Here is a 288,358-nt window from a genome sequence, read left to right on the forward strand (position 1 = left end):
TTCTCTCTCTGACAGTCAGAGGGAAGCACACTGATGAGCCCCAGAGGACACCTCCTACATTGGGCCACTTCTGCGAGATCAGGAGAGAAAGGACCTACATAATACATGGAAATAAACAAGAGAATTCGGAATAATGAGGAGACAGAGGAATATATTTCAAATAAAAGGGCAAGACAAAAACCTCAGAAGAAGAGCCAAGTAAAATGAAGACAGGAAATCTACCAGATAAGGAGTTCAAGGTAATGATCATAAAGATGCTCACTGAACTCAGAAGAATGGATGAGCACAGTGAGAATTTCAATAAAGAGTTAGAAAATATCAAATAAAATCAATCAAAGCTGAAGAATACAATAACTGAGATGAAAAAATAAACTAGGGAGTATCAACAATAGATTAGATGATATAGAAGAATAGATTAGCAATCTAGATGACAGAGTACTGGAAATAACCCAAGGTGAACAGAATAAAGAAGAATCTCTTTAAATAATGATAGGTTAAGAAAGTTCTACGACAAAATCAAACATACTAATATCTGATTATAGGGATTCAAAAAGGAGAAGAGAGGGAGAAAAAAGTAAAGAAATATTTGAAGAAGTAGTAACTGAAAACTTCCCTAACCTAGGAAAAGAAATGAACATTCATAAGCAAGAAGCACAGTAAGTATGAACTCAAAGAAATCCACAACAAAACACATTATAATTAAAATGTTAAAATTTTAAAAGGGAGACTCTTAAATGCAGCAAAAGAAAAACAACTAGTTATGTATAAGCAAACTCTCATAATACTAACAGCTACCTTGTCAGCAGAAAATTAGCAGGCCAGTACAGAGCAGTATTATATATCAAAGAGTTGAAAGGAAAAAAGTTTCAACCAAGAATACTCTACCTGGCAAGGTTATAATCCAGAATTGAAGGGGACATAAAGAATTTTCCAGAGAAACAAAAGCTAAAAGAGTTCAGCACCACTAAACCCTCATGTACTGTTGGTGAAACTGTAAACTGGATCACCCACTATGGAAAACAGTATGGGAGGGAGGAGTTTTCAAAAAATTAACATAGAGCTACCATATGACCCAGCAATCCCATGCCTGCATATAGATCCAAAGAAAATGAAAACACTGATTTGAAAAAATATTTGCATCCCATGTTTATTGCAGCATTATTTAAAATGACCATAGTATGGCTAAAAATAATGCTGCTAATATCCCTAAAAATAATGCTGCTTTATCCAATTGTCTATCAGCTGTAGAATGGATAAATAAACTGGTATAGTCACACCTTTATTTGGAAAGTTTTATACCCAGGAGAATGAACAACTGCAACTACATGTAATAATATGGATGACTCTCAAAAACATCAGGTTGGATGAAAGAAACCAGACATGCAAGGCATGCATTATTATGATTCTACTGGGTAGGCCAAAATGTTTGTTGTTACATTTTGTGGAAAAAGCCAAATGAACTTTTTGGCCAACGCAGTATTCATTAAAAATTGAAAACAGACCAAACTAATCCTAAATGTTGGTTACTCCTAAGATATCATATCTGGAAAGGGGTAGGTGAACTATTCTAGGGGGAAAGGTGGTGACAATGTTCTGTCTCTTGATATGAGTGCTGGTTACATGGATGTACAACTTTGTGAAAATCCACTAAAAATTTTCTATGTATATGCTGTACATCAATAACAGTTTTGTGAAAATAATAATAATGCTGTTGTCAACATGTCATTGCTTAAATCTATTAACTAACCAATTTTTGATGAAAGACACTTAAAAAAATAAGGGATTCCAAATATTCTTAGAAATAAAAATATATGTAACTCTGATTCTAATTCTATATTTCTGGCAGGATTTTTTTCCTGAGCTATAAATACATATTCATAACTACCCAGTTGGAACCTAGATTCTTTCCAGGAATGAACAACTGAAAATGTCTAACACTAAATTCGTTGCATCCCCAAAACCTCCATTCCCCTCTCCTACCTTCTATATCTCAATAAATGGCATTCACAGTCAAAAACATCACCTCTTCTGACTTTCTACATTTTCCTTACTGCCCAAACCAATAAACACTATCTTCTACGAATCACCCTCTTTTCTTAAAAAAAAAAAAAAAATCAATATTTCTTTAATTTTGGCTGTGCTGGGTCTTCATTGCTGTGCAGGCATTCACTAGTTGCAGAGAGCAGGGGCTACTCTCTAGTTTTGGTGCACAGGCTTCTCATCCCTGTGGCTTACTGGGTTGTGGAGTACAGTCTCTAGGGCACCCAGGCTTCAGAATTTGTAGCACATGAGCTTAGTTGCTCTGCAGCATGTGAGATCTTCCCAGACCAAGGATTGAACTTGTGCCCCCTGCACTGCAAGGCAGATTCTTAACCACAGGACCACCAGGGAAACCCCCAATTTGCCTCTTTAATATCATCTTTTTATTCCCGTCCTCCATTCCCCACTTCTCTGACTTATTTCAGGACTGCATTATTTTCATTATGGACGACTGCAACTAAAGTTTCCCCCACCTCTCATCTCACCACCTTCCAATCCATCCAGCCCACTGCGTCAGAGCTCTTTCTGTGCATATAGCCACACTTCAATGTAACCAGAAACTGTTTCACACACTGATCACCCACATTCTACAACAATGGCTTTAATATGTTCTCCCTTGAAAAACAATTTGTTTTCAAATTTTTCAAGTTCTGATATTATGAAAATAATTAATAAACTCAATTTTCCAAGGCAACTGTGGTGAGAAATTTGTGATGATACAACACTCTACATGTCATAAAGGAAAAGGTAATTGATTTCATGCTCAAAATGGCCATGTTTGCAGCATCTGCCCAATCATTATGTACTCTTTGAGAACCTCTCTTTTCCTATGGAAAGTGATAAACCACTTAGCCATGTTCATACTATTTGACTTTGTGTTAATCATTTTCTCAAGAGACACTACTGCCATTGTTTGGAAACCCACTTAAGCTGAGCCAATCAGTTTCTCTCCTGGGAGTGTGAATTTGGTGTTGAAAGATGGATAATGACTGTCAGTCTCCAGCAGGCACTTGAACTAGGGCTATGGAAGAGAGAAACATTAGTGTACATACACAAAGAACAGCGGCAGAAGACTGTGGGCTGGAATAACCAAAGGCAACCTCTTTCTCCCACTTTCCAGGTTCTCGATCAAAGCCTATACAGGTTCGAAATACTTTCAGCTTTTGGATTTAAGACACAGTCTGATTTCTTAAAATATGTCCTTTACGTATATTGTTAACCTTAAAAATGTATCCCAGTATATACTAGATGCAGATAAATACTATTTGATTCCTACTTAACAATGTACCTGCTGCTGCTGCTGCTAAGTCGCTTCAGTCGTGTCCGACTCTGTGTGACCCCACAGACGGCAGCCCACCAGGCTCCCCCATCCCTGGGATTCTCAAGGCAAGAATACTGGAGTGGGTTGCCATTTCCTTCTCCATTGTGTGAAAGTCAAAAGTGAAAGTGAAGTCGCTCAGTTGTGTCCAACTCTAGCGACCGGATGGACTGTAGCCTACCAGGCTCCTCCATCCATGGGATTTTCTAGGCAAGAGTACTGGAGTGGGGTGCCATTACCTTCTCCATAACAATGTACCTAGAATAGTCAAATTCATAGAGCCAGAAAGCACAGTGGTAGATGCTAGGGGCAGGGGGTTAGGGTGGGAGTGGGGGGTTGGACAGCTGCTGTTTAACAGGGACAGAGTCTCAGTTGAGGAATGTGGAAAAATCAGGAGATGGATGATGGTGAGAGTTGCACAACATGAATGTACTTAGTGCCACTGAACTCTACAGTTAAATATGGTTAAAATAGTATTTTATATCATGTGACTTTTGCCATAATAAAAAAATTTTAAATATGTCCTTTACCTGTAGTGAATTTCCAATACTAATAAACAAAATGTTATAGAGTAAATCAATGTTAAATTCCTCTAATTATGCAACTCCCAAAATCCACTTATATACTATTTTTCATAAATATTTTGAGTTTTCTCACTTCTTTTAATGTATTAACCAAAGAATCGAACTTATATAGTCTGTAAAGATATACTGAATTGTCCAAAATGTCAAATCCTAAAATGAAAATATCAGCCACATTGCTTTAGAGCAGTACTTCCAACCTTTTCCAGGCCATACTTCATATAGAAAATGGAACTGGCTTTCCAAGGCTGGTTCTTGGGAATAGAACCAATGTCTTGCAGCCATATTCATCCCTGCTACACCAATATGTCCCAGCACACCACGCTGTGTGCATGTGCTAAGTCGCTCAGTCATGTCCCGGTCTTTGCAACCCCATGGACCAGAGACAGCCAGGGTCCTCTGTCAAAGGAATTTTCCAGGCAAGAATACTGGAGCAGGTTACCATTTCCTACTCCAGGGGATCTTCCCAACCCAAGGATCTCACTTATATATGGAATCTTAAAAAAAAAAAAAAAATGAACTCATAGAAACAGAGAACAGATCGGTAGTTGCCAGAACATTTGGGTGGTATGTGGGAGAAATGGATGAAAGTGATGAAAAGGCACTATCTTCCTGTTATAAGATAATTAAGTTCTAGGGAGGTAATATACAGCATGGTGACTAAAGTTGTACTGTATATTTGGAAGTTGCTGAATACATCTTAAAAGCTCACATTCCAAGAAAAAAATTGTAACTTTATGAAGTGATGAATGTTAATCAAATTTATTGTAGTGATCATTATGTGGTATACTTTATAATAATACATCATTATACATCAGTTGTATCTCAATAGAACTGGGAAAGAAAAAAATGTGGTTATATACACATACTATGGAATATTATTCAGCCTTAAAAAGGAAAGAAATCATACCTGCAACAATACAGATGAACCTAGAGGACATTCTGCTAAGTGAAATAAGCCAGTTATAGAATGACAAATACTATATGATCTCCCTTATATGTGGGATCTAAAATAGTCAAACTCCTAGAATTAGAAAGCAGAACGGTGGTTTCCAAAGACTGGGGATGGAGTGGGAAAATGGAGAGATGTGTCAAAGGCACAAAGTTTAAGTTATCTAAGATGAATAAGTTGTGGAGATCTAATGTGCAGCAATGTGACTATAGTTCACATTAAGGTATTGTGTGCCTGAAATTTACTAAGAGTATAGACCTTAAATTTTATCACCAAAAGAAAAGAAAAAACGTAACCACATGAAGTGAAAGGTATGTTAATTGGCTTGATTGTGGTAAACATTTAACAATGGTGTATATCAAAACATCAAGTTGTACACATTAAAAATATACAATTTTTGTCAATTATACCTCATTAATCTGAAGAGAAAAAAAACAATGCAGTAATTTGAGTTACTGTAGAGAACAGGACATTAAAACTTCTGCTCAAATAGAGCTCAACTTTATAAACATTAAACGTTTTTTCTGCAATCCTATAAAGTATGACGATAAATTAGGCCTTTCCATATAACTTACTTAGAGAAAAAGGGAAGAAGAAAAATTTTGAAAAAGGAGTTAGAGGAACTATACTTCAAGACAGAATGTAGGGCAAGTCAATAGTAAGTTGTGTAAGGAATTAGTTCTGCCTGAGAAAATATGGCTAGAGCACTGGAGGAGGTACAGGTATAGTGGAGACAAAATCTGGTCCAGACAGGACTGAAAGCCAGGGAAAGAAACTTCACTCAATATAAACAATCAGAAATTAGTGAACAAACAAGGGCATTAGGAGCCAAGCCAGAAGAAATCAAAGCATCTGAGGAGCAAAAGTGGAATTCAGTTAAGAGAGTCTCAAAAAAAAGAGTTAAAAAAAAAAAAAGATACAGAAACAAGAAGGCAGGTATGGGCGTGATTTACAGGACTCTGGCCGGAGTCAAATCTATCACTCAAGGCCAGAGTTACCCAGTAATTCAGTTACCAACTGCAAAGAACTGACAGGAAAAAAGTTGTTAAGAAAAAGAAGGGCAAAAGTGTACATAGCTGAGAATGTCTTTGCGTTGGAAGTGTCTTTTACTTGAATAGAACTTTAACTCTAGAGATTTAGAAGTCCATCTTTCTTCTTTTACTGGCCTTTCTTCAAGGCCCTAGCCTCAATATTATTTACAAACCAGACTATTTTCCATTACCCAAACACAGAATGTCCTTTCAAGTCTCCACATTTTTCCTTAGGCTGTTTTCTGTGCCTGAAAACACCTCCTTCTCCTTCAAGGCCAAGTACCCAAATATGATAGTTGAATTTAATCACAGTCTTCTGATTACACTGGTTTTTCCTTTAGTAAAAGTCAAATTAGTGTCACCACTGAGTTTAGTATAGCAAAGTTAAGAGAAGCTAAAGAGAAAACTGTCTGTCTGCAAAGGATCAATATCCTAAGAAAGGACTCCTGTGATCACAATAAAATGGCTCCCAAAGTTACTGCCAAGTTGGGTCCCCTCACGTATGCGTGCTCAGTAATGTTTGACTCTTTGCAGCCCTTTGGACTGTAGACCACCAGGCTCCTCTGTCCATGGAATTTTCTAGGCAAGAATACTGCAGTAGGTTGCCATTTCCTACTCCAGGTAATCTTCACAGGGATCAAACCCAAGTCTTTTATATCTCCTGCATTAGCAGGTGGATTTCTTACCACTAGTGCCACATGGGTCCCTCTCACAAGGAAAGTGAAACTTCCTTAGTAGAAGACTGAAGAAGCAGTATCCCCAATTCCTCATAGTTCCAAAAGTCTGAGGAATTTTCTGTACCTCAGGATCCACATCAAGAACCTGGCATTTAACACCCACTGGGCCATTTCCCCAAACCCACCAACTTATCATTCCCCTTTTCAGATGGAGCATCTGAGTACTACTACCCAGGCAAACTCTGTGCAAACACCACACTAATCATGTCACATATTTTCAAAGTTGATAGCACTGGCTGAGTTTGAGCTCGAGACTTCAAAACGGATTTTTAGATTTTTCCACAGTTATATGAAAAATTGCCTTTTTTAAGGCTAGAAAGATGAAAACATAATTAGTTTGCTGAAACTGTCCAATATCAGTGATTTCCTCCAGAATTTATGGAAATAGTTTAAGACTCTGAAGTAGAGGGCAATTTTGATAGATTCCTCCACTATGAAAAGCTGCCCAGAAAAGAACTATAAATGAACTATATAAATGAACTATATATATAAACTATAAATGTATTAACAAAAAAGTTAATACATACACTTGAAATATATTATTTATAATAAATACATTTATTTATAATAAATAATTATATATGCATATTTATATAAATATATAATTTTATGATATATAATGATTTTTATAATAATAATAAACATATTATTTTTTTCCCACAGTTAACTTTTTTTTCCATTTATTTTTATTAGTTGGAGGCTAATTACTTTACAATATTGTAGTGGTTTTTGCCATACATTGACATGAATCAGCCATGGATTTACATGTGCCCCCCATCCCAATCCCCCCTCCCACCTCCCTCTCCATCCCATCCCTCTGGGTCTTCCCAGTGCACCAGCCCTGAGCACTTGTCTCATGTATCCAACCTGAGCTGGTGATCTGTTTCACCCTTGATAGTATACTTGTTTCAATGCTATTCTGTCAGAACATCCCACCCTTGCCTTTTCCCACAGAGTCTAAAAGTCTGTTCTGTACATCTGTGTCTCTTTTTCTGTTTTGCATATAGGGTTATTGTTACCATCTTTTTAAAGTCCATATATATGTGTTAGTATACTGTAATGGTCTTTTATCTTTCTGGCTTACTTCACTCTGTATAATGGGCTCCAGTTTCATCCATCTCATTAGAACTGATTCAAATGAATTCTTTTTAATGGCTGAGTAATATTCCATGGTGTATATGTACCACAGCTTCCTTATCCATTCATCTGCTGATGGGCATCTAGGTTGCTTCCATGTCCTGGCTATTATAAACAGTGCTGCGATGAACACTGGGGTGCACGTGTCTCTTTCAGATCTGGTTTCCTCAGTGTGTATGCCCAGAAGTGGGATTGCTGGGTCATATGGCAGTTCTATTTCCAGTTTTTTAAGGAATCTCCACACTGTTCTCCACAGCGGCTGTACTAGTCTGCATTCCCACCAACAGTGTAAGAGGGTTCCCTTTTCTCCACACCCTCTCCAGCATTTATTGCTTGTAGACTTCTGGATAGCAGCCATCCTGACTGGCATGTAATGGTACCTCATTGTGGTTTTGATTTGCATTTCTCTAATAATGAGTGATGTTGAGCATCTTTTCACGTGTTTGTTAGCCATCTGTATGTCCTCTTTGGAGAAATGTCTGTTTAGTTCTTTGGCCCATTTTTTTTTTTTTTCCCCAGTGGGTTTTGTCATACATTGATATGAATCAGCCATGGATTTACATGTATTCCCAATCCCGATCCCCCCTCCCACCTCCCTCTCCACCCGATTCCTCTGGGTCTTCCCAGTGCACCAGGCCGGAGCACTTGTCTCGTGCATCCCACCTGGGCTGGTGATCTGTTTCACCATAGATAGTATACATGCTGTTCTTTTGAAATATCCCACCCTCACATGATGCTCAACATCACTCATTATTAGAGAAATGCAAATCAAAACCACAATGAGGTACCATTACACACCAGTCAGGATGGCTGCTATCCAAAAGTCTACAAGCAATAAATGCTGGAGAGGGTGTGGAGAAAAGGGAACCCTCTTACACTGTTGGTGGGAATGCAAACTAGTACAGCCGCTATGGAAAACAGTGTGGAGATTCCTTAAAAAACTGGAAATAGAACTGCCATATGACCCAGCAATCCCACTTCTGGGCATACACACTGAGGAAACCAGATCTGAAAGAGACACGTGCACCCCAATGTTCATCGCAGCACTGTTTATAATAGCCAGGACATGGAAGCAACCTAGATGCCCATCAGCAGATGAATGGATAAGGAAGCTGTGGTACATATACACCATGGAATATTACTCAGCCATTAAAAAGAATTCATTTGAACCAGTCCTAATGAGATGGATGAAGCTGGAGCCCCTTATACAGAGTGAAGTAAGCCAGAAAGATAAAGAACATTACAGCATACTGACACATGTATATGGAATTTAGAAAGGTGATAACGATAACCTTATATGCAGAACAGAAAAAGAGACACAGAAATACAGAACAGACCTTTGGCCCATTTTTTAACTGGGTCATTTATTTTTCTGGAATTGAGCTGCAGGAGTTGCTTGTATATTTTTGAGATTAATCCTTTGTCTGTTTCTTCATTTGCTATTATTTTCTCCCATTCTGAAGGCTGTCTTTTCACCTTGCTTATAGTTTCCTTTGTTGTGCAAAAGCTTTTAAGTTTAATTAGGTCCCATTTGTTTATTTTTGCTTTTATTTCCAATATTCTGGGAGGTGGGTCATAGAGGATCTTGCTGTGATTTATGTCAGAGAGTGTTTTGCCTATGTTCTCCTCTAGGAGTTTTGTAGTTTCTGGCCTTACATTTAGATCTTTAATCCATTTTGAGTTTATTTTTGTGTATGGTGTTAGAAAGTGTTCTAGTTTCATTCTTTTCCAAGTGGTTGACCAGTTTTCCCAGCACCACTTGTTAAAGAGGTTGTCTTTTTTCTATTGTATATCCTTGCCTCCTTTGTTGAAGACAAGGTGTCCATAGGTACGTGGATTTATCTCTGGGCTTTCTATTCTGTTCCATTGATATATATTTCTGTCTTTGTGCCAGTACCATACTGTTTTGATGACTGTGGCTTTGTAGTAGAGTCTGAAGTCAGGCAGGTTGATTCCTCCAGTTCCATTCTTCTTTCTCAAGATTGCTTTGGTTATTTGAGGTTTTTTGTATTTCCATACAAATTGTGAAATTATTTGTTCTAGTTCTGTGAAAAATAATAATAATAATAAATAATAATAATTGTTCTAGTTCTGTGAAAAATAGTAATAATAATTAATAATAATAATAAACATGTAATGAACAGAAGTAAACTGTATATTTTAAAATTAAGAATAAGTTTTATTCAGAAAGCAATAAACACAAAATTACACAATTAAAATTTAAAATAATAACAGCAAGCATACTTTATAATTTCATCTTAAATTATGGCTTAAAATAGCTACATATTGACATACTCTAATAACTACCAATTCACAGGTCTCAAAATCCAGTTTGATCACTGTTATTAACAAAATGACAAAACAGAACACTGATACAAATGCTTATGAGAATGTGGAGCAACCAGGACTCTTGTTCATTGCTGGTGGAAATGCAAAACTGTACAGTCATTTTGGAAGAGAGTTTGGTGATTTCTTTCAAAACTAAACATACTCTTAACATATGACCCAGCAATAGCACTCCTTGGCATTTACTCAAAGGAGCTGAAATCTTCAGTCTATACAAAAACCTGCACACAGACGTCTGTGGCAGCTTTATTCATAATTGCCAAAACCTGAAAGCAACAAAGATATACTTCAGCAGGTGAGTGGAAAAATAAACTGCAGTAGACACAGACAATGGAATGTTGTTGTTCTTGTTTAGTCTCTATGTCCAACTCTTTGAGATCCTGTGAACTAGATAGCCCACTAGGTTCCTCTGTCCATGGGATCTCCCAGGCAAGAATATTGGAGTGGGTTGCCATTTCCTAGTCCAGGGGATCGTCCCAACCCAGGGATCATACCTGCATCTCCTGTGTCTCCAGCATTGGCAGGAGGATTCATTACTACTGAGCCACCAGGGAAGCCCAATGGAATATTATTCATTGCTTTAAAAAAAAAAAAAGAGCCATCAAGTCATGAAAAGACATGGAGGAAATTTAAATACATTTTACTAGGGTGAGAAAGCCAATCTGCAAAGCCTACATACTATAGGACTCCAACTCTATGACATTCTGGGAAAGGCAAAACTATGGAGACATTAAAAATATCATTGACTACCAGGGGCTGGGAAAGGCTTCCCTGATGGCTCAATGGGTAAAGAATCTGCCTGCCAATACAGGAGACACAAGAGACGAGGGTTCAATCCCTGGGTTTGGAAGATCTCCCAGAGGAGGAAAATGGCAACTCACTCAAGTATTCTTACCTGAAAAATCCCATGGACAGAGGAGCAAGAAACCACAGGGTCACAAGAGAGTCTGATGCGACTAAGCACACATCAAGGGAAGGTGGGAGGGATGAATATGTGGAGCAAAGAGGATTGTTAGGGCAAGGAAGCTACTTTATATATTACTGAATGACGTTATATTCTTTTGTCAAAACTCATACAGGGAAAAACCCCATAAAACAGCAAGAGTGAATGAATCCTAAAGTAAACTATGAAATTTGGGTTATTCTGACAAATCAATCAAAGGTTTACCAATCTTATTAAATCTACTACCATGGTGCAGGATGTTGACAGAAGGGTTGGTTGTATGTGTGAGGTCAGAAGGTAATGGAAATTCTCTGTACTTTCTGCTCAGGTTGGCTGTGAACCTAAGATTGCACTAAGAAAAATAAAGTCTATTTTTAAAACTCCAGTCATCTAACAGGTTTGTAATATGCCTATAAATTCATATATGTTTAATTTCACATTTTATTGGGTTTAAGATACATGATGTGGTAAAACAAAGCTATGCACCTTATTTTTATCTCAAGAGATGAAGTCCCAAAATCCAAAATCCTCAGAGTTGATTATTTTGAAATGAATACCATACCCCATAGTATTCTAGAGAGTTAATATGGAATACTGAAAGGCAGTTTTCTTAATCTGAAAAGTAATAGCTGAACAAGATCCCAGTGGTAACTTGTTCATTGGATTGTGGACCTCAGTTCTCCACAGATGACAACCAATCTACATAAAGATTCTATATAGATAGATTTAATGTTTCCAATCCCAACTTGGCTGACAAACGTGAGTATGGCCCATGCTCAGATGATCCCCCGGTGCTTATGGACTATCCCCTGATGCTTATGGATGCCCTGGTGCTTCAGTATCATAGGGATACTGAAGTTATTTCAGAAAAGATAAGTGCAAATTTAATATGAGAAATTTTCCTTCCAATTTTTCTTTACTATTTATCAATATATAATCATTATGGGTCATCTTCACACATGGGCTTCTCAGATGCAGAGGCACACAGCAATTTATTTATCCTTTTGGGAAGCAGCAAAGGACATCAAGTTCATTGTCAGTCTCTCATATCCAACTATACCCTGGAAAACCTAGCTCATCTCAGATTAATTTTCTAAGATTTAAAATAACTGTATACTCTAAAAAAACAATTTAATCCAGTAACTTTTTTGGGAAAAACAAAAAGAAAACAATTAATCTCTGGAAATATATCCTCTTAGTAGGGTTTATAGTGGCCAATAAAATATTCATGTATTTCTTTTAATTTCTGACTGTGCTATGTTCTCATTGCTGGTTTTTCTAGCTGCGGTGAGCAGGGCTACTTTCTAGTTGGATTGCAAGAGCTTTTCATTTCTGTGGCTTCTCTTGTTGCATAGCACAGACTCTAGGGCATGCAGGCTTCAGTAGTTGTGGCACATGGGCTTAGTTACTCCTTGTATCTTCCTGGATCAGGCACTGAACCCGTGTCCCCTGCATTAGCAAGGAGATTCTTAACCACTGGACACGAGGGAAGTCCTAAAATACTTACATTTTTAAGATGCTGAAATGTCCTGAGAAATCTTGATTTACTCTAGGAAGTCAGAGCTCCACAAAATCAAGCAAAATTTTGTTTTTAGAGAGTTAGACAGAGAAAAGTGATAGTACATAATTCCTTTAAAAATGTATGTGAACTCAAAATTAGAAGCTTTATTCTTTCCATCAAAAAAGGGGGATAAAAAGTCAAGGAAAATAACAATTGTAAAAAATCTGGCAAAATAGCTATTATATAATCATGTTTATTATACTTCACCAGCCAATTCATTGCAATGTGTCACTCTGAGAGGGAACATTTATAATCTCCTACTGCCATCTTATGTAATGTCTTGTCACTGCACAAAAGGAGGAATATACATTAAGCAAAAACAAAAGCACTTTCTGGAAGCTGTTATGTTAACCCAAATTTTCCACATAAAAATAAAATATCTTTTTCCATTCCTCATCTATTTACAACAGGATTTTTTTTTTAAGTTCAGTCATTTAGTAAATTATTTATTATTCCTTTCCTATTAGTTTCTTAAACTTTCACTTCTGGTCATATTTATTATCTCACATACAGCTTTTGTGTTGTAAAATCCTATGTAGCATTATATATTATTCAAATGCATGAGAAGTGCAAAAGCTGAAAATTAAAAGGTATAAATAAAGCAGAAACAATGAACAGTTCCACTCTTTAAAGCAACAGAAGTCAACAGATTTTCTTTAACAAGTTTATCCTGAAACCAGCCAGGTCAAAAGCCACCAAGTTGATACAGAAGAATTTTCATTTACTGTGTAATTATAAATATATACCAAACTTCAACCTAAAAATAGCAAAGCAAGTAGCCAAAGTGGCACTCTTTTTCTATAAATTCTGACCATTCTAATCTAACAAATTTTAATACATCACTAGTCAGTTACTATTCAGAAGACCATATAACCTAATGAAATTTAGAAATCTGTCAGTAAGAGTCTCCCCACTCATATTTGACTAACGCCAATATTCCAACTATTACAGAAATATATCAATTAGAAATGTGTCTATCCACAAGTAACAACAAAAATACCAATTAATTATGGTTTAAGCAACTAAAAGTTTGTCTACACAAGCAGGGTATATTGCCTTTCATTCTATTTCTGAACAATGTCATCACTTCCTAAAGTTCTTTCTAGATTTCCATTTCACCATTTTTAGAACATTGACCTTCATTCTCACGCTTACAAAATCATTGCTGTAGCTCCAAACAATAAATTAGCATCAATATTCGAACAAAGTGAAAAAAGAGTGCTAAATACATCTATTCTCCATATTTTCATTATTAGTCTTTTGGCCAGAAGTATGTCACCTGGTCATTTCTAGATGCAAGGGAAGGTGGGGTAGAGTTTTTAGTTCAGCACAGTCACTGTGAACTAAGTTAGCAAGATACAAAGGAGGTATTTGCAGTGGAAAGAAGCAAACAATATCCACCACGAGGAATGAGGTTAACATTCGCCTACAATTAAGACTTTGAGTCCAGGTGGTGGGTTAAGCTGAAGGTGGAAACTTCTCTTTCTTTCTAAATACATAATAATACTAGGTTATAGGAAAAATACTTGAAGCAAGTAAGGGAAATCGTCAAATGCCACAGACAAACAGAACCAATAATAATGCTTTTGAGCACTTCACAGAGGTAACTGGGATGAATATTGCCAGGAGACAGACGTGAACATGCAAGACCCAATGCACAGGCAAGAGCCAGCACTGACCTAGGAAGGGCCTGGCCAGGAGAACATCTCCCACCAAGGTCAAGACCCACATAGATATGAGCAGCGAACCCAGGTCCAGGCCAAAGCAGAATCTTTTATAAGAAAGCAGAGCACCTGGCCTGTATTGAATGCAGATATTCAGCCTGAATTCTCACACAACTCACTCAGAGTAAAAATCCCAAGGAGAAAACTAGCGGAAATGGTCTAGATCAGGTAAACCTTGTACTGCACTATAATGGGCAACCGTAAAACCTCCTCAAAGGAATACTTCCATAACCCAGAGCACACAGATTATTGCTGCAAAAGATGAAGTGGCTGGAAAATAAAAGGAAACACACAAAGAAATGCCCTGAGTGGCACAACAAATGGGAGAAGTCATGCCCAGAGAGCCACTGACAATAGAGCAATCTCAAAAGGTCTTTTCCAAAACTGGTCTTTGTCAGACTCTTTCAACTTTAATAAAGAAGAACCAGAAACACAATCCATACTACCTCCTGGGAGTTAAGAAAGGAGAACAAGAAAAATATTAAAGAAACAGAAAACTTGACTTGCCCCTTTCTTCCCATGACCCTAAAATGAGCTTGCTTGTCCTTCAGAAAAAACAAATGAAAGACCTAAAGGACACAGAGTCATTTACAAGAACAAATCAATATAAAACCAACTGAATTTTAGAGAGCTAAGGGATATAGAGCAGAGGTCACACAATTGAAAATTGCAAAGATAAACTCCCTGGCCCTGCAGATCTCCAAAACTTACTCTCAAAGATGAATGTACTAGACCCCATGAGGACTTCAGCTAAGGAAAGCAAGGTGCATTTTCAGCTGAATTCTGAAAAATCTGTAGGACTGTGGAAGAGACACAAATTACCAGAATACTGCTGACTCATCTTTTTCTATTCACAGGCTTGTTTTCTGTCATAATTTATATTACAAATTTAAATGATTTTTAGAGAAACTGGAACGATCCAAAAGATGAACAAATTTCCCCAGCAGATGGGAAATATCAGTATTAGGAGCAAAGATTGAATGTATTTGCCTCATTTCACACAGAACATACATGAGTGTTTTGTTTAAACTCTTTGAAACTATTTAAGGTGTTTCAAGAGGAAATTAGGCCATTGTTCTCAGTGAGGAAAAAATTCAAAGTTGGAACAAAAATGATACTAACAAGAAGAATCTATCACTTTCAACAGAATAACCCCTGAAATCAAGCCAGGAACTAACTGCCATTTCTAGACATCTATTAAGAGTCAACCCTAATGGAATGATGGGTAATTTTCATTTTCTTCTTTGTATCCTGCTGGATTGTCAAAGTGGGCATTACCTTTTAAAATAAAATAATATCAAAAAATAAAAATTGAAATGCTAACTAACATAGTTCAGATCCTCAGTTGCCAGAAAAAGAGGGTAAAGATGTACAATCCCTCCAGATCTTTTATTCTATAAGGAAAAACTTCTTCCACAAATTAGGTTCTGTATCAATAATGTTTGTTAGACTGTTAATTATCCAATGCAAAATCTAGGGATATTAATATGTTCAATCAGTTCTTCAACATCCGAGTGATAATTATTAAGATCTTAACTGTTCGACCATTTGATTACTTAACTTTAGCAACAGTTATGGATGGTAGTAGAGAAGGTGGGAGTCACAGATTTTCCCTTCAAAATAAAAATATTCAAAAGAAAAAGTCTAATAGAGAAAAGACCACATTGTACTAGCTGTTTCAGTAAAAAAGAAAACTAATTGTCCCACATACTCACCTTCTGGGTTTTTAAGTAATTTCTTTCATATAAAGAAATAAGTATGACAATGAATATATAGGAATATATTCTGAACAATTTGCTTCATTATACAGTAAAACTATAAAAACTGAGCAACAAATTTACAAGAGAACATAAAAAAAATAACTCTTCCACAAACAGTAATAAATCACATAAAAACTGAACAAAGTTTAATTATAGTGATATAATTAAATAGTGATACTTCTTGCTAAGACAGTGACACATACAGGAACACATACACATAACATCAGTTTTAAGCCTGGTTTCCTAAGAAAAAAGTACCTATACAAATCACTGTTAAATCACCTTTAATTACTTAGTCAATTTAAATCAAATAGGCCTAAAGCCAAACAAGGCTTTCTTAGTTTCCTAGCTAGCAATATTATTTACTAAATAAACTGTCATCCCTCTAATTCTGTTTTGCAGGGTTAGCCTGAACTTTCTAAATTTAACTGAGTACTCATTTCAGAGGACTAAGCTGAGAAAACTCTATTTTGATGCCATCCTTTTTCTAAAGGACTTTTTCCTTATAGAATATTTGATGCTCACAGTGTTAAGGAATGCAGATATAGGAATTCAGATATGGAATGTTAATAAATACTGAGCAACAAAGAAAACAAATCTTAGGAAATCAGGGCCTCTCAACATGGCTACAAATTTGCATCTCCTCAGGAGTCTTTCTTTAAGTACCAGATCAATTAAAGCAGAATCTTTAAAACTTGAGTCCATGATTTAAAAAAAAAAAAAAAATCACCAGACGATTCTAACACAGATAAAGAATTTCAAAGCATAGCAATAGATGAAATCAAGCAAACAATATAGTCAGATTGAATGCATTCAAAACAGAGATCTGTATTCCAAACCAAGAGCCAATTTCAAAGGGAATTAGAACATAAGTGATATTTTTTGTAACTCCAGAATACAAAGGTGATAATTTATAATAGCCAAGGCACCAAGAAATTATCTGAGGTACTGATTGCTGAAACACTAAAAGAAAATAAAGCAGAAATCCTCCCTGGTGCTCTTACTCTTCGAGGCCTGTGGGTATAAACATCTAATAAAATCAAGCACTGGACATAGTAAGCTCTTGGTATTTCTATGCTAGTGAGAATCAGCAGTTTTAAGAAAAGTGCTTCCAGGACTAATACATCTGTTGTTATTTGGGTGTTGTTACCAACCTCAAAGTAAAAAGCCTTGAAATAAACTATACGAGCAATTTTTAAGGCATTCATCCAAATTTGGATCATTTTCATCTAAATCAGTTTGCAAATAAGATATTTTTCAGCTTAAAAAATTAGAAAGAGAACTTCAGTGACTTTGAACTTTCATAGAAAGGTTCTTCAACTTTATGACAACCCTCAGAATCATCAAACTCAGAATGGATCAACAGTACAAAATTAAATTTTAACTATTAAGGGTGGAGATATAAAAAATATATTTCAGATAAACAACAAGGTACCGAGAGTAACAAACACTTGCATACCCATTACCTAGCTTAAATAAAACATCAAAAATACAATTGAAGTCTTCAGCATTCTTCCTCTCCCATTACCTCTCCCATTTCTACCAACCCTCTCAAAATGAATGTTGCTCCTCATTTCCATAAAAGTTTTTCTAATTTAGCCATATATGTATAAATCTCCAAACAATATATACTATGGCTTCTTTTATGTTTAAATTTTATAAAAATAGTATCATAATATATGTATCTTTCTCAGATAAAGATAGCTTACTATATTATTTTAAGGTTTATCCATGTTCATACAAATAATTCATTTTAACTGCTGTGTGTTAAACAGCACCACAGTTTGTCCACTGTCACACTAATAACACGCTGAAATATATATTCTCACGTATGACTCCTGAATAGCAGAAATTTCTCCAGACAGTGCTTCTCAGACTTTAATGTGCATATAAATCATTTGAGCATCTGGTTAAAATGCAGGTTCTGATTCAGCAGGTCTGAGACTGGGTCTGATAGTTTATATTGTTAACAAGTTCCCTGGATATGCTATAGGATGCACTGTTCAGCATGACAGTCACTAGTTATATGTGGTTATTTAAATTTAATTAAAATCACATAAATAAAAGATGTAGATCCTCACTTGCACTTACCACATTTCAAGTACTCAGTAGTTATTGGACAGCACAGAGGACATTTCCATCATCTCATAAATCTGGACTATTAAATAGCACTTCTCTGGAGTCTTGTCTGATTACTCAAAGTGTTGTCTAAGGACCAGGAGGCAGCTCTTTAGAAACACAGAATCTCAGGCTCCATCTGATGAATCCCAACCTGCATTTTAGCAACATTCCTAATTTATTTGTTTCCCTCTTGAAGTTGCAGAAGCACTGTTTTAGGGTGTTTTAGACCTAGAAGTGGAATTGAGGATTGAAGGGCATGCATGTTTACAACTTCACCCAGCAGGCGCAACTACTGAGCCCACACGCCCCAACTACTGAAGCCTTCACACCTTAGAGCCCGTGCTCCACAACAAGAGATACCACCACAGTGAGAAACCCATGTACCGCAACTAGAGAGTAGCCCCTACTCACCACAACTAGAGAAACACCCACACAGCAACAAAGACCCAGCATAGCCAAAAACTTTTTTTTTAATTAGTTTTTTAAAAAACAATTCTTTACTTAGTCTAAATACTACTCATTTGTTTATTATATACACTGTATTTATCTTCTTCCAGTCTGTGGCTTCTCTTTCACTTTGCTTACGGTGTCAGGTGATATACCTAAGTTTTTAATGTGATCAGTATCATCAATCTCCATTCAGCTTACAGTGGCAGGACAATCTTCAGGTACCACAGGACAACTAGTTTGAAGTATTCTCTTTCAATGTAAATTATTTCTCCCTTCATCTTAACTCAACTAAGAGTAAGGATTCTAATGATCCTATCTTCCACCAATGAAATCTTACCTTTATACACAAGCTTGGGGCTTCTATAAGCAACCAAGTAGTCTGACAACTGAATAAAACTGACGGAATCACCTGATCCCTCTTCCATTCACAGCCATAAGTATTGGCTATACTTTGAAACAGAGATTCTAGATCTACTGGAGCTTTTCTATAAGGAGAATGAGAGGGACTTCATTTATTATAGCTAATTTGATCCACAAATGTTTGTTTTATATTGTTTTTTTTTCCCCTAAATAAGCCAAAATGGAAAAATGTGCTAAGGCAAAAGGAGTTGGGGCTTCCCTGGTGGCCCAGTGGTTGAGAATCCACTTTGCAATGCAGAGGACACCAGTTCAATTCTTGGTCCAGGAAGATTCCACATGCTTCAGAGCAACTAAGCCCCTATGCCACAGCTACTGAGCCCTCACTCTAGAGCCCTCAAGATGCAACTACTGAAGCCCATGCACCTAGAGCCCAAGCTCTGCAATAAGAGAAGCCACCGCAATGAGAAGCTCTTGCATCACAACTAGAGAGTAGCCCCTAATCTCTAAAAACTAGAGAAAGTCCAAGCAGAACAATGAAGACCCAGGACAGCCAAAAATAATTTTTTTAAATAAAGAAATAATTTTTAAAAAATGAGTTTGCTGTCCTCTATTCATTAAATAATACAATCCATTAGGGGAAAAAAATCAATAAGTAGTAAACAAGCAGAAGTAACACAATTCAGATATAATTTTTTTAATTCTGAAACATGTATATGGAAAAGTTACTATTATAAAGGGAAAAATATGTTCACTATAAAGGGATTCCTTCTATTATTTATAATGACCTACTGATTATATTTAGAAAAATATCAGATGTCTGGATCAACACTGGGACATCTTTCTATATTTCTAAATATCATTTGCTTATTCTACAAAATATATAAATATTTTATTTATATATAAATAAAATAAATAAAATTATTCCATAAAATTGAAAAGGGTGGCTTAAAACTCAATATTCAGAAAACTAAGATCATGGCATCCAGTTCCATCACTCTATGGCAAATAGATGGGGAAGAGAGACTTTATTTTTAGGGCTCCAAAATCACTGCAGATGGTGAATGCAGAAATGAAATTAAAAGAAGCTTGCTCCTTGGAAGAAAAGCTATGACCAACATAGACAGCATATTAAAAAGCAGAGACATTACTTTGGCAATAAAGGTCCGTCTAGTCAAAGCTATGGTTTTTCCAGTAGTCATGTATGGATGTGAGAGTTGAACTATAAAGAAAGCCAAAGAATTGATGCTTTTGAACTGTGGTGTTGGAGAAGACTCTTGAGAGTCCCTTGGACTGCAAGGAGATCAAACCAGTCAATCAATCCTAAAAGAAATCAGTCCTGAATATTTATTAGGAGGACTGATGCTGAAGCTGAAACTCCAATACTCTGGCTACATGATACAAAGAACTGACTCACTGGAAAAGACCCTGATGCTGGAAAGACTGAAGGCAGGAGGAGAAGGGGACAACAGAGGATGAGATGGTTGGATGGCACCACCAATGCAATGGACATGAGTTTGAGCAAGCTCCAGAAGGTGGTGATGGACAGGGAAGCCTGGCGTGCTGCAGTCCATGGGGTTGCAAAGAGTCAGACATGACTGAGTGACTGAACTGAACTGAACTAATTCTATAAAATCAGCTCCAATATCAACAATAGTATTCATTTATTTCATCCTTCCATTCATTTATTAAAAATATTTATTAATTATTTTAAGTCATAAGCTAGATTTATAAAGCTATGATGACAAATCAAAACAGAAAGTATGTTCTCCAGAGTCTTTTAAAAATATTCATCAAGCACTCACTGAATAGTAGGCATAGTGCTAAACTTTCTACATTCACTATCTTATTTCGTCTTCTCAAAAACTCAGCAATAACTCATTAAATGTTTATTGAGCACTCACTCTGTTCCAAAGACTATTCAAAGCACTGAGGAGTCAGTAGTGGAAAAGGTTCCTGTTCTCATGGAACTTTAGAAAAAAAAGATACACCACAAATACTTTTTCGAAAAGTATATAATACTATATACACATATAGTATAAATGGTCTAAAAAAACATTAGAGAGTAATGGGATAAAGAGTGCAATCTCAGACTTGGAGAGACTAACCTACCCTAGTCACATGGCCAGAGAGCAGCACTGTTTTAACTTCCATTCCATGCCAACTACTTCATCATCTCTTTATATTTTAGGGTTTACTTGCTTCTACATCTCATTTAGCACTGGAGAGGATAAGGCAAAGAGAAGAAGGTGCAAAAAGTCCTCCCCAGTGTGGCTCAGACACCAGATCCAGAGAAGCAACTTAGACTATATCACCATCTTAGCCTCCACTCCTCATATCTCCTCCCTACTATCCAAACAAATTTGCCTCACTCTGAGCCTCAAACCAGTTCTTCAAAACTCTGGGTGCTGGTAAGGCAGCAAGATAATAATGATGTCCAGATCATAACAGAAGTTATGAAGGACAGTGTAATACCACAAAACTATGCATAACTGCCAACAGGAGAAATTAATTAAGAAGAATGCTAAGTGTTAGTCACTCAGTTATGTCCAACTCTTTGCAACTGTGGCCCACCAGGCTTCTCTGTCCATGAAATTCTCCAGGCAAGAATACTGAAGTAGGTAGCCATTCCCTTCTCCAGGGGCTATTCCCAGCACTGGCATCGAACCTGGGTCTCCTGCACTGCAAGCAGATTCTATACTAACTGAGCCAGCAGGGAAGCCCATCTTTAGAGTCTAAACATGGAGACTCCATTAATTTTCTTTGAAGACTCAAATTTTCTTTGGGATACTGAAGAAAATAGCATATTTGAAATGGATATTTTATCTGACAGACATTTAATATTTTAGGTGATTTTTTTCAAAATAACTATCATTAACTAGGTAGTTCATAGTATACATCGTGGCTTCACATAATAGAAGAAATACAGTAGTTCTTTTACACACAAATATGTAAAATAAATATTATAAAATGGAGACTATAAAAAGTAAAGCTTGTAAGTATCAAAATGAAAGTCTTTTTGAACACAGTAGCCTTCACACCCAAATTCTTGTTTTGAAATTCCATTCCTCACTATAAAGAATTCAGTGAAGGAGAAACTGACCAAAAGTATAGAGTAGGAAATGTACAAGATGAGTCTGGACATTTTGTCATAACAGATAGAAAAGAAATGATCAAAGACTCTGAAAACAGGGACTACTAATCAAAAGAGCTTGGGAAACCAACCCAAAGAGAGGCATCTACCAGTCAAATATAGAACAATGTAAGCATTAATAAAGATACTTACTGTAGTAGACTAAGAGACATCATGCATTGTACTTTGTCACTCAATCATGTATGATTCTTTGTGACCCCATGAATTGTATAGCACTCCAGGCTTCTCTGTCCATGGGATTATCCAGGCAAGAATACTGGAGTGCGTAGCCATTCCCTTCTCCAGGGGATCTTGCCAACCCAGGGATCAAACCCAGGTCTCCTGCATTGCAGGCATATTCTTTACCATCTGAGCTACCAGGGAAGCCCTAAAAGACATTAATATATTTAAATCATGACTTCATCATGATTTTTAAAAATACTTGGTCACTACTAGAGAAATAAGTGTGGATGAAACTATATAATACCTAGCTTTTGCCTCAAAATAATATGACAAAGGAAGCTTGTGAAGGTAAAAACAAAATAACATTGGCATGAGTTGGTAACTGGGTGATGGTACATGGATATACACTATGCTACTCTATCTACTTTGATATATGTCTTAAATTTTCCAAAATAAAAAGTTAAAACAAAAGAATTCCATGTTTACCTTAAAAGTACTTCCAAAATTTCTGAAGAAAAATCTACAGTAAAAAATGCTTGAAAGCAGAAAAAAATAGCATGAATGACAAGAATTCTGGTTACGATGCTATAAGACATAAACCAGAGTTAAATATTTAAATAATCAGAGAGTCAAGGTTATTTAAAACACCAAGATAGGCAGATGCAGACTGAACTATTCAGAGACACTGAGCAGAATTCAAAATAATCAAAACTATATTTTAAAATATTGTTTCTGAAAATTCAGAATTTGTAAATCACTTTGTTACCTAATGGTTTAATGGCAGACTCCAACAAAACTAACACCCTAGTATAGTGAGTGCTAAATAAAATTACAAAGAAGATGAAGTTTGTCTTCATCTACCTACCACTTCTACTGCCTTCCATTCACCCTTTAAAGACATCCAGGATCTTCGTCCTCTCTTCTTTTAAAAATTAATTATTTTAATTGGAGGCTAATTACTTTACAATACTGTAGTGGTTTTTGCCACGCTGACGTGACTCAGCCATGGGTGTACATGTGCACCCCATCCTGAACCCTCTCCCGCCTCCCTCCCCATCCCATCGCTCAGGGTTGTCCCGTGCCCTGTTTCATGCATTATAAAAACCTTTGAGAGAAGAATGTAATGAGCACATTCACACCAAAATGTAAATGACTCAAATGATTTACCACTGACTCGAGTGCCTATCTCACTCTTACACTTAGGTAGATAAGGAAGCATATCTCTTACATTCATAAGAACCACAATAGTGATTATCACTAAAGACATAAGACAGTAGATTCACCTGAAAAAAGAAAATCAGGGAAAAAATTGGGAAAATTTTATTTTACTATAAATTCACCTTTCTCACAAAATGTATAATGCATATTTTAACGATTACATATTAAACAACACTGTGACAGAAGAGGCAGTTTTAGTAAGAATATATTACAACTCACTTTTTATATAGCAAACAATTTAAGAAAAAACTTGATGTAGTAACTTCGATTTTGAAGAGCCGACACTTCGTCAAGCCCCCAAGTAAAATCTAAATTAAAGCACTTAATATTTTCCTAAGCTAAGCTTTCAGTAAATCAGTCAGTGAAAGGTGAATACAATTTACTGATAAATGTCCTATATCTTCCTTCACTCTTTTATTGATACTTTATTGATAAAAAGGAATCAAATGTGATAACCTGGTTGTACTATGCATACTCTTACTATGCATTACAATCCAGTAATGCACTACTTGATAATTTACCCAAGGAGCTGAAAACTTAAATCTACACTAAAACCTGTGCAGAGATGTTTACAGTAACTTTTCCGTAATTGCCCAAACTTGAAAGCAACCAAGATGTCCTTCAGTTGGTGAATGGAAAGATAAAGTGTTGTATATTCAGACAGAGGACTATAACTCAGCACTAAAATAAAATGAGCTATCAAGCCAAAAAAAAAGAAAGAAATCTAAATGGGTATTACTAAGTGAAAGAAGCCAATCTGAATAGGTTTTATATGATCTCAACTTATATGATATTCTGGAAAAGGCAAATGTATGGAAACAGGAAAAAGGTCAGCAGTTGAGGGGAGGGAGGGAAGAACAGGCAGAACAAGAGGATTTTACCAGTTGCTTTATTTTTTAAATGAAATACATGTATACATATGAAATGAAATCAATGTAATATTTTGGAAAGTATTATTAACCACTGGTACTGGAGTTCCATTTAGGAAACTGTCTTCATTTAGGAAAATGCTCTGATAAACTTCCATGCGTGTGGAAGGTGAGGCCTTGAAGAGTGAGGTGTAGAATGAGACTGCAGTACCAGGAGATAACATTATCTCCAACTACTTTAATAAACTTTTCATTTTTTAATCCTGATGAAAATATCTGTATAATTACCAGCAAAGCCATGTAAAAATCACGTACATTGGAATGTTATAAAAGATGATCTGAGTCTTTCAGCATCAGTGTCCCACTCATAGTGGGCACTCAATAAAAGCTGAATTCGGATTTCCCTGGTGGCACAGGTGTAAGAACCCACCTGCTAATGCAGGGAACACGGTTCCATTCCTGGTCTGGGAAGATTCCACATGCCGCAGAGCAACAAAGCCTGAGCACCACAACTACTGAAGCCTGCATGCTCTAGGGCCCTTGAGCAACAACGAATGGGCGCCTGCGTACAACTACTGAAGCCCACACACCTATAGCCTATGCTCCACAACAAGAGAAGCCACAGCAATGAGAAGCCCATGCACCACAACTAGAGAGGAGCTCCTGCTCTCCGCAACCAGAGAAAGCCCACGTGCAATAATGAAGACCTGGCACAGCCAAAAATACTCAGGTCTCCTGCATTGTAGGCAGATTCTTTACCGTCTAACCCACCAGGGAAGTCCCAAAAATAATTAATAAATATAAATATGGCAGTGTGTTGCTGTTGTTGTTATTCAGTCGCTAAGTCATGTCTGACTCTTTGCAATCCCATGAACTGCAGCACACCAGGTTTCCCTGTCCTTCACCATCTCCCGGAGTTTGCTCAAACTCATGTCCATTGAGTTGCTATCTAACCATCTCATCTTCTGCTGCCCCCTTTTCCTCTTGACCTCGATCTTTCCCAGCATCAGGGTCCTTTTCAAAGAGTCAGCTCTTCGCATCAGGTGGTCAAAGTATTGGAGCTTCAGCTTCAGCATCAGTCCTTTCAAAGAATATTCAGGGTTGATTTCCTTTAGGATTGTTTGGTTTGATCTTGCTGTTCTAGGGACTCTCAAGAGTCTTCTCCAGCACCACAGTTCAAAAGCATCAATTCAATTCTCACATCCATACATGACTACTGAAAAACAATAGCTTCGACTATACAGACCTTTGTCAGCAAAGTGATATTTCTGCCTTTTAATATGCTGTCTAGGTTTGTCATAGTTTTTCTTTCAAGGAGCAAGCATCTTTTAATTTCATGGCTACAGTCACTGACTACAGTGATTTTGAAGCCCAAGAAAATAAAATCTGTCACTGTTTCTACTTTTTCCCCATTTATTTGCCATGAAGTGATGGGACCAGATGCCATGATCTTAGGTTTTTGAATGTTGAGCTTTAAGCCAGCTTTAGTAGTGTGTACATGTCAAAAATTTTTTTCTAATAAATATTTAATTCATGAATAAATTACTGAAAGAACACATAATTTCATTTTCCTTGTTTTTTGGTTTTTGTTAGTCTAGAAGTGAAATTTATATATGTATTGCTTTACATTTTTTGTGCAAGGCTTTTCTGAAGACACAAATATCACACTAGTTTACCAAGTGTTTGATGGAGTGGGAAGCCTGTCAATCTAAATTAGAGAGAATACCTGGACTAATGGAAATCTTATGGTATGAAACCTTTTGAAGAGTTAATGGACTTTTGTTTCAGGAAGGAGAATAAGCACTTGTCAACTTAGCTCAGATCAAGCATTTCAAGAGTAATGTTCATAGAATGTTTGGTGAGGAAAAAAGAAAGGAAATAATAGAACAGAATAGTTCTTACAAAAACTATCTCCCTACAATAAGAAATAAACACAAAAAATTAGACTCTAAAGTAAGTTAGAGGTGTGCATGATGCATGCAATGCAATTTTAGTCCTCAACACTGTCTCTTTGCTTTTCATTAATAAAATAAGACTGATTATTGAAAGTATTGACCTTTTTGATTTTTAAATATTGTGTTCAGAGAGAAGATCATGCTATAGAAGTACCAAAATAAGAAGGCATAGGATAAAAGGTAAATGAGGAATCTGAGATGTAAGTAGAGTAGGTGGCTTGGCCAATTTCACAGAGCTTATCAGAATCAGAGCTAGAAGAAAGAATGCAACAGAACCAAGAATTCCACTATTTTTTTCCTAGGATCCAAATAATCCAAATAATGTAGCACTAGCAGGTCAGCTTTTAGACTTAACCTCAGGAATCTCATGATTTTAGAGATAAGAATTTTAGTTTGGGACTTACCTGGCAGTCCAACAGTTAAGACTCCACTCTTCCACTGCAGGGGGCACAGGTTCAATCCCTGGTTGGGTAACTAAGATTCCACATACCTCACAGCATGGCCAAAATGTGAAAAAAAAAAAAAGATTTTACTTTGTTCAACAAAAAGTCTCCTGCATAATACTGCCTTAAATTTCTTCAATAGGAAACAGAGCCTTTAATTAACAAAGAAGAAAAGATTAAAAGGCTAGAGTGAACACATTAGTGTGTGTTCTCACATGCAAATGAAAAATGAAACCTCTTAATAGAGATAAATGACTAGAAATGTACTAGAAGCTGTGTACATGAAGAGTAAGAGTGAGTTCTCTGAAGGAGGAAAGGTTGTTAAAAGGTGACAATGAAGTGACTTCTCAGTTTTGCCCTGCACTAAAATCTGTATTCCTATAGAAATATATATGAATCAAAATATATTATGATCATTCCTATATATTTTTATAGGAGTCAAGATATACTATGATCTAATTTGAAAGGCCTACAACACCACTGCTGAAACATAGTCTTTGCTGAACACTAATGAATGAGACTTGAACTAATGAATGAACTTGTCTGACTCTTTCAGACCCCATGGACTGTAGCCCACCAGGTTCCTCCATCCATGGGGTTTTCCTGGCAAGAGTACTGGAGTGGGTTGCCATTTCCTTCTCCAGGGGATCTTCCCAACCCAGGGATCTAACCCGGGTCTCCCACATTGTAGGCAAACTCTTTACCATCTGAGCCACCAGAGAAGTCCTAAAAATCTGTATAAAATCCTGATTAGAAGCTTAAACTTGAGAGTGAGAATTTCACACAAATAATACCTAGATATATGACCAAGGCCAGCCATTTTCTGAGCCTCAGTCTTCTCATTGTTAAAGTGAGGACATCAATATCTATTTTAAATGATTGTATGGGGATGAAAAGAGTTGGTACATGGAAAGAATCTGGCACAATGTCTGGCATACAATAAACAATTAATACATGTTTGTCATTAACATCAATTCACATACCTCTTGAGCACATTGACTTGTTAGGAGTCTCATTCATTAGTGTTCAGCAATGACTATGTTTCAGCAGTGGTATTGTAGACCTTTCAAATTAGATCATAGTATATTTTGATTCCTATAAAAATATAGTCCCTCAAAGTAAACCTGGACTTCCCTGATGATCTCAGATGGTAAAGAATCCACCTGACAATGCAGAAGACACAAGAGACATGGGTTAAATCCCTGGATTGGGAAGATCCTCTAGAGAAGGAAATGGCAAGCCATTACAGTAGGTGTCGCAAAGAGTAGCTAAGCAACTAACACATAGAAAGTAAAGCTGCCCTATTCTTCTTAAAAATCTGTTTCAGTATCCCTGGAGAAGGAAATGGCAACCCACTCCAGTATTCTTTCCTGGAAAATCCCACGGACAGAGGAGCGTGGTGGGCTACTGTCCATGGGGTTGCAAAGAATCAGACATGACTGAGCAACTAAGCAGGCACGCCGGGTAGCCCTAACCAGGGTCAATCCAGCTGCAATTAGAGCAACACAGAGGCCTTCAGGGGAGACTTGACTTGAAAGATCCTTTCAATATTTCAACTCTCTTTTAAGATAAAAATCAAAATACCTTAAAGGCTTAAAGCATTTTGATGAATTTAGATTCTGGGCTTCTAAACTATCAGATTGGAAACTTAGGCCTCAAAGTTATTTCAAAGCATTATCAGTCTGTTAGCACACTAGTGCTTCCCTGGTGGCTCAGTGGTAAAGAATCCACTTGCAATGCAGGAAACTTGGGTGCGATCCCTGAGTTGAGAAGAGCCCCTGGAGAAGGAAATGGCAACCCGCTCCAGTATTCCTGCCTGGGAAATCCCATGGAGAGAGGAGCTAAGTGGGCTACAGTCCATGGGGTCACAAAAGAGTTGGGCACAACTTAGTGACTTGACACCAACAACAAGTACACTAGGCACTATAAGTAGACAACAAATAACAAAGCAGTCAACATCCATTCATCACTCAGCCTGTGCCAGAAACTTACATGTATTCACTCACTGAAGCTTCCCAACAGCCTGATGTGGTGGGTACTTTAACGGAGGCTTAGAAAAGTAATTTACCCAAGGTCACATGCCTAGCAGGTAATGCTATTGAGAGCAGTCTGATTAGAGAATAAATACTCTTAACACTACCATTTGGGCTCAGAAATGTACAAGCTATAACCGGGAAACTGAGTCACTACACAAGAGAAATTTTTACATGAGGTACTAAGGAAAAAGAGAAGACAGGACGTATTCTAAGAGGCAGAAGAACCAGGCACAATAAGTTTGATCAAGTAATAAAGTCTTAGTTTGCCAAATTTTCACACATTCTGCATAGGTGTCATTCAATCTGCCCCAGCCTAGCTATCTGCAATCATGTCTGTGGCCTTTGACAAAGAAGACTTTGGCGAAAGCTGAACAGTCATTTTATAAAATCTAGTAAAATTTAGTACTGCTAAGGATACCTCTAATGGAGAGTAACACTAAAAGCAAATGGATGAGGGCATTTTTCTTGGCTTCCCTTTCCCTTCCATTCCCCCAACCCCGACCTACATATAAAAGCAGTATATTAAGTATAGCCAGGCTTCTTGGGAACTAGAAACTGGAAAATCCAGAGCACAGATCCTGGGACTTCCCTGGCAGTCCAGTGGTTGAGACTCTGTGCTTTCACTGCAGGGAGTGCAGGTTCAATCCCTGGTTGGCGAACTAGGATCCCACATGTGGCACAAAGCAGCCGAAAAATAATAATAAAAAGAGCATAGATCCTTTGTGCTGTCTCTCAGGAACTGCCTAGCCGCTAATTTTTTTTTTCCTGCCATGGCTGAGTACACTGATTTTGATATCTATTATAAAATTGAGCTTGAGCCTCAATTCTAACCCCAATTCTAACCCTTACAATCTACAAGACCATAGACAAACAGTTTAACCTCTTGAAGCTTCCATTCTTTTATTTATAAAGTGGAATAATAATTAGTACCTACTTCAAATGTAATGATATGTTACCCTGTAGACAGAATAAGGATGTACTCATTGTACCAGCAAAGCAGGGTTGTCAAGATGAAATGATAAAACATTTTAATGGGTATGAAAAAGCATCAAAATAGTCACTAAAGAAGTAATTTTTACAACTAATTGTTATTATTTGAAATTATACTTGGTATGTGCTCGCACTAGGGAAGTGATGACAAAGCACCATGATCTTTTCAGTGTTTATTGCAACTGTAAGTCTCCCTATGGGCTGTGTTCATAAGCATGGATATGAGGGTCAAAAGAGACAGAATGTGCTTAAAGTGACGTGTGCCCAGAGTGAGCTCTCAGTAAATGCTGTTATCGTAACTTGCATACTAGCTTCCACTCATACCGCCTGCAGCCTCATAACTTTGACTTGTAAAGCCATCTCTAACCCTTCCTCTACAAAACCTTTCAACTCAAGTCCACCATAACTGAACACAACATTCTATAAAAAAGAGTGGATCGGACCCAAGCAATTGTAGGCTGAAATGGAGGTTGGTGGAGCCGAGTTGAATTATAGTTATAGACCTCCTAAGCCTCTTCCTTTTTCCCTTTCAACACAGGCTATAATTATAGTCTGAGAAGTCAGTTTTTGCTAGTTTCTGCTGTGGTTAGGAAGCAACCCTCAAATCTTGTTGTTTTCAAGAATGATGGTTTATCTCTGGCTAACATCACATCATAAACTGGCTGCAGAATGACTGTGGTTCTGTCCCACACATATTTCTAGGAGCCAAGCAGAAGGAACAGCCCCATCCATGATGAATAGTTCTTGTGAAAAAGGGAAAAGAACAGTGGCAGAGCAACTGATAGCAAGTAACGGTTCTCCTTAGATAATATATATCTACCACTCATGTTCACATTAGCCAAAGAAGAGCGCAGGGGCAAGCCAGGGCTAAGAAAGCTAATCCTCCTACAGGAAAAGCTGTGAATAGTTGAGGAAAATAATACAACCTAGCAATATAGACGATTGAGTTTTTTTAAATATTATCTATGAAAATCATGTGAAAACAGTAATATTTAAGTACAAAACTTACTAAGTAACATACATTTTGGGGAACTACCACTTTAAAATGTTACACCAAGTTCTCTCAAGCCACTGGACAATCTGAAGAAGTTTCTAGTCAGCATGATGGGATAGAATCTCATGTTTTTCACATATAAAGCAGTTAATATCAAAGTGTTTCAGAGATAAAAAAGCTATAAACATATGCATGATGCTAAATTTTAATAGACTGTACATTTCTTTCCATACTTAATGCATACATAGCTCCTTAAGAGAGCCATTTTTAATTTTTTTAATAAATGAAGAAATTTCATAAACTATTTCCTGCAGCATTAGCTTTAAGCACTTGAAGCTTATTAGGATTTTTGGCTTCATTAAAATGTGAATTTAGGAGATTACTATGGTTAAATTAGTTTTAAATACTATGGGGAGCATCAATACTTAGGTGTCATAAAAATTTAGTAATCACATGTCATATACTTCCAGAACAGTCCAAGGATACTGTAGATGGTATTACTACATAATGAAACTATTCTTTTCCAAATTGACCATAATACAGTAAGCCAAAAACGCACAATTTAGGTATCCACAATTAGCAGCTAAAGGCATGATTGCATATTTCATGCTATATGAATAAACACGCTGACTGTAAATTTAAACTTTCAAGGAAGAGTTCAATCACTGTCTTCTCCATAGAAATCAAAGGTGTTCATTCCTCTCCCTACTCTGTCTGTCTCTCACTTGTACAGTCGGCTGCTCCTTGGGGCAAGGGGCCATCATGGCTCTAGCTTCCAAGAGACCTACAGCAAATCCAGGGTAGGAGTCACACAAAGTAGTGACTGAAGTTTTACAGAGACAAATCAGTATTTTTATCCTACTTCAGTCAAGTATTTATTTGATAATGAAAGTAAAAGAAACTATCTCTCTGAGAAGTCATATTGCTTTATTTTCTACATATCTTTATTCTTAAGTTAAAGCCAATGATGTAAGATATGAAAAGATTATTTTATGCTAAAATTTTATGACAAGCATTAACTTTTTTGAGTATTATGTATCTTCCTTAAAGGCAAGGCAGTTTTATCTATCAGGCACTGTAACTACAGTGCTTAAGGCCTAAGTTTGTGTGAGTGTGTGTGTGCTCAGCTGCATCCAACTCTTTGTGACCCCATGCACTGTAGCTCACCAGGCTCCTTTGTCCATTGCATTCTCCAGGCAAGAAGGCTGGAATGGGCTGCCATTTCCTCCTCCAGGGGATCTTTCCAACCCAGGGATTGAACCCGCATCTCCTGAGTCTCCCGCATTGCAAACAAGATTATTTTACCACTGAACCACTGGGGAAGCCCCAGGCCTAAGTTTACTTAACAAAAAACTTTTTTTTAAACTTTCTTACCCCAAACTTTCTTTTCTCAGCCCTTTCAAACACACACACACACACACACACACACACACACACACACACACACACAGCCAATTTTGAAAACAAAAAATCCAATTATCTAAAGCAAAAGTGTAATAATTATAATCAGGGATTTTTTCTTAAGGTCAGAATCATCTAATACATACTGTGGCCTTAAAAATGTCATTAGTATACAACAAAAGAAAGTTTAATTTTAATAAATGTAAATTTCTTGGTAAATCTTCCAAGCATAAAATACTGCAAAATGCAATCTAAGTCACCTAATGAATCAACTACTAAATAGGTTGACAGCTACATTCAAGTTAAAAGCCAGAGAACATCTCCCCAAACCTATGGCTTTGCTTTTGGATAGCTCATCTAAACTCTCTCTCCTATCAGAAATAAAACAGCTGAACCCATCCTCTATTTCTAGTTTGTGACTGTGAAGCCATGACTTCTACATTAACAAGTCTAGTCTTCAGTTCTCTGTAGCATGGTGGGTAAGGGGTAGCATGGAAATGACAGTAGAGAAGTGGGATTGCTAGATCAAATAAAATTTTGATTAACATTTAATTATATATAATAATTAATTATTTATTTATTTATATTTATATATATAATTATATATATATTTATATATATATAATTAATATTTTTAGCAACTCCCCTAATAGTTGGATGCATCTACAGTCCCACCAACAGTGCATTCTAATTTTAATATACAGTATGTTTAGAAGATAAATGAGTTCTGAGGATGTACTATACAACATGACTATAGCTCTTAAAAACATATAGTTATGTTAAATGTGACCTCTTCCCATTATCATTTAACAATCTGTATTCAACTTTATCAATTTTTCCTTTATCGTCTGATTTGTATACATTACTTTCCCCCTGAATTCCCCCCTAATTTGCTTCATATCTAATCTCCTTTCTATAATAGAAGAGAAAAACAAGGTAACTTTTTTTTTCTTAAAATCCTATCTTTTCTAACCATCAAATGTTATGTCTGGTTTCTCTAGCACAGTGTGTTAAATTTGTTTTTGATGCTTTGAATATTAAAGACATTAGTTCCTTCTCATGAAATGACATCTTAATAAAACCATTTTCTTTCAAACTTGCAATATATTATTTCCTTCCTGGGAGTGACTGCCCATCATCTTTAAAGTAACTATATTATTCAAATATTGTTTACTTTGGTAAATTCAATGTCTTTAAATTAAACTCTGTTTTTTGTTTTATACACTGGAAAGTGATTCCTGTGCTTTCATTAAACAAGGATAGATGGGCATTTCAATATACAGTAGTGGATTTCTAAAGTCTATGTTTTATACAAAAAAAGTTAAATTTCCTTTGAAAACTGACACTAGGAGTAGTTAACTTTTCCTAAGAAAAATTAATACTTTATTACCAGCTTAGACTTTGAAGATCACTGTTTATCAGGCTCTTGTATGGTTTCCCTTAGCACACAAGCTCAAAATGTTAGTTTTCCCATAAAAGTTATAAATATTTTTATTAAAAATTTATGAATGTTGAAAATATAATTGTATGAACATTGACCATTATGTTGAAGAGCCTTCTAATACATACAAAGTACCACAGAAAGTTGAGCTGCAAAGAAGTTTCCTGACTTGTATCCCAGAGAAACGACACCCCATAAGTAAAATGTCCATCTCCTGAACCTGGTGATGTGAATGTTTGCCCTTCCATGTCTTTTCTCCCAGAACAGTAAGAATAATGCTATTCTCCATCTACAAAGAAAATGCAGCACATAACTTAGATAGTTTTTCCTAACTGGTGATAGGCCTTTTCATTTGCCCATTCCTGAGCTGTCTAATGTGGTAGCCATTATACAACTGTGGCTTTTGAACACTTGCAATCAGGCTAGTCTAAGTCAAAATATGCTGTCAGTGTTAAATACACACTGATTTCAAAAATCAGCATGAATAACAGATTCAAAGGATACTGATTACATGTGAAAATGTTAATGTTGGATATATTAGGTTAGATAATTATTAAAAATTAATTTCACTTGGGTTCTTTTTAAACTTTTTTTAATGTGACTACTAGAAAATTTAAGATTATGTTTGTGGCTTACACTGTATCTCTATTGAACAGTACTGGCCTGGTCTCTCTCCCCTGGATCCCAAATGGTACATAATTATAGGTATAAAGAATGTGAATAAAAGTTAGGGGTATCACATGTTACAATGACAGAAAATAAAATGAACAGGCCAACATAAGGACTAAATATATGATGTCAAAATCTATAACTGGCTGCTGACTAGACATACCATGGCGATTATTTCCCAATATATACAAATATCGAATCACGACACTGTATACCTGAAACTAATATAATGTTATATGCCACCTACAACTTAATTTAAAAATCTATAACTAAAAGAATTAATCATTTATACTTTTAAGGAATCTGAGAAGTACCAATCGGTAAGAAGAGCAGCAAGAAGTCAGTCCTGCCAACTCAGATCCTATTGGTCTGATCATTTGGGAGAATCCTGATACCTGCAGTGCCTGAGCACTCACATGCTTATATTAATACATGTAAAGGATGATGATGACAATAACTGTCATTTACTGAACACTTGATTTACGTCAGTCGCATAAATAAATATTTCTCGTATAATCTTTATACTAATCCTAAAGGTATATTAGAGGGTAAACTAACTGATGAAACAAATATCCTCCAAGTGTCAGCGACTTACCAAAATAAATGTTATTTCTTGCTTACATCTCATGGGGTGGCAAAGGAGTGGCAGCAGGCTCTGTTCCAAGCTTCTTCTATCTTAAAGTTCTTGTTTCTCTTTGGTCTCTAGGGTCCTTTCCAATCAGCGGATGAAGAAAATGTACGAAGAGCACACTTGGGGGATTGTTATAGGTCAAGCAGGAAGTGGTGCATTTTATTTCCAACCAGCATTCCATTGCAAGAATTCAGGCCTGGACACATCAGTCTGCAAGAGAGGCTGAAAGTATTTATTGTGCCCAAGAATAAAAGTAAAACATTAGCAGTCCCTGCAGCAGGTACATGTTATTATCTCTGTTTTACAGATGAGGAAACTCAGTCTCAGAAAGATTCAAATAAATTCCATAAAGTCACAGATCTAGGAAAAATTCAACCACAGGTCTGTAGGACTACAAAGCCCATGCTCTTTCTAGGTAGCACTGCAGAACTCACTGGGAACTGTCACCATCTCAGTATACTTACTTCAGTGGGAGGATTAAGCAAATGGTCAGGAGCTGACAGAGGACTGAACAGTCTATCCTCTCTTACCATTACAAGAGGGCAAGGTTGAGAAAATCTGTTTAGACAGTCAAGATTTCACTTTGCATCACTAAAGAATACATCTATATGACAAGAATCCTCAACAAACAAAAAACATAGAACCAATGAGGTGGATTATTTTATTAACAAAATACCATAGCCAAATACATAAATACCTGTGATATTTCACAATGATTATAGTCTGACAGGATGAGGATGAGAAGATCAAAGAATATTCATATTTTGAAGGTTAGAATAATCTCCTATTTATCCAGAATCCGAAACCACTCAGAACACCTGAATAATCAGATTTATTTTGCAGTGCTATTGAATAATGATTTTTGCTTGCATTTGTGAGCCTAAGCCACCCCCAAGATTTTGAAGTTTCTTCTGAATTATCAAAGAGAGATTTTATTATATTGCATGCATGCTAAGTCACTTCAGTCATGTCTGACTCTTCGATACTCTATGAACTGTAGTCTATCAGGCTCCTCTGTCCATGGGATTCTCCAGGCAAGAATATTGGAGTAGGTTGCCATGCCCTCCTCCAGGGGATTTTCCCAACCCAGGGATAGAACCCATGTCTCCTGTGTCTCCTGCATTGTAGGCGGATTCTTTACCACTGAGCCACCAGGGAAGCCCTTTATTATATTAATCTTATCATTATTATAAAATAATTCATTTGAGGTTGATAATTCATGTAGACTACTTGTAGTAAATCATCCACATTGTTCAAATATTCAGAAACGTTCCATTCCTTCCTATTTCTGAACGAACAAAAACTGACTGCATTTAGGGGAAAGACTGAACATGAAGTGATTAAGAGGAAAGGGGATTATTTTCTTCATAGGCAGATGACTAGTGAGCTGGCTATGAAGTGCAGATAAAATTGCAAGGTATATACAGATATCAGTACAACAATTTGGCTATAAATGAGATAGAAATCAAAACACATCAAAAGATTACAGACAAAAAGTGTTAGAACTACGTAAGAAACCATGAGGTTCAAAGATTTGAAACTTGAAGTTTATAGGAAAGATCATATTGGGATCTAAATTACTCATACAAATGATCAAATTTCTTTTAGTGGCCATTGAATTACACAACTGGTTTGGGTGGGAAAGTCTAGAAGCAAACAGATAGGAAAGTTATCTAAAAGGATGGCAACTGTGATAGTGAAAAAAAGAGCCAATGATGTTAGTCATTTGCTATTTTGTTTCTCTATTTCTGTATTCATCACATCTCAGGATCACTTCTATATCATGTTAGTCAGTACTCCTGACTGTACTAAATCTTACGGACATGTGTCTAAGATAATATAATTTGTTTTCTTTTTCAGTTCCTTTGTCATTCTCAGAAGGTTACTTATCTAACCTTCACCCTCCTTGGGACAATCTTTCACTGTTCTCATAACATACTATATTTTCTAAGGTTAAAGTGATTTTACCATGTTTCTACAAGTCTGGAGCAAAAAAAAAAAAAAAAGAAAAAAGATTACATGTCTTTTTTTTTTTTTTTAAGATTACATGTCTTAACTCTGTACTTATTCAAACATGACTTGAGTTAAAACTTTTTCTCTTTCTGGGTGAATGGCATTTTCAGATAAGCAATTTTCCCCTGTGCTTTGTTTAGTACCATGTAAGTTTTATCCCATCAGAGTTTTATTCTATTCCCTACTACCTTACTCAGAGGTTATCCTCAAAGCCAAAGCTGTCTCAGCTCGAAAAGTGATGCAGGACTATACAAGACCACTGGAAGTTGTGTGTTTAATACTATGTGTCAAGCAGCATGCAGCACACTTTCAGATATCCCCATCGTCATCCTGTGACTCCAGTCATCTGATCTGTCAACTGGAACCTTATCCTCTCTTTGAAAAAGGCTCTCACGAGAAATTCCAAAGCTGTACAAGTCTTCTCTGAATTCTCCTCTATTATTATCAGTCAAAAGTTTTAGTTTTAGGATAACATAAAACTCAGCCAACCTACTTATGCATTAAAAAAGGCAAGGGAGATCTTATGATAAGGACACAGGAATATTTTATAGAGCTCCAGGGTGTGAATGAAGCCAGGTCTAAGAAAAATTCTATAAACATAAATTGGAATTTCATTTGGATTCTTAATCTCATCTCTATTCCTCTCTGAATGCTTTCTTTATTTCCTCTCTCTCTTCTTTCCTTTTCTCTATCCACTGACACATTGACATTTTCTGCTTCTCTACTAGAAACTACATATGAAAAATGGCAAATCTGTCTCTATCAAGTACATATATGTCGTGGTTCACCATCTGAGTGGCTGAAGTTTTAAAATTTTATGTAAATATAGATTTCTATGAATAAAAAATAAAACGTCTAACCAGCCCAGCGTGAAACAAGTGCCTATTCTGGGTCTAATCAAATACAAAGTCAAGAGGTGTGCTATTCAAGATGTTTGCTAGAGGCTCAGCATTAACTCTAGAGAACTAGGTCACTGTGAGTTGAACTTGCCTATTTTGGGTCTTATCAAGTTGTACAAAGTACAAAGTCAAGAGATCTGTTATTCAGGATGGTTGCTAGAGGCTCAGCATTGACTCTAAAGGAGAACTAGGTCATTGTGAGCTGAACTAATATACATACTCTATCATCCTGATTCATTTTCCCAGGTCTGACTGAAAATCTTTATCAGCTTTGGTTTATCCTTCTCTTTTATTTACTATATAGTTCTTTTGCCATGAACTATTCCATTCTTCTTTCAAAATTACTCCTTTATCTATCCCAACATCATTCCTACTGACTTTATCATTTTCCAAAATGACAGTTCAAAAAAAGGATAATTATTGTCAATTTGGGGCTTCCCTGACAGCTCAGTTGGTAAAGAATCTGCCGGCAATGCAGGAGACCCTGGTTCAATTCTTGGGTAGGGAAGATCTCCTGGAGAAGGGATATGCTACCCACTCCAGTATTCTTAGGCTTCCCTTGTAGCTCAGCTGGTAAAGAATCTGCCTGCAATCCAGGAGACCTGGGTTCAATCCCTGGGTTGGGAAAATCCCCTAGAGAAGGGAAAGGCCACCCACTCCAGTATTTTGCCCTGAAAAATTCCATGGACTGTATTGTAAAATTTGCACTTTTTACTAAGATAAAAACTTTTTTTCCCCTCATTTTATAGACTACTGATATTTCTGCTCTACTGGCTTGTGTTATGGACCGAATTGTGTCCCCTCACCACCCAAATTTATAGGTTGAATTGCCAACCCCCAATATTATTGTATTTAGAGATACAGTCTTTAAAGAGGAGATTGAGGTTAAATGAGGTTAGAGCTCTAATCCAATATTTGCTCATATGCGTCAGACTCTTTGTGACCCCATAGACCGTAGCCCGTTAGGCTTCTCTGTCCATGGAATTCTCCAGGCAAGAATATTGGAGTGGGTTGCCATTCCCTTCTCCAGGGGATTTCAGAACTGGCGTTCTTATAAAAAGAGAAATATCAGGGATCCTTGTGCACATAACAAAGGTCACATGAGGTCACAGTGAGAAGGTTGTCTGCAAACCAAGGAGACACCAAGCCTTCATCTTGGGTTTCTTAGCCTCCAGAGAAAAGAAATTTCTAAGCCACCCGCTCCATGGGATTTTATTATGACAGTTATGAATGATCCAAGGTTTACCTCTGTGAAATTATTCATTTTTCTTTCATTTTTTTCTGGTAAGAGCTCACTAGACATTAAGACTATTAGCTTTTTATACAAATATTTTTTCCCAATTTACCCCTCACCTTTTTATTTTGTTTCACATACTGACATTATTTTAGTGTAATCAAATTTTTCAGACCTTTCCTTATGGTTGCTGCATTTGAAATCATGCCTAGAAAGTCCTTCTCATTCCTATATTTATATTTACCCATTCTCTCTTCTATTTTTTGTCTCATCTGAATTTTATTTTTAGTGCATGTTAAGATACAGATCAATACTTCTTTCACATAGCCAACGAATTATCCCTATACCACTTACTCATTTTCCCAGTTATCTGAAACTTACTTTTAGCATACCCTAAATATTTATATGCACTTAAAACTCCTATTGCTTTTTACCTATGATGTACATTCATTCAGCGGTTCACCTTGAAGGTTATATTTTTCCACATTTATCATTAAACGAAAAGAATTCTCCGCAAGATTCACGAAACATTATTTTTGGTGACAAATTATTAAAAAAAATATAGTGGAAAGGTTTTTAAAATTAAAATACTAACATATAATTGCTTCTATCTAACAATAAACATTGAAATAAATATACACAAAACTATCCATGAACCAATGAAGGAGCTGCGGGTACTGTCTGATTTAGTTGAATCATCTTACTCATCAAAAATAAAATAATAATGATAGAGAAGAAACTACCTGAGGATTGTCGGTTGGCTTTTTCAGGCTCCTTTCAAGAGAACAGTTGTCCTTTCTTTAAAAAAAAAAAAAAAGTTATCAAAAAAAAAAAAAATCTTTTTCCTCTCGGACAGGAGGGCTATTTTTATACATCATTACTTATTGTTGGAAGAAAATCTACTTAATGTGGGTCACTGGGTTAAAGATTGTGATATTTTTTTCAAGCAAAGGGTAAAGATAAGAACTAAGCAGTGTAAGGCTCTGCCATGTCCTTGTTGAATGTGCTTTGATACCACTTGAGTTTCTCTTGTCCTTATTCAAGGCCAGAACCATTCCAGGAATTTTAGAGAAAATTCGAGACATTTGAAAAGCATGCCAAAGCTTTAGCTATTTTCATTATCCATTATTTTCTGCTTTCCATATGGCAATTACTTTATGATCACACTGCAAATGTGGAATGTATTATCAACACGGCTTTAGAGGCGATGAAACTGAGATTCGAGGAATCATAAACTTCCAAGATCAAACTGGTAAGTTCAATCCAACACAAATCTCTGGCGCTCTGCGGTGCCGTGGGGTCCACTGCGCAAGTGGAATAGTAAAGTCAGACAAAAGTAAAGACAAAGTTGGGACAATCGCAGAGCCGCAGCAGATGAGGATAAAATGAGCCATCCCGGCCTCTGAGGAAACTTCCGAGGTACGCACGGCGCGTCGCCGGCCGAGGCAGACGGACGGCGTGGAAAGGGGAGCTCACTGAGAGGGTGGCCGCATAAAAACCTCCCTCAGGTTTTCCAAGACCACAAGGTAAGCAAGTTAAAAACCACAGCGCCGCGCTCAGTCAACAACTCGTAACGGAGACGAGGCAAAATCCCCCGCAAAGCGTAACTCGCGTCCTCCACAGCTGCTCCTCGACCGCCAAACCCATCCCGACATCCTTTGCGCCGCGTCGCGCCGCGCCAGCCTTGAGGCGCTTGGACCCCTTCGGCCGCCGTCGGCTCTGAGTTGCTACGGACAACCAAGCTGCCATCGCTATGTCTTTGCAGCAGACCCCTCAGTCGCGGGTGTTCGTGGAACTGCTTCCCTGGGCTGACCGGGGCCGGGAAAACTATCTGCTCTCCGGCGGAGAGACGCTGCCGGGCCTCCGCCGCCCTCTCTCAGCACCGGCCCAAACTCCCACCCGCGAGGTTCATGTCAGTGGCACCGCGGAGGTGTCTGCGAGCCCCGACCGGGCGCAGGTGGTCGTGCGGGTGAGCAGCACCAAGGGGGCGGCGGCCGAGGCCAAGAAGAGCGTTTGCCGCCGCCTGGACTACATCACGCAGAGCCTCCGGCTGCAGGGCGTGCAGGTGAGCGCTTCGCCGGCCAGGAGCTTCCAGCCCGACCGCGAAAAGCCGGCGGCGGAGAGTAGGGGCGGGGAGGGTTTTGAGTGTCTGACAGGACACCTTTGTGTCTTCGGCCGCGTGAGGGGCCGCGAGGATCTGGCCGAGTGTATCTCTGGCCCATCCTCCTCACTTCAGTTCAGTCGCTCAGTCGTGTCCGACTCTTTGCAACCCCATGAATCGCAGCACGCCAGGCCTCCCTGTCCATCACCAATTCCCGGAGTTTACTCAAACTCATGTCCGTCGAGTCTGTGATGCCATCTCATCCTCTGTCGTCCCCTTCTCCCCCCGCCTTCAGTCTTTCCCAGCCCATCCTTCTAGGGGGAAGTAATTATCAGCTGCAGTGACTTGTAAAACAAAAGAATTAAAATTGAGTGGGGTTTTATTTGGTATCACTTGTTGCAGTAATTCGTTTTTAACCTTGAAATGACGAACTGTTAAACTTGAAACAATAAGATGTAAATGCTTGCATAAGTAGTGTGCTAGACACTGAATCATTTTTTTGTTTTTATTTTGCACCCCTCCTCCCAGCCTGGGAAAGCTTTACATGAAGTGGTTCTTCGGTATTTTTCGCAAAAAGTAATGTGGGTTGGGGCGGGATAGGGGGAATATTGTACCCATTTTCGTTTTATAAAGACTCAAAATTTTCTCCGAATTGTTTAGTTTTAGCTTAAAAAAGAAAATTAAGCCAGTATATTGTACATGCCACATATGTGAAATACTTCTTCTTACCAGAGATGATCCTGAAACAAATCTCTAAATAAATCTTGCCCTAAGCCCACTTTAAAAAAAAAAGAAGAATGAGTCTTCTTTAATTCGTACAACACCCCTGTTAAGCAGGTTTTAATATCCCCACTTTCCAGATTTAAGGAAGTTAAATAATGCTCTGAACACCCAGGGTTATATTTGAACTCCTGTATTCTCAAAACCAAAATCTAGGTTTCTTTCAACTATCCTAGGCTCCAGATAATCAGAATGAAAGAGAATTAGAAAGCACAGACTTCATAGGCTGTCTCTGATCCCTCTTATTACAGAGTAGCCTGAAGGCCAGAGCTGTGATTTGTGTCCCCCCAACACTGAGTTCTTAAAAGTGCTCTTGTTAGAAATGACACACCCTGAAAAAGCAAGTCTTTATTTTAAGGAGAAGTTTTATTTGTACTTATAAACATAGATTGCATTTATAAACATAGATGTATTTTAAAAGTCATTTTGAAAAGATGCCTCTAAATGATTTTACAGTTTAGAAGGATCTGCTGCTAATTATAAATTATGTGAATAAAATGAATTTAATATATAGAAATATATTTTCTCCCCAAAACTGCTGCCAGTGCTGCAGACATATTTGAATAATATAACTAATTCTTAAGTTTTTGCTTAAAATGTATACGAAGCTCACATAGCTGCAACTTTTAATATGTAAAACAGGATCAGTCACTACATCCAACTTAAAGTAATTACATTAAAGACTTGGTGTTCAAGACATGCAAAGGTCAGTAAGCTCCAGATTATCTCTGCTGATGGAGGGAAGCAGTGGTAAATAATTTGTTCAGTAGAAAATGCAAATAAAATCATTTATATTACATTTTGGGTGAATTTAATGGGTCTTCACAAAATCTTTATTCATTTTAAACTTTAAAATCTGTGTTTATAAGCATCACTCCCCTGATTAAAAGGCCCCTCATATTCCAAACTCTTTCACTTAATAGATGGAGCTTAACTCTGTCATTTCCTGTCGTCTCCTCCCCTCATAGACTGACTTCCCTTTTTTTTTTCCTTTAAAAACCAGCCCAAGTTCACTTCTTGAGCACTTTTTTCCTACACTACTCCCTGCATACCATACTCCATTCACCACCCTTAATAAAATGTATCACTTTATATTATAATTACTGCTTTCCTTGTCTCTCCTCCATATTCTAAACCTCTCCAGAGTGGAGATCATTTTGTCTCTTGTTTGCTTTGTATTGGTGGGTTATGTTTCGTACTCCTCACATAATGTGTACTTAGAAAATGATTTTTAATAAACTTCAGCTATCATATAGATCATATATAATTTTATGGTTATATATAGTTTCACCTGTGACGGCATGACCTCATTTTGAGTGTTTTCATGGAAAAATGTTTTAAAGTTCCAAGCAATATTTACTCATTCAACCATAAAATACTTATTAAACATCCCTGATCACTGCATTTTTAATAAAACACTTATTAAACATTCCCTATTACTGTTCCTATTTTTCTGTTATCTTTTCTTTAAACTTTAAAAATTAAGAGAACTTTAACTTTAGAGATTTAGAGAACTTTAGAGATTTAACTTTAGAGAACTTTAAAAATCAAGATTATCAATAACTATCTCTCATATATTGCAAAAATTTTCCCAATTTCTTATTTGCCATGTAACCTGTTTACAGTATTAAACATTAAAAATTTTAAAAATTTATTTAAATTCTCTTAATAGTAAAATTTTTCATGATATTTTTGAGTCTTCTAGTAAATCACTTAAACTCTTCGAAGTTTTATTTTCTTCATAAGGAAAGCTTCTCATAAGGAGATTAAAGCTAAGTGATAAGAGTTTTTTAAATCCCCAAATTTGTAAGAACTAATGTAATCTGTTTTTATTGTTTTCTTGTTCTGCTTCATATGTTGGTTAAAGTACTATTGTTTTTATTGTTTTTCACTTCAAATAAACATTTCTCCCGCAAAAAAAAAAAAGTTTTCTGACTTTGGTGTAATGCTTATTGGGTCCTTCGCAAGCCTGAAGCTATATAACTATTAACTAATATTTCCTGGACTTTTTAGGGACCCTTTATAGTACATTAAATATTTACTACATTTGGAATTTATTTTGGTATAAGGAAAAGGGTTTTGTTTTCTCCTAAATGGGTAAGTTGCTGTACTTACCCATTTAGAAGAAAACATCTATTGAAACCATTTATTAAAGTCTATCTTTCCCTTACTGGATGTGCAAGACTCTAACTCAAGTGCCCTTAAAAATAAAAATTACTGCTTTATTCGATTTTATGGTTGATTCAATAATAAGAAAACAGATAGCTCAATTAAAAGCACAAAATACCTGACCATATACTTCACCAAAGAATATATACAGATGGCAAGTAAACACATGAAAAGATCCTCCACATCATTTGTCATTAAAGAAATGCAAATTAAAACCACAATTTGATACCATTATGCATGTATTAGATTGACTAAAATCCAATATCACTGATGATAGCAAATGCTGGCAAAGATGTGGAACAGCAGAAATTTTCATTCATTGCTGGTGAGACTGCAAAGTGGTTTGGCCACTTTGAAAGACAGTCTTACAGCTTCTTACAAAGTTAGACTTACTATAGGAACCATTAACCCACAAGAGAATCAAAGACTTACGTTCACATATAAATTTGCACAAGAATATTTATAGCAGGTTTATTCATAACTCACTAAAACTTTAAAACTTGGAACAGCCAAGATGTTTTCAACAGCAGAATGGATAACTGTTACATCCATGCATTGGAAAATTACTCAGCAATAAAGAGGTGCAAGCTATTCACAGAATAACATGAGCAAATCTTAAATATTATAAGCTAAAAAAACAGATTCAAAAGGTTTACATTCTATGATCCATTCATGTGACATTCTGGAAAAGGGAAAACTATAGGGACATAAATTGGTGGACAGGTTGTTTGATGGCAAAGTGGTTAACTATAAAGGAGGTGCACAGAGAAACTTTTCAAGGGGAAAAAATTATTCTGTGTGGTACTAGGGTGGTGAATACACTTGTCAAAACCCATAAAACTGTAAATCACAAAAAGGGGACACTAATTATGCAAATTTTAAAAAAAACCACAGATCAATTCCAGGACAGAACCCAGACTGTGACAAATGAACTTAAGTCTGTTACAAATGAATGACATAATTGCACTGAACATGGAGACAGAAGGTGAGCAGAGTATCCTAAGTAAGTTTGGAAAATTATATTTTACTAGGAACTAATGATAAAGATGAAAGATACATAAACTCTGTACTCTAGTTAGTAAATGTTACAAGGTTTACAGTTCTGAAACTGCTTTATATGTATAGTAGGCTTGAAAAATAGGTGGTTGGTGGATGAGGGGAATCAGGTTTCTGACTACTGGAGAGGAAATTATAGATAAGAAAGGAAGGTTAGAATGAACTCTGTGGTTCTTAATTAGAGTTAGAAACATCAGTATGAACTCATCTTTAGCTTAGTATATATCAGATGGATAGATACAGAAACAATTGTGGATATATGTGTATATGTCACAAAGAGTTGGACAAGACTGAGCGACTGAACTGAACTGATATGTACCATAGAATAAAAAAATGATAACATCAGAAAAACCTGAAACTGAGGTATATGGAACTCTATACTTGGCAACTTTTCTGTAGATTTTAAATTTTTCTAAAGTAGAAGTGATTAAAAGGTTACAGAACAGCATATAGAGTATAATTTGATTTATAAAAAATTCTATACATAGATCTATAAATTTTTATGTGCATGGATAGATGATTTAATTAAATGTTTACTGAAATATTAACATAAGGGGTTTGGAGACTATTCTTTCTCTAGTATTAGATATTCATTAATTAGTGTATATTATTTTTATAAAAACTATAATGTTAAGTGAAACAATAAAAGATACTTTCTTTTCTGCTATCTTTCCTAAAATTATTTCTCTAATAATTTTTCCGTCAGAAGTCTTATATATATTTATCAAGTGAAGTGGGGGAAAACTGAAAAAAGACATCTAAGAAAATAGAAGATATGTTTACATGTCATAAAAGAATACTAAATGACAAATGTTTTATGTATCAAGTTTCATGTTTTCAACTTTAAGCAATGTATACAGCATTGGTTTAGTTTATATTTATCAATACTGTAGTTTTCTACAATGAATAATTATTACCATAAGATGATAATATCACAAAAATGAAGTAATATTTTCATTGAAACTGACATCAGAGCTATAATTGGAACTTAAGTTCAGATTTTCAGGTTAAAACTTTTTAGAATTTTCTAGGTCTATAAATGGCTTGAAATTAGTGTATATCTTAAAATTCATGTGCATCTAAATCCTTTACCAAATAACATAATTAAGTGATTGAGCATCATCATCTTTATTTAGCATGTATTTTTTTTTTTTAGCATGTATTTTTAAAGATACAAACATTTATAAACTATAAGTTCTGCCTATCCCCAAGAGTGGGAGTAGGTCAAGAATTCATTTCACTAAATTTTAAAACCCTTTTGAAACATAAATAAGAAGTTCAACTTTTTTATCAGAATTATATACCCTGTACTTACCCAGAGAATAAAAAAGCATTAATGTTACTTTTCTAAGAACAGGCTGGCTTAGGTCCAATATTTCAGGAAATGTTTACATCATGATGGTATTGCATCTCTGTTTGCCGAGTGCCTTCTCTGTCAAGCATTTTATTCACAACTTTTCATTAAATCCTCAAGTCAGTTCCATGTGATCTCGGAGGTAATAGCAGTTAGTGGCAGCTTGAAGCAAGATCTTAGTTTCCTGCCTGGGAATCAAACCTGGGCTGGCTGGATGAAAACCAGGAATCCTAACCACTAGACCACTAGGGGCTAGAGGCAGAGCCCTGGCCCTTGACCTCTTTGAAAAAAGAATTTTACTAAGAGACCAAGGTTGTAAAACAGGCAGAGATTATTAGAAGCACCATACGTGTGAAAGAGCACAAGGAAAAGCAGTTTATTTAGGACAGAAGCAAATCAGAGCTACACACTCGGAGAAGAGTTAGGGCATCTTTGCTAAAGGTGTGGTCTGAATTGCTAAAATAGGGGCCTTCTTCCAGGTCTTTGTTTTCCTCTAACCAATTATCTTGCATGTTGCCCACATCTGATCTGACTCAGGGCCCTGTCCAATGTGCGCATGAATCTTTTGGCCAAGATGATTCCAGCACAAGGGTCTCTGAGGGGTTGGCAAAACATATTATGGGTTAGCACCCCCTTCCTTTTTGACCCCCTAGGAACTTTTCTGCACATGTAGTCAGGGAGGTCTCTTTTCCCTGAAGAATGAAAGATGTGGTCATCTTTTTACTCCAGCAGGGCTTAGTTCCTCTCTGCTCCTGCCGTTATCTTTTCCCCTGAAATTTTGGGGGAGGGAGAGACGAGGTCCAATTGCTCAGCCTGACAAACTCCAATGGCTCAGCCTGGGGCCCATCTACCTACTACCTCACATGCAGTGTAACACAATTTTATAAGTGTGGAAACTATGTCTCAAACAGTTGAGTAACTTGCCCAAAGTTGCAATACTGTATGTGTTAAGTAAATTAGTATTATTTGTGAGTTAAACATTTTATAAACTCTAACATCCCTACAACATTCAGAATGTTTTAGGTACAAATAATGCTTCATATATATATCATCCTAAGTTCATGCTTTTTGAACTAGCTAATGTAAAAATTACAAGTGGAATGACAATTATGATGAAATATCAGCAAATATTTGTAGGTTTCTGAATTTATGTTTTTTAAGGAAAGTTTTAAAGCCAGTTCTTTTCACATATTTTGTTATTCTGATTTTAATAAGTACAGGTTTATACTTTATGTTTTAGAGTAATTGCATTTAGTAGCCAAACATTTAGTAATCATATTCTTGTACTTTCTGTTTCAGTCAGAAAATGTAACTGTGACAAAAGATTTTAAAAGGCTAGAAAATGCTTATCACATGGAAGCAGAGGTATGTATTATCTTCAGAAATAATTGGAAACAGCATGACTTTGTGGGGACAATTTGCATTTAATTTTATTCTTGAAAGTCAAGTACAGGAGAAATACTTCTCATGGTGTTGATTAAAGATCATTTTTCTCAAAATCATTTTTGGTTTTACATATATGGGTGAGATTTAAGAGAAATTGTTTTGAAATGGAATAAAAATAGCAAGAGGGACGTAGCATTTAATTGCCACCTGAATAAAATTTTGGTAATGTTATCATGTAGTCAACAGGAGGAAACACTACAGAGGAAAAATTTCTTCTCCTCAGATAAATAGCAAATTAATAGTCATAGCATCAAGGATTGAAAGGCTTCAACATTCTTTTGTTTCACAAGACAATTTTATTTTGTGTTAAGATTTAAAAATAAAAACTACTCAACCTTTGCACAAATTGAAAAAATTGTTTATTTTTTTACACACAATTAATGAAAATATTTAGTTCCTACAACTGTTGAGCTTTTTACTTCCCTTCAAAGATTTTATGATCAGGACTTTATGAAGTCAGAGTATGTTATAAGTAGTTACAGCTAAGTTAGAAGACTGCTGTCTCTTTTTGTCTCCAAACTTCTTGGAGTATGTGCTTAGTCATACTGCTTCCTTGCCACAGGAAACAAACAAGAGTTGGATTAGAATGGAATCTTGTTAATCCAATCAGAGAAACTTTGCCTTTAGAGATGGAAAATACCTCAAGAAATCACCTAGTCCTACCTTCAGGCAGATAATATATTATTTTTCCTAGATTTAAGGGTGTGGCTTTAGACTAAGATAGTTTAGGCTCAGACTTTTTAAAGATCATATTACAAGAATTAGAATGGAACTTAGAATCCTGGCTTCTTATCTCTTGAGTTAGTAATTATCATACTATACTGTTGTCCTTATATTTACTTGAGTAAATTTGTAATTTTTTCACTTAAAATTTAACTATCTAAAGGAATTTTAAAAATACTTATAATGATTTTGGGCTTCCCTGTTGGCTCAGCAATAAAGAATCCACCTGCAATGCAGGAGACGTCGTAGGCACCTCAGGTTCAATTCCTGGCTCGGGAAGATCCCCTGGAGAAGGAAATGGCAACCCACTCCAGTATTCTTGCCTGGGAAATCCAATGGACAGAGTAGCCTGACAGACTACAGTCCACGGGGTTGCAAAGAGTCCGGACGTGACTTAGTGACTAAACAACAATGATGATGATGTTAGGGCTCCACCTAGGAAATGTTGAAGTAACACCTTGGCTTTGCAATTCCATTATCTGTCTCTCCACTTCTCATGTTGTTTTCTTGTTACAGTTTCTGTGTTGGAGAGATTTTAAAAGCCTGGGACACAATAAGCATTCAATAAAAGTCTATTAAATACGAAAAGTAGTATAATCAGTTTTCCCTCTCCTTTTCCTTGCACGTTTCCATGTTTCAGGTGTTTTCCATACATTATCTTCTCTAATCTTTTTTCAACTCTTCATTTTTGTTGTGAAATATTTTATACATGGTTTGTGGTTTTAGTTGCTAAGTCGTGTCCGTGTCCGACTCTTGCGACCCCATGGACTGTAGCCCGCCAGGCTCCTCTGTCCTTGGGATTCTCCAGGCAAGAATACTGGAGTGGGTTGCCATTTCCTTCTCCAATGTATAAATCGTATTTATATTTGATTTATGCATTTAAGTCATATTTCTCCTATCTTATATTTCCCCTATGTTCAGCAAAAATATTGTTCAAAATCAAAGGCCAATTATAGACTTTTTCAGAAAGGTGAAAGAATTCATTACCATAGACCTTCAATCCAAGGAATGTTAAATGGAAGGTGGGTAGGTGGAAGAGAATGGTACTAGAAAGGAATAGGAATCTACACGGAGGAATGAAGAACACTGAAAATGGTAACTACCTAGGTAGATATGATATTTTTCTTATATCTCTATAACTCTACACCTATATAAAAATAATTGTTTAAACAAAAATGATAATGATGAACTTTAGGGATTATAACATATGTAAAAGTAAAACATATAACAGCAATAGCATGAAGGGAGAAATATAATATCTAAAGTTTCTTCTGTGTGAAATGGTGTATCTCCTGAAGGTAGATTTCGATAAATCAAACATGTATATACTGTAAACTCCAAACTTGTTACTAAGGTAACAAGTTACAGTAAAGAAACCAATGAAGGATACTAAACAGAATAATAAAAAAAAATAGTCAATCTCCTCCAAAAAAGGCAGAAAATGGGGAGAGGGGAATGAAGAAAATATGAGACAAATAGAAAATCAGTAGCAAGATCAAAAGTTTAAATATAACCATATGAATAATCACATTAAATACAGATAATGTAAGGGGCTTCCCCAATGGCTCAGTAAAGAACCTGCCTGCCAATGCAGGAGACATAAGAGAGAAAGGTTTGATCCCAGGGTCAGGAAGATCCCCTGGAGGAGAGCATAGCAAGCCACTCCAGTATTCTTGCCTAGAATGTGGACAGAGGAGTCTGGCAGGCTACAGTCCATAGCATCACAGAGAGTCGGACACAAGTGTAAGTGACTTACACACACACACATGTATGCTCATGCATATTACTTATATATATACTTACATATGGTAATATGGTAATATACATATGGTATATGTATGGGCTTCTTAGGTGGTGCTAGTGATAAAGAACCCACCTGCCAATGCAGAAGACATAAGAGATGTGCGTTTGATCCCTAGATCAGGAAGATCCCCTGGAGGAAGGCACAGCAACCCACTCCATTATTTTTGCCTGGAGAATCCCACAGACAGAGGAGCCTGGCAGGCCTTGGTCCATGGGGTCATAAAGAGTCAGACACAACTGAAGCGACTTAGCACGCACACATGTGATGTAAAAGTGAGAGGAATGATTAATGATACAAGAGATGGGGTGGAATACTTAGGATTATTTTGTTATTATAAGGTTATTATATTATTATACAACCCATGAAGTGGTATAGTGTTATTTAAAGTGGACTTGGATTAGTTGTAAATATGTATTATGTACTTTAGGGAAACCACTGATAAAAGCTTGAAAAATACAACTGATATGCTAAGAAAGGAGAAGAAAAAAGGAACCATGAAATGCTCAGTTAAAATCACAAAATGCAGAAGACAGAAAAAAGAACAAGGGAAACAAATAGAAAACAGTAGAGAATATGGTGGATATTAATCCAGCTATATCAGTAATGCTTTGAACATCAGTGGTCTAAATGCAGCAATTAAAAGACAGATTGTCACAGTTGATCAAAAAACACCACCCAACTATATGTTATCTATGAGAAATCTGTTTTAAATATAAAGACATATATAAATTAAATCCATGGAGAAAAATTAATGATGCTAACACTAATAAAAAGAAAGCAAGAGTCACTATTGTAATTGTAGACAGAGCAGACTTCATAATAGGGAGTTATCTAGGATACAGAAGGGTATCATGTAATGATACAGGGCAGTTTTCCAAGAAACATAACAATCCATGGGGACTTGCCTGGTGGTCCAGTGGTTAAGACTCTGTGCTTCCAGGGCAGGGGGTGCAGGTTTGATTCCTGGTCAGGGAACTAAGATCCCACATGCCACATAGTGGCACAGCCAAAAAATAATAACAGTCCTTAATATGTATTCTCCTGAGTGTCAAACTACATCAGGCAAAAACTAATAGAACCTCTAGGAGAAATAGGTGAGTCCACTATCATAGTTGGAGTCTCCAACTTCCTTTATCAAAAAGGGGCAGATTCAGGGACTTCCCTGGTGGTTCAGTGGTTAAGAGTCTCCCTGGCCATGCAGGGGACATGGGTTTAGTCCCTGGTCAGGGAACTAAGACCCCACATGCCATGGAGCAACTAAGCCTGTGGGCCACAACTAGATAGACTATACACCACACAAGAAATGCCACATGATGCAATGAAGACCCTGCATGCAGCAACTAAGACCTGATGCAGCCAAATAAATTTTCTTTTTTAAAAAAAGGAAAGTCACTTTAAAAAGAAGGGGCAGATTCCGCAGGCATAAAATGTAGTTAAATTCAACAATACCATCAATTGACTGGATATAATGTACATCTACAGGCCTTCTCAGGTAGTTCAGTTGGTAAAGATCTACCTGCCAAGCAGGAGACATGGGTTCCATCGATCCCTGGGTCAAGAAGATCTCCTGGAGAAGGAAATGGCAACTCACTCCAGTAGTTGTGTAGAAAATCTCATGGACAGAGGAGCCATGGGTTCACAAAGAGTCAGACACAACTTAGTGACTAAAAAAGAACAACAAAATGGAAATCTATAAATTACTTCCCCCAAAACAGAATTCTTCTCAAGCTCTCATGGAACATTCACCAAGATAGCACACATTTGGAGTTTGGGTCTTTCAAGAACAAGCCACCCATTCTCAATACTTGGCTCTGCAGTAAACCTTTCTCTGCTCCCCTCCCCCCTAAAATACATTCTAGGCCAAACCTTATCCCTTAACAAATTTAAAAGTATAGATAATATGATGTCTGCTCTCTGATCACAATGGAATTAAACTAGAAATAAGTAACAGAAACATAATTGGAAAATCCCCAAATATGTGGAGATAAACAACACAATTCTAAATGACATGTGGATCAATGAAGAAATCCCAAGAGAAATTTTAAAATATTTAGAACTAAATGAAAATACAATCTATCAAAAACTATGAGATGCAGCAAAAGCAGGGCTTCGAGAGAAATTTTAGCATTGAATGCATATAGTAAAAAGAAGAAAAATCTGAAATAAAGAAGCTTCTGCCTTAAGAAACTAGAAAAGAGAGCAAATTAATCCAAAGTAAGTATTGAAACCAGACAGAACATCAGTCTTCCATGGATAACATTTATGATGAAAGGCAACTGTTCTATATTGTATAAGATGACTCTTTGCTACTCCAGCCTGTACTTCAGTATCTGTACGTTATTGTTTTACATAATTTATATAAAGTGCTTCAGTACCTGTACCTTATTGTTTTACATATTGAGCTTGTGTAAAGTTTCCTTAGGAAAAAGGTTTAGTTTGCTTCCATAGAATGTTTTAAGACTACAGTTTTCAAGTATTGCTGAATATATAAGAACTGCTTCCACACAGTTAAAGGCAGATGGCATAATGAAATAGATGAGCTTTTGCATATAGATCTGAAAATAACTATTGGATGAAGAAGCATACCTCACTGACAGCAGTGAAGCATGAAGTAATTACCGCTAATCAGGAAGCTGGCTAACGTCTAAAGAGATGTCTAAAGAGTCACGAAACATTTATCAGGCTAAGAATTTAGCCAAATAATAAAGTTGAAGGGGAAACCCCCCAATTCTGTTTCATAAAAAGTTCCTGACTGATTTTAAATGAAGTTTAAAATGTTCAAGTCAACATTAAACAAATTACAAAATTCATAAGCAAAAATAAATTCAGTAACAAAATTTGGTTTTAAGTACCAAGTAGGCCTTTCTTATCTGTTCCATACTATAAAATGACTTCACTGTAATCTGTCTTTACTTTTTTTTAACTCACATTTAGAAAAAAATTTGAAATCATGCATCAAACATGAAAATAACTTCAACTGTTATTTCGTTTACAGGTCTGCATTACATTTACTGAATTCGGAAAAATGCAAAATATCTGTAACTTTCTTGTTGAAAAGCTAGATAGCTCTGTTGTCATCAGCCAACCCCAGTTCTATCACATGCCAGGTTCTGTTGAGAACCTTCGGTAAGTTAAGCACATCTTTAAATGAATTATCAACTAATTAAACAAAACTGTTCCATCCTACAGTTTGTTCAATGTCTTACTAATAATCTCTGCATTTAATTCCTAAGACGACAAGCCTGCCTTGCTGCTGTAGAAAACGCATGGCGCAAAGCTCAAGAAGTCTGTAACCTTGTTGGCCAAACTCTAGGAAAACCTTTAATAATCAAGGAAGAAGAAACGAAAGAATGGGAAGGCCAAACAGATCATCCCCAGTCATCCAGACTTTCAAGTTCATTAACTGTACAACAAAAAATCAAAAGTGCAACAATGCATGCTGCTTCCAAAGTATTTATAACTTTTGAAGTAAAGGGGAGAGAGAAGAAAAAAAAACACATCTAAAATTCTGACCAAAATATATTGTGTTTGTATCTTTTTTGTCTATTTTTATACTTTTTATAATATTTGCTTTTGTCCTAAAAATAAATATTGTATATAATAAAGTGTTTCACCCCCAAGTCTGTCAATCCTTGAATATAGTTCCACAGAATACTTATGTTTACTTTCTGTTTTCAAAAACTTATTACGGGAAATATTCTGGAAATAAATGTGTTATATACACTTGTATACAGACAGTTCACATAAGTGCATGTGTAAATAAGTTTATATTTCTACTCTGGAAAGAAATGTTGACACAGTTATTAGCATGATTCTTAACATTCATTTTTAGAAAGAACAATGGGCTTCTCTGGTAGCTCAGTAAAGAATCCGCCTATAATGCAGGAGACCTAGGTTCGATTTCTGGGTTGGAAAGATCCCCTGGAGAAGGGTATGGCAACCACTCCAGTATTCTTGCCTGGAGAATCCCATGGACAGAGGAGCCTGGTGGGCTACAGTCCATGGGGTCACAAAGAGTCAGACACAACTGAGTAACTAGCACTTTCACATTCACACCTTCACAGCATTCATTCTTAGAAAGAACAATGAGCAATACATAACTTTAGATAAAAGGATAATGATGTATACTAAGAAAATGTTCTGATGCCAGAAATAAAAGGTAATATATGAACCAGACTCCACCAGGCCTCCTTTGATTATACCAGCATTCTCCAGTACAAATAGAATGCAATCCATGTATGTAATTTAAAATTTCTTAATAGGTATATTTTTTAAAAAGTAAAAAATAAACAGTTGAAACTAATTTTAATACTTGATTTAACCTAGCATATCCGAAATATCATTTCAGCATGTAACTATTTTCTAAATAATGGGTATTTTATATTCTTTTTTATTGTTTTCAAAATCCAGTGTGTATTTTATAGCACATCTCAATTCATATGCTGTATTTTCATCACAAATACTTGATCTGTATATAATTTTTTTTAAATATAGGCAGAAAAAAAAAATAGATTCACATACCCATGTTGTTCCAGATATGCTTAAAAGATCTAGTAACTGGATCAAGTTTCAGTTTTTAATTTAAAAAAAATTTTTTTAATTTTAACATTCAGATCCTTAGTTGCACTAGCCACATTTCAGGGACCTGAAAGCCATAAGTAGGTAATGGCTACCATGTTGGACAGCGCAGAGCCATACACTGAGATGATCCTCAAGGCTATCTCAGCAAGTACGTCACTGCTATTGCAATGTACACTGTCTAAAGTGTATCTACAGAAAACAAGTCTGTCGTGTTGCACAGGCTTATCATTCCCCACCACACAGTTAGGCCCTAGGGTGTTTTCTCCAATATTTATTGACACTCGTATGCCAATATTTCTTTCCTATAACATTTCAGTATGCAGTTTCCATCCCCACCCACTCTAAGTGGCACTAAAAACCACTTCTCCATCTCTTCTGTAGTATCCTTAGTGGGAGGCAATATGGAAGCTAAGAAGAAGAACTTCAGAATCTGACGCTGCTATTTTACAATCCTGATTTTACCACTTGGGTGTAAGCTTCTTTAGAATGGAGATCTTGTCTTTCTCATTCACAGCTGCATTCTCAGTCTCCGCACAGTGACAGGGCCAACACAGAGTAGGTTCTCAAATACCTGCTGAGCACATAAGCCGGTTACTAAAAACTCAGCAAGTCACTTTAATTAAGCTTCTCTTTCTTCACCAGTGAAATGAAGCTAATACCTATCCTGCGGTGTTACTATAAGGATTACAGTTGATAAATATAAGACAGTAAAGAATAATGCCTAGCACATATCAGTCATTTGGTAAATGGTAGCCACTCTATCAACTGCATTCTTTGATTAATGTCAACCCAAGTAAAAGCTGCCTTTTCCAAGTCTTCCATTAAGATGAATTTTTAAATAGTCATGTTAAAAATAAACATATCAGAAAATCAGTTTAAGGTATGTTGAATTTTTCTTTCCAAAAACAAGTTAAATAAATTATATGTAAGTATTTATTTATCCACTTGAGTAAAAATGTACAACTGAGTCTACATCAAGAAAAAATTTGTTCATAGTAAAATTTAATCACGGAGTGATTTTTCTTAACCATGGCTACATTACCTTTTTGGTTCCATATATGGTAAAGAAGGTTTTCTTTTTTTTTTCATCAGGAAAGATTTTTTTTCTCTTTTTTTTTTTTTTTTAGAAGGTTTTCAACTTAGCAAGAAATATCATTACCTAAAAACTAATTTTAAGTTAGCATGCATTTTTTAGGATTCACAGGCATTTTTACAGATAATGCTTCCAAAAAAAATCCTGTAAAATGGGCAGTCCTACAATTGTATACAGTATGTAAGAGCAGAGATCCTTCAATGATTGGACTGGTTTATGTATGACCTGTGCACTTTAAGAGTATCAAATTTAGTTGTCAGTTTAATTTCTGACACGTAGCAGATACTGGAATCTCACAATGAATTATTCAGGGGATCTATGCCACAAAGCCTACTAGAATAACCTATACTGAACTTAATGCTTTACTTCCTTTTAAAGAAAATCAAGAAAGCAAAAAATTATAATTGCTATTTTCTGAAAGATTTCTTTCTAATTAGAATATTTGAAACAGACCTGATGCTGAAGCTGAAACTCCAATACTTTGGTCACCTGATGCGAAGAACTGACTCATTTGAAAAGACCCTGATGCTGGGAAAGATTGAAGGCAGGAGGAGAAGGGGACGACAGAGGATGAGATGGTTGGATGGCAACATTGACTCGATGGACGGACTTGAGTTTGAGTAAGCTCCGGGAGCTGGCGATGGACAGGGAAGCCTGGCGTGCTGCAGTCCATAGGGTCACAAAGAGCTGGACATGACTGAGCGACTGAACTGAACTGAACTGAAACAGACCCACCCACTATGTTCCAAGCTCCTTTTTAGAAGGAAATCCTATTAAAATAAGGTTTCTGAATATTACTGATAAAATAGGACTCCATTCAGCTACAAACTAAAAATTACATTTTTTAAACTTTATTTTAATTGAAGGATAATTGCTTTACAGTATTGTGTTGGTTTCTGCCATAGGTGTACATATGTGCCCCCTCCGGACCCTCCCTCCCACATCCCTCCGCGCCCCACCCTTCAAAGTTGTTACAGAGCCCTGGTTGTAGTTCCTCAAGTCATAAAGCAAATTTCCAGTGTCTAAGATTACATTTTTTGGTGGTAGCAATTTACCTGACTTTTATCAGTATTCTTATTTGACAGTTAACTTGAGTTCAGTGTAAATAAACAAGATCTGCAAAAATATTTTTTAACCTAAGATTCTGTACCTCATATTCCATAAGTATTGTTAGGTCCTCTTTGGAAATGTAGGCTTAGGATACCCCAATTCTGTCAGACTTGATGAGAATTTGATAGTGAGGAATTCTCACTAGCCTAAAAAAAAGAATGAATTATTAGGTCAAAAATGGGAGTTAACACATTATCTACAGTACAGAATTATCTGGGAGACAAATGCTTCATTATTCATTCCAGAAAAAACTACATAAATTAGTTTAATCAAAATAACAAGCGTTTATTATTTTATTCATATTATATTTGCAGCCAAATAGTTTCTGATAGCTGTAATCTGTTGTGGCCTAAATCTCTTAATCATATTCGATTATGTTAAAAGACTAGAATTCACAGTGGCTAATGCAAGTCAAACATTTTTCTCAGGGTGAGATAATAGACACTTTTCAAGAGGGATTATTTGTAGTATTTTATTAAAAGAAGAATATTCTTTTAAAACCCATTAAGGAATTCCCTGGTAGCTCAGCTGGTAAAGAATCTGCCTGGAATGCAGGAAGACCCCGGTTCTATTCCGGGGTCAGGAAGAACCCCTGGAGAAGAAATAGACTACCCACTCCAGTATATTCCAGCTTCTCTCGTGGCTCAGACGGTAAAGAATCCACCTGCAGTGTGGGAGACCTGGGTTTGATCCCTAAATAGGAAGATCCCCTGGAGGAGGGCATGGCGACCCACTCCAGTATTCTGGCCTGGAGAATCCTCATGGACAGAGGAACCCGGTGGACTGTAGTCCATGGAGTTGCGAAGAGTCAGGCAGGACGGAGCACTGCACAGCACATAACCTTTAAGCAGGAGAGCATTATGTTGAGTCACTCTCTGGAGCTCTGGCTTCAACGTCCCAACCAACAAGTAGTCCCAGATAGCCATGTCACTTGTGGATGATCACCAGTCCCACCTCAACATGAACAAATGCTGGTTCTGGACTTCAGATGCAAGGTGGTTCTGTTATAACAGTTAAAAGGCAGAAAAGACTAACCAAAAATATATTTGCTACACAGAGTTTAAGATCTATCAGGGCTTCATAATGCTTGGTACAATTAATAAGACAAATTAGTGAACCAAAAGCTAAAATTACTTTCCACACTAAAAGATTAAAAGCCTAGGTGGCAGAAGAAAGTACAAATCTACCTGAAACAAGGTAGTGATCCCCAAATTAAAAATAAATCCTCCAAATATCATATTACGATCTGGTGGTGGGGCAGGGGTATGCATATGTGTGTGTCCCCATTTTTTAAAATATAGAGGTTCTTTGCTCCTTCCCTTCTACAAATGATTTTGAACCAAAGAGTCAAAAGCAAGTAAATAGTTCCAATACTTCCCAACATAAAAATTTACACTGATCACATTGAAAGTGAAAGTGAAGTCTCTCAGTCATGTCCAATTCTTTGCGACCCCATGGACTGTAGCCTACCAGGCCTCTCTGTCCATGGGATTTTCCAGGCAAGAGTACTGGAGGGGGTTGCCATTTCCTTCTCCAGGGGATCTTCCCAACCCAGGGATTGAACCCAGGTCTCCCACATTGCAGACAGTCACTTTACCATCTGAGCCACCAGGGAAGCCCACTTAATTACATCCTAGTTTTTCATCTGTCTCTACTCAAGACTATGAACTCCTCAGAAGTAGGGTTATGTCTTAAACATCTCTTTTCCTAGTACCTGGCTAACAAAAGGCTGAGAGGAGGGAAAGCTGCCGGTCAGTTATTCTGCTTTATCCCCAAAGGAGAAAGATAGTGTTTATAGCAGAGTACCTGAATGTTGGTGCATATGGAAGTGGGGATGGGAAATGCAGGGCACGGATTCCAGAATCAAATACAAATATGATCTTCTGTAATAGGCTTTGAAAGTTAAATTAACAGTAATGGGAACAAATTTGATTTAAACATGTTTATTAAAAGTTGTAAATTAACTGAATTTCTTACATGCAGTTCTACAGTGGCTGCAGTCAGAATTTCAAAAGCAACTTTCCCTGGCATTGTCTTATGGCCTGTTTTTTTGGGTGGTTTTTTTTTTCCTGTTGTTTTTTGTGGGCTTTTTTTTTTTTTTTTTGGCTTTAGTTCACTGTTTTTATTTACATAACCACCCCCCAGACAAGCAACACTAGCAGAACACAAAGCAGAGATGCCTGTTGGTGACCATCCTGTTCAATTTTCTTCTGCGGAGGGTCTTCTCTATGGCCAGTTAACACGTGGAGTTCATTTTGTGTTTGCATATTTTCTCTCTAATAGTCATGCTTTTATTTCTCCAAAGTTTAGCTCTCTCAGGAAAGAGGTCTGTGGCTATGTCACAACATACATTTGGTCATTAAACTGGTCTCCTAAATTGTTTCAGAAACTATATTCATCGTAAGCTTACTGGGTCAGCTCTAGGTGGGTACCTTGGCCCTACCCGCCTATCACCACTGAGAGTAATGATAGCAATACTTGGCCACACATTGCTCACACACAAGCCATGACAAACTCTCAGGGAAAGTTGCTTTGAAATTCTGACTGCACCCAATATAAAACTGCTTCTAAGAAATTCAATTAATTTACAACTCCTGGTAAACAGATTTAACTTAAATTGAATGTTTCCTTACCATTAATTTTACTTTCAAAACTTCTTCTAGAAGATTGTATTTGTACTTGATAGCAATAATGAATTTGTACCTCATACAAAAATGATTTTATGCTTTTTCCTTTTACTGAATCAGTCATATTTATTAGAATCCCACTTAACATTATTGTAATGATCTAGATACATCAAGTTTAGCCCCAAGTAAGAAAATAGCATCAAAAGAAAATTTTTCTTAGTTTATGCTAAACTAATTATAAAAGGTCTAAAGTATTACATTTTGTATTAGAGTAGGAGATGAGGTATAATTAACTTGAAGTTGAAAGTCAGTCAATAAAATACAAAATTATTTTAATGCAGCAAATATTTCCCTAGCTCAATACCTGCAAGGAAAGCATAGATTTTTTTCTTCATTGTATCTGTTCCTAAAATAATAAAAATGCAGTAATACAGATTGATGTGTTCTACAGAGAATCTAATTATGAATATATAGCTGAAACCTTTGAAATTTTTATTTGCAAACCACAGAGGTCAGCATATATTTGAGAAAGAACTATATTTGTTTCATTCTGTAGGAATGTTGAGAATTCATAGTATCCCCAAATATGACTACTGTTAAACGTTACATTCATTTAAAACATTCAACTGTTTAGTACTTTGTTAGAGTAAGAAATAGAAAATTGATGATCTCACTAACATTAAACCCTACACTTTAGAAATGTTTCATCTAAAGGATTAAACATTTCACTGTCCAATATAAACTAATGATTTTCCATATTATTTGGTGACAATCCTGGAAACATAACCCTGCAATAACCACAGGACTGAATAACTATGAGAATACCTACAGCTCTGAGATTTAAGAGAGAGTCTAATTCTTAGGCCTTCTACAACAGCCCTGATGGCAGGAAAAGGAGAAACTGTAGCAGCATCCATAGGCCACCCAACTACTGCTTCTTCACGTGTTCATTAAGGGAACATGAGAGTTCCCTTGTTCCTTTGTTATCCTTGGAAAACAACAGGCGTGATCGGGACTGTGACATCACTCCCAGAAGTATATGTGGAGGCAGTTGTTTCAATGCTTACTTTGCAGTTTGCAGTTGGCTACCTGCCAGAGCTTCAAAAGAAAAATGTAAAGTCTGAATATAAGGAATTTTTTCAAGTCATGATCAGGAAAGCATGTAGTTGTAATGCTACACTTGCAAGCAATATCATTTAAGAAGAAGGGGTAAAAGCTAAAATTTAAGAGCTTGGCATTAATAAAACATATAAGAAATCAAGTTCAGGCAATATTTGGGGCTTCCCAGGTGAAAGGGAAAGTGTAAGTTGCAGCCAGCTCTTTGTGACCCCATGAACTGTATCCCATCAGGCCCCTCTGTCTATGGAATTCTCCAGGCAAGAACACTGGGGTGGGTTGCTATTTCCTTCTCCAGGAGAGATCTCCTGGCGATCTCTCAATACACAGGGATTAAACCCAGGTCTCCTGTACTGCAGGCAGATCCTTTACCATCTGAGCCACTAAGGCGCAGTCTTGTAATCAAAATTTTGCTTAAGTTACTTCCTTTAAAAAAAAGAATTCTGAATACTCTCCTTCCTACCTTGTCTCACATACAAATTGATATTTCCCATGAATGCTCTCTCTTACTAGTCATATATGGTCAACACAAACAGCCCAAAATCTTGCACCTAAGTGCCCTTGACTAAGTCCACCATATTGCAAATAAGGCCAGGCATCTTTTAACTTCTGCCACTGAGAAGATGAATTATCATAGTTGGTGAGGTTTTCATGACTGATTTGGGAAAAAAGTAGATAATTGTTTTAAAAACTGTTTATTATCAAGTCTTAATAATAGTTATATCAGGGTATTTTTTTGCTACCTGCATCATAATTCTTTTTTCATACTCTGTCCAAAAATGTATCCTCCTTTTCAACCAAGCCTAAACTAATCTGAGACAAATGTTTAAATAAATGTCAAGTTACTTAATTATCTTTTACAGATTTTTAAAATTCTTTTTCATAAAAAAAAAGTCAGCATGAAAATGTCAAAATTAAACTATTTTTATTTTCAAGGTTTTAAATGAATGTTGGATAATCTTACATTTGTAGAATCCCTTAAGCCATCTGTTTACTAGATGTCTATTGTCAGTTATATCCCTATGCCAATAATTATTTTTAGAACACTCTTGATCCTCAAGAGGTCTTGATGCTTTTAAATTTATGGATGTACACTATTATCTGAAAAATCATATGATGGTTTAGTCACTAAGTCATGTTCAACTCATGTGACCCCATGGATTGTAACCTACCAGGCTCCTCTGTTCATTAGATTCTCCAGGGAAGGCTACTGGAGTGGGTTGCCATTTCTTTCTACAGGGGATCTTCCTGACCCAGGATTCAAACCCAGGTTCCCTGCATTGCAGGCAAATTATTTACCAACTGAGCCACTGGGTAAGCCATATAAACATTTGTATATAGAGATCTAGATACATAGACACATAAATTATCAAAATAAAAGGGGTGACTCCTTTGCCACTTTTCCACTACTACCAACACTATTGTTTAAAGAAAATGAATCTGCCTCTTCTTTTTAAACAGGAAGTAATTATCCCTATTCTTAGCTCCCTGGCCTTGAAAATATTTATGCAGGAATAACAGCAGATGTTAAACAATCTGCCTGCAATGCAGGAGACCCAGGTTCAATCCCTGGGTTGGGAAGATCCTCTGAAGAAGAGAATGGCTACCCACTCCAGAATTCTTGCCTGGAGAATCCCATGGACAGAGAAATCTGATACGTTACAGTCTATGGGGTCACAAAGAGTCGAACAAAACTGAGCAACTAATACTTTCACTTTACTTTCTCAACATGGAATTAATAAGTTTTAAGTAGATTTCTAGAAGCTGGAGAATCTTCTAGATGGTAAGAAAAGACCATTCCTATCTTCCTTTATTTTATACACAGTATCTTAGTTTAAAATATACTTTGGAAAGAGTATGTACAAACCAAGAATCAGATTAAGCAAAATTTGAAAGTAGATTTATAAGTGCCCTCATCTCGTCTTTAATAGCCAGTGCTTTATGTGAGCCCTCCATTTTTCACTCTATGGGATTACCATCTAAAAGACCATTCCAAGACTTTCCTGGTAGCAAAGTAGATAGGAATTGACCTGACATTGCAGGGGAAACAGGTTTAATCCCTGGTCCTGGAAGATGCCACATGCCACAGAGCAGCTAAGCCTGGGAGCCACAACTACTGCGTCTTCGAGCCGCAAGTGCTGAAGCCTGTGTGCCTAAAGCCCATGCTCCTAAACAAGAGAAGCCCCGCTCACCGCAACTAGAGAAGCCTATGCACAGCAGTGAAGAGCCTGTGCAACCAAAAACTAAAATGAACTAAAAACAAAACTATTTTGACAGTCAGAAAGCCTTAAAAAGAAAGAAAATGGTTTTAAAACAACAAATGGCATTACGTACATTAATATGCAGCAAATGATGCTGCTTGTTACCTATGTCTAGCTATCATCTCTGAGAGAAGAACTTGACTTTTATCCAACCATGTTGAGTTTATCGGTATAAAAGTAAGAGAAAATAGACCTCTTCCATGAAACAAGAGTATTAAAATATATAAACACACACACACACACACACACACACACACACACACACACAGACTCCAAATGATGACCAGTAAGTTTTCTGTTGTATGAGAAGGGTCAGAACTTCACATTATTTTATCTTAAGAATGTAATTTTTTAATCAGAAAAGTATAATCTAGCTACATACTATTTTTCTGCATTTTTATTACAGCTTTATTATTCATTACAGCCAATTTCTCTTTTCCACAAAGAATCTTTTTCTCATGTTTTAACATGTTTAAAAGGAATATACGTCAGGTAAAATTTAATGTTTAGGAAAAACTTTTATGAGTACACTATTTTTAAAAAGTGACATATACCTTATGAGGCAATCAATCACTGCTGGAATACTATGGAGCTTTTCACCCTGTAGGCTCAAAATGGACCTAATAGTAAAAAAGAATTCTGAAGTCTCATATACCAATATTCAGCATTGATATGTGATTTTATAATAATATTTTACTATAGTTCTCTGATGCCACAAGAGTTCACAAAACTGCTGTGAGGCTGTCACGGCTAACGCCATGACAGGCAGCCTAGATTAGGAGTAGGCCTGGTTTCCCGGGGTAACATAATTATCAGGCCTCCTGGAGCCAGCCAATCAACATATGCCTAGCAAGAAAAAGGGAACCTATCAGAAGAAAGCTGAAAGCCCCACATTGGGCCAACAAAAATTGCCTTGCAACTGTGTAACCAATCCGCTTGCGCCAGCTACCTGCTGCTTTTTTTGACCTAATAAATACCCGAGAGAACTGGGGCTCGGGGCCTTTTTGTCCTCACACCCTTGGTGAGGGCGGGAGGCCCTGGCTCGAGTCAGTAATAAATTCCCCTATTGCAAGTTGCATTGTTTCAAGGAGTCTTCTTTCCCGACCGGGGACTCGGACTACAGGCAAAACACTGCCAAAAAAAAAAAAGAAAGAAAAAAACACCTCAGGATAAAAATCCAGATTTAGCAAGACCAAAAAACTGATATATAGGGTCTGTCTGTAAGAGTAACTCAGTAATTTCCTTTCCTCAAAGGGTAAGAAGAGTATACACCAATAAAAAGGTGAAAGTAAACTACCCTGGAGTATATGGAATGTTGACTATTCTTTTTTTCCTGAATAACCTGGTTTCTTTTCCATATATATACGGAAATGGTACATGAATGAAAGTGAACAAAAAACAGACTAAGGTCATGTTTCTAGTACCCTCATAGTCTTGCTTCATTTTCCTTGAGATAAAACTGAAAAGTAAGTATTTTTTCAGAAATTACATTTTGTCATCTAAGGTTCCCCTGATGGCTCATCAGGTAAAGAATCTGCCTCCAATACAGGAGACGCAGGTGACGCAAGTTCAATCCCTGGGTGGAAAGATCCCCTGGAGGAGGAAATGGCAACCCACTCCAGTATTCTTGCCTGGAGAATTCCATGGACAGAGGAACCTGGTGGGCCACAGTCCATGAGGTTGCAAAGAGTTGGACATGACTAAAGCGACTGAGCATACACATTTGCTTCTTCAGTTTGATCCTAATTAGTTTCTGTCTTGGGCTTCCCCGGTAGCTCAGACAGTAAAGACTCTGCCTGTAATTCAGGAGATCTGGGTTCGATCCCTGGATCAGGAAGATCCCCTGGAAAAGGGAATGGCTACCCACTCTGGTACTCTTGCCTGGAGAATTCCATGGACAGAAGAGCCTGGGGGGCTACAGTCCATGGGATCAAAAAGAGTCAGACACAACTAAGCGACTAACACTTATACTTTCAAGTGACTTTATTTTTATCTAAAACTGTTTTGAGCCCCCATTTGCCCATCATTGCTCTAGCTAGTTCTTAAAAAGATTTTAAGAAGAGTGCTCGCTTATTCTTAAAGTTAATTGCAATTTTAAAGTATCTGAATCTATTAAATATGATTGAAAAATATTGTACTAATCTCAACAAGTAGATATAGTATTATAATTTATTAAGCCACCCTTCTTTGTCCCCCCAAGAAAAAGATAAGGGGATATTTGATTTCAGAACTTCCACTACAAAAGGAGATGAATGCTGATCTTATATTAGTTTTTTTCAAATATTTATAGAAGAAGGACGATCTCATTGTGCTGTTGTTTAGTCATTAAGTTGTGTCCTACTCTTTTGCAACCCTGTGGACTGTAGCCCACCAAGCTCCTCTGTTAATGGGATATCCCAGGCAAGAATACTAGAGTGGGTTGCCATTTCCTTCTCCAGGGTATCTTTCGGACCCAGGGATCAAACCTGTGTCTCCTGCATTGGCAGGTGGATTCTTTACCACTGAGCCACCAAGGAAGCCTATATCACTGTATTAGGGGATTTCTATTACTGGAGTTTACTTTTTACTATAAACGGTAAAATGCACACATGCTGTTTAAAAGCTTTTGTCAAAAGCTTCTAAATTGATTGGGCTAACCATCTTCTGCCCCCACAATCCCAAAATATTATTTTAAATAACGTGTAAAGTTCTCCTCTGAAGGATAGTAACTATTTTTTTTTTAGGGATGAAAGAAAATAAAAGAATTACAATACAGTACAACCCTTTGATTCCTTGAAGACTCTAAGCAGAACCACTGCCATACCTGAGTCAGTAGTTTCTAGTGGAGGTCGGCCTACAGTACACTATCTTCAGGAATCTGCAAAGTGAGAAGTCTTCCAAGCTGCCTCTCTATGCGGTATATCAGGCAATATGTTCATTCATATTCAATGTGCAAACTCCTTTAGCAAGATTTACATACGAAGCAAGGACTCCCAGGTGGCTCAGTGGGTAAAGAATCCACCTGCAATGCAGGAGACCCGGGTTTGATCCCTGGATCAGGAAGATTCCTTGGAGTAGAGCATGGTAACCCACTTCAGTATTCTTGCCTGGAGAATCTCATGGACAAAGAAGCCTGGCAGGCTACAGTAAATAGGGTCACAAAGAGTTGGACACAACTGAAGATACTTGGAGAAGGAAATGGCAACCGACTCATGTTCTTGCCTAGAGAATCCCACGGAGAGAGGAGCCTGGTGGGCTGTCGTCTCTGGGGTCGCACAGAGTCGGACATGACTGAAGCGACTTAGCAGCAGCAGCATCAGCAGAAGATACTTAGCACTCAGGCACGTATATGAAACAACAGATGTTTGCTAATTACTGTGACAGAACTCAATAACTTACTAGTTATTTTTTGGTATTGGATTGGATTGAAAGCTAACTAGAAGAATTACCGGAGAAGGAAATGGCAACCCACTCCAGCGTTCTTCCCTGGAGAATCCCAGGGACAGAGGAGCCTGGTGGGCTGCTGTCTGTGGGGTCGCACAGAGTCGGACACGACTGACGCGCCTTAGCAGCAGCAGAGAAGCATTACCAGGCCATTAAATTTCTTTCCAGCTACAACTACTGTTCTTAAAAGAAATGATAAATGCCATAATTTATTTCCTCTAATTTAAGAACCCAACTTTCCACAAAACTTAAGTTCAAGTTAACAAGTTTCTTACATTTTGTGAGCCCTGATAAAATCTCACGTGATGATAAAAATAGCTTAAAGAGAAATCTTAGAATGCAAGAAAAGCTTCCTTCAGTAGGAAGAGAAAAACCTTTCTTAAAATGTTAATTGAAATTCCTAAGGCCCATTTAATCCACAGTTTCTGTGTTTCTGTGGGGCTTCCTGGGTAGCTTGAATGGTAAAGAATCTACCTGCAGTGCTGGAGACTTGGGTTCCATCCCTGGGTTGAGAAGATCCCCTGGAGGAGGGCATGGCAACCCACTCCAGTGTTCTTGACTGGAGAATCTCATGGACAGAGGAGCTGGGCAGGCTGCAGTCCATGGGGTCTCAAAGAGTCCAACATGACTGAGTGACTTTCACTTCCTTTTCTGGGCTAAAATGATGACAGGTTCGAAGTTGGCACTGAGAATGTTTATTTTGTATGTGTGTCCAACACACATATTAATAAAATAAAATACTGAGACAGCCTAATTAAATTGCTGAATTGGGCTATTCTCAGTCTGGTATAAAGGGGATCTTTCTGGTATAAAGAAAGCTGAGCACTGAAGAATTGATGCTTTCGAACTGTGATGCTGGAGAAAACTCCTGAGAGTCCGCTGGACTGCAAGGAGATCCAACCAGTCCATCCTAAAGGAAATCAGTCCTGACTCATTGTAAAAGACCCTGATGCTGGGAAAGATTGAAGGCAGGAGGAGAAGGGGTTGACAGAGGATGAGATGGTTGGATGGCATCACTGACTCAATGGACATGAGTTTGAGTAAACTCTGGGAGTTGGTGATGGACGGGGAGGCCTGGCGTGCTGCAGTCCATGGGGTCTCAGAGTCAGACACAACTGAGTGACCAAACTGAACTGAACTGAACTGAACAGTCTGGTATAGCTCTTGTTGTTGGTCAGTGTGACGTAGGTGCCTACATAAGCACTGCAGTGTATGTGTCTGTGTATGCTCAGCTGTGTCTGGTGGAATTCTCCAGGCAAGGTTGCCACTTCCTCCTCCAAGGGATCTTCCTGACCCAGGGATCAAACCTGTGTCTCCTGCATTTCCTGCAATGGCAGGCAGATTCTTTACCATTAGCAACCACCAAGGAAGCCCCCAGCTGCAGTGTGTTCATCTACCAAAAGAGCTCTGGATTTAGACACGGAGTGGGACAGAATCCATGTGCACTAATTTTTTAAGCCATCATCTGCCGACTCTACATCAACAGTGGTCTAAGTGGTCTCTCCTCTTCCTTTCAACTTCTTTTGCAGCATCAGGTTTGTTTATTGATTTACATGCACTGTCGAGCTGAAGGACCATAGACGTCAACACTCAGCCCGCTTTCTACCTAAACCCAAATTCCTTCTGCAGTGTCTTTGATGAGTGGTCGGACAGTCTTTGGCATTAGAGCATTCGTAGAAAATTACAAAGGATGATAGAATGAAGGCCAGTTTGGGGTGAGAAAGAAAATATGAAATGAGAAGAGGGAAAAGTGTTCATTGAAGAGAAGGAAAATTACCGACTGCAAAAGAGAAAGCAGTCAGATAACACACTGGCCTGAAGAGCTGCACATCCCAGCAATGTAGACTTTAACCTAGCTTCTGTCAGCAAATCCACTGTGTGTATGTGTGTATGTTTATAAAGTATATCAAGGATGCCCTTGAATGAGACTTACCTCTTTTTTACCACTTTCTGATTTCAAACTAAAATGCTGGGCTTTAAAGGCATTAAAAAAAAAAGCAAAGGAATTCCACAACTCTAAATCTGAACATCACTAGTGAGTCTATTTCGCTATCTAGGAAAAGGTCCTTAAAAATTAATAATTTACTCCAGTAACAACAGAAGGTGGTCCAGGGGCTGAGATGAAGTCCAGATTGGGGGGAGGGGGTAGACTTATGATTACTTAATTAAGATACAGTAATCAATTATTTGGAGCTTATTTGGATCCTGATTCAAACGAACTATACAAAAATATAGCAGGAGACATTTGGAAATTTAAATACTGACCAGATGCTTGATGTTATTTCTAAGTGTTTGCTCTTTTTCTTAATAGGGTTGTTTAAAATGGCATCTTTCCATTACTGCATGCTGTTTCCAACTAGAACACAAGAAAAGGGAAGGAAAAGAATGGGAAGACTTGGGTGAGTCACAAAGGATGGACATGCACAGTCTGCAAAGCAGGCTGAAAAGCCAGGTGCCCAAACTTTGACAATTACCCGTAGATACTGAGGACGAGGCTGAGGAGTTTCTCCAAAGAAGGGGTTGCCAGTCAGGAGAGCCAGCTGCTAGTTAGGAGGCAGGGCAGGATCTGTAAGAAGGGATGAGGGCTTGCTGAGGGGAGCGGGGCGGGGCGGAGAGGCTGGGGAGTGTGTGGGGAGCACGCCGGGCGAGGCAGGTTTTGTCTGCTCAGGTCAGGTCACAAGAGGAGTGAGCGGAGAAGACCGCTTTCTCTCTGCATAAACACGTGACCGGTTATCAGGAATATACTGAAAGTCTGCCAGGTACCTACCACACGTCCCGGGAATTATGGAATATTCTAGAAGAAACACACAACCCCCAGAATTTAGCTCCGGAATCAGCATCAGAATATAATCGCCTGAGTCAGCTATTCACGGAGTGAGCGTGGTAATAACACTTGTCCGGAAAAAAAAAAAAAATATCTATCTCTGGTCAAGTCGACAGTTACCGTGTGAAGAATCATAAATATACAGACATAAACTGGAGTTGTGTAACAGCTCTCAGATCCCTAAAGAAAGTGAAAAATACAGCAAAGGAGGAAACGACATCAACCAAAGGAGAGAAAAGTGCAGACGACAAAGGACAGACCAAAACTAACCTTGACAAACACTTGCCCCCTCCCAGGCTCAAAACAGAGCCATAAAATAGACACAACTCCCCTGCCTTGCCGCAGAACACCTAAAGTGACGTCAGGCGAAGGCGAAGAAAGCCGCCCTCACCCGGATTCCCCACCAATCCCGTTACCCGCGAGCCGTCCAGGAGCGGAGGCCGCGTCCCGGGCTCTCCATCCACGCGCGGCGGCGCGGCCGCTCCCCCGGGGACGCCGGGGTCCGGGCGGGCGCACCCCGCGGGCCCCTCCCGGGGACGCCGGGGTCCGGGCGGGCGCACCCCGCGGGCCCCTCCCGGGGACGCCGGGGTCCGGGCGGGCGCACCCCGCGGGCCCCTCCCGGGGACGCCGGGGTCCGGGCGGGCGCACCCCGCGGGCCCCTCCCGGGGACGCCGGGGTCCGGGCGGGCGCACCCCGCGGGCCCCTCCCGGGGACGCCGGGGTCCGGGCGGGCGCACCCCGCGGGCCCCTCCCGGGGACGCCGGGGTCCCGGCCGGCGCACCCCGCGGGCCCCTCCCGGGTACGCCGGGGTCCGGGCCGGCGCACCCCGCGGGCCCCTCCCGGGTACGCCGGGGTCCGGGCCGGCGCACCCCGCGGGCCCCTCCCGGGTACGCCGGGGTCCGGGCGGGCGCACCCCGCGGGCCCCTCCCCGGGACGCCGGGGTCCCGGCCGGCGCACCCCGCGCGCTTCTCGCGGGCTGACATCCGCCCGGCGTCGAGCCGCGACCCCCATCCCTAGGCCCTGCTTTGCGGGTGCAGAGGTCAGGATGGCCTTCGTGTCCGCATCCTTCACCCTTCTAATGCCGACAAAGGCTGAAGATTTTAACCTCTTTTCCGACCTTTTCCCCAGGCCTTTTACTCCGTTCCTTCTGCAGCTGCCTGAGACCAGGCCGTGGTGCCCGGTTCTCCCGGCCTCAGAATCCGGCACCGCAAATCCACGCCGGGCTCCTGATGGCGGCCAGCCTAGGGGCCACCCCCTCGCGTGGTTTCAAGGCCCCTCAAATTCTGACCGCGGTGCTCTCCCTCATCTCATTCCCCCACGGACTCCTTTCTCTGCGCTGTTCCTCACTGCCACCGCCTGCCAGGGCTTGTCTGGCTAAGTTACTCATCTATGAGTTAAAAAGTCGCCTCTGACATCACACCCTCCCGCACGGCCATCCCAGAGTGGGGTGACCCTCAGAGCCCCTGCGTGCATCTCTGGGTTGTAGCAAACGTCACTAACTCCAGCCACGCCGTTATGGGTTTTGCCCGCCTCACTCCCAGCAGTTTATCACCTGGTACTTTGTACCGGGCACAGGGCTAAGCAAGTGTTGTGAATTACTTAATACTTACAAGCTCCCTGCCAAGTAGCTTCTGTTATCGCCATCTTACACATGCCACATAGACTAAGGGTTTAAGAAATGTGTCTGGTCTCGCATGGCCTGAATGCAGGGCACTCAGACATCCAAACTTTTTGAACTTGCACTCCCGGTGATTTCCGTGGGCAGCCTTAGTTGAGAACTTCTGTTTAGCCTGTGAGGTCTCTTAGGACAAGGGCCACCCGTGCTTTTGGAGCTGGCCCAGTGACCGAGACACAGCTAGTGTTTGTGGAGGTTTTATTTGATCCTGTTCATCAGTCTGGAAGGCATGCCATTCAGACATCACAGCTACCTTGTTTTCAGATGTGCAAAGGGATCCAGAAAGTTGAGTGACTTTATGGTTCAGAAATGGCAGTGCATGCTGAAAACCAGTAACAACTGACTCCCCTGGTCTCTTTTCGCCATCATAGCTTTTTTTCTGGGACAGCCTCCGAAAGGAAGATTTCCTTCTGGTTCTTCCTGGGAAAGTTTGGTGATAAGAGATTCATTTTCACCTCTGATCAGGCTGAGGGCATCTGTAATGCCAGAGTGCGTGCTTGCATGCTAAATTGCTTCCGTTACGTGGGACCCTTTGAGACCCCCATGGACCCCACCCGGCTCCTCTCTTCATGGGATTCTCCAGGCAAGAACACTGGAGTGGGTTGCCATGCCCTCCGCCAGGAGAGCTTCCCCACCCAGAAATGGAAACCACATCTTTCATGTCTCCTGCATTTTCAGGTGAATTCTTTACCACTAGCACGACATGGGAAGCCCTAATGCCAGATATAGAGTAGGAAAAGGCAGGGCAGATTCTGATATCTAAACAAAACAGGAGTAGCCATCCTCCTGAGCAACACTGCCCTTTGGATATGTATCCTTAAGAGGAATTGCTTCCGTTACTGGGGTTATCTCAAGAGCATCCCAGGTCATATGGCATGATATCCTAGGTGGTTCTGCTAAGCTACCTAGTTGAAAGGTTTTTTAAGCAAAAGAGTGACATCATCAGAATTGAATTTATTGAACACAGATACACACACTCATCACTGGCAACAGTGCAGAGGACGGATTGTCAAGGGACAAAAGCAAATGCAGGAAATGATGTCCATTAGCAGGTTGCTAATGACAGCAAAAGGCTGGAAGCATCCACTTGGTCTACTGATAAACAGAATGGTTCCGCTGTGATGTTCACACAAGAAATACTACATAGCAGTGAAAATGAAGGAATTATACCTTGTATAAAACATGAATAAATCTTAGAAATATTACAAAATTATCATTGTATGCAGAGGGAAATGTAGTAATGTAGGAAAAAGTTACTAGAGAGCACTTTCTTATTTGTTAGAGAAAAATGTAATATCCATATATACACTTTTATACAATATATGGAATTTATTTCACAAACCTTTGGATGTTTGTAACTCACAAAGCCACTACTAGCACATGTATATGCATGTTATATAAGCAACTGGTATACAATGGACTGTGAAAGCATGATTGATGGCTCAAATGTTATTATTGAAGAGATGACTGCATCTTTAAAATAGAATTTAGCAGTATGGAGCTTCCTCAAAAAATTAAAGACAGAACCACCATATAATCCAGAAATCCCACCTTGGGGTATATATACAAAGGAAATGAGATTATTGCCTCAAAGAGACATCTGCACCTCCGTGTTCACTGCAGTGCTCAGTTGCTCTGTCGTGTCCGACTCTTTGCGACCCCATGGACTATAGAGCCCACCAGGCTCCTCTGTCCAAGGGATTTCCCAGGCAAGAATAGTGGAGTGGGTTGCCACATCCTACTCCAGGGGCTTAAAATCGCAGTATTATTCACAATAGCCAAGGCATGGAAGGCACCTAACTGCCCATCAACAAATGAATGGATAAAGTTAATATGGTACGTATATGCAAGGGGGTATTATTCGGCCACCAGAAAGAAGGAAATCCTGCTATTTGTGACAACGTGGATGAACCTGGAGGACATTATGCTAAATGAAATAAACCAGACAAAACAAACACAAACACTGTATGATCTCACTCATTATGTGTGTGTGTTAGTTGCTCAGTTGTGTCTGACACTTTTGTGACCCCATGAGCTAAGCAATATTTCAACAATTTCTGTCAAATGAGTAAGAAAAGGCATTTCTTAGATTTTTGGAAGAAATATGGACATTAGGCCTGAATCATATAAAATGACTTTAATGCACTGAATATTGTGATACCATTTCTCAAATGACAGCTTATCTATAAAATGAACATTCATTTCAGTTAAGACTTTAAAAGAAGCTACCCTCTGGGTTACCATTCTCATAATTCTTGGTACTTGAAAGTTAAGAGAGATATAATTTTCCTTGAATTTTGAGAAGAATAATTTTGTCTTATATGTTATTAAAATTACCTAGGAGTTAGTTAACAAATGCATTCATTAACTGATCTCTAATTAAATAAAGTTTCTTTTCATTTAGAAGAATGGTTAACATGGCTTATATTACAAATGAAATTTTACTTGGGAACACTTTATATGGCTCAGGCTTTTTGGCATAGTAATACTATTGTAATTACAAATATAGATTTAAAATTTTGTCGCTGCATAGTTACAAGATGGGCAAACAATGGAAACAATGAGAGATTTTATTTTCTTGGGCTCCAAACAAAATCTCTGCAGATGGTGACTGCAGCCATGAAAGTAAAAAGACGCCTGCTCCTTGGAAGAAAAGCTATGACAAACCTAGATAGTATATTAAAAAGCAGAGACATTACTTTGTGTTTCCAATATAAAATATCTGACTTTTGCACACCAGGGCTATTGGTGGACTGGTATCCAAATTGTGAGAACAAAAATCATATTTCTCAGGCTGAAAAGTTCTATTCATTAAGTTGGAATCTGACATTTCTGTATTATGTTCAGTGGAGCCATTTTGCTTAAATTGCCTGTTTGAGTCTTCTGGTTGATGACCTTCTTTCATGTAAAAAATTAATTCAAGGCAACACTTCTACACAATTTCAAGCTTGCTGTAAAATATGACATATATAGGACTGCTTTCAAGATTTTCAATGAATCACCCATTACCTATGTGATCATGGAAGACTCCCTTGCCAGGTGATTATGCCAGTTGGTTTAATAAGCTGAATATATTTTATTGGTACCAATTAAGATTAACAATTAAGTTAAAGTTCTTATAGCTTAGGTATTATTGGCAGAATAATTGTTACTGTGCTTCATGTGTATGCTTCTGACCACATCTTATGGATCCTGGTATACCAGGTTGCATATCATGCATTAAATTATAAATAACTGAGATAGGCAGAGAAAATTATTCAAGGACTGTGAGTCAGCATTCCTAACAATGTAATCCATCAAGAAGTTTGAAGCAATGGCAATCACGTAAGCAGAAATGTTACACTGACCTCATGTCCAAAATAAAGCCCCAAACTCTTAAGCACATCAGAGCAGCCATGAGAATGAGGCTGGAAGAACTGCATCTACCGGGAGCCTAGACTAGGGGCCCCAGTAACTGTACTCGGAATTCCATCACTGCATTTGTGCTGTGGATTCACAGCTCCCTGGCCAGCTTTGACTCAAGGACTCCCCACTTGTCCTGCTGACCTTTCTTAGACTACCCGGCAATTGGGATGCTTTCACCCAACTTTACTTCACTTTCTCCTTCACTGGGGTCAGACTTACACTGCAGTCTGATGGATCTCTCAGCCTTTCCTGGCTCCTTCCCAATTTCTTTCATTGTTCAGTTGCTAAGTTGCATCTGACTCGTGTGACCTCATGGACTGCAGCACTCCAGGCCCCTCTGTCCTCCACTATCTCGCAGAGTTTGCTCAAATTCATGTCCAGTGAGTCAGTGATGGTATCTAACCATCTTATCCTCTGCTGCCCCCTTCTCCTTTTGCCTTTAATCATTCCCAGTATCAGGGTCTTTGGCAATGAGTTGACTCTTTCATAGCACTTCCTTTATTCAAATCATTGTATGTTTAATCCCATATTCTCACCTACTTCTTGGACAATCTGGATTAATACATATGTCTAGAAATATCTGTTAGGTATTCAATAAAAAGTGTTATAAGGAAGAACGTTTGTATTCTATTACAAGTTAATCACTAAAGGGATGTTGCCTGTATGCTACAGTTACACATAATGGCCCATCTCTGGGAACCCTGCTCCCAGATAAGCATTTGCTATTGTTGTCCAGTCACTCAGTCGTGTCTGACTCTTTGTGACGCCATGAACTGCAGCACACCAGGCTTCCCTGTCCTTCACTATCTCCCTGAGTTTGCTCAAACTCATGTCCACTGAGTCAGTGATGCCATCCAACCATCTCATCTTCTGTTGCCCTCTTCTCCTGCTCTCAATCTTTCCCATCATCAGGGTTTTTCCAGTGAGTCAGCTCTTTGTATCAGGTGGTCAAAGTATTGGACCTTCAGCTTCACTATCACTCCTTCCAATGAATATTCAGGGTTGATTTCCTTTAGGGTTGACAGGTTTGATCTTCTTGCTGTCCAAAGGACTCTCAATAGCATCAATTCTTCAAAAGCACCACAGTTTAAAAGCATCAATTTTTCGGCGCTCAGCTCTCTTTATGGTCCGATTCTCACATCCATACATGACTACTGGAAAAACTATAGCTTTGACTAGACTGACCTTTGTCAGCGAAGTTATATCTCAGCTTCTTAATATGCTGTCTATGTTTATCATAGTTGTCTTCCAAGAAGCAAGTGTCTTTTAATTTTGTGGCTACAGTCACTATCCTCAGTGATTTTGGAGACCAAGAAAATAAAATCTGACACTGTTTCTACATTTTCCCCATGAAGTGATGGGACCAGATGCCATGATCTTCCTTTTTTGAATCTTGAGTTTTAAGCCAACTTTTTCACTTTCCTCTTTCACCTTCATCAAGAGGCTCTTCAGCTCCTCTTCACTCTCTGCCATAAGGGTGGTGTCATGTGCATATCTGAGGTTGTCGATACTTCTCCCGGCAACCTTGATTCCACTATGTGAATCATCCAGCCTGGAATTTCGCATGATGTACTCTGCATAGCAGTTAAATAAACAGGGTGACACTATACAGCCTTGATGTACTCCCAATCTGGAACCAGTCTGTTGTTCCATGTTCTGTTCTGTTTCTTCCTGACCTGCATACAGGTTTCTCAGGAGACAGGTAAGATAGTGCGGTATTCCCATTTCTTCAAGAATTTTACACAATTGCTGTGATCCACACGGAGGCAGTGGCGACAAGGGAAGAGGCTTCGCCAATATCATGGTGGAGGCGGAGGTGGGAGCAGGGTAGTGACCAGCACCGCAGGTTCCTAGTGCCATGGGGCAGGCGGCCGAGAATCACTGCATGTCCACCGCAGGGTAGCAGGGCTTGCTGGGCCTGGACAATAATGCCGAGGAGCCAGAGGAGCGGAAAGGTGGGCCATGGGGGTGGCAGATCAGCCCCAGGGTGGCCAGCCACAGCAGTGAGGCCAGGGAGCCCTCTGCTCTGGGGGGTCCTCCAACCTTGGCTCCAGTCTTCCCCAGACCCCCTTCCTGAGGACTCCGGCCGGGCCTTTGCTCAGGGCCTGGGTGGCACTTTGACAGGTGAAGGTTCACAGGCTCAATGAGGACCTGCAGTGGGACAACCAGCACACCTGGGCATGTCTTCTGTCTATGTGGAGCAGCTGAAGGGTATGTCCCTGCTGGTTAGGGCCTGGCAAAATGTGGTCCACTGGAGAAGGAAATGGCAAACCACTTCAGAATTCTTGCCTTGAGAACCCCATGAACAAAATGAAAAGGCAAAAAGATGTGACACCCAGGTCAGTAGGTGTTCCAATACGTTACTGAGGAAGAGCAGAGAAACAGCTCCATAAAGAATGAAGAGGCTGGGCTAAAGCAGAAACCTCGCTCAGCTGTGGCTGTGTCTGGTGGTGAAAGTCTGATGCTGTACAGAAGAATACTGTGTAGGAACCTGGAATGTCAGGTCTATGAATCAAGGTAAATTGGATGGGGTCAGACAGAATATGACAAGAGTGAACATCAACATTTTAGGAATCAGTAAATTAAAATGGACCAGAATGGGCAAATTTAATTCAGATGACCATCATATCTACTATTGTGGGCAAGGATCCCTTAGAAGAAATGGAGTAGCCCTCACAGTCAACAAAAGAGTTTGAAATGCAGTGCTTGGGTACAACCTCAAAAACAACAGAATGATCTCAGTTTGTTTCCAAGGCAAACCATTCAACATCACAGTGATCCAAGTCTATGCCCCAACCACTAATGACAAAGAGGCTGAGGTTGAATGATTCTATGAAGACCTACAAGACCTTCTAGAACTAACACCAATCGTCATTAAGCTTTGCTTAGCTCACAGGAAACATGCTGACCAGGGCTATCTGTGAACAACTGCAGGAAAGAAGAAATAAATACATCATATCCAGAGGCTGACTGGAAACAGGAAATGTTTGAATTTATGCCCTCCCCTTCTAGTGTAAAAGAAGCGTGAATTTTAATTTACACAAGAAGATTCTTAGGGACATGAGTCCACCATCTTCTGAGTCTGCCAGCTTTCAGAATAAAGTTGCCATCCCTTGCCCCAACAATTCGTCTCTTGATATTGGCCTGTCCTGCAGCAAGCAGTACTGGCTTGGACTTGGTCACAAATGTTGGTGAAGCCAGCCAGAAGCCTTGGTGTTCAGGACCAGCTGGCCCCAGTTGGGGAATTTTTGAGTAAGGCCCCAGCAACTGTCAGGACCACTTGTCCTGTGGATCTTCCCTTCAAAATACCCCTGTTCCAGCACTTGGCAGTCTGGGAGCTAATGAGTTCCGCACAGTAGGGTAAGTTGCTCTCATGAGTAAGGCCAAAATTTTGTGTCCTCTCTGTTTGGGTTTTTTCTGTCCCAAATAAGCCAATTATTCTCCCCTAATTTCAGCAAGGTACACTGTTACAGAGAGGAAATAGTTGCTGGACGTTTACCCAATTTACATATCAGTTTGTTTGTTTCTTTGGATGCTAGCATTTGTGTGTGCCATTTTTGTTTTGTTTGTCTTGTATTTCTGTCTTTAAAAAAAAATGGGGAATGTTTCACAATCCCTGAACAAAGTCCTCTGAGGCCCATTTTTGGATAAGTGATCTGATTACAGCTATGAACTCATGAGTGATAGGGGTTTGGGCAGGGTTATCTTGGGAGCCCGTGAACCATATACTGTCAGCCTTGCTGTGTGAATTATGTTGTTTGTGGTCTCCTATGTCACTGGCACATATAAAACTCCCAAGAAAACACTTGGGTTATTTAGGGTTTTCAGTTTCTCCTTTGGGTATTTTGTTTCATTTTGTTCTGTGCCATTTCTTCATTTATAGCCAAGTCAGTCTGGTGATATTTAAAACTTCCACTGATGTCAAATGGAGGAAAGAAACATGAGAAAAACAAAAAGCTGTTCTTGTCTGTTTCTGTTCCCAAGGGAGAAAAGAAAGATTCCCCCTTGGCTCCTAAAATCACCAAAAACCCCATCCCAGAATTGAGCCTTGTTGGTTGATTCCAGGGCAAAAAGGCACCCTTTTAATGGTTAGAGATGATCAATGGCTACTTACGGTTTTATGGTGGCTTTTGAATGGCTCTGTAGCTATTCTGCAAAGAGGTGGGGAAGAATGATGAAATCCTTTACGTACAAGCATTTGTGCCATTACTTCAGGAAAAATAAGAAGACAGTGAGGATATGTTGCTTCAGACCTTAACTCCTTCAGAGATCTGGTTATCTCAGCTTCTCTGGCTGCTATGCCACTATATCCACCCCTTCCACCACTTCCCCTTCCTATCCAAGCCCTACTCCTGACACTGGGACTCAGAGCTCCACCTTCCTTCTAGGAAGCAAGTAGAAAAGCCTGTGTTAGTTTCTGGGGCAGAGGGACCTGATCTGGCATTGCCATCTAAGACCCAGCCCAACCGGGCACCCAAGTTGGGTCAGAGCCACTCCCAAGATGGACCAGTTTCTCTTAGACTGTTACCTCACAGGGGTCCTAAATGTAAACTGCCAGTGGGCTAGGTTTCTTAGGCTTTTTTAATTGGAAAAGTTTAAACCTCCTTATAGAGAGGAGGCTCTGCATCTGAAGCCCACTTCAGATACCCATAGCTGAACCAACTTGGGGCCCCAAGGAGGGAAGAAGTCCCTTATTAGAGTTCTACTTGTTAGTACAGCTTGGCAGGGCTTTGAAAAGGGGAACCAAAGCAAAAGTGTTTGAAAAAAATCCAAGAAACTCAGAAAATTAAAAAAAAAAAATGAAGACCCCTCTGAATTTACGGAAAGGATTTATCAGACATATGTAGGTGGCTCAGATGGTAAAGTGTCTGCCTGGAATGCTGGAGACCTGGGTTCGATCCCTGGGTTGGGAAAATCCCCTAGAGAAGGAAATGGCAACCCACTCTAGTACTCTTGCCCGGAAAATTCCATGGACAGAGGAGCCTCGTAGGCTATAGTCCATGGGGTCGCCAAGAGTCAGACACGACTGAGCAACTTCACTTTCACTTTCACAGACATATGAGTGCAGATCCCGAGGCCCCTGAACATACTAGAATGGTAAATTTGACCTTTTGCGGGCTGCTAAATGCCTCAGATTATCAGTAGAAAATTGCAACAATTAGATGGTGCATTTGGAATGAACATTTTATCAGTTGGTAGATGTTGCTTTTAAAGTGTTCAAAAGGGAAGAGCAACAGAATAAAGATACTAAACAAAAAGACACTTTTCTGGCAGCATCAATGACTTCTCAGAAGCAAGTAACCCAAAAGACAGGTAGGTTAGTCACCATCAGGGAGGGAACAATGCGCTTACTACAGGGTGGAAAGTCATCAGAAAAAAAGATTGCCCTAGGCTGAAACAAAAGAAGAAAGCCAAGAGCCTCTCACAGGGAAAAAGAGACTGATGAATGAACAAGCCCTGGGGCCCCCTTGGATTTGAGGTACCCCCATTCTAATGTCCCCATAGGAACCCTGGGGACAACTGACAGTCGGGAATGAACTGATTAACTTTCTGATAGACCTCACTCTGAAACATAGTTTCTCATACGTGCCAGAATGTCCAATCACTCTTTCTGGCCAAGACCTCCTTTGTATATTAAATGCTCAAGTGATTGAATGCTCAAGTAATAGAATACACAGGTTCTTCCCTATTACAATTCCCCACTGTCAGTGATCCATCCACAATCCTGTGGGAAGAGGGATGAAGACCCCACCCTGGCTGCTTCTGCTTCCTTGCCCTTCACTGTTGTCTTGTTGCTCCCACGGTTCACCGAACCCGGGGTAGATAAGGCACGACCGGGGAAGCCGGAAGAAGACTCGAAGAGCCGTGGGGACTGCAGATGTGTTTATTCTCTCCGGGCAGCAGCTGCTGGGAGTCCTCAAGTAGTATGGTTACACTGAGACAGAACAAAAGTAGCCCATGGCCAAGTGGGCACACAGGCGCAGTGCTATAGCCATTGCATAACCATGCAAGGTCAGCAATATTGTTTACTGAACACAAGGGAAGAGTGGGTGAGGGAGTGGGGAGAGCCTAACTGACATCCCGTTGTCTAGATATTTTCCCCACAACTATCTCCCGGATTTGCTCAAACTCATGTCCATTGAGTCAGTGATGCTGACATCCAACCATCTCATTCTGTTGCCCGCTTCTCCTCCTGCCCTTTTCAGCCTATGTCCCAGCCACTAATACTGAAGAAGCTGAAGTTGAACAGTTCTATGAAGATCTACAAGACCTTCTAGAACTAACACCAAAAAAGATGTCCTTTTCATCACAGGGGACTGGAATGCAAGTCGGAAGTCAAGAGATACCTGGAATAACAGGCAAGTTTGGCTTTGCAGTACAAAATGAAGCAGGGCAAAGGCGAACAGGGTTTTGCCAAGAGAACACACTGGTCATAGCAAGCACCTTCTTCCAACAACACAAGAGATGAATCTACACGTGGACATCACCAGACGGTCAACACCGAAATCAGATTGGTTATTTTCTTTGCAGCTGAAGATGGAGAAGCTCTATACAGTCAGAAAAAACAAGACCTGGAGCTGACTGTGGCTCAGAGCACGAGCTCCTTATTACAAAACTCAGGCTTAAATTGAAGAAAGTAGGGAAAACCACTAGACCATTCAGGTATGACCTAAATCAAACCCCTTAAAATTACACAGTGCAGGTGACAGACAGACTCAAGGGATTAGATCTGGTACCCGGGGGCCTGAACAACTGTGGATGGTGGTTTATAGCACTGTACAGGAGGTGGTGACCAAAACCATCCCCAAGAAAATAAATTCAAGAAGGCAAAGTGGCTGTCTGAGGAGGCCTTACAAATAGCTGAGAAAAGAACAGAAGCCAAAGGCAAAGAAGAAAGGGAAGATTTACCCATCTGAATGCAGAGTTTCAGAGAACAGCAAGGAGAGATAAGAAGCCTTTTTAAGTGAACAGTGCAAAGAAATAAGAGGAAAACAATAGAATGGGAAAAACTAGAATCTCTTAAAAAAAAAAATTGGAGATACCAAGGGAATGTTTCATGCAAAGATGGGCTCAATAAGGGACAGAAGTAGCAAGGACCTAATAGAAGTAGAAGAGATTGGAAAAAGATGGCAAGAATACACAGAACAGGCACAAAAAAGGTCTTAATGACTGGGATAACCACGAAGGTGCAGTCACTCACCTAGAGCCAGACATCCTGGAATGTGAAGTCAAGTGGGCCTTAGGAAGCATTCCTATGAACAAAGCTAGTGATGATGGAATTCCAGCCTTGTTATTTAAATCCTAAATGATGATGCTATTAAAATCCCAAAAGATGATGTTGTGGAAGTACTGCACTCACTATGCCAGCAAATTTGGAAAACTCAGCAGTGGCCACAGGACTGGAAAAGGTGTTTTCATTCCAATCCCAAAGAAAGGCAATGCCAAAGAATGCTCAAACTACCATACGATTTCACTCATTTATAAACTATTTCCCAAATTCACAGAAAATAGAGAAACTAAATTTCTATTACTTTTAAGTAAGACATTAAAAACAATCTTACAGAAGCAAGAAACACAAGTATTTTAAGAATTTCAATTGATATAATTAAGACAAATCTTGGGTTTCCCTGGTGGCTCAGTGGTAAAGAGTCTGCCTGCCAATGCAGGAGACACAGGTTCGACCCCTGATCCAGAAAGATCCCACATGTCGTGGAGCAGCTAAGCCCGTGTGCCACGATGACTAGTGAGCCTGCATGCTAAAGGGTGGGAGCCCGAACTACAGAAGCCTGGGCACCCGGGAGCCCGTGCTCCGCCACGAGAGAAGCACCGCAACGAGAAGCCTGCACACCGCACCTGGAGAGCAGCCCCTGTTCGCCATGAAAGAAAAGCACACACAGCAATGAAGACCCAGGACAGCCATGAATACATATATAAAAATTAAAAACAAGGCAAATGTTGGACCAATTAAACTTATATGGAGTATAATGCAAGGGTACTTTTTCTAAGTGAGAACTCAGTCTGCTGTCTCAAGAAGAGACAGGTTAATCTGAAGCCCCTAAATTTCTTATGCTGGTTTACTGACTAGGTAAGTTAGCATTACTCTTACATAATATCTGGAAGAGCTAAAAACGTAAAATACATGTTCAAGTAAATTGAATCATAATTCCAACAGATGTTTTTATAACATCAGTTATGTTCTGTGGTATGTCAACTTGAACATAATCTTCAAGATCTTCAGGTGACCTAAAACTTTGGACTAATGTTAAACTAAATCAATGGATAATCATTGGGTACTTACTTGCAATGATTTGTAATCATTGAGCACCTAATTGTAAGATTCAATACCGAAATATTGCCACGCATAATTTTAAGTTCATATATATCTGCTTGTATTTACATGCTACGGAGGGGCTATCTTTCGGTCATATATGTAACGGACATGTTTATTTTTCAAATTTTAAGATTTCAAAATTATCTGTATTCGTGAGCTTTGGACTCTTAAAAAAAAAGGCTTACATATGACAGTTTTCAAGTTACTTTCAATTTTCTCTGAAATCAAAGTTATTTTGGTTAAAATTTATAATTAATATTGGTAGCTGACCAAGAACAAATAGTGACAGAAAAATACAACTGAGTACCAGAATAATGGAATGAGTTTTCCTAGGACAAAGAGCTTTGTCCTGAAGCATCTATATGCTCCAAAATGTGAAAAAGTACATTTAAGAAGAGAGAACAAGAACCAGAAAATAAAGTGTGTTAAAAATTTGACAATTTCCCTAGCTTTGATGCACTTACTCACAAGAAGGGAAGAGCTTATAAAACCTCTACTGCTAAGTACTGTCAAAACCAAACTAGAATTTGGTTTTCTGTTACAATGATCATGTTCTTAAAGAGCTTGAAAAGAGACTGAGTTGCTCTTTAACTTCTACATAATCTGCTTGGCTTTTCCATATCTCATCAGAATAATTTGCTTTGCTTTGACTTTACAATGTCCTTTTTATTAAAATGAAGACCAAAATGAAATGTTTCCACTTGTCAAAGATCTAAGTTTTCTTAAAATAGTTCTGCCTTCTATATTGAAATATTTTATTTCATTTTTTATTAAATGGGAAACCAACCACTATGCTCAGGCACAAGCGATTAAATTTCCTCAAAATCTTGTTTTTGCTTTCCAAAGATTGGATCTTAAATAGAAATTTCAGGATGCATTTTACAGTCTTTGAGATTCCTCAGAGAGCCCTTCGGAAAATCATAAACTTTTGTACTTACTACTAGTATACAAATATTTGAACTCAATTCACAATTTATGGTGTGTTACAACAGTATCATTGAAACTAAGGGTTCAGAAGATCTCGTACTTACTACAATCATGTCATGGCCACAAGACATTTGCCTGAAAGTTACACATTAAATCACATATTTAGGGACCAAACAGAAAAGCCACGATTGAGCCCTGAGTACACAAGGCAACATACACGTGAGAAATAACCGTGAACTCTGACTTGAATTCGACCTTGCACACAGTCTAACCAGTGTTTGTTTTTTTTAACTTTACAGATGAGAAAAGTGAAATTCAAAAGGTAAAATGACACAACTCCAAACCCAGTTCTTCCCATGACAATTGTGTTACCAACAATACTCTATTATCAACATGCCTAATATATTAGGCAAAAAGGTACTGAATTGAAACCTTTCCATTATTTTTCCCACCAAACAAAACCCCAAAAGAGCAATCAATATATGGTAAATATGTTAAAAGCAAAGAGATTACAAATACAAGGTTTTCTATTGCAAAGAACAGAAATTTTGAGCTCTGGCTTTTCATCTTTTTGTTCTCAAACAATGAACAAGCTTAGCCTAGAACATACAGTTGGTACTATTACAAGAGAAACTAGTAAAAAGTGGTTGCTAAAAATAAACTTTTTCAGCATGCTTCAGGAAAAGGTACCTGGAAACATTTATCTGCTTTCCTCAACTTAAAATTTTGTTTTCTACAGTCATTTAAACAAAATTTCTTAAGGAGAAATGATCACTAAAAACACAAATTATCTCATGCTTAACTGGAGTTGTCATTTATTATAGTCTTGTACTTTTTGTACTAAAATTGGGATTCTCAGGATGTCAATAAAAATGTATACCGATCTGAACAAATGTCTAGAAAAACAGCCAAAGCTTTATGAATCTCACTTCATGTAACTGCTTAACAAATGAAACAGTTTCATCATTCTTTCATTTAATTTTCCCAGAAATTTCACTTCATATTTTTGAGAAAATACTTACTATTCCTTTGAAATATGTCTCACAGCAAAGTTTGAATACTGAAGATTTACACCTAGTATGGTAACTTATTCATAGTAGTAAATCAATATAGTTGTCACATTGAAAAGCAAATACATTCCTAACCTTTGGGTTTTTTTTTGGAAATTAAATTACATTAGGGGACCCACAACCCTTTAATTAGCTAATACATTTAAACATTTTGCTAAGCAGATAAGGCACTGGGAACACTAAATGTAACAGCATTTATGTAACACCTCTTGAAATTATGTACTGAGTGCTTTTTGTGTTACAAAATAAAAATAAAAAAAAAGAAAGGAGGCTCTACAAAATAGCTTAGAAAAACAAGTTTTCTATTTATTTAAAAATAAGTTTGTAGTTACTACATTGCAGGGACAGGAATTCTTACACATACATTCTAGTTTGTATAAAAGGATTCAAAGAATTATGCTTCAAAACTAACATAGAAAGTGTCCACCTAACAGTAAAGAAAGGTCCAATCAATATGTACAAAAAGAAAGGGCGCTGCTATTCTGGTGTGAGACTGCCGTTTATAACATGGTACTTCAGGTTTCCAGAGAGAAAAACCAAAAACCTCAATAAAGCTAAATAATTAATTTCTTTTTAAAACTCTGTTACTTATTACATACAACAGATCTGCTTGTGTTTAACGCTGTTTTCTGTACAAAATAAGCATTTTAATTTGAAAATGCGTCAGTTTCAACATTAACCCTCTAGGTCAGTTACTTTTCAAAAATTGAGCTACATTCTACACGTCTAAATATCATGTGACAGGATTTAACAGTTGTCTAAAAGATCTTTAAATAAGACCCCATCTTCTTGCAGTTTTAATATGGTCCAAAAATGTAACTTTGTATTTTGTCTCAATTTATAACCTTTCATTGTGATCTATCAACACAGCACAATCTTAAAAGTAACGAGCATGTGTACATCTGCATCATAGGTGTGCGTACTATTTATCATCTCAAACCTATTTTCTTAGCTCCTTAAACGTAGAAACTCAGAGCCACCCACTATTATGTATTTGGTTTGTGCCATATAAGGTTAATTTCCTGATGATTTTATCTGCATTAAAAAAGTATTTAAACATGGAGCTATCAAAACTAAAAATAATATATATATGTATTTATAGCTCATAATATTTTCTAATTGTTTTATTACAGTGTGTACAAGGCTAGTATCTGGAGCGTCAAAAGTGGTACTTACAGTCTTCTGACTCATTGTGACCTCTTCTTGGGTATTGTACATAGTACAAAATGACTTTCCATCTGGAGTGCCTAGCTCAGTATAATTGAGAACAATAACAGCTTCTCAATAAATCTAATATTTAGTTCAAATCACTTGGAAACTTGGGACATGAGAGGAACTCAAAGAGGGAAGTAAGAAAAAGGTATATTTTTCAATTTTAGTTAGAAAATAAATTGTCACCTAAATTTAACTAAACCACTTCTCAACCTGTTTCAAAACAAACTAAAAAAACTAAATATGGGATAATTCACAGAGCATAAAAGTACTTCCCCTTTTGTGACTTTTAAAATCATGTATTTCCTGCATATATGGAGGACACTTAAAGCCCTTTTAACACTCAAGTATCTTGGTCCTTTCAACCTACTTAAAAATAAATTTCAGGTGAACAAAAACATTCAGAATAATAATTTGTCTTCATTAGGTAGAAAACAGTCAAAATTGCTTCCAGTTGACATCTGAGAGGTATATATGCATGTATAAAATGGAATGCTAGAATTAAACACTATAAACTGGAGAAGCTAATTTATATTACAAATCATATATCAAAACATGTAAATAATGCTACTATCATTATAAGCAAAAAATGTTACTTGAATACTTTTGTTAAAATGTCTGATTAATCTACTGCATTGCAGATAAGGGAGAGTTTAAAATGTTAACATACATGCTACAAGGATCTTTTGTTGATCACTGTATATTACATAATTCATTTCCAAGTGATACTAGATTCAACCAAACTTCGTGTCTCAGATGTGACCTAAGCAAGCTCACAAATACTCTGCACATTTATCTAAATAAATTTAAAGAGGAAGATCATTTTGTTACAATACAAATAGCCTTCAAATTTGTGATGTTGTGCAATAATAAAAACAATGAAAACAAGGCCAAATCTTTAGCTCATGAATATATGCAGAAAATGGTTCAATGCCATAATAGTTGACTGAAAAGAATACAATTTTTTAAAAAGTGTATGTCTACTGCCCAGAGTTATCAGACTATAATCAGGCTGTTTAATCTGCTCATACACAACATTCTCTAATTTTATAACATTTCACTGGAACTCGAGAATGTTGGGGTCAAAGGAGAGAATATTAGGGTTAGGTACTTAAAAATGCAAAAACTGATTCACATTTTCTAAGAATGTAACCAAAAGCTGTATTCTGAAACTTTGAATAAACTTAGTATTCTTTTATTGCTCATCTAAGACAACTGCCAACATTTCCTTTGACCTATAAACAATATATACCTGGTGTTAACAGACTCAAAGAAGAGATTTTTCTAGCGGTCAAACAGAACAAGACTATGGTGATGACTTAAATTTCTCAATTCAACTTTTGCAGTGTATAGTAGCTAAATTATAAAAATATAAAATCTAGATATATCTGGTTATTACTAATACATTTTAAGTGTTTCAATTACAAAGAAGCTGATCCAAGTCATTTTTGCCTAGGAAACCAGTGTTTAATAATATGCAAATAAGGTGGTAAGTATATAGTGCCTTTAGAATGTATTTAGAATAATACATTTACTTCTTGCAGGTAAGATGGTAAATACTCGTTTTTTTGCTCAAGTGTTAGAACTAATACACCCTACGAGCAGTAAATTTCACTCTTGAGACTGTGTACGCTCTTCCTTTCTTTGTACACACTTTAAAACTATACACATATTTTTTACAAAAATGGATTTTATAGCCTTATTTTCTAATACAATGCAGATACCATCAGGAAATTGCATGTTTCAAATAGATTGCCTTCAAAAGCAACAAATTAATGACTTAAATTTCAAACATACACACTATTATATTCAATAATGGTGTAACCGAGAGACTCGTTTCACTATACAACCAAGCCATCCATTTCTGCATTATGAAGAGTTTAACTACTGAACTTTAATTATATAGTTAAATATATTTGTTAGAAAAAAATAAATATACAAAAAACCTGAAAATTTTGAAATTATTTTCAACTGCAAAATCACAGCAATCCAGTTAAGATCTGGAAAATGGTTTACTTAATTTCACAGGAGGATTTCTGTACAAATTTAGTTACAAACAATCTAAAAAGCCCAAATGCATGACTTTCCATTCTTTTTCAAGACATAATCAACTGACAGCTAACATTTATCCCTACCAGAAATATTACAGAAAGAATTATGTAATGTATTTTGCCAAGGTTCAATTAAAGACTTTATTCTTCTACACCAGGGCCATGCTGATACATATTTTCCCCATCCTCACTTTTTAAAAATGTAGTATCTGAAAATTTTGGTTACATTTTTGTACCATACCAGTCCTCAGAAAATACTACATTCTTTAAACTTTTAAAAAAATGGACAATAATCTTTAAACAATAGAAATGGTATTTATGTTGGTTTTTAAGGTATAAAATAACTAACTGTACCATAAACAAATAAATAACTGCTTTCCTTTTCCATAGCAGTACATATAGCAATACATTCTCCTAAGTCATATAGTTATCATTTACAATAGACAACTTAATTTTACTAATGATGCAAAAAATAATAGAATACAAGGCACAATCATTAAATGGAATTTTTCTTTAGGGTGTATATTGACATACCAGCGTGAAGGATACCGTAAAAAGTGCAGAAAAAACACAATGTGCAATGAGACCACTGTATAAAACATGATTGCATAAAAAGTGATTTGGCCTATTTTTAAACCTTTAATAATTGAAAATAACCAATCTTCCCCTTAAAATTAAACTATAAAGTATGACATTTTAAAATTATTTTTATTCTACCACTATCTAAAAAATCCTGATAAAAGAATTTATACCTGGGTAATAGCATATAAGTATGTGTTTGTATATATATTCAATTATACCCATTTGTCAATATATACACATACACACACAGACACATTTCTTTGTAAGTCATTTTAGCCTATTAGATATGTCTAAAGTTTAGAAATGACATTAATCCAGATTAACAAGTAAACATCAAATCCCATACCTTTTTCCTGTTATTTTCCTTGAATCCTTTAACCACTTAAACATTTTCTCTAAAACATCTCTGTCAAAGGACCCACCAGTGCATTATTTTCTACTATTAGTACCAAAAAAAGATACATCTCAGCGTAACTCTTTAATAACTTGCTCTTTAGAATAATATATAGCCTTTCCAATATTGAAAAAGTGTATGCTGTCCTGACAGTCAAAAACAGGCTTTCCACTGCACTGATTCTCAGTCTTTGGCACAATAAACAGAGATTGAGTGATTGACATAAGAATCAAGGTCTGAAAAATTAGACAGTCAAATGTTTTCCAATGTGGATATGTTTCCTTTTCATCAGTACATTTTTCTCTTAAGTTTGGCAGAAATGGAATACAGCAAAAGCCTCTTCTAGATTCTCTGTAGATGAACATTCTATAATTAAAATTAAACTTTTCAGGGTATCAAATGGTGGGAATTTTAAATTTATCTTTAGAGGAAACACAATTCTTAATTCACTGCTACTCTGGTTAACACCTGTCCTCCTAGGGGCAAGACTTCTGTATAAACAGAAATGTACCTGGCTTGGTCAAAAATAATTCATTTTAACATAAAATGCTCTGTCACTAAGGAATATTATATGCTCCTTAAGAGTGTAGCAGAATGTCTTTTCCAGAAAAAATTGGGAGTTCATTATAGAGCCTCAATTTCTTTTGCTTTGAACAGTAAATGAAATGAATGTTGAAATGCATAACCTATCTAAGGGCAATAAATAGCAAACATTTAAAATATATATGTATATATTTATATATATATATATTCATTTAAAGAAGTGAAGTGTCTTGTAAGTTTGTTTGTTTTTTTTGCAAATCAAATCATAACATTCCCATATCCGTCATAGCAGCAAGGAAGCAGAAGCCTTAGTTCTACATACTCCTTAACTGTACCTGCTTTATAGACTTTGAAGTAAAATATTTTGGTGCAAGTTACCACCCAATTAAATTAGCTTTTGCTTTTTCAGTCAACTTTCGGACTCGTCCTCTACTAGAGGTTCCAAAAGTCAAAGAAGTGTCTTCAAACAACAGCTGCCTTTGCTCCTCTTCAGAGTCATCCTCGTTATAGAAGGCTGTCCTTCGACCTTGATTTCTAGTTCTCATGTGAGGTTCAGAGCCTTTAAGTTCCTCAAATTCCTCTTCCTCATCCATGGGATCATCTGTCTTTTTCCGGTTACTTCTCCTTAGCATTTTAACACCTGTAGGAACTATGAGATCTGAGTCTAGCTTCTGTGTCTTCATCTTCCTTTTGGGTTTTCTGCCTCCGCGACTCTTTTTCTGTAACAAATCCTCCTTTACAATATTAGTTTCAGAAAGAAAACTGCAGGTTGAGGAAGGAACTACTTCATCTCTGATGGGATGCACGCTATTTTGCTCCGCATCTTCAGGCTTTGTGTACTGGAGTTTTTTGGGCTTCCGGCCCCTCTTCTTGTGCGTCACTTCACCGCTGCTGTTATTAACTTCCACCTTAGGTTTCCTCCCAGGCCCCCTCTTCACAAGCTTAGCCGGCTGCCCTCCATGGCCGTTGACTTGAATGCTTCCAGGTACAAGAGCATTGTTTCTACAGTCAGCTGAAAGGGAACAACAGTGCACTTAACATATGAATTGCTTCTTCTCTGACCCTCACACTAGTCAGTAAGTCCACTGCTATATTTACACATAATGATAGAATACTAGTTTGAGAAAAAGAACTGACGAAAAGCTAATAGCTTAATGATATTATTGAACTTCTATTTAAAACTCACAGAGGAGACACATCCTTAATGAAGTCACTGATGACTTGACAAGAGAGAAATGAAAATCAGCAAATAAATTACCTAAATTAACACTGCAAATTATGATAAAGCTAGAATTAGCCAAGTTTCTTACTCCTACTATCTTTACTACACATTCTAGTGCATGAGCATTGTTTTCATTATAGAAAGTAACCTGTTTACTCATATGGAACTTCACCATAACAAAGCATTTTAGGGTTTAGTTCATTAACAGGACTTTCCTATATTCCTACTATCAAGTAGCTCAATCATGGAAAATAATCTTAGCATGAAATCTATGACCTTTAAGTTTTGTAATCTGAATAAATAAGCGTTATCATCCCCTCTAACTTTCCTCTAATCATTTTTGCTACTACAGATGGAAGTGGTAAAAGGGACTATCAAAACTGGAATGATTCTAATGCTTATTTAACCCTAGACTGGATGTGATGACCATGACCTCTCTGATATCAGAGAAGAATTTATAGTCTAAGTATTTCTTTACATTCCTCAGAAGTAAAAAAGGATTTCCTCTTCTACTAACTCCTATGCTAAAGGTTTGAGAATACGTATACTGGAATAATTTATACCAGTTGTTCTCCATAGACACAACTATGGCTTTGATACATCTATCCTTTTTACAAGAGTAGAAATAAGTTACTCTTGCTCACAGAATTTTTAAAAGAGGGTTAAGAAAAACAACTAAATGGCAGTTTTCTTCATAAGCTGTTTTTGGAACAGTCCTACCTCCTTATATTACTGAATGGGAAATGATTGATTTATCATCATAAGCAATACTAGTTGCATGTATCAATCAAATCCACTGTGTGTGTCACTATCATCAGGATTAAAATCCCATTATAACAAACCCTGTAATAAAGGCTATTATGCTTTATTTAAAAAAAAAAAAAAATCCAAAGATCAAATTCTAGATTTGTAGGAACTGCAAATCATGAACTGCCTTTCTATGGTTAAAACAAAAAAAAATGCTTATTACCCTTTCAGATGAAGAAAAAGATGACAAACATGCACTACCACTTTTTTTCTTCCAAAATTCTACAGTTTGTGTCATTAAAAAGAAAGCTTCTTCATTTTTTGTCCGGGGCTTCAATCATAGAGTGCTTTGTAAATTTCAAGAAATAACTGTCTCAGAGGAGGAGTCTCTGAACTAAGAGCAGGGGAAGAAGGCAATGTCCTCAAACCCTGACCCCACAGTACTAATAACTTTTCTTCAGATTTGTGGTTTTGCATAACAGGGGGAGTGGTGAATGGGAGAAATGTGTGTGTGCATAAAGTAGTCAGGTATTTTCTAACTAATACCCTTAATTTGCCTGAGGACTCTAAGGTTCTGTGCTATCCTTCCATTTGTTTTACATAGGACCAATGTCAAATAAATATCCAGTTAATATGTCCTACAAAAGTTCTAGAGTGGCTTCAAGGACTCCAGGAGGTAAGCGGGTGGGATGGGGTGTAGTATGTAGGTGTGTGTGTATGTAAGTTGCTCATTCGTGTCTGACTCTTTGTGACTCTATGGACTGTAGCCCACCAGGCTCCTCTGTCCATAAGATTCTCCAGGCAAGAATACGGTAGTGGGTTGCCATTCCCTTCTTCAGGGGATCTTTCTGACCCAGGAATTGAACCCAGCTCTCCTGCCTTGCAGGTAGATTCTTTACCATCTGAGCTACCAGGAAAGCCCTTGAATTGGCCCAAATTTTCTGTGTATATGACTATGTGCATTTTTTGGGGAAAAAAACTACAAGGTCTTCAAACTTTACAAAACCTAAAAAGGTTAAGAATCAATGCAGTTCTTTTAAAAAGGAGTTCAAGAGCTAAAAACCTTTTGAAATCATTCATTTGGACCTGTACTATCCTATGATAGTATTACCACTAACCATGTGGCTACTGAGCACTTGAAATGTAACTGCAATTGAGGAACTGAATTTTTAATTAAATTTGAATATTGAGGTAGTATACATTTTGAAATACTGATCGCACACTGAAATGATATTCTGGATACAATGGAGTAAATAAAACACACTGCTAACAGGGTAATTCCACTTGTTTGCTGTTGCTGTATGTGGTTACAAGAACACATGTGGCTTGTATTCTATTTCAACTGTATAGAGCACTGTTCGTTTTCTAATAGTTAATTCAAGTGCCAATATGTATGTGGTAAGTCATCATTAATGCATTATGTAATAGCTTATCATATTTCTGTACTGTACTGGCATATGTAATACCCAAAACCTATCGAGTGAATTGGCTACTGAACCTTCCCTATCATAATGTTACACCCAATTCTCTTATACATTTGATTTCTCCAGAATTCAAGACTAACAGAAGCAAGGCCAATATAACATTCAAAACTCTGAATTCAGTTCAGAAAGGAAGCTAATGTAAAAATGTAAAACACTCACATATAAAGTCATTTGCTGATTTATTTAAACACTATCTACTATATACCAAGTACAGGTAATTATAATATGAGCAAACATGAGTTTAGATTCTTCTGGAGATAGACAATGTAAAAAAGAATAACTCTATCAATATTATAAGGGCCACAAAGGCAATGAATAGGAAACAACAGGTAGGGAAAAAAAATTTCAAAAAAGGAAGAAATGACAAGAATATTTAGAGACTTTCAAGTGGTTTAGGATGGCTGGAACAGAAAAGGGAGAAAGAAAAGTAAGGACAGCCAGAATGTTAGGCAGCATTGTTATACAAGACTCTTTACTGCTTGACATTAACAACATTAAATTCTGATTCCATGTGTGATTTGAAGGAAGGGAAAGATCTTCATTCTGTGTGTGTGTGTCTTGTGCACACGATGAGAAAGGTCACTGAAACATGGAAGATGGACTGAGGAAGAGCTGAGAACTGAGGCAGGGACAGCAGTTATGAGCGCAGGACAATCGGTGGATGTGAGAATGGGACAGAGGAAACAGACTTCAGAGATGTGAAGGAGGCAGGAAGAAACAAGCATATTTGGTTGCTAAAGAGAAGGCTAGGATGACTCACTGATTTTAAGCTTATTTAGGTGGGTGGATCCCAATATCATTAATCAAAATGGGGTCATTTCAGTACAAAAATTAAATTGTGAGAGGTTTCTTGGGGGAATACTGAAAAGGAAATGGTCTAGACATACTCTGGAAGTCATGACAAAAATTGCATATCCTTGAGCTGTCTGCTACCAAGAAGACATAATTGTTTTAACATGTTATAGGGTGTATTTTATCAGTCACTTTCTCTATTCTTCAAACATAAAGGCTTTACAATGAAAATCTGCAGACAAAAGAATCTGAAGAATTTAAGATTTAAGAATATGGATTATTTAAAGATCAATATGTTGAATTTTGTTATATAAAAAAACTCAAAAAAAATTTTTTTTAAATGCTATACTGGGTTAACTAAATTCAACTTATTTAAACTTCTTGGAGATACTTTTTTGGGTTCTGTAATAATGAAGTTAAAAACTACTAAATCTGTATCATTAAAAGCCTCTGATTTTAGAATATGATTTTATTTTTCATACAGCAAGTTTTTCGTGGCTTTTAAAATTTAATAATAATACCGTTTGCCTTTGGTACAAATCAAAAGATGTCTCAGTAAATTTATCAACTGATACAGAATATGTGACTTTTAAATGAGCAACCTAAAAAATGAATGTAAGTGTTATCTCCAATAGAATCATCATTTGTAAGTCTACGGTACCTTGCTCAATGACAGGTGATGACTTTGAGAGAGGGGGTGTCTTTGAGAGCACAGATGATTTCATTTTACGTTTGGCTGGCTTTTCCTTTTCCATATTTTCTTTTGTAGAATTATTCCTAGCGCCATGACTAAAATTGGACTGACCAGGACTTGAAAGAGTATTCAAGGTTTTGGAATGTTTCACAGAATTCTCTAGAACTAAAACACACATACAGGAGATTACAAGCTAAGAGTTAAATTATTTAACCTTCAAACAAGCAAGAAGGTTGAGATTACATCTAATGTGAATTGTGTGAATTAGCCAATAAGACAAAACCTGGAGGATGCTTAACCTTCGGTAAGAAATCTACTTTCAAAAAGGGAAAAGGCATACATAATAATTTCAGTGCTTTCAGAAGCTGTCTAGTCACCAAAAGATTATCAAGGCCAAGTGCTGGCAAATTGCTATCAAGTCTGTCTTCCAGGATTTAAATTTAGGCAATTTTTAAATTTAGGCCATTTTTCCCACCATTTTAAGCATCATCTTATACTGACACTCCTAAACCTCAGTATCTTTATCAATAAAACAAAATTTTTTAAAAAGTGCAAAAATGATAAAGAAAAGGAAAACTAATGATAAAGAAAAGTAAAAGTCCAGTGTCTGCTGGAATTTACTAAATCTAATATATCCCATTTGGCAGAGTAAGTACTTAGATTAAAAAATGCATTATATATATACACTTCAGTTTAGAAACTGTAGCTGATTCTTACTTGTTTTCCCCGGCACTGCAGATGTGTTAGCTTTTGAAATAAAAGTCTTTGCTGCTGAAGAAGTAGATGGTTGCTCAGTGGTAACTGGATCTACCACCACTCGATTGCTTCTGGTTCGAACTACAGAAATGGATTCCGTTTTACCATTTATCTGAGCAGTATTGTGCCTTGGTGGTATTGACCGTGTAGGTGCAGAGAATGGAGAGGTAGTAATATCTGACTTCAGCTGGGGTTTTAAGATCCTCTTTTTCCTTTCAGGGCTGTAAATAAAATAGTATCATTAGTCATTCTTATAATTCTATGGGGATGAATAAAATAGTTTTATAATACTGCTGGATTCAATATTTGTACTGTTATGAAAAATGTTAAAATATGAGATTTGTAGTGGATTTCATATGGTTGTGAGCCTTTGAAAAGTGAATACTTAGTGAAGGATTGCTGTAAATGCTATAGTTATATGACAGAAAGCATGGTGCCATCACTATCCTAAAAATGCTGTTTAACTGTACAGATTTAGCAGTTTGAATTTAAGCACTTACACTAGTATAGCTTTAGTTAAAAGATTAAAAATCCTCCACATCATAGGAACTTGCATGTCAAATATATCATTCTGCAATATAGGGAATAGTAAAGGAAGTATTAAAAAACACTAAGTTCTACTTAGATGACAAAGTTATATAGATCAGTTGCTCATAATTAAAAGAAATCAAATACCTTGATGCAGCACTACTGGAAACAGAGCTGCTTCTATTTCTTTTCCTTCTCCTTTTTGTTATTGTATTTCTTTTATGAAAACGAAGGGCAGATTTATAATCCGATAAAACTGAACTAATGTGTTCTTCAAAAAAAGCAGATAGGCGCAAACTCATGCTGTAAATCTGGAAAGAAAAAAAACTGTTCAAACGTTCTGCAAAGAAAATGGCTGTTCAGAAAATATTAACATATAAATTAAAATATTTTTCTAGCAAAAATCTTTTAGAATTTAAAATGCTACTTTTTCTCAATCTCTTTTGACAAACACTAAAACTGAAGCATTATTACAATTATTTTTTTATTTAGCATTATGACAAATTATTTTTGTACTTGGCTAAAAAAAGGTTAATGATATTTATAGTTTTACTCATTTTTTTTTTTAATTATAAGAGCATTAAATGGAAAAAATGCTCCTTTCCAGTAAAGCAGAACATAGCTGAAAAAGTTAAGCACAGGGACCCTCTAACATGTATCAGGATAGTACATACATGTATCTATTCAACTATACCATCTTCAAGACAAGTAACATTCCTAAACATTAAATGACATCAGCGTTTTTCACAGAAGGAATAAAATAGAAAGATGTGAATTCTTCTTTCCACTAGGTTAAGAACCTAATAGTTTGTCAATTCGGCTCTAAATTTTAATTAAATATAGCATCTAGTTACTTAAAATACTTTTCTACTAATTTCATTTAATTTAGACAGAAAAAAAAGCAATTAAATTATATACCCTTGATCTTTTGCTTGGTGTATATGCTTTGGAATTACTGAAAATAAGTCTGACATCTTTACATAACTCCATTGGTGACTCATAATTCCCAGCTTCTAAAGTCTCTCTAACGGTAGCAAAATCCATTGGAGTGTCAATGATGTCTCTGTAGTCCTAAGAGAAGGAAAACAGGTCATATTAATAGTAATGATGATGCATTATTTCTCATAAAAGAGTCATATACAATTTCTGTGATGACTGCAACTACTAGAACTATTAATAATCATTTCTTGTTTCCCTTTTCAAGGTTCCTTTTTTCCCAAATCATTTTTTATTTTTCATGTCCATTAGCTTTTATTGCAATCAACACATGATTTCTCTCATTCAAGAACTTATAAATTCTGCTTTCTTTTTTTTTTGCCTTCAGAAAGAGGTCTAGCATGGAGTTGTGTTGGGAAAAGGAGATTAAAACAATACTGAAAAACTCAGTTCTAAAACTATAAGTTTGATGTAAAAAACCCAAAACTTTATGCTACACATAAACGCGTAAGGCTGCTTATTCACTGAAGCATAATTGTATCTTTAAAACTGACATAAAAACAACGAAAATATAACATCACATTAATGTGAAGGGCTTAGTTCTAGTAACTTCAACTTCAGTAATACAATAGTACAATTGGGAACTTTGCACAAATCAAGAATTATGAATGAAAACATCTGTCACAAAGTCTTTAAACTTCATTTTATGGAGGAAAGGGCAATCACTCAATCTCCCCTACTCAACCGTGTATAAAATAAAGCAACAAATTAGAAGTAATAGAAATAGACAAATGAAATCAGAAAAAAGCAACAGACTAGTATAAAAGGATCTAAACATGCTACTTTTTAAGAGGAATAAATAATACTATACCTTTTCCATAGCCCCAGAATATGTAATTGTATTTTTTGGAATATAGTAACTTGACTCTACCCCATCTAGTTTAAATTATGATCAAGTATGTTTGATCATAAAGCAAACAGTAAAACTGCCTTTTACCAACAGGGACAGTTTTCTTTCTTTCTTTACAATCTGCAATGCCTTTTCTTTTCATTTCTTCTCTTACTGCGCTGGCTACAATTTGCAGTACTATGTTAAACAGCGGTGGTGAGAGTAACAGTGGATATTTCTGCGTCACTCACAACCTTAGGGGGAAAAGCATTCAGTTTTTCATGTTTAAGCATGAGGTTAGCTGTAGGTTTTTTAACAGATGTTCTTTATCAAGTTATGGAAGTTCCCTTTTATTCCTAGTTTTCTTTAGAGTTTGTTTTTATCATTACTGGTGTTGTTTTCTTACATTATGTAGGTCTAGTTGATATCCATTCATCATAGGGCCAACTATACTAATTATCTTACTTTCTGTATTCTTGATACTCTTTTGACACTTGGGAGGGCCATACAGGCCTAAGGAGAGACTGCCTCTTTCCAAGGACTAGGCAATTCTTAGAAATAGCAAAGGGTTGTGCTAGGAATATATCTTTCATATGCAAACTAACCATGTCCTTAAGCAACCACACACCAACCAGCATTTCCTCTGCCCTGAATCATCCCAGGTCAGGAATTAATATTAAGACAACTAGAGACCACCGTCCTACCCCGAAGTCCCCTGGAGTAATTCAAACCAGCCCATCTTAAGCTAATGACTAGGCCCAGCCTTGCCTCTCATGGAATGCTCTGGCCTAAGATTTTCCTTTCCTCCTATCTTCTGCAACCTGACTAAAACCTTGTGCTTGCCCTGGAGCCTTAGGTGGCATCTGGTTAAACCCTCTCTGGGACAAGCAATATAATAAATTTCTTCCTTCCAAGACTCATTCTCATTTCCTCCCATGGCCACAACAATTACAGCATACCATACCCCAATGTGTACATTCTTAAAAGAAATGCGTTCTGAATTTTGTCAAATGCCTTTTCTGCACTGATATGATGTCATTTTTTCCTTAGTAATTAATTACAATGATTGATCTTTAAATACTGAAACAGCCTTATATTCCTGGGGAAAAAACCCACTTAGGGTACAAAATCATTTTTATATACTGGTGAATTCTATTTGCTGATATTTTATTAGGAATTTTTGCATTTTCTTCTTTAGTACAGTTTTTGTCTGTTTTTGACACCAGGATAATAATTAGCTTCATAAAATAAGTATAGAAGCATTCCTTATCTTGAAGAAGAGAGTGTGTAGAATTTGTGTTAATTCTTTAAACATCTGGCAGAATTTTTCAGTGAGGATACCTGGGCTTAAAGATTATGAAACAAAACTTGGGCTTGCAAGAAACAAAGGGAGACCCACAGTTTCCAAACACAAAGACATGAAAACCAAAGCCCTGCAGCACTAGCTTACTTCTTCTGAAGGTTTTCAGATGGTAGGGTTTGAATTAGCCTAATTTATCACACTGTTGGAATTAAAGATTTATCTTCTATATTTAAGATTACTTGTTTCTTGATTTTTAAATGGCAAAAAAAAAGTCATTTTATGGTATCTATTGATGAAATTTCTCTATTTTCACCATTGCAAATTAGAATACATGCATAACAAAACAGATTATAAAGCTACAACAGATACCACAACCAGGTCAAGATCTCTTATAAAAATTTTAATTTTCATTTGAAACCATGAATGTCATCTGAACCATACAATCTTTAATAACTGAAACAAAGAATACAAAAATCACTCAAAATTAAATTTAGATTGCTAAGATTGCAATAAAAAATAAACTTATAACATGTTTACTCAAACTTTTTACCATGAATTCCATAAATCGGCATAACCTACATATACAATAACACCACCTTACATTTACATACAGTGTTTCAGTTTAAAATCTATTTTAATGTTTAATAATAAGTAGTAATATTCTCATTCCATTTCTATAACTGTAATTATGTAATAATTACATTATGTAATTATGTAATAATTACATAACTGTAATAATGTAACTGTAATTATGTAACTGTAATAATGATTTAGAGATTTATATTAACCTTAGAGATTATAATAATTATTAATAAGTATTATTCTTGTTTCCTTTATAATTTCCATAATAAATCCATAAAATTAGAATGGAAAAGGAAATGGTAAAAATATACCAGATATAAAAACTAAGTAACTTGCTCAAAACTGTAGAATTGGTAAGAGGCAGAGCTGGGACAATAACTCAATTCTTTGGAGTCTTAGTCCAGGGTTACTTCTTTTTTACCACACTGTTCAATTTAGATGCTCTACATAATCAGATGGATAATGGGAACATGTTTCAAATAAAAAATAAATAAACTATAATCATAAAAATAAATAGTAAACTGTCATGTTTAAGATACATATATATACACAAAAATCAAAGTGGCAAGTATTTTCAAAAATACTTACTGGATATTCAAGAAGATCTACTGGCTGGCGGAAAGGCTCAGAATCTTCACATTGAAATATGAGATTTAACAATTCTTGACACTGTTTCTTCCATGCTTGAATATCATAAGATTGTGCTCTGTTACGTAATCTTCTTCTAGGCTGATGGTCCTAAATTAAATATTCCAATATATCAATAAAATAACATATAATACAATTTTCATTTTTAATCGTGGATAACTAGGTATTAATAGAGTAATTCAGATAAAAGAAAGCATCACTCATCTAGTTCTGAAAACCATGCATTTCTGTGATGGAAGCTGATTTGGAAGTAATACTTAATCTATCTTTGAAACTACTAAAAGTAAAAAATTGCTCAATATATTTTAATTCATACAAAGTACTTTGTTAAAACAAAAATTCATTACCTTCCTTTTCCGGGTAGAAGTTCCTGGCACATCAGCATCTTCTTTCTCTTCTTCCTTTGAAGCAAGAATTATCAGATTAATAAAATATTCAAGGTTCCACTATATTCTACAGTCTTTTAATACCAATTATCTCCTTTACATTTTGGAAAACCCATAGTATATATAATACTCTAACACTTAGGTGAAGGTGAAGCCGCTCAGTTGTGTCCGACTCTTTGCGACCCCATGGACTCTAGCCCATCAGGCTCCTCTGTCCACTTAACTGACTCATTAAAAAAGTCTCCCTCCACCCACTGTTTAAAACAATTTTAACTGAAACAATTCTCATTTTTTTTTTTTTTAAATTAACTGATAGCATTAGGCAAAAAAAAGATTTCATAATAGCAGTTGTCTGAAAACTACCATGTGTATATTTCTTTTTCTATATAGGACACAACCAATGTAGTAATCATAAGAAATATTAAATACCTCAGAGTCAGACAAAACTTTCTTCTTCATTGAATTGTAGAGTGGAATTATGTTATAACAAGTCTGATCCCTAAATAACAAGGAAATGTTAGTATACAAGATTGGAGTCACTAGATTTTTGTCCTTTAAACCTGTTACTAAAACCAGATTTTAAGATAAAACTTTTGAGCTGAAGACTTTCTTCATCAGTTAACTCCAAAAACGGATGCATACATCTGCCACTGCCCCTCCCCTCCACGTGAAGTCTCCACCCTGGCCCATTTCATTACACCAAGCCCAATTTCCATCTCAGGTATTGCTCAGGTCACTGCTGTGCCTAGAACGCCTTCCCTCCTTCTTCAGTCTACAAGAGATAGCTAGTTTACCTCCTGTCTTCTATTCCTTCTTCCTTTTATTCTTAAGTGTAGGCATTCCCTAAAATTTTGTCCTTAGCTATCGTCTATACCTTTTGCCCAGATCATCTTATATATCTGCAGTTTTTCTGTGTTAATGAACTCCAAATTCCTATAACCTGGTTTGACTCTTCAGGTGATTCCTACCACCCATCTAAAATTCCCATGTCTAAACCCAATTGTCATTTCCCACTCTCCCTTTTCAACTTTTTTTCATTCACACAGTCATGAATGGTTTATCCTATCTCTTCCTTTGCCTCCTCCTTATATACCTAATCACTGGTCAAGTTCTGTGATTCCACCTTCAAAATCTCTCGACATCTGCCTGCTTCTCACTTCGATAAATTAAGTTTCCATCACTTCTTACTTGGTCAGCTATAGACGTCAATCTGCAGTCAAATTAGTATTTTTTAAGGCAATTTGCATCATGTTATTCTCATGTTAAAATAATTTCAATAGTCCTTCGCTTTCTGTCTCTTCCCCATCAGTTAACATTAGACACTGCAGTCAAATCAGTATTTTTAAGGCACAGCATGCCTCATGCTGTTCTCATGCACAAATATTTTCAATAGCCTCTTGCTCCCTATGCTCCTATTTTAAGTATAGTTTGTTAGATCAGCATTTGAGGTCCTCTGTGATACGGTCCAAACTTAAGCTTAGCACTTCTACCACTATTACTTCTGTTCATGTACTCTCTAGTTCACCTGATTTCAATTCACTCAGTTCCCTTAACAAATCCTTACTTCTCTCCCTCACGGCATTCCCCACCCCTGGAAGTGCTTTGCTTTCATCTGACTTCTGAATCGCTATCTACCTTGTCCATACATCTCAACATACTTCTCCCTGTGCCTGAAATCCCACTCTCATGGCCAGAAGTGACCCTATCCTTCATCCAAATGTTCACACAAACTCTTTTTACTTTATTTATCTACCCTATAAAGCTGTATTAAGAGGGTAATTATGCATTTCTTTCTATCTCCAAGTATCTATTACAGCACTTTGTATGTATCTATTACTTGAAATTTGGCCAAATAACTCAATTAAAAAGTCGTTACCAAAATTTCAAGACATACAAAACATCTTGAAATGTACTGCCAGCTGAAAGTGGTTTTTAACAATTATATACGATTAAAAAACTGTATATATCTAAAACCACTTTTAGATAATATACAACATAAAAGCACTATTATTTTAATCTATTTTCATGAGGCATTTCTAAACAACTACTTGAAAGAAATACAATTTCAAAGCCTATTCCAGATGTGATTAATTTGCTAAAATATCAATTTATCATGTGATTCTACTGATCCCTATTTCTTTGGAAAAAAGATGGTCATAACATACACAATAAAACACAAAATTAAAAATTTTAGTTAAGATATTATAAACTTTATAACCAAGTTATATAAACAGTTTTCTGAGGATAACTAAATCTTTATTATGTTGATTATCAATTTTACTGAAAATCAGCAAAGGCCTAGCAACAACAGCCCTGGAACTACTTGAAAGGCAAAGCATTTCCTTAGAGAATAAGGTAGAGGAAGGGCATTAAGCTTACCGTACTAATTTTCTTTGGCGGTTTTTCATATTGGAATTACCTACATTCCTTAGCAAAACAAACAAAAACAAACCCACCTAACACCAAGAAAAGGGACCCTACGATTAAGCTGAGTAATGAGAATGAAGCTGAAGATGTTTAAATAAAAAGCCTCAATAATCCCTTTATATAAAAATGGAAGCTGATAGGAGAGTACTGAAACTTAAGTTATAAAATATCCTATTCTATTAATGAGAAAAAATTATCAAATATAAATAACCTTAATATGAATTCAGAGCTGTATTTTATACAAAACGTATGATCCATTCCTCCAGCTTCAATTTAGAAGACTCAACTCATTCTATGAATACATAAAATCCGTAAGACAAGGAAATAAAAACCCTACTGTCGTAAGAAGTATAGCTATCACTCTTGGTATGGGATTAATTAATGAGGAAATAAACTTCACTTTGAAGAAAAAAGGCTTGAATGTTAAGTTCAGTTTCCTGCTGACCTATTTGAATACTTTTTCATCAATCTGACAGGGATAATACAATATTAAGGTGAAAGGTTCTCAAATAAAATGGCAGACACTCATTTACTGTGAAAATCAAACAAGTTAACCTCTAAAAGATTTAATTTTCTTAATTGTAAATTCCAGATAATGACCTCTCCCACCTGTTAGATTTTTATTTGACTTAGAAGAGCTTATTTAGCTAAACATTGCATGTTCAATAAAAGCTTGCTATTATTATCTAACATTGGATTTAGAGAGACATCCATGTTTTCTTATGTAAATCAGAACACAAATGTAATACAATCTCTATGATTTCATAATTATTATCAGCCAATGAACTTACATATGCTTCCTATTTTAAGACCTGTGGTTGTATCACAGCACATATTTGTGTAGTATGACAAGATGTATAATAAAAAATGACTGTATTCTGTTTTGACATTTTACATTTTAAAATACCACCATTAATTATTACAGTAATATAATTAAGTGTGAAAAAATAACTCACTTTATAAAATGTAGAAGAAGATCAGTCACAAATTTAGCAGATTTCACAATAGGGCTTCCAGGCTCATTAAATGTTCGTGTATTATGCTCTATATATCGAACTTCCCACATTAGGGAAGAAACTCGCCTTTAAACAAACAAAACGCAGAAGTCTTATTAGCCTCTTTAGAATAAACTTAGAAATACATAAACACATTTTAAAACCAAGACATTCTGACTTTCTAATTGCAGTCTTAACTCATAGTCTTAAATCAACTATAAAACTCACACCTTAAAAAACTGTTTCCAAAAAAAAAAAAAACAAAAACTGAACTTCATTTGTGTCATAGGGTAAAAAAAAGAGTAGCAATATTATGTATAGGCATAGAAAATGTCTGGATTAGACACATTAGACTATCAACAGGGCCTTCATTTAGGGAGAGAGACTATAAGGAGAGCATGAAGAGGAGAGAAACAGTGGAGTTTTAGTTTTTCCTTTATATATTCTTTTCACGTATGGTGTCAATTTTAAAAATAAACATATCTAACTTTTTCATAAAAAGGGAAACAACCAATTTCAATCTAATTCTATTGCTAGTAATCAAGTAACATTTAAAAGTGAAAAGCTAACAGCCTGCTTAAGGGACACAAAATACAAAAAGTTAGTTTTTATATTTATTAAGTATACTAAGAAATCTATTGAAATGAAAAAAAAAATTTTTTACACTAAATTAATGATATAGTTGATCCTTGAACAATGCAGCAGTTAGGGGCACTGACCCTCCTCAAAGTCTAAAATCTGGGTACAACGTTAGAATTGGCTTTCCCTATCCAAGGTTCTGCATCCATGCATTACGTAGTACTACAGGTATTACTGAGGAGGGCGTGGCAATGCACTCCCAATATTCTTGCCCAGAGAATCTCATGGACAGAAGAGCCTGGCAGTCTGTGTGGTCACAGACACAACCGAGTGACTAAGCACAGCACAGTACAGGTATTACTGGAAAAAAATCCATGTGTAAGTGGACCTGTGCAATTCAAACCCAGGCTGTTCATGAGTCAACTGTACTAAAATTTTGGAGTTTTATTTTACTTCAGTTTTAACTAAAGAAACATCCAAAGGTAACTTTTAGAATGTCAACCAGCTTAAAATGACATGGAAGAAAATACTCAAAAAACCCTAATGATGTGTAAACAGAAAACAATTATATGGAATTTAAAAAACTACATGTATGTAACTGTGCATATAAAAGCATATAGAAAAGCTTCTTTAAGTTTCCAATAGCATCTCCATGGCTCATTCTTTACTAAAAGAATCACAGGCCATTTTCAGGGTACCCCATAGAAACTATGTGTAAAGTAAGGCATGAGGATTTATTATCAGTAGGGCAAACTGATAGTGGTTTAAGACTGTGAACTAGAAGTGCCAAAGAGGGAAACTATAAACTGTAGGAAGTCTGAAGCCAATGAGCAGAGGAGAAGCAAAAGAGCCTGAAACAGTGAAACAGCACATGATGGCTTCATTATTATGAAATAAGACATAACTTAGGTCTATAACTACATTATCTGGTTAAAAATCAGGCCATTTCTAATTTAAGAAAGGACTCTGTTTCAAAAGATCTTTTCCTCAACTGATTACTAAGCTAGGCTAAAGCCAAAAAGCATAATTAAGTTGCAATGTAAAGAGTACACCTTAGCAATTCTTATGCTGAGCAGAATTCTATGAGAAAGTACATTTTTAACAATGGTTGGAGATGGCAGAAATTTATCCTTGTAGATGTAGTCCAACTATTAGAATATAGAAAAAAATTTACATAGAAAAATATGAATACAAAATATGATGAAAAATTTCCTTAAGTTAAACAGTAACTTAAATAAATAGCAGTATAAATAATTGCAGTAATATAAAACAGGTCACAAAAATTAAGTTTTAATGCAGTATTAGTTAAGTTAAAATGCTATTGGTCTGCTAAGCAAAAGTCATTAAGAAAGATGAAAAGCTAAAAGGATGATTTAATTTCTGTCAAAAAAAATGAACTTAATCTTACTTTTTGTTAAGACATGTTAGTCAATAAACCTACAAAATCTGCCCAAGATTAGAACTCAATGTTTATCAATACTGCTAAGTAGCAGATGCAAATTAAATGAAATTATGTCTTTTAAAAACGCTAGTTATATTTCAAAGTAAGCTACAACTATAATAAAGTAGCCCAAATTTTCCTAATTTCACTTTTAAGAAGTATTCATTAAGCTAAATTAATAAGAGAATAACTTTTAATATTGTTCTATGAAAAATCCATGAACAAATATCTCAATGTGCTCTAGGAGAAAATAAAAATACGTTGGACTACTTCATAAAACACAGTGTGAAGAGAGTGACCGTCAATTCATATTTATTTCTAAGTGTGGTCCATAGACCAGCAGCACCAGCACCACTGGGAACGTGTTAGAAAGGCAGTATCTCAGGTCTACCCTAAACCTACTACCAGATTCTGCATTTTTAACACGATCCCATTGTTAAATGGGATGTGCATTAAAATTTGAGAAACACTGCTACCGAGGATCAGTAAATGGGTGACAGAATCATTTAGCTTTCTTTTGGCAGTAGCTACAGCAAGCAAATGATTCTAACCTGTAAAACCTGTTTTCCAGTCTTTGTTTAATCGTACTTAAATCCGTTGGATATGCCACTACAGTGCAATACATAGGATACGCTTGCAGATCCACAGGAGCCACAAATGCTGAAGCAATATCTAAAATAAATAAACAATTAAGTTTATAAATTCATTTTTTTATTGCTTAAAGTACTTCACAATTCTGCTTGAATTAAGCCTTAAGTTCCAATCCACATAACTATTAGTCTACCACTATCTTTTGACAGAAAAAACATACAGTCTAGCTAACACAGATTCATTTTTTATTATATCTGCGTTTGTACTGCAAAGTTCTAGGAATGTTATTCAAAGATTCTTTGGCAAAGATGATAGACAATATATAAATCTGACCTATTAAAGAACATCCACATGTACTTCCATAATTAAAACCAGGTCATTCCTGAATCTATGTTATGTGTTTGGCAGTAATTGTTTTGACATAATTACTAAAATTACTTAAGACAGTATTTGAGACAGTAATTCATTAAGAGCTGCCATCTTATAAAAGACATCAGATGAAAATATCATCCAATATGTGCCTCCAATGTCTTCAGCTCTTATTCACAGTAATTTCTGCCTTAGACTCTTTGAAGCAGATTCCCTACTCAAAGAGTATGTCTTTTGTCTACCCAGAGTTCAGATAAATCTACGGTCACTGTTCTTTCTTCAAACAAAGCAAAGCAGTTCATATACCCTCATCTCTCCCTTTACAATATTCCACTGTGTATATGTACATCAAGTTAAGAGGAAAATGGCAGAGCTACCCACATAACTCAGCTTTCAACTCTCCTCTCCTCTAATTTACATCATGCCAGCCTGAGTATGTCAAGGGTTTTAAAATTAGGTTCTGGAGGATCTACAGTTTTAACTGGTAGCCCTGGCATTTTTGGAGCCCTCACTCTGAAATTCAGTTTGCTGTTGTTCAACTTCTAATTCGTGTGCTACTCTTTGTATTCAAAGGACTGCAGCACACCAGGCTTCCCTGTCCCGCACTACTGATACCATAAGTACATCTCATCCTGTCACCCCCTTCTCCTCTTGCCCACAGTCTTTCCCAGCATCAGGGTCTTTTCCAATGAGTCGGCTGATCCCCAAAGCCAAAGTATTGGAGCTTCAGCCTCAGTCCTTCCAATGAACATTCAGGGTTGACTGACTGACTGGCTTGATATCCTTGCAGTACAAGGGGCTCTCAAGAGTATTCTCCAGTACCATATTTGAAAGAGTCAATTCTTTGGTGCCCAGCCTTCTTTAAGGTACAATTCTCACATCCATAACATGACTACTGGAAAAACCATAGCTTTGACTACAGGGACCTTTGTCAGCAGTGATGTCTCTGCTTTTTAATATGCTGTCTAGGTTTGTCACAGCTTTTCTTCCAAGGAGCAAGAATCTTTTTAATTTCATTGCTGCAGTCACCATCTGCAGTGATTTTGGAGCCCAAGAAAATAAAGTCTGTCACTGTTTCCACTTTTTCTCCATCTCTTCTCCATGAAGTGATGGGACTGTAGGCCATGATCTCAGGTTTTTTGAATGCTGAGTTTTAAGCCACCTTTTTCACTCTCCTCCTTCACCCTCATCAAGAGGCTCTTTAGTTCCTCTTTGCTTTCTGCCACTACAGTGGAATCATCTGTATATCTGAGGTTGTTGATATTTCTTCGAGGAATCTTGATTCCAGCTTGTGATTCATCCAGCCCAGCATTTTGCATAATGTCCTCTGCATAGAAGTTAAATAAGCAGGGTGACAATATACAGCCTTGAGATACTCTCTTCCCAATTTGGAACCAGTCTATTGTTCCATGTCTGGTTCGAACTGTTGCTTTTTGACCTGCATACAGATTTCACAGGAGGCAGGTAAGGTGGTCTAGTATTCTCATCTCTTAAGAAATTTTCCACAGTTTGCTGTGATCCACACAGTCAAAGGCTTTAGGGTAGTCAATGAAGCAGATGTTTTTGTGGTACTCCCTTGCTTTCTCTATGATCCAATGGAATGTTAGCAATTTGATCTCTGGTTCCTCTGCCTTTTCTAAATCTAACTTGCACATCTGAAGTTCTTGGTTCACATACTGGCTGATGCCTAGCTTGAAGGATTGTGAGCATATACCTTGCTAGTATGTGAAATGAGTGCAACTGTGCAGTAGTCTGAACACTTTTGGCAGGCACTGAAATTCAACTAAAGCATTTATAAGTGTTTTAGATATTTGAGTCTTGTGTAAAATTGCATTAAAAAAATCACTTAAAAATATTTGAAAACACTGACTTACGATATTACAAAAAAAAATTTTGCCTGAATAAAAATGTTTTTCTTTCCTTTGCTTACTGGCAACATTTTCTAGCTATCTTCATGTATATATATGTAGATGGATAGATACACACACACACACATATAGAGAATATATATATATATTCATAACCTACTATTATTTACCTAGTGTCATCAACTGGTTTATTCCTGTAACAATTCTTTCACATTCCTCATCCCTGGGATTGGAACCCCATTCGCCATCAAGAGGCTTATAGATCAATGATCTGGTTTCAACATCAGTTAAAGGAACACTGGTACCTAGTTCTTCAGGAAACACAGCTGAAATAGAAAGAAATGAGATTTAATGAAAATATGTGGTAATGTAACTAATATTTAAGTTACCTTTAGAAATCAGAGTTGACATTTTTATAAAATTAAACTATACCTTTGTAAAGATTTGGTAAGTATTCTTCTTTATTTTCATTAAAAGAAAGTTATGTTTCAAGTCAATAAAATTTATTCTTTAAAACATTAATTTCATAATTAATTTTCTAGATGAGCATGTAATTACTTCTCCAAAATTACACCTCACAACTTGCTCTGCTATCAGTTACAGGTGAAGGAGAAAGTATTCCTATAAAATCATGAAAATTAAAAAAATTTCTGAATCATTTCATAATATATAATCTCTATATTTACTGATAAAACATGCCAGGTGAATTTGAACAAAAGTGGTATTTTTTTTTTTTTTTTCCAGAAATGTTTTAATTAAAGCCTCACTGTTTTTATAAAAGTGTAGGGACAGTCAGAATTATGAATAATGACAGATGATGCTTAGGCTTTTTGCTCTTAAATGATGAAGGTATGCTTTCTGCATGTCTGAATCTTTAATAGAATAATTAGGGGGTGGTGGTAACATAGAAACTACAAATCTGCCAAGGCAATTTTTCTTTGAACTAGATTTCATGAGAGAAACATTTGGAAATATGTTACTATCTGTTAATGCAACTCCTCCTCTTCTCGAAATGTAATTACTCTTGAGTGCCTATGTATGTATACCCGAATAGAACAAAAACAACAAAAATCACACACAGCAATATATTGAGGTAGGAAACAACAGCTATTACTGTTACTCATTCATTTCAAGAAATACCCCAGGCATTACATCAATTAGCTTCATTTCTCTCACATTCACAATAGTCTGATGTGACTTCAAATTCAAACCTTCACAAAGGAGAGAAATAGAACTGGAAGGTAAGTCATGTAATACATTTACAAGCCGATTAAGATATTTTATAGTATTAAACAACTCTAATTTAGCAATGAGATGAAAAAGACATTATTGGTATTGGTCTCTCAAAGTGACAATTTCTAGAAAGAATTAGTCTTAATCAAAATCAGCATGACCATTTTCTCATTTCTAAGGTTTACCAGATTGGGTTTACTTTTTTCACATTATCTTTTTTCTGATTTTTTTGAATATAGTAATTATTGAGGAATTCCATTTATAAATAATCACTTCCACTATGTTACAAGTCAGGTTGTTTTTCTTTTTTTTAATTCGTATCTGATAGTAAAAGCAACACATTATTAAAAAAAAAAAAGTAATGTTAAAGATAATTTGTGGAAGTCCTCATATCCCCTATTCTTTAAACCTTTTTAGACATATACAGTTGCGTGTGTTTTATTTTCTTAAACTGAAACAAATATGGGCAATGAAATAGAAAATGCAATATCCAGGCTTTAGACACACTGTTCTTTTCTCAGTTCCAGGAAGATGTCATACTTACTGCCAAAGGCTAACTCCCAAATTCTAAGGCGATGTGTCAGGCCAAAAGCAAGATGACAGTTATTATTATTAATTATAATTACCTACTCATTGAGACCTTACATGTGTCAGGCTCTATAATAAGCACTTTACACATATGATATCATTTACTTCTCACAGCAACCATGTAAGGAAAGTATTAGTTTATAGTTTCAAAGACTGAATCCTAAGCATCTCGAGTTTCAAGGCTTAAAGGAACTTGTCAAGATGACACAGAGAAAAGACGGCAGAGCTAGGATATGAATCTATACTTCATTCAAAAAAGCCTGACCTCTCAGTATTATGTTGTATTCTACGTATTTACTGGAGTTGTAAAAATATCTTTGCTCCCAAGTGCTCATCTTCTACAGTGAATAATAACAAGCAAATCAGTATATTTTGCTGTTAATTATCTTCAACCCCCCTAAACTACAAATTCCAATTGGACAAGGATTATGTTTAGTCTACTCATTATTATGCCTCCCCTACCTCCAGGGTCAATAAAAATGCATGTGGAATGAATATTTTCTACTTGTTCTTCATCAAGAACTCTTTGTACCTACAAGTTATCAAATCAGATTTTTATTTAAGAAATGAATTCTGTAACATAGACACAAAAAACTTTACACTTACCATTATTAGGTATAAGCTCCATATCCCAAGGACTCATCTTTTCTGTATCTCCATTGTCCCAGCTTAAAGAAAGGAAAACCTTTATATTAAAAAATCTAAACACCACATTGCAATTTCAATAAAATCACAATGAAAAATAAAATAACTACTTCAGTGTTTAAAAGGAGTATCTTTAGCATTTTAACAGATGGGGAAAACATTCAAAGCAAGTCAGGCTGAACCAAAACACAATACTTCCTTACCAAACATTGTAACACTGGAACAAACTATCAGGGTACTCAGGCTGAAGTGGTTCCTGGCTCTCAATTGTTCCAAACCACCAGGCATCATCTATGACTGATCTGAAACGGTCACCTGGACAAGAATAAAAGCCATCTCATTACTCTTAAATGAAACGCTGCTGCTGCTCTTCTTTCCCAAAGTATCCCTTTAAGATACTAAGAAGTCTGTATTATTATTAAAAGATCTATGAAAAATGACCTATACACTCCAAAATAAATTAGTAAATAAATAAAATCAGCAATACTGAGAAGAAAAGCACACCTGAAGTGTGACTTATCACCTTTCAGACCATTTTTTACCTTTTACTATGGGGTAAGGAGAAATTCACTCTTATTTTAAACAGTTTTACCAATCTACCACTTTACACTCACTTTTCCCTCCTACAGAAAGAAAAAAACAAAACCTTTGTAAAACAGACAGCACTCTTTACAACCTTTTCTTAGCCAACTGCATTCCACTACTGTCATATTACTGAAAACTGCTTTCCTCAAAGACCCTAATAAGCTATCTCCCTCACCTTTCCTCTATGTCATATGAAAACTGTTAACTACTCCCTGCCTTTTTGCTACGCTTTCCCCTTTCTTAGCTCTCATAGTACTTAAGTGATTTTTCTCCTGGTAAGTCTGAAAGATTTGAGTTAAAATAACTTATCCATGTCACTTTAAACAAATTAATCTTATCTGAATCAGTTTCATTTTCAAACCCATTAAAAAAAGTGTTTATATCTATTTTTTTTTTTTTTACCAAAAAGGATTTAACAAGGTACAAAGACATGTAGTTGTCCTTCAGTATCTGTGGCGGACTGACTGGCAGCAGGACACTTCAGATACCAAAATCTGTGGATACTCAATTTCCATATATAAAATCATGTGTATGTGCATATAACCTATGTATACCTTCCCACATACTTTAAATCATCTCTAGATTATTTATAATAGTTAATACAATGTAAGTGCTATCAAAATAGCTGTAAATACTATGTAAATAGTTGGCCAGCATAAGGCAAATTCAAATTCGCTTTTTGGAACCTTCTGGAATTTTTTTTCTCCAGAATATTTTTGCTACAAGGTTGGCTGAATCTGTGGCTATGGAGGGCCAACTGTAGAGCATAAAACACTTTGAAAAAAATAAATTTAATGACAAAAAAGGAAAGTTGGAACTAGACTAAGTTAATAGAACACAACTGCATGTTGCTGAGTTATATGTGTGTATATATACATTCTGGGTGAGCATGCACTGGGATCAAATTTAGGTTCAAATTCAAGCATTCAAACACCAAGTATTAACAGGGAAACATGAGCTATTACTAGAGAGTCTCTGCTCCTGAGATGCATATTAGTGACGCTATACTTAGTGAGAAGATACTACAAATTTAAGAAACAGCATTACTGACATCACCAACACCTAAAAGTAAACATAGTAATGAGTTTCATATGCGATTTCTTATGATCCTATTTAGACTGATGACATTATGCTAAAGAGGAAGAACCGGATAACATGTGCCTAACCACAATGAATGATACTGTAGGATAATGGCAATAAAATTAGGCAAGGAATGGAGTCTACCAGAGTAGGCCTTAAGTGTATCTGAGGACTGACCGAAGTAATTATCACTGATGTAATTTTAAATGGCAGTTGGTAAAAACGTCTTCAGAAATAGAAGATTAACTAGCACCAACTTTAGAAGAAACATTAACAGTAACCTATACATTTAAAATTATAAGTTCCAAATGAGAACATTCTGATGTACATCCATTTGAAATCTCTCTTCAATATGGCCAATGTTTGCCACTCTCTCCTTACTTATGTTGTCAGTACATTTCTGGAATATTCCTGGATTCTAACTGGTAATATTTGTTCTGCTGACTCATTGGCAAATGCATGTCCTTAAAAATCAGAGATGAGAAGGCTTCCCTGGTGGATCAGTGGTAAAGAATCCGCCTGCCATTGCAGGAAACGGGGGTTCGATTCCTAATCCGGGAAGAGCCCATATGGCGCAAAGCAGCTAAGCCCGCCTGAATGCCACAGCTGCCGAGCATGTGCTCCAGAGCCCGGGAGCTGCAACTACTGAGCCCACAGGACGCAGAGCTTGTGCTCGGAAATGAGAGAAGCCACTGCAGTGAGAAGCCTGGGTATCGCAACTAGACAGTAAGCCCACTCTCCACAACTAGAGAAAAGCCCGTGCAGCAACGAAGATGCACTACAGCCAAAAATAAATAAAATTTTAAAAAGAGATGAAATTAATCTTATCAACACATGTAAATAATTTTAAAAATCACATGTACCAAAGGCTTATATCCAAAACCAAGAACTTTTAACTCTTTCTTCTTGAATTTACCTACAGTTTTCTAAATGAGCATATAGCTATTTCTTTACTTATCAAGTTCAGACATTAAGTATTGGCCTCTCTAAATATAACTGTATATAAAAGGTATGTGCATTTTGTTTAATCCATTTTTAGTTCTCCTCTGTCATGACTATACTGTATAAATATTGTTCACTAATGAGTCAAATAGCACACAATTCCTTTCTTGCAAAAATATGTATAATCACTTCATTTTCTCTGAATTTTATGAATACATTTACCCACATTCTCTAACAGCTCAAACTATATAAAACACTCTTCAATAGATAATTTCCCACAATAATGACAATAAAGTCAAAGTCAAACATGTTAGACAATTTATCGGTTTTACTTTTTCTCCTAAAGATTTCACTCTAAGAGGACAGTGTCTTCTGGACTGTTTTACAGACTTGCCAGACAGATAGTATTCTGAGACTTCTGACTGTTATTTGGGAATTTCTTTTGGCACTTTTCTGTCCTTAATTTCCTGTCTCTTACCGAGATTCCTAGTCTTTATTATTTCCTTATGTGATAGAAAAACCGAACATGGCAATGGACTAGTTCAAAATTGGGAAAGGAGTAGGTCAAGGCTATATATTGTCACCCTGCTTATTTAACTTATAAGCAGAGTACATCATGTGAAATGCCAGGCTAGATGAAGCACAAGCTGTAATCAAGACTGCCAGCAGAAACATCAATAACCTCAGATACGCGGATGACACCACTCTTATGACAGAAAGCAAAGAGGAACTAAAGAGCCTCTTGACGAAGGTGAAAAAGCTGGCTTAAAACTCAACATTCAAAAACTAAGATCATGTCAACAGGTCCTATCAGTTCGTGGCAAAGAGATGGGGAAACAATGAGAGACTTTATTTTCCTGGGCTCCAAACAAAATCTCTGCGGATGGTGACTGCGGCCATGAAATTAAAAAGATGCCTACTCCTTGGAAGAAAAGCTATGACAAACCTAGATAGTATATTAAAAAGCAGAGACATTACTTCACCAACAAAAGTTCGACTAGCCAAAGACATGGTTCTTCAAGTAGTCATGTATGGATGTCAGAGTTGGACCATAAAGAAGGCTGAGTGCCAAAAAATTTATGCTTTTGAACTGTGATGTTGGAGAAGACTCTCAAGAGTCCTTTGGACTACAAGGAGATCAAACCAGTCAATTCTAAAGGAAATAAACACTGAATATTCATTGGAAGGACTGGTACTGAGGCTGAGGCTCCAGGATCTTGGCCACCTGATGCAAAGAACTGACTCACTGGAAAAGACCCTGATGGTGGGGAAAGATTGAATTCAGGAGAAAGGGGACAACAAGGATGAGACGGTTGGATGGCATCACCGATTCAATGGACATGAGTTTAAGCAAGCTCCAAGGAAGTGGTGAAGGACAGGGAATCCTTGCATGCTGCAGTCCATGGGGTCGCAAAAAGTAAGACACAACTGAGCGACTGAATAATAAAATTTGATGGAACACATCTTTCAAAGCTTTCAGAGAAATAGTATATGGGATGTAAATTTTTCCTACAGCTTCCATGTCCATGTTTTTAATGACTGCATCTCCGTAATCTTTCTTTTTGTGCACACATGTACACCCACTCCAGTGCTCTTGGGCTTCCCCTGTGGCTCAGCTGCTGAGGAATCCGCCTGCAGTGCAGGAGACCTGGGCCGATCCCTGGGTTGGGAAGATCCCCTGGAGAAGGGAAAGGCTACCCACTCCAGTATTCTGGCCTGGAGAATTCCAAGGACTGTACAGTCCATGGGGTTGCAAAGAGTCAGACACAACTGAATGACTTTCACTATAGCACACATGTAAATTTCTGTATTTACCAAGACCAAACAATAAACAAGTCACCACACTAATGCCTTCCAATGGTACTGGAGGAGGAATGAAATGCTATATCAACTGAGGTGCTTTCTCAAAGCAAAATATAGCATAAAGGCACCATACGCTACTCCAGAGTGGTCCTTTTAGAAATGCTTAAATACTCTAGTAAATAGCATAACCATCTGTACATAAATTAAAGTACCTTAAATGCCTGGAGACCTTTAAGGTTTTTTAAAGTTTTTTTGAGTCTTGGTTACAATATTAGTTTTAACAGAGGTAACCAATAAAAGAAAAACGTCAGTTTAGTTTTAGTCCCAGTCCAATTAAACATTTTCAACGGAAGACTTCTTCTGTTTCAAGTTCAAATTCTGTCATTAATTCTTTTGGATAAAAATTTATTTCAGTACAGGTACTAACAAAAGGAATAGCTATAAACAATCTTATACATAGTTACAAAATATGAGAAAAAATGTTCAAATTTCAGCATCACCTAGTTTAAAAGTATTAACATTCTTTAAAACAGACAAGCAAACAAAAAAATACCCCAAATTCCTGATACAATATCTTACTTTCCTATCGACACTGCCACAAATGGCAATATTTATCTGATTATCTAAATTATGAAAAATATAAATCAACTTATTAGATAAAACAAGAATTACAACTTCTAAATAAATAACACACCTATATTCCACCGCCTATATTTTGCATCATCAAATTGTTGTCTCAGGACCAGGAAATCTATAACATCAGGCATATCATGGTACCTATTAAAACAGAAACAAATTGATCAGGTCACATAGCTACAGATATCTAAAATACATTCAAATGTACCCAAATCTTGAAAAACAATCTACAATACTAAGAAACCACTGCCTCTTTCAACAGTCCTTACTTCATTGTAAATGATCCACCGGTCAGTTTACCAGTATCAGGATCTAGAAAAGCAAGTTTAAGGCAGCAAAGTGTAGGCAATCCCACTTCATACTTTATGCCAACTATTTTCATCAGTTCTTGTTCCTGAAGAAGATATAGAAAATAAGAAACCATATTCACAAAATAAACTGTTAAACACTAGGTGACTATTCTGTATGTATAAAAACCCACTGAGCTATGTACTTAAGATTGGTGCACTCTGATAGTATGCAAGCTATATATCAATTTAAAAAAAAGAAAGAAAACCTTATTGAAGTAAGAATTTTCTAATACAGTTCCAAAGACTGAGAAATAATTTTAAACTATTGCTGATAAATCTAGAAATAGTTTCAAATTTAAAAAGATGAAGTTTGCCTTAATATGTTAATGTTGTCCAATTCTCACCATAATTACATTTTACTCCCAACTTATAAATTATTAGAATATATATAATTCAATCTTAAGTTTCTTTAAAAATCTATGCCTATGAATTGTTTCAATTAAAAGAAAAAGGTATCTTCATGATACAGTTTCTTATAGTGACAAAAATAACATTCAATACAATTTTCTCTATAATCACATCTTTTGGCACTTTAAATTATAAACACCATACCCGCAGTTCCATTTTATGCCATGGTTGTTTTTTGGGATTTATACTATAAATTTTATTTTTCCGGGCCATCTCAACATACGCTTCATGTCCTTGTCGGAAATAATAAACCTAAAAAGTAAATAAAGTCACAATTTTAAAACCTGAATGTGTTTCCTTTAACCCAAGATGCACAGTATCAGCTAAAACTGTAGAGAATTTAATGTCCTGTAAACGAAAAGAAATTCTAGTATTTTGATTTTATCGTTCCTCCTCTTCCTTGAGCTGTCCTACTTGATAATAACCAAAATGTTCTAAATAACATTAAAAGGTTAAGGATAAGCAGTTATTTTTTGGCTTTTTGGTCTCATCACTTTATTTTACATTGTAAAGTATGTTGTAACTTGGGGTCATGTTTAGCTTATTGTTTACCTACTTTTGTAGCAAGCAGTTTATACAAAGGCAGGGAACTTTAAAATGAAAAATATATTTTCAAATATATTTTCACATATATTTTATCCTTATGAAGAGAGCAAGGCATGTATTTACTCTCATTTATGGAGGTCAAATACAAGTGACTCCTGACTACCACTAGAAATGGTATGTGAATATAGCACTCTGATACCAAGTGTTCTTCCCACAACTAAAACAGCTGGGCTTGTTAAAAAATGCTATCCAAGTTTATCCTAACTTTTTAACTGTGAACCTATTGAATACCAGATAATCCTGCCTCTTAACATTTATAGAAAAAACAAGGAGACGTACTCCTGAGTGGAAAAGTTTTATCTGGTATCTTATATTTTCATTTCAAATTCACAAAAACATAGTCCAAAATGAAGACTAATCATATTTTCTTAAAAAATTAAATAATTGGAAGATAACATTTTTTAAAGATCTAAGAAACATATTATGAACATTATAGTTATTTAAACATTGATAAAATACTTATATGAAATAAAAATAAAACACAAAATTATCCTTCAATTAAAAATAAACAAATGCTGAATTTTGCTTTTCCTTTACCATATATTTTATTTTAGGAAAAAGAAAACTTGGCCACAACATCCTCTTATTAAAAAATACATACCAGTTTTTAAAATGCCAATAAACCTCTATTCTCTTACAATATTTAATTTGCTATTGCAATTTTTATAGTAGCCATAAAAACATTACCATTAAAGCTTTCCTCTTAATTTTCCTTTTTTCCATACAGAGTTACAAAACGTAAACAGAGATACTTCATAAAACTGCTACAATTCTCTAGAAATCTGTTTCAAGAGCTATAAAAAGTATTTAAAGTTATTTGAATGAAACAAAGGATATTTTTTAGAAGTTAAAAAATACCTCATCACCCATCTGTGGCACAAATGGACATCTTCGGGGAAGAGTGTCTGTAATCCATGTTGAAGGTAACCATTCTTCCAACGTCAAGCCATTTTCCGTTAGTTCTCCCACAGCCAATCTCTAAAAGTGTAAAACAGTATCAAATAATGTTATCATGAAAGCATTCATCTATCAATCTGCCCAGGTAGTTAAAAACACAAAAGGGGGAAGGGATCTTTGTACAAAAATGTATGTTCTTTAACTATTAAAAAACCTTATTCTGGGAAGATGGCAGTAGTGGCAAAATAGTTACATTCAATCTCACCAACTCACTCCATAAAAAAGTACTACATCAACCAAAGCTCCTCAGACAATATTCAAAACAAAAATAGGTGATGAGATATTCCCATAAACAAAACAGAAGCTCTGTGTAGTTGCTTTCCCTCTAAACATTCTCTCAGTTTCATAAACATACCATGTAACAAATCAATACATAGTCAAGGTTTTTCTTTAAAACAAACCCTAGTCATAGCATGTTGCTAAGAAGTAAGAAAGATATTCTTATATGAGCTGAGCAGTGCCAGGATACAGAAGGCTAACTTTTATGGGCTGGACATTATACTTGCATATAGCCCAAGAATATTCCCTAGCCCTGTTAAAGTAGCCATTTCATACATATGCTTCTAAAAAAACCTTTTTTTTTTTCAAACAGAATGCTCTCAAGCCAGGTCTCTCACTTCTTAACTTTCTGAATAGGCCTTTAAGAAAAGTTTAAATTTTCTGGTCACCTACAAGTGGCCATGATAGGCTGGAAACTGTTACCTTAGACTTGGAAAAACAGATTTTCTAAGAGCTGAAACCTAACATATGTAAGTAGAGAAACATCATGCAGCTGATTAAAAATGTTTTGGTTCAGTGTTTGTAAACTAAGACTTCCAAATTTTATTCTCTTGTTTGCTAAAGAAAAGGGAAGTTGTAAGGTAGTTATCACTGTGAGTTAATGAAAGTTCATAAAAAGAAACATGGTCACAATGGGATATCAGAGAGTACTACTTGCAGCATGTTCCTTTAGCTGTTACTCAGTATCCATTTTCCTACCAACTCTTCTTCCTATTAACCACCTTTGTGTTTCTCTGTTAAAACACATTAGGAGCAGTCTGTAGAGAAGAACAGAAGGATAAAGGACTCTGGCATTTACTATCCATGAGATGAATCCATCCCATGTACTGATATCCACAGATCTATCAGTCTTATATATAATGAGGTGTTCAGTTAAAGTATTTGAAAAAGGCTTCCTTTGACCTAGGTAAAATGAAAAAGGCAGGAAAAGGCTAAAAATTACTAACTCCAGCCTCAATATAAACTACTAGCTATACTACTCAAGTATTTCTTCCCAGAGTGGGACAGCTAACAGCTCTTACCTGAAGCCAGGTAAATTGGATATTAAATAGATGTAACCATATTTATAACTGTAGGACTATGGCATAGCCAAGAATCATTATGATAACAAATCTTACTCAATTCTTGGGGATTCCTGAAGTTTTGGTTAGATTTCCGTCAGTACTGATAGTCATTTATGGGATAAAACACATCGATAGTTCTCTAAATTTCCAGCCTCTGAAACTGAGATTTAATTTTGGAGATGAAGGTAATTAATCTATTTTCTTTCTATCCATGGCAACTCTTCTAGGCCCACCTAAAATCTGATTTCTTCTGGAAGGCTTATCTGAAACTCTAAGATGTCTCCCCTTGGTTTCTGAGTTATTATCTATAAAATTACTTTGCTAATTAAATGCATTATATCATGTGATATTTCTCCTATTTTGGGGGGAGGGGATTCAAAAAACAGTGGTCACACATTGTTTTTGGAGTAAGTACTATGTCTTACACTTCTTTTTATTGACTGTACTGCAGGCACTAGATGAAAACCCATTGCTCTGATTTCCAGAGCTCCCAAACAACATAAGGGATATATGTCAGATACTATCTGGGATAACTGTACTGTATCTCAGGAGAATTCTATTTTAATAAGCATGTGCCTAACAAGGTTTTTTTTTTTTGATTCAAACAATTAACCATATGGAAGATATTTTACTTTTTCATAGATGCAATAAACATCAACTAATGATGTCTCAGTTATTTTTCAGCTTTACAACTCTATGCAGAAGAAAGGAAATGTTACTGTGTTTACCTGAGGTAAGATGACTAAAGAATAAGAGCAATTCTGTCTGTTGTCAGATTCAGTGATAGGCTGAAAACAAGCCATGTAAACAAAAGCCAAATTACAGGCAGTGACCTGTAATACCCTAACCTTAAACTATTTAAAACAGGTACCAAACAAATTAGTGGCAAACAGACCCTGGGGTAATACTTTAAGCAAAAGAGTGAAATTAAAATATGCCAAATAGTAACAATGGGTCCAAATGTGGCATGTAAGAAGCAGCCTGAGGTATTAGTTTATGGATAATTATCAAATAAAAGGGGACCAGGTGAAGTAAACTGCATTCTTACGACAAAAGAATTATGGGACGTAACACTGCAAACCTCCGAAAGTTTCCAAAACTGTCTTGAGATGGAAAAAAAAATCTTTACTTCATTTGCCAGATACATGGCTAAATCAGCTTTTCTGTCTATCCTGTAAAATAATGGGTCAGCCAACATTTACCATCACAGACAAAGAAGAGGAGGAATACTGTGGTAAAGTGTGGCATTCTCGCTGGTAAATAGTCCCCAGACAAAGGCAGAGTAATCCATAATCCATAATTACATAGCTGAAACAAACAAAGCTCAACTGATGCAGATAAAATAAACATTTAAGACAGATGTAGTCTTGAAATTTTTCAAAGCTCTCTAAAGATAAACATCCTATATTCTCCCTAGTATTTAATTCTACAGATAACATCTTCCATTTAACTCTAAAAATGGCAGTGGTTTTTAAAAAAACTTTCCGTTTGTTTCACCAAATGTGCTTCCAACTTATAGTCTTTTGGGCAATAGACAATATGTCCTTGTATTTCACTTCCTTTAGAGCAAAAGTTAAAACAGTTCTTGTTTTTAAAATATTCCGACCCCATAAGAACTAACATCTTAGTCCCATAACATTTATCCCTTTTCTTTGATCTGTCTCAAATTATCCACAGACTAAAGATATACTTATCAAACCAATACTACTGCCCTAAGGACTAGTGATGGCTCACAGGCTCTGCAAATTAATGAAGGCTTGTTACCACAGTAGTATTTTCAGCAGTGATAGTTTGTAAGGATGGTTCAAAGACAAAGGCAATTAAAGGCTAATAAAATATGCTTTGTAGCATTATTTATTTTACATAAATAAACAAATTTTCCTGGAGTCTCAAGAAAATTCTGCTCATCAGATCAAATGCTCAATATTATAACAATATGATAATTCTACAAGTAAATACTCTCACACTTTAAACATTTTAAAAATTGAGGAAAACTAAACAGATCTCTATATGCTTTATTTCACTACTGTGTAACTCCATGTTTTTTCTATTACTATTTAACATAACAATCTTTATGTTTATCCACTGCACTTTTAAAATGTATAGTTTGTTTTCACAGAAAAGATATATATATAAAATATGTATATCATTTATATATATGATTATATATATAAGACCATGTATATATAATACATATTTAAGTATATAACTCAACCTTTTGTTTTCTTTCTTTGGGCTTCTTTTTCTTTGGTGATACTGGTCCATCCTTTTCTTCATTTACTTTTTTCCTCTCCTTTTTAATCTGTTTTTGCTTCTGTTTCTCAGATTCTTCTTCTTCATCTGAACTGCTTTCTGCTTTCTTGGTTTTATGCTTAGGAATTTTCTTTGGTGGTTGCAGATTAATTCCGGCATCTGCTGTCCAGTCAGAATAATCACTGGAGTAGTCACTAAAAGGAAAGAGGGATTTAAAAAATATACAGAACAAGATATACGTTAAGACTTTGCTGTATGCACATGTAAAGAACGATCATAATAAAAAGTAATGGGCTTCCCTGGTGGCTCAGATGGTAAAGAATCTGCCTGCAATGCAGGAGACCCAGGTTCGATCCCTGGGTTGGGAAGATCCCCTGGAGGAGGAAATAAGAACCCACTCCAGTATTCTTGCCTGGAGAATTCCTGGACAGAGGAGCCTGGCGAACTACTGTCCAGGGGGTCGCAAAGAGTCAGACACGACTGAGTGACTAACAGACAATGACAGAATAGTACATACTAAATTATATAAAAATACTTCCTAGCTTTAAACTCATCTTCTAAATAGCTTCTTAGAAGTCTGCAGGGTTAACTTACTTAAATATCTCCAAAACTTTTTAGGATAAATGAGGCCTAATTAAAGTAGTTCTGATTAAACAATAAATTTAAATACCATTTATAATTTTAACAAAAATATAGATTTGAGTGCTACCTGTGTTCAAAATATTGTGGGGTCACAAAGGTAAGGAGAGATGGTCAATTTCCTCAATTCTAGTACCAACAGAGAGCTCTAGATAGTATAGGAGGCATCAACGTTGAGAAGAAGCTTAAGGATTCCCTTGTTGAGGGCAGGTGGGCACTCCTGACATGCAAACTCCCATGGTAGAGCACCAGTGGCGTCATAGCAGCTAGATATCGACCTGACAGGGTCAGAAGTATTCTATCCAGTGGGAAGATCGTGCCTGCAAACTTTACTAAGCATCTACATACACTCGAGGTGTATACTATGCTTCAAAGCATAGTAAGATTCAGAAAAATGTAGGCCTTAGTATCTTATGTATCACTATCAATCATGTTTGCCATTGGTTGTATCTCACTGGAAACTAACAGATCTAAGCTTTACTAAACTGACGCTGCAAAAAAAGGAATCCAACTAAGTTGTCTTCTGCTTTAGTTTTAGAACACGAGAATATTTAATTATTTGACTTTTTAGTTTTATAAATATAATTGCCTTAATGGAATCTAAATTGTACTATGTTAAAATCAATTATCAGGTTGCCTAGACTTACTGATGTATATTCTCACTTCTCTAAAAATATCACTGACAAGAATGAAGTCATATTTTTCTGGAGTTTTATTCTACTACCTCGTCCCTCTGGCTCAAGTGTCTTTTTTTATGGGCAATTTATCTGTTATCGCCCTAAGAATAATCATTGCAGATAAAAGTCAAGTAATTAAGGTGTTTTCTAGTATGATTTTCATGACTTCATCTTAAAAGGTAAATTTTAAAGTTACATAAAAAACATTTTCAGAAACTCTTCTGTATATTTGGGAACATATCTGCAGGGCAAACAGCTATCCAACTGGCCATACTGAACTTAGGAGCATTTATTTACACTGACCTCAGCCATGATCACTGTAAATGGCATGTGCCAAACTGCTCACTGTTGCTATTCTATGGAACACTCAGCTCTTACAGAAAATCTGCTGCTGCCAGCACAGAACTACAAATCCCAGAGGCCCATGTTCTTTACAATAGTTTCTCCAACAGCTGAAGTGAACAGTTTTTTCAAAACAAGAACCTCTATGCTGTTGCATGGTATGAGATACAAACATAACTTATTTCATTGTGCTTAGCAGATACTGTGGTTTTTCTTCTTTACAAATTCAAGGTTTGTGGCAACCTGGCATCAAGCAAGTCTATTGGTGCCACTTTCCCAATAGCATTTTTTAAAATGTTGAACTTTTTTTCAGAGATAATGCTACTGCACACCTCACTGTACAGTGAAAATGTAATTTTTACACGCACTAGGAAAACAAAAATTCATGTGACTTGCTTTACTGCAATATACATTGTGGTGACCTGGAGTAAAACCTGAGGTATTCCAAGGTGTAACTATACTCTATTTCCACTGCTAAACCAAGAGAAAGTGGGTTTTTCTTCTGCTGTCTTATTTTAAATATAGGAAACGACCAGACATAATGATGAACACTTGCATATCATTACTGGGAGCAACTACTGTGGAAACAGGAATGTCTGTGGTAATAAGAGGTGAAGAATTTTTACACATAGCTTCCTGGTTTCTTTGGAATTTTAAGAACTAATGCTGTCAAGGAATAAGTATCAAGGGCTAAACATAATTACCATTCCCAAAGGCTCTACTCCTCCTTGCTACTAAGACCTCACAATGTCAGACAAGGCCATTAAGCTCTGTAACAATATGAATCACCAGTTAATGAGGCTGAAGGAATCCTTGCTTACATGATCAAATGGGATGGGAAAAACAGGAAAAAGGGAAAGCTTATTCTCATTGCCAGAAGAAAATACTACTAGCATTTAACAAATTCCACTATAAAAGATAGTTAATTCTACAAAATCTCATTACTTTCATAATTTAATGCTTAAGTATTTCTCAAAACCAGTAATGAAACTAGTTTGTGGTTCAGAATTACAAATAATAACAGCATTCAGAAGATAAAATATCAACTGAGGAAAAAAGTTAAAAGCATCATTTTGTAGACCTAGCTACAATTTTAAACCCAAAGGGACTCTGAACTGTTTCTGGTAGAAAAGAATCTTTACCTTTCTAAAGAATTTATATTACTTGTGGGGAAAAAACAATCCATTAAATTACCTAGAACTGCCATCACTGTGCCAAGCTCTCTCTTCTTCTTCAGATGTTCCACCACTGACAGCAACAACTTCACCTTCCTAAGAGATAGTGAATACATAGTTCATTGTGTAGTTTTACAGAATAACATCCTATATGATTATATTATATCAGTGATATCTAGTAGTATGAATATTAGGATATCTTATTAAAATCTGATTTAAATTAGTTGTAAAATACAAGTCTCCTATTTTTATACAAAAGTATACACAGATAAATACTTATTAATAATGTTTCAGGGCAATCTCTTAGATGGATTAACTTTTTAAAGCCTCAAACACAACTTCTAGATTGGGTAATACCAAACTTAAATTTACAAACTTTTAGGTTTTATTTATTACAATTATTATTAAAATAGCTTTATCATATAAAAAAGCATATTCCAATTCAAGTATTATTTTATACACATAAGATTAAAAACTACCCGAACACTCTGTTTCTCCTTAGCAAATATTCACTGGTCAACACAGGCTACCTGTGAAGCCATTTTCTTTATAAAAATTGTTCTGTGGTCACAAAATCTTGCTTCAATAAAAATAGCAATTTATATTAATTAAGATTTTACTATAGGTCAGAAACTGTTCTAAGCACTATATATCATCCCATTTAATCTAGACAAAACAATGACTGGTGAGAGGAAACAGATTTTTTTCCCCCAGTTATAAGTGATTTCTGAAATATATTTCATTATTTTATTCTATTTACACTATCCTACCATTTAAAAAAATTATCTCATTATTTTAACATATTGAAATCTGTGGTTCTCTATTAACCAGCAAGTATAATACTGATTCCAGGGAAATAGATTTTTAAAGAAAAGAAACTAAAACTTCAACAGGCTAAGAAATTTATCCAAGGCAGCACAATTAATAAGCAACAAAGCCTATTTTGCACTCAGGTCATTTTACTTCAAAGCTTAAGTCCACTCTAACAAGAACGGTTCAGTGTTATTAATTGCTGGATGTATTCAGATAATTTTTCATGAGGATAATGAAACATATTCTTTTACTAATCAAATATTACATTTTGGGGAGAAAAATTTTCCCATTATCATGTCTTAAAAATGAAGAATGTAATTGCATAACTTCCACAGAGCTTTGAAAATCAAGCAAATATGTAAAGATCAAAATCTAATAGCAAATTTTATTCAGCAAACAATCTCTGCTCACTAACTGAAAAGAAACTAGACAAATTATCTGATTATTCCCACCTTTAGTATATTACTTCTTTAAAGAGGGAGGACAGAAACATATTTCTATATTCTAAATACAAAAAGGTACTATACGTAATTACAAAATATTTGAATCAAAAAAACCAAAATTGTTTCATTTTTAAATGATATATTGTGCCAGAGGTGATATTCTGTTCTCACTATTCTCCTCTACAAACTTACGGTATAAACAAATTAATTTTGAAGACAAATGAAAGAATTTGTAATTTTCTTATGTAACAGTTGTACCTGGAAATACAGTTTTAGTTGATTCATATTTTAAAAATTTTATAGAAACTTTTATTTAAGAGAATACTATTAATCTTTCAAAAATAAAGAAATACTTTATAATGCAAACAACTAGCACACACAGATTTTATGTTTTGTGGTATATCTAAGTTGCTGAATGTCAAGTTTATATAAAGAGCGTGTTTTCTCTTTTTGCCAGATTAAACATATCATTTTGTTCTGGCTATGGACCTGAGTTTGAGTAGACTCTGGGAGTTGGTGATGCACAGGGAGGCCTGGCGTGCTTCAATTCATGGGGTCACAAAGAGTCGGACTCGACTGAGTGACTGAACTGAACTGAACTGAACTGAAACTAGGACCTAAAGCCAGCAGAGACTTTTAAATTATGGTTAGAATACTCTCAGTTTGAGCTAATATAACCCTGTCCATAGACAATATATGTGGAGAATCCCCACACATGCCTGCCACTGCAAAACATAAGATGACTTCAAAAATGTATAGCTGTCAACATTTCAGATCAGTCGCTGACTTAACTGTGAGTGAAGGGTAATAAGCAGAGTGGGGCAGGAGAAGAAAGACAGTTGTACGTCTAAGCAAGCTTGATTTGTAAAGGCAAATGGACTGCCTTTGCTGAAAGAATATATAGTTTTGTGGGGATAATGATGTTTATGAAAATACATATACATAAGGAGTATTTTAAAATTTACATTGAGAAAGCTATAAATTGGTACAGAGATTATAAAGTAACCAAAACTGTTGACTGTCTATTCATCAGTTGTATTATACAGACTAGAGCTTTATGGTATTAAAAAGCTTGGTTTTGGAGTAAAAGGAACCTGGGTTTAATTCCTTACTCTACCATTTAATAGTTAAGTAAATGTGTAATCTAAACATCTTGAACTTCAGAGTCCTCATAATGGATGCACTTGTTTTGTGGACCTGAGGTTTTGAACGCCATGCCTTGAACACACAATATGGTCTTCAGCTATCACTGTCATTTTAAGACCCAGACATACCATGTTTGAGCTACATCTACAAATATATCAATGGGTGCAAAGAATACAGGTTATATTTAAAAAAACAAGTCAAAATGAAAACAAATTTATGAATGTGCTGAGCTCTCACATCTGAAGAACTTGTGCCATTTTCTACTTCTTCTGAAGGTCTAGGAGTCTCCTCTAATGCAGATCTCGTGCGGTAATTATGTTGATTTGCCTGCTGCTTTTTGGATTCTCCAAGATCCAGGAAATGTTCATGAGCATGATTCTGGAAAAAAGTAAATTCAATTTATTTACAGCATGCTTAAAGAAAATGCTTTTTAAGAGTTACATTTTTTTTCTCATTCATGTTTAAGATTCTCACATAAGTAGACTATAATACCAGCTCAAGTATTTTAACATTAAGCTAAAACACAGGTTAGTGATTGGTTGAAATTCACTTGCTGATTGATAGGTTATAAAAACCTTTTTTTGATTAAGGATTCATAAAAATAGACTAACTCTAATATTGAACTCTCTTGTATCCACATCAAAGCCATAAAATAGATAAAGAAAAGAGGACCTCAGACTGTGAGGCATAAGTGACAGGCAGAGGCAAACTAGGAAACAAAACAGTGATCACAAAGCTAACTGGTCACTACGAGGCTTGGATACCAAGGTAACTGGCTCGCTCTCTCCTGCTGCAGGCAAATGTGGGAAGCAAATGTGGGGAAAGTCTTCTGCAGCAGAGAAAACAACTAAGAATAATCAAAATAAATGAAAGTCCAACACAGTTATAGACATGAAAAAACTCAAGAATTTACACCTGAAAAAGAAACCCAATTAAAGAACATAAAAAATAAATGGAAAATACTAAAAATTACCTCCAAAAAGACTGACGTCAGACTTATATATACATCATGCAATACATCATACAATAAAAAAGGAATATTATCTTCAAAGTGCTAACAGAAAATAGTTTTGAAACTCTTATTTATATCCTCACTCCTTTGAACCTATAATTATATTCTCACTTTTTCCCCCCCTCGCTCTTCTCATTGTTTTATAAGGCTCTCAAAATTCTGTGACAGATTTCTAGTCAAGTTGTTTCCATTAAAAAGTACTGCTTTAAAAACTAGTAATTTAAAATTGCCACACAGTTGAAAAACAGATGGTCCACAAAACATTCTCCTTTCCTTCAAGGTTTTGTTATCATTGCTATCATTAATTGGTCTTTGCTAAATGACTGATCAAGACAAAACAGTCCTGAGACAGTTCTTCCACCACTGATGAAGACGGGGGTGCCAGGTATAGGCGATGACCTTCAGTTAGCCTTCTGAACTTTCTGGGCACACACTGTGACCTTGCCAGCTCTAGCTGCCTTCTTGTCCACTGCTTTGATGACACCATAGTAAGTCTCTGTCTCATTCACAAATAGCAAAACAACCCAGAGGATACTCAGAGGAGTTTTTAACACACAGGTGGCTTGCCCGGAACCTTATCAAAAGTGGCAGGCAGCATCAACACCTTTCAAGAATTTGGGGCTATCTTTCAGAAGCTTCTTCCAAGAACAGTGACCATCATCATCTTCAAGTCAGCAATCCTCCAAGCTATGTTAGCTGTGGACAGTCCAGAACAGGTGCACAGCTGACTTGGCTTGGTTGGCTCAGGATAATCACTTCAGCTGCGACGCCAGTTGCTTCCATCGATGGGTTATTTTTGCTCTCAGGAGGAACAACGCCATGGCAAGCATCCCTGACAGACACGTTCTTGACACTTATGTCTACACTGTCCTCAGAAAAGCTTCACTCGAGGCTTTAAGTGCACTTCAACAGACCTTTTTTTTCACTTGAGTTGTAATGACAACTGGAGCAAAGGTGACCACATGCCACATTTGAGAACCCCAGTCTGTGACCTGCCCACAGGGACAGGTCCAGTACTACCTGGAGGGGCAGGCACCAAGGGCTCGTCAGTCAGACAAGTTGGTGGCAGGATGCCATCAGAGCTTTCAGCTTCCTTGTTCCATTGCTATCACCATCATTACAGGTGACTTTCCAACCCCTGAACCAAGACATGTTATTAGCACTTGGCTCCAGCATGTTGTCTCCATTCCAATAAGAAACTGGCATAAACACTACTGTGTTGGGGTTACAGACAATTTTCTTAATGTAAATCAATTCCTTAATATCTTCTTAACTCTTCTCGCTGTAGGGTGCTCAGTGGAACCCATTTTAACAGCAAACAAAAACTAACATTAGTTAAGTTCATGGTTATTTTAAGGTAATTCTGTTCTCTCCAGAAATTTTCAGGATATTTCCTTTTAGATGTTTTCAAATCTCACTATAATGTGCTTAACCGAGGTTTTATATCTTTAGATTTTACATTATGTTTTCTTTGTTTTAGTTGGCATACTATGCATTCGCTCAGAAATTAATTCTAGAAAATTTTGGTTCATTATTTTTTTCAACTCTTTGTTCCCTCTGTATGTCATTCTCTTCTTCGAAGACTCTTACTAAATAAAGCTTTTTTACTACGTACTTCTAGTGTGTATGTATGTGTGTATACAACATACCCATTTACAAAAAACATATATACATGGTTCTCACATTTCCCTCATTCTGTCCATTATTTTATCCCTTGTTGATACATTCTGGAAGAGTTCTTCATATTCCAGCTTATTAACTCATTTTTCAGTGTTTTATACTCTTCTATTAAACTCATCCACTGAATTCTCCATTTCAAGGACAACAGGTTTCATCCTAATTTCTCCAACAGAACACTCCCCAAAACAGCTTGTTGCTATATCATGCTTCCAACATCCTCTCTTCTCACTCTCAGAATAATACGCTATTTTGAGTATCTGAATATGATTGACTTTGGTTTCACAAGTGTGTTGGGTGCGACTTTTGAAAGGAAGGAAAAAGAAAAAAAAATATCCAAGTCTTGCTCTCTCTTCTAAGAAAGCGTCTGTAAATATGCATGAGGGATGGGTGTGTACCTCGGGACTTGTGATGCTGCAAACCCGAGTCCAAGCACCCCTGTCCTGCCACCCGCCCCCCTCTGCAGCTCCCCCCAAAACCAGTCTCCTCACGTCTTTCCAGCACTGTAGCTCTACGCATGCTGGGGCTGTTACTTGTAAAAGCCAAGTGAAATTAAACACACCTTCTCATACTAGCATTCAAAATTTACTCCACGCAGATTCTCTCTAAAAGAATTACTGAAGGATCTGTAGTTCTGTGAAAATATGTAAAAGCTATAAAAAAAAGGAAATGATGCTCAACTATATCTCATATGCTTTCAATAACTTATGGTTAAAAATATAATGGATCTTGCTTCTTTCATTTAACATAAATATTATTTACCTACTTAAAACTACTTCATTAAAAATGCTTTTTGTTTCATTTTGTAAAGCTTTAGCCACAATTCTTATTTCTTTAGGATAAATTCCAAGTCAAAGAACATTACTTATATCTAATGCAGAAGAAAAAGCCGGCTGTCAACCAACATCTGTTTCCTTCCTCTTGCACAGAAAATGAAATTTTCATTGTCAGATTTTCATGTGACTAAATTGTGGCCAATGGCTATCTGGTACAGTGCTGCAGAACAAGTTCAAAAAACCTTCATCAGGAGAGCACATGCACCTTCTGCACCTTCCTTAATGAAATTGCCTTCCCTCCTGAAGCCTTATACGAAAATGCTGCTATCTTGAGGCATGAGGTCAGAGGTCAAATTCACACACAAAGAAACATCAGAAAAATTTAAAGAGCTTCAGTTTCCAACACAGAGGACATCACATCAGACCTTGACCACCTACCAAGGCTTTTATATCAGAGAGAAATACATTTCCCTAAAGGGAAATAAGTATTTAAGAAAAATAAATTTAAGACATTCTCATTTGGGGACCAAACTTATTGTCAAAATCAACTTTCTAACTGTTTTCTAAACAGTTTTTCTGCATTAACTTGTACAACTCCCCTACACAGTCAGTACCCTCTATTATTAGAGGAAAAAAATTAATACAGCTCTGAGGTATAAGGTAGCATCTCACAATTTGTACATCTGTGATTATCAATGTTATTAGTCTCATGGTAAGTGGTTTCAATCTTCTCCTTTCTCATAAAATTTGAAAAACAAAAATGAGGTCATGTTATAAATATTATTGTTACACTTGCTTTTTTTCACTAAACAAATACATCATGAGTATTTCTCCACAGCAATGGAGTGAACTCTAACTTCTTAAAAAAAAAAAAAAAAAGTATAATATTCCATGTATATATGTCATGACATCCTACCTTTCTTCTACCAACAGACACTAAAATTATTTCAATGTTTGCCACCAGAGACAATAAATATCTGCATGCACACAAACATACATACATTCACATCAATCCTTTCCTTTCTAAAAAAGTCTTTGAAGAACCACTATTAAAAGATAAGCACATCCTTTCAATTGTATAGATATTACCATATCCTATCCATAAAAGTGGTAGCAATAGCTCACAATCATTATACGAGTTCATGTCCACATCCTTGGAGTCAGAAGAAAGGAAACTAAAAATAGGTATGCTTTCCAGCCACCATGAAAACAACCACCACCACAACCAACAAAAAAATTTAAAAAAGAAAAGAATATTTCAAAATTATACTAACAGAAATTGCAGCAGGGTGGGGTCCTACTGTTGCCAAAAGGAAACATAAAGTGGCAAAGGACTACTTGAGTTCTGTGAAGGGTTATAAAACAGAAGAGAAAGTTATAATAAAGGAGACTACTTCAGAACATCTGAGGAGCTCAGATAAGAGGATGGAGTACAACGCTGGGTCAAGAGACCAGTCATCCTCTGACACTCCAGCAGTTAAGTCCATCTCTCTTCTCTCTCAGATTAGGGCATAACCAACTGAAATCCACTGGACTGAAAATTTTTTCCAGAGTAGGATGACAGAAAAACCAATAGGGCAAACTAGGAGGGACAATTTACCTCTCTTAATGGAGAAAATGAAAACTATTATTTATAGCAACATAGCTAACTTGATTATCTGCAATAACAAATTGGTGCCAAACAGTAAAAAAAACAAAAACAAAAACAAAAAAAAGACAAAAATTTAAACCAAAACACTGTTTTAGAGCATGCCATCAAAAGCAAAACTAAACAAAGATTTTGCTTAGGGTTAAGGTATAAGGGTTGGATTTAACAGGCATATTACAATTGGAATTTGAGACAAATGTACACTAGAAAGTATGACATGTATGAAGATTCAAAGATAATCTAAAGATAACTGAGAATTAACTATGTTAACTTTATTTCATTAGTTAAATAGCCTGTCTATAATGTTCACAACTTTAATTACAAAACCGCCTTTAATGGTCATTACATTAATGAAGCAAATACTAAACATCAAAGTGATCACTCTTTACCTTTGAGACAGCAGGCATTTTATTCTCTTTTGGAACTGCCAAGTGTTTTCTTTTCTCTTCTGACCTGTAAGTCTTTATTTCTTCTTCTCCCTTTGCAGTTCTCCATTCTTCTTGCCTACTGAAAGAGAATTCAAAACCACATATCCTAATCTATAATTTCTGTAATCGATTTCTCCCCAAAGGAAATGTCAGGCATCAATGTTTTCTTTTCAGATGAGGCATGTGACAAAGATTTATGAGCTTCAATTGAGAGGCTGTGAGTTCTAGACATTTAGTATTAAATGACTGGATGTCTTCTCAGCAGGAAACAAACACTGTCCACTTGAACTTGATACTACCATTTCTGCTATGGTCTTTGGCAAATATAGTTTTAGCATCTAGGAACATTGTCAAACATTAAAAACAGAATTTAATTATAACAGTGTTGGGTTTATGCTGTTATAATCTTAGTGTGTCACAGAGATAGTTGGAATCTTCAAACAAACAGAGGGAGATCTACTACTAACTCCCAACGCCCTGAAAGAACCGCATTCTCTCCAGTGAAAGCAAGGTCAGGCCTCAGTCACGGAAAAAACTTCAACTCTATCCAGGTGTCAAGCTGAATTTGAGGAACAGAAGTTTTGGGGAACATTAACTGTGAAGTTTAATTTCATAGAACCTGAACTCACAAGGACAAGAGAATTGTTTTAGAATTGTAATTCCTTAAAACTTCAAAGTTTCTGAACTACAAGGGTATTTAATCTCTGAATTATAATTTTTCTCTGGAGTTAACACAGTTGGAAGGAAGTTAATATTCAAACTTGGAAGTGCCCTATAATGCTGATATTTTATTACTAAGGTGAATTAATGCTGTTATTTTATACTTAACTGCAGAACCTCTAATGCAGTTGGTTGGAATTCTGAATGGAAATGAATGAACTTAAATCTTGTGAAAAGAAAAGCCTTGGATTTAATTTTTTTTTTTAATTAAAACTTTTTATTGAGATAATTGTAGATTTACACACAGTTCTAAGAAATAATACAGAGAGGTTCCTTATATCCTCTACCCAGTGCCCTCCAAAGGTATCTTCTAAAATTAAAGTACAAAATTATAATCTGGATCTGGATATTGAATACAACTCACTGATATTCAGAATCACCCAGTTTTATTCTACTCATGTGTGTATGTGTGTATTTAGTTCTATCCAAGTTTATCACACGTGTAGGTTTCTATATCCATTGCCCCAGTCAAGAGACAGAACATTTTCATTACCACAAAGATCTCTTCTGTGCCCTGTTAATCATCACATCCACCTTACTCTTCTCTCCTCAGCCCCTCCTCCCCACAATGTCTAGCAACCACTAGTCTGTTCTCTATCTCTATGCTTTTGACATGTCAAGAATAGTCCCTAAATGGAATAATACATTCTCAGCATAAAGCCCTCAAGATTCAATCAAGATGTGTATCAATAGGTTGTTTCTGTTTAATAAAGTCGTATTCTATGGTGTGGATATACTGTAGTTTGTTTGATTATACACTCATTGAATGACATCTAGAGTATTCCTAGGTTTTGGCTATTACGAATAAAGCTGCTATTTGTTTGTGTAGAGGTTTTTGGGTTAAAATAAGTTTAATTTCTTTGGGGGTAAGTTCCCAAGAGTGCAATCAATAGATCTTGTGATAGTCTAGGTTTCTATGAATATGCCAAACTGTTCCAGAGGGGCTGCACTGTTTTACATGCATTGCTGGGTAAGAAGAGTGAACCAATTTCACTGGCATGCTCTAGAAGGAAAATCCATTTTAGAATGGCCCAGTTCTATGCCTGTTTGTAATGTATACATTCTGTTCTGCATTTTAAAGAGGCAAACCACTGCCTCACATGGAGAGAAATACCGTGGCCCAGTGCTACCTGTATTGAAGTTCAATATAAGGAAGCAAACATTCATGGAGATAAAAGTTATGTTCTTCACAGCTGTATCAATAATAGAAGTAATATTGTGATTTCCTATTTTATTTTTCTGAATTATTTTTCAATTAGTCAGATCTTTTTTTAAAATGATGGGTGTTACTTATTACTGCACCCTCTTCAAACCTTAACATTATAATTAACAAGTAGACATGAATATAACTAAAAATACACTAAGAGAATGTTCATCTGAGTGTATTTGTCATCAGATAAAATTATGGTTCAAATTTAAACTTTACAAAGTGTATAATCCTAAAACTTAAAACAAATTTGAAGTATCATCCCATCAAAAAGGCATAATCAGATTAAAAATATTTTAACTATACAATTACTCTATTAAGAACTAGATAATCCTAAAATCAAACTTGTTCCATTTTTTTTATTACAGTACAGTATTAAAATATACAGTAAGTATTAGCTGGGGTTCAAATGGACCTCATTCATGAGTATTTCATTACTAAAGAATCAAAAGGAATTGGATATAAACTTCTCTCACAGCAATGACCTTGAGAATAGGATTACATTAAATCAACACTTTTTAATTTTACATGTATACTTTTAAATGGGCTTCCCCAGTGGTTCATTTGGTAAAGAACTCGCCTGCCAACGTGGGAGATGCAGTAGACATGGGTTTGATTCCTGGGTTGGGAAGATCCCCTGGAGGAGGGCATGGCAACCCACTCCAGCATTGCTGCCTTGAAAATACAGACGGAGGAGCTTGGTGGGCTACGGCCCATGGGGTTGCAAAGGGTCAGACATGACTGAATCCGCTGAGCACACACACATATATTTTTCAATATTAAAAAAAACAATAATAACCTATCAATAAATAATGTATTTTCACTATGCCTGTGAATGATATGGTGTGAATGATTAGTAAAATCAATAAAAAATTCAGTTGCAACAAACTTTATGTTTTAAGATACAATTAAGCAAGACAAACTAAAGTTCAAATATGCTCCTCAGTAAAATCTTGCATATTTGTTCAAGCCAAATTTATAATTCCCCCCATTCACCTTAACAACTCCCACCCCTCTAAGTATCATTTACTTGAATCATCCTAGAAAGGGACATTTACTGAAATTTAACTTTTCTCCAGAGTCATGAATAGTTTAAAACATTAGCTCTTTTCAGATAAATTTAAGACAAATTAGAGCTGGAAAGGTACTCTGAAGACCAACTCAAAATGAATACAAACAACTCGTGGTACATCACAATTCTTAAGTCCCCTTACCTGGCTACACCAGATGATAGCTCAGGTACTACCACCCTTCGACTCCAAGCTACAAGATCCCGCTCTGTGGCTATTTCACTTCTTGGTGCATTACTGTGCATCTGCCGTACACCTTCAATTTGACCACTACGCCGTAGTCCTACATTAGGTGGTGAATGAACCTCTGAGGTAGAACTTGTAGAGCCTAAGAGCAAAAATTAATATAGAAAGCTGTATTTAGAGATATTTCTCTATTAGCTTATAACAGGAAACAAACCAAAAAAATATCATGAGAAAAAAAATCCATACTATCTTTCACATGAAACTTCATACTATGGCAAATAATCAAATTACCAAATCAGGAACTAAATCACAAGCAAAGCTTAATGAAAACAAAATTAAGGTTATTTAGTTGACCAGGTAAGTTAATGAATCATAACTACTATCTCCAAAGATGTAAAATCATTATTTTTCAAAAATGCCCACTGTATGTTTTGGGGAAAACCATGTAAGAAGCAAAAACAGACAAACCCAAGGACATTTATAGTTCATAAATCTGTTTTAAATTTTCTCTAAAATTTATTAATATACAACAATAAGGGTGATGAGATGTTCAAGAATGTGGCTTTGAATGTATTCCACTATCAAAGAAATTTATTCAAGAACTTTATTTGAAGAAATTTATTTTTAACATTTTTCTAAGTTAAACATGTTCATTACAAGAAATTTGTAAGAATATACCTATTAAAAAACTCATTGTCTATAGTTTGAAACGTTATATTATGAACACTTTCTTAGGTCATTAAATATTCTTCAAAAGCATGATTACTCTTATTTTGGCAGTCAAATAGTTCATATCATGGATTTACTATATTTGTTAAAGTGTGTGTTATAGGCTTAGACTGTTTCAATTTTTTAAATATTGCACTTAAAACAGTCACTGCTTACCTCTACTTAAACGGCTGGTATTACTGGTAGCTGCCTCACCAGAACGTCTCAGGTCTTGCTCCTGTTGTAGTCTTTGAATCATACTGTCCAGCGGGCTGATTTCCTGGTTTGCTTGCTGACTTAAAACTTGATTCAGTCCTATGTAAATCAAAAAAATGCTAATGATACTTCAAACCATTTCATTCATCAACCTCACTTTGAGTCCAGAATTAAACACAAATGTTGCTTGAATAAAAGACCTAAAACGAACAACTGTAAATGTTAGGGGAGAGGAAAAAAAGAGAAAACAAGGAAACATACTCCCTTCAAATTTAATTTATTAAAAATAACAATGATGACATAACTTTTACTAAGTGTTTACCATGATTCAGTTCCTTACAAAATCCTTACAATATCACAATTCCATAGGTATTATTAATTCTACTTTATAGAATTAATTCTACTTGATAGAATTAATAATACCTCTGGAATTGTGATATTGTAAGGATTTTGTAAGGAATATTGTAAGGATATTGTAAGGAATTAATAATACCTATAAAGTGGTACCTATAAAGTGGAATTAATAGTACCTATGGGATTATGGTATTATATTTCACCATGGTTTTATATATGGTATTATAAAGTGAAAACCAAAATAACTGTTCAAAGTCATATATCCAGTTAAGTGGCAAAACAAGGATTTAATCTTAGATCTTTTAAAAAGAGGCAAACCGGATTATCCACTTTCTCAAAAACCTTTACCGCTTTATTCAACAGATTTCTTATTGTCAACATAAGGAAAGTGATGAGAAAATCATCAACTCCCATTCGAATCTTCAACTAATGTTAAATTTCACCCTCCAAAACAGCAACACTCTTCATTCCTATCTTGCCTTTACACTTTTAAAAGTTGATCACTTCTTAAAACAATCTTCAATGTGAACAGGCTAGCAAGTTTTATTTGCTCTCTCACATCACACTATATTATTCGCCTTAATAACATTCATCATAATTAACTATATATCTGTTTATAACTGTTTACAAACCTATCTCACTCCATAAGAACAAGGAATGCATTTGTTTAATTCACTACTGAATACCACAGCTTAGCAAGTGTCAGGGACAGATGAGATTTATAATTTGTGTTGCCAAATGAATAAGTGAACCAACTCATCCCATACCAAATATAGACTTACTCTATTAGTCCCCAGAAGGTTATAAACAGATATAGCCCCAAATTAATTAAACCTCCAGTGTTCCTTAATTGTCTTACAATACTTAAGTATTATTAAGAATATAAAAAAATAATTTTTACTCATTTGTTCAAAACAATTAAAAACAAAGTTCTACCCAATTATCCATTTTAAAAGATTTCAAAAGGAAAATTTGGATGTCTATTCAAATGGTCATTTACCTGAGGAAGTTACCCCCATTTGAGGGATGAGCTGCTCCTCCCTGCAATTTTCACGACCAGGAACTAATCTCTGATATCTTGATGGATGAGGATTACCATCAACATCAACCAAAAAAGGGGGTGGCATGAGATGAGGGGCTTGCTGAGTCTGTTCATCTAATACAAAATTGTTGGCATCACGGATAAGGGGCCGATAGTCACTATGAAAGAACATCTGATCTGCAATCTATAAAAAGAAAGACCCATAAAAGACTGGACAAAGAAAAATCTATCATTACAGATTTCTAATGGAAGGCAAACATTTACATATAAATCATGGTATTAAACAATATAAAAGAATAATAATTTCTAAATTGTAAATAAATCTTTATCTGTACTTTCTGCATTAAATTTTATGATTAGAAAAGTAGATACTATGAAATCTTCCCTTGCACAGGAAGAGACTGTATTCATAAAAAACACTAAAAGTAACAATTTGAAATCAAATGGTAAAATTAAATCTATGCATAAATCTTTCAACAATACTTTTACTTTCCCAGAGCTACCATGATTTATCTTGTTTCTAAAATAACTACATATGGTCACTCTTTTAGTATTTTACAATGAAAAATCAATTTATTCTTTGAATTAAACTCTTGAATGAAACCAAACTAATACAATTTAAGAAAATCCATAAGTATACAGTAAGCATGGTTTATATAATGACATTAAAAACTGACATTTCTAAAATTTCTGAAATAAAAATTCATACCTAACACATCTAACTTCACAATTTTATCATTTGGAATTTCTTAAACCTGAACTTCCATTTTTATTATAACATTTTAAACAACTCTACAACAAATAATTTAAACCTTTTAGTCACTAGTCTCAGGATCTTTAATTTTTTTTTAAATTAGCTACCATCAAAGTAGGCCATACATTTTTTGAGAACCACATAAAAGCCACAGAATTGTACCCAGATAAATGCATATTATCCACATAAGTAAAACATTTTACAAAATTTCAACAAATCCCTCTATGAACATCTCTCATATATATATATATATGATATATCTCATATATACATATGATATATATAAAAGATATATCTTATATATCCCAACCTAAGAACTGCTATCTAGACTGTTCTAGCTGGCTAAGCAAAAAGTTATTTTTTCTGATATATAAAAATTATAACTTCCCTCCATGAAATATAACCCCTAAACATATGGATTTAAAAGCAAGCAAACAAACAATTATAAGGAGTAGATATACAGAGGCATCATCATACTCACCTTGTCGTATTTGCTACTGGAGCCAAAGCCGAAAATTAAAAGGTGTCCGTGCGAGTCTGTGCACGCAAAGTGCTGGCCGTCAGGGGAGCATTTGCAGTCAAACACTGCACCATGTCCTTGGCCTTCAATCTGAAACGTATTTAACCAACAATCAGAAAACTGCCGTTAAAATACAAAGAACTGACTGGTGACTACTGTTACTAAAATTTTATGGTAAAAGATATAAGTATATTTCCTATTGAAGTAAAGATAAAACACAGTATAGTACAAAATTTGTGAATATTCATGAAAAGTGCCAGACTAAAAGCCTCAAAAACCAATGTATTAGCTTTATCCATAGACCAGACACAAGTCAGGAAATAGAACACCACCATTCTCCCCCACCCATAGAATTCTGCTTCATGTCTTTAACCCAGATTTAAAATGTAATTGCACCTTACAGTCCATCTTATCTGTATTTAATCAAGCCGTTTCAGCAAAGGCTGACAATGTGGAGTAACTGTAGTGATTTTTGTAACTCTTGAAGTAACAGCCAGAGATCACTGCTCACAAGACACTAAATTTTTCTTTTTGGTAATAAATTCCCTTGATGGTCTGACTCATTTTTTAAATGGTGAATTTCAAAGGTTAAAGAAAAGGTTTTTTTTACCTGATAATTGTTTTCTGTTTTCCAGTTCCATTAATCCAGAACGAATGGGTTTCTCCCTGCAACCTGTCAATCAAACAGAGGTGGCCAATCACCACTCTGAATTTTTTGCTCTCAGTGCTTCTTCAGACTATGTTCCAGTTGAAAACTTCTTTAGCAGTGTTCTGAAAGAGTAAAAATTCTACCCTATCTAAAGCACATCTAGGGACTGAATTTCAGAAAACAACTAAAATAGGGAGTTGACTCCCTAACAAATAACAACTAAGGATGATTTTCAACAAATGTGACTGGATTTCTGGATTAGCAGAATCGGAACACACACACATTATCAGGTAAGAAATACCTCCTCTCTGTTCCGGTATCCACTGATCTAGAACAAATTGAGTTTTATTAGTAATATCCCAAAATCCCAGTAAATGCTTGGAAAAGAGAGAAGTGGTAATTTTCTGTAGTGTTAACAATATGGCATAGGGATGAATGTATAGTTCACCAAGTACAGAGTGAAATTAAAACTCAGAAGAATAGTTGACTTCTCAAGGAAGAGTAGTTGACTTCTCTAGTCAAGTTTGCATTCTGGTCAAAAGAGAAAATGTTCTAAAAGGAAGGGCTGTGCCTAAGAAGTTTCCATAGTACAACAAACAGGTTTACCTCAAAAAGAAAACTGGTTTTTCCTGTGGCTTGTTGAAATGAAGGAATGAGGACACTGGCGCTTACTAACGCTGTTTTGAATGGTGATAATAATAGAAAAGCAATAACTTTCCTTAAAACTTAACCACATGAAAGAAACTTGGTGAAACAATCTATGTCTAATACACTAAAAGATATACATGAAAGCAAGAAAATGAATGAGTGAAACAGGATCATTTCCTGGTTGTAAAGAATCCTGGAGGATAAGGTAACAGAGGAAGGAACTGATTCCAACTCTACTTCAAAACTATTCAAAACTGAGAAAGAGAAGAACTACTTCTCCAAATCAAGCTAAGTGTGTTAGTAGCCAGACAGCTTTCTATTTTCTAAAACATGAAAGGCTACAAGTAGAAATGTCTGGATTCACATCTCTATTTTTCAGTGCTGTCTAGGGAAATAAAACATTACATGAACTGTTATAAATGAATAACTAATCACATGAACAAAGTTTACCTCTAAATAGGATTTTACATAAGAAAATCAAGACCAAAGAATTAAAACTGTCTTGACCATGTGTTGTGATATTTTATTTACCTCAATTCCCTCAAAATTTCATAAAAGACAAACAGAAAACAAACCAAAAACCCCAACTACTTCATAAATCTTACATAATACATGCTTCCAATTCTACGTATGCAGCAGAATAGAGGAAGAGATCTGCAAGTCTGACTCAGCAATGCTAAAGGATATCTGACAGACACTCCTAAGTATAGCATCCTTCATATAATGTTTAGGCAATCCTGCTCTACATTTTCCTTTTGGGGTGGCTGAGGGAAGTTGTCATGAGGATTAATCAACCCTATATCCATGCTATCTACCAATGTTTACAGTTAGCAGAAGATCTCTAAAAGAATACCTGGGAGAGGTGAACTTTCAAAAAAGGAAAGAAAAAACTAGCAATCCTATTGAAGACCACTGTTTTCTTATACAGTAACAATTGCCATTGTGAATATGGCACGATGGTACTGATTTTCTTGGGATAAGCCATCTGTATAACTCCAGAGTTATGGAGAATATGAAATTGTATTTCAAAAGTACATTATTTGGATTAACTATTCACTAAAGAAAACAGATCTGCTCTACTTACAAACCAATTAGAAAAGGTGCCCATCACCACCTTATTTAAAATGCCAAATTTATCTTTAGAAAAAGGTCCTCAGATAATAAACAGTCCTAACTACAAAATGCAGTCTAGGCTTTCTAGTTGATACAAAGTAGGAAAATATTTTCCTATATAATTAAATAGGGCTTTCCCAGGTGGTACAGTGGTAAAGAATCCACCTGCCAACGCAGGAGACAAAAGAGATGTGGGTTTGATCCCTGGGTCCGGAAGAACCTCTGAAAAGGAAATGGCGAACCACTCCAGTCTTCTTGCCTGGGAAATTCCACTGAAAAAGGAGCCTGGAAGGCTACAGTCCATGGGCTCGCAAAAGAGTTGGACATGATGGAGTGCACATACACACATATATAACTAAATATACCCTAGCTATTTTTATGATTTATGCTATGATTAACTATACCAACCACAAAAAATAGTTCAGTACTTCTCTCTGAAAAGAAATATTTCTCAGATTCTTCTTAAACCAGGGTGAAAATATTTATGATTAAGAATACTTAAAGAAAAAATGTAATAATGAAGGCAGTGTTTGAATATGCATGTTTAACTAGAAATCAATGAACCTACATTCAAAAATGAAATGGAAGAAAATAAATATCCTCTCTCTTCATATTAAAACTATAAAGTTAAATGAAGCTATATTATCTATCAACTATACTTCAATTAAAAAAATATGTAGGAAATAAAGTTAATGAACCTACCATAAAATTAAATGCTCAACAGAATAAGTCAACATAAAATTTATTATTATGTATAACTTTTCTAGTACTTATAATCATGCTCCAGTAAGTTTAAAAACAGGAAAAAAAAACCACCAAATTTTCAAAATAAGTAAAGTTAAGATGAACTATTCCCCTAATAATATCAAGCATGCTTGCTACACACTATTTGGGACATATGCAAACGAAGACCACACAATGAAACTCATACTTATTAAATCACAATAAAGAAAACTGAGAAAATCAATGAGACAATGTTTACTTATTAATGCAAAAACTTCAAGAATGGGAGTTGAAAATAAACAGAAAAATATATTCAGTAACTATGATAAGGATATTTTGTTCTGTTTTTTTAAAGTAAAAGATGAAAAGACCAGAAGTTAAAATGACTCCTTTGTAGGAAAATTCTCATACTAACTGAAGAATTCTAGAAATATTTCCAAGAAATGAGCAGTACAATCTTGTTAGAGGCTTATATTCAACTTGGAAAAAATTGAATCAATACAAAAACTTATGAATTAAGAGCTTTGATGATGACAGAACTGTCATATTTAATGAATAATGTTGTTGTTTTAGTTGCTAAGTCATATCCGACTCTCTTGCAACCCCTGGACAGTAGCCCTCCATGCTCCCCTGTCCATGGGATTTCCCAGGCAGGAATACTGGAGTGGGTGGGTTGCCATTTCCTTCTCCAGGGGATCCTCCTGTCCCAGGGATAGAACCCGAGTCTCCTGAATGGACAGGTGGATTCTTACCGCTGAGTTAATGGCAAGCCCTTAATGAAGAATACTAATACCCTTTTCAAGACAGAATACAATCCAGAACTTCTAATATAATTCTTGTGAAGTAGAAAGATGAATACTTAAAGGAGACAGAAGAGTGAGGCCCAAGAATGAAAAGACCTCTCCTCTAGTAATGCGTACATCACAGTATCGCTGGGAAATGACAGAGATCATTTAAATGATCACTAGAGTCCTATCCAATTATAATATCCTTTACACCTAATTTTCAAGAAAGCTTTTGGAAGAACTGGATAATCTGGATATGAGGTATGCTAAAAGCACCAGGATGCAGACTAAAATTACAGGGTCTAGGTTACATCAACTGTGAGGAACACATACAGAGATGAATACAAGAAGTATGAATTCCTAAAGGAACTCAATCAGGATGGTTAAATATGGGCTTTCTTAGGCAGAATCATCTTTTTAATGGCATTACCCCAAGTCTATGACCAGGGTCAATTTTTGGGTGTCTCACACGGTAAAGAATCCGCCTGCAATGCAGGAGACCCAGGTTTGATCCCTGGGTTGGGAAGATCCCCTGGAGGAGTGAATGGCTACCCACGCTAGTACTTCCCTCATAGCTCAGTTGGAAAAGAATCTGTCTGCAATGCAGGAGACCCGGGTTCAATTCCTGGGTCGAGAAGATCCCCTGGAGAAGAAAATGGCAATCCACTCTAGTATTCTTGCCTGGAAAATTCCATGGACAGAGGAGCCTGGCAGGCTCCAGTCCACGGGGTCCCACAGAGTCAGGCAACTGAGCGACTAACATTTTCACTTTAAAATATATCATTTTAAAAAATATACTATTGATTAGAAGGGAACAAGTATCTCGCCTAGAAAATATTCCACAATTTAAAATTATGAATTTTAAAAAATACCCTAATACTTTTATGAGACAGACTCATATCCGAAGAATCAAAGAGCTGAGAAACTAAATTTATACTAAAAATTACCTGTAAAAAGCCCTTCCTTATGTATAAAGAACCTTTAAAGCTTATCAACCCGGGAAAGAATAAACTTAAGAATGTGCATGAGATAGTAGAGACAGACACTGTCATACCTATGATTAAAATATGCTCTGGTCACCTTCTAACTACTACTGTAGTTAAATGTAAATAAATAATATATCTTAAGGGAAACTATCACACTCCAATGGTCCAGGTATCAAATTACTTTAAAAGATTATTTCTAAATATTTACTTTAACACTGAAAATTCTTTAATTAATGGCAACATTATTACATATGAATTAAAGATAGCTGTTTAAAATAAATGGCTCCAAGATAAATAAGTTAATATAAAAAAGAAAACTGCTGTAACTGGCTTAATAAAACCAGTAAACATATAAAAGAGATTTTGAGGAATTCTAACATTCACCAAAAGAAAAATATATTACCGAAATAAATAACTCATTTTCAAATTTAACACTATTTTGTTTACCCATATTCTGATTTATCTGAGGAAATAAAACTGTTAATCAGGTCCTCCTTGAAATTTATTCTCTTCCTCTGGACTCTATGACACAGTAATAGCATACTGTCTTTCCAACACACTTTCTAGAGACTGTAATCTCTTCTCCATTCTGCTAAATTTGTTCAAGGGTTGACCCTTAAAACAATGAAGGAGATTAGGTCTGCCAACCCTCTGCACAAAAAATCCACATATAACATAGCAGCCCTGCATGTATGCAGTTTCTCTATTCCAACAGTCTGCATTGTATGGATTCAACTAACCATAGATTCTAGGGTAGTACACTGTAGTATTTATGACAAAAAATTTGCACATAAGTGGACCTGCACAGCTCAAGCCAATGTTGTTCAAGGGTCAACTGTACTTCTAAACGTTTAAACCTGCTACACTGTCCTGTCTCTATGAGTTAGACAGTGTTCTACATGGAAGAGCATAGTTCTTTCTCTCTACAAGCAGCTTTTCTAAGTAGTCTATCTCCAAGTGCTGGCTGTCCATTAACACAAAGATAGCCCAACACTGTATCACAACATATGAAAATATCAGTTTTCTTTCACATCTTTAATGTTTCCATTGATAGTATTATTGTTGTCAAGATTACATAAGCTCAACACTCTCCATACATTAAATTTTGTTACTCTCTAGTTCTAATCTTTTTGTCATCACAAAACACTATTATATAATTTTCTTTCACAAATTTACTACCCATTCCTACAGTATTTCATTATGATTTCACTGATGAAAGCAGATTTCCACCTAATCCAATTTCATACCTGAAATACTACCACTGGCAACCAACCTATTTTTCTCTTAGGTTTTGGAATATAAAGTAATTTACAAATTAATTTGCCAATTAACTCCCACTAAGTTAAATATTCTTTACTAGTAATATGAGGGTACCAACAAGCCACTTCACTTTGTGTTTTTCATTTTATTACCCATTTTTCAAAATCTATTCCAGAAAAACTTTCTAAATTACTCTATGAACATGTCTTAACATTTTTTATTTGGTTATTGATGTATTTCTCTTACTTCTTCCTCCTCTGACCATTCACCCCAAAGTGATCCTCACATCTTTAGATGTACCAATTATCTTTCCTCATAAACTATCTATCATTTCTAACTATTAAGCCACATTTACCTTTTCAGGTATATTTTATCTCCCCAAAAACTACAGCAAGGTGGAGTAAAAAGACAAAAAAAGGACAACGTCTACATTTTGTGCTTATGTACAAAATAAGCACTCAAATATCTGCTAATCAAAATGTTTATGCCTGCATATTTATATTCTACAATTTTATATACTTTCCCTTATAAACTATCAAATCTCAAATATCCCTGTGATAGCAAATCATGGAACACATCAATAAATCACTATGTAGAAGTAATTCACCAAATACAGTATGACAAGCAAGAGACAAGTTCACATTCATGGCAACAAATTTTAAGATGTTTTTCATACCAAGATATAGATGAGAAAGAGACAGACAGAATCAAAAGAATCCCAGAAATCTGTAAGAAAATGACAATAACTAAAGTTTAAAATCAGAAGACTGAAGGTAATTTCTTATGCAGAGAGGCTGAAACAAAGACTGGAAGCATAAAAAGTTTTTTAACAAACAGAGTGTAAGTATATGATATCTTGCTAGATGATGATAGGTTAGATAAGAGGAAAGGAAGGAGGAAAAAAGGAAAAAGATGAAGGAAGAGAGAGGAAGAGCAAGGTCTTGAAATCTTAATTCACAAGAAAACACAATACGAGATACACCTATTTCGAGTTTATTTCTCCCTTTCCTAGATACATGTAGCTACAATTATCCAAAACTAAAACAGAAGTCACACTGAGAACATGTTAATGTCAGAAGTATGCATGTGCAAAAATTCTGAGTGGTGGATTGGCAGCCTCTGCTTATTTGGAACGTTGCAAGGAGAAATATATTGTTCTGGATTAGTGGACACTGGAACATTTTTTTTAAAATCTCTTAAGTAAAAGAAAGGTTAACAATTATAAAAATAAGGAAAATTTGATTACATAAATGAAAATTATTATTTGGAATTTACCCAGGAAACAACAAAAGCAAAGCAAAACTCAAATTCAGTAAAACTGCTTTCTAGCCAGAGACATTGTACTCTTCAATATCAAAACCAGACAAAAGGCAAAAACTAGAGCTTTGAAAAACATTATAGAAATAGAAAGATATGAAAAGAAAGACAGACATAGCTAGAACAACAGAAATAGAGAGAAGAGAGCAGAAAAGATACAGCAAAAGTGCCAGACATACAACAAAAGCTACTAAAATGGGATCTACAAATTCCAAGTGGCCTAGTACTAAGAAATTTCAAAGTCCCCTTTCATATATTTTCAAATCAACTTAATATTCACTTAGTTTAAGTTGTAGTTAAAATTTAGCTATACTGTAATAAACTTACAGGGAAAAAGGGGTATAAAAACAACTCTGTTTTTAGGAACATTTATGGTCATATTCAAACTTCTAAACTTGCCTATCTCTTTCAGAGAATGGGGAATAATACAAAAGCCCTCAACTTTAGTTAAGAGAGTTTGTACACATTTTCAAGTTATTTGGAGGATTAATTTATCTGCCTCTTCACATTTAATAGGACTTTAGAGCCTCTTAACTAGAATTCAGAACAACCCTTATCAAAACAAGATAAAGTTTATCTCCTGCCACTGCCAAAGACAGAATGTGGGCTTGCTCAACTCTGTGCAATTAGTTTGAAATAGTCTTACTATACACTATCAACCTTTAATAAAATATCCCAAAATACTCAATCTTTGCCCAGAATACTTAAGTTACATAGGATCTGTTCAGCTGAAATATGAATAACTGACTAAGCTTTTAGATGAACATAAATAAGTAAAGCTTAAGGCCTAGAATTAGCATTTTGTTGTTGTTATTCTTTGAAGAATAAAATTATCTCATGTTAATCTTCTCTTTAGCTTCTTTCTCTGGTTCATTAAAAAAAGAAAAGGGCTCAAACTTTCCGCCTTACATAGTATGCTTTTTCAACAAATACTTTTAAAAGTTTATGTTAAGGTTATTTTATTTTTAGTTAAAAGATGAAACAGAGGGGCAGGAGACAGCAAGGAGCAGGTACTGTCTATCCCATTTTATGTCCTGAGTTAAACCATCTCACTCATTATATACTTCTTAGAAGTAACAAAAACAAACCCAACACACACCCCCTCAAGTGCTTTTATCATGCAGATCCTCTATTAAGAGGAAAGCTAGCAATAAAAGTTAAGGAAAATAACCCCATCAGTTTTTCTAGACAATACCACCAGCAAGTTGAGAATCTATTTATAAGATTCTGAAGTAAGTTAGGGAATTATGTAAGCAGACAAGGAATTAAAACATTTTTATCTCAATTCTCAATCTTAAATCTTTTAATGTGTTTACAGATTTAAATGGTCTTAAAAAGGTTTTAAAAATGTGCTTGATACAGAAAAAAAAAAGGAATTAGAATATTTATCTGAAAGATATCATGTGCCATACTAAAATGTTTCCTGTTTTAAAATCTATTACCTCTATTAATAAATTTGTTAAATTGTAATTACTATATGTGAAACATCGATTTTTAAAGATACTTTGAAGATATAAGATGTTTTACTTTAAAAATTGTTTTTATATTTCTGTAACAGGCAAGAAAAGTGCAGTAAAATGCTGATTAATACAAAATAATTATTTGTCACATGATTTCATTACATTTTGTAAAGGTATAAATTTCAAGTACAAAATTCAAAGCAGTCGTCTCAAGATATACTTGTTATTTTTAAGAATTTGTATACAGAATTTTGTTCTTTTAAAGGTACAATTTATATCCCTTATTTTCTGGCTTGATGGCAAATTGTAAGCTTCAATTTTGAAACTCACATGAAATAGTACTTAATCTCAACACTTTGTGTTAAACTTTTACCATTTCTAGTCTAAAAATGGGGTATATTCCACTAGAATTATTCATCCTTTAAATCGTCCAAAGCACTATAATGAGTCCCTCTACATGGTGTTCAAAAAGTGTTTAGTAAGTTGAACTTATGATCTAATACAATTAAATACGTACAATTTAATACCATGGATTGAATTTGTACTTGTCAACTTTTATGTTATTTTAGTAACTCAAAAACTTACTGATTAGCTACACACAGCCAAAGAGTTATAACTATAGCCAATAACTCAACATTCATGATAGCAGATAGTGAACACAAGCTTCTACTTCTCCCTCAAATGGTTTTTATTTTCTTAATAGCAATGCTGGATGCTTTATCTTCTATCTGCCTATAGATTTAAAAAAAAAAATGAAATAAACAAAGGAGTGAAGAGCAAAAAGTAGGGCACTTAGATAACTTATAAATTAAGAGACAGGAACAAACCATCAAGCTAAATAATAAGATCTCAAAAGATCTACCTCAAAGCTACCATTATGAAAATATTTTCCCTCTGGAAATATTACTAACAGGACAAAGCTGGAAGTTAGCTATATGTAAACAACCAACCATAACTAGAGACAGCATAGCATTAAGAACACATTAGCAGGGGACAAAAAACATGAGTTTAAACTCCAAGTGCCCATATGATAGCTTAGTGATCTGGATAAAGGTGGGCAAATCACTTCATCTCTGTACAGTTTCTCCATTCATAAAACCAGTAACAATAAAACCTACCCCAATTATACTGCAAGGTTTCATGAGACCCAAATGAGGTATTATGCATTTTGGAAGAAGTACTTTAGAAGCTGTAAATATCACGCAAAAAAGTTAAAAGGAGTATCTATATTTTAACAAGATGAAGAGTAACCAAAGTTCCAGTTTTTTAAATGCAAGATATTTTAACCCTTTTTAGCCTATGTTTTTTCTCATAGTTTGAAGATTCTATAGATAGCATCCAATTCTATTACAAAAATCTGTTTCTTCCACCCTTTATAGGCTTTTTTCTATCTTATTCATAGAAAGAACAGGAAAATAGCTTTATCTAAAACTCTTATTAAACAAATAATACTTTTTAAGGCAGTAATGTAACTAACCCCTTGCCTCATATGGTATAATATGGCTGACTTCTACTCCTGGTTACATCACTAGCTTTTAAAGGTCTAAGAGCAAGTTACTTCAACCTCAAGAAGCTGTAGTTCTTCTATCTACAGAAAAGGTGGAGTATTATTGTGATCAACTTACCTGATGAGGAAAAATTCACCTTCATAACTGAAAGGTGAGAGTAATATTCAAGTATGAGAGAAAACTTTCTCTCCAAACACTCTACTAATACATCAGAGATCTTTGAAAACATGAAACTAACATGTGTAGCCCACAATTTGTGTTCTTTTGTATAAAGGCAAACTGAGACAGGACTTCCTTATTCGACAGAGATGTTCCAAAAAGGAGCAAATCAGAAACAGGAGGACAGAGAAGGAGAGAAGAAAAAATTCTTCACGCGCATAGTTAAGGATTTACTTTTTTAAAAATTCTGCTCTATATACATAATCACAAAGGAAATCCATCTATCACTAACATTTGTACTCCAAATAACACTGTCTTTTTAGAAAAGAATCTGACCAATCTTATATCTTACCTTATGAAGACTAAGGCATATTGAAAACAACTAAAATTAATTTCTTCACTGATAAAAATTTCTTTCATATTCTTCTTATTACACAGAAATAACTTTACTATGATTATCAATCAAGTAGAGTGTCACTTTTATGAAAAATTTCACAAGCCATTATATTTTATAAATGACTGGTTTTTGTCAAATAGTTTTTTTGCAAAATAATTCTGGCCATACACATATTAATGATATTGCTTTATGATTTATTACTAGAGGCTTTTATAATTGATTTTTAAAAATTTAACCATATTAAAATAGTAGGCACATGCCTGCCTTTTTGTTTGCTTTGCTGAAAGGCATCCCTAATATATGGTAAGGGACGAAAAAAAATGTCCAGGTACACAAAGTCAGCATCTGAGGGGCACTTCTGCCTTTATAGAGTAGTAAGAGGAGTGAAACACTGCACATTACGTTTTATATGATATTAAACCACTGCAACTTAAATACTCAGCAGAAGACGTAAAATATCTATTTAAGAAACAAAATGTGGAGGGAAAAAGGGCATAACCCAAAGAAATATCTAACATACCATAATGATCAAAGGCAAGAATATCTGTTTCTTTGAGTTTAATTTAAAATTGATATATCTGAATCAAATTCTGTTGTACTGGAGGACTGCTGATAAAATACAATGACACAGTATTTATTTATAATTTCTTCACATGGTTTTTGAAACATTTTTCTTAACTATATTGTCATTTCATACTTGTTAGTTTTTCAAACTTTCACTATTAAAACTATTTCAAAAACTAAACTAGTTATATCACAATAAACAGGTATTGTAATATATGCAATCAATTTTCTTTTAAATTTAGCATTTAATAAAAGTATGGAATAAATAACTTTTTTGAAACTTAAGGTGAAAATGTCTAAACCAATTCTTAAATGGATTTCCTTTGTGATATGCAGGGGACCTGTATCAACAACTCCCCAAATCTTTAACAGCTATCAAATGAAGAGACTGATAATTACCATATTAAAATAAGATCGAATTTTGACTCCTCTTGCCAGATCCCACACTATCACATTTCCATCATGACCAGCAGAAAAGAGAACTCTTGGATCAAATGGGTGTGGCTCAAGAACAAATACCTCATCTTCATGACCCTGAAATATTTTAAGTGTCAAAGAATTATAAATATTAAAAAATAAAAAAATTCAAACAAACATCAGTATGACAACATTTCTATAAGTGGTAAAAATCTTCAAATTTATCAAATGTATAATAAAAAAGCTGGGCTAATATCACTCTCCAGGGATTTGCTATCATCTAGTGAAACCTGAGAATACTATTTGCTGATCCAGCCCTGAATATTAAAAAAAAATAGCTAGATCCACATTTCTAAGCCAAACGTGTTTAACTGCATTTTAAAATTATTTCCATTCTCCCAGAAAGACCTGTTAGCCAGCAAGAGATTTCAGATAAAAGACTTTATTTCTTAACAAAAGCATTCTATTTTACAACCAGCTTCAGTTTATACCAAATAAAAATTAGTCTTTTTTCTCACCATCAGGACATGAATTAGTTGACCGGTGTAAGAATTCCAAACTTTCAAAGTCATGTTATTAACTGCAGTTATAACTGTATTGTCATGTCGATCCCATGCTACCATAGTTACTTTCATTTTTGTGATTTTATCTTCTATCCCTTGAAGGTTTTGGCTGAAAGTGACGGAGGCAGTATTTGCTTACAATGATATTATTTATTAAAATATCAGCATGACAAAAACCTAAATGTATTTTCTTAGTTTACATTCATTAACATGGATAACTAACTATTGCTTAACACAGTATTTAAGAATAATTTGAACCAACAAAAAACAATGGCAAAAATCACTGCATGGAGTCAGCAAAATCAGGACTCCAGTGCTGCTAAGACACTGAGTAACAGATGAGCCTGAGTACATGTGACTGACTGTACTATCTTTCTGGGCCTAAGACCGCTGTGCCATGCTGCTCACTCTCCATCTTTGACTGTTGCCACCATGCCCTGACACTTTGCTCCCCATCCAAGACTACTATGCATAAATATAAATAGAAAAAAAAGGTTAAAATATTAAAACAAAAATGATAGTTTCAACATGTAGTATAATTTCTCTTTAGAGATAACCAGTGGATATACCACATCACCCCTGTGTCAGATGGAACATTGTATGTTCTAGTTTTCTTTAAAAAGTAGTATAAGCTATTCTTATAGTACTATCATACTGTCAACAAAACTGAACTGCAGAATATCATTAATTTGTGTACAGGGCAAAAACTCATTTTATAAAAATCAACATTTTCATCTCCAAAAGTGCCTTCAATTATCACAGAAAAGTAATCAGTTTAACATGGGATTATGATACATATTTACAGGGTGAGTCTCACACTAACATGTAAAACATCTTTACAACTTTAAATGATCTATATATATCTATGTAATATTTCAAATGTGATCTCTTACCCTGCTGGCCGAGTAGCCATATCCAGCAAAATACTCTTCCATTCTCTTCGTTTAAATTGCCAAATACGTGCTGTCCCATCCCGACTGCCACTTACAAACCTGCAAAAGAGCCCACCCCCCGAAGGAAAAAAAATCACGTGTGCTTTACCAAAATGCACTTTCCAAGAGTTATATTTTTAAAAACACCTTTCATTTTTCCTTACACAGCCTTCTAATATAATAGATTATTCTACCTGACATTTTTTGCAAATCTAAGAATTTCTGAAATGTCAGACCCTTTTAAAATGTTATATACATGCACACATTCTAATGTATGTGGCTAGGTCTCATAACATTCAAAAGTGATTCAAGGCCACTATTTACTACCTTAGAAAGAGAATTGATACTTTCCAAGAGAAAAACACTGATTTTCCTCACATTTTACTCAAGATGTAAATATCATTTTTAAATTTAATGCAAGAATATGAGAAAACTTACACAATATCATCTAAGTTTATTATCAATAAACACTGCTGCTTCATATATTACATTATAATGTATTTCCAATCTTTACTAAAAGTTTCCTTACACCTTGATATGTATAGAAAAATATGTAGGGTGGATGAAAGTCCCTATTATTAAAAAAAAAAAAAAAGGCCAAATAAGTTATCGTTATTACAGATAAAACATAAACACACATTAACAGGAATGTGATGAAAATTGACTTTTCATCATAACTGGTCAAGATCTTTATTCTAGGTGGCTAATTAATATACAAAACTATTTAAAACCTGATGATAGGAACTGTCTTTATTTCGTATTTGAAAACTAGAATTCAATTTGACAAACAAAAATAATTATTTTACCTGTTACTAGTGTTGGAAAACTGGATACTGTCAACTTTGTCCTATATACAAACAGAGGAACAGAAAAGAGGATCCTGAATATAAACTGTTAAGACTCATTTACATCATACTCATATAAGTCTTTTCAACAATACTTACAGTATGAAACTCCAATTCTGATATTTTCTCTGGCTGACCTGATCCAAAAAAATAAACCCTAATAATGTGATCTGTGCTTCCTGTGGCCAGAAACATTCCACCTGAAGAATAACAGCAAACATTTATGAATAAAACACAAGTTCAAAATCTCTGAAAATTAAATAAGAAATGCAAGCAACATTATAATATATACTTTATGACTAATATTTCATTCTACAACTATTCACATTTATCCTAATGAACATAATACATCTAACCTGAAATTAACAGTCTGTTAACATAAGCTTCGATTGGAATTTTTCAGTATTTATAGAAGCTTTCTTCTACAAATGATTTCACTAATAATTACATAACCATGTTAATATTATCAGAAAACATGTCTTAATTCTGGTAAAATCCCTCTCCTGCCCCATTTCCCATCTGCTAAAATCCTATCAAGTATTCAAGGCCCAACTCCTTCACTACAGGCCTTCCAGGCTTGCAATCCAATAAGCCTCCTCTCTTCCGAACTCTGATTACAACTTTGTCATGGGGCGCATACATTCTATTCAACATTACAGCTATTTGTACATGCAGTTTTACTCTCTCTCAGAATCAATACTCTCCCACAGTGTTGAAAACAATGCTATATAAAATTGCATCTTGAGTACTCTGAAGTATATGCAGAGCCTATATTCGTATTAATACTAGAAGTAAAACCGTCTGCATGGCAGTAGCAGTGGAAATCGAGAAACTAGAAATTAAAGATGTTTAGATATTATTACAGCAAAAATAAGACTCATGTCATCAGTTTGCAATCACGTGTCTCTGGTACTACTGCTAACCACAATTATGAAAGGAAAAGAAAAGGCAAACTGTGCAAAGAACTAGTATTAGGAACATTAATTCATGTTTCCTTTTCTCATCAATTCACTTAAAATCTCCAGATCACAATTTGTTTATCAAGATTCTAATATCCACTCAAAATGCTGCTACATAAACTCAAAATGTAACTGGAATTTCATCACTGCTATACAGCTGTTTTTTTAAGAGCAAATAAGAACAATCTGGAGCAAAATAAGTAATAAAGATGTACAAATGTCTATCAATCTATTTTACTCAGCCATAAGTACCTACAAAATCATTAAAAATATAAAAGATTTAAAATACTTTTCTTTCAATGAGATAATTATTCGAAGACTTATTCTTCAACGGTAAAATTTGAAACTATTTCCTCCTACCAAAGAATTATTGTCTTCTTAAAGAAACACTCAATCAGTAAAACACTCAACCAAATGAGTATGTAAGCTAAACTCAAATAAAGTTCAAATATTTATAAACTAATTTATGACCACCCCCTGGTACATGCAAGAGAATGTGATTTCTATTACAACAGTAGGTATATTCCAAAATTTTATGTGTTCTGCTAGAAGCCTTCAAATATACAACTTTTAAGTGGAGAGTCAGGAAGAAAAAAAAATCTTACCAGCACTAAAAGATGAACAGATCATTTGAACTCCAGGTCGAGGGCGCTCTGTAAATTTTGCAGGTCTTGGACTGTAATACAAAAAATAACTAATTAAAAATATACCAAAGAGATCAACACCACCACAACTCAGCTGTCTCAAAACATAATTACAGAAGGACAAAATAAGAAGCAACAGATGGCGCCCTTTCTAAAAACAAGTTCGAAATCATTGTGTGTCATGATCAGCAGGATCATGTGGAAACTTTACATACAGATTTTTATAGGCGTTTCTGATTATATAACAATCTATACGTGAAAGAAAGTCGCTGCCCCACCTAACAGCTGTCTTGCTCACTTCTAATCGGATTTACAGGTTCTCAGTTTCATAGAGCAGCACAGCAATGCACAAATACACAGGGAGATAAAAGTCACAAATATATACGCAACTATACTGCTCATTTAGAATAGTGATCTACAGAAAACAGGTCACACTTAACTGTGTTTACATTGATTACAAAATTATATTACAGATTATATGTTTATATTAATAGTACTGACATTACACACTGTTAAAATCAACCAGACTGAAGAAAAATTAAACTATGGATTTTACCCACACCAGTTTCAATACATATACAATATATATGTAATATTACAATACAAAAAAAAATTTCAATACAGTGATTACATTTAAAGCCCTTAATATATATTTCTAACTAGTTTTTCTCAGAATATTAGGAAAGAAAATTATAAAAAATTATTAGAGGCTTCACTGCATAACTCTCACTATCCACAGCTATTGAACACAGAATGGTTTCAGTCTTCTGATCATTTAAGGGAAAAATGTACCGAATATTTTGTTAACCGACATTTTAACAAGTTTTATTAATATTCATTAGCTCTGATAATAGCTAAGCATAACTGATACAGTTTAGAGAAAGTTACTAAAATGTTCTTGAAACCTACACATTTACTTAGAGAAAAAATTTAACCCTAAGTAAATTTATCTGAAATCATATAGGCAATAAAAAGAACTGCTTTCATTACTATCTTATAGACTATGGTACATTTTTATTAATTTTTGGCACATGCCAAACAAGCAGTTAGAACCCATAATCAGAATATGTAAGCAATTATACAGACTGTCATTTTAAACAAATGCTAGTATTTTTAAAGGGAAAAAACAGATAAGCAGGTACACATAATTTATTTTTAAACATACATTTGAGGAAATATTTTAAGATAAGGCCTAGGATTCAGACCCTCTGAGTTCAGCTCCCAGTTCTGCGACTTATCAGTGTGACCTTAGGCAAGTTAACATTTCTGTACCTGAGTCTCCTCATCTGTAAAATGGAGGTGAACATCACCTCTCCATTCACAGATTTGTCCATGGGGTAAATATAGCACTTATCCCACTAGATCCTCTTGAGAGGCAGCATGAAATAGCACAAAACCAGAGAGGCAAAGAAATGTTACAGTCCTGGCCTTACCATTTTTAAATACTGTTTTAACTGTAGGAAAGTCATTCAACCTTTCTTTGCCTCAGTGTCCGGAACCCAAACAGAGTATTGTCCAGACAACGTATTTTGATAAACCAAAATATCATCATAGGTACAAGCATAAATGCAAAATGCTATTATGGGGCAGAGGGAAGGGTGCATCTATCTACCTTGATGTAGTTTAGTGAAAATTTAATGATTCCATTTTCCTAAATTTCCCTAGATCCACAATAAAATCTATTCTATAGATACGATAACAGAAACGATAACAGAAATAACTACAATTCTTCTAAAGAACTAGGAACTCTGAAGATTATGTTCTAAGTACCAAAAGGAGTTACTGCAGCATACAAAAAGTAGTAGTAATAAAACAGGCATATTCTGAAAAAGTGGGGGCTAGGAAAAAAGATAAGAGAAAAAAGAAATAAACATGTTAACATGTAAGTTTCTTTAAAGCATGAAAACAAAAAGGAAAGCATAAGAATGAGAGGTCAGTGAAGAGCCAAAACTAATGTTACTCAAGGAGAAAAATAAAATTATTCCTATTGTTGATTACTTTATACTTTTGTAATTTCAACCATTAAGTTAAACATATTTATTTTAAGAAATAAAAGAGCAACTGACTTTATTTTAAGGGTTCCAGCATCCCAGAGCCAAAAACAAATCGTGCCATCTGCCCCAGTAGAAGACAGATATCTCTTTGAGCCACTGCACAATGGTGAGAACTGAAAAAGAAAGAAGAAACAATTTTATAAGAGCAACACAGTCCAAACAATAAACCTATTTTCATCATACAAATAGCAAATAACAATAATGGTTAAACACTCCAATTTGACAAACGTCATGGTTACCTTCATATTTAAAGTCCATGTATTCATAGAGAAAAGAGAAATATTCCTTTATTTTAGTTGGCTTTACACAATGGATCATAAAGGTGACTTCTTAAAATGTACTTTAGATTGTAACCACAGAGGATTTTTCAGGGATTAGAATGATTACCTGTAGTGACGTTATAGATGCACTGTGGCCCTGAAGAACAGCCAAAGGTGCGCACGTCCGAAGACACCAGACTCGGATCATTTTGTCACAGCTCCCAGCTGCTATCATGGTATTCTCGTAGTTGACAGCCATGTCTGATATTTCAGCAGCATGCCCTCTCAAAGTAGCTAATAATCTCCCATCATCTGTTGCCCAGATTTTCACAAGACAGTCATCAGAACCCTTAAAATAAAAATAGATATTTATTGAATTAACTATAAATTTTAGTTCAAATACTTAACAGGTATTTTAAAAATCCTATCTGTTATATCCAAAAAGTATTAAATACTTGTGTTAGAAACTTTCCTCTACACAAGGTGCTGTATTTTATAAATTATTCACTTATAAAGAATACTTGTATGTGCCCCATCTAACAGGAAAAGGAGGATGTTAGCAATAACTAACAATTACCTATGGCCCCTACCCATTACCCAAGGTAGTCTCTATATGGAATCTTTTCAAAGAATCTGAACTTCTAAAATAACAAAACTATAACTGCAAAACAAATGTAACATGCAATAGTGACTAATCCTATCTACATTAATATAAAAATGAAAGGAAGCATATTGATGCTTTTTCCTCCTACAAAGCCAAATCTGTAACACGTGAGTTTCCCACCATTGATCTTCAGCTAAATACATCACATGCAAAGTCACCCATCAGTTATAAGAAAAAAGTTAATTTTAGCTTCATGAAGTCATTAAAAATATATATACTACCTGTTTACCCTTTGCAGGAGCATAAGCTCAGGGAGAAATTTAAAGAATAGTTTTCTATGAATATCTGTATTTACAAATAAACATTTCACTCTCACTTAGCCAAAGCAGCAGTAAGAACTTCTAGACTTTTCCTTCTCTAATTTTTCTTATTCACCTTATAGTTCAAAGTTTACTCTTTTACCAACCTCTCCCTACTTCCTCCCTACTTTTTACTATTAAAAAGTTTTAAATATACAAAGAGTATAATATATTACCATTAACCTCATATATCCATTCCCCAGATTTGAAATTTATTAGAACATTTCAAAGGTTGTAAGTTACAACTCTTTATAAATATTCCAATCTACTTTGTTGAAAAATACACACGCACCCAATTTTATCTGACATTAGAAAGTACTTAGAGGATCTGCAACAGCAAGGACACAGAGAAGTATCTGCTTCTAAAAACTAAGGCACTATTTGGCTCTGACCTACATTCACAACAAAAATAAAATTTTAAGTATGCCAACACAGGTAGAATATACACGAAGAATAAAATCCTGTCATCTTATTATTTCTTATGTATCTGAATAAGTCTGCTTTATATTCTACAGAAGGTTTTTTCAGATTATCTTACATGTTAACAAACAGAAAACAAAAAAACACACACATCTTTTTTATCAAAATGCCAGCTTTTATGAAAAGGACAGGGGGCAACCTGTTATCTAAAAGTCAGCTTCCAGTGACTTTTCATCATATAATATTGAATAGAAAGTCCCACTATATTATGAATGTATTAAGTTCACTAACCTTATAATTCTGCTTTATATTGACACGTACAAAAAAAAAGTTCCCCACAATACCACCTACCCCCCCAAAAAATACTGTACACAATTTGCTTTAGTGTGTATTATCCCAATTAACCTTTCTTTTCTTCCATTAAATTACAGGAGAGAAAGTTTCCATCTTACTTTCAGGGAAATCTCTCTTCACTGTCCTCTTCTATGATATAAAGTAGTACACTGTCCCCAACCCTCACCCCCGATCCCCAGAACTCCTGGCAGAATTTCAAACAAAATCCTAAAGCATCCTCAGGCAATTTCTATCTCATGAATCTTTACTTGTGATCATCTATTCTGATGTGAATGTGAAACTAAATATGATCTGACAAATTCAACTAAGTTCTTTTAAAATGACTGTCAGAAACACAGGGATTGAACCCAGGTCTCCCACGTTGCAGGTGGATTCTTTTACCAGCTGAGCCACAAGGGAAGCCCATCAGAAACACAAGTACACATAAATAATTGCGTGAAAAGGAGTGTAGACAAGAAGAAAAATCAAATTTACCAGGAAAATATTCTTAAAAGCACCACGTGAAAGGATGAATTAAAAATCTGATAAAACTATTCCTTATAAAAAGACCAAACTGTAAAGCAGAACTTGAACAGATGATCATTCTTTATAGAAGCCTACGTCAAATGTTAGTCAAGTCTATAATAAACCAAGGAATAGAACATTACTGTCTTTCAATCAAAACGTTAAAAGAGTTACAGACATGAAAGTAAAAGTAATGCCACTTAAATGGTGAAAGGAAAGAAAGAGTTGGAAAACACAGGCATAGGTGTTGGCCTTGGTAGGAAGGACACATGGGTTCCTAGGCCTCATGGAGGAGGAAGAGTTATGGCGGACATGGCAATTGTAAAGCAAGCAGCAAAAAAATTAGATGATTCTAACCTCAGCACCAAGACAAATATCTGAGGATTATTTCCCAAAGGAGGAGAAGGGGGAAATAAAAGAAGGAACCAAAAAAAAGTGAGAAAAGTTTTAAAATGTGTTAGAATCTTATAAGCAATAAGGGAAAAATCCTGGAAGCAACAGTGAACTTCCAGCTAAAATTAGACAACATGATTTTAGGAAAAAACCTGAACTGACAAGGTTTTTAAACAAAGTTCTAATGCCCAGGGGAAAAAGAAGTATTCACTTATTTTCAGTAATACGTAGACACTGCTGCTAGGACTGATGATTTGGCAAGGTAGTGGGAAAAGCTGGGAAAATGAAGTGTAAGTGGGAAATTAAAAACAAAAATTAAGCTGCAAAGGTTTCATCTGAGAAAGGTCACTGAGGGTACAGTTTTAAATGCCTGTTAAGGAGTTTGAATTTAACCTGGCAAGGGAAGCTAATGAAGCATTTTAAGCAGATAAGACATGGTTACTCTAATATTTTAACCACAAGTTTTAAGAAATCTATGAGCTGGTGAAAACTGAAGATGCTTCTTTGGAATGCATTTTTAAATCAAATTATAATATTATGCTAGTGGTTAATGCCAAGCAAATATAAAAGGTGGCAATGGATCATTAGTTTCACTGAGAGTGTTCATTAGTATGTGTTAATAGTAACCTAATGTGCTATCATAATATAGATAAATGACACGTTTATCATTTATCTGTTTACTGAGTATAAAGATACCAAAAGAACTTACATAAATCCCCAAATAAAATGAGCTATATCAAATTTACACTGTTTTCTCTTGCATGTCAAGACATCCTGTCAATGCAAAGATAATGCCAAGAAAGCTGAAAAAGTAACTTTCTCTATCCTGAGAAAATAACAGTGCAGGTATCTCTTGTAAAAAGACTTGATAAAGGGTGGAACTTAAACTTATGAATTTAAAGTACCCTATAAATTTTCTTTTTCCATAGCCACAGGGATAAAGCCAAGTGCCTTTAAAATGATCAACATGCTCTGTAGCTTAGGGCAGAGGAAGGAAACTGAATCAGACATTTACTCTGGAATCACTGTTATTTCTTTAATACTTTTAAGCAGACTATGGAAATGGTGGCACCCATGACCTTTCCTTCTAGAATTTAACGGGATCTCTTACACAGCAGGTAATCACTCACCCCCCACTTTCCTTCTTCAGTTCAGTTCAGTTGCTCAGTCGTGTCCGACTCTTTGCGACCCCATGAATCACAGCATGCCAGGCCTCCCTGTCTATCACCAACTCCCGGAGTCCCATCGAGTTGGTGATGCCATCCAGCCATCTCATCCTCTGTCGTCCCCTTCTCCTCCTGCCCCTAATCCCTCCCAGCATCAGGGTCTTTTCCAATGAGTCAACTCTTCCCATGAGGTGGCCAAAGTACTGGAGTTTCAGCTTCAGCATCAGTCCTTCCAATGAACACCCAGGACTGATCTCCTTCAGGATGGACTGGTTGGATCTCCTTGCAGTCCGAGGGACTCTCAAGAGTCTTCTCCAACACCACAGTTCAAAAGCATCAATTTTTCGGCACTCAGCTTTTTTCACAGTCCACCTCTCACACCCATACATGACCACTGGAAAAACCATAGCCTTGACCAGACAGACCTTTGTTGGCAAAGTAATGCCTCTGCTTTTTGATATGCTATCTAAGGTTAGTCATAACCTTCCTTCCAAGGAGTAAGCGTCTTTTAATTTCATGGCTGCAATCACCTTCTTCTTAGTCTATCCTAAAGAAGTCCCTATTTTGTGAATCCCTTTTGGAAACTACGAAGTTTCATCAAAATAAAAAGTGTGAGAGGCAAATTTCAGATAGACAAAAATGAATGCTGACATTTTCCATATTTAAAGCCCAGGAATTAAATATGTATATACAAAAACAATATGTATATCCATTTGCTTTTGTATTCTGGTCAAGAAAAATTCCACAGATCTATGACATTGCTTTCTACTTTGTTGAGCACTTGGGTATTAAAATTCGTCTTGAAATCTACAAAAAAATGTCCTACCTACTGATAGGAAAGCTTTACGAAACAACTTCAGATACAGGGTCTTCGATCATTTATATTCTATGTAAAAACTAAAGCAGAATCTAAAGTCAACTTTCAAGTTTCTGGAAGACAAGTTTTAAAGGGCTTAATTGAACTATTTAAGTATATATGTAAACATTTATTTAAACTGAAACCTAGAAGATTAGCTGTAACAACTATATGAACTACTCAATGATGAAGAAAACTACTTTTAAAAAAAAGAAAAAGAAAAGTACTTTACAACATGGAACAGTAAATGACAAAGAATTGTTGACTTCTGCGAGGAGAAAACCACATGCACTTGGGCCAACAGTACAGCAGGTTAATTTTGCTTAGACAACCTTAGAGCTAAAAAGCAGACCTGTAAACTTTTCCCTGCTAAAAGAGAAGCATCAATTGAACAGGCCAACCAACGATCACTGCTCTGGCCTGAAGATAAAAGAAATTAGGTGATTATTAAACTTATAGGATATTGGAGAATTTGGCAGTCCTTGGCAGAATCAAAAAAGAGAATTGTAATTTCTCTTGCTACTGCTACATAGCGTATGAGTCAGATTTCACAACTTGATGTCATCAGAACAAACAGAATTAAATGTTAAAAACATCATGTATATGGTTATGCATACTATAATGTCATTTTTTTTTTCAAGCAAAAAAGTAGCCTTATTTGTGTGCTTAGTCGCTCAGTCGTATCCGATTCTTTGCAACCCCACATAACTGTAGCCCACCAGGCTCCTACGTCCATGGGGATTCTCCAGGCAAGAGCACTGGAGTAGGTTGCCATGCCCTTCTTCAGGGGATCTTCCCAACCCAGGGATTGAACCTGGATCTCCCACATTGCAGGCGGATTCTTTACCATCTGAACCACCAGGGAAGCCCTTAGTAGTCTTTTATTTATCTGAATAAAAATTCACTTATTTGGGCAGCTAAAAACTGCTTATACTTTAAATTTAGTTCAATGTATTTTCTAGAAAAGGCCACTGATTTTCTTACCAATCTATCAGACAGACCTATATTACAAATTACCCTAAACTTTAGAGTCAGTCATCTCAACAAGGGTGAATTTTCTTACTCCTCTCTATCTAAACCACCACTGACTAACCTTTTATCAACATAACCATCATTTGCTCTCACCCTGCTCCCAGATGCCAAGGACCATTATGGAAAAGAAGACAAGCACACTAATTCTGCAGCACTGCAAGTTCACAGATCCTGTTTATTCGGATGGCTTAGCCTAATCAGCAACCCTTTTTGGCCCCTATTCATCACTCTTTCCCTATTACCAGGTTTTATCACTCATCTCTAGAACTCAGTCCCATTCCCCAATCAACACTCTTCATCATGTAAAATATTTCAATTTGAAAAGCAGAATCTGTTCATTGTAAACCTAATTATCTTTCTAAACAGTCCACATAAACTGTTCTTAATCTATTTATTCACTTATCTATCCTCCAGAAAGACCACTGCACCTCAGTTATCTCCTCTTACATCTGCTCTCCTAGTTCCTTACCCGACCCAGGTTTCAAAAATTTATCTTCTTATAAATTACCGTATTCTAGTTCTCCTTTCATTACCAAGCTTACTGAATATACAGTATCATCCCTACACTACCTCCCATATGCTGTGAAAAAGTAATTTTGCATTTCAAACTTATGGGAGTTTCAAGATCAGTACCAATGTCTTCCATCACCCAGACACATCAACTACTAACAATTCACTGCATTTGCTCCATCACCGTTTTTCTTTCCTTTCTCGCCATATAATACACCTACAGACTTGATGCCCCATCACCTCTAAATATCCCAGTGTGCATTCCTCTAAAACAAGGACACACATCTCCATACACTGGGGAAATTAATACTGATAAAAATGCCATCCAATCCACAGGTCCCATTCAAATTTTGTCAACTATCCTGACATTGTTCCCTTTCCTTTTTTGGCCCAGGGTCCCATATAGCAACATGTGTTATACGGTCACTTCAATCTCTTCAATCTAGAGTATTTCCTGAGGCTTTCTCTACGCTTCATGTCCTCAGAAGTTTATAAAGAACACAGACTTTAAATTCTGTCAGATCATACTGTCTTGGTAGGAATCCCACAGACAAGATGCTGTGTTTGCCTCAATGTACCACTTCAGAGGATATGCAATGTCAACCCCCATCCCACCACTACTGAAGTTGGTAACTTTGTCATGTGAAGTGTTTCCCATATTTTCCCCCTGGAAAGTTGCAATCTTCCCCATTTTAATTAAATTAGTATCTTGTGGGAACATACGCTAGATTATGCCAAGATCTTCAAACCAGTATCAACCAATCTATCCTCCAAAGATGACAATGAATCAACCACCACTGTGATAGTTGCCAAACCAGCATTCTTTCTGTAACTATCAGTTGACATTCTACCATAAATAAGCGGTTTCCCTTTTTCTCACTTAATTATTTACAAATTTACATCAGTATAGACTCAAGGATGCCTACTTTAGTCAGTGCTCATAAATAATTAAGTCAAGGTCCTACCCATCCTCATGGAGCTTCTTTAATAAGAAAATACAATTAAAGCTAATTTTAAAAATTAGAATTTCAGACAGTGATAGATATTAGAAGAAAAACACAGTAAGGTAACGTGACAATGATACAGTATGAGGAGGGAAGGCAGACAGCAAAAAGTCTCTTAAATATGCAGTGTTTGACCAGAGCTGCTAAAAAAAGGAATAAGCCACAGCAGTATTTCAGAGAAGATGATTCCAGGCAAAGGGAATAGACAGTACAAAGGCTTTAAGCCATAAATGGGCTTTGCAAGTTTGAAACACAGAAAAAGACTAGTGTAAATGAAGCACAGTAGGAGGAGAGAATTCATCTTACAGACATTTTTATATATGTATCTTCCTTAACGGAAGTTTCTTACAAGAAAGGACATTATTCACTTCTGTATCTCTAACTGACTGGCTCATTCATTCATCTTTCTTTTTTGTCATATGCCTACTGTATACACCAGATTTCCCTTGTAGCTCAGTCGGTAAAGAATCTGCCTGCAGTGCAGGAGACCCGGGTTTGATCCCTGGGTTGGGAAGATCCCCTGGAGAAGAAAATGGCAACCCACTCCAGTATCCTTGCCTGGAAAAATCTCATGGACAGAGGAGCCTCGTGGGCTGCAGTCCATGGAGTCAGAAAGAGTCGGGCACGACTGAGCAACTAACACAATACTGTATACACCAGATACAATATAAGGCACTACAGATCTAAAAAGGTTTCAGAAAAAGGATTTGTTGTCAAGAAGTTCACAGCTTAATAGAGACCAACCCTAAACAAATTCACTGCAACAGAGGACCATACAATACAATGTGAGTATGTCCAGCGGTAGGCCACCACATTCAGGAAACAGCCTATTTTTTTACTGTCAAGCTTTTTGAAAGATTACTTTATGTTGTCTCTTTAAATTTTCAATTCCCAATCTTTCCTTAGTGCACTGCAATCTCACTCCTTTCCCTAAAACTAAATAAAGATTTTTTCCTTAAGGTCACTAGTGCCCTTACCAAATCCAAAAGATGTCTTTCAGTTCTAATTTTACTTTAGGTTTCTATCTTTAGTAAAATACAAATCCTCTGGCTTTTAAGGCACCACATCTTTTTTTCTCCTGTGGCCTCTTAGGCAGCTCTTTCTCAGTTTTAATTACTGACTCCTCTCTTCTGTTTAGTTTGCTTTAAAGTTGAAGACTCAGACTTCTCACATTACATACATGAGGCAAAATGATCAACCTCCATATTCAATGATTCCCAACTTGAATCTTCTAGCCTAGATCACTCTCCTGCACTCCCACCACCTGTTGAGCATTTCTACTTGGCAATCTATGTGTGGATCTCAAATTCAACATGTCCCAACCTTCAAACTTCTCCACTTAAATCCCTACCACAGTAAATGACATGGCTTTCTAACCAGCTGCACAAGTTAAAACACACGTCATTTCATATTATTGCCCCTCAATTTCTCCCCACATGCAAATGAACCTCTTAAATTCTAGTTCTATTTTTAACCCATTAATTCCATTCCTACTTCCACTGTGACTCTCATGGATCACTCCTAGAACCTTTTTACCAATACCTCTGTATATCGACTTAGCTTTAATTCATCCTCTGCAAAATGCGCAAGAGATCATTAAAAAGAGAAATTCTACTCACTCCTCTAAAGCTATCATTTTTGTTCCATGCCTTCAGGGAAGAACATCCTTCAAATGTCACAAAAGAATCTTGACTTTGTCCTCCAATAACATCTCTAACTCTTGCTTATAATAGACAATTGCATGTTATAATCTTCCAATGACTGTAAATTCCTTTCCCTAAACTGTGGAATATCCAGCTTGGCTCAGTTGAAAGTGTCACTTCTCAAGGAAGTTCCCCTAACCATCTCCTACCACACCCTGAATTAGGTACGTCTCTCCTACGATACCTCAGCATTTTGTGCTGCCTCTATCAAACTTCTCATCACATCGCATCAACACTGTGTTGTTGATCATCTATGAACTCTTACAGATAACTGTATCTCCCATTTCAACATCCTAAGTGTTTAGAACAGTGTATACCCCCTAAAAGACAAAAGTTCATTAAAGGAGTGAAGAAACTCATAGTATTTATTTCAAATTATTGAGTTTATGGAAATAGTTTATGCTCTTTTGCCTTAATTTGAAGAGATATACTTTATGTTTTAGAAAAACGAAATCTTTTTACATGGTCCTCAACATACATTTAGGAGTGAATGGCTTATTCCTGAGAGAATTAATTAACTCTGCTTTTCTTTAGTAAATATTATTTGACACAATGATTCTGAATCCAAGTAAACAGATTTAGAAAACTAAGAAAGAGAGAGAATTAGAGAACAGTCAGACTTGGCGATTACACTGTCTCCCTCCCTGGGCTCTTCTCATTATTCTACTGGGAAACGTCCATTTATTAAAATATTCTAGTACAAAATACTGGATAATTTTCCTAACATAGAATTTCACTTATCAATCACAATGATTTCCATTTCAATCTTGTATAGCATTTTTAAAAAGAGATTTTAGGTAAGAAGATAAAATAGATACAATTTATATCTATAGAATTAAAAGCAGCAAGTGAGACTTGACTGCTTCCTGTGTATCCTGTTCTATACTAATTACATACATCATTTCATGTAATCCCACAAAAAATCCTGTGGAATTGGTACTATTATCTACTTTACTAGTATTATCTACTTCCCTACCTTTTTTAAAGAGCTGAGAACACTGCCGATGAAACGGGTGAGGCAGTCTTTGTAAACTGCACTGCTAGGACATGGTAATGCTGTGAGCTGAACTGAGAGTCCCCTGATGCTGAAGATGATGCTCTTAACCACAGGACTAGACCGCCTCTAGTTGTGCCTGCCCAAAAGGACTCAAAAGTCTGTTGGAATCAGTCCCTTGGAAAAAGTTTTCAAATACATCTAACACTAGAAGTTAATGCTAAGTGTACAAAGTCTTAAGATACCAAATACATAAGAAGGAAATACTGAGTCGTGCACTACTGAATTGTTATTGTAGTAAGTAACAAGAGTGTGCCGCTCCACAGCCATCTTTCATTGTTCAGTCAAAACCTACTATCCTGAAGTCTTATCCTATTTGCTTTTAAGACTGGATTTCAAAGCATTAGTTAGTGGCTAGTGTGTTTCCAGGGGAATAAAAGAATGTGAATAGTGAACACATATGTTCTCTAACTCCACCTGAAGTGATAACAAGACAAAAATACAAAAAAATTTTAAGTAACAATGATCTCATATTTTGACATTTATCGCAAGGTAACATTTTGGAATCTGTCACTGCGAATCACCAGTAAAAAATTACAAAGGAGACGGTAAGTTTGGCACAATTTGAAAATTATATCACATACATAAAACATCAACATTTTTAGATTCTTGATAAGGCCACATAAAATAGTACAGTGATAATTTTCTTCCCTTTATTTATGTATCTTCAATTAAAGGAAAACAATCAGAAAACAGCTTCCTCTTAACATATCATTCTTGTTCCCCCAATATCAAATGCTCTTAAAACTAGGAATTAAAGTTTTTAGAACAAGGGCTGCAGTTTTGTTTTGCTTTTTTCCTGTACAGGGCCAGATAACAATTATCTTAGGCTTTGTAGGCAATACAGTCTGTCATAACTACCCAACTCCACGTGTGGTACAAAAGCAATCACAGACAATGTAAACAACTGAGTGCATCTGTGTTTGAATAAAACTTTAATAACAAAACCAGGCAGTGGGCTGGATTTGACTCGGGGTAGTAGTTCACTAAACCCAGGCTCAGAGTGCTCTCCCAGCTCTATGCCTACTAATCTACTACTGTAAGACAGCAACAGTGTATTACTCACTGGATTTTTCCCTCAAAAAAGTATAAGAGGTTATGTATCTAATTCAAATCAACACACACACAATGCTTCATGAAGTATGACAAATAAATGCCTACCATCCCTCTCATTTTCAAAGAATTCCTTTACAGACATCAAAAAATTAAGAAGTTAAAGATATTTTTTATAACCTCAGTATATGACATAACTTAATGCCAAAATGAAATATAAACACAATGTAATGCTTCTTTCTCATTCTTTCAATTTATTATTATTTTTGAAAGAATCCTTCTAACATTAGAAATGCCAAATTCACTATATGTTTTGAGAGCTAAATTTAAATAATATGTTGAACTCAACTCTAAAGATAATTTTCCATTACCATTTGAGAGCAAGTTACTGTTGCAGGTATATCAAGGACTTCAGCAAATATAGGGATAACTGTTCCTCACTCTGAAGGTGTGTCAGAAAATTTTGAAAATTTCACTTTTATTCTGCTTCATAAAGAAGAGCAGACATAAAAGAGGAAGAGAAATGGAGAATACTAATATATACAAAATGATCTGCAAATGCCTGAAGAGGATTCTAGAACCAGGAAAAAGATAAGTATGGAAATCCTTTCCCACATCCTGCCATTTAGCTGTTTTACAGATGACTGAGTGTATGGGTAAAGGAGAGAAAGTAGATATAAATAAATCTCAGTTTACAAGCATATCCACTTAAAAGAGGAATCTATAATTGTTGTGACTGTATAAAATTCGCAGCTGCTCTCTTCAAAGACAGAGATGGGAATTTCCATGTTAACTTCAACTTCCCATAGGAACCCCGTGAATAAGTGCATACCTTCAGCCCAGTATTTAACATAAGTAACATTTAATTATAAGTACAACCACTGTAGTGCAGTAAATATTACCCTTAGTGGATATAATAGTTAAGGCACCTAAAAAGAAATTGAAATACTTCCAAAAGCAATTTTCTCATTTAAAAGCTGAAAAGCTCTGCTTTTCTCCATTCAACAAGTTAAAAGAAAACAGTAACAAACAAACCCAAAGAGATTCACTGAATGCCAGATACACTGAAGGATGAAGTCCTAAAGATAAAAGGTAATAACCTTACATACGCTCAGACTTTTCCCTATCACCACTTTAAGGGCCATTTCTCAGACTCTAATGTGCTTAATATACTTTGGATAAAATGCCCTTAGGTTTAGAATTAAAATCATTGTATGACATTTTACAAAATGTCAACTGCATTATCCGATATAATGCTGGGAATTACACTTATCCATGAGGACAATAATGTAGCTGTAACTGTGTTACAACATGTCTTTCAAAAACATTCCAAATTTGAAGTCCAATGTTAAGCAACCCTTTTGTTACAATAAGCAGTTTTATGTGAATTTCTAGTTTTTCAAATTAAAAGAAAAAACAATGGTTTTATTTCAAAGTTCAACTATAAGCAACATTTCTGTAATCTCATATATGAATTAACATAATACTTTAAAAACTTACAGTAAATATCCGTCTGCCCGTTCGATCAAAAGTTACACAGTACACAGACGACAGGTGTCCAAGGATTCTTTTATGCATTTTCATGTGCTGATACACGGCAGTGGGAACCAGCCGCTCAAGTCTGTATTTTCCATTCAGCTTCCTTGAAAACAAAGTATCCGCTACCAAGAAAAGGGGGGGAAATAAGTATAATTGAGAAATTAATTTTAATTATCCTTTTTCAAGAATTCACGTATTTCAATTTCTCATATATTGGTATAAATAAAGATGCTTTCTAATGCATATGACTCCTAGTTAAAAGTCTTCAAAATCGTCAGTAAAGCCCATTATTTTACTTGAAATAAGTTAAAAGCACTATTATCTTCACCTTACAAACAAGAAAATCTAGTTAAATAACCTGCCGAAAGTCACAAAGTAAGGCATGATGCTAGGATTAAAACTCAGGCTTCTTTACTCTCTACTCTGTCAGTGCTCTTTAAAACCCAAAATGACTTTATATATTATTTCTTTAGAAGTCTCCTATGAGACAGATTTTCTCATAACAGCAGTTAAAATTGGATCTGGTGCTTTTTACTTTTCAACAAACAGCAATTCTAACTTAAACACTCTAAATATGACACGCTGAATGACATTTCTAAAAAGTTTACAACAAATGAAGGCATAGGAATAACTTGTTGCATTATTAAAAATAATAATAATTAAGGGCTTCCCTGGTTGTCCACTGGTTAAGAATCCGCCTGCCAATGCAGGGGACATAGATTTGACCCCTGGCCTGGGATGACTCCACACGCGGCAGGGCAACTAAGCCCTTGTGCCTCAACTAGTGAAGCCAGTGCCTAGAGCCCGTGCTCCCCAGCCAGAGAAGCCACAGCAGTGAAAGGCCCACACGCCACAACAGAATAACCCCTGCTCTCTGCAACTGGAGAAAGCCCGGGGGTAGTAATAAAGACCTGGCACAACCAAAAATAAATAAAATAAATAAATTTAAAAAAATAATAAACTGAGAATCCTGCCAAAGACCTGTAAAATGATTCCTTTTCTAGAACCTATAAGCCCTCTTTTTTCACCTCCCCCATTTTAACCATCTTTCAAGATATGAACAAAATTTACCTCCAGCTCCAAGGCCTGATGTGCTGAATTTGGCTGGAGATGTTCCTTTCCATCTAACTTACTACTGTTCTTTGTTTTCTATACCAATATTTATGATAGCATTAGAATTATAAACAAAGAATGTGCTCACTAAATACATGCTGACTGGTCTGCAGGCACATGTTCACCCCTGTAGATTATCTTTTAATACAAGGCTTTTTTTTTTTTTTCCTGACTGTGACTGCCATCTACTTTGAATATAAGCACTGCAGTTTCTCACATTTAAATTTAGCCCCCCGCCCCCAAATTAAATATGTACAAAGTATTGATATTATCAATATTTAACTCCGGTTTAGAGCCTACAATTATGCCCTAAAGTTTATGAAATATAAATCAGGTGTATAATAAAGAATCTCAGTGCTTATTATCTTATTCACATACAATAGATGTTTGGCTTACACTACACTGACAAGCAAAAAAGAAAATATTGGAGACTGGCAATGAGGTAGAATACTTTGCAGGTTCTAAAGCAATAAAATATAATTTAAGGAATAATTCCATTGTGCTTACATGATCTTTTCCTACATCAATTATTTTATATTCTGCTAAGAGTGTATCTCCTGCTGTTAGAGGACAAGTTCTAGGATACAATCTATTTCAACATCTGTGCTAAGACAAACTGTTGATAGTTGTTAATTAGTATATTTAGGCTGAAACTAGTTCTACAGTAACAGTGATTTGCTAAGTTTCTAATAAACCCTGATATATTTTGCCTTATGCATAGAAATGGTCTGGTGAAAGACAACCACCTGCACTTTAGCTCCAACAGATTTAGAGTCAGGAGCACATAAAACCACAGGCATCAACTGTCCTGCCAAATGAGAACTCAAATGATCTTACCCAAACACTAAGGATCAATGACATCTCACTTATTGTCTATTTTATAGAAAAATAAGTGATGACATATAGCACAGATGTTGACCGTACTGTGTTACCAATACAGTTTAATTCTCTCCACCCCAAATTTACAAAATTCTCAAAATGTCAAATTTTCTTAAAAATCTCTTATCGCTGTTCAGGTACAAAAATATGATCTTTGGAGGTAACTACAATACCAAAACTATTATTTTAATGATGACAAGGCATTTTCATATAGGTCAGAATTTTTTAAGATGGATTTTTAATGAAGACTATACTTCAGAGTTGATAAAGCAAAAACTAATTCCCTTAAGAGAAAATGTTACTACTCTCTTAAACACAGTTTTTACTGAATCTCTACCTAAACTGGGATAAACTTTATTTTCCCTTTGAGACTCAACTGAGAAAAAGAACATCCCTTTCAAAAAGCTACCTACAGTCAACACTTCAAGAAAAACTTTTTAGAAACAACATTAAGTCAAATACTGTACTCCACACCACCCTATGTTATGCTTGGCTGCCAACTAACTACTGGGTATTTTTAATGATACTATGTCAGCATCCTAAGGGGAAGGGTACCAAAAAGAGATCTTGCTGCCAACCAGTTTACAAACTCGTACAACAGCATTGAAAGATATGACATACGGGGAAAACAGTATGCAGAGTTCCCAGGTAACAAGCTGCAGTTCAAACTTGACACAGGGGGTTAAAGAGAAAAATACAGGTATGCTTCAGTAGTTGAAGTTCAACTGAGGAGACTGGCTTTGAAGGTCTGACCAGGTCAATTAGGCAGAGAAGATGTGGTAGGATTCCCGTTCGATGAACTCACATTTTCTTTTACTACACCATTTACATAATGTCTCATCTCTCCTACTAGATCTTAAGGACCTTAAGGACAGAAATTCTGCCTTATTCATATTTCCGGAAACTGAGTGTAGTGCCTTTTAAAGAAAAAAGTACATAAGTGAATCTTAGTTAATAATAAGAAACACAAGATGGTTCAGTTAAATTTACAGTTTTATGGCAGAAAAGCAAATGGCAATCATTCACTTTCTCAAGAAACTGTTAACAGTAATTGGATTTTTGAGTAAAAAAGAAATGTCTCTTGGATTATAGGAACTCCTTAAATTTTATTAAACTAGAACATCAATTTTTAAAATGAGCATGGTTAAGCAGATGTAAGAGGTCACAAAGGAATAAGTTCTTTATATGACATTATTATAGTTTTAAGCTTAAATCAAGTAACATATACAACTTTTGTTTAAAAGTACATTTATGTTCCCAAGTATGGTGATGGGAAATATTCTTAAATTAAGCCTGCCAAAGCAAATTTCTATCTTCCTAACTTGGCAAATTCTTTCTTACCCTTCAGGGCCAGTTTAAATGCCACCTTCTCCAGTAAAAAGTGAATTTTCCTTTTAAATTAAAATTTTTTAATTTTAAAAGTAACCTAACCAGTTGCCCTACAGTATCACTCCTGTGTTCAAAACTGCAATGTTCTTCATTTGATCCACAATAAACACCAAGTTCATTATACATCAGCCTACCAAGACTCTGCACAATCTTGTGTCCATTATCTGATCACCTTTTTATGTGATCTTATTCCAACCATTCTATTCATCCCCATTCTTCCAACACATCAGGTAATGCTCCTAACTTGGGGTCTTTGCACCCGCTATTCCATCTGGCCAGAACACTCTCCCCCCACATGGCTAATTCCCTGGCTTCCTTCTTCATATCTGTCCTCAAATGTCTGTCACCTTCTCAATGAAGCCTAACCTGATCAGCCTAGTGAAAATTACAACCCATCCCCCACCACCACCGCTAACTCCTGATGCCCCTATGTAGCTTAGTACCTGCTCTTCTTCCATCAATAATCACCTTTTATTTGCTAATTATGTTCACTGTTTATTTTCTGTCTCCCCTTACTACAATATAATAAGCGCCACACAGGCACAATTTTTTTTGTCTGTTCTGTTCTTTGATAAGTCTAAAAGCTGACAGTGGTGGCTGGCACTTAGTAGAAGCTATGCATTTGGTGGACTTAATAAATTAACTACACAACAAAAAACAATTAGGTTTAAGAATAAAACAAAAATGGATTTCTTTATTGGACAGATTACAGATTCAAATCATCTCCATACCATTCTTCCTTTCAACTGCCTTGCTAAATTTACTTAATCTGGAAGCAAAGGGATTGGTAAGCATATTTATTCAACTTTCCTGAGTGAATGGAAAAGTAAAGTGAAATAAAATTTCCAGAAATCACTGCTATTCATTTGTATGAAGTATGGAGAAAGGAGCAAAAAGTGAGAAGTGTCATTTGTAGCAAATCATTCAGAACAGCCTTTGAAACAAAGTCTCTGTGCACAATTTAGAACTAGTTACTAAACAAAAGAAACAAGAGACCCACAATTTCTTAAAGTTATTAACAGGTATAACTCTGTATATAACTAGATATATCTAGCCAGTAGGGTCTTACTTCTGTGCATACATCCTTAATAAATAAAATGTCCCCACAAGTTATTTCTTTGTAGTTCACACCAAGGTATTTTTCAAGAATTAATTTCTTTAATCATAATATTAATGTATACTTAATGTAGAAAATAAGAATATTGTCTTTACATAATTTTACCACCTACAGCAATTACATAAAATTTTGCAGCGATTTCCCTCATAAGCAGAATTTTAATAGCTATGCCATCCATATTCCTTAATGAAATAAAAACTAGGCTTTAAGTTTGATGGACTTGTATTTAAACATGACACTGCGGAGATTTTAAGCAAGGTATTCTCAACTTCAACTTCTCAAGTTATTCATCCAGAAACATTTTCCACAATATTTGGAATGGTTTCCATATTATGCTATTCTTTGACATCTCATAATTTCACGTGTTTACACAGCCAATTTTATATTTTTTTTTCTTTTGTTAACTTGGTCTAGTGCTTTAGAAGGGTTCTTCTACCAGCCAACAGTATAATAAATATTCACTTAAGTTTTCTTTTACGTATTTGTAGTTTAAATTTCTCATTTAACTCCTTAACATATTCAGAGTTTTAGTAGATGTTACTAGGTGAGTCTCTGAAGATATTTTTTCTCCCCTAAATAATCAACTATTTGTTCCAATCTTTTCACTAACTAACCCTTCTCTATTCTATTAAACTATGATTTAATTATCTTATATATATTTCTGTACTAACCTGCTAATGGCATGTTTATTTATACTGCAAAGAGTCGGACACGACTGAGCGACTTTTCACTCACTCACTCAATTCAGTAAAACTCTGGGCTTCATTCATAGCTCTGTTGGTAAAGAATCTGCCTGCAGTGCAGGAGACATGGGTTCGATTCCTGGGTAGGGAAGATCCCCTGGAGAAGGAAATGGCAACCCACTCCAGTATTCTTGCCTGGAGAATTCCATGGACAGAGGAGCCCAGTGGGCTACAGTCCATGGAGGTGCAAGAGTTGCACATAACGTAGCGACTAAATCATCATCAGCAACAGCCAATACTTTAAATTTATAATTAGTGATACTTTAGTATGAATGTGGCTATTCTTCATGTCCTCTAAAAAATATCTTACTCTTGATTGACAATTATATAGTTTGAAGACGACTGAAAAGTTTTTAAGAATTAATCTGTTGGAAATACAAGCTTAATTTCATTTACCTATACACAACTGCCATCTGTCTATCCAGGGAAATGGTACTTTCATCCTACAGCTGGGCCAAGTTTCCAATGAAGATATTTTAGAAAAAGACAGACATAAGCAGATTTACCTCAGTTTTCCTCACTATACAAATCTGTACCATGTGAATCAAGTTCATGGGAAGTCTGTAGACAAATCTCTATCACATGAACCAAGTTTCATGAGGAAAAAATGGGTAGCTGCCAGAAAAGAGCATCTGCAATAATCTTAGTGACTGTATTTTTGAGAATATTAGAAAAAACATGATAAAATCTCTGCAGATAATAAAGAACTAAGGCAGAAATATTAGTGAAAGTGAAAGTGAAGTCGCTCAGTCATGTCCGACTCTGCGACCCTGTGGACGGTAGCCCACCAGGCTCCTCCATCCATGGGATTCTCCAGGCAATACTGGAGTGGGTTGCCATTTCCTTCTCCAGGGGATCTTCCTGATCAAACCCAGGTCTCCTGCATTGCAGGCAGACGCTTTAACCTCTGAGGCACCTCCCTCCAAAAAGCCTCCCCCTTCTAATAGGTACTTTTTGCCCTTATTTTTTAAAGGTGAAGCATATTTGTTATACAGTATTATGTTAAGTTACAGGTTTACAAAACAGTGATTCACAATTTTTAGTCTATACTCCAATCACACTTATTATAAAATACTGGCTATAGTCCCTGTGTTGTATAATATACCCTACAGCTTACTTTATAAGCCTATTCCTCTTAATCCCCTACCCCGATATTCGGCCCCCTCCTTTCCTCTCCCTTAGTAATCATTAGTTTGTTCTCTGTATCTATGAGTCTGCTTCTTTTTGTTATATTCACCAGTTTGTTGGATTTCTTAATTCTACATGTAAGTGACATCATCCAGTATCTGTCTTTCTGTCTGACTTATTTTACTTAGCAAAATACCCTACAACATCAACCTGCTAAGTACTTTTAAAAATGGAGGAATTCCCTGGAGGTCCGGTAGTTAGGACTCTGCGTGCTCACTGCTGAGGGCCCAGGTTCAGTCCCTAGTTAGGGAATTAGAATGAAATGAAATCTAGATACTGATTCTGCACAATCTACTCTCTTTTGTACTTTAATTTACGAACTGTTTATATGGTTATTAATTATAAGTTACAACTACTTCTGCATTTTATGTATAGAAACTTTTACATGCACTGGGAAACCAAAAAATTGGTGTGACTTGCTTTACTGTGATACTAACTTCACTGCAGTGGTCTAAAACCCCATAATACCACTGAGGTCTGCCTGTACAAAAACAATGATAATCATGTAAGCAAGACCATGTGAAAATCACCTGCAAAAATGATCTACCTTGTTAGACAATAATTAGCTTGCCCAACAAAATAATGCTACATCCACAATCAGAGGCCAATTTCTATAGAAATAATCTTCCAAATTCATGAGAAGTACAAAAAGTTGTCTCTACATGGTGTTGGTGGTTTCCACTAAATAAAGTATGGTGTGGTAATAAGGTATTTGCTAACGCATAAAATTACATAAAAAATTTTTTTAAAGGATCACAAAAATGTTTGAATGGAAAGATGATGTAATTGTACAAGCCACAAAAAATAGCTATCTAACTCTCTAAAAGAAAACTTACGCTAAAGCCAAGAATTAAGTATCTTGAGAAAACACCTATTAAGGAAGATGAAAGTCAACAGTGATTGAAGCTAGAGAGGTTCTTATGGGGACTTCAAGAATCTAGTACAAAAGAGTCTTATCTGCTATTCTTGTGGAGGTGGGAAAGGCCACAGAAAATTATTATGATGTGTAGCAGATCTGGAAAATAATAGCTAATATTTACTGAGTGCTTTTACTATGTGCCTGACACTGTTCAAGGAACTTCATATACATTCTGATTTAATCCTCATGGATCTTTTAAAATGGGTACGACAATTATCCCCTTACTGGGGACAATCCTTACCAATAATAGAACTGAAAGGCAGAATGTAATTTTCCCAGAGGTGAAGCCCCGGTTCGAATTCAAGCTTATTCCAAAGAGTGCACTCTTACCATGCTGCTTAAGTAGACGAATATTAGAAAAAAAGACCGAGAGGAAACATGCCAAAGTGTCAGTAACAGATAACCAGTGAGACTGGTTAATTTTTCAGCTGTTCTGTTTTCCAAGTTTTCTCCACTGGGCATATATACATCCTGATTAATGTTTTATTAAATAAAGTATAGCTCAGCCTACCTTGAGGAGCTCAAGAGTAATATGAAAAATATGAACTGTCTAAAGAGATTAAGCTTAAATTCAAAGACTGATAAAAACAGATCCAGGGATAAAGAGTCAAGGAATTTAAATCTACTTAATCATAAAAAAAAAGAAACCATAAAGACTAAGTATATTAAAGTACTTGAATGTATACACTATAGAGAATAACCATTGCCTATTTGACAATGGGTTGAATGACATACTACAAAGAATTCATGTCTAATTTGATTCAGAAGCCATAAAATACAAAGGGTCATCAATTTTGTTTATGAGTCTGTTTCTAAATCTTTCCCATTAAAATTTTAAAGTAAAAGATGGTAAAGATAGTTTAAATTTTATTCGTTAAGGAAGCATATAAGGAGGAACTTGTAACGTTTAATTCTCTATAGAGCCACGAGTGAAAAGCTCACCACAGTAATTCTAACAGATATTAGTAGAAAATTACAACCAAATATTCATAATTGAGGGCCAGAGATAATCTAGGAAATAATTCAACACAGGTTGGTTTATTTCCACAGCATCATCTGGTCTCTATCACAATACACAAGTAACTAGTAACGACCCAACATAAGAACAAGACAAATAAAATTCTGTAACAATGATCATAACAAACAAAAATGCCAACTTTAAGGTGCAAAGGGCTGCAACATTTGAAGAATAATACTGTAATTAGCTTATCTGCCCACAAAAAAAAAAAAGGATGGGGAGTGAGGCAAGAGAGAACAGAAAAGTAAAGGGAAATAATTGCGTGGGTGACACAACACTTGAGAAAGCCTCTCTTTCTTTTACAACTGTATCTAAAATAATTAGTATCAACAGCAGTTGCCCTCCAATCTCTACCTATTTAATTTCAAGTTTAGCTGTAATCCCCATTTGAAAGATACCATGTTTTTTAAGATTCAGCAGATGTCACAAATATGAATAATGTCTGAAAAAAACTCAAATACTAACTGAAATAAAACACTCAAGAGTTAAGCAAAAAAAAAAAAAATCACGAACCAAATACAAAAATAAGCACTAAAAAAACAAACCAAACAAAAAACCAGACATTACAATACTAAGTTGAATTTATTAGAGTTGTACAATCCCTGATTTGTATTATTCTTCCTTTTCATTTCTTTCCTGGAAACTCATGATGATACAGAAAATACAGTAGTGTAATATTTTCAGTTTTAAGTATTTTAGAATATTTTAATAGCTATTTCAATAAAAATTCATTTTTTAAAAAGTTAGGGTTTTTTTTTCCCCCAAACATTTTAATCACTCAATTTTGAGTCAACAAACATTTATAGAGCACCTATATGGGCCAAGTATGAACTAAAGGATATAACAAAGAAAAAGAAAAGACAGAACTTACCATCATGGAGACTGCAGTTTAGCAGGGAAGAAAGACATGAACAAGGACTTACAACAATGTTAAGTTCCATCAAATAGAAGGTACAGAGAAATCTTGAAATACACAGCAAAGGGTCCTAAACATATAGGGCAGGAGGATATCAGGGAATCAGAGTACACTTCCCTAAAAACTGATATTTAAACGACCTGAAAAATGAACAGCCAGGGAAGGCGGGGAGGCGATAATCTATCTAGGTGGAGGGAAGGGCATGTGCAATGGTCTGAGGCTGGAAGGAGCGCAACATTTAAGCAACAAAAGGAAGTCAGGTGTGACCAGCACTTAGAGCACAAAGGAGCCAGCATCAGAGGGAAGGACTAAGGAGGAAGCGGCCGACTGCAGAGTGCTTTCTAAGCTACGCCAGGCATTCTGGGCTATTTTCCAAAGACAGTAAGTTGAAGCTTTCTAGGGAGAAAAAAGTGTGAATAATATGGTAAAAGATTTGCTGTAGGATAACTGCAGTTTTATCTCTTGAGAACAATGAGAACAGATCAGAAGGTATGTAACTAAAATCAAAAGGTGATTTTACAAAAGAAATCAGAGGGTTCAAAACACAAAATTTCATTTTAGAAAAAAATTAATCAGTGAGCCAACAAGATTAAGAAGGCCTTCTCAAGGAACTGAATATTTTCTCTCAAATTTAAGTATTTATCTGGCAAGATACAAACTTGAGAGAACACATCATGTTTTACTGTTTCTAGAATTCATATACTGGGGCATAATTCAAAAAGTTCCTATACCCAAATCAATAAAAGGGACACGGGTAGTACAAGACTAATGAATATAGAATTTCACAGAAAAGGTAAAAAGGTGCTATATAAATGTGATCAAAGCTAAATGCATAAGATCAGAAATAAAATACCCAAAGATATAACTGAGTTACTCACCACCTCTCTGAAGTTTCAGTTTTCTCATTAATAAAGGTAGGGGTATTTTGCAGTTATTATGAAAAGCAAATAAAAACGTTTTATAAACTTGACGGTGCTATGTACTAACGTCTATACTGACTGTCCTTAAACAGTCAAATCTTCATGTTATAAAAGCGGATCTTACTGTTCTTCCTTTACTTTTTTTTAAGAGACTTTTATGTGAGATCATTTTCCCCCTGCATCTCCCTTAAGATGCTGAACAAATTGCTGCTGTTTATGTAAATATCTACTCAGCTTAATCATGGACTTCCCAGTTTTTAAGATGTCTAGTTAGATGTTCAATCCTGAACTTCAAAGTTTCCCTGAACAAATTCGAAATAAAAAGTCAGAGACCTTATGAAGAAAATATGATAATTTGCTTCACTTACAGAGCTATGAAATTTAACATCAAACCCAATAATCAATCTGGAAAAAGATATGATGCAAACTAAAAAAGGAAATGGCTAGTGCTTCCTAATTAGTACTGAAATTATATGTCAGACACATCATATTGGGGGAGAGGGGACCTCTCATCACATCCATAACCTAAAAACAAATTTTACCTTACGATTTACAAAAGAAAATAAAACATAGCTACAAGAGCAACCATACAAACTCACCCAAGGAAACTGTCATTCTTCAAAGTGCCTCCCCTTTTTTGGTCAATTATAATTTGAAAAGAAATTTTAAACAAAAGAAAAACATGAACATCTATTTTATATATTTGGTACTTTGGCATATTGGACATTAGTTTTATTTCCCTTAAAAAACAAAAATGCAATATATTTTAGTAGTCTCTCAGAGCTACCTGTTTTTAGGAAGGAAGAAGGAAGAGGTGAGCAGGGGAGGGGTGAGGGAGAAGAGAGATAAAAAAACAAAAATCTGTGACAAGTGAAAATATGAATATTATTCTGAACTTTTCCTATTCTACCTCAGTTCATCAATTACAGAAATTGTATATTATCTTTTCATTTAATACTTACTAATGCTGAGGAGCTGGATCTATAAGGAATAATACAATATAACCTCCATCCTCCAGCCCTAAAAGCAGTAAATATCATCCAAGGGACAAATTAAAAAATAAAACCAAGGACCACCCCCCAAATATGTAAATGGTTAAAGAACACCACAAATTATAAAACCATATAACTATTTTCTAGTTAGAAGAAGATTAAAATGGCAAAAGAAAATAAATTCTGGAAGGAAAAATGGTTACTGAGAAAATAATAGTATGCAATATATGTATGCAAATAAGTGATGAGTAGACACCTAAGGATTAAAATATGGATTGTATAGAAGGCAGGAAAAGGTACAAGACTAAGTAGAGTATTAGGGAAAGAATGAACAGAATCTTAAAATTTACTGAATTATATGCCAAATGTTAAAAATTAGACATTATATGCTGAAGCTCAAAGATTTATAATAATATAAAAGTTTTTCTAAGAACTATGAAAGAAATATAGTCATAAAAGAAAAAAATTAACCCTACAATTGCAGACCCTAGCCCAGTGCCAGATATGCTAAGAGCCATTTCAGAATAAGTCAAATACAGTACTGAAAATATAGCAAAATATAACAGTGAAAATGAAAAGGGAAAAGACTCTCTTTAAAAGATTTATTTGCAAAATAATTAACTGAATGTTAAATACAAGAAGATCAGAATATAACGTCTTTTGTCACCTACTTTGTGCCTCATTTTGCTACTCATTTAAGCCTCTAAATAACTTAAATATGGTACATATTATCTCCATTTTACAGATGAGGAAATTGAGAGGTTGAAAAAATAAACAACTTGCCTAAGGCCACACATCTGGAGTAGTCAAGATTCATAACTAATTTTAAGTGAATATTTGCTGCCTTTGTTCAAACTAGTTTCCTCAGAGAAAACTAGAAATGTGGACAAGATTTAAGAATCCTTTTAACGTACAGTAGTCCCTCCCTAATTCACGGTTTCTCTTTCTGCAATTGTAGTTACCTATGGTCAATCACAGTCTGAAAATATTAAATGGAAAATTCCTGCAATGAACAACTCCTCTAAGTTTTAAACTGCACACCATTCTGAATAGTGTGATTGATGATCCATGCTACCCAGGATCTTTTAGTCCAGCATGTTGTGTTAGTCACTCAGTTGTGCCTGACTCTTTGCAACCCCATGGACTGTATCCAGCCAGGCTCCTCTGTTCATGGGATTCTCCAGGCAAGAATACTGGAGTGGGTTGCCATTGCCTTCTCCATAGTCCAGCATATCCGGTTCATTCAGTTAGCAGTCATTTGAATTATCAGACCATGTCGGTCATCAGATTGACTGTCTTGGTATTGCAGTGCTTGTGTTCAAGTAACCTTTATTTACTTAATAATGGCTTAAAGTATAAGAGTAGTGATGTGGGCAATTCAAATAAGCCAAAGAGAAGCTGTAAAGTGCATCCTTTCAGTGAAAAGGTGGAAGTTTTCAACTGAGTAAACAAAGGAAAAAAAAAATTCCTGGGAATTCCCTGGCGGCCCAGTGATTAGGACTTGGTACTCGCACTACCAGGGCTTGAGTTCAATCCCTGGTCAGGGAGCTAAGATTCTACAAATCGAAAGGTGAGGCCAAAAAAAAAAAAAACCAAACAAATAAAAGAATGGATATTTTATCTGTGAAACTGTGAAGAAGGAAAAAGAATGCGTCCTAGTTTTGCTGTTACACTTCAAATCACAAAAACTAGTCATACTTTGTGATAAGTGCTTAGATGAGGATAAAAAAAAAAAGACATTAAATTTGTACAATAGGGTATTTTGAGAGAGAAAAAGTGAGAGACCACATTCACAAAACTTTCATTACAGTATAGCTGACCACTGAACAACATGGATTTGCTTCTATTAGGATTTTTTCAATAAATAGTACAGTACTACATAATTGCAGGGGACAGAGAAATCAGTGCCCCTAATCCCTGGACTGTTCAAGGGTCAAATGTATATAGTTATAACTGTTCTATTTATTAGTTATTGTTAATCTCTTACTGTGCATAATTTATAAATTAAACTTTATCAGATACTTCTTTAAAAGCAGTATATATAGGGTTTGGTACAATCTGCCGTTTCAAATAACCACTGGAGAGCTTAGAACATATCCACCATCAAAATAAAGAGGAACTACTATAGGCTTTTTAACCTTAACTGGATATTTGTGGAGTAAAGCTGCTTTTCAAGGCAAAGCTATTTCCTTACACACATTTTGAAGAATCAGGTTCTCCAATATTCCTTATTTCCACTCACCAACACTGCAACTTTGCTGCAGAAGCAACAAGTAAAATAACAAAGAGATGGTAGCATCTGGCAAACAAAAGAGATGAAAACTTGGGAAACCTAGAGATTACAAAGTTTACTTTGCTGACATGTTAAATCTAAGAAAAAGGCAAACAAGGCAATTAGCAAATGACTGCTTTAATACAATCTTTTTCACATAATAACCATGCATCCCAGTCTCCAAATTTAACTTTAAAAACAGCCTTAATGTATTTAAGTATCTCCTCTCCTATTTTCTTCCCCAACCATGTCACTTACTATTGAAGTAGGGTTTGTTTATCAGGTAAATAAATACAGAATAAACTGTATTCGAAAAAAGGCATAATATGGGTAAGGACGTGAGAAAGGACAAACATCAGAGATTTGTTAGTACGTCTGAAAGTAAACGTTGCCATGCCAAGTACACGTTCACAACTCTTCCACAGAAAATTGTCAGAAGCTGATAACATATTAATGGTATCTTGATTTTTCTGCTTCTCGAAAACATTTATTAAAGGAGGTTGTAAAAGGCTGGAAAGGAGCCAACTACACTGGTTCTTCTGCCCTGAGCCTGAAATGCAAGCAGTTTTCACAATTTATACCAAATAACAGGAGGTACAAAGTAGTCAAGATTTATAAGCAGATAATAAAATAAAACAGGGTAGAGAAAGCACTGAAATAAACTCGAGAGTTGGTTTCGAAATTATCCAGGTATGAGTTTTAATATTCCAGGTACAATGAACCAATAACCCAGTTCACTAGTAAACTTTATTTCCTAAAAACCAGCTTTGGATTTTTGTTCACCTCACAGCTACCCTGGGAGACTAGTCTCTCTCTTCTTCCAACCATTACTGTTTTTCACTCCCAACCCATTTCTGAACTTTTCCTGTTCTACTGAAGGTCACCAACTACATCAATTACCTACTGCCTCTTTATTCAATATTTACCAATGTTGAAGAGTTGGGTCTATACAGAGCACAAACACATCATTCCCAACTTCCAGAACCTAACAGTATAGCAGAAAAAACAAAGGCAAATAAATAGCCATGATTATGTGACAAAAGCTATAGCAGAGGTAAGTATAAGCACTTAATTCTGCTTGGTTACATTTAGGTTTTACAGCACGAATAGATAAAATGTTCACAGGATGAGGGACATTGCAGAGAGAAAGGGATGGAGAGACTTTAGCTGATTTTAAGAACTGCCGAATAGTCGTACAAAGCTGCAGCACAAGGTACAAGTCAGGAAAAGGTGGGAGAAGGTCCGTGTTGTCAGCCACATTACAGGGCTGAGACTACTCAAAGTCACTGGGGAAAAGGAGGCATGACGTGATCAGAGCGCGGTTCTCAACTGGAGGCAATTTCACCTCAGGGGCATCTGGGAATGTCTGGAGACATTTCCGCTGTTACCACTGGAGTTGCTACAGACAAGGATGCTGATGAACACCATACAATGCACAGGACAGTCAATCATGAAACAGAATTACATGGCTCAAAATGAGAAGAGTGCTGAAGGTAGAAACCTGGTTCTAAGCTAAGTTCTGGGGTAGAGAAGTCAGACTGGAGGCAGGAGATGGGCTAATCTGTAGTTCTAGGAGAGCAGAGGCCATGCTCCTCATTACCCTGCGCTCCAGCTCTAAGCCGGCATGGGACACGACACAGCGACGGAGTCTTTACTCGGGCTTCCTGGTGGCTCAGATGGTGAAGAATCTGCCTGAAATGTGGGAGACCTGGGTTCAATTCCTCAGTCAGGAAGATCCCCTGGAGAAGGGAATGATCTCCCACTCCAGCATTCCGACCCAGAGAACTCCATGGACATGGGAGCCTGGCAGGCCACAGTCCAAGGGGTTTCAGAGTCGCTCACAACTGAGTGACTAACACTAACATTCAGCTGGTGAGGGAATGAAGGGTGCAGAGCTCCAGGCAAAGAGCGCAAGGCCCACATGTGGCTGGGGCAATGGAGAACAGATTCAAAGGACTGGAACAGAATACACAGGCCTTACTGAAAAAAAATCTAAGAAAGGAAAACCCAATTTACCATCACCCCAATCTTAAAATGATTTTCTGAGTTATAGTAAAATGTTTAATTTAAAAACTGTGCAAGCCTTAAGTGCAGTATTGTATTCCGTACTGGATCTTGAAACAAAAAAAGGTAATTAAGTTGGAAAATGTGGTGAGATACTAATAAGGTCTGGTGTTTAGTTAATAATAACATACCAACGTTGGTGGAGTAGTTTTAAGGAATTCTAGATAATATAGGACTATAACATGAGGAAACACTGCACAACGGGTTATAATAGCTCTTTGTGCAACTTTCCAGTAAGTAATTTCTTATTTCAAAATTAAAAAAAAAAGTCTATTTCCCAAATGTATCAAACCTTAAATATTTGAATCTACACTAAACATTTCCATTTGTACTTTAAGAAAAGCTATGATGCTAAGGTCTTTTTATTACATAGGTCTTCAGTAATACTACATTGATCAAGGAAAAGAGCAAGGAAAATTTTAGAGGCAGCCAGACAGAAATGGCAGACGAATCAACAAAATAACATACTAACACTCATATTTAAAAATAAAAAACTTCTGACTCATAGTCTGTGATAACCTGAAATGATATATTGTATCACTATGCAGGCAAATTATTCTGCCAAAAAACCTAATGAATTTTTCTTCCTATTACCATCCCACTCACACTTTCATAATAATGACAAATCATTCAGATTGTTACCAAGGTGAACTGAAAAGCCATGACACTAAACTGCAATTATTAATAAGCAGAGTCATTTTGATTAGTCCAGCTTCTCTTTAGAGATGTCAAAAATTATATGTGAATACAAAAACATCAGGTAAAATTCATGTTCCACTACAGGTGTTTTTCTAAAACAAATATGAAGAGCAACTTCCTGAAAATCTGAATGGAAAAATCTATCATAAACCTTAAAAACAAAATAAAACTCTTTCAGAAAGGTACAATTACCTGCTTAGTAATTAATTCTACTACCTGAATATACCAGCTGCATTTCTCTTGATGTGACACAAAGCTCAAGATATTTTTGCCATATTTAAATCCCCTATATCCACATCAGCAATATTTACTGATCTCATGATTAATGACCTGGCCTAAAATACTTTATCTGACTTTATAAATATCTGGTATCCTTTTCCAAAATGTGACTAATACCAACTTTCTTGAGTAGCCAAGTGTTAACCAACTGTTAACTATCAGTTTATTAAGAATAAAGCACAGCATAATGGGAGTCACTGTACTTTCATGACTCACTAAACATGCAACCCTGGTCAAGTCACCAAACCTTTTCATGCCTCAATTTCCTTCTCTGTAAAGTAAAAGTATCTCCTACCTAAAGCTCATCTAGGGTTTTAAAAGATAAAAATAAATGGAAAATGGTTAGACTAGAGCCTGAAACAGAGTAATTACTCACATAGCAAATGTTAAGAGGTATCAATCATTTTTGCACTATCATTGCCTTCCATAGTGTTGCCTGACAATGCACTGAAAGAACAACATATTCCCCTTATTAAATGGATCTGCATTTTTAAAAAAAACGATAAACTTTTCCCTAGAGGGGATGCTTCTAATAAATTTACCTTCCCCTTCTTTTAAGAAAACTGTTCTACTTCCCAGTATAATTTTCTAGGTGAAAATATACCTTTGTGTGTCAAATCCTTTGTTGTTTTATAGTTTTTCATTATACTAAGACAACATAGGAATCATTATTTAACCGGGACAATCATATTTAAAAAAAAAAAAAAAAGATTACCCATGATTATCCACCATACAAACATAGGATACCTTTGGAAAACAGCTCAGAGAAAACTATCTAGAATGCATCAGAGACAAAAAGATGTGAATCATAAGAGAGAGGGGAAGAGAAAAGACAAGAGTGAGAAAATCTAGTGTCTGTTTAACTGGAGTCCCAGGAGAGGAGAGAGAACAGAGCAGACGTGATATTTTAAAAGATAACGGCTAACAATTTTCCAATGACAATAAAAGACATTCCAGATTCAAGAAGCCTAATCAATCTCAAGCTTGATAAACAGAAAAAAATGACACCAAGGCTTATCACAGTCAAACTTCATGAAACCAATGAGAAAAATCTTAAAAGCAACCAAAGTAAAAGAGATCATCTTTTCAGTACCAATAGTTATAGATTTATACCCAAATACATCAAAATTGTCTATGAAGTACAAAATGCCCCAGATAAAACACAAAACCTTAAAAAGTACTTCTATAAGTAAAACAACAGAAAAGCATATTCTATATAAACATTAAACAAGTTATACAAAACAAGTTATACAAAACCGTAATAATGACAGCTTATAATACAGTAATACTGACTGTAATTACCCAGAAAAGGAAGAGAAATAAGTATAATCTGGACAGGTGGAACCAAGAGGGAGAAGAACACTTCTGGCTAAGCAGGAGGGTAGGGACAGAAGAGGCTATGATTAAAATACGAAGGTCTCTGAAAGTCAGAAGAGACTTGGTGGTAGAGGAATTGCAACACCATTAAAATAGCATAAGCGACCTCTCATACTACCTTGAGCAGAAGAGAGACAAAGCAGTGGTAGAATTAAATAAGAGTAATATTACAGGGTTACATATAGCATAACCAGAAAGGGAGAGAGGGAGAAGACACCGGAAGCAAGACTAGTGTGAAGGAGGCTATAGTAATTCAGGTAAGACAAGTGCCTTGTAGTAGCGGAGTTAAAAAGGATGAATTTAGAGGCCATTTTAAGAAGAACTATCTGCATCAGTTTTCCTTCTTTGAAATTTTAAAGGCAAAAAAATACATGATTATTCATAAAAGTAACCAAACTATTACAACTAATCTGTATGATGATACAGTTGCCTACTGAATCAACCGAATGACATACGTCTTTAATAAACAATATTCTGTAAAAATACCAATGAGCTAATTAGACAGGTACAATATTTACAATCCATAATTACAATTATGACTTTTTCACTATAGATTATTAACATAAGAAAAAAATCTGAGGGCTTTTTCCTCTTGGAAAGCTAACACACAAAAAATGAAAATTCTGACTTCACAGCAAGTAAAAAACATTTTTATTTTCAAAAGCTCTTTACCAAGAGGCTATCAACTTGGTAATGAACTCAAACAACTCACCAATGCTGGGTGGGCTACCATAGTTAATTGGTGACTCTGGTGGTCTTCCACAATGCAATGCAGCCAGAGCAGATCCTTTCCACACAACATGCTTGCAGCCTATTAAACACATACATTTTTTATTGGATATAAAGATAGGACACAAAGACAAAAAGTGAGAAAAAGACCATCTAAATGCTGCTAGAAATTTTCATACTTTTGTTTGTGCGTAGCAAGGACTGTCTTCCAGCTCCTAACAAAGTTTGTACTCCAGGAACACTCTGTGGAATCTCTTGCTCAAGAAGAGGTCCCAGCCGATGACAGATCTGCAGCAAGTGATCAGGTGCTAAATGTCTGTAATACTTCACCTATTATGTGAAAGACACATATAAAATGTTTGCTAAACAAAGTGGGGATACAGGATACAATTATTTACAGCAAATAAAATGTACTTAAAAAAACATAGTAATTTGTTCTTGCTAGTCAACATTTCATTTTATTTGGGGGGAAAAATTCACATTCATTCTGTGAAACCTCTTAATTCAGAGTATAAAACAACTACCCAATCATGATTCAATCCACTGAAGAGGAAAAGTGCTAAAGAATTGATGGAACCTAAATACAGCAAGTTATAAACTAACAGATGCTAGTCAATGCAAATACTGAACAATCAAAAACATATACTATAACCTAAAATGGTATGTTTCAGTCTAATATTTTAATTTTCAAAATAAACAAAAAATCATCTAACTATAAACACTTTTTATCTCCAATGCTATTTTAAAAAATCTCCAGAATAGTTCATGATTAAAGAAACTTGACAGTTTATGTTCTCATTACAAAACCTAAAGACATCTATATAATTTCTATGCTGAAATTCATAATTTACCAAAAACTTCCCAGAGAGAAAGGCCAAATTCCAACTGTTAAATGAAACAAGTTTGACTATAAAATAAATCTACCAACTACAAAGTTTGGGCTGTTTTTAGAACAACTTCAAAGTACTGCTTAATTTAGACTAGCATTCAAAACCAAAATGTAAAATGCTTTATTTTTATTATCCATCCTGAAAAGTCTTTTATTAAATAGACAATATTTGCATAATAATGTAAAGAAAACCAAATTAGGAAAAAAGTATACGATGTTTTCACTTTATGTTCAGATTATCAAGTTACAAAAAAATTCTCACTGCAGTACCTAAATATTCTAGTTTAGCTGTTTTCAAAGTGTGTTCTGGGGACTCCTAGGGATTTCTCAAGTAAAAATTATGAATCTTCATGCTTCTACAGAAGGGGAAACAGGTTCAATCCCTGGTCAGGGGAACTAAGATCCTGCATGCTGCACAGTACAGCCAAAAATTTTTTTTAAAAATGAATAATATGAAGATGTTATTTGCTTTTTCACTCTCATTTTCTCATGAGTTTATTGTAAGTTTTCCAGTAATGTTCCAACAGGCTGAATGTCGAAGGGGATATAAGAAATCTGCCTTCTATTAAGCCAGAGATTAAACATCCCCAAAAGGATAAAATAATACCATTCGTCTCATAAATTTGTTTTGGGAAATAATCATGTTAAAAATTTTTTTTACTTATATTAATGTGAAATGAGTTTATTATATTTAAATAACAAATATTTTAAAATTCATTTTAATTTTTAAGTGGGAAATATGAATAGATCATAATACACACCAAGGAACTGCAATAATTTTCATTAATGTAAAGAGGTAAAGTTTGAGAACTTCCACTCAAGTTCATTTAGATTAAAAAAAAAAAAAAAATAGTAACTGGAAGCTTGCACCCTTTGACTCTACCTATTTCGTACCCAAGGAGGAAGAGTCAAAAGGTACAAGATTTCCAGTTATAAAATATATAAGCCATAAGGGTATGGAGAAGAGCATGGTGACTATAGTTAATAATATTGTACTGCACAACTGAAAGCTTTAACAGATCTTAAACGTTCTCATGACAAGAAAAAAAAATGCTTTAAGTATGTACAGTGACAGATGTTAACTAGACTTATTGTGATCTTTCACAATATATACAAATATTCAATCATTATGTTGTGCACCTGAAACTAAAATAATGCTATATGTCAATTTCACCTCAGTTTAAAAAAAAAAGGAATAAAAAGGAAAGTCTGAGAAAATGTCCAAGAGCCTAAAAAGACAAGACCACATTTTTTAAAAAGTCCACTTATTAATAGCAACTTTAGTATGAATTCTTATAAAATAGATTTTGAGGAAGTGAGGGATTAAGTGATCTCAATCTATCTTGCAGTATCTGTTTTACTCTAACTGCAAAAGAACGTAAATGTTATTTTTTTTTAAATTAGCTGATATTCATTCTCTAGGTTGAAGCCAATTAAGGGGAACCTATCTTACTTTTTATTTTAATATACTGTCATAGAAACAATATGGAGCCATATTGTCTCACTTTGATTAGACAATTTAAAACAATACAGAGTCTGGTCAATCATTACTGGTAGAACGAATACTTCTGGAAAAGAAGTTCTTAATCAAATAATACATACTACCTCGGAGCTTTCGAGATTCACAAAAGCACAATGATGTTAAAGCCTCTGAAAAATCCTGATAAATCTATTTAATTTTGTTTAATGCACAATTACACAAACTCTAGTTACAGAATCCTTTTTCCCCTAATACCATCTTAACTCAAAACATACTTTTTCAAGCACTAGTATGATTTAAACAGAAAAAGCATTCAGAAGAAAGTACACCAAAATACAAAAATTTTAAATGGTATTTATACTCGAATCCTTCCTAAAATAATTTACTTAAAAATTGAAAGTGTCTACAATATTTATAGGGTCCCTTCTAGCTTAAAACTTGTACCTGATAACTATACTAATGTGACTTTTTAAAATTGATCAAAATTCTTTTTACAATTTTTAGTTTGACAAGGAAGTTCACTACTTGTTAACTTTAGTTATGATCCTGTTTTAGGGTCTTCTTACAAAATACATTTCAAGTAGTAAACTTGAAAATCCTGACTGCAGAACTATATCTTTTTAATAAAATATTATGAATCCACTTTTTCCAATGACATCGCTCCTTGATTATTTACTATATTTCAATTTTTCAAAGCCAAGTTTCATTTTTAAGTTAGAAGAGATACTTTCAATTCTTCAATTCCTCATGCTTTCTGGCTTTGAGATCTTATGCAGGCTGACCCCTCTGATAGAAATCTTTACCCATGCACCTCCACACCTGCATTCTCCATGTCAGTCTGTGCTTCACTGCCTTCCACGACCTGCCTCTGCCCCTTCTTTTGTGGACATTCTGTGTGTTTCCACAGCACACTAATTAAACTCCTTCCCAAACAATCCTTTACCCCACTCCTCAGAACTCTGTAGTACTTATCACACCATATTAATTGTTCTTAAGATGTAGGAATCTAATGATAGCTATGATCCTCTTCCCCCAAAAAACACATATATAGTCCCTACCACTATCTTGCCCTGTTCAGAGGTTCTTAAGACTCTACACTAGAGTAAAACTGCCAATTTACTTGGTCCATGTCCTACTTAAGAACAGACGGGATTAGATCTTGTTCACTTGTCTGCCCAGTACCTAACAAAGTACTTACAGATTAAGTGTTTAACTATTAAGATAAATGAATCCGTGAAAATACGCCAGGGAAAAAAACTGACTTCGTCAGCCATTAAATGGAGAGGTTCCTTAAGGTCTGATATCCCACAGCTCAGTTCCAGACGCTCTGGTACTCTATATATACTCTCTGGACAATCTTTATGCCAAAGCTTCCCCAATTTGCATCTACAGCCTAGGTTAGGCTTACTCACTGAACATTCTTAAGAGTCCTCTCCTTGGAGTCCCAAAGCCTCCTTAACTCAATACGTCCAAACTACATTCATGATGCTCATGCCAAGACCCCCCCCCCACCCGTCAACTTCCCTACCTCAACATTATTACCATTTCTCCAATCTAAAACCAAGAAGTCACATTTTTCACACTGCCCATTTCCCTCTCCTACCTCATTCCAAACATCCCACCACATCCAACTCAATGTTTCTTTCCTAGCCTCAAACCCATCTGCCTGTCTCCATCTCCATAACAACAATCCAAGTTCAAATCATCCATCTTTCCCACATCCACTTGTGCCTTCTACCCGCCTGCCTGCTCAGTCGCTTCAGTTGTGTGCGACTCTTTGCGACCCTATGGACCCTCTTCACCTCATTCAAATCTATTCTCCATACTGCCATTAGAACCCTCTTTCCAAAACACACATCTGGTCGTCACCTCTACCTAAAGCACTGCAGAGGCTTGCCATCTCTTTGGAGATCCAAACCCTTCACGTGGTCTACTAGCCCTGAATTACATGTGAGTCCATTACTGCTTCTCTACCTTCTCTGGCACATCCCTCGTCCTACACTCCCCAGCCCCCACTTCCCACATTTAGACACACTGGCTTTCTTTCAGGTTCTGTACCAGCACTGTCTCCTGTCAGGCTTCTCCCATGTGATGTGCTCTCTGCATTTCTCCACTTCCCCTTGCCCAGAACACTCTATTTGCTTCAGATCTTCCCTTTAATGTAACTTTATTTGTTTTCCTTCACTTTATTCAGTCTATCACCTTGATTGAACACTCTTGGTGACTTGTTCTTAATTCATGTACCAGTTCATGATTGTACATTCAACAATGTTAAGGGTTTAATGTTTCTCTTCTTGACTTCACCATAAACTATATGAGAACAGGGACCATCTCCTTTCATTCCTAAATGCATCATATATACACACACACACACCCCTAAAACATATTTTTAAGAAATCAATAAAACTTTATTTTTGCTACTTTCTTTTTCTCATTATTCTTCAAGGATATTAGTTCATGTAATTATGGTCAATATTTAAAATGTAAAAATAATTAAAATAGCTCATTTATGGCTATATATACATGACTTCTAATTTTCAAATTATTAAGAACCCTGTATCTTTAACGTTAAATATTAACCTGTATCTCTAAGTTTTTTCATCTGAATGAACTTAATTTACTACTAAATAATTAAAAGGTAAGTTGAAATGATATTGTAATAAAATCCCTAATCTAAAATGTCTATATCTGGATTTAGATATCCAATTACTGGAGTCTCAGTAATTGTCCATACAATGTTATTCAGGAAAAACAGAACGTGACATTCTTATTTTTAATATGCCCATACTTTTCACAACTGGAACTGCTTTCAAGCTCTCAGATATTCAACACATAAAAAGCATGACTAAATGGTAAAGTGTGATAAATACTAATAATACTAACATAGGTAGGTTTAGTCGCTCTGTTGCTGCTGCTAAGTCACTTCAGTCGTGTCCGACTCTGTGCGACCCCATAGAGGGCAGCCCACCAGACTCCTCTGCCCCTGGGATTCTCCAGGCAAGAACACTGGAGTGGCTTGCCATTTCCTTCTCCAATGCACATATGCATGCTAAGTCGGTTCAGTCGTGTCTGACTCTATGCGACCCCATGGACAGCAGCCCACCAGGCTCCTCTGTCCCTGGGATTCTCTAGGCAAGAGTACTGGAGTGGGTTGTCATGCCCTCCTCCACGAGATCTTCCCAACCCAGGGATCAAACCTGGGTCTCCTGCATTGCAGGCAGATTCTTGACCGACTGAGCCACCCAGGAAGCTATTGAACACATATTGGCTGCACAAACCCTAGGCCCTTATGGTAATTGCTGTTTTCCATGAAAAAGCCGACTCAATGATCTTAATAACCATAAGATATATGTTCTATTATTATTCCCATTAATAAAGAAATGATAGTACCAAAAGATAAAAACAACCCTCCCAAGGTCATACACATTTAGTGGATGGAGGAGATGAGACAAACCAAGGCAGTTTAACTCTAGAGCCACAATCATACTGCCCACCACCCACACCTCACAAAGTACTTACTTCCTCAAACATATGTGCAAGCTATAAACTAGACATCCTGAATAGTTTTCAACACACACATTAAAGTGAGCCAGAAAGAAATGCTTTAGAAGTTGACTTTCACTACTAAGCAAACTTGCACAAAGACATAAATTCCTATAGATTAAGGGGAACACTTAAAATCGAAGGATAGAAGGAGAAGATAAATGATGTAATGACAACCCTAAATACTATCTCCTAAAATGGTTAAAGGAAATCAAAGTGACCAACCCTACCTTTTGCAAAATTTTTAAGATTGAAATTTTAAAATCTTAAAGTTAGAAATAACATATAAACAGATTAAACAATTAAAAGGTTACCATAAAATTTATGATGACGATTTTAAAAATTTTAAAGTGAACACTTAGCAGCACTGCTTCACTTTTTAAAATCTATGCTCCTCCCTTCTACAGACATTTCTCTTTCCCCACGAAAATGTATGAGGCTGCTATATGGATGTAAACCATGATGTCATCCACCGAAATTCAGGGGGCGAGACAGAGCTTTTTCAAATTTCTCCTATCTCCACCCTGCCACCTCCAATCCCTATTAGAAAAATCAACAATCTTTGGTTAATTGCCCGTAATTAAGTTAAAACATGCATTAAATAAATGCATCCTTTCTGTAAACATGTTGCATTATCTAGAGCAGAGGTGAGTAAACATTTCCTGTGAAGGGTGAACAGTAAATATTTTAGGCTTTGAAGGCTACTATCTCATATATATATATATATATATATAAACAACTCTTTAAAAATTTACTAACTCCAACTCAGAGGCCTTGCAAAAACAGGTCTTCTGCACAACTGACCTGCAACAGCCCGAATTTACCCATCCCTAATCTAAAGAACGATCCCTGCCGTCCCGCCACAGAAGGGGAACAGAATTCTGTGACAAATACAAGTCTGCTCTTGCCTTGCCCATCTTGGCCCAAATCATAAACTCGGGTCACTCGTTTCTCAGACTGCACATACGTTTTCTAGGATTATCAATTACAACAAAACTTTCTGAAATTGTGACTTGTAGCAAGAAAGGAACAGGGAAGAAACAGCTCTTTGAGCGTATTTTCGGCTAAGCCGATCTGCTGCTGCTTGACATGCTGCTTTATATATGACCACCCTTTTCAGCCAAGAAAATTCTGCCATTATCAGTGCGAAGTACTGTAAACGGTGTTATTGGTGGGAAGAGAATGTAAAGAACCTGGAAGCCACCAGCCACACTGTCATTAAAAATTTCTTTTCTCAGTTTGTAAAGAAAAGGTCAGTAGTTTGAATTAAGAACTCTGAAGTCAAGAGCCTCAGTTTAAATTTGCGGAGTGGGAGGAAAACGTCCTGACCCCTACAACTAGGACTGCAATCACCACTACCTGGGAGCTGGTCACAGTACGTGACACTAGAGTTGGCTGTTAAAACACTCCACATTACATACTTTTACGTTGAGAAAAATCCTTCTAGACCTAAACACAGAAAAAAAACCTTGAATCTTTTTAATGATCTTTTAAAAATGAGGCTAGGTCAATATATTCATTCCAACTACTTGATATACCTGTGAGACCTAGAAATGTCCGCCCTTCCCCAGGATGTAATTAAGAAGTCCCAATGAAAATAAGGTCCACCTAATCTTTGGCACCAATATGATCTGATTTGACCAGGCTCTTCACTTTATCCTAATGTACTGAACACCTGATTGGTTCTGAAACAGTTTTTCAGATTTTCTCACATATTTTTTTCTCACAATTTTTTCAGACTTGAAAGGCTAGTTGCTTACGCTTTCTACTATAGTTCTGAGTTATAAAAAGGTCAGCTTAACATAAATACAGTTCTTATTTTTAGTCCTATTCTAGCATATAAACAAAATCAGAAATTAAAAAAAAATTTATTCACTGTTCACTGAGGCCTATTACTAAAACCCAGTCCCTAAAAATCTCAAACTTCTAAACTTTTCATTTATAAATGTTACACCATTATTACCAAACACAGGTTAAATTATATTTATACTCTTTAAAGCAAGTTTACATTTTCTGAGCTTTTTAAAACTCGAATAGCTTTTCCACATAGGAAAATAATTCTTGTTTAGCTGCTAAGCTGTGTTGGAATCTTTTGTGACCCCATGGACTGTAGCCCACCAGGCTTCTCTGTCCATGGGATTTCGCAGGCAAGAATATTGGAATGGATTGCCATTTCCTTCTTCAGGGGATATTCCCCACCAGGAATCAAACCTGCATCTCCTGTACTGGCAGGCAGGTTCTTTACCACTAAGCCACCAAGGAAGCCCAAGATAAAAAATATAGAATACTTATATTCTCAGCATTTATTTATCTTCACAAGCAAATAAGGTTAAGTATTGTCCTCATTTCACAGAATGAGTAGGAGAAACAGTAGAAAGTGGGAGAAACAGTATTCAAACCCAAATCTCCTGATTTCAAGTTTAGTGTTATTTCTATTACGTTATAGTTTCCTTTTCAAAACTTGAATTTCTCCCTCATCGCCAAACAGGCTTTATGATTACAAACTTAACAGAACCTATATAACCACTTTTCAAGTTAAATGCTCTAAGCTGGGTAACTAGTCTCAGAAGGACTCTCACAAGCTTATGATTTACTTGTACTCAGGGTATAGTAAAATTAATACATAATCTTACTACATGTCAAAATTAATCTGGGGTCTATTTACTCTGAAATAACTAAGAATAAACATGTTTGAAAGACTGTCTTACATTCACAGTTTGATCACCTAAGAATTCATTTAGATAATTCAGTTAATATCAGTACATATTTGTCATTTAAATAAAATGCAATTCTGCTTCTCAAAATTGTATTCATTATTATACAATCTGGCTTTATTTGTTTAAAAAAAAAACTCTATCCAGATTTAAGGTTTCCACAAACTACAAAGGATGCTCTACAAAAATCATTTAAAACACAACAAAATGACAAAGTTTAACTTTTTAAACATTTTGAAGTTTTGTTTTTAAATCAAGTCATTTGCTAAGCAAATCTGTGAAATAAGAAATCTTCTTTAAAACATCAGTTACTTAGTGAAGCATAATTTAAAACTCAAATCTATGATTCTGCTAAAAAAGTTATTACCCACTAACTTAAAGATTGAGAAACCTTAAACCGCGTATTCTTAAAGTACCCATGTAAATAATCTTCAGAGAAAAATCAGTTTCATTTTTAGTAATGTTTCAGTTTTAAACACTACACTCAAAATAACTAGCATCACACATATAATGGCAGTGTAAAGCTGTTTTAGGAAACGCGTGTTTCTCCAAGTTGCCTAGAACTTAGTACTTCCACACCTCAAAACTAAACCAGAATCCAGTGACACAAGTAAAGGTGAGTATTTTGGGGATTTATATTACAAGCTCTGCCAAGTCAGGCTATGTGTCTGTTCTTTATCCGGATGGAGACCAAATGGGTCATGCTACCGTGACCATGGCCATCTGGAGGCCAGAACACATGGATTCTTTATGTGCTTCCTTTGCAGCAGGCTGCCATCATCCATGCTGCAATAACCAACTTAAGCCTTACACTACGAATCTTACTCCTCTTACTATTTAAATTAGTTTTAACTAAGGTAGAAGTTTCATCAGAAACCATGTTGCGATCCCAACTTTATTAATACCAAAAACTTGTCATCCAACCATCCTTATCTGTGATCCCTGAGCTCAAATAAAGCTGGTTTTGTGTGTGCACATGTGTGTGTGTAAGACAAGTAACTAAAGGTGGACCAGCTTCACATCTGATGACTGCATTCTCTGTAGTGACCAAAGGTTCTCACAATTTTGTATTTCACTGCTCAATGTCACACAATTTTTTATTTTTAATATCCTGAATTCTCAAATGCCACAATGAAAAAAAATTATCATTTTCCGTAGCCTGTTAGAAAATACTTATAGTCCTCTATATTCAATATGCTTAATAACATGTTAATTCCAAAATAATTTATTTTCACAAATCACTCATATGTCACCAACATAGCTTCTCACAAACAAAACAGAAACTTTACACATTTAAAACTTCCTGAATTTTCAATTTGGTTCCTATTACATAACAGCCTTTATCACTTTTAAATGTAATTACAAAAGCAACTTAAATATCCTTTTTCTCTAATACACTCATTTTTAATGTTTGACTTTCCTAAACTGAATCAAAAGTACATTAAAAATAGGAAATTATTCTAAATGTTTATGCTTAGCCCTCTTAACTAATGGCCACTTTGCTTAGTCTTAGGGATATTTTTCTATGAATTCTAAAATTTGTATGTGAAAACTACTAGTCACAATGAAATTCACCTACGTGGTATCACTTATCCAAAATAAACTGTGCAGAATATAATTTTATTTGCTATTAATTCTGTAGTGACAAGATAGATAACCACAAAATTTAGGAAAGAAGAATGACTGCAGAAGGTGAAAAAGCTTCTAGATAAAACAAACAGAAACTTGTGGTCTGACAAAGAAATTGACGTTCATAGGATTTATTTAACCTAATACTGAAGAATAAATTCAACAAACTCTTCTTAAAACTCAGCTTAAAACAGAATCTTTAAGCCAGATTACAAAACAACTCCTCCTGAAAATTTCCAAAAGACTACAAACTGTTGTGATGATTTTAAATTATGAAAATCTCTGTACAGAAGGAACCAGATGCAACAGCCAAGCTCCCTTCACATGTTTCTAAGTGCCATCTGATCATTACCAAAAGAAAGAGCTTCATATATCCTCTAGTCAATTCTGCATATTTCAAGCATCCAAACATTTCTTAATGTTAACTGTTCCACAAATAGTTCACAGTTAGACTTACTATATAGACCAACAAAATTTTTCTAGAAATCTATCCACAATGCTTTAAAAATCATTTATTTTTTACATTTACTATACTTTTTTCTTTATACCTTAGGTTTGATTATTTCATCCTTGAATCTACAAAGTAACTGCTAATAGTGTCTTTTAAAGTTCTAAGCAGCCAATCTTACATGGTAAATACTATGTTCAGAAAGTTATGCATGTTGTTTCTGAAATAACGCTTTTTCTTAAAATTTTGCACATTATAAAGCTACAGTTGGAACAACTCCTACTACCAAAGTTCTGATCATAGCAAACACAAACCCTTAGATAATACCTGATTTGTACCAGTCAGTTATCACTCACGTAATCATCTTACAAAGTAGGAGCTGTTATTAACCCCTTGTAAAAACTGGGAAACAGACTCCAACAGTGTGTTTCTGTCTCATAGCAATCATAAAACACCACTATGCAGTTGGGAAACGGATAACCGAACTCCTCCTTTATATTCATGCCACTTTACAATTACTCAAGAGTGCTAAGAATTTAACAAGTACTTTTTAAAAAATTTTTGTAAATGCCTCCAACTCTTTAAAATAATGGCATAAATATCAATAGAATAACTGCATGTGTAAGAAAAGTTCAAACTTTACTTCAGTCCTTCAAGGAAATGTACTATTCCCTTTACATTTAACATTATTTCTTCATTATAATGACTGAGACATTAAAACTGTGTTACGAAGACTACCAAGCAAAACTTACAATTTCACTGATACTCTATTAAAAACAGAAAAATAAGTCTACAAGACATTTACTTCATTATATGCCACCACCCTCCAAAATTGAAACTGGTTAAATTTTGACAGTACTATATAACATGTTAAAAATGATTTTGAATTAGGGATTCCCATTCCAGATAATATGGATATGAAAAATGGATAATACGAATCCCTAATTCAAAATCATTTTTAACATGCTATTTTTTTTTAACTTAAAACTGGTCTCCTAGATTTTATACCTACACTTTCACATTAATCAGCATACTCTAACTAAGTACTTAAGTAAATCCTATTCAAGACTTCTATTGATCTCTGAATTTAAAACCACCAATGATTTGTGAAACTAGTACTTAAACCATGGCGAAATCATACTAATTATAAAAAAAGTAGTCTACAAAGTGGTCTTGCCGCAAAAATCTTCATCTTTTCAAGGAAAAATGATACAACAACTTAAGAATGGTGCTACAAAAAATGTTTATACAATTTCCTAATATGAATGATTTGTCTAGGTCTACTTTTCTGTGTTTTACATAGTAACTCCAAATTTTAAAAGTTGAGCTCTTCGAAACAATGCATTGCTACTTCTAGTTAAAAATCAGATTTCAATCCATTTATTTTATAACAATGAGATAACAGGAGCCCAGAGAAATTTCTGACTTGTCAGAGGTTAACCTGCACGCTAACTGTTGGCAGAGCTAGGATCACAATACACAATCTCCCTATTTCCAATACTTTCCCTTGAACACAAAGATTTAGATTTCTAATAAAGTGGAATCATTTTTTAAAAGCAAATACCACTACAAAAAAAATTATATCTAACAGATTAGCAAAACAGGAACAGTTTGGAAAATACCTTGCAAGCAAGAAATGTAATCAGAGTCCCAAACCTGGCAAGAACACTTAAAAATTCTGCCTTAAGATCTCGTAAGTATGCAACTTAAATATGTCATCACTACTTACAGTGACAACTAGAGAGTGAAATTTAATAAACCAATTTCACTGTCCAAACTGAAAAATAAATAAATGACAAAGATGTCTCTTAGCCCCAAAATTAGTTGTTTTCTTATTCTGTAAAGTTTGCCTCCTGCCTGACTCCATTTAAAAAATAAGAATTCCAATGAAAGTTTAAAAAAATGCCCGTTTGATTTAAAAGCAACCTCATCCTTAAAAAAACAAAGAAAATCTGATTAAATATATACTACTAGGCTAAAAATAAAATAAAAATGCTTTAACTTCCTATCAAATTCCATCCACTGTTAAAAATGTTTTGTCTTGAGTAGAGGATAATAACCACAATCTTCTTTTACAATACCTTTATCAATGACACTTGAAATAAAAGTATTAATTTTTCTTTTTTACCCTGGAAACTTTTAAACTGCTCTTGAAACTCCATTTTCTGCTTGGTCAAAACTCAACTACTGTGAACTTTATCTGTAACCTGACTTCAGATGCTGATGCATGTCTTTTAAGCTCCCCAGTACAAATATTATACCTCATCCTAAATAGCTGTAATTTGAGGTTCTCCAGAAATTTCAATTTGACATACAAATTCTTACATTTAAAATATTACCCAATTTATCACTTAACACAAGCAACGAATTCCCAAGTAGAGGTAAATGCTACTGAAACCACAAACAATAGTTGTTATTTTGGCTTCAAACACCAGAACAATCTTCAAACCAATGTTAAATAAATGCAATTTGATAGGAAATAAAACTTTCAGTCTTAAGAATAAATTAAGACAATAGAGAATGCTGTACAAGAGGCTTTGCATGTGCTCACCTAGCTCACCACAGAATTTCAAAATCCTACTGTTAAACAAAAACGTGCTCAAATACCTAGGGTTCCAAAATGTTTTTAGAGCTAACTAAATCTCAGTCAAAAGTCAAACAAAATTAAACCAAATACCACACAACTAGATACACAGTTTGACGGACAAGAAAGTACCTCAAATGGTGCCTCCAATCCAGTTATACAGACTGAACAAACGAAAGGAAAAAATGTGCCAGAGAACTCTGAAGTCTAATGGGAATCCTTAACTACCTCAAGAGCATGCCAACATGACTCCTCTGGTAAAAACATTTGGCAACACTAATCAAGAAACACCACTTCCATCCAAAATAGGTGGATTTTGATAATATAAAGACAGAACTTATGGTATCCCAAATCTGATGAAGAGACGAGGAATATAAACTCATCAATATTTGAGAGATGAGAAATTCGCTCAAAAAAGTTGAAAGACATTGGTAACCTTGTTTTTATTGGAAAATCAAACGATATTCTTACAAGGATAATACAGTCTCACAATCTGTCCAGATACCATTGGCCGCTTCATTTAAAAAATATAAACATAACATTAACCAATAATCTCCACATTAAAAAAAACACGGCCACCTTCAGTGATTTAGGGTTTGTGGGGTTTTATGAAATGTAAACGTGAGTTTGGTTAAACAGGCCAAGATGAGTTTTGTCTGTCCAATTCTTTAAAATGGAGTATTACAATCTTAACAATCCTTTAATAAGAAAAACATGGACACCCATGTAAGATTTTTGTCAAGTACTTACAAACCTAAAAATTAAATATTGCTGTTACTGAATCTTGAAGTTTGCTTCAAATTCCTTTCATTTTAGCCTAGTATTGAGTAACACTAGGCGAAATCACTACATACTTGAAAACTGTTGTATGGAAATGAAATGTGCTATTAAGTCTTCATTAAATTAACTAAACCTGAGTACGTTCATTTCAATACCTGGGAACACTTACTAACAACCTATATTAAAATCTTAACACATTTACAAACAACAGTTAGATGTTCGTCTATACGCAAATGAAAGAAGAGCCATCAAAAATCTTCTCATGCCTTCAATCTCACGGAAGACATTCAAAGCGAGTTGCAACTTCCTGATCCTTTCAGAAGCCCTCTTGAGGTAACCTTGTAACTGTCTCAAAACATCAGCTGCAAACATCTTGGAAAAACCAAGGCACTGCAGAGATTTCAAAGGCTTGCTCTTCGCCCCCGTGACTGCCTGAACTGCCCAACACACACAGAAACAGACCACCTCCATGAGTTCAAGAGGAGAAATTAGCACGGAATACAAAACTCGCCAATACAAATATCCTACTGGGCCCTTCACAATATTTAAAAGTGGTAAGTCCACTTTCAATTTTTTTAGAAATGGCTAAAATACTCACTTCGAAAACCCATAAAATTAAGACAGAGCTATTTTTGAACCTAAAAAACAAAAGACGTCCCGCTAGAAACTGGAAAAGTTTTACTTGCCCATCTCCATTCCACAGTTAAGTATACGGATAAAATTAAAAAAAAAAAAAAAAAAAAAATCAGAACTCTTCAGTGGCATCCAACACTAACTTTTAATTGAACGAGGGGCTTAACGCGAGAATTAGCAAAAGGAGAAAAAAAAGCCTGGTTCAACGCCTGGCTTTAGGGTTTACAGGCTTTCCACTTCCGTGGAAAAAAAAAAAAAAAAACCTTGGGCAGATGCAAGAGGTGCCGATGGCCCACAATGATTGCACATCCGAACCCTTCCGATCAAAAAAATACCTAAGTCTGAAGGTCAGAGAGATCCCCCCAAAAAACGAGATTTAAAAAAAAAAAAAAGGCACACACGTCTTGCTGCGGTTCCGCCGCGGCTGAATAGCCCGCTTGTGAAATGCTAATGCCACTTCGGAGCAGTTAGTCACCAGCTATTGTGTGCGGCAGGAGAAAGCCGTGCCGAGCGCGCGTGCAGAGCGAGCGCGCCCGCCTCCCTCGCGCCGCTCCCGCCGCCGCCGCCGCCTCGCGCGCGCGCCCGCGGCCGCACGGACGCGCGCGGCGGCCCCTCCTCCTCCGGCCTTGCACTGCACAACACTCATGACGTATCTTTATTTCTAGCACGTTAACAAAATATCGCAAATAAATCGTCGGCAGCCCCTGCAGCCCCGGGATGCGGGTCCCCCCCCCCGCACCACTAGCCCCCTGCAAGCCCCCCGCGCCGCCCCTCCCCAACCCTCCCCGGGGGCCTCGGGAGCTTTCGGGTTCTGGGGCCAAGTTTTTGTCTCGGTTTAAAAAAAAAAAAAATTGCGGGAAATTCAATTTTTATTCGACTCGGGGAAAAGTTTCTTTGCTCCGCGACGTGAATGTCTCACCAGATTCTGGTAGGTCCTGGGATGCTCCTTGCCGGTCCAGTCGGTGCGCCGGGGCAGCAGCTGCGGGGTGCACGGGGGGAGAGGACGCCCCGTGAGCCCGGCCCCCCGCGCCCCGGCCCGCCCGCGCCCCTCCCCCGCCCGCCCCGCGCCCCCGCCGTGGACCCCCCCCCACCCCCGAGCCCCGCGCGCCCCGGGCGTCCCGGCGGCGGCGGCCCAAGGGCGGTCGCGCGGCGCCGCGCCGCCGCCGCCCTTACCTCCTTCTCAGCCACCTCGCGGATCAGCACCTGCAACAACAAAGCGGGGAGAGCTGAGCCCCCCGCGCCCCGGGCCGCGGCCCCGCCGCTCCCGCCGCCGCCGCCCTCCCCCACGCCGCGAGCGCCGAGCGCCGGCCCGGCCCGCGCCGCGCGCCGCCGTCTACCTGAGCCGCCTGCTGACAGGGTCCATCTTCCAGGAACCGGGCGATGAGGAAGTAGAGCTCTGCGCGGGAGAGAGAGGGACACGGGGGGGAGACACACACAGGCTGAGCGGCCGGGCGGCGGCGGCGGGGGGCGGGGGTCCGCGGGCGGGATCGCCCCCCGCCGCCGGCGGCCCCGGCGAGCCCCCCGACTTACCCGATCGCAGCTCCGAGAGGCCTTTCCTCTCACGAGACATGTTTATGGGTCACTTCGGGGCCGCAGGCGGGACGCCCCGCCGCCGAGGGGAAGCGGGGACGGGGCCGCCGCCTGCCCTATAGCTGTCAGTGTGTGTTCACGAGCCCGAACCTCGGCTCCACCATTCAAGCGACGGCGGCGGAGGCGGAGGAGGAGGAGGAGGAAACAACAACTCTCAGGCAAGCGGCTCCAGCCGCCCTCCCGCCCGCCTCCTCCGCCGCGGATCCCTCCGCCGCAGAAAGGAGTCCGCAGCCCTTCGCGGCCCCGGGCTCGGCCGGCCCGCGGCCCGCGCCCCCACCAACCCCCGGCACAGAGGCAAAAAAAAGGAGTGCCTCCGAACCCCCGCCCCCCGCCCGCCCGCGGCCCCGGCGCCCCCGCAACCCGGCGCGGCGAGACCCCCCAGCCCGCGGCTCCCCGGGTCGAAGGTGCGATTTATTTATTTATTTCCAGTCGAAGATGTCGGAGCCGAAGCCGCCGGTTGGCTGGAAGGCGCTTTCTCTGTGGAGGCCGATCGCGGGAGGGAGGGAGCGAGCGAGAGAGCGAGCGAGCGAGGGGGGCCGGGCACGGCTCCGCGGAAGAATCTGACGCACACGGAGCCGCAGCACAGGCTCTATTCAGCGGCCGCTGGCTGGGGCTGAGATGGAAGTTAGTTTCTCTGTAGCAGAAATAGGAAACAAATGAAGCAAAACTGCCCAAAGAGGGGAAATGCCCCGAGGACGGGTCTCGCTCTCACGCGCGCGCACAGACACTACACGCAGAGAGCACTCTCACGCTGGGCAAACTCGGGATCGCGCTACCCTGCCCGAGTTGAATGATAGTGTTTGGTTTCTGTCTCTTTGCCATGTGCATGTGTATAAATGCTGCGGATGGGCATCTGTGTAAGTCTTGTCCTGCGTTATTTCTGCAGCCTATGCAAAGTGTTGTGTAATTTATTGGAGTGCTGTATATTGCCATAGAGGTTTCAGGCGCTTTTTGTTAGAAGCGCTTGCGTTTGCGAGCCCGTTATTTGCTGTAGCCACCTCTGCATATCTTTTATTACTGCCATTGCCTTAAGCGTACATTTTAAAAAAATTTTTTTTTTTTTTTATTGTTATCTGGGCATAGCGAACTCCTGATCTGTACTTCAGAGACTCTTTTTCCTCTTACAAAAAGGCTAGTAATGGCTAATTAGGGATTTGGGGTTAAAGAACCTTAAAGCTTTTTTAAGTGTTTACAAGAAGGAGTAATGTAAACCTGAGAGAAAGACAAGAACGCTAATATTTATCTCTAACTGATCTGGAGGTAATGTAGTGACAGATCAATAACCTAACCGAAGGATAATGAAAGAGTATAGAACACTTTAGTCGAGGTGATTGGTGATTAAATAATTTAAATTATCTGTGTATCTTGCAGTTGACTTCGTCACGCTAATTAATGGCTTCTAATTTGAGGTGTAAACCATTCCTGTTTACAGTTTCAAGGGGAAGACTTCTTGAAAACTGATGAAAAGAGAAAGAAAATTAATCTTTCGTAAATTAGTATGTAATTACCGGGTTTATATGCTAAATCATACGTCTGTCCTTTGCTGATGAGGATAAGGGCCTTGTTTTTTAAAAAACGAATATGGGTGAAATTAATGGAAACAATGGAAAAAGCCATTTGTTAGGCAACAAGGACACCAAGTGATATTTATCTCCAGATGATTTAAGCACTTTTCAGAAAGACTTGAGAGTTGATTTTTGTTTTTAAGGATTGCATTTTAAAGGGAATTAGGATAGTGGTTCTTTTGTTAACATTTAACAAAAGAGGCTCCCTAAAAAAATTTAGATAATAAACTGCATTTTATGGACCCGGTCTAAAAAGGTTATTTGTGGGGAAATGACCCACAAGCTGCATTGTGGTTCTCTAGATTGCTTCCTCAACCCTTGTACCCTCCAAGCTGCTTATTCCTAGTGGGAAATACTTGCTGCAACTGCCGTGGGCTGCATTGCAAGACTGCACCGGTGTGATGTCTTGTACTGAAACAGCCAGAAATCACCATACATGTGAAAGGGGAAAAAACACCTAAACCTCCTTGGGATAATGGGATGTAAAAAATTGCCTTTTATAAAAATCTTAACCAAATGTTTTTAAAAGGAGAAGTTACCATGACTTGTGCTATGGCAGCCGAGTTATCAGAGTCCTGTTATTTCTTGAAATGGCTATCCTTCAAGTCCTGAAAATATTTGCATTTTTAAAGACATTAATCCATTTTATGTATTATAGGTAAAGTAGCTTGCTTCTAGCTGGTTTGGTTTGAAAAGATAGACATTTAATATGCCTTTTTGAAATTCTGTTTATTTCTATGGCAAATGCTCCCTATTTTATCTTAACTTTTTAGAAGTATCTTTCTTCAATAACTTGTTTTTTTTTTTTTTTTTTTGCATTATGATCTTCAAATAAACAGATTTTTAGAAACTAAAAATTACAGTTAGAATTTTGAAGTTTTAAAATGCATGTATTAACCTGATTCTTACTAATAGATGTTTTATCCTTGCTATGGAAAATAAACCAAATTATGACATGGAATATAAAATTACTCTGGGTAAAGTTTTCTGTATATATCTTGTTAGTATTATGTAAACATGGAGAGCTAGTATGAATATCTCATGTATGCTTTTCATGTGTAAGCTTTTCTTAAGTATGCTACTAGTACTTAGCTCCTAAAACAATTTTAAGGAAAATGTTCCTTGTAAATTTTCTAAATATGATGTTCCTATCATTTTGACTAGCCTTTGACAATGTTTATAGTTTCTTTTTCGAAGACCTAATTTAAAGATAGTTTTAAGCCTGCCTTTGAACTAATTTATAACTATCAATCTGTTATGAGAAAATGTAGGTTAAACTGCTAAAAATGAAAACTTTTCAGCCAAATAAAACTATTTGTTTTTAACAATAGGTGTTAAATTGGATTTTACTAAGTTATTCAAATGTAACAAATACTCCTTTATAACATTTTAATATTTCTTTAAACATAAAACATTTCTGGAATCTGCCATCATCAGTTAACTATAGAGTTTATTATGTCATTTGTTGTGCATGTGTACACAAAAAAGTCTGCACATATCAAATAGGAAGAAAATCTTACTTTGAAGTCCTGTATTTTAGTTCCCAGGGCAGTGGCATTCTCAGCTAGCTCTTTTGCACTTCTATAAGTTCAAATTCCATCTATATCCCTTTCTATTTGTTTATTTTAACTTTTTCATGAACTTCAGAAATAAAATGCCAATTTAAAAAGATTTTCATGCTTTTTTTTTTATAAGAAGGCTAACGAAAATAGTAAAAGTTTGGAAAGTCAACAACTGCTGTTTTTCTATGATACAGTCTCTAGAAGACTATTCTAATGAAATAATCAAATGCTGCCATTCAAGTTCTTTCTGAAACAAGATTGGATAATTTATAGATAAAAAGATTCAACCACATTCATGAAATTTAGTTTGCCTTCACTAGTATGGTGAATTAATATGTAGCTCAAAAACACTTTACAACTTGTAAGATTATGTATTAAATCTTTTGTGTGTGTGATATTATGCTTTTTTTAATAGCAAAAAATTTTTTCCTATAAAGTATAGAAATGGAAAAGTAGAAAACACTGTTCAAAAACCACCTTCTTTTTTAATCCACATCTTCCCTAACAACAAAATAACAATTGTCAAAGGAGTGTAGTTTTACACACCACGCAGCTGCTTTTGGATTGCTCCCCAATATGGTTTCTGTCCATGTCAGCCTAACTTTCTCCCTCTCAACATAGATACTCTTTTTCCATCACGAAGGTTGAATACATATCATATTTGAACCATGTGAGCATGTATACTATGGCTGCTACAGAAAGAACAGAGATAACCAACTTTAGTAAGCTAATTCATTATTTTAATGCTTTGCATTGTCTCTCATATCTCACTGAGAAACATTTTTACTTAATTAGAACACAATTCCTTTTCATCTGTAACAAAGATTAGCTGGTTGTCAATAACTATATAATCCCTTACTTATTTAAATGTTATTAGTATTTTACCACTAATTTCTTTTCTTCCAAATTAAATTATTCTAGTAGCTTAGATTTTTTTTAAATATAAGTCTTAGTTGCATGAAAAGGAGAAATACATATCTTAATTGAAAAAAAATGTGTCTGTATGTGTGTGTGTATATATATATATATATATATATATATATAAAATCTCATGAGTTAACAGTACAACTACAAAGATTAAAGGAGAAAAGCAATTTTAGAACATATTCCCCTAAGATTTGGAGCAACACAGTGGATGAAGTAGAAAAAGCTGTTCCAGATGGCAGGAAACTTAAAGGAGAAATCTGTAGGCATGTTCTATTATATGGTGGTGTCTGATGGATTGAGAGTGGGCTGGACTGAACGGGCAACAGTGAAAGAAGAGAAGGAAAATGCAGGAGAAGAGATGCAAGACTTCAGAAGTTACTAGTGGTAGTGTATTAAACAAAGCATGATATTATTATTGTAATTTTAAGATGGAATTTGAGAACAGAAGTTAATGCAGTCACTTGCCTTCATATGTACCTGAATTCGTAAACTTTGAGAACTCTCAAGAAGAAAAATTATTTTATTCATGGAAAGGGACAGGTGTGTCTGACAAGTGAGTGAGGGACTTCTAGATAATCAGAATCAAGGACACCAAAGTAGACACTGTTAATAAAGAAGGAGAATGGCTGTTTAAAAGAGTAAGAGCTGACCACCAGAGTGCCCACAAGGCTGCCTTGAGACTCAAATATGAGAATAAGACGTATCAAAGTAAGATCCAACTGAAAATTGAGAATGAAACCAATTTAGATGTAAACGGACTTTGTAATCAAAAATGGTGTTCCCAGTTTCTGAATTTTTATAGAAAGTCATGTCTCATTATACCACCTTGTTTGTAAATTACCCTTATTTTTCTTCATATTTATATATTATGTTTATATTTGGCAGAGATCGCCTTGACTTATGCCTCAGGTGGTTTATTTTCTTCAATGGGAATAATCATACCTATTTGTTGAAATGGCGATTAGCTAACTAGCCCAAACAAAGAATGAGTTCTGTGATACAATTACAAAATTTAAAATATCAATACCAAGTAGATCTTTCAAATGAGGTATGTGTGTTCAAAATTTAAGAAAAAAAGAAAACCTTAGACTTTGATTTTGAGATTACAGCTACAAATCCCATTGCATTCAGAGTTTTCCTGCTTCCATATGAACACACACAAAGGTGCACATTAAGTGGTTATAGTGGATTTTTTAGTGCTTATCCAAACTTACCAACCGACAGCGATTTATAGAAAGACTAATATAGCCTCTAATTGGAATCTCCTAGTAAGAACATATGTGTTATTTCCTCTCAACAGTTATCAGAAGTGCTGTAACTGAATATCATTAAGGAACATCTTTCTTAAGAATATTGAGTAAGTGGTGTCATATGAGAAGAAGGAAATATGTTGCCTTTTTGTCTTGTCATCCTCACCTCTCTGGTTTGCACGTGTTGTATTTTAGATTGTTTTGTCAGTGTTTTGGAGTTTTTGGTAAGTGTGTCTGTAAGAATTCTACATTTCCCTGATCCCCAGCTTTTGGGGGGTTTTTTGGTGTCTATGAAATGTTCCTTCTCTTTCATCACTGAAACTTTAATGGTAAACCAAGTACGGGAATTAAGATATGTAATTAATTTGAATATGTCCTAAGAGCTCTAAGAGTATGAAGATGAATTTATTATTTATTTCTTATAATTGAAACTCACACATTAAAATGTTCCACACCCCTACTACTGTTTATCCCCCCGGATGTTTTACAGAAGACTAGAGAAACCATTTACATAACTGGTGTGAAAAAAAAGTCTTCTTTCCTTTCTTTACTTCTCCGTAAGTAAAGAAATGAAGTGCCAGGCGGTAAGCATTGTTTGTGTATGAAGTATACGTATACAATTTTGTGTTACTCAATTTTTCGTATTTAAAATTTTTGCCAAACTTGAGGTAAATGTGGCCTCTTTACTTTAGATTTTCTGAGTTAGAGGAGTTACTGATTTTTTAAAAAATTATTTTTGGAGTAATTTATGCATCTTTCAGACTCTATAGTTTGTAAAGTTTCCAATCTAATAGTGGCTGAAGAGGATTTACATTGACCCAAACCACTCTCTGATCAAATACAGTCTAACTTCACCTCCTTGAAATATTTAGGATGGAAATTCACTTCACTTCAGGCCAGATCTCATCATGCCTAAAAAATGTTTGAAAAAGAAATCCGTGATGAGCACAATGGCATATTTCCATGGCAAAACAGAAGATATTTTTCCCTAATGTCTGTTTACATCGTTTTTTTTTTTTTTAATTAGGTTAATAATTACAAAGGTCATTTCCCCTTTCAATCAACCAGTTTCTCCTGTGGCCTCTTCTTTTTCCTCTTTATTGTTAAGAATATTTTAATATATGTTTAGTTTTTAAATATGAAAAAGAAAAGGGAATAAAAACTGTCGCAAGTTCCCGCAACCTGTACTACTGTGAAGCCATCTTTCTTTCTCCCAGGCAAAATCGTTTGAGTTGACTTAAGGATCCAAAGTTCACCTTTAGTGTCTCTCCCTGGTCTATTATTCCTCCTGCCTAGCATCCTCATTGCAGCATTCTGTACATCAGCTGAAGAACCATCATTTCAACAGCGGTTTGCACTTTGACCTTCACTGTGTACCTTAGTCCAACACAGGGAGATACCTTGTTCACTAGAGGCAGATAATAGAGATGAGAGTTAACCTGAAGTCACTGAGACCTGCTTTGATAGCTATACCTGAAAAGCACAGGTTTCCATGGTAGTTTGGCCAATCTCCAGATAATTATCAATTATTAAAACCCGACTTTATTTAGCAGCAATAACAATTTATTGAATGGACTACAAGAGATATGAATCAATGGCTATACATACCAATCAAATTTTAACTATAGAGAATTCACATTCTTGAAACAAACTACTTTTAGACTGTTTTTGTGTTTTAACCTAATTGCTTTTAGTATAAAATGATCAGATTTGATAAATATTAACACTAGCATGATTAAATTCCACTGTTATTTTTATTAACTACAAAATAACATAAAATGTTGTGAAATAATCAATTGAGTGCAATATAGATTAATGTGAAAGCATTTTTTGGAAACGTGTTTTCAAATGAGTATATGATTTCCATATTTTTAAAAAATGTAACAACTACCTTCTAACAGATTAGTTTTAGTTCTCCAGTATAAACTATTAAGAGGTTTGAGTCAAGAAGATTTCTAGCCAGGTTGAAAATTTACAAACCTAGAGTCAAGAATTGCATTGACTGTGAAAATTTTTATAATGTTCAAGGCTTTTCTTTTCCTTTTAGTTTCTTAAAGTTACACATATAAGTATCATTCTTTTAAAATTTAGTTCTTTTTAACTAAGTTATCTGTGTTTCAAAACATTAATATTTGAAGTCTAGACATCATCTCTTTAACTCAAGAGAAGTTTTTAAAACCGTTTTATTGTGTAAGAATATCAAACATCCCAAAAAAGTCAAGAAAATAGCAGTATGATCTCCTGATACCAGATTCCCAGCATTCATAATTGTCCACATTTGGACAATCCTATAGTATATATCCTCCAACCACCCCCTTTCTTGTTTTAAAGTAAATGTCATTATTGCCCATCTAAATAATTTGGTGTGTAGTCCAGAAGCAAATTTTAATGAGTTTAATTCTTTCATTGATTGGTTCTTTAATTTATTTACCACCTCATAAATTAAGCATTTGTTGAGCATCTACCATATTCTAGATGCTGTATTAAGCCCTGAAAGTTGATTGGCTGGATATGGTCCTTTGGAACTCTTTCTAAGAAGTTCTGATTGAAAATGTAAATGTTAAGAAATAATATCATACCACTCAACTGCTTAAACCCCATCCAATGATGCTTCATGAACTCCTGGACAGTGTTAAGTATAATATGTGAGATCCCTCATAACCTAACCCTCTCAATCTGTCCACACTCACCTTTACCCACAGGACCAGAAGCGCTGTCAATTCCTGTATGAAAATAGCTCCCCAAATAGTGTCCTTTCAGTTTTTGAACATGGTGGTCCCTCTCCAGAATCTTGATCTCAAAATCCAACCAGTTCTTACGCAGTTTTCAAGACACCACCAATCATCAGTTCTTTGAATGAGCCTGTATACCTCTCCTCCAAGAAGACAAATGGCTTGGTGTTCATCCTCAGTATCCCCAGAACATCTCCTGTATGTCTCTACTATAGCACAGCTTTCAGATATATCATAGTTTTTTGTTGTCCTGACGCATTAGCCAAGATTTTTTTAGGATAATCTCTGAATTTTGGATTTCTGTATCCCCGTTATATGCAACAATCAGAATAAACAACAAGCACTTAATACATTCAGTGTTTTTTTTTTTTCTTGGAATATGTTTATCAGATAAACAAAATTTGACCCCAGTTTGCCATGATTTCACAGGGCTAGCAGAGGCTCATGAACCAGTGATAGTTTTCCCATTGAAAGGAAGCAAACAAAGTAAATGTAATACTTAAAGAAACACCAGAATATCATGTGACATTTGGATATCAGCTCTGCCCTTTCAGAGTGTTTATTCCAGTATTATTTGAATATAAAATGAAGGGATGAACTGGTCACTAAAAGAAGGTCACAGAATACCAAAATAATGACAAAAAAAGGAAGCCTAACCTAAAGTGAACAACTTCAGGTCATTCTCCCCCTTGCCACTTAACTTTAACTTGTCTTTTTTTAGTACACTTTTCTTACATATCTTTTATCTCCACCTTACATATTGTCCCTTAAATAACCAAGGGGAAAACAAATATACAAGTAAATAAGATATCAAATAAGTGGAATAGTGCGTCAGCAAGGCTCCTATAGCAAATAAATGGGAGGGTCTGTGTTACCACATCCGTAATTATGGGGATGCCACACGAAGGATCACAGAATTTTAGAGATGGAAGAACCCTAGAGATTTTCTAGTCCAGATTCCCTTTCAAAGAGAGAAAATGATATAGCCAAACTTACAGTCTCCTTTTCAAATGTCTCAGCCTTGCAACCTTTCTGAGGTTATTGGTTAAAGAGTAGGATATTGCTGAATAACTAAGAGAAAATAACATAGCTTGGAGAAATCAACATGATTTCTGTACAAGAAATGATATTTGCTGGTTTCACTAGAGTTGTTTGAAGGGATAAATAGGTATGACTGAGGAGATTTAGAGAAAACATATTTACACTTTCAAAAAGCCTTTTGACAAGTTCCTATATCAGACTATTTAAACAATCCTCACAAGAAATTGGCTTGGAGAGAAATAAGGAGAAATTTAAGTAGTTCATATCATAGATAAAGAATCAGGTCCTATTTCTGGTTTTTACTGAGTATTGTTGAACAAATTATTTTGCCTCACTTATCATTTTACCAGAAATAATATGAGAAAAGTAATTTCACTTAACTCACTGAGTTACTATGAGGATTGAATGAGATAATAATACTGTTTACAATAAAAGCTAACAGCTTGTTAAGTAATAACAAATATTATCTCACTTAGCTCTTCCAAAGAAAATACTGTTATTATTTACCACTGTAAAGATGGATAAGGAACTTGTCTGGAGTCCTGAAGCTAATTACTGGTAAAGCCAGGAATTGAACCTAGGAAGGCTGATTCTGGAGTTCTTCCTCTTAGCCAGTCACCTTACTTTTGTGTTATTAATATGCACAAACCCCTTTTCATGCACAGGCCAGGTATGTAATAAGGGCTTAAAAAGTTTGGTTATTAATATGTTCATAGTTTCTCAGATGGAGAAAAGAAAAGGAGGCCTAATATTGACTGAAGACCTACTTTAAGCATAATGCATTCTCTTTACAACCTGCCTGGAAGGCCATAGATGCCCATAGAGATTCCATGTTTCAACCCAGCCAGACCTGGAATTCAGGGGGACATTGGTCTTGTTCCAAAGCCTATCTTCTTTTTACTATATTCCAGTCTGTTCTCTTATTTGTTATTCCTCTTGTACCAAAAATACACTTAGGCATATGAATAGGTATGTACCTAAGATGTGAGGCATCCATATACATAAAATCAATGTTTTATTTGATCTATAGGTGAGTATATTTTAGCAAAGAGAAAATAATAGAAAAGAAAGAATTGAGTAAGTTTCTGAAGAGCAGAACCTGATGGTTGCTGTCCCCAGTCAACACTGGAGCCAGTCAAGTTTCCTATTTAGAGAGTGATGGCATGCACAAATATTAATACATAAAAATTGATAAATTTCCAGTTGATAGTAAGCTCTTATATGGAGAAAAGGGCCAAGCCAATGATATCAGATGGTAGAATCCTAAGATGAACTGCTAGGTGGTGGTGGTTTAGTGGCTAAGCCATGTCTGACTCTTGTGACCCCATGGACTGTATCCCACTAGGCTCCTCTGTCCGTGGGATTCTCCAGGCAAGAACACTGAAGTGGGCTGCCACTTCCTCCTCCAATGAACTGCTAGACAAGGGATCTATGGTCATTTTAGGTTATTCCCTATAAAACATTGTCCAAAAAAGCTTTTGTACCAAAAACTAATGCCAAGTGCCACAAGGAAGAATATCAGAAAATAGAAAGTATTATCCCATTATACTGTACATCAGGATTAGAAATATTTTGTGGTTCTAGTCACCACACCTCAAGGAAGACAAGGCCATAAAATTAGAAAGCATCTAGAGAAAGATAATTAAAATGACAAAGATACAGAAAGTTGACTGCCAGAAATTGACTAAAACTATTAATACCTTTGAAAACTAAAAGGTGACACTATAAAATATAATAAAGTCAGGGTGAAAATGAGTAGGGTGAATGCAAACTTACTCAACAAAATCTAGAATTCCAGATCCAGCAAGTACCTTGTTGCTCTTCTTAACACCTGAATTCCTCAGAATATATCTCCCAAGAGAAAGGGTATCTACTTTACAAGGATCACATGTATTAATCCCACTTAGAAAATTCAACACTAGTACTATAATATATAATCAATCTGATTTCATTATTGACTGTCTCATGACGTCCATGTGTAGAGTTGTCTCTTGTTTTGTCAGAAGAGGGTGTTTGCTATGACCAATGCATTCTCTTGTCTGTTAGCCTTTGCCCTGCTTCATTTTGTACTCCAAAACCAAACTTGCCTATTACTCTAGGGATCTCTAGACTTCCTACATTTGCATCCTAATCCTCTATGATGAAAAGACATCGTTTTTTGTTTTTTTTTTTTTTTGGTGTTAGTTCTAGAAAGTCTTGTAGGTCTTCATAGAACCATTCAATTCAGCCTTTTTAGCATTAGTGGTTAGGACATAGACTTCGATTACTGTGATACTGAATGATTTGCCTGGCAAAGGAATTGATATCATACTGTTGTTTTTGAGATTTAACCCATGTACTGCATTTCAAACTCTTTTCTTGACTATGACAGCTACTTCATTTTTTCTAAGAGATTCTTGCCCAAAGTACTAGCTGTGATGGTTGTCTGAATTAAATATGCCCACTCCTGTCTATTTTAGTTCACATCCTAAGATGTCAATGTTCACTCTTGCCATCTCCTGCCTGACGTCATCAATTTACCTTGATTGAGTCCAGCTTCCTATGCAATATTGTTTTCTACAGCAACAGACTTTACTTTCACCACCAGAAACATCCACAATTGAGCATTATTTTTGCTTTGGCTCAGCCTCTTCATTCTTTCTGGAGCTACCTCTCCACTCTTCCCCAGTAGCAGATCAGACACCTACCAACCTGAGGGGCTCATTTTCCAGTAAAATATCTTTTTGCCTTTTCATACTGTTCATGGGATTCTCAAGGCAAGAATACTGAAATGGTTTGCCATTCCTTTCTCCAGTGGACCACGTTTTGTCACACATCACCACATGGACATCACCAGATGGTCAGTACCAAAATCAGATTAATTATATTCTTTGCAGCCAAAAATGGAGCTCTATACAGTGAGCAAAAACAAGACCTGGACCTGACTATGACTCAGATCATGAGCTCCATATTGCAAAATTCAGGCTTAAATTGAAGAAAGTGGGGAAAACCACTAGACCATTCAGGTATGATCTAAATCAAATCCCTTGAACCTATTCGTCATGACAATTAGATTCAAGGGTTTAGATCTGTTAGAATGCCGGAAGAACTATGGATGCAGGTTCATAACATTGAACAAGAGGTGGTCACCAAAACCATCCCCAAGAAAAAGAAAAGCAAGAGGGCAAGTGGTTGTCTGAGGAGGACAAAAATAGCTGAGAAAAGAAAAGAGGCAAAAGGCAAAGAAGAAAAGAAGATATACCCATCTGAATGCAGAGTTACAGAGAAGAGCAAGGAGAAATAAGAAAGCCTTCTTAAATGAACAATGCAAAGAAATAAAGGAAACCAAAAATATGGGAGAGATCAGAGATCTCTTAAAGAAAATTAGAGATACAGGGGGAATATTTCATGCAAAGATGGGCACAATAAAGGAGAAAAATGGCAAGGACCTAACAGAAGCAGAAAAGATTAAGAAGAGGTGGCAAGAATACACAGAAGAACCATACAAAAAAGGTCTTAATTATTCAGATAATGATGATGGTGTGATCACTCACCTAGAGCCAAACATCCATGAGGGCAAAGTCAAGTGTGCCTTACGAAGCATTGCTATGAACAAAGCTAGTGGAGTCAAAGGAATTCCAGCTAAACTGTTTCAAAGCACAAAAGATGATGCTGATAAAGTGTTGGACTCAATATTCCAGCAAATTTGGAAAACTCAGCAGAGATCAAATTGCCAACATTCATCAGATCGCAGAAAAATAAAGGAATTCCAGAAAAACGTCTACTACTGCTTCATTGACTATTCGAAAGCCTTTGACTGTGTGGATCTAAGAAAACTGTGGAAAATTCTTAAGGGGATACCAGACCACCTCACTTCTTACGTGAGAAATCTGTATACAGGACAAAAAGTAACAGTTAGAACTGGACAAGGAACAACAGACTGGTTCCAAATTGGGAAAAGAGTACGTCAAAGCTGTATATTGTCACCCTGCTTGTTTAACTTCTGTGTATAGTACATCATGCAAAATGCCAGGCTGGATGACTCACAAGCTGGAATCAAGATTTCTGGGAGAAATATCAACAACTTTAGATATGCAGATGATACCACTTTAATGACAGAAAGTGAAGAAGAACTGAAGAGCCTCTTGATGAGGGTGAAAGAGGAGAGTGAAATGGCCGACTTAAAACTTAACATTCAAAAATGAAGATCACGGCATCTGGTTGCATCACTTCACGGCAAAGAGATGGCCGTAAAGTGGAAATCAGTCCAGTTCAGTGGCTCAGTCATGTCTGACTCTGGGACCCCATAGACTGCAGTACGCCAGGCCCCCCTGTCCATCACCAACTCCCGGCGTTTACTCAGACTCATGCCCTTTGAGTCACTGATGTCATCCAACCAGCTCATCCTCTGTCATCCCCTTCTCCTCCCGCCTTCAATCTTTCCCAGCATCTGGGTCTTTTCAAATGAGTCAGCTCTTTGCATCAGGTGGACAAAGTATTGGAGTTTCAGCTTCAACATCAGTCCTTCCAATGAATATTCAGGACTGATTTCCTTTAGGATAGACTGGTTGGATCTCCTTGCAGTCCAAGGGACTCTCAAGAGTCTTCTCCAACATCACAGTTCAAAAGCATCAATTCTTCAGCACTCAGCTTTCTTTATAGTCCAACTCTCACATCCATACATGACTACTGGAAAAACCATAGCCTTGACTAGATGGACCTTTGTTGGTAAAGTAATGTCTCTGTTTTTTAATATTCTATCTAGGTTGGTCATAACTTTTCTTCCAAGGAGGAAGCGTCTTTTAATTTCATGGCTGCAGTCACCATCTGCAGTGATTTTGGAGCCCCCAAAAATAAAGTCTGTCACTCTTTCCACTATTTCCCCTTCTCCTTGCCATGAAGTTATGGGACCAGATGCCATGATCTTAGTTTTCTGAATGTTGAGCTTTAGGCCAACTTTTTCACTCTCCTCTTTCACTTTCATCAAGAGGCTTTTTAGTTCTTCTTCACTTTCTGCCATAAGGGTGGTGTCATCTGCATATCTGAGGTTATTGATATTTCTCCTGGCAATCTTGATTCCAGCTTGTGTTTCATCCATCCCAGTGTTTCTTATGATGTACTCTGCATATAAGTTAAAGAAGCAGGAAATAAGTGGAAATAGTGACAGATTTTATTTTCTTGGACTCTAAAACCACTGTAGACGGTGACAGCAGCCATGAAATTAAGACACTCGCTCCTTAGAAGAAAAGCTATGACCAACCTAGACAGCATATTAAAAAGCAAAGACATCACTTTGACTGTATGGAAAGGTCCGTAAAGTCAAAGGTATGGTTTCTCCAGTAGTTAGGTACAGATGTGAGCGTTGGACCATAAAGAAGGTTGACAGCCAAAGAATTGATGCTTTTGAATTGTGATGCTGGAGAAGACTCTTGAGAGTCCCTTGTACAGAAAGGAGATCAAACCAATCAATCCTAAAGGAGATCAACCCTGAACATTCACTGGAAGGACGGAAGCTGAAGCTCCAATACTTTGGCCACCTGATGCAAAGAGCAGACTCTCTGGAAAAGACCCTGATGTTGGGAAAGATTGAGGGCAGGAAGAGAAGGGGGTGATAGAGGATGAGATGGTTGTATGGCATCATTGACTCAATGGACATTAGTTTGAACAAACTCTGGGGGATAGTGAAGGACAGGGAAGCCTGACGTGCTGTAGTTCATGGGGTTGCAAAGAGTCAGTCAAGAATTAATGACTGAACAACATTCTGGGTCTTTTGCTTCCTTGTATAAACTTTAGAATCAGTTGGTCAGTATTCACAAATAACTGCTGGAATTTCAATTGTGATTGCATTGCATCTATAGATCAAATTTGAATGACAACTTGACAATACTGAGTCTTTCTATCCATAAACATGGAATATCTATGTTCTTCATTCATCTTTGATTTTTTTTATTAGAGTTTTGTAGTTTTCCTCATTCCACCATGCACATATTTTGTTAATTTATACCTACATATTGTGTGATTTGGGGTGTTGTAGAAATGGCATTGGGTTTTCAGTCTCAAATTCCACTTCTTAATTATTAGTATATAAGAAATAATATTTTCTTAAAGATCTCTTCATCTATTCACTAAAGGTCTTTCAATGTCTTTGGTTTTCCTGTTAGGGTAATGTTGGTCTCATGTTTTAAAAAGAAGTATCCTCTCTGCTTCTATTCTTGGAAAGAGATTGTAGAGCATTGGTATAATTTCTTTCTTAGAAGTTTGGTAGTCTTCACCAGTGAAGCCATCTGGGCCTGGTGTTTTCTATTTTGGAAAGTTAGTATCAATTCAATTTGTGTACTAATATTGGGCTTCCCAGGTGGTGCCAGTGATAAAGAACCTGCCTGCCAATGCAGGAGACACAGGATATATGGGTTTGGTCCGTCTATTTCTTCTTGTAATTTTGCAAACTGTCTTTCAAGGAATGGTCTGTTTCATCTAGTTTGTCAAATTTGTGGGCATAGAGTTGCTTATAGTATTCCTCTATTATTCTCTTAATGTCTATCGGATCTATAGTGATGTCTCCTTTTTCATTTCTAATATTAGTGTTTTATGTCCTTTTTTTTTCTTTGTTAGTCTGATTAAAAGTTTATCAGTTTTACTGATGTTTTCAAGGACCAGCTTCTGATTTTGTTGATTTTTCTCTATTTTCTGAACTCCTATTTTCTGTTTCTCTGATTTCTGCTCTAATTATTGTTATTTCTTCTGCTTACTTTGGATTTAATTTGCTCTTTTTTATTTTCTAGTACATGCATTCAATGTTTTTAATTTCTTCCTAAGCACCACTTTCACTGTGTCTCACAAGTTTTAAGCTATGTGTTTTCATTTCCCTTAGTTGAAAATATTTTTAAATTTCTCTTGAGAATTTTTCTTTGATTCATATATTATTTGAAAGTATATTGTCTAGTTTCACATACTTTGGGAATTTTCAGTTATATTTCAGTTATTGATTTCTAGTTTAATCCCATTATCACCTGAGAGCAAATATTGTCTGATTTCTATTATTTTAAATTAGGGTATGTTTTATGGCTCAGAATGTAAACTGTTTTGTTGAATGTTCCATGTGAGCTCAAGAAGAATGAGTATTCTGCTGTTGTTGGATAAAGTAGTCTATAGATATCAATTATACCCAGCTGATTGTTGGTGTTGAGTTCAACCATATCCTTTTGGTTTTCTGCTTGCTGCTATGTCCATTTCTGGTGGAGGGATATTGAAATCTTCAACTATGATAGCAGATTTATCTATTTCTCCTTGGAGTTCTGTCAATTTTGCCTCATGTACTTTGACATGATATTGTTAGGTAAATACACATTAAGAATTGTGAGTTTTTTGAGAATTGACTCCTTTATCATTATGTAATACCCATCTTTATCTCTGATAACTTTCTGTGCTTTGAAGTCTACTTTGTCTTAAATTAATGCAGCTACTTCTGTTTTGTTCTAATTAGTGCATGGTATGTTTTTCCCCATCCAGTTACTCTTAGTCTATGTGTATCTTTATATTGAAAGTAGATTTCTTGTGTAAAACATATAGCTGGATTTACTTTATCTTTCTTTCAATTGGTGTGTTTAGGCCATTGATATTCAAAGTGATTATTGATATAGTTGGATTAATATCTGCTATATTTGTTGCTATCTTCTTTTTGTTGTCCCTGTCTTTTGTTCCTGTTTTTATCTTCTGTTCTTTTTCTTCCTTTTGTGGTTCTACATGAACATTCATATGATTCCATTTCTCCCCCTTTATGTATATCAGTTCTACATCTTTTAAACTTTTTTAGTGGTTGCCCTAGAGTTTGCAATATACATTTTCACATAACACTATACCACTTCATAAATCAGGTGAATACTTTATAATAACAAAATAGTCCTAATTTCTCCCTTTAGTTACTTTTATCATTACTGTCATTCATTTCACTTATATATTAGCATAAAAAACTGGCAACAAATATCCTCAATATCAGTTTGTCTGAAAAAGTCTATTTCTCTTTCACTTTTGAAGGATATTTCACAGGATACAGAATTCTACATTGATGGGTTTTTTAAATCTTAGCACTTTAAATATTTCACTATACTCTCCTGTCACTTGCTTGGTTTCTGAGAAGTGAGATGTAATTATAATTCTTTCTTTTCTATAGGTAAGGTATTTTCCCCCCTCTGGCTTCTTGCAGCATATTTTCTTCATCTTTGATTTTCTGTAGTTTCTAAATAATATGCCTAGTTATAGAGTTTTTTTGTTTCAGTTACCCCACATCCTCACCAACACTTGGTATGATCATTATTTTTTTTTTACATAGAAATTTTTTGCCACTTTGAAGGATAATTTCTTTACAAAATTTGTGGTTTTCTGTCATACATCAACAAGAATGAGCCTTAGCCTTTTGAATAGAGATGGGATGGTATCTTATAGTTTTAACTTACATTTCTCTAAAGATTAATGATGTTAAGCATCATTTCATGTAGTACTTATTTTCTATCCTTTTATCTTTCTTGGTAGAGTGTCTGTTGAAATCTTTTTAAAGATTTTAAATCATTTAAAAAATTGTGCTATTTGTTTTCTTATTAATGAGGCCTGAAAGGTGGTTTTTTTTCATATCTGGATATAAATTTTTATGAGATATATGTAATGATTACTTGCATTTATTTTCTCTCAACCCATGGCTTGGTTTCTTCATTCTCTTAACAGTGTCATCTGAAGAGTAATTTTGTTGCAGCCCAGTTTGTCAATTTTTTTCTTTCACACAGTCTGCTTTTGGAATCATATGTGTAAAATCTTTGCCTAACCCAAGATTTTCTTGTATGTTTCTTCTAGAAGTTTTATAATTTTAGATTTTATTAAGTACTATGATCCATTTTGAATTAATTTTTGTATATGATGTGAGATATTGATTAAAATTTTTTCATACATGCATATCCAAATTTTCTAGTATCATTTGTTGAAAAGATAATCCTTTCTCGAATCAATTGCCTCTGTTTGTCAGTTTTTTTCAGGTTTTAATTTTTCATTGCTAGTATATAGAAAAACAGTTGAATTTTATATAATGAACTTGTATGCTTCAAACTCACTAAACTCCAGTAGTTCTAAACATTTTATGTTATTCCACAAAATTTTTCTGATAGGAAAATCATGTTGCCTATGAATAAAGGCAATTTTACTTTCTAATCTCTATTCATTTTATTTCTTTTCCTTGCTCTATCCTCCAGTGAAATGTTGAATAAAGATGGTGAGAGCAGACATACTTGCCTTGTTGCTGATATCAGGGGACAAGCAGTCAGTCTTCCACCAATAAGTCTGATGTTAGCGGTGGGGTTTTCATAAATGTCCTTTATCAAATATCAGATTAAGTTTCCTCTTTTTCCTAGTTTGTGGACAGATTTCTTTTTTTTTTTTTTTTTTTAATTACGAATGGATGTGGATTTTGTTCAGTGCTTTTCTGCACCAGCTAAGTATGTGATTTATCTTTTTAGTTGTTAATATGATGAATTACATTGCTAGAATTTCAAATGTTAAACCAGCCTTGCATTCCTGAGAAAAACCCATTTGGAACCCACTTTTTAAATTTCAATTACTAAAATTTTGTTAAGAATTTTTGCATCTATGTTTACAAAAAATATGTCTGTAGTTTTCTTCCTGTAAATTGTTTGTCTGGTTTTCATATATGACTAAAGCTGGCCTCATAGAATGAATTAGGAAGTTTTTTTTTTCTTTTTACTTCTCTGATAAAGCATTCACAAGATTTTTATCTTTTTAAAATCTTTGGGTAAATTCACCAATAGAGTAATCTGGACTTAGAGTTTTCTCTGTGAAAATTCAATTTCTTGAGCAGATAGGTGACCATTAAAATGATCTATTTCTTCTTGAGTGAGCTTTGTTAGTATCTGTAGGATATCTCTGTTTATAAAGTTCTCCCATTTGTGCCCTGAAAGCTCTAGCATCCTTGGCCTCCCTGGACTCCAACTATGTTTTCTGAACTGAAAGAGACTGCGCTGTCTCCACCTGAATTCTTCCAATCGTGCCACAATCTGGAAACTATTTCTAGGCAATAAACTGAGAATGTCTTGGTGCTCATGTGATTTGTTTCCTGTTTTTTAGGATCACAATCAACTCATTTCTTAATGTCCAATTTCTTAAAAATCAATGAATCATATATTTTATTAAGTCTTCAATTTGTTTCAGGCAGGAAAGTAAATCTAGCCTTTATTATTCCATCTTAACTGAAAGCAAAAGTCCATTCTTCAACTTTTAAAATATTTATCTCACCCAAATTTGACTAACTTATGCCTCTTACTTTATGCTTATCTTTTTAGTAATATTTTAAAACTTTGACACTGTAAAAAATGTGACTTTTCCCCAAGGAGGAAAAAAGCTTTTCACTTTTGTATTCATCTCAATACTTGACTCATATAATTTTCACCCATCAGCTTCATAAAAGGTCTTCAGTGTAAGCTATTGGGATCAATTTGACAGTAAGACTTTGTATGATGAATGCATTCTCTAATTGTGGGGGAAAAAAAAGTCTAAGCAAGAGATTTAACTGCTGTGCCTAATTCTTCTTCATCACTGCACTTTTCTTTGCAGAAAAGCTTGGAAACCAGCCATACTCTCTTTTGTGTTTTTTTTTTTTTGCCACTAGGGTTAGTTAGTTGGAATGTCATAAAGACATTTTTTAACCATTTAAAAGAAGACAAATATAAATTATTCTACAGTTACTTATGTAAAGCATACATTTGTATATCAAATCTACCATGAAATCAAGAACTAAACTTTGAGCATTAGACAAAATTGAGGTTTGACTTCTTTGGGGCTGTCAGTGATGACGGACTGTCTAAGGCTTGTTCATTTTTTGTGTGTGTGTGCTGGTGTGCACCCTTCTGGAGTTTACTACTGCCAGACAAAGCTCCTCTTCTTTGCTGTTCTATCCTCCTGCAAGCATTATACCTACTAGCAAGCGAGACTATCATATTATGGAAGTTATATAGACTTCAGTGGCAGAGGGAAGAGTGTGCTCACATTAAGTTCAGAGCATATGTGACATTACAAAATAATTTCTTAACGTGGAATCAGGTACACAGAGCTTTGTGATCTGTGAACATCTTCTAACTGTATGCAGATGTTTGCATTTGTGTGCATATTTTCGGTACATGGAATCTGTAACTTTTATTTGATACACAAAAAGTTTTTAAATGAGTCCTCCATATAGAGTAGAACAACAGAATAATGAAATCTGTTCTAAAAGTACTGTAGGATGACACCCCCATCAAATTATCCTCTGAGGATAAATTAGGAATCTAGATCACGCAGGCCTTAGACATTTTTGGTCTGATGATCTCCTGCCATATACCAAATTATAGCTGGCAGCTTAATACCAAATTAATCAGATCTTTTGGTGCCTTAAAAATGTGACTGTCTTGTATTTGGTTTTTATTTTTTTTCTGTCATGTTAAAATAAATATATAATATAAAATATAAATATATAATCTGGCAAAGCTTATGTTTAAGACTATAAAATATTTCTAGGAAACTCACATTAAAAAAAAAAAAGTTGTCCATTTGCATGATTAACTTTTCAGGTGAAAGCAATGAGGTGTTAGCTTATCAGTGCCACAGTAAATCATGAAGCCAGTTTGAAAAGATTAATTACATTATCTATCAAGACTTGAAATATTTTTAAAATCACATCATTCTTTCTCACAGCAAGCCATTTCTTGGCTACTGTCCTCTTTCCAGTCAAGCAATACTAGGTCTCAGGCTATAAACTAGTCATTTTAATCATTCTAGAATAATTCACTTTATCTTGACTTCACTATTTATATAGGGGAAACACTTATTTCTATGACATTTCTAACAAACTAGACCCTCCAAAACAGCTTATGTTCATGAGAAAGTCTATTTCCTTATTTTTGAATTATGCTTATTAAGCACCATATTTTGACCTAACACTCCATTTAGTTTAATTTTTGATACATAGGAATGTTTCTCTGGTGAAAAGAATGGTAATAATGAAGTCATATTTTAAAATTGTTTTGCATCATCCATTCATAGTTTTACTTTCCAGGTCATGTCTCAGACTCAGCTTACACTCAGCCCTCCCTTTGGCAGTTTCTCATTTTGGTTTATTCAATTCAAGAATTAAGCAGTGTATATCAAAAAAGCAGTTCACACTGTAACAACAAGGTCTGTAATATACCAATATCAAATGTATTTAAAGGGGGAAGTGCTTTCTTTGATCACTGAGGCGTTTTAGTGCATTATTATTTGAGGATATATCTTACTAAATATCCGATATAATAAATAGAGCTTGATATTCTGAGTTTTTCTACTAAGTCTTTCTCTCTCTCTTTTGGTAAGAATTACATTTTTTAAATCTTTATAAGTATAATGGGTAAATATTGGTTAAAAAATACCAAGTCTTTTTTGAAAATGAAAATCTCTCTCTCATATATGTTCTTTCTAAAGTTACTAATTTAAATCATTATTTAATTATTCCCATTGTAACCATTGTATTGGGTAAAGTATTTTTCTCCTTAAAAGGAAATTATCACTTACCTATGTAATAATGATATAAAAACCAGGGTTCCAAAAAAGCTAAATCTAATACCAGCAATTGTAATCTCAAAAGTAGGATATGATTGTAGGAAATGCTTTCAATATGTTCTCTTACCTTATGGACTATAGTAACAGTGATAAAGATAATGCAGTCTGGTCATCCTTTTATGTGGCTTCCCGTGAACAGTGGTGGGCAGTTGGTGGCACAGGTGGCAGAAGAGACAGACTACAATATCTTAGCATGATATGGAGACTATTTTAAGATCCATCCCTGTGGAAACATAAGCAGATGAAAGGCACTGAATCTGATCTGTTGTATCAAGCTACAATAACCCCACTTCTTTTTACCAGGATCCTGATAAGGTATCAATAGTTCGATAAAGGTATTCAATTAGTTTTTTTAAAAAAAAATCCTTACATAACGAAATTTGCTTTACAAAGGGCGTATTAACATTAACATATCATGACAATTATTCAGAAAACAAAAATATGAGAAGTCTAAGAAAGCTATATATTCTTTAAAAAAAATTTCTTTTTGTTGGAGTCTAGTTACTTTACAACATTGTGTTAGTTTATTCTCCGCAGCAAAGTGAATCGGCTATATGTATACATATATTCCCTCTCTTTTGGATTTCCTTCCCCTTTAGGTCACCACAGAGCACTGAGTAGAGTTCTCTGTGCCACACAGTAGGTTCTCATTAGTTATCTATTTTTATACATTAATTATCTATTTTATATAGTAGTGGTGGTGGTTTAGTCGCTAAGTCATGTCTGACTCTTGTGACCCAATGGACTGTAGCCTGCCAGGCTCCTCTGTCCATGGGATTTTCCAGGCTAGAATACTGGAGTGGGTTGCCATTTCCTTCTCCAGGGGATTTTCCTGATCCAGGAATTGAACCCAAGTCTCCTGCATTGCAAGCAGATTCTTTACTAACTGAGCTACAAGGAGGCCCCATACATAGTAGTGTATATATATATTCATCCCAGCCTCCCAAGTCCTCCCACCTCCCTCCCCTGCCCCAAGTATCCATACATCTATGTCTGTGTCTCTATTTCTGCTTTGAAAATAAGTTCATATATCATTTTTCTAAACTCCACAAATAAGCAATATTATATATTTGTTTTTCTCTTTCTGACTTACTTTACTCTGTATGACAGTCTATAGGTCCATCCACATCTCTACAAATTGCACAATTTTGTTCCTTTTTATGGCTGAGTAATATTCTGTTGTATACATATACCATGTCTTTATCCATTCATCTGTTGATGGAAATTTAGGTTGCTTCCATGTCCTGGCTATTGTAAATAGTACTGCAGTGAACACTTGGGTGCACGTATCTTTTTGAATTATAATTTTCTCTGGGTATGTGCCCAGAGGTGGGATTGCTAGATCATTTGGTAGCTCTATTTTTGGTTTTTTAAGAAACTCCATACTGTGTTCTCCATCATGGGTGTATCAATTTGCATTCCTACCAACAATGTAAGAGGTTTCCTTTTCTTGATACCCTCTCCAGCATTTATTGTTTGTAGATTTTTTTTTTGATGGTGGACATTCTGACTGGTGTGAGGTGATATCTCATTATAGTTCTGATTTGCATTTCTCTAATAATTAGTGATGTTGAGCATATGTTTATGTGCCTCTTGACCATCTATATGTCTCCTTTGGAGACATGTCTAGTTAAGTCTTCTGCCCATTTTTTGATTGAGTTCCTTGTTTTTTTTTTATTGAGTTCCTTGTTTTTTTCATATTGAGTTTCATGAGCTGTTTGCATATTTTGGAGATTAATCCCTTGTTGGTTGCTTTATTTGCAAATATCTTCTGCCATTCTGAGGGTTGCCTTTTCATTTTGTTTATGGTTTTCTTTGCTCTGTAAAAGCTATTACGTTTAATTAAGTCCCATTTTTTTATTTTTATTTTCATTACTCTAGGAGGTGGATCAAAAAGATCTTGCTGCAATTTATGTCAAAGAGTGTTCTGCCTGGTTTCCTCTAAGAATTTTATAGTGTCCAGGCTTACATTTAGGTCTTTAATCCACTTTGAGTTAATTTTTATATATGGTGTTAGGGAATGTTCTAATCTCATTCTTTTACATGTAGCTGTCCAGGTTTCCAGGCACCACTTATTGAAGAGACTTTCTTTTCTCCATTGTTTATTCTTGCCTCTTTTGTCACAGATTAGGTGACCATAGGTACATGGGTTTATCTCTGGGTTTTAAGAAAGCTATGCATTCTTGATATGGGCCACAAATTCTGTATAGGCTATAGAATTCAATTAAATGAGAAATTCTAAAATAAAGAGTCTCAAAACTGTTACAACTCTGAGCTAAAGATCGCTTAAATGTTCTCAGTCAGTTCAACTGATAATGGAAGAAAACCAGTGGTAGGCAAGACCCACTGCATGGTCAGCTATAGCTACTGTTTGCCTCATTAATGATCCCTTGGTCTCAGTTAGGGATCTAGCCACTCACCTCAAAGCCTACAGGTTTCTATTTTTTTAGAGCCAGGTCATTCAAATATTTTAAAGTTGGTGATTTCTTTTTGTTTCAACCCCAATTAATTCAAATCTTCACGACAATTTAAAAAGGATTCCCAAAGTGACAATGAAACTCATTTAGTCATCACCAATTGTTTTCAAAGACTTCCTGGTGAAAACCTCTCATAAAAAGTTTTCCAACTGTTTCTAAAAAAGATAATTTTTAAAATATGGTAGCAAAAACTTACAAAACACTTTTAGAGGATGAAGAGAATAAAATTATTTGTAGAGACGTCAACTGGACCTGGGTATATTTATTCCAACAGTGTTTTTTAGACCCACGTATTTGAAAAATCGGTACTAGAGGTACAACTAGCAATCTGTTAGAAGGACAGGAAAAAATACATTAACCCCTCAATTATAAGTTGCCACCTCACCCATTTTACAGTAGCTTTCAAGGGTAAAAGCTATATTAAATTAAAATAATTTCTTTTAACTTGCAAGTAATATCATTTTTTATCCATATATTTACATATTTCTTTCTTTCAGCAGCAAATAGAAATTTAAGAGTAAATCTTCTGCATTTGTTGTTGTTCAGTCTCTCAGTCATGTCTGACTCTTTGCAACCCCATGGACTGCAGCACGCCAGGCTTCCCTGTCCTTCACCATCTCCCAGAGCTTGCTCAAACTCATGGCCGTTGAGTCAGTGATGCCTTCCAACCATCTCATTCTGTGTTGTCCCCTTCTCCTCCTGCCTTCAATCTTTCCCAGCATCGGGGTCTTTTCCAATGATTCTGCTCTTTGCATCAGGTTTGACATCTAAGGAAGTCGGTTTTAGTGACCCACTACATTTCATAATTCCTGTTCAGACCTTTGCCTCTTTAACATCTTAAAACCTGACAGAAGACTCTGGGCATATTGAGGAATACCAGTGTTTTCCCTGTGCTTTCTGTTTGGGTAAAATCATAGGGGTTTGGTTTTTTTTGTGTTGTTTTTTTTTTTTTTTTTGTAAATTAAAAATTACCTCTCTTAAAAGCCAGCTGGAGCTTTTGACAGATAAATGTCCAATGCTTCAGTGAGAGACTTTCACTGCATATAAACAAGGTCCTCATTTAACTTAAAATTCAATAGTAAATAACAAGTTGAACAGATTCTCTTGAAACACAAGTTTGCACATGTGCAGACAATGACACCAGGGCTTCCCTGGTGGCTCGGACGGCAAAGAATCTGCCTGCAGTGCAGGAGACCTGGGTTTGATCCCTGGGTTGGGAAGATCCACTGGAGAAGGGAATGGCACCCCACTCAAGGATTCTTGCCTGGAAAATTCCATGGAGAGGGGAGACTGGCGGGCTACAGTCCGTGGGGTTGCAAAGAGTCAGACATGACTGAGCAACTAACACAGACAACGACAACATACTTTTTTTTTTTGCCTCCTGACACTGGCAGGGTTTTAAGAAAACATCTCTATAAAATACATTCCAACCCTAGACACAATAAATGTGAAGAGAGAAGGCTAGAATTGAGAAAATATGGTAACGTTTCCGCTTCTTTCTTTTCTATTTTTGTGTGTCAGTCTGAGTCCCCAAGGCTTCATGTTCCTGTCACACTTTTGCATATTAGCTATGGCAGCACATTGAAACAGTTAAAGACTTGAAGCAAAGTTAATGTGAGCAATAATTACAACACAATCAATGGCAACTTTATAATAATATCTTGTAGTGTCTATAAAAGCAGAGACAGTTTTCAGACAGTTTGCTTAATGGTTCTTTCAATACTAGATTGCTGGTGCCCTGACTATTTACTCTCTAATACTCACTAGATAAAGTTTTTGCATCTTCTCAAGCCCCATGATTTTTTTCTTTGTTGCCAAATTAATGATGCTTTCTATTCTGCACTTTTCCACATGACCAACTCAGCTCAGCATCCCATCTGAGAGATATCACCTCAACCATGGGAACCTTAGTTGTAGCAGATATTAGTTGGATGGTGAGAGAGGTCTCAGTTTTTACCACATTAAGGCAAAAGAAAAAATAAACCGGCTCCTGTAATCCAAGGAAGTATTGAACAACCAAATCACCCATAAGTCAGGAATCACTGAGCCTCAGAACACTCTGGAAACATAGACAGAGGCCCTGGGCTAATGTTAATTATGTGGATAGAAAGAGAGGATTTTCTTGAAGAAGGGAATGATAGAGAACAAACTTGTGGACACAGTAGGGGAAGGAAAGGTGGGACGAATTGAGAGAGTAGCATGGAAACATATATTATCATAGATTCAAGAAGAGGAGTGTTAGACACTTCCAGAAGTTCCCTACGTAGCAAAAGATAAAGTTTACACATCGTTTATAATTTGCGAAGGCTTTGTGACACTCTAGGTGGGAAAATCTGGTGTATAAGTACTATGTGTGTGCATGTTAAGTTGCTTCAGTTGTGTTTGACTAAAGAGTCAAAAAGCTGACCCTATGGACTGTAGCCTGCCAGGCTCCTCTGTCCATGGGATTCTCCAGGCAAGAATACTGGAATGGGTTGTCATCTTCTACTCCAGGGGATCTTCCTGACCCAGGGATCAAACCTAAATCTCTTGTGTCTCCTGCATTGGCCGGTGGGTTCTTTACCTGTAGTGCCACCTGGGAAGCCCATATAAATACTATAGTCAGTCAGTCCAGTCATTCAATCATGTCTGACTCTTTGCAACCCCATGAACTGCAGCACACCATGCCTCCCTGACCATCACCAACTCCTGGAGCTTGCTCAAACTCATGTCCATTGAGTTGGTGATGCCATCCAGCCATCTCGTCCTCTGTTGTCCCCTTCTCCTCCTGCCTTCGATCTTTTCCAGCATCAGGGTCTTTTCCAGTGAGTCAGTTCTTCCCATCAGGTGGCCAAAGTATTGGAGCTTCAGTTTCAGCATCAGTCCTTCCACTGAAAGGAAGGACTGATTTCCTTTAGGATTAACTGGTTTGATCTCCTTGCTGTCCAAGGAACTCTCAAGAGTCTTCTCCAATGCCACAGTTCAAAAGCATCAATTCTTTGGTGCTCAGCCTTCTTTATGGTCCAACTCTCACATCCATACATGACTACTGGGAAAACCATAGCCTTGACTAAACAGACCTTTGTCAGTAAAGTAATATCTCTGCTTTTTAATATGCTGTCTAGGTTTGTTATAGCTTTTCTTCCAAGGAGCAAGCGTCTTTTAATTTCATGGCTGCAGTCACCATCTGCACTGATTTTGGAGCCCAAGAAAATAAAGTCTGTAACTGTTTCCATTGTTTCCTCATCTGTTGGCCATGAAGTGATATGACCAGGTGCCATGATCTTGGTTTCTTGAATGTTGAGTTTTAAACCAGCTTTTTCACTCTCCTCTTTCACTTTTATCAAGAGGCCCTTTAGTTCTTCTTCACTTTCTGCCATAAGGGTGGTGTTATCTGCATATCTGAGGTTATTGATATTTCTCCTGGCAATCTTGATTCCAACTTGTGCTTTATCCAGTCCAGCATTTCACATGATTTACTCTGCATAGAAGTTAAATAACCAGGGTGACAATATGCAGCCTTGCCGTATTCCTTTCCTGATTTAGAACTAGTCTGTTGTTCCATGTCCGGTTCTAACTGTTGCTTCTTGACCTGTTTACAGATTTCTCAGGAGGCAGGTCAGGTGTTCTGGTATTCCCATCTCTTTAAGAATTTTCCACAGTTTGTTATGATCCATACTGTCAAAGTCTTTAGCATAGTCTATGAAGCAGAAGTAGATGTTTTTCTGGGATTCTCTTGCTGTTTCTATGATCCATCAGATGTTGGTAATTTGATCTCTGGTTCCACTGCCTTTTCTAAATCCAGGTTGAAGTTCTGGAAGTTCTCAGTTCACTTACTGCTGAAGCCTGACTTGAAGAATTTTGAGCATTACTTTGCTAGCCTGTGAGATGAGTGCAATTGTGCAGTAGTTTGAGCATTCTTTGGCATTGCCTTTCTTTGGGGTTGGAATGAAAACTGACCTTTTCCAGTCCTGTGGCCACTGCTGAGTTTTGCAAATTTGCTGGCATATTGAGTGTGGCACTTAAACAGCATCATCTTTTAGGACTTGAAATAGCTCAGCTGGAATTCCATCACCTCCACTACAGTTGTATTCTGTAAAGTATTGCAGTTATGTTCAATGAAATAAAGACAGTATTGTAGTAGTTGATCACTGACACATTCTGAAATTCTGCTCTCCAATGACTAACTTTTAAAGTTTTAAAAAGTCATTGTTTTTTAGTTGCTAGGTCATGTCTGACTCTTTGCGACCCCATGGACTGCAGCACGCCAGGCTTCCCTGTCCTGCATAGCTTACAGTGATACTAGTTATTTTTCTCTCAATGCCTGTGGTCATTTAATCCTCTCTTTTACTGCTTCAAAACCCACAAATATCAGGGAGCACAAATATCTAATGATTTTCATTTTCTGTCCATAGTTGATTAGTATTTTGAGACTGATTACATAATCTAAGGAATGACAAAAGTGTCAAAGCAAATGTGTTTCCTAGCATCCCAATTTTGTTAATGAATAGCTAAAACACAAGAGGAGCAAGAGAATGTTGCTCAGGCAGAAGGGGAAGAAAAACCAAACAACTGATAACATCAAAAGAAACATATTTTCTTACCCCACTGTGTCCACAGTGAGTTCTCTATGCCTCTGTCCCCATTGCCGCTCTGCAAATAGGTTCATCAGTGCGTCTTTCTAGATTCTATATATATGCGATAAGAAACAATATTAATTTTTCTCTTTCTGACTTACTTGACTCTGTATATTAGGCTCTCGGTTCACCCACCTCATTAAGACTGACTTTAGTGCTTTCTTTTTTATGGAGAGGGTGGAACAAATTGAGAGAGTAGCATGGAAACATGTACATTATCATATGTAAAATAACCAGTGAAGTTGTATGATGTAGGGAGCTCAACTCAGTACTCTGTGACAACCTAGAGAGATGGGATGGGGCGGGAGATGGGAAGGAGTTTTAAGAAGGAGGGGACCTATGTATGCCGATGTCTGGTTCATGTTGATATATGGCAGAAAGTGAAAATATCAGGCGCTCAGTCGTGTCTGACTCTTTGTGGCCCCATGGACTGCAGCCCGCCAGGCTCCTCTGTCCATGCAATTCTCCAGGCAAGAATACGGAGTGGGTTGCCATGCCCTTCTCCAACGGATCTTCCTGACCCAGTGATCAAACCCACGCAGAGACCTCCACTATATTGTAAAGCAGTTATCCTCCAATTAAAAATAAATTAAAAAGAAATACATTTATTAAACTGGTGATGTGGGAACAGAGAAGAAAAGGAAGATTATTTTGGAGTAACTTCTTAAAGTCAGAGGTATTCAAATCATCAGAACAAAGAAAACATGAAAATCAAAATTTTTATAGAGTTCATGACACCTTAACCATGATATTCACATCAACCCTATTATTATCCCTGTTTGGTCACATGGCTACCCGTGGCAGAGCTTGAGTCTCAGTCCAAGGCCTCGGGCAGCAAGTTAGTGTTCTCTCTTGCTCTACGCTGCCTCCCATTCAAGCTCTTCACAGGCTTGAAATCAAGCTTGCTTCCTACATGCTTAGAATCAGAAGTCCCACCTCCAATGCCTAAGAGCTCAGTGACCTCAGGCAAGTTATTTTAACCTCTTCCCACTTTACATTACTCATCTATGCCGTGAGAATCAGGACACCTTTCCTGTCATTATTGAGTTGTTGGAAGATCAAATAAGACAGTGCTTTGTAACAATAACATTTATACGTGTAAAGGGATTGTTATATTTAAAATGCATAAAGAAAAGGTTGATGAGATTTCCCAGCCACTAGTTATTTTCTTTAAGGACTCACGGTAATAGCAATGATTGGAAATCATTTCTCTCTCAATTAGTCACACATTGGGCCATTGTGGAGTTAGTATTTCATTCAGTTTATGTCACCTCACCTTGAGGATGCTGCGAAGTGGAGAAGTTCAGAGTATTTTAATAGTATGATTAAAGTGGTGAATAAATAAGACCCAAGAGAACAGGTGGAAGGAGTTGGAATTAATTAGTCTGGAGATAATAATAGCTCCTAATACATGAGACATTATCATAACAAAAATGTAGACCATTTTTACCCATCTTCTCTAAGAAATGACTGGAAAGAAACTGGAAATACAGTATGGAATAAGAAAGAATTTACTGATAGGGTTGTTTGTTAAATATTAAAACAGGCTGTTAAAAGATGTGGAGGCTATTTTGTTGATGACTTTCCCAAATATGAATAGATACAAATCAATTTTGTATGGTCAGGGAACAGATATACTTGCAATCAGGAAACTAGAAAAGCTTTTACTGAGATCTTTTAGTTCTCAAGAATTCTACAGGTCTCTGGCTAATTTTCCTGGTTAATCATAAAATTGGTAGGTAGCAAGTTTTTGTAGTTATTCTTGTTTATGCATACCATGTGCATTTGTTACCATCCTATAATGTACAGAGTTCTCTTTTCTTTTTTTGTCTTATCTTTTTTAGAGGAGGGTGGGGTAGATGCAGAGGTTGAATTAATCTAACTTTTTATTCATGGTACCATATCATCATTGATCTGGGCAAGGCAAAAAAGCAATTTTAAATGGATTTCCTCCCTTTATCAAGTTGCTTACTCACATATTCCGCTCCCCAACAGGTAACTGCTCTAATGTGTTTAATGTACATTCTTAAGTTTAAATACATCTTTGAAAATATGTGGTGTCATTTTGTTTGTGTGTATGTATATATGTTTTATTTATTTATTTTTAATTGAAGGATAAAAGCTTTACAATATTGCATTGGTTTCTGCCATACATCTACACGCATCCACCATAATTATTCATATATCCCCTCCCTCCTGAACCTCCCTCCCACCTCCCACCCCATCCTACACCTCTAGGTTATCACAGTAAATTCCCACTGTCTGTTTTACATATGGTAGTGTATGTGTTTCCACGAACTCTCTCCATTCATCCCACCCTCTCCTTCCCCCATCCCCATGTCCATAAGTCTGTCCTCTACGTCTGCATCTCCATTGCTGCCCTGCAGATAAGTTTATCAGTACCATCCTTCTTGATTCCATATATAGGTGTTAATATGTGATATCTATATCATATATTATTTGTATATCTCTTTCTGACTTACTTTATCTGTATAATAGGCTGAAGTTTCATCCACCTCATTAGCACTGACTCAAATGTGTTCCTTTTTATGGCCGAGTAATATTCCATTGTATATGTATATCACAGCTTCTTTATTCATTCATCAGTCAATGGACATCTAGGTTGCTTTTATGTTCTAGCTATTATAAAATAGTGCTGCAGTGAACATTAGGGTACATGTGTCTTTTTCAATTATAGTTTTTTTCTGTATATTTTAAATTTATATACATAGATTTCTCTCTTTTTCTTCCATTTTCACCAAATGTTATGTTCTTAAGAGTTGCGGTGTTTCTGTCTGCTATGTCACGTTCAGGAGGGTGCATCCACAGCTTTTTTCCTTTAGTGGTAGACATCAAGGTCGTTTCCAATTTCCTGCTTCCACAATGTTGTGAAAAATATATTCCCTTATGTGCTTCTATTTCTATAAGCTTCTCTCTTTCCTTTTTCCTTTAGGGGTGTGGTTGGATAATCATAGATAATTGGTACAAGTGCAGTTACTGTGCCAGATTGTCCTCCGGGATGGCAGTGTCCAGGTGTGAAAGAGTTCTTGTTTCCCCATCAACACTTAGCATTACAGAAGCGGGCAATCTTCCCCTATCTTGTGGATGTAAAATAGTATCTCATTCTTGATTTTCTTCTCCACTAACTGATGCAATATACTTGTTATTTATTCATATATATTTCTATCTCTCTATGACTTTCAGTCTTATTGATTCCAGGAGTTCCCTTTATAGTATTGCTATACCTGTTATTCCTTTATCTATTCTTACATCTATTCTATTCATCTTTTGTCTGTTTCAACTGACATTTGGATTGGGGTTGCAGAGTAATTCAGAGATAGTTGACATCTTTACTCTGTCAAGTCACTCCATCTATATGCATGAACTAGATCTCCATTTATTCAGATCTTTTTTAATGCTATTTGGTATTAGGAGGCTAAGTCACTAATGATATCTCATCTAATATGAGGACTTCCCAGGTGGTGCTAGTGGTAAAGTGGTAAATCCATCTGCAAGTGCAGGAGACAAGAGATCTGGGTTCAATCCCAGTATTCTTGCCTGGAAAATTCCATGGACAGAGGAGCCTGGCAGACTTCAGTCCATGGTGTTGCAAAGAGTCAGACACGACTAAGTGACTGAGTATACACACACACACACGCACACACACACACCCTTAACATGTGGTCATCTCTTTACAACTTGGCATTATTAAAATAATTTGATGTACATGTTCAATACTAGCCCTGTTCATGCCCTTTGTGTCTGGAGTGTTTGTAAACTCAAGACAAGATCTGTTTAACTTTATCTGTGCAGTGTCTACACAGTGGATCTGTAAAGATAGATATTGATATGTACTTTTGATTAAATGATTTCTTTTTTTCTCATGAAATGCTTCAAAAGTGATAAATTCTAAGGCCTAATTATTTTTAGAATAAAGAGTTGCTGAGCCAATAATAATGCACTCAAGTATTTGAATTATCAAGTCCCACATTTATATTACAAAATTTTTAAATACATATATAGTTTATTGAAGTATAGTTGACTTAACAATGTTTCAGCTGCATAGCAAGGTGATTCAGTTATACAAATATACATATAACATTTTTGAAATTATTTTCCATCATAGGTTATTACAAGATATTGACTATAGTTCCCTGTGCTATACAGTAAACCTTTGTTGCTTGTTGCATATCTATTTTTTAATTAGAAATCTAGCATTCTATTCATACTAAGTCAAACAAGTGGAATCAACATGTCATAGTTTTTTAGTTAGGCAAAAATTCATAAGTTGTCTAAAATATACATATTATACATATGTATATATGCTTTTCTACTACAAAAGCTTTTCTACTACATTTGATAAAGGCTTGAGAAAGAACATCAAAAAAAATGAAGAGATGGAGAAATTGGAGAATATAAACTAAATGAAATGGGGGCACTGAATATGAAATAGAAAAAGTGAAACAAACTAGATAAAAGTAAAAGATCATCATATAGCCAGTTGTTTTTAAACATGACTGCTCATTAGAAATGTATCTGAAGGTCTCGTGAAAAAAAGGAATATCTTAGCATTTGTAATTTTCAAAAAATGTCAAGACAATTCTGATATACATCTGGATTTTAAAAAGTAATTGCAAAAAAAAAAAAAAGTAATTGCAGGTTTTTCTATTGGATTCTAGTTTTAGTAGTATGGAGTAATATATAGTCCTAGTAATATAGAGTTCTGCTATTTTTCTGTTGGCCAATCATGATACAATGGTACTATAGTAATAGTTACATAATCACAATAGTAAAAGATGTTTATCAGTTTTCACAATCAATAGCCAGACAAAAAATAAAAGGTAATTACAATTGCAAGCCATAATGGGAACATGACTAACATATAAAATAATTTAAATATAAATATAATATATATTATATAATATAAATACAGTATAAGATAATTGCATGCAGTTTGAGGGGTGGGTCAAGCAGAGTGATGTGCTAAGTGGAACTGCACACTTGTACATGTTTTCATTCATCCAGCCAGTCTGTGTCTTTTGGTTGGTGCATTGAATCCATTTATACTTAAGGTAATTATCAATATGTATGATCCTATTACCATTTTCTTAATTATTTTGATTTATTTTCTGTAGGTCTTTTCCTTCTTTTGTGTTTCCTGCCTAGAGAATTTCCTGTAGCATTTGTTGTAAAGCTGGTTTAGTGGCACTGTATTCTCGTAACTTTTGCTTGCCTGGAAAACTTCTGATTTCTCCATCAAATCTGAATGAGAGTCTTGTTGGGTAGAGTAGTCTTGGTTGTAGGTTCTTCCCTCTCACCACTTCGTGCCATTCCCTACTGGCTTATAGTTTCTATTGGGAAATCAGCTGAGAGCCTGATGAAAGTTCTCTTGTATGCCATTTGTCGTTTTTCCCTTGTTGCTTTTAGTATTTTATCTCTGTCTTTAATTTTTGTCAGTTTGATTCCTTTGTGTCTTGGTGTGTTCCTCCTTGGGTTTCTCCTGCCTGCGACTCTCTGTGCTTCCTGGACCTGGTTGACTATTTCCTTTCCCATGTTAGGGAAGTTTTCAGCTATTATCTCTTCAAATATTTTCTCAGGTCTCTTCTCCTTCTGGGACCCCTATAATGTGAATGTTGGTGTATTTAATGTTGCCCCAGAGATATCTTGGCTGTCTTTATTTTTTTTTTTCATCCTTTTTTCTATATTCTGTTCTGTGGCAGTGATTTCCACCATTCTGTCCTCCAGGTCATTTGTCCATTCCTCTGCCTCAGTTATTCTGCTGTTGATTCCTTCTAGTATATTATTTATCTCTGTTTGTTTTTTCTTTATTTCTTGTAGGTCTTTGGTAAACATTTCTCGCCTCTTCTCAATCTTTGCCTCCGTTCTTTTCCCAAGATCCTGGATCATCTTCACTATCACTATCTTCATTCACATATCAAAAGAATTCTGAGATTCTTTTTTTCTGGAAGACTGCCTATCTCCACTTCATTTGGTTGTTTTTCTGGGGTTTTATCTTGTCCCTTCATCTGGGACACAATTTTCTGCTTTTTCATCATGATTAACTTTCCGTAATGTGGTTTTTGTTTTAGCTGCTGTGAGACTATAGTTCTTGCTTCTCCTGTCTGCCCTCTGATGGATGAGGCTAAGAGGTTTGTGCAAACTTCTTGATGGGAGGAACTGATGACGGGAAAAATTGGGTCTTGCTCTGATGGGTAGGGCCTTGCTCAGAAGAGACTTAATCCAATTATCTGCTTAATGGGTGGGGTTGCACTACCTCCCTTGTAGTTGGCCCTGGGGTCTACAGGCTCTATGGTAGAGTTAATGGTGAACTCCAAGAGGGTTCACGCCAAGGGGACCTTCCAGTGCTCGCATCCCTCTGGTGAGCCCCTGCCAAGCCACACATCCACAGGAGGCCCTTCAACTAGGGTAGTTTTGGTTCAGTCTCCTGTGGGGTCATTGCTCCCCTCCTCTGGGGACACAAAATTTTGTTTGTGTCCTCTAAGACTGCAGTCTCCACTTCCCCCAGTCCTCTGGAAGTCCTATAATCAAATCCCTCTGGCCCTCAAGTCAGATTCCCTGGGGATTCCCAGTTCCTTTGTCGGCTCTCCAGGCTAGGAAGCCTCATGTGGTGTTCAGAACCTTCAGAATTGTGAGAGAACTTGTTTGGTATTATTGTTTTCTAGTCTGTGGGTTCCCCACCCGGTGGGTATGGGATTTGATTTTATCGTGATTGCACCTCCTACCATTTCACTGTAGCTTCTTCTTTGTCTTGGACATGGGGTATCTTTTTTTTAGTGGTTTCAGCATCCTCCTGTCAATGGTGGTTCAACGGCTAGTTGAAATTTGGGTCCTCTCACAGGAGGAGATGAGTGCATGTCCTTCTGTTCCACCATCTTGAACCGGAAGTTTATGTTACAAAATTTTTATGATAATTTCCTACTTTTGAAATTTGGCAGGCTATTATGTGTTCTGGTATGGTCTGTGGATCCCTGAGACCCTTCCAAGAGGTCTGTGAAATAAAATTATATTCATAACAATTCTAAGATTTATTTGCTTTTCCCAGTGTTTACATTTACATGGATGGTACAAAAGCAATAGTGAGTAAAACTGCTAGAGTCTTAGCATGAATCAAGGCCATAGCACCAAACGGTCCCACAGTCATTGTGTTCTTCACTGACATGCATTCATAGTGACAAAGTTAAAAACACCAGTGATATTAAGAATTTCCTTGATGAGGCGATAAGATTATTACTTTTATCAAATCTGATGCTTGAATTTTTTTTTTCATATTTTGTGACAAAATGGAAAGTATACATATTGAAGTACAATGATCATCTTGAGGAAAAGGACTTTTGCTATCATTTAAAAGCTGAGTTAGTTTTTTCATAGAATATCATTAAAAATTGAAAAAATATTGTATATATGTCAATCCCAAACTCCTAATTCATCCCACTGATACTGTGTATAAAATAGATAACTAATGAGGACCTACTGTACAGCACAGGGAACTTTACTCATTGCTCTATGGTGACCTAAATGAGATTGAAATTTAAAAAGGAAGAGCTATATGTATGTGTTTGGCTCAGATGGTAAAGAATCCCGCCTGCAATGTGGGAGACCTGGATTCGATCCCTGGGTTGGGAAAATCCCCTGGAGAAGGGAATGGCTACCCACTCCAGTATTCTCGCCTGGAGAATCCCATAGACAAAGGAGCCTGGCAGGCTCCATGAGGTTGCAAAGAGTCGGACAGGACTGAGTGACTAAACACAGCACAGCACATATGTATTTGTTTAGCTGATTCACTTTGTTTTAAGTAGAAACTAATACAAAATTGTAAAGCAACTATACTGTAATAAAGTTTTTTTAAAAAAATAATTGAAAAAATGGCTGGTTGACAAACTATGATTATCAGACTTGATATTTGGCAAATATTTTCTCAAAAAATGAGAAAAGTGAATATTTCATTTCAAAAGAAGCATTAGATGATGCCAATAAAAGCTAAGCTTCCAAATGAAAATTAGAATTTCGGAGAATTTTTATCCATCACCATGAGCTTGATGACTTCCCAATATTTAAAGACTTTCTGATGAGATTAGAACAAATGTGATTTTTTGATATTGCCTAATAAACTGTGTCACATTCGAAAAATCTTCATAAACTAGTTAGTAGATAGCCAATGCATGAAGTTACAAAATCATTCAGTGGCAACTGATCCATTCAAATTTCAAAATAGACCAATGAATTTTAATGCACAATGAAAAGTTAAATTGATGTGATTTCAGATCACATGTTGCAACTGTCCTTTAAGGAACTACTTTAAGCATATACAGATGGTCCATGACTTTTGATGGTTCAACTTACAGTTTCTAGACATTATGACGATGGGGAGTGATACACAGTCAGTAGAAACTATGCTATGAATTTTGAGTCTTTGTCTTTTCCTGAGCCAGGATATGCCTGACCTATGATACTCTCTAGAGATGCTGGGCAGAATCAGTGAGCTGCAGCTCCGAGTCAGCCACAAAATCACCAGAGCAAACAACTGATATACTTATAATCGTTCTCTACTCAGAGAACCATTCCATTTGTACTTTCATAGAGTATTCAATGAATTAAATGAGATATTCAAACTTCATTATAAAACAGGGCTTGTTCTAGATGATTCTGCTCAACTGTAGGCTACTGTAAGTGTTGGGCACACATCTAAGGTGGGCTAGACTAAGCTATGATATTCAATAGGTTAGATGTAGTAAATGCATTTTCGATTTATGATATTTTCATCTTATAATGAATTTTTTGGATCATAACCCTATTGTAAGTTGATGACATCTGTACACAAGTATCTGAAAAGCCTATAAAATATTCTTCCCTTTCCAACTATATGTCAGTGTAAAGACAGATTTTCTTCATATATTTCAACCAAGAAAACATGTGACAACAGATTGAATGCAGAAGCAGATAAGAGAAATCACATGTCTTCTATTAAACCAGACACTAAATGTATTTGCAGAAATGAAGAATACTATTCTTCTCATGATATTTTCTGTTTTAGAAAATAGAATTATTTTTCATAAAAATGTTATTTGTGTTAACATGTAGTAGATTTATTATTGTTTTTAAATAAAGGAATACATAAATAATTTTCTAAACTTATCAGTTTAAATTTCTGATGTGTAGTAGAAAATAATAGATATAACTCACCTATACTAAAGCTCCTCGGATTCCTAAGTGGCTTTTAAGAGTGAAAAGACCCTAGGAATTCCCTGGCAGTCCAGTGATTAGGACTCTGTACTCTCACTGCTGAGGGCACAGGTTCAATCTCCGGTCAGAGCAGTAAGATCTCACATGCTCCATGGTGTGGGCAAAATAAAAAGAGAGTGGAAAGTCTCTGAGATGAATACATTTGAGAACCACTGCTCTAAGACTAAACGGGAAAATGAAAGAGACAGAGAGGAGTCTAGGACCTCGTCTCAATGGGGATATACAGGTAAACAAATGTATAAACATGATTTCAGATGTGTAACTCTCTAAAACAAATGGGGTGATGTGATTGTTGGCAAAAATGCTTTCAATACTGAACTCAGGGAAATCTCTGAGAAAGTTACCATTTGATCTGAGACTTGAAAAACGAGTAGAAGTGACCAATTAAAAGAGCCAGAGGAAGAGCATTTCAGGTAGAAGAAGAAATAATTTCATCAATCTGAGACAAAAAGAGCATGCATGTCTGAAAATCAGAGATGAGGCCAGTGTGGGTGGAGTACGGTGGTCATCAAAGAAAGCAGTGCTAGAGGAGGTTGGTGAACCAGGCAGAGGAGCAAAGATCCTGGCGGCCATCATTTGGATTAAAACAGAAGTTCAGTGGGAAGTCAGTAAAGGCTGAAATAAGGGACTATATAATTTGATGAAGATGTTAGAAGGTGACTCTGGCTGCTGTGTGGAAGGTGCATAGCCAGGTAGTAAGAATTGAAGCAGGTAGACCAGTTAGACAGTCAAGACCCTAGCACCGAAAGGAGACAAGTGACTAAGCCAAGGTGGTGGCCATAGGGATGGAGAAAAGGTGATAGAGACAGACATATAGTGGATGTAACAACAGGATCTACTGATGAAATGGTTGTGGTAAATGAAAAAAAGGAAAGAATGAAAGTTGACCCATACTTACAGAGGAGCAACCAAGTGATTAACAGGGCGTTTGCTGAGATGGCCAATCCCTTGCACCTCTCCATGAAACTTACCTGGAAAAACCACAAACCTGGTTGAATATATCTCCATTGACTCTTCATCTGCACCCGAGCAACGCAACATGAATGGAGAAAAAGCACATGTGCAAGCTGACTGATCTCACTGAGATCAGTGAGATCACATACATGCACCTCAAACTTCAAATGGGCCTTTGTCCTGCCATGCAATCCTTCTCTAACATCTGGGTAATTCATCACTCTGCTCACCTCAGTAACTATTTTATATGTTCTTTTCTCTCCCTTAACCTTCGTTACCTCTCCATTCTCCATCTTCTCAGCTGATCATGATCTTGCTTTCTATTTCAGTGAAAAGTGAGCTTCCATGTCTCTGACTATATCTGCCAACTTACTTAAAATGGCCCTTTCTCCATTATCTCTGGTCTTCCAGCTAAACCCACCATCTCCATTTGAACTCTGAATCCCGTCTTTCTTGCCTAATTGTGAACATTGCCTCAACAATAATGCCTATCTTTCCTGCATCATCAGCCAGCATCTGTAGCACTCTAGTTAAGCTTGCACTCCCTCTGTTCCACTGAAGTTATCCTTGTCAAAGTCATCAGTGACCTCCAAACTATTAATCTAATGATCATTTTTCTGACTTCATATTTAGCAGAATTTAACTTCCTAGCAGATTTAACACAGTCCATCACTCTCTTCTTGAAACAACCTCGTTTTCCCTCCAGGCACCATCCACTCTTCCCTTTCTATCTCACTGGCCACTCTATTTCTTCTCCTCAGTGAGTTCATCATCTTCATATCAGTAAATGTGAACCTTTCAGATCTCGGTGGTTGGAGCTCTATACTTTTTCTATCCACTCTCCCTCCCTGTTTATCTAATTCAGCCTTGTGGCTTTAAACCCTGTTCATACACTGATGAGCCTTAATTAGTATCTTCCACCTACACAGTCCCTCAAACCCCAGACTACCACTTGGCATCACCATTTGGTTGTCTTACAGTTATCTCAAATTTAGCATGTCTAGTTGAGCCCCTGTCCCCATGATCTCCACCCTCAAATACTTGTTCCACTTATAGCCATTATCATTTCAGTAACGCTATCAATTCCATTTGTTCAAGTCAAAAACTTGGAAATGTGCTTGACTCTTCTGTTGCCGAATCCAGAAGTAAAATTCTGTTCATTCACTCTAACTTCAAAGCATATCCAGAGGCATACCATTTCTCACTGAAACAGGAGGGAAGGGCAGGGCACAATCATTAAAAGAAGGATATAGCCACAGGACATGACAGAGACTGGTTAGAACCAAATAGGTCCAAGATGGTGGAAGATTTGACTTCATTATATGCTCATTGTAATACATAAGCATGCTAAATGACACATCCACCAACTCCATAACAGTTCTGAGGCTAACCATAAAAGGCCAAAAATGGGCATTGGTTCAATCTCTGGAAATCTCTACCCCTTCCCCCAAATAATTGGAATAATCCCCCCACTCATTAGTCTATGAAATTACCCAGTCCATAAAAACTAACCATGCCAACTTTCAAAGCTGTCTCTCTCTCTCCCCTTCTGAGATGGCCCACACTCTGCCTGCTTACCTATCACTTTGTCTCCAGATTCTTTCATGATGAAGCAAGAACCTCAAATTCACCAGCAACATCACCATATCTATGGCCACCATTCTAGCTCAAGTCTTCATCATCTCCGGAGAAGGCAATGGCAACCCACTCCAGTGTTCTTGCCTGGAGAATCCCAGGGAAGGCAGAGCCTCGTAGGCTGCAGTCCATGGGGTCGCACAGAGTCGGACGCGACTGAAGCGACTTGGCAGCAGCAGCAGCATCTCTTGCTGATATACTCCTAATTAATGTCTCAGTTTCTGCCCTCATCTCCCTACAAGATATTGTACAGCAGTCAGAGTGATATCTTTAAAATGTAATTTAATGGTGTCTGCTTAAAATCATCAAAAGCCTTCCCATTTCATTCTGAATAAAATTCAAAATCCTTACCATGGCCTCCAATAAATGATCCGGCCCCTCGCCACCTCTCTACCACTCTTTGCTAAATCGCCTTCCCTCTCCATCCTACCATCAGCTTCACTCTGGCATCCCTAGGCCCCTTGCTGTTCCTTGAGCGCATTAAGCACACGCCCACATTAGGACCTTTCTCACTTGCAACTGCCTCCATCTGGGATGCTCTTTTTTTAGATATCTGCATGGCTTACTTCCTCACTTACTTCCTCACTGCTTGCAGGTTTCTGCCTGAATATCATTTTCTCCTGAAGACATACCCTTTACACTTCATCTTCTAAGTGAAGATGGGGGATTGAACACATGCACGTTCCTCAGCACTCTCTTCGAACTCCACTAAACAGCAGTTAATGACTGTATTTTAAGACCATGGACTCAAAAAGATAAAGAGAGCAAAAGAGGAGACACTAATGACCGCATTTTGGAAGCTGGAAAAAAGAGATAACAGAGAACACACACTCAAGACTATCCACTCCACTTGCTTAGCTTTATTTTTCTCAACAGCACTTAACCTGGATAAAAGTGGACAAATACAAACATAAGGTACATCAGTTCAGTTCAGTGGCTCAGTAGTGTCCGACTCTTTGCAACCCCATGAGCTGTAGCATGCAGGCTTCCCTGTCCATCACCAACTCCTGGAGCTTGCTCAAATAATGTCTGTCGAGTTGGAAATGCCATCCAACCATCAAATAAGGTACCTATTTACTTTAAAAGTTTCTTTGTCTCCTCCTCCTTCCTTCACCCCTCCAATCTGGAGGATGTAAGCTGTGTGACTGCATTCTTTTCAGTTTGGTTTACTGTTGTATTCTCAGGCTTTGGAATCTATAGATATTTAATACATCTTTTTCACTGAATAACTGGTGTCCTGGGCAAGGTGCAGTCTGTGGAGGGTGTGGGGTTATGGCAATCAAGATCTTTGATTTGGATGTTAAATTTGAGGTACCTATTAGACATACAGGTGAGGATATCAATTGGGAATGTGTATTTCTGGAGCTGAATGCAGAAAACTAGGCTAAACATATAAATGTTGGCTTCACTGACATTTGGATTAGGTAAGATCCCCTGGGGGAGTAGGAACACAGAAAGAGAAAAATGCCAAGCTCTGAGCCCTGGAGGACTCCACCATTTAGAGGTCAAGCAAAGTACTGGTCTTCAAACCTTTATCATCTCATATCATTATCTATAAGAAGAAAAAATAATAATTGAAATTGAGCAGGGGCATAGTAGATTTTTATTTATAAATGATATGCATATTATTATACAAATATATTACATGTATTATAAAAAACACAGGAATAACATTTTTTAAAAAAGCATGAACTGAAGGACTTCCAGTTAAAGAGGAAGTATTGAATACATGCATTTTTTAGCTCCCTCCTGGAGACCACTACAGTAATAGTAAGTGGATTTTTAAAAAGAATGTGTAAACCCACAAGGACAAAGAAAACAAGAGTAAAATAATAGCACCAGAATATGGGAAGCTAGAAGAAGACGTATGAATGGCAACTAATTACCAGTCTCAGGAGAGCTGAGGCTGCCATGGGGAGAAGCCAAGAGGCAGCCTGATTTACTCAGAAAATCCTGTCCCTCATCTCCTCCCCCAACCCCAAGGCACAGGATTTGGTGTCTGACAAGAATTTCCCTTGTGGCTCAGCTGGTAAAGAATTCTCCTGCAATGCAAGAGACCAGAGTTCAATCCCTGAGTTGGGAAGATCCCCTGGAGAAGGGAAAGGCTGCCCACTCCAGTATTCTGGCCTGGAGAGTTCCATGGACTGTATAGTCCATGGGGTCACAAAGAGTCGGACACAACTGAGCAACTTTCACTTCACTTTCACCTCTTATAGAGGAGGTAAGTGCTGGGCAACAACAGACTTGGATGAAAATCTCTTTGAGAAGCAGTTACAAGCACAGCACCTTTTCCGTTCTGCATTGCAAGTGATTAACTTTCTCCTACACAGCAACAGATTGGAAGGTTTATTTTCTGGAAAGGACTAAAGAGAGGGTCTTGACGGAAGAACAAGAGGCACACAAGAAGATGAGAACTCCAAATACAAAACAGGTAGATTCAGTCAAAATGAACATTAAAATGCTTAAAACTGAATTATCAAGAAGGTGCTCTATATGTTGCTTAGGGATACGGAGGCAAATAATAAAAAGAAAATTATTTTGATGTGTGATTGCCAGTGACATTCGCCCACATAAAGGGAACTTTAAGAAATGAATGCTACATAAAATTTTCTTTACTTCTTAGAGCCATTTCACATATTTACTTCTATTTCTTTTAATGTGCATGGACTGTCTGAACATTATTTGGTACATGAATGTAGACGTTTTAAGTAATTGCATTTGTTGTATCCTGGATTGCAAGTAGGCATAAATATTGACTTCTTCTGTTGTATGTAAATAATGACACAGAGCTTACTTTGAGTACCAAAGCATCACCAAAAATTATTTATACATTTCACATGGTTTCTATATCCAGAGAATCAATCCTTTAGAGATATAATAATGATACATTTTGATATTTACATACCTTGATTATCCAACATATTCTGCACTTCATTCACAATAAAACTGTTGTTCCCAGAAATCACTATGCCTGTTATTATCACTATCACTATTATTCTTTTCCTGCAGTGTCCTTTCCTTCCTTATCTGCCTGGAAAACTTCTACCTGACTTGTAAGAACTATCTCAAATATGACCTCTTCTTTAAGGGTTTCTTTGTCTCACTTCAGCTGTTTTTGCTCTATTATTTATGTAATATAGCACTTTGATTGTACTTTCAGCATGGCAGTTCCAGTGTTGGTTTTTATGGGCTTCCCAGGTGGCACTAGTGGTCAAGAACCTGTCTGCCAATGCAGGAGACTTGGGTTTGATCCCTGGGTCAGGAAGATCCCCTGGAGAAGGGCACAGCAAACCCACTATAATATTCTTACCTGGAGAATCCCAAGGACAGAGGAACCTGGTGGGCTATGGTCCTTAAGGTCACAAAGAGTGGAACATGACATGAAGCACGCATATGTTGTTTTCATAGTTACAAGTCTGTTACCTCTCTTAGACCGGGTTTATATATGTGATCTTTAACCTAACCATAGTGCTGGGCAAACTAATTTTTCAACAAATGTTTATATGGATATTTTAAAATTTTGTACTCATTATCTCATTTGACTTTCTCAAATTTATCCTGTCACTGCACCTCATTGCTCTAAATATTTATTATTAATATATCCATCACTTCTTACTCCCTACCAATGTCTTCTGCCAAGAATTCTACTCTTGCTGCCTTGTTTGGACTACTAGCATCTTAACCTGATTTGGTCCCTAGTTTTGCTTTCTTCCTATTAATACTTTATTTTCCCACTAGAGTGACTTAACTATACATTTTCCCATGTTCTCTACACCTTCAAAGCTTTAAGTTGACTACATCTACTGCTAGACATGATAGAGCAAGAAAGTATATTGATTTCCACTAACAATTAGAAACTGACAAGCAATTTTTAGACATTTAGACAATAGGCAGTACAGGCTATTAATCCCTAAGAGAAGGCAGACTAATAATGTGAGTCCTTTGATTGCCCCAGCTAAGTGACTGGGAAGAGTGAGAGACAGCTTGGCAGCCTTGCTCAGTTGAAGAGACAGAGTTCAGAGTTCAGAGAGATGTAGGTGGCTAGGATTTGTGAAGCAAAATGCTGAAGAGACTGGAGAATATTTTTGGTGATGGTGGTGGTAGCTACAGAGGTCTTTCAAGGGTTCCCCACAAGTCTTGAGGCTGAATACTGATTTGTGAATAAATGAAAGGAGCTGTCTGAGACTGAAGAAAAGTACTTTAGGAAGGCTAAACAGCCCTTAAGCTCACACAGGCAAGCAATAGTTTGTATTCCAACTAACCAGAGTGAAACAACCTCCTAATTTAGGGGCATTAAATAGAGTCTGCAGAAGGATGATGCCTCAGTAATGGGAACACATTAGCTCATACTGCTTCACAAAGCTTAAAAGCAAATCTTTAAAACTGATTTCAAGCAACTAAGCCCAGCAATATTTGAGTTCTACAAAATTCAGCATCAGGCAATGTGGACATTAATATTGTCGGCATCCAATCAAATATTTCCAGATATGCAAAGGAGCAGAAAGTACAACCCATAACCAGGAGAAAAATCAATCAATAGATACAGACCCAGAGATGAGAAGATAGTAGAATTAGCTAACAAGGATATTAATATGGTCACTATGAATATATGCTGCATGTTCAAGAAGGTAAAGAAAACAAGAAGATGAAGAGAGAGAAATAGAAGGCATTAGAGAAAAACAAGTTGAACTTCCAGGTGTAAAAGAACACATGATCTGAAATGAAAAGTGACTAAATGAGATTAATAGTATTTACACACTACAGAAAAAAATGAGTGAATTTGATGACGTAGCAAGAGAAACTATCCAAAATGTAATAGAAAAAATTTAAATAATCATAAGACTAATGAGCTCTGTGACAATATCAAACAATCTAATACGATATGTATAACTGGAGTTCCAGAAAGAAAGGGCAAAACAGAAAATATTTTAGAAAACAATGGCCAAAATTTCTTCAGCTCTGATGAAAATTGTACACCCAGAGATCCAGGAATCTCAATGAGCCTCAAGTATAACATGAAGAAAAGCACATCAAGACATGTTACAATCAAATTACTAAAAATCACTGATAAGATAAATATCAAAAGCATGTGGAGATACAGGACACATTATAAACTTTTTGGTTTGTGAGAGTGTTTTGGTTGTGTTTCTTGGTTTTATTTCAGCAAGCATGTCTGCTTTTGATTTATTTTGATAAGTGATATACATATATGTGTGTGTGTGTTTGCCTTTTAACTGTAGATGTTTAAAAGTAGTCAATTTATGTATTTCCACAATTGACATCTGATGTAGACCTCATTCTCTCCCCATCTTCCACCCTGCTCTTTTCCCTCTTTTCATACTTTTATATTGGTTCTAATAAATGGTTTCTTTTCAAATTAAGAAAAAAAGGAACAAAGTTAAAAATGACTGCCAACTTCTAATCGGAAAACATACAGTCCAGAAGATTGTGGAGGAACTTCATTAAATAAATGAAACCAAAATAAATCAAAAAAATTTAACCTGTATTTCTATACCCAGAAAAAAGAAACTTTTAATAACGAAGAAAAGTTCTGCTTTCTATTGGTACATTTGTAGAAAGTTGGAAAGAGTGCTGTTTCTGTCATAATAATGAGAAAACATTTTAACAGTGAGTTACAAATTCATTTGTTTTCTTGAATCCATCAGAGAGCTAAGATTACAGGGCAACCATGAGGTCTGAAATCCAAAACCAGATAGACTCTGCAAGGAGAGAGAGAACATGAGAACTGGTTTATCAATGCATAGGATAGGAAAAAGAGAAGATATGGATCACAGAGGCATGTGAGACGAATTCAGCTAAAAATGTAAGAAATTGATAAAAAGGCTGAGTGTGGGCTAGTATGACAGTACAGATACCTGGGAGCCATAGACACAAGGAGTCCGCACTGACTCACAAAACTTTTTCCATGGGTTTCCACTGGGTGCTCACAAGAAAGATTGTGGGCAGGACAGCAGACCAGAAAGGGCTTCCTTCAGTGGTGCAGGATCACTGAAGGGGTTTGGGAGCTGCTGTGGAAGGGGTATAAAGCACCTCCAGAAACTTTTACCTCTGGAAATAAGAGCTTAAGTCATGGAGGTAGAAGCAGCAAACTCAGATGCTTCCAAGACACATCTAAAGTGCCACGGTGGCTGGTGAACGGGTAACAGAAAAATATTCTCTACTTCTAAGAGAAAAGCAGGAAATAGTCTTAGACACAGATCCTAGGTCAGTGGATACCATTAGGGGGTCATATTGCTGGTAGGTAGAGGAGTGGGCAGGGGAATCTGGAAACTCCTGAAAAGACCCCCTAAGGATACAAGGCAGAGTTTGGCTGTCATAAGGAAGAGGGACAGGAACGTGAGAAAGTCCCACCACAAAGACCCAGGCTCACGGTGCACAGCTAGGACGGAGCTGATCAGGACAACAGCGAAACTTCCTGCCCTCTCTGCAGATAGCAAACACTGAATAATAAACAACAGTAGATTCAGTTCAGTTTCAGTCGCTCAGTCATGTCCGACTCTTGGCGACCCCATGGACTGCAGCACGCCAGGCCTCCCTGTCCATCGCCAACTCCCGGAGTTTACTCGAACTCATGTCCATTGAGTCAGTGATGCCATCCAACCATCTCATCCTCTGTCATCCCCTTCTCCTCCTGCCTTCAATCTTTCCCAGCATCAGGGTCTTTTCAAATGAGTCAGTTCTTCGCATAAGGTGGCCAAAGGATTTGAGTTTCAGCTTCAGCGTTTCCAATGAATATTCAGGACTGATTTCCTTTAGGATGGACTGGTTGATTACCACTGGGGAATAGGCAATATTGTGGAGAAAGATCTCCAGTGTGGCACAGTTGTACAGGAAAGATCAAAAGCTGAGAATATTTCAGGGACATTGGAACAAAAATTCAAACCATTCAGCCCAGAGTCTCCAGCTCTAATCATAAGGTAAGGCTAGAGGAAACTGAAACCAGTGGGAAGAAAATTGTTATCACAGAAATAGCAAAACCAAAACCCCTATTCAACTTCTGACTATATTGGCTCAACATCCAAAATTCATGATCTTATAAGTGCATGAGGGTGTGCTGTCATGATCGACTCTTTGTGGCCCTATGGACTATAACCCGCCAGGCTCCTCTGCCCATGGGATTCTCCAGGCAAGAATACTGGAGTGAGTTGCCATTTCCTCCTCCAGGGGATGTTCCTGATCCAGGGATTGAAATTGCATCTCCTACATCTCCTGCATTAGCAGGCAGATTCTTTACCACTGCACCACCTGGAAAGCCCATAGAATAAGTGCGCCTATTTCCATGTACAGTTGGCCCTTGGACAACATGGGTTTGAACTGTACAGGTTCACTTACACGTGGAATTTTTTTTTAACAGCAAATCCTGCAGTATTACACCATCTGCATGCAATTGGTTAAATCCATGAATGCAGAACTGCAGATATGGAGGACCAACTATAAAGTGATACTTAGATTTTCAACTGTTTGGAGGATTGACATCCATTATTCCCTTGTTTTCAACTGTATAAATAATTATCTACCTCAGTTTCTACTGTTCTATACACACTGTCTGTGTGCTCAGTCATGTCCGACTCTTTGCAACCCCCTGGACTCTAGCCCAACACACTCCTCTGTCCATGGGGGTTCTCCAGGCCAGAATACCAGAGTGACTGCCATGCCCTCCTCCAGGGGATCTTCCCAAATAAGGGATTGAACCCAGGTCTCCCACACTGCAGCCGGATTCTTTACCAACTGAGCCACCAGGGAAGCCCATGAATACTGGAGTGAGTAGCCTATCCCTTCTCCAGAGGATCTTCCTGACCCAGGAATCAAACCGGGGTCTCCTGCCTCACAAGCGAATTCTTTACCAAACTGAGCTACCAGGGAAGCCCCACATATACTGTCTAGCATTCAGTAAAAATTATCAGACACAAAAAATGAAGTGAATGCAACTTATTTCCAACAGACAAAGCAGTGAACAGAATTAGGCTCAGATAGGATGTAAAGGCTGAAAGTCATGCAAGGAATTTAAAATAACTACTATGAAATATGAAATAACTACCTGATGCTGGGGAAAACTGAAGGCAGGAGGAAAGGGGACCACAGAGGATGAGATGGTTGGATGGCATCACTGACTCAATGGACATGAGTTTGAGAAGGCTCTGGGAGTTGGTGATGGATAGGGAAGCCTAGTGTGCTGCAGTCCATTGGGGTCACCAAGAGGCGGACAGGACTGAGTGACTGAACTGAACTATGAAATGTGGGCAACAAACATGAGCAAAGGGAAGTTAAAATCACAAAACAGTCTAATAAAATGCTAGAATGTTTTTTTAAAAGCAACAGAGATGGAGAATGCCTTCAATGTTCTCCTCACTTGACTTAACACAGGAAATAATCTGGGTTGTAAATATTCTGGGTTGACAGTTTTTTCCTTTATTACTTTAAAGATATCAGTGCACTGTCTTCTGGCTTGCATAATTTCCGAAGTAATATCTGAAAATGGTTAAATAAAAATTATCCAGGCTAAAACACAAAGAGAAAAAAAAAACAGCGGAAAAATTAAATCATAGTATCCAAGAGCTGTGGGGCAATATACAAGAGGTTTAACATATGTGTAACTGGAATTGCAGAAGGAAGGGAATGAGATAATGGTATAAAATACATCTTGGAAAAGAGAAAAGCCAAACTTAGTTAAAGAAGACAAACACAGAACTAAGAATCTCAGAAAATACCAAAAAATCCCAACGTATCAAAAACAAACAAACAAACAAAACAACCCTACCCCCATCATATTCAAAATGTGTAAAAGTGAAAATAAAGAAACAACTTTGAGAGTATGAAGTGATAAAACACATATGGCATACCGGAGGATAGAGGTGATTAAAGAAGATATTACATCAGAAATTATGCAAACCAGAAGACAATGGATTGACATTTTTAAAGTAATAAAGGAAAAAACTGTCAACCTAGAATATTTACTTAGAAAAAATAGTTTTCAAAAATAAAGCAAAATAAAGAAAACAAAGATTTTTTTCATAAAAATGAAATCTGAATGAAATTATTGTCAACAGACTTGTGCTATAAGACATGTTAAGGGAAAATTTTCATGTAGAAGGAAGATGATACCATGCAAAAACCTAGATCTATGCAAAGAAATGGGGGCTCCAGAAATAGTTAAAATGAAGTTAATATAAAAGACATTTCCCTATTTTAAATTGCTTTAGGAAATTATTGACTGTTAAAGCAAAAATAGAAGCAATGTCTTGCAAGTTTATAGCAGATGTAAAGGTGTAATGTATGACAAAAATAACATAAAAGAAGGGAGGAATTGGAAGTATCTTGTTATAGGATTTTCATACTGTATAATAGAAGTGTAACATAATTTAAAAGAGCCTGTGGTAAATAAGAGGCTTCCCCAGTGGCTCAGTAGTGAAGAATCCTCCTGAAAATGTAGCAGACGCAGGAGACTCGGGTTCGATCCCAGGGTCAGAAAGATCCCCTGGAGGAGGGCCTGGCAACCCACTCCAGTATTCTTGCTGGGAAAATTCCATGGGCAGAGGAACCTGGTGGACTATGATCCGTGGGGTCACAAAGAGTCGAACATGACTGAAGCAAATGAGATCACACACATGGTAAATCATTTACTGCAATGTACCTTCATGTACATTAAATATATTACAATGTAACCCTAGGGAAGCCACTAAAACTTTTAAAAATTATAAGTAATAAGCCAGTAATGTATAAAAATGAAATAGTAAATTAATTCAAAAGCTGGCAGAGAAAGAGAAGAAAAAGGGAAAGAGTACAAAATAAAAACCAAACAGCAAGATGGTAGATTTTAATAAAATCATACTAACAATTAAATAAAAGTGGTCTAAACCTGTTTAGTTCATTAGAACTAAAATGTGAATAGAGTATGTAAAATTTTCTGGTAAGAAAAAGAAACATATGAGGTTAATTTTAATCATATATTTAACAGCATCTATGCAATATAGATTGCAGAAGGAAATGGCACCCCACTACAGTGCTCTTGCTTGGAGAATCCCAGGGATGGGGGAGCCTGGTGGGCTGCCGTCTATGGGATCGCACAGAGTCGGACACGACTGAAGTGACTTAGCAGCAGCAGCAGCATGCAATGTAGTATTATTTCAACATATAATCAATATAAAATTGTTAATGAGACATTTTGCATTTTGTTCTGTAAAATTTCATGTGTATCTTACACTTACATCTCAATTCAGACCAGTGATATATCAAGTTCTTCAAAGCCTCATGTGGCTGGAAGCTATCTTACTGACACTGTAGTTCCAGTTAACCACATAAATTGAAAGGGATTTTCTGATTAAATTAGAAAGCTAGCCCTAACTAAATGCTATTTATAAGAAACCCTCTTTAAATACAAACACATAGGTAAGTCAAAATGACAGAAACTAAAAGAATTGAAAAATAGGAAGATCCCCTGGAGAAGGAAATGGCAACCCATTCCAGTATCCTTGTCTGGAGAATCCCATGGACAGAGGAACCTGGCAGGCTACAGTCCATGGAGTCACAAAGAGTCGGACAGGACTCAGCGACTAACACTTTCACTTTTGTAGTCAAGAGAAAGCTGAATTCACTACATTAATATCAGACAAAGGCTTTGTATAAGAAAAGTAGACATTACATAATAGTAACGAGCCAGTTTACTAAAAAGACATCACATAGTGTGTATGTACCTAATAACTGTTTCAAAATGCATAGAACAAAAAGTGATAGAGCTGAAAGGAGAAACAGACAAAGCCAGTTATAGTAAGCCCAGTGTCTTCAACATCTTTGGCACCAGGGATCAGTTTCATGGAAGACAGATTTTCCATGGCGGGGGATGGGTGGGGAGGATAGTTCAGGTGGTAATGTGAGTGATTTTTATGTGAAGCACACATAAAAATGTGTAAGTAAGTGGTGTGATTATACATTGTAGTAATAGAAATAATAGGGAGTAAGAAAAAGCATGTGAAGTAAATTATTCTACATGTGGGTCTCAAGGAAAGTCTCTTTAGGGGGTGATATTTAAGTTGAAGTCTGAAGAATGAAAAGGAGCTAGCTATGGATGTGTGTGTGTGTGTGTGTGTGTGTGTGTGTGTGTGTGTGTGTGTGTGTGTAAATGCTCCAGAGGAGAGATGTGTGTAAAGCCCTGCAATGGAAAAAGCATGGCAAATAAGTGTGAGAGGCTGAAGGAAGGCCAGTGGATGATTCCAGCAAGAGATGACCCTGGAGAAGCAGAGGCATGATCACACAGGACCGTATGAAACAAAGCAATCCATACGGGTTTTATTCTACTGACATGGGAAGCCACTGAAACATTTTCGGCAGATAAATAATATGAAAAGAGTTGAGAACTTGGGAGTAAAAGGATCCAGTTTAGGTCTGCCTTCTCCCTTGATCTGGATTGTAACAGCCAACAGATAACAGGTGCTGCTCTTTAGGGAGCAGCCCTGGGCACAGAGAAGGCATCCATGCCTGCTGATTGAATGAATGAATGGAATATTACATTTTATGATATGGGGCACTCTTCTATTTTAATAACACTTAAAATAGTAGCTAAACAGAAGGTGAGTGCATTCAAAGAACTTGCACTATGAGACTTACTCTTGTTTTATTTTTACATTTCGAATGGGGTAGAAAATGAAAACCACATTCAGCCAGGCAAAGATGATGAAGAGCAGAGAGAAGAGTGATGACAATTTTTTCCCTTTTGCCCACGATCCTATTTCCTCCAACTCATCTCTCTGTGAATGTCTTTGGCTAATTTAAGGAACCTATTCTTGACTACAAGAACCATATGTTGTTTCTAAATGTTATGCCCTTAGAAACAGCTTAAGTTTTTTTCTTCAGGTTACTCATACTTGATCTCTATAAAAAGCATCATTATAATGATAAATAATTTGAGTAGGAGTATAGTATTTGAATGTTTTATAGAAATAGTAAGATATTTCACTTTTGCTTATTCATTAAAGCCATGAAATTCCACTGTTAACTGTGGATATACAATTTGAAGTGGACTTTAATTCTGTCATAACTGAGTTTTAAATAATTGGTCATTTGATCCAACAGTTATTTGGTTTACATATGGAAGTCTGCAGCACTGGAAAGATCAGAAATATACTTCATCTGTATATTACATGTCCACTGTGGGTATGCTCACCTAGTCTAAATGATAAAAACAAAGCTTAATTTGGTTCTTCATACATTACAACCAAATCACTTGCCTATTATTTCTATTTAACTTGCTTTAATAATTTTGAAAAGCCTTCATTAAGATTAAATGGCTCTTGTGGCCAAAATTATGCCCAGGTCAAAGATGTGGGGTTTTGGATTCTCTGTGAATATGTCCAATTTGATAATGGCTTAGAGTAGAAATGGGACATCCTTGAGTTCCTTGACATCCTTGAGTTTCATACCCTACTTCTTCACACAAACATGCATGGATGGCCCAAAAGCTGGCCGATCATATGTTCAGAATCAAGCACCTTGAGTACAAGTCAGGGAGAATTTTCATCCATCTGGAGTGGCCTCTACTTGGAACGCTCCCACAAAGCAAAATTCTCCAGGAAGTTAGGTGAATGAAAACTGATTTATTTAGAAAGTAACTTACAGTTACTTGGGCTTCCCTGGGGGCTCAGACAGAAGAGAATCTGCCTGCAATGCAGGAGACCCAGGTTTGATCTCTTGGTCCAGTAGATCCCCTAGAGAAGGAAATGGCAACCCACTTCAATATTCTTGCCTGGAGAATCCCATGGACAGAAGAGCCTGGTGGGCTACTTACTTAAGCATTTTTACATTTTTAGAATCTGTTAATAGCATTATTGCCTCTGATAATTCTAATCCAAGATTGAGATGTAGTTTTTCATCACCATCAATCATTATCATCATCATAGGATTACTACTTTTTAACATGTTTCGACTGATTACTACATGCAAACTCTGAGCTGAATACTTTTAAATATCATCTTATTTACTCCTCACAATGACCCCATGAGCCAGGTATTATCATCTCCACTTTACTGATGAAGAAGTGGAAGCTTTGTGTTCTTAATCATGACTTCTTAAAGCCTCTTACATATGTGCTTCCTTAGAGAGGAAATTGGTTGGAATATACTACTCTCCCCACTCTTGGAAGAGACAGGCCAGTATCTTTGTCATGTTCACACAAGTTCAAAGGTCTCATCCGTAGACAACCTGGGATTGTGTGCCAGGATCTGTCTTAAATTAGTAGCAAGGTATTTCTATTTGACAGTTGAAAAAACTGAAGCTGAGAGGAAATGTCTATCTTGCCTATGGTGAGAATCGTAACTTTGGAGCCAGAGCTATGTTTGACTATGACTGGCTATGATTCCACCATTCACTAACATTGTTACCTTTACTAAACTTTTAAACTTCTCTGAACCTCTGCTTGCATTTAAATCATGTTGATAGAAATGCCTGTTTGTTGTTCAGTCATCCAGTCATGTCCAATTCTTTGACTGCAGCACATCAGATCTCTAACTGTCCCTGACCATCTCCCGAAGTTTGCCCAAGTTCATGTCCATTACATGGGTGATGCCATCCAGCCATCTCATCCTCTGATGCCCTCTTCTTCTTCTGCCCTCAATCTTTCCCAGCATCACGGACTTTTCCAATCAATCAGTTTGCATCAGATGACCAAAATACTAGAGTTTCAGCTTCAGCATCAGTCCTTCCAATGAATATTCAGGGTTGATTTCCTTTAGGATTGACTGGTTTGATCTCCTTGCTGTCCAAGGGGTTCTCAAGAGTCTTCCCCAGCACCACAGTTTGAAGGCATCAATTCTTTGGTGCTCCACTTTCTTTATGGTCCAGTTCTCACAACTGTACGTGATCACTGGGAAGACTATAGCCTTGACTATATGGAGCTTTGTTGGCAGACTAATGTCTCTGCTTTTCAACACATTGTCTAGGTTTGTCATAGCTTTCCTGCCAGGAAGCAAAAGTCTTCTGATTTCATGGCTGCAGTCACCATCCACAGTGAGTTTAGAACCCAAGAAGAGGAAATCTGTCACTACTTCCACCTTTTCCCCTTATATTTGATATGAAATAATGCGGCCAGATGTCTTGATCTTAGTTTTTTTAATATCCAGAGTTAAGCCGGCTCTTTCAGATTCACCTTGCAGGATTAAATTCATATAAGAATGCCTACTTAATAGGATCCTAATTATCAGGATCCTATTGTGAAGATTTAAACAAGAACCTATGTCAGTGCCTGCTATAGAGTAGTAATCATTATGATTTTGATTTGCCAGCCTCACACAAGAGAAAGATGGATGCCCACTTGTCTCTAAGCATTCACAGACACCATCTGGGATAGGTTTTCCTTGTTATTTAATGAGGACAATTCCATGAAGCCTCCACCATGCAAGAATTCTTGGCCCAAGTTTCCTCCTGGAAATGAATCCAAAATTTCATTTTGTCACAGGATAGTAACTGCAAGATATGACCATGAGTTGTGTAGATTTACATGTTCTTAATGCACCATCAAATCTTTTATAAAAAAAACAAAATGTCAAAGAGTTGACTTGAATACTTTCCACTCATTCCTACTTAGTAGAAGATGAATGAATCAGTGAGATGGAAGAGAACATATAGAATGATTGACAAGTATTTGATTACTGTCTTCCAGGGATAAAAAGCATGTATATGTGTGTATGTATGTGTGTGTGTGTGTGTGTGTGTACATATAGATACATTCCTCTTGTATGTATCAAGTGAAGTGAAAGTCACTCAGTCATGTCCGACTCTTTGCGACCCCATGGACTATACAGTCCATGGAATTCTCCAGGCCAGAATACTGGTGTGGGTAGCCTTTCCCTTCTCGAGGGGATCTTCCCAACCCAGGGATCGAACCCAGGTCTCCTGCATTGCAAGTGGATTCTTTACTAGGTGAGCCACCATGGAAGCATGTATAGATGTATAGATATAGATATATTCCTCTTTTAGGATGGAATTTGAAACAACATATAGGACTAAAAAGACTTGTATGAATTTTTAAACAATTCCTCAGTGTTAAAAAAAAAAAGTCTCAGTCATATGCTTTTACCTTTGGAGTCTGAAATGTTAAGACCTTTACACTTTGTCTTGAAGAGAAAGAAAATGCTTGTGAAAGTTGAAATGTCAGAAGCCATTCTTCTTGCCCTCAAGACCTGAGATCAAAAGCCCCAGGATGGGAGGATTAAGAATAAACAAAAGCAGAAGCAGAGTGAGATGTCCAGCAGAATACTAAACAAGGGCCTTTGCTCTTTGAACTATCCTTCTGGCACTACTTCATTCCAAGCTAACTGCTCTGTCCCTTCTTGATTCTTGTACTGTGTTTTTGCTAGACTCCTTGCTTGGTCTTTTTTTCTGTTTTCTTTTCAATTTTTCTGTCTCCTAGGGCTCAACTTGATTTTGATCCTCGGCTTCAATGTCTCCCCATGTTTCTTTTTGGTTTCTGACTCCCATTTCTAGGCAAGCCTTTGGTGAATATTTGCATACCTAGCCACCTGTCCTGATGGCTTCCTGGCTCTTCCCCAGCTACCTCAAACCAGTTCCAGAATATGTTAACAAAAGGGAGGATGGCAAGCTTAATAATCAATAGTCTCCATTTGGGGGACTGTGATGAGCTCAGTTTATGAAAAAACCTTAATTTAAAAAAGCATTTTCTGGGGTGGGTGGGTGGGAGAGAGGCTCAAGAAGGATGGCATATATTTATACTTATAGCTGATATACATTGTTGTGCATCAGAAACCAACACAACATTGTAAAGTAATTATCCTCCAATTAAAAATTTTTTTAAAGTCTTTTTTAACAAAAGCAAGGTTAAAAGCATTGGCTAAATTCTATATAGATGAATTATTATGAGTGAATAAAACAATGGTGTTTTATTTGGCCAGGATCCTCTTGACTATTTGCTTATGTGCTGCTTATTCACTCAGTTGTGTCCAACTCTTTGCAATCCCATGGACTGTAGCCTGCCAGGCTCCTCTGTCCGTGGGATTCTCCAGGCAAGAATATTGGAATGGGTTGCCATGCCCTCCTCCAGGGGATCATCCTAACCCAGGGATAGAACCCATGTCTTCTGCTTTGCAGGAGGGTTCTTTACTTGATGAACCATTGGGGAAGCCCCCTATTTGCTTATAATTTTAGACAAAAGAAAGGGTCAGAAGATAATCATTTTGTCCTGCAATTCAAATGAAACAGTAGACTGTGATAATCAAGTGAATAAGCATTATAGAAATATTCAAAATTAGTGGTTGAAATAATATCTAATGTTTTAGCTTTATTCATAACCCTAGTCTTACCATCTATTTCAAATTTCAAGAACTCTGGCTAATAATTATAATTTTCCTCAGAATATTTAAAAAGACCTTTCCTTAAACAATTGGTTATCCTTATTATAATTATTAATTAGTCAACTCTTTTCCAACATTAAGATTATATATTGGAGGGGACATGCTCATTTGTAACATCAATACTTCACATAGAAGTAAAACTCACTTTCATATTACTGTTATAAACATTATCACCAATCATAGGAGACATGCCAGAGTACCCCAGCCTTTATTGCAAGGCATTGTATCATAAATATGGAGACATACTTCAGCTCCTTGAAACGGATACTTTGTCTAATCTGTACTTTGAGTCATGCTATGTTTATTTAATGTTGCATAAATGATGCACTATAATATTCTGAGTAATTCTTTGCCTCATTCTACTTCTGCTATCAAATAATTTTTTAAAATAATTATTTATTATGTTCTCTGGAAATGAAACAATTCTAGTATAAATAATACCTCAAAAATTGCAACACCGCGAAAGAACAGCATGTATATTACCCATGGTGAAACAGGTCACCAGCCCAGGTGGGATGCATGAGACAAGTGCTCGGGCCTGGTGCACTGGGAAGACCCAGAGGAATCGGGTGGAGAGGGAGGTGGGAGGGGGGATTGGGATGGGGAATACGTGTAAATCTATGGCTGATTCATGTCAGTGTATGACAAAACCCACTGAAAAAATAAATAAATTAATTAATTAATTAAAAAAAAATTGCAACACCTTCCAGTATCAGTTTTCAGAAATTTTAGTATTTACTGATTTATTCAGCCATTTAAACCTTTATTGAAAGCCAGGTATGCAAGTTCCTGCTGTGCTGTGCTTAGTCGCGCAGTCGTGTCTGACTCATTGCGACCCCGTGGACTGTAGCCCGCCAGGCTCCTCTGTCCATGGAATTCTCCAGGCAAGAATACTGGAGGGGGTACCCATTCCCTTCTCCAGGGGATCTTCCTGACCCAGGGATCGAACCCAGGTCTCCTGCACTGCAGGCAGATTGTTTACTGTGTGAGCTGCCAGGGCAGCCCAGGGATACTGGAGTGGGTAGCCTGCACCTTCTCCAGGGATCTTCCTGATCCAGGAATCGAACCAGGATCTACACTGCAGGCAGATTCCTTACCAGCTGAGATACCAGGGAAGCCCTTGCAAGTTTCTGAGTACAGGGTAAATAAAATATGATTATTCATTTTGAACTATGGTGTTGGAGAAGACTCTTGAGAGTCCCTTGGACTGCAAGGAGATCCAACCAGGCCATCCTAAAGGAGATCAGTTCTGGGTGTTCATTGGAAGGACTGATGCTGAAGCTGAAACTCCAATACTTTGGCCACCTGATGCAAACAGTTGACTCATTGGAAAAGACCCTGATGCTGGGAGGGATTGGGGGCAGGAGGAGAAGGGGATGACAGAGGATGAGATGGCTGGATGGCATCACCGACTCGATGGGCATGAGTTTGAATAAACTCCGGGAGTTGGCGATGGACAGGGAGGCCTGGCATGCTGTGATTCATGGGGTTGCAAACAGTTGGACACGACTGAGCGACTGAACTGAATTGATAGTTGGAAGGTCAAAAGATCATGCAAATGATAATACACAATGATATAGGTTAAAATAGAATTATTCATAAATTGCAGAGATGAGAGCCTTCTTTCTGTTTATAGGACATAGGGAGACCTACCAAAAGAAGATTTGAACTGGCTCTGAAGAATGAGCAGGGCTGCTCTAGAGGCAAGAGATATAGAAACATGTTCTAGGAAGGAGCATCTGCATGCATGGAAGGTGGAATCACAGGAGAGACAAGGAGGTCTGTGAGTGCAGGGGCATATGGGTGACATCAGGCAGTGCAGTGTGGCTGAAATGCTGGGAATACAAAGGAGAAGGCATGCAGGTAAAATGGTGGGCGGGCACTTTTCAAGATGGTTTAGACTTGGCACTACTTGCAATAGGGACAATAGATTCAGCAAAATGAGAGAGAGGGATAAAAACAAAAGATGAAAGAAACAGTTCTACATGGTTCTCATATTAGTTTCAGATTTTTCCTTTCTGTGCACTAGGAAGGCTACCTTTCCAGTTCCTTTGCTGTTAGGCAAGCTCAGGGGAATTGTCAGGCCAATACATTGTAAACAAAAGTTTAATGTGTTACTTCTGGGCTGAGGCAGTGAAAAACCCCTGTGTTATTTTTCCAGTGTCTCTCTTCCCCTGTCACAGAAACTAAGGGGGCCTTCTGTTGACATGAGGAACCACAGATCATGGCTGCCTGAATTCATGAGTCACCACATCAATAATTGCCCTAAAGGTAACCTAGACCCACAGTAGGTTTGGTGGACAGAATACGTTAAAAAAATGTTTTTATCAAGTCACTGAGTTTAGGGGTTTTGTCACTGCAGCATAGTACAGTTGATCCTGACCAAAACACAAATTTAAAAGTTAGTAGTTAATGAGCATATAATTCAAAGGAGTCAGAGAATGGATTCAAAGTTATAAGTTAAGAGAAATGGAGAGAAAGGGAGCTACTTCTTCCTTGGAAACATGCAGGAAAGTTTAGTGGGGGGGTGGGGGGGCGGACACAAAGTGTAGAATGATTTTGATGTCGCAAAGGAGAAGTTAAAACAGTTTATTCATGATGGCTTCTACATTCCTGTGATATTTGAAATTAAGTCTTCTGCTGAGGAAGTGAGTGGCAAGACTGAGGGAAACAAAAGGATTGAGCAGTTGCTGAGGGGACAGTTACTCTGCAGAATAGGAATAGGAAAGATATCAGGTAGATAAACGGGAAAGAACTGCAGAGCAGAGGTAAGTGCTCAACTGGGTCTGTGCTTTTGCATTTATAGTGAGGCGTCAGCCAACATGAGTTTGTCATTTCATACAGCAGTGATTGCCAACTTGAGAGTAAAAACAAGCAATTAAGCTTATATGAGGGCTTGGGTTCAAATAGGGAAAGGAGTACGTCAAGGCTGTATATTGTCACCCTGCTTATTTAACTTATATGCAGAGTACATCATGAGAAATGCTGGGCTGGAAGAAGCACAAGCTGGAATCAAGATTGCTGGGAGAAATATCAATAACCTCAGATATGCAGATGACACCACCCTTATGGCAGAACGTGAAGAGGAACTAAAGAGCCTCTTGATGAAAGTGAAAGAGGAGAGTGAAAAAGTTGGCTTAAAGCTTAACATTCAGAAAACTAGGATCATGGCATCTGGTACCATCACCTCATGGGAAATAGATGGGGAGACAGTGGAAACAGTGTCAGACTTCATTTTTTTGGGCTCCAAAATCACTGCAGATGGTGACTGCAGCCATGAAATTAAAAGACACTTACTCGTTGGAAGGAAAGTTATGACCAACCTGGATAGCATATTAAAAAGCAGAGACATTACTTTGCTAACAAAGGTCCGTTTGGTCAAGGCTATGGTTTTTCCAGTGGTCGTGTACGGATGTGAGAGTTGGACTGTGAAGAAAGCTGAGCGCCGAAAAATTGATGCTTTTGAACTATGGTGTTGGAGAAGACTTTTGAGAGTCCCTTGGACTGCAAGGAGATCCAACTAATCCACTGTAAAGATCAATCCTGAGTGTTCATTGGAAGGATTGATGCTGAAGCTGAAACTCCAGTACTTTGGCCACCTCATGGGAAGAGTTGATTCATTGGAAAAGACCCTGATGCTGGGAGGGATTGGGGGCAGGAGGAGAAGGGGATGACAGAGGATGAGATGGCTGGATGGCATCACCGACTCGATGGGCATGAGTTTGAGTAAACTCCGGGAGTTGATGATGGACAGGGAGGCCTGGCATGCTGCGATTCACGGGGTCGCAAAGAGTCAGACACGACTGAGCGACTGAACTGAACTGAACTGAGGGCTTGGGGGAAAAGTTATGGTATGAAGAGGAGATCTTTAAAAAACTAGGGAGGCTTCAGAAAGTAGAGTTAAATTGAATGACAACAGCACTGGATGCAAACAGGAAGAAAGTGAAGCCTGAAGGAGGCTGATGAAGCAAAAGATTCTTTAAAAAAAAAACAAAAACCTGGACATTTTAGTGGATTAAAGGGAAAGTTAACCCAGACTATTGTTATTGAACTGGGTAAAAGACATGAAGTTATTATAGAGACAGTAGTATAATATAATGGCTAAGAGAAAGTTGTTGGGTTTCAATAGCTGCTCTGTCCTTTACTAGGTATATATGATATTAACCAAGTTAGCCATGCTTTTTTCCTGTGCCTCAGTCTCCTCATAGCACATTTTAAGCTCCATTGAAAGATTTTTGTGATAACTGAATGAGTCAATATACATAAAGCTCTTAGAGTAGTGCTTGGCATAAAGTAATCTGTAAGTGTGAATTGTTATTAATATAGTGGTAGAAATTATGCTCGAGAAGGCAATGGCAACCCACTCCAGTATTCTTGGCTGGAAAATCCCATGGACAGAGGAGCCTGGAGGGCTGCAGTCCATGGGGTCACAAACAGTTGGACATGACTGAGCGACTAACACACACAGAAATTATGCAGCCATGGAAGTGGGTATTGAGGTATAAGGAGATGAGCACTGTGGGTGGAAATGGGGTTAAGAAATTGAAGGATGAGAGACTTGGTGAATGTGAGCATTGTTGTGTTCTCAAGATGCTGAGGAGACACAAGGAAAATTGTGAGCTAGTTGACGGCCATCCTCAGTTGATGCCGTGATGTCATAAGATGATGACCATGAGGAGAGGAGCATGGCATAACTGTGACATGACCTTCAAGGCTTTTAACTTAGTGACCTAGGAATACTGTCCACCCCTACAACTTGTTGCTGAGACAGAGAGCAGAAGAAAATGACAACCTCTCCTTTCAAGAGTTTTCAGAACCTTTGCAGGAGAGGGTATGGAGGAAAGGCGACATTCCTACACTGTTGATGGGAATATAAATTGGTGCACCACTGTGGTGAATAGGACAAAGTTTCCTTAAAAACTAAAAATAGAGTTACCGTATGATCCAGAGATTCCACTCCTGGGGGGCATCTATCTAGAGAAAACTCTAATTCAAAAAGATACATGCACCACAATGATCATTGCAGCACTATTTACAATAGTCATGGAAATGACCTAAATGTCCACTGGCAGAGGAATACATAAAGAAGATGTGGTACACATGCACAATGAAATATTTGTTGTTGCTGCTTAGTCACTAAGTTGTGTCCAACTCTTTGGGACCCCAAACTCACCCATAAAAAGGAATGAAATAATGCCATTGCAGCAACATGGATGGAAATAGATATTATCATATGAACTAAATCATGTAGAGACAAGCACCATATAATATTGCTTAATGTGGAATCTAAGAAGATGATATAAATGAACTTATTTACAAAACAGAAATAGATTCACAGACATAGAAAAGAAATTTATGGTTACCAAAGAGGAAAGGTGGGGGAAGGGATAAATTAGGAGTCTGGAATTAAAATATATATATTACTATGTATAAAATAGATAACCAATAAGGACCTACTGATTAGCACAGGAAACTATATTCAATATCTTGCAGTAACCTGTATTAGAAAAGGATCTTAAAAAGAATATGTGTATATATGAATATGAAAAAAAGAGTTTTCAGGAACTTTTATCAAGTAAAAGCCATGTTTGGGACTTCCCTGGCTGTCCAGTGGTTAGAACTCTTGCGTCCGTTGCAGAGGGCACAGGTTCCATCCCTGGTCAGGGAACTTAGATCCCACCTGCTACACAGCTCAGGCAACAGAAAGAAAAGAAAAAGAAAAAGCCACATTTTAGTCAATGCAGTGAGGAAGAGAAGAAAATGAGGGGAAATAAAGCAAAATCTGTATTCATGAATGAAGAGTTCCAAAGTCATATGGGAAAAGATTTTTTTTTTTTTTTTCTCAGCAGAATCAGTAAGTGCAGACTTGGAGAAAGAAAAGGTGAGAAGTTTTCTGAAGGGAAATGGAAGAATACACACCTGAGCCATTATCATGGGCTAAGAGATGGGGGGTTAAGTTACTTTGGGTTTTCATATAACTTAACACATCCATTTTCTTTTCTATGTCGACCATTTGTACTGTTATTAGAGTATATGTATTCTCAGGTGTAACCTAGAGCTGACCGTGGTGCTCTTTTGTTATGTAAATTAAACACAAGTACATTTATCGCATTTAAAATTATTGAAGAATAAGTAATTTCAACGTTGTTTAAACCATTCCAAATCATAGAAAATTATACTAAGCTTGTTAATATATTTTATGAACCTGGCATAATGTTAACAGTAAAGGTAAATAATAATAATATAATTGATAGTCCAATTTCACTTGAGAATGCAGATGCAAAATTATTAATAAAAAACTAGCAAATAAAGTCCAGTAGTGTGTCAGTGATGAACTAGTACTGCCAAGATGAAAAGATGGTTTCTTGTCAGGAACTCTTTCAATAAGAGAGTTCTTAAAATAACATAACTTCCATCTGAGCCACCAAGAAAGCCCATTACACCAGTGTATTAATGGATTAAAATGATTCAAATAGAGGCTGAAAAGGCATTTGGTTAAATCCAGTAGCCATTTCTACTAAAATGCCAATCAGAATAGGAATAAAAGGAAATCACCTAAATACAATAAATGCTACTTATATAAAACCAATTTCTATCTGTTTTAAAATTATTATAAGGGAATTTAGTAACAAACCTATAGACACAATATTTCAAAAGTAATAGTAGTTCTTTACTAGAAGTAATCAGATAGAATTAGAAATGGAAAAAGAAGCCACATACAATAATACAAAATTTTTTAAATATTTTGAAATAAATTTAATAAGAAAGCTACAAAGCCCATTAAAAAGAACCATAGAATTTCATTAAAGGACTACATCAAGGCTGAACAAGTAGAAAAACATACCTGATTCTTGCAAGGGAAGATTTAATTTTACAAATATGTCAATTCTGCCCATATTGTGACATATTTAATGAATTTTCAATTAAAATCTCTATGGCCTTAGAAAATTGAATTATCTTACATTTTATGTGGAAGAATAAATGTCCATGAGAAGCTAAGAAATGTACAAACATGAAAAATGATGATGAGATTCCTTGCCTGATATTAAAATGTTATAAAGTCAGCATAATCAAAAGCATAGGGACAGACTAATTGATTAGCAGAGCAAAACAAAAATTGCAGAATATATAGGAGCACCACATAGGAAAAGGGTGGTACTTCACTTCAGTGGGGAGAGAATGGTTTAGCAAATGAGCACATTTTATGTTAGCAGAATAATTAGATATTCATTTGAAAAAAATTACAGTTGGACCACTACCTCACAAGATACATAAAAACATTGCGTTAGTTTTTTTTTTCCTTCCCATCAAAGCTTTATTTACTGTTATATGTCAATAGTTCTCGGAATGTTATACTCACTTCTTACCTGAGCTTCAGGAAAAAGTATTCACTTGCCCATTTCACATTTTCACTAACATACCAAGTCCATATGTCCAAAAACATATGCTATCCATCAACTACTCCCAAAACAGGCATGCTTATGTTTAGTGCTTGGGTGCTACCATCCAAATTTTTACATTAAATTCCTCAATGGGCAGGTATAATAGCCATCATGGGTCAATCCCTGATTCAGGAAGATCCCACATGCCACAGAACAGCTATGCCCATGTGCCAAAACTACTGAAGCCCTAGCTCCAGAACAAGAGAAGACACTGCAATGAGACGCCCGTGCACTGTAAACTGGAGAAGAGTCCCTGTTCTCTGCAACTAGAGAAAAGCCTGTGCCGCAATGAAGACCCAGCACAGCCAAAAATAAAAATAAATGAATATTTTTAAAAAGTATCCTCAACAATTATTTCTCCCACTTGACCACATTTCCAATCACTAAATCCTATTGATTTTGCCTATTGTTAATAACATCCCTCAAACGAATTGATGTCTTGTCATCTCCTTAACCATTTTCTTAGACAGATAGAGGATATTTTAATTTGATCACTGCATTTACCTTGTAAGTGGTATTTCTATTTCCAGCTGTGTACTCTCCAACTCACTTGTGAAAAAAAGAAAGAACAGAAAAATGCCATCCTTCTTAAAGAACCTGTATATGGAATATACAAAGAAATTTCAAAACTAATCAATAAGAAAATGAATAACCTAATCTAAAAAGGGCACACAATTTGAACATTGCACAATAAAAGATATGAGGCTGGGAAATAAGCACATGAAAGATGGTTGATATTACAATTCGTCAGAAAGATTCAAATCAAAATCACAATCACACATCACAACATACCCACTAGAATAAAGATAAAACATATGATAAACATCTAGTGTTTACAAGAATGAGAAACAACAGTAATTCTTATGTTTTCCTGTGGGAATGCAAAATGACACAGATACCAACTTCTGAAAGCAGATTCTCAGTATTTCATAAGATTAATAGTATATTTATCATAGAATCTAGCAATCCCACTTCTATGTATTTTTCTAAGTGAAATATGCCCACACATGAACATACATCAGTGTTCACAGGAGCATTATTTTATAATAGCCACATTCACTGAAAGATGAATAAAGACACTGTGATTTATTCATGCGATGGAAAACTCTTCATCATTAAAAAGAATGAAATATGAATACAGCAGCAACATGGAAGAATCTCAAAAACACTGTAAGCAAGAAGAGTCCAATGCTGAGTGTTACATACTGTGTGCTTCTATCAGTATTTTTATAAAGTTCAAGAAATGTCAAAGTTATAATGATACTATATAGATCCTTGATTGCTTGAGCTTGAGGGTGAGAGTGGATATATTAGTTTACCAGGGTTGCCATAAAGAAGTACCACAGACTGGGAGGTTTAAACCAAAGAAATTATTTTCTCACAGTTCTGGAGGCTAGAAGTCTGAGATCAAGACATCTTTGGCAGGGTTGATGTGGTAGAACAGGGCTCCCCAATCTCTGGGATCTAATGCCTGATGATCTGAGGTGGGGCTGATGTAATAATAATAGAAATAAAATACACAATAAAAGAACTGTGCTTGAATCATCCTGAAACCACCCCCCACATACCAGTCTGTGGAAAAACTCTTCCATGAAACGGGTCCCTGGTGCCAAAAAGGTTGGGGACCGCTGTGATAGAATATATGAAGACATTGCATTAGTCATAAAAGTTAAAAAAATTTTAAATAAAGCTTTTAAAAGATTAAAATATAGACCATACATATATGTATGTACATAGAGATATGTATGTGATTTCAGTTCAGTTCAGTTGATCAGTCCTGACTCTTTGCAACTCCATGGACTGCAGCACACCAGGCTTTCTTGTCCATCACCAACTCCAGAAGCTTGCTCCAACTCACATCCATTGAATTGGTGATGCCATCCAACCATCTCATCCTCTATGGTCCCTTTCTCCTCCTGCCTTCAGTCTTTCTCAATATCAAGGTCTTTTCCAATGAGTCAGTTCTCATCAGGTGGCCAATGTATTGAAGCTTCAACTTCAGCCATCAATCCTTACAATGAATACTCAGGACTGGTTTCCTTTAGTACTGACTGGTTTGATCTTGCTGCCCAAGGGACTCTCAAGAGTCTTTTCCAACACCACAGTTCAAAAGTATCAATTCTTCGGTGCTCAATTTTCTTTATGGTCCAGTTCTTACATCCATACATGACTACTGGAAAAACCATAGCTTTGACTAGATGGACCTTTGTTGGCCAAGTAATGTTGCAGCTTTTTTGATATGCTGTCTAGATTTGTCATAGCTTTCCTTACAAGGAGCAAGCATCTTTTAATTTCATGGCTGTAGTCACCATCTGCAGTGATTTTGAAGCCCCCCAAAATAAAGTCTCTCACTATTTCCATTGTTTCCCTATCTATTTGCCATGAAGTGATGAGTCAGATGCCATGATCTTAGTTTTTTGAATGTTGAGTTTTAAACCAGCTTTTTCACTCTCCTCTTTCACTTTCATCATGAGGCTCTTTAGTTCCTCTTTGCTTTCTGCCATAGGGGTGGTGTCATCTGCATATGAGGTTATTGATATTTTCCCGACAATCTTGATTCCACCTTGTGCTACATCCAGCCCAGCATTTCTCATGATGTACTCTGCATATAAGTTAAATAAGCAGGGTGACAATATACAGCCTTGACGTACTCCTTTACCAATTTGGAACCAGTCTGTTGTTCCATGTCCAGTTCTAACTGTTGCTTCTTGACCTGCATACAGATTTCTCAAGAGGCAGGTCAGGTGGTCTGGTATTCCCGTCTCTTTAAGAATTTCCCACAGTTTGTTGTGATCCACACAGTCAAAGGTTTTAGTGTAGTCAATGAAGCAGAAGTAGATGTTTTTTATACATATATATGTAGGGCTTCCCAGGTGGTAGTGATAAAGAACCTGCCTGCTAACACAGGAGACATGAGAGACGTGGGTTCAGTCCTTGGGTTGGCAAAATCCCCACAGGAGGGCATGGTAACCCACTCCAGTGTTCTTGCCTGGAAAATCCCATGGACAGAGGAGCCTGGTGGGCTATAGTCCATGGGCTCGCAAAGAGTCGAACATGACTGAAGCAGCTTAGCTCACTTGCTCAGTCATATATATGTATATAACTGCATGTTGAAGACACTTTTAAAAGCTAATTAGTAAGCCAGAAATTATTAAGAAAATACAGGATTGACCTTACATAAATATTAAACTTTTTCTTAGGGCGTAATATATCTTTGTTAGTTAGGATGCATTTAGCTTCAAGTTTTAAAAAATTCAAGTCATACAAACAACAAGGTGTCTTCATCAGAATCATTTTCTGTGATTCTCCTATCTTTGCCTTCTTTTTTTTCCATTGGCTTTCTAGAGGCTGGTATTGAGGTGGCTACAGCAGTTTTTCTGGAAGTGGCATCTATACTTGACAATGGCTGGGAGAAAAAGAGTCGATTTTTTCCTATTGTCCATTCTTAGAGTGAAAGAAAAAACCACAGCAATTTTCTTCTCATACCTCATTGGACCCAGCTGGCCACCTTTCTGAGTCCCTGTGGGGAGGGAAATGAATTCATGGGCTTAGGCCTAGGTGTGTATGCATAAAAGGATTGTCACAAAATTTGGTTTTCTCAGTGTGGAGGATTTTGTGTAATTTTTACTTTCTTCTTTAATATCAGATTGAATTTTAGAAGTAAACATATATTACTACTTCAATCAGAAAAAAATGATATAGCTATTTTTTTTGTGGAAAAACTGTATCTCATAATAACAGCTGGAGAGAGTATGGATTTACACAGATTTTTTTTTTTTTTTTAATTATTTCTTTTCCATCTTTGTCCTGGCAGGAAGTCTTTTTTTAAAATGGAATCTTCCTTTAAAGTGAAAGTGAAAGTTGCTCAGTCGTGTCCAACTCCTTGAGACACCATGAACTATAGCCTGCCAGGCTCCTCTGTCCATGGGATTCTTCAGGCAAAAACACTGGAGGGGATTGCCATTCCTCTCTCCAGGGGATCTTCCCAACCCAGGGATGGAACCGGAGTCTCCTGCATTGCAGGCAGATTCGTAACCCTCTGAATCACCAGGGAAAGCCCTAACTATATATTGCATTATTATTTTTTAATCTTAGTTTGGCCACATCTCTTGGCATGCGGGATCTTAGTTCCCTGGCCAGGGATTGAACCTGCGCCCTCTGCCGTGGAAGAGAGGAGTCTTAACCACTGGGCCACCAGGGATGGCCCCAAAACATTATGTATGTATGTATGAGAAAAAGCCAGCAATGAGTTTAATTATGTTTGTTAAACGTTAGCAGTTCAATTAACATTTACTTCTCATCAAACTTCTCTGCTTAGTTGAAACAACAGTAGAGTGGACAGACAGGCTTGAATTATATTTCTATGATTACATTTGTTTTATGCCCTTGAAACAATGAAAAGCTATGCCTCTCTCATCTGAGAAGAAGAAACACACTAATTCCTTTTGATCTGATCCTTCCAAGAGCGACGATGAACCAATTCCTGCCCAAGTCTCAGGATTTCAGCAGCGGGTGCAGGCTGTGTGTCCCCTGACTGCTTCAGAGTCTGGTCATCTCGTCTCACCAGTGTTTTTACTCGGCCTCTTCTACCCCAGGAAATGCCACCAGCGCCATCGGGCAGGGTGGGCTATTTTTAGCACTGGGCCTGCCTGGGGAAACTGGAGAACTGGAACACTCCCTGACAAGGAAGTGGTAGAGAGCAAAGGCTTAAGAGAGAAAGATGAGATGCTTTATCTTTTCCTCCTGTGATTTTATTTGGCAGCTAGTCATCCAGTTAGCGAGGTCTAGGAGATAACAAAGAGCTAAAGTGCTGAGTAGCGAGATGGCTGGGGGAAGGGAAGACAGTACGCTGAGGGAAGGAGTGTGGGGCATTTTTATGTGGAAAGAAAGAAAAGCTGTGGAATTGAGTTACTTAAACACAGAGGGAAAGTTAAGGGCACAGAAGTTGTTTTGGGAGAAGTCAGTCAAGACCTGAAGTGAAAATCTTTGAATTTTCTTTTCAAAAAGAGTTTTGAAAAGAGTGGCTAAAAAAAAAAAAAAAATCAGCTATGACTTATGAAAACTTTGTAGCCATGTGAATTTAGACAAATTACTTAAACCTCTCTGAGGACTTGGGGTTTTTTAATTTATAAAATATGGGTATTAGCTACCTACCTCAGAGAGTTGTGAGACTTAAGTGAACCAAATGTATGTAAAACACTCAGCATGGTGCCTAGAATATAGGAACCACTTAAAAAGGTGATGATGATTATTACTTTGCTTTAATTTCCATGTTCTGAATAAAATTGCTCTATGTTCATAAAGAGGCCAAAAAAAAAAAAAAAAAAAAAAAACACCCATGTGTCAAAGGAGACATTCCCCTGTTCCTCGTACACATGTACTTACACACAGGGAAACAAATTACAGATGCATTCTGGTAGCATAATCCATCCAGAATGAGGCAATGCTTAAGACAGTTGTTATACTACATTACTTGAACACTGTCCACCTCTGTTTTGTAGTTTTTCAGCAATGAGGGAAAACCTGAACAATCATGAACATGGATGGGTTAAGTGTAGTATGAATTTGAGGACAAACCAAAGCAAATCAATGTATCTCCTTTAGACACTCTGTGCTAACTAAGTGTAATAGATCCCAGGGGCAAGATTAAACAGAAGATGGCAAAAGCATCAATATTAACACAGTTGAGGAATAAGAAAAAGCAGTGTAGTGCATATAGCCCCAAGTTAATATTTAGCAAAGATTATTAAACTTCAAAACAAGAAAATATAAAATTAATATTATATTTGTGTGTCCTAAGCAAAAGTCCAAAACTCCCATAAGATATTCCTGCACTGTTCAGGACTTTTATGACTTCTAAGATCCTTCCAACTCTCAGGAAAAAATAAAATTATTATTATTCCTTTGCACTAAAAAACACAATGAGTGTTGTCTCTTTTAGTCTTACCTTTTCTTCCACTTGATTTTCTTCAGTTTTCTAGGGAAAAGCAGTTGACCATAAATGTCTTGGTATTTCCCAATCTGCGTATATACATCAGCTCTACTCTTCAAGATGACACACGTTATTTTGGTTTTTAGAGAATTTTATAAGATTTTATAATTTGTACTTTAAAAATTGTCAGCAACTTTCTCTTATACTCCTTTCTTATTTTTAATTCTACAAGTTCTCCTAATATATCTACATAAAATCCTCCTCAATGCAATCTAGGAAGAGTAAATATGAAAAATTTTTTTTCTCCCTCTTCTTTTCCATTCCTTGCAATAGTATCCCATTGACTGTATCCCAAATCTAAAATCAACAGAAATAAGCTATAATTCTTTCCTGACATGACTTGTTTGAAGTAAGATTCCAAGCAATCTAAAATCCTTTGGAATTGAGAGATAGATGGATGAAAAATAAATATAATCATAGATAGAAGAAGCCTAAAGGTAACTGTTGCAGGATAAGACCTCCAGGAAGTAGACTCTGAGATAGAGATTTGTGTGCAGAAAACTTATTGGGAATGAGTCTTGGGATTAACACCGATGTGGAAAGGGAAGGAAGCTGGATGGGACTAAGAAGGTGGGCTGTAATCACAAGACTTCAGCCAACTGATGAGATTAGGTTAGGAGATTGAGCCACCCTTTATCCTGGATATGAAATATCGAAGGGAAGAGGTTTGAACCTAGGCTAGGAGGCCCTCTATAGCTGAGGGCAATTCCCTCCAAGCTGATAGCTGTCAGCAGGCAAAATTCCTAGGCTCCCCAGAGAATAAGACCTTCAGTCATGGAAGGGGAATCTAGGCAGTGCAGCACCGGATCCAGAAGTCATGGGGAACAGGTGTCATCCTTGGCTACAGATATGAGGTGGAGTTAATATTTGAGTGGTCCCCTCCCCCTCATACACATTCCTATACCCCAAACTTCTCTGCCATTGCCTCTGCAGAAGGTTGAAACAGCAGAATGTGGAGAACAAAGGGATCGATAATTTGCTTTTGAGTTTCAAACACCAACCTTGGCAAAGACAAAATATTTGGAAGAAGGTAGAAAGTGTCAGAAGAGAAGTTTTCTCAACTTTATCCAGACTAGATAGCGATTCTCTTGGCTTTGGTAAATAACATAAAGAGACTTAGAAGCCTGTAGATTCCTGGGGTACAGCTTAGGGAGCTGAGAGGACAGGAGTGAAGAAGCCAAGACCCCTGTCCCTGCCCTTATAGAACTTACAGAGAAGATACATTCAACAAATAAATGCAATAAAACAAATTAAATTATTATGATAGAGCATATAAGAAGGGAATCTCATCTGGCTTTTGAATCTGGGGACAACTCATTTAAAAAGTGATATTTAATTGGAAACCTGAAGCATATGTAGATATTGTCTAAATGGAGAGTAGAGAGAAAAAAAACATTTCAGGGGAAAAGATGACGACTGTGGCCTGTTTTAGGAGTGAAGAGAAGACTGGGATAATGACTGGAATGCAGAAAAAGAATAGTATGAAAGATAGGCAATGTGCACATTCAGTCACTCAGTAGTGTCCAACTCTTTGCGACCCTATGAACTGTAGCCCACCAGGTGCCTCTGTCCATGGAATTCTCCAGGCAAGATTACTGGAGTGGGTTGCTATTTCCTACTCCAGGGGATCTTCCCGACCCAGGGATGGGATTTGAGTCTCCTATTACAAATTCAGTGCTGTAATCAAGAATGGAAGAGAGGGACTTCCCTGGTGGTCCATTGGCTAAGTCTGCACACTACCACTGCAAGGAGCCCAGGAGTTTGATTCCTGGTCAGGGAACTAGATCCCACCTGTCTAAAGAACTAGATCCCACATCCTTAGGTCTCACCTATTCACAAAAATAGGTCTTCAGTGAAACAGTTTGAATAAATGAATCAATATGTGGAGCTCACCGGAGAGTATAACTTTTGAGCTGCCAGGAAAGTAAACTTCCACAAGACTCAAAGCTTTTCCTTCCTTCCACCCTCCTATTTCCACCCAGGAAATTTCTGGGATCTTTAGACCTAAAGATCTAAGGATGAATAGCAATTAAAGAGCGCTGAGTACCCTGGCAGCTCTTTCAAAGCTGCCTCCAAGTCACTAGCCCTAAAGAATCACCCCTAAACCTAATTTCATTTATCAGCACTGTAGGATTGAAAATATGCAGCTCTTCAAATTAGATTGAAACCTGTTCAATTTCACTTTCACTTCTATCTTTCAGATCTCCTGATCTCTTCCAAGTGCAATCAGCCATTTCAACCTTCTACTCAAAGCCCCCACATGACACTTTCTTAGAGCAGCTCTCTTTCACTTCTTTTCCATCCCTTAGCTTAACAATGATAATGCTATTATTCAATAGCTAACATGACCACCTCCAATTCTGTCCTATCCATGTAAGTCAACATTGAGTGTATCTTGAAGGATTTCCTTGGAAGTCCATTGGCTGAGATGGTACACTCTCAATGCAGGGGGCCTGGATTCGATCCCTGGATTCCCCAGGGAACTAGATCCCATATGCCACAACTAAGAGTTTGCATGCCACAAGTAAAGATCCCACACTCTGCAGGGAAGATCCTGTGTTCTGCTGTCCCACAACAAAAGATATAGAGAAAGAACCACAATGAGGTGAGTAGGAGGGGTGGAGATAAGATTGAGTCAGGATCTACCCTCCTGGTGTGGTAACCCATAAGCACAGAGGTTCTCCCCAAGGAGGGCAGGGTCTGAGCCCCACATCAGGTTCCCAGGCCAGTTTTCTTACATCATATACAAAATAAACTCATAGATTAAAGACTTAAATGTAAGACCTTGAAATCATAACACTTTTAGAAAAAAATAGAAGAAAAACTTTGACATTGATCTTAGCCATATTTGGTGGGAATATGTCTGCTAAGATAAGGGCAACAAAAGCAAAAATACAACAAATGGGACTACATCAGACTAAAAAGCTTTTGCACAGGAAAGGAAATCATCAACAAAATGAAAAGACAACAATCTTAATTAGAAAAATATTTGGAAACGATGGTACATTTGATAAAGGGCTGATATCCAAAATATATAAAGAACTCACACATCTCAGTATTAAAAAATAAAATCAACAATTCAGTTTAAAAATGGGCAGAGGATCTGATAGATATTTTTCCAAGGAAGACTTACAGGTGAGCAATAGATACATGAAAATATGCTCCAACATCATTAATCATTTAGGAAATGCAACTTGAAGTAACAGTGTGATATCACCTCACACCTATTAGAATGGCTATTATCAGACATAAGAAATAACAAAGACTGACAAGAAAGTGGGGAAAAGGAAACCCTTAAACACTATTGGTGGGGATATAAACTGGTATAACCACTGTGGAAAACAGTACATAGGTTCTTCAAAAGATTAAAAATAGAACTACCACATAATCCAGCAATTCCTCTTTTGAGTATTTATCCAAAGAAAACAAAAACACCAATTCAAAACCATGTATACTTCCTATGTTCGGTGGTGGTGGTTTAGTCGCTAAATCAAGTCTGACTCTTTTGACCCCATGGACTGTAGCCCGCCAGGTTCCTCTGTCCATGGGATTCTCCCAGGCAAGAATACTGGAGTAGGTTCCCATTTCCTTCTCCAGTCTCCTATGCTTACTGCAGCATTATTTACAATAGCCAAGGTATGGAAGCAACCTGTGTCTATAAATAGGTGAATGGATGAAGATGTGAGATACATATAGAAGGGAATATTACTCAGCCGTAGAAAGAACAAAATACTGTCAGTTGTGACAATGTGGATCTAGATGGTATTAAGCTAAGTGAAATAAGTTACACAAAGACAAATACTATATCTTCTCACTTATTTGTGGAATCTAAAGAAACCAATAAACAAACAAAACAAAACGGAAACAGACCCACATACAGAACAAACTGCTTATTGCCAGAATAAAGGGGAGTGGGTGTGGGTGAAAAGGGTGAAGAGGATTAAGATGCACAAACTTCCAATTATAAAATAAATAAGTATGTAATGTATAGCATAGGGAAAAGAGTCGACAATATTGTGATTTGTATGGTGACAGATGGTTACTAGACTATTGTGATCTGTTTATAATGTGTATAAATGCCAAATCACTATGTTCTACACTTGAATATAATATTGTATATCATCTATGCTTCAGTTTAAAACAAGAAATGCAAAATAAGAAATTACTGAAAAACCAAAAGAAGAAAAAAATCCTGAGTTAAAAGTAAAAATCTTTCCTCTTCTCCCCTTCCTGACCATTGCTCCTTCTTTCCCTAAAACATTTTTCCACCAGTGTAGCCGTGAATTCATAGTTTGTTGCTGTATATTTTTTCCAAATCTTAAAATATGTTTTATGTTTAAAAGTAAAAAGATTTCTATCTCACAAACAATAAGAAAGTAGTTTTTTTCAGGTCCACTTTCGTTGAAAACTGGCACGAAAGAGCAACACCAAGCAGGTGACTAAATGGAACACACACACATTTCTAGTAGTTTTCACAGAATTACTAAGCACAGAATTCAAGGAAACCAGGACTGTCTTCTTAAAAACTCAGCCAACTCACCAAACCATTTTACTATGTGCTATCAGAGAATGTTTGCTAAGCGATATTGCACGTACAACCTCAAAGTAAACCCTTGCTGACAACTGTTATTTCAGCTTGTTCTGCAGGTCAGGATGTGAAAGGCAATGGAAACTAACCTTAAATAAGGAGAGATGGTATTAATATCAGCCTCATGTCTCTTTAATCTTTCTGCTGAGTTGTAAATATTATGTATGAAGCTCCTGTATTGAGGAAGAAATAAAACCTAGTATTGACTTGTATGCATTTTTTAAAATTCCAGAGTATGCCAAGAGAGGCTGACATTTTAACCATTAGAAAAATTTTAGAATGTATATATATATATTATACAGATGTGTATTATAAGCATTATATACTTCTTGGTGAATTTGTAGGTAATTTTTTCCTACCATTATAAATACTGCTTCAGAATTATTTCCAGTGCTTGATGTAACATTCTGCTTGCAAAATATAATCACCCTAGAAAGAGTTAATAGATTACATGTCTTAAAATTTCACAGCCAAAAGGAGAGATGGTAAAAATTCCCCAGTATTATTTATTGAAGACCTCTGTGTCACACTTCCCCCCCCCAAAAAATCATTTTTCATAGAAAGCATAGATGATTATTCTTGTAGGTTAATTCTTAGAGACTTTTCATAAATGTTTTTTAACATGAACTCCTTTAGTGAACTTTCTAGCTTATTAAGTGGAATTAAAAATTAAAGAACAGCTACAGTTCATGGTGAAATAATTAACATAAGATTTACACAGAATTTTGCATATATCTATGTATTCATAAAATGCAATGGATTTGAAGCTTAATGTAATAAGCATGAATAAATTAAGCTACAATTACATATTATTTCTCTAATTTATGAATTTGATAATTTTTACTGTTTTTACTATTATGATATCAATAAGGTGATTTCTTTAAAATATTAAATTGTAAGGGAAATATATGTCAGTTAACAAAGAACCTAGATTTAAAATATATACTATAGAAAGAAACCTGTAATACTGCATAGTATGTGTTTGTAAAAGAGTATGACAACTTTAAACATGCAAGGAAAGTTGAGTAATTAAAATTCAAGGCCATCTTCAGACACATTTCCATGGTAAAATCATAGTTGGCCTGTCTCCACTTTGTATATATAGTAGCACAAAGTCTGTTTTCTCTTGTGCAGTTATATATTTAGTAGTACACACACACACATGCTTACCTTTTCCACATTTCTTTCTTTTTCTGCTAACTTGCTTTGTAGGCAAACCAACTTGCAGTCCGACCACCAGTAGAGTTTAGTTGCAAACAAACTCTACCACTGCAACAGTAAAGAAATTTGTTGGAAAGATATGGGTCAGCTCACAGAATCAAAGATAAAGCTGATAAGCCACCCTGGTGAGGACAGACCCTAGAACAGTCCCACGGATCCAGGTAGGAGGAATCCATAGATTTACCATAGAATCCACAGGTTTGGAGGAATCCAAAACTGTCCCTAAAAAGCTTATTGGAATGAATCTGTGCGTGCCCTTTTCTGTCTGAATGTCTCTCTGCTCAGGATCTACATTCCTGGGGGAGAGTCTCATCTGCTTAGCGAAGTTCACAAGGCCACACCTTTACTGGGGCGATCTGGACATCTTCCCTGAAATGACCATGAAGAAGGCTAGCAGCTAGGAAGACACAGACTCCCCAAATGGGACACCTAGGGATATTCACCAAAAAAGGAGAGAAGATTCTAGGTAGCCAAAAGCAGTACATGTTTTCAGATTCTAAAATATAAGATGCCAAGATATTTATTTATAATTGCTCTATATATGGCTTTGATCATTAATAGTTAAAACATTAATACAAGAGGATATTATAACTAGCAATGACTTTTGTTAAGAATAACAAATAAGATAAACAAGAATATTTCCTGTTTATCCAATTTCCCTTCTCTGTTCGCTCCTTCCTCCTAAGCTTTCCATGGAGCATGCAAATCTCATATGCAAAATCTCTTTGCACTTGAATATGTATAGAGTACAAGCCAGAAGACCTAAACTGTATTTCCAGTTGCTTCTCTAATATGCTAGGAGATCTTGACAGCTAGAACTTTTTAAAATTTTAATGTTTTATTTATTAAACTTTTGATTTTGTACTGGAGTATATCTGATTAACAATGTTGTGATAGTTTCAGGTGAAGAGCAAAGGGACTCAGCCATACATATATATGTCTCCATTCTCCCCCAAAATCCCCTCCTATGGAGGCTGCCACATAACACTGAGCAGAGTTTCATGTGCTACACAGTAGGTCCTTGTTGGGGGTTGAACCTTTCTGAGGGTTTCACTTCTTCATTTGTAATATGAAGATATTGGGGTACCGGAAGTTCCAGGGACTGCATTAATCCAGTGGTCAGATGGTAGCAGGCAGAGTTCTCTGCTATTGGTTCCTGTCAGCCTTTCCCAGAGGGTCAGGCCACTCTCCGGAGGAGCCAGGGGCCTGTGCCTACAATTCCTGGAAGTTGACAGGTGTCAGAGACTATCAGGGCTCTGCTGAGGAGTTGTGATGAGTCCAGTCATTCATTCATCCACTCATTCAATCAATCATTTGCCAAGCATCAGGTGATGCAGATGAGAGCTACTACTCTCAAGAAGCTCGCAGATTCTGGCTCAAATAACTCCTAAGTGAGAAACAAGAACTGTAAATTTGAAGAAATGTAAAGGGAAAAGGCTGTCATACAGATCAACCAAGCCTCCAATGTTCACTGTAGTTACTGGGTGTTCATAAGGGCTTATGGGGGCAAGAAGGATGGAAAGCATCTGGGGATGGTGCTGAGGAGACTGAGACAAGAACTAGAAATCTGGTTCATTCATTCATTCAACCTTTACTGAGCACCTTTGTGAAGACACCGTGCTGTGTTAGGCAATGGAAATGAAAGACAAATGATCTAGGAGATGGGAGTGAGGGTGGCAGAGAAGAAGAAAGAAAAGAGGTTTTAGACAGAAAAGTAAAAACAGAAACAAAACAGTGTATCTACAGTTATCACTACATGAAAACTGAATGATACTAGATGATTGACACTTAGTGATTGTTCTTTGCTAGGGATAATTTTAAGTGCTTTTCACATACCAGTTTATTTTTGAGACAGGTACTGTTATTATTCCTGTTTTACAGTTGAGAAAATGATAGAGTTGAAGCAATCTTCCCAGAGTAATGTTCTAAAAATTCAAGGAGTTTGGGATTTGAGGCCAGGCAAGTTGAACTCTAGGGTCTGGGGTCTGGGCATTTAACCCCTATGGTATGTCACCTCTCTGCACATCCATCATAGCTGAACAACCATCCAATACAAATTTAGTGGGGTTTGTCTGCTTTAGACCAATTCTTAATTCTAAGGCAGTTTAAAAGAATAAATTTGTACCCATAGCTATAATATTTTTCTTAAAATCACACTATTATATTCTTTATATTGCTTCTTTTTTGCCCTAAGGCTTAATCTCCCCCAAAGTTAGCCTTTATGACAGAATCTTTGGCCAGAAATTAACACTTGGCTAGGAAAACACTGGGAAAAATCTTATCTATCTGGATCTCCTTGGGTTAGAAAAAGGAAACTTCTTTTGAAAACTAAAAAGTGTGGTTATTTTGAATGAAAAGCAGTGACTCTGGGTCATACTAATTTCTAAGTAAGAAACAAAATCTTGTGAATGTGAAGAAAATTTTAAGGAAAATTCATCAATGTACATTTGTAGAAAACTGGTCACCTTTCCCCCAGATTTAAGCTATAACATTATCATTAACAGTTATATAACTTCTTATTCATTATAGAGTCTTTTGTTAGTACCACTTGTTTTTATAACTATGAGTTTATATAGATTCATTATCTGGAGATATATAGTCATGTGACAAATATTGTTTTGTTGGGCTTTCATTGGTAACGGAAAGAATTTAGAAACTAAAATCATCAAAAATTAAACAGCATGGCATACACAATAGCCCAACAGAGTCATACAGGTCAGGTAAGAGATAAGTAACACTTTGGTCTTTGTATAATTATGTTCCACTAAATAATGAAATCACTAAATAATGAAAATCTTCACTCTAAAGCCTGAACTTTTTCTTTCAGAATTCTTTCTAGACCCTCACAACCTGTAGATACATTTTCTTCCACTGAACTTTCAAGACATTCACTCTTTCCAGCCTATTTGACCCTCATCACACCTTGCCTGAATGGTAAATGACTGTTGTTCATGTAACATTGTTATTATCTTGCTCTTGTTTTTGTTGTTTAGTCACCAAGTCATGCCTGACTTTTTTTGCAACCCTGTGTACACTAGCCTGGCACACTCCTAGGTCCATGGGATTTTCCAGGCAAGAATACTGGAATGGGCTGCCAATTACTACTCCAGAGGATCTTCCCAACCCAGGGATTGAACCTGGGTTTCCTGCATTGGCAGACGGATTCTTTACCACTGAGCCACCAGGGAAGCCCTGTTATTATCTTGCTGGAATACAAAAGCTGCCTAGATAGGAACAATGTTCTAGAGGATTTCTCTGTATCCTCTAGAACAATTGAGCACATAATAGGCCCTCAGTAAATATGTATTAATAAGATATTTGATCAATTAGCTGCCACATGGATATTTCAGGCTAAAAAATTCATTCAAGAACACTATTAAAACTGTCTGGCAGTCTATGTTCAAATAGGTGACTTCAAAGTTCCATTTCACAGTAGCTATCTACACCCATATCTGAATAAATGCATCAGGAAAGTCAGATTTAAATCAAACAATTGTTTTAGCTATTAAAAAGTGTTGACCATATAAGCCTTGCTTTCTGTTTTCTTTATAGATTTTTTTTTTTCAGTAGTCAGTCTACTCTTAGGAAAAGCCCAATGAATGCTATGTGATTTTTACATGTATATCTACATGATTATAGCTTTGCAAAGGTTCTGTTTTATCATTATTCCAAAAGTGTAAGCTGATAGATTTCTACATCTTTTTCATACTCTATTTTAAATAAATAAACTAAAAAACAAACAAGCAAACAATCGTCCCCAGCTAATGTAAGAAAGTAAAAATAAAATACCTCTTTTCTGGTAAGTGAGCCACATTTTCTAGATGTCCCTAAACCCCACCCCTTTCTTTTGGGACTTTCTCCTGGTTTTTGAATACTTTGGCCACTTGATGAGAAGAGCCGACTCATTGGAAAAGACCCTGATGTTGGAAAGATTGAAGGCAGGTAGAGAAGGGGATGACAGAGGACGAGATGTTTGAATGGCATCACAGACTCAATGGTCATGAATTTGAGCAAGCTCCGGGAGATGGTGAAGGACAAGGAAGCCTGGAGTGCAATAGTCCATGGGGTCACAAAGAGTCGGATACGACTGAGTGACTGAACAACAACAGTAATGAATACAGCTGGTAGATCTAGAAAGGTAAATTTTGCCTTTTGTACAAAGTTTAACAATTTTTAAGTTTCTCTGATATTTGGATTTAAAGTTGAAACGCCAAATAGTATTTTCATGCCATTCTCATATAATAGTTGCCCAAACTCACTTTTCACACACCAGCTTTGATATAGAATTCTCACCCTCTGGAATGTTGCCAAGCTATGAATATGTATGGTAGACAAGAATTCTGGATGCATTAGATTAGTAAACAGATTTCAAGTGCTTAGCTTATGTCACAATTCCCTTGGAAGTTTTGTAACAGTATGATAAAACAAAAACTCATACATGGCAAGACAATTGTCTTCTTAAGACATTTACATAAGTTGGCTCTCTGTCTAGCCCAACTATTCCATTTGCATCAAATAAAAAACCCACAGGGAACACAGGGCATGTTGTCCAGAGTTTTAGTAAGGGCTTGACCTTGTAGACACTGGGCTCACAGTCAAGCAGTGTCAGCCTTGGGCAAAGGCCATGATTGTGCAGGGCCTCATGGTCGGGCAGGGCTCAAGGCCGGCAGCCTGATCTTCAGCCCACCTGGTTCTATGGAGAAAGAAACAATGATTAGGGTTTTAAAATCAAAGACATTTCCAGTGTATTGCAGCTTACTGAGTTTGTGGCAAGTTACTGTACAGCTATAAATAAGGCCCCAATCATACCAATCAAGGTTGTTCCATCCTAGTATTTTCCCAATTTATTGACAATGAAAGACTCAAAATTTTGGTACTCGTGTATTCTTGGATGAAGCTACTCTGTAAAGAAATAACCTTGGGACTTCCTTGGTGGTCCAGTGGTTAAGACTCTGAGCTCCTGATGCACGGGGGCCAGGTTAGATCCCTGGTCAGTGAACTAGATCCCATTTGCAGCAAATAAGACGCAGTGCAGCCAAATAAATTAAAAAATAAATTTTTTTTAAAAGAAATAATCTCACGTATACCTTAAAATTGCACGATGTTATATGCCAATGATATCCCAATAAAACATGAAATATTAATAAATGAAATGACCTCACAAATGAAGTGAATTCTGTAAGAAATGATTCAAACTTGATTTGTGGCTTGAAAAATATCTATATCCCAGTTCCATTAACATTAATAAGAAATTAGAGAAATTAAAGCATTTTAATTGTAAGATTACAAAGAACAATATGTAATTTAAAGTAAACATGCATTTAATGATTTTGTTAGAAAATATGTCATATCAAAAAGCACCTAACATTTGAAATCAGTAAGCTGACCTCTTTTCTAATTACTAAGTACCTATTTAATATTAAGAATGATATTCACACTATACATTTTCCACAGCTCTATTGAGGCAAAGAACAGGACATGGTCACTGTTTTTCAATAGTCAGGCATCTTAAATTACACCGACCACTGTCAGATTTGCATCTCCAGCCCAGGTCTCGTTTTAGAATCCCAGATCCAGGAGCCAACTGTTTCTCCAGGGCTCCATTTGGATTTCTCCCAGGAATTTCAATCTCAGCAAGTCCCAGCCAGACTTAGTGTGCCTTTGCCTTGCTCACCTGTTCACTCTGTCTCTGGGGTTGCTTCTCCAGGTAAACCGCACCACCAGTTGCTCAAGCCAGAAAGCTGGACTGGTTCTGAGCTCCTCTTCATCTGCCCCGAGGTCCACTCAGTCCCAAGCCCTGTTACTTGCACTTGCTGAAGAGCCCTTGCATCTACCCTCTTCCCCGGCTCCCTTGGTCTGAGTCCCCAGTCACCTGGAGGGTCTCTGCTCACTTCTGCCACATCCCCACCTCTCCTTTTTATGCATCCTCAGGGTGGCTCAAGCATGTGCAGATTCCCCAGCGAACAACCCACTTCCCTTCCAGGTCTTTGGCCATGCTGTTTCCTCGACTTGGATCACCTTCACCCTCTGATTCACCTGTGCATTCTTCGGGTCTCAATTTCAGTTCAGATCAGTCATTCAGTCATGTCCAACCCTTTGTGACCCCAAGGATGGCAGCACGCCAGGCCTCCCTGTCCATCACCAACTCCCAGAGTTTACCCAAACTCGTGTCCATTGAGTCAGTGATGCCATCCAACCATCTCATCCTCTATCATCCCCTTCTCCTCCTGCCTTCAATCTTTCCCAGCATCAGGGTCTTTTCCAGTGAGTCAGTTCTGTGCATCAGGTGGCCAAAGTATTGGAGTTTCAGCTTCAGCATCAGTCCTTCCAGTGAACACTCAGGACTGATCTCCTTTAGGATGGACTGGTTG

The 288,358-nt window shown here is 36.5% G+C and overlaps 2 protein-coding genes and 1 long non-coding RNA gene across 5 annotated transcripts; 1 reads left to right on the forward strand and 2 right to left on the reverse strand.

The window, feature by feature from the left end:
* Positions 1–9,328: 9,328 nt before the first annotated feature.
* LOC133048019 (uncharacterized) lies at positions 9,329–40,792 on the reverse strand. Its single transcript, XR_009690937.1, has 5 exons — positions 39,911–40,792; positions 34,986–35,231; positions 26,821–28,022; positions 10,637–10,720; positions 9,329–9,841 (listed from the first exon to the last, which is right to left on the reverse strand). It is a non-coding gene; the product is annotated as an uncharacterized LOC133048019 (long non-coding RNA).
* A 66-nt stretch (positions 40,793–40,858) lies between these two features.
* IRAK1BP1 (interleukin 1 receptor associated kinase 1 binding protein 1) lies at positions 40,859–54,481 on the forward strand. The gene is made up of 4 exons (XM_061131745.1): positions 40,859–41,232; positions 47,927–47,992; positions 53,596–53,726; positions 53,834–54,481. Exons 1-4 carry the CDS (start codon positions 40,921–40,923, stop codon positions 54,102–54,104), a joined length of 780 nt encoding a protein of 259 aa, XP_060987728.1. The 5' UTR covers positions 40,859–40,920; the 3' UTR covers positions 54,105–54,481.
* A 30,843-nt stretch (positions 54,482–85,324) lies between these two features.
* Positions 85,325–205,972, reverse strand: PHIP (pleckstrin homology domain interacting protein). Of its 3 annotated transcripts, none has more exons than XM_061131782.1 (40): positions 205,683–205,972; positions 205,490–205,548; positions 205,326–205,355; positions 205,072–205,131; positions 189,632–189,782; positions 189,436–189,534; positions 170,800–170,960; positions 158,415–158,636; positions 158,040–158,140; positions 155,935–156,005; positions 154,470–154,570; positions 154,332–154,372; positions 153,487–153,585; positions 152,549–152,702; positions 152,013–152,147; positions 140,006–140,134; positions 138,729–138,954; positions 137,336–137,473; positions 136,409–136,592; positions 133,229–133,343; positions 127,964–128,104; positions 125,344–125,420; positions 122,454–122,685; positions 118,797–118,916; positions 117,477–117,584; positions 116,844–116,968; positions 116,633–116,715; positions 111,732–111,843; positions 111,490–111,551; positions 109,233–109,388; positions 106,786–106,906; positions 104,176–104,301; positions 101,222–101,291; positions 100,754–100,807; positions 100,347–100,496; positions 96,967–97,119; positions 96,196–96,359; positions 95,482–95,741; positions 94,732–94,929; positions 85,325–90,837 (listed from the first exon to the last, which is right to left on the reverse strand). In XM_061131782.1, the coding sequence occupies exons 1-40, from the start codon at positions 205,720–205,722 to the stop codon at positions 90,200–90,202; spliced, it is 5,466 nt and encodes a 1,821-aa protein (XP_060987765.1). In that variant the 5' UTR covers positions 205,723–205,972; the 3' UTR covers positions 85,325–90,199. The 3 variants fall into 3 exon arrangements, with proteins under 3 accessions (XP_060987765.1, XP_060987764.1, XP_060987766.1); XM_061131781.1 differs by having other exon boundaries at positions 133,229–133,346; positions 205,683–205,971; XM_061131783.1 differs by lacking the exon at positions 94,732–94,929 and having other exon boundaries at positions 133,229–133,346; positions 205,683–205,971.
* Positions 205,973–288,358: the final 82,386 nt, after the last annotated feature.

Source organism: Dama dama, chromosome 28 (assembly GCF_033118175.1).
Source record: "Dama dama isolate Ldn47 chromosome 28, ASM3311817v1, whole genome shotgun sequence".
NCBI classification, from domain to species: domain Eukaryota; kingdom Metazoa; phylum Chordata; class Mammalia; order Artiodactyla; family Cervidae; genus Dama; species Dama dama.

Excerpts from the sequence above, each read along its gene's own strand:
- IRAK1BP1 (XM_061131745.1), top strand. The coding sequence starts at position 40,921 with ATGTCTTTGCAGCAGACCCCTCAGTCGCGGGTGTTCGTGGAACTGCTT. Across the intron at positions 47,993-53,595 it reads CTTATCACATGGAAGCAGAG|GTCTGCATTACATTTACTGA; the intron begins GTATGTATTATC and ends TTTCGTTTACAG. Across the intron at positions 53,727-53,833 it reads GGTTCTGTTGAGAACCTTCG|ACGACAAGCCTGCCTTGCTG; the intron begins GTAAGTTAAGCA and ends TTAATTCCTAAG.
- PHIP (XM_061131781.1), bottom strand. The coding sequence starts at position 205,722 with ATGTCTCGTGAGAGGAAAGGCCTCTCGGAGCTGCGATCGG. Across the intron at positions 152,148-152,548 it reads AACTAATTCATGTCCTGATG|GGTCATGAAGATGAGGTATT; the intron begins GTGAGAAAAAAG and ends AAAATATTTCAG. Across the intron at positions 96,360-96,966 it reads CACCAAGCAAAAGATCAAGG|ATTTACAGCATGAGTTTGCG; the intron begins GTATATAATTTA and ends TTTTCTTTCCAG.